Source organism: Trachypithecus francoisi, unplaced genomic scaffold (assembly GCF_009764315.1).
Source record: "Trachypithecus francoisi isolate TF-2019V2 unplaced genomic scaffold, Tfra_2.0 Lachesis_group16, whole genome shotgun sequence".
Classification (NCBI taxonomy): Eukaryota; Metazoa; Chordata; class Mammalia; order Primates; family Cercopithecidae; genus Trachypithecus; species Trachypithecus francoisi.
Genome location: NW_022681461.1, coordinates 17,892,428 through 18,180,785, shown reverse-complemented (window position 1 = coordinate 18,180,785; position 288,358 = coordinate 17,892,428). Strand labels below are relative to the sequence as shown.

Here is a 288,358-nt window from a genome sequence, read left to right as displayed (position 1 = left end):
ATATGGAACCAAAAAAGACCCCGCATCGCCAAGACAATCCTAAGCCAAAAGAACAAAGCTGGAGGCATCATGCTACCTGACTTCAAACTATACTACAAGGCTACAGTAACCAAAACAGCATGGTACTGGCACCAAAACAGAGATACAGACCAATGGAACAGAACAGAGCCCTCAGAAATAGTACCACACATCTACAGTCATCTGATGTTTGACAAGCCTGACAAAAACAAGAAATGGCGGAAGGATTCCCTATTTAATAAATGGTGCTGGGAAAATTGGCTAGCCATAAGTAGAAAGCTGAAACTGGATCCTTTCCTTACTCCTTATACGAAAATTAATTCAAGATAATTAGAGACTTAAATGTTAGACCTAAAACCATAAAAACTCTAGAAGAAAACCTAGGTAATACCATTCAGGACATAGGCATGGGCAAGGACTTCCTGTCTAAAACACCAAAAGCAATGGCAACAAAATCCAAAATTGACAAATAGGATCTAATTAACTAAAGAGCTTCTGCACAGCAAAAGAAACTACCACCAGAGTGAACAGGCAACCTACACAATGGGAGAAAATTTTTGCAATCTACTCATCTGACAAAGGGCTAATATCCAGAACCTACAAAGAACTCAATCAAATTTACAAGAAAAAAAAAAACACAAACAACCCCATCAAAAAGTGGGCAAAGGATATGAACAGACACTTCTCAAAAGAAGACATTCATACAGCCAACAGACACATGAAAAAATGCTCATCATCACTCGCCATCAGAGAAATGCAAATCAAAACCACAATGAGATACCATCTCACACCTGTTAGAATGACAATCATTAAAAAATCAGGAAACAACAGGTGCTGGAGAGGATGTGGAGAAATAGGAACACTTTTACACTGTTGGTGGGATTGTAAACAGTTCAACCATTGTGGAAAACAGTGTGGCAATTCGTCAAGGATCTAGAACTAGAAATACCATTTGACCCAGCCATCCCATTACTGGGGATATACTCAAAGAATTATAAGTCTTGCTGCTATAAAGACACATGCACATGTATGTTTATTGCGGCACTATTCACAACAGCAAAGACTTGGAATCAACCCAGATGTCCATCAGTGACACACTGGATTAAGAAAATGTGGCACATATACACCATGGAATACTATGCAGCCATAAAAACGGATGAGTTCGTGTCCTTTGTAGGGACATGGACGCAGCTGGTTAACCATCATTCTCAGCAAACTATCACAAGAACAGAAAACCGAATACCACATGTTCTCACTTATAGGTGGGAATTGAACAATGAGATCACTTGGACACAGGAGGGGGAACATCACACACTGGGGTCTATTGTGGGGAGGGGGGAGGAATAGCATTAGGAGAGATACCTAATGTAAATGACGAGTTGATGGGTGCAGCACACCAACATGGCACATGTTTACATATGTAACAAACCTGCACGTTGTGCACATGTACCCTAGAACTTAAAATATAATAAAAAAAAAAGAAAGAAAGAAGCAGATAAACATTAAGAGTGAGAACCATTTAAGCAGGAAGAACTGTTTTCAGGCATAACATCTTATGCCTGCAAAATCCATTCTCTACGTTCATAATCTTTATGGCAACAGCTCTTAAACAAACTAGGTCTAAGAAAAAAAAAATCTAGTTACTGCACTGTTCTTTTTAATGTGCGTGGGAACAGGCCTACATACACACATGCATGCACACACACACACATGCATGCACACACACACACAAACACACACGGATGTACACACACACTCACAAAAGCGTGCACACAGACACACACTTCTTATCTTTTTATACCATTCAATTTGTTTCCACTTGGATCTTCATGCTTCTTAGAAGTATCATCCTTCTCTTGGATTCTCCTGTCGCCATGGAGAAATTCGTTGTGCAGCCCAGAGTCAAAAGCTTTGGCTGTTTTCTTATCAGTATGCTGTACTTGCCTAGAGGCTTTTTTTTTTCATTTCAGGTGTGCTTTTCTTGCCAGAAAAGCAGAGTGGGTGGCTGATTACAAACAGAGGCCTTAGGCAGTGGTAATTGAGGACTGGTACAACCACAGTGGCATACAGTTTAGAGGAAACATTGCTTCTGACTAAGTGGGGAGAGACTAGAAATTTTCAAGTGAAAACAGGAAGTGCAGACAATGGTCAATAACTCCAAACAACAAATGTTAAAGCATCTGGGGAAAAATATCTGCAAGATTGCATTCAAGTTAAACTTCTGCTCTTGAAATCAATCCTACATATTGCTAATATGGACTGTGTTGCCTTCACCTAGAAATTGACCTGAGGTCATTTTAAAGGCCATCCTCCCTACTGCTGCTCCCTTCCCACCTCCCCTAAACCCCACTCCCCGCCTTGTTCACCCATCCCTGGGATTCTCTAAACAAACTGAAAACTTTTGTTCCCCAGTTCAGTTCATACGGATGGACTGCCTGTCATGTGCTGGGTCTAGGGGTTCTGGTAGATGAATTGTGCTTGCCTTAAGGAGTTTACAATCTGGAAAGTTCAAGAAAAAGAAACTTATAAATCAGAAAGAAAAGTAACATCCTTGCTTAAATTGGCACTAAGGTGCTTATTTCTTTGGTTATATCTCACAGTTGTCCACAAAAGGACCTCAGTGATGAGGGGAATAAACACATAAGGTTGACACTCTAGGGACAAAGCCCAAAATGGTTCATCACAATTGCAAAATATTTTTAGAAGTATCATGCCTTATAGTTGTAGTTTTCAACCAAGCATGACTTTTCCACCCAACTACAGGGGACATTTGGCAGTGTCTGGAGACATTTTTGGTTGTTACAACTGGAATTGTGCATCTGGGGGTTGAGGCCAGGGATGCTGCTGAACATTCTGCAATGCACAGGACACTTCCCTGCAACAAAGAATTACTCAGCCCAAAATGTCAAGTGCTGAAATTAAGAAATCCTGCTTTATATAAAAATACATGCACATTTTGTATTCTATTCAATGTTCAGTATAATATTATTTTACACATTTTTTTTTCTTTGAGTAAAATTGACACTGTAAGAAAATGGGTCATGTTTATCTGGTGCCCTAGCCTGAGGTCTGATACATGGCCATGAACCATGCTTTGAAACAGATGGCCCCATCCCTGTCTTTCGATTGATTCCCTCATTCTACAGCTTAGTTCTGACCTTCTCTGGAAGACATCTCAGAGGCTCACAGTTGATAGTTGTCTGATTTAGCAAATAAAAATACTATTTCCTGGTTCATTCTGAATTTCAGAAAATTGATAAATGATTTTTTAGCATAAGTATATCCCATGCAAAGTTTAGGATGATTAAAATTTAGAATTTGAACTTGGGATTTGAATTTCAGATAAACAGCGAATAATTTTTGAAATATGTGTGTGTCCCATGCAATATTTGGAATCTAGTGATACAAAAAAGTATTCACTTTTTAATTCTGAAATTTGACTTTAACTGGGTATCCTATGTTTTATCTGGCAATCCCATAGCAGTTATGTCTGCTGTCTCCTCTCAACATCTATATTATGAGGAATGTTCCTCCTTCTATACTCTCAGTTAATGACTGCATATAGACTTATTAGCAAGCATGTTTTAACCCTCTGAGTAAAATCTGTTTCATAGTTTTTGTTCTTTTTGCCTGGAAAAATGTCCTGAACATTGCAGGAACTCAAAAAATATTTTGTGGATGATGCATCATGTCATTGTAATGCTACACGGGGAAACTAAAAACTTTATTAGGTATCATTGTATAATAAGTGATCAAAAAACTAGGATTTTAGCAGTGAGTACTGATTAGGGCAGCTCGGCTATGAGTATCAGAGACCAAAAAAGAAAATCATTTCTAAATGAAGACAGAAGTTTGTTTCCCTCTTGTATAAAAGCAGGCTGGAAATCAATTGGAAAAACTGGTGTGGAGTCTCCATAGCCAGAGACCCAGGCTTTTTCCAGCTTCTCACTCTATCATTCCTAGGGTGTGGCCTTCATCCTCATGTTCCAAATGGCTGCTGGAGATCCAGCCCTCATATCTACATTCCATAAACAAAAAGAGTAGAAGAGAAGAAGAAAATATCATCCCTGACGTTAAAAATGATTTCCTCTACCTGCATCTCACTGACCAGAACACATATACATGGTCTCACAGAGCTACAGGGGTGGGTGACAAATGTGGTCTTTATTCAGGGGAGAAGAGTGCTCAACTAAATGTGAGGTTAATATGAGAGTAAGGTGGAAAATGGATATTTGATGGGGGGAAAAGTACAAACTATACAGATCGCTTCTGGCTTCAGTTGCTAACTCTCTTACCACTTTTGAAATTATATCCTTTATTCTGAAAATAACTGGGAAATAGAAACTAGAAGATTCCTGATCCCCATCACAGCTATTCAAACCTTTGTTGTTTGCAAATGCGACCTCCTTCACCCAGCATTCTCAGATTCTTCCTCTTGCTTATCTGACTCTCATGAACTATCCAAGCTTTTAATGTGCCTCTCCTGGATGTGCACCATTTTTCTTTTTTTACCTCACATTGTAGTTATTTGTGAGTTCACATTTCCCCCACTAGATTGTAGACATCTTGAGGACAGAGTCAGTTTTAAAATCATGTCCCTGGCTTCTTGATGTCTTACACACACTAAGGATTTAATATTTGTTCCACAGGTGAACCACTGCCTCGTACCTGAGGGAGAGAAGTGACAATCTGGCATGTACCCATAGGCATGCAAGGGAGATGTCCGTGTTATCTTTAATGGTTGCAGAGATAATGTGCTGTGGAGATTATTTCATTTTGTTATGTGGATTTGGTAAAAAGGAAAAATGAGTTTGTTTCAGGACTGCAGGGAGCTTTTTAATGTAACTGATGTGAGAGTCTCAAGATTTGGGATAAAATCCTACCCTAACCTGCTCATGAAAGCCACACATCTGCAAAACTCACCATTACCAAATGACACGGTGCGGAAGGGTTGTTAGGAAAGACTAATGCCTATACATCTGGTGTAATGAAGAAATGGGAGGGTTAGGCACGGGAAACCACAGCTCCAACAGAAGGAGCTGAAAAGATATAGATAAGATTAGTGACATATGTAAAGGCCCAGATACTGTGTGACAAAGTCTACCCAGCTGAATAGGCTGAAGCCAGAAGTAATAGGAAGGCCATGTTCTCCCTAATCCTCCAAGATAAGCTGTTCCATCCAGAATTATCAGCCAACGATCTTCAGGGTATCAGCCTGAAAATGAAGTTTCAGACTGCTTTGATTCCTCATCCATAAATGAGAAAGTGCCTGAAGGATCTTTATTTATTCTCGCTCCCACCGAAACACTCTTCAAAAAGTGCCGATATACTAGCAACAGATGCATAAAGCCTCCCTTCCTTTGATTGACGGAACATGATATAAAGCAACCCTCACTTGACATTTCAGTTTCATAAGGCTCCTAGCAGGGGGAGGAAGAAAAAATCTTGAAAAAAATTCACTAGAAAATAAAGAGGATTTATGCAAACTCACATGAATGTTTTCAGAATCGAATTTAACAGTTTTATTTCTCTGCAGCCCTTATTCTATATTTTGGGTTGCAGATGAATCATTTCAGCAGGAGTAATTTCAGCCATTTGCTTATTAATGTTTATGGCTTATTAAAACAAAGTATTTACATATTAATGTTTGTTGATTACTGGATGTTTAAGTTGCTTAGTTGTAAATGATTGAGATAGTCACTCTGGGGAGGAGATATTTAATTTGGTGTTGTCTGTGCTTTAATTTAGATTTCCAAATAAGTAATTGAATGAGAAAATGTCATCTACACCTATGCATTTCAGTTTTGAAAGGTCATCCCGTGGTTAGTTTATACATTTTCAAATTCTTGTCACATTGCTCAATAAGATATTAAAGTCAACTTCACCCTATACATATTTCTTTCGATTGACATATAAATGTTCTGTTTGAAATAATAACTAAATTTAATGCCTACATATTTCTTATGGAAGAAAGGTTGGAAAATCTTCTAAATGAGCCTGAGAGAAAGACACTAATTCTTTTTGTTTTATCAAAGGAATTTATTTTTACATTTAATTGCTTTCTGACTTTTTTTGCAGGTTATCTGAAGTTGGAGTTCTTCATGCTCTGTGAAAACTGTAGTATATAGAACTCCAGCATTTTCCTGACAAACATCAAAGCTACTTTGGATCCGGGGTTGACTTCACATCCCTCAAAGAGCATTTCAAATGGCAATCTTCAGACTGCAAAGAAAACTTGGGGTGAGTAAGAGCAAAAGAAAGAATATACTAAACTTGACAAACCTTGGCTTGATAAAAGTCAGTTTCATTTCAAACATAATTTGCTTGTCTCCTCTTGTTTTCTCCACTTTCTGACCAGCTAAACAGTAGTGAGCAAACAAGTGTTGCCAATAACCATGTCATTTTTTCCCATGGTGCCAATGGTGTTAGTGATGAAGTGGCTTCATATATTGGTTATTTTACCAGAAGGAAGTGGAAACTTGAGGAAAGGAAAGCAGAGTAACGATGTTCCTAGCAATGGTACTTTTGCTGGCACAGAGATACTCTCAGAGAAGTCAGAAATGAGTTATGGAATTGCTCTTTCTTGATTGGATGAGAGATTGCTGTAATGTTTTCGGATTTTAACCAACTACCAAGAAGCTCTAAGGACTCTTCAACGAAGAGTAATCTTCACCTTTGAAGAGAAAGCCTTGTCTGAATTCCTATAGCAGAAAGAGGAGGAATTAGGCTGCAAAGATTGAACAGACAGTATATAGAAACAAGTATTTACATAAATTTAGGGAAATTCATTTTACTTCTTTGTGTCTCTGTTTGCTTTCTCCAGTTGTGACTTCTCTTCCCCGCTAGTAGTAGATAGAATTCTACCCCCTCTTTCACTTAGTATTGGAATAATCATCTTTGATACAATAATTCAAATGAGACATGCAAAATGAATGAAAGAGCATAGGATGAGGTGGAGTCTCAGGAGTACACAATTAGGCTCTAGAAAAAAAAATTAACTAAATTTAGCACATTTGCTCAACTATGGACCCTGAATCGGAAATAGATTGTTAATTTTTTTTCTTTTTTTCTTTTTTTTTTTTTTTTTAAGACGGAGTCTCGCTCTGTTGCCCAGGCTGGAGTGCTGTGGCCGGATCTCAGCTCACTGCAAGCTCCGCCTCCCGAGTTCACGCCATTCTCCTGCCTCAGCCTCCCGAGTAGCTGGGACTACAGGCGCCGCCACATCGCCTGGCTAGTTTTTTGTAGTTTTTAGCAGAGACAGGGTTTCACCGTGTTAGCCAGGATGGTCTCGATCTCCTGACCTCGTGATCCGCCCGTCTCGGCCTCCCAAAGTGCTGGGATTACAGGCTTGAGCCACCGTGCCCTGCCAGATTGTTAAATTTTAAAGCATTCATGAAACTGGCTCATGAGAAGTTCAAGGCTTGGCTCCCAAAGACATAGATGGGAAATGGATTTTGGCTAACAATTATTTATTTATTTATTTATTTGAGACAGAGTGTCACTCTGTTGCCCAGGCTGGAGGGCAATGGCGCAATCTTGGCTCACCACAACCTCCACCACCCAGGTTCAAGCAATTCTCTTGCCTCAGCCTCCTGAGAAGCTGGGGTTACAGGCGTGTGCCACCACGCCTGGCTAACTTTTGTATTTTTAGTAGAGGCGGTGTTTCGCCATGTTGGCCAGGCTGTTCTCGAACTCCTGACCTCAGGTGATACACCTGCCTCAGCCTCCCAAAGTGCTGGGATTACAGGCTTGAGCCACTGTGCCCGGCCAGATTGTTAAATTTTAAAGCATTCATGAAACTGGCTCATGAGAAGTTCAAGGCTTGGCTCCCAAAGACATAGATGGGAAATGGATTTTGGCTAACAATTATTTATTTATTTATTTATTTGAGACAGAGTGTCACTCTGTTGCCCAGGCTGGAGGGCAATGGCGCAATCTTGGCTCACCACAACCTCCACCACCCAGGTTCAAGCAATTCTCTTGCCTCAGCCTCCTGAGAAGCTGGGGTTACAGGCGTGTGCCACCACGCCTGGCTAACTTTTGTATTTTTAGTAGAGGCGGTGTTTCGCCATGTTGGCCAGGCTGTTCTCGAACTCCTGACCTCAGGTGATACACCTGCCTCAGCCTCCCAAAGTGCTGGGATTACAGGCGTGAACCACCACGCCCGGCCCAGTCATTCATTCTTAATGACTCTAAACCCTTGAAACTATTTTATCAGTTTGCTTGGTGATTAAATTGTATCATGGCACAAAATGTCATCTATTCATTTAAACCTCACAGAGACACCCAAGATAATACAGGCTAGGAGTGGGGATGTTGTAGCAGGAGCGTCCATCCTCTCTAGGAAATGTAAAAATGTCCTGCAGTTTTTCAGAAGGATTTCATCATAACTGGACCTTGAGTAAGGAGAGACCCTTATAATCAGCAGAGAGTGGTAGAATAAATCTGGTTGGCATAGAAGCTTCTCCTAAAACTCAGTAGTCCTTTTTGTAATGCTTATGGTGAGGCTGGAATTTTGTATACTTCATCTCAAGTAAATTTCACGATAACCCTGAGAGATGAGTACTATTATATTCCTCATCTTACATTGAAGGAAACTGAGGCTTCTTTCTGAGCTTCACTGAGTAAGGTTAGGTAAATTGCTAAGACCACACAGCTAATACATAACCGAATCTAACTCCATTTTCAGCTCTGACTACAAGTCCAGCCTATGGTCACCACTTTATATGGCTAGTTTCTGACTCTTCGTTGGGAGTCACTTCTACACATTGCTTGCACACGCACTTACTCTATATTGTAATGAAAAAGAAACCAACCGTAGCCTATATTTTACTTGTAAAATCTTTGGATCTTCAGGCATAATGAAAGTATTTCACAGTATGCAGTGTGCACAGGATTGCCATAATATAATTACGGTATCAGTCAGTGTTGTGTGTGCATGTATGTGCTTAAAGGAGTCATTCCATCATTCTAAAGTATACTTTCCATGAATAAGAATATATACTTTGCTAAATGCATCATGTCAGAATGACACTTATAATTTCAGGATATGTACAAATTAAATACACCACTTAAAATGCAAAAACCTCAAATAGACTAGATTCTAAAGCTGGCCATTTAACACATAATTATTGATTAACTCATGCTATGCTATACAGGCAAATCTTACATTTAGTTGACATTGGTACAAGTCACATATAAGCTGGTGCATTTTACTGTAACTCATGGTCACTATTAATTGTCTAAATTTCTTACAAATGTAGGTCGTTGCTGTTAGAGGAGCTAGACATGAATGTGGACAAATCAAGATTCCCTTTCTCCCTCACCAGACCTTGTATACAAGTCAGTAATAGATTATATAATAGATTATGTTCAACATAAAAAGTATGCCTTTTTAAAGATATAATCATACTCTCGTTAGCACAGGAGATGCCTTGTTGGAAATGGGAATGCTAAATAAATCAGCACCATAGAGTGTGAAGGTGTGGTTCCTATGTATTGAATATATGGCATATGTTCAATTATTTACAGTCCCTGAAATAGTCCCTGTTCGAGAGCAGACACTCAATAAATATTTGAATGGATTCTCCATTCACTTGAACTCCCTTGAAATCATCACAAGTCATGGGACATTATTTCTTCTGGATATCAGCCACCCCATTGTAGTCCTTCTCCCTGTCTGCAGGGATGTCTGCCTGCCATCTGCCTATCCCAGTTGTGACCTGATCTTTAGCCCTTGCTTCCCCTCCTGCAAGTTTTTCCCTTGAGAGCACCTCAAGGGAAAGCCACCATCACCCTTGAATTTTAAAATCACACTAGCTAGTCTTACTTGCACTATTGCCCCACTTCTGCCATGTTTACTAACATACTTTTTTTATCAGCTATTATGCGAAATAATTGTTCAGCTGAACACAAAGCAACAGCAGAATTAGAGACTCAAGAGAGTCCACAAACTCATTGATAAAACTTTCAAACTGAGGAGAGTGGTCTGTTCCCATTCACAGACAGAGCCAAGCACTGCAATGTACTCTTCTTCTGTACTGGCTGCCCCGTCATAAGAGAATCAAGAATCCATTACATTAAACATAGATCTTTAATAAAAGTATTTCTGAGACAGAGTAATGTAACAAATCAGTAGTATAGGAGGAAGTCTTAAATATATGCCTGTATCTAGGTATAAAACAAAAGATTTGTATTGTTTTACTCTTTTATTTTTCAATTTATTTTATTATGCATACCATAAAGTATACAAATTTAAAATATCTATTTTCATGAATTTTACAAAAGAAACACAACCACCACACAGCCCAGATTTAAATAATTACCAGCCAACCAGAGGCCTCTCTCATACCCACTTCTAATCATTACCTACCCTATTCCTACCCCACATCCAAGGAGCTCTAAAATTGATTACCAAAGATCAGTTTACCTGTCTTTTTATTTATTATAAATGTATTTCATCGTGTAGACTTCATATACTGTAGACTCAATTGTGTCTTCTTCACTCAATCTTTTACCTGTAAGATTCATCCATGTTGTTGTTGCTATTCTCATTGCTATGTAGTATTCCACTGTATTATAATTTCACAATTAATCCATTCACTTTGTAATGGACTTTTGGATTTTCATCAGTTTGGGACTAAGGCGAATAATGGTGTTATAAACATTCTTGTACACATTGCAGTGCACGTACTTAACATTTCTGTTGGAAATGCAATCATGAGCCACATAACGACATTTCAGTCTGTGACAGACTACGTATATGACAGCGGTCACGTAAGATTATAATACAGTATTTTTAGCATAGCTTTTCTATGTTTAGATACACAAATACTTACCTTTGTGTTACAACTGCCTGCGGTATTCAGTACAGTAACATGCTATTCAGGCTTGTAGCTTAAGAGTAATAGGGTAGACCGTGTAGCTTAGGTTTGTAGTAGGCTGTACCAATGATGAAATTGCCTAACAATGCATTTCTCAGAACGTTTTCCCATTGTTTAAGTGATGCATGACTGTATATTTAGGAGGGAAATTATTGCATTACAGGATAACTATATTGTTAGTTTTTAGAAGGTATTGCCAAAGTGTTTCCCAACGCGGACGAGAATTCTCAGTTACTCTGTGACCATCAAGCACTTGCTATATTCTGGGGATTCGGGGTTTGAGTTTGTTGTAATCATTCTTGTGGAGGTATAGTAGTAACTCTATGTGATTCTATCTGCGTTTCCCAGATGCCTAATGCTGTTGAACACTTTTTCATATGCTTATTGGTCACTTGAATATTCTTTTTCATAAAATGGTTGTTAAAATTATTGGCCATTTTCTTGTTGGCTATTTATTTCTTATTGATATACAGAGGACATAGATTAACAGATAAGATACATGTATAGATCCACAAAATCATAGGAATTCTTTGTTGGAGCTATATGGCAAATTTCTTCCATTCTCTCACTAGTCTTTTTATTAACTGAATGAGATCATCTAATAAAATAAAATTCTGAATTTTAATTCATTCCAATTTATCAATCTTTCCTTTTATGGCTATTAGCAGCACTCCCAGATCTGAAAAAGAAAAAAGAAAAAAAAAAATAACTGCCTAACTGAAGGTTAAAAAAAAAAAACTCTTTTAAGAAGCTGCATGGTTTTAACTTTCTCATTTAGTTCTATGATGTTTCTGGAATTGATTTTTTGTATATGGCATAAATTAGGGGCCAAGATTTTTTTAAGTTGGGATATAAAATTAATCTAGCACTATGTTTAAAATGCACCTCATTTTACCTTGCACTACAGTGGCACATTTGTTGTAAAGAAGTTGTTTATGTGAATCTGTCACTGGGCTCTTTTTTCTCTTCATCTATTTGTCCATCCTGGCATCAATACTGTTTTAATTAATATAGTCTCAATAAATGCTTACATAAAATCTCCAACATTCTTTCTCTTCTTCAAGATTATCTTTGCTATTCTTGGCAAATCTGAAATTTTTATTGTCATTTTATTGAACCTGTAGATAAATGTAGAGAGAAGTGACATCTTAAACAATAGTCTCCTAATTCTTAAAAATGGTATGACTCTTAGGTATTTTATCTCATTAATCTTTTTTTAGTTTTCTGTGCAGAAATTTTGCACATACTTTGTTAAATTTATCCCTGGGTATTTTATTTTTTATACTACTATACCTGTGTATTTTTCAGTTTTTGTACATGATAATTTGTTGCTAATACATAAAAGTATAATAATTTATTTGATATTGCTCTGTGTTTATACATAGAGTTTCCAGATTTTCAATGTACACAGTCTCATCATCTGCAAATAATACGGTTTTTCCCTCTCCTTTCAATATTTATACCTTTTATTTTTCTTGCTGACTAGAATCTCCAGTAAAATGTTGAGTAAAAGTCATGGTAACTGATATCCTTATGCCTTTCCAAATTCAGGATAAAAACTTTCAACAATTCAACCTTAAGGATTTTTTGTATATTTTTGAAGATATCCATTATTAGATGGAGAAAATTTCTTTCTATTTCTAGTTTACTAAGAATTGTGTTATGAATAAGTGTTATCTTTTATCAAATATTATTAGTAACCTATGGATATAATCATGTTTTTTCTTCTTTATTTTATAAATGAAATGAATTACATCCATTGACTTTTCCAATGTTAAACCAATCTTGCATTCCTGGACAAAGCTAACGTGCTTTCCATTATTCTTTATACGTGCCTCTGGATTTAATTAGCAAAGCTTTGGTTTAGACATTTTGCCTCTATGTTACTAAGAAATATATGTTGGCAAAATCATTGCCAAAATGTATGTTGGCAAAAAAAAGTTGGCAAAATACCTGCTTCTGAATTAGTGGCATCAAGTGGCTTTCTGCAGATGTTTTGTAAAGGGGCCAATAACCTCTTTCAACCAGGATACTGATATTCAGTGCTGTGTCTCTTATACAATAATAAAGCTTAGACATCCATGAGGAAATTTAGCTAAGAGTTTTGAGTTTTATGAGTTCTCCTGGGCCCTGGATCTTCATAGCAAGTGGTAGAATAGAGGCACTGGCTCAGAGCTTGGTGGACATGTCTCTGAGCCCACAGCTTTCTCTTGTAGATAGGTACAACGAATCCACGGAACAATGGTTTCCCTTCAGGATACATGCCAAACTCTTTAATACAGAACCCAAGACCTGTGGGTCCTGGGATCTACAAATCTCTCTAGCTTCATATCTTGCTCTGCTTCCTAGCTCCCTCTGGTAATCTACAAGTCCAGTGCAGTATCCATTGCACTACAGAGCCAGGTCCTCTTGCAATCTATATGGTTCGTATGTACTGACTTACTTATAGTTCCTTGAATATATCAAGCTTTCACTCACTTTAGAGACAGGACCTACTTTTCTCCTGCCAGGACCTACTTTTTCTATCTAGGTCTTTTCTTTTTTAGTGTGCCTTATTATATACAGAGATATCACAGAGGATGACTACTATGTCTGACTAATCTTTTTATCCTACAGACTTGACCAGTATATAAGAGGCACTCTAAAACAATGTTCGTTTGAAATGAATGAATTAATGAAAATGTATTTACTATAAGTCTCCTATGTTCATTGTCATCTCAATGTAAGAACTGAGGAACAGGCCGGGCTCAGTGGCTCATGCCTGTGATCCCAGCACTTTGGGAGGCTGAGGCGGGCAGATCACCTGAGGTCAAGTGTTGTAGACCAGCCTGGCCAACATGGTGAAACCCCGTATCTACTAAAAATAAAAAAATTAGCCAGGTGTGGTGGTGGGCGCCTGTAATCCCAGCTACTCGGGAGGCTGAGGCAGGAGAATTGCTTGAACTCGGGAGGCAGAGGTTGCAGTGAGCTGAGATTGTGCCACTGAACTCAAACCTGGGCGACAGAGCAAGACTCTAAAAAAAAAAAAAAAAAGAGAACACAAAGATAAGTGAGAAAAGCAATAATATCACTAATTTATTCATTAATTAAGTCAGCAAATAACTACTGAATATGGGTAACTGACATCTTTATGCTTTCTGAATTCAAGGTTAAAATGTTCAGTAATTCAACTATAAGTTGATTTTTTTTTGTATATTTTTGACATTGTGTATAGCTTTTGCTAGGCAGAATGCTACATATAGTCAATGGATGAGGCAGAAACACCCAATTTTATAGTCTGTCTGGGGAGGGAGAGAATCGAGTTAACATAATAAGAAAAACAAAGGTGTGAATTTTAAAATTATAACTTGAAATATGTTCCAAAAAGGGAAAAAACACAGCATTAAGTTTCAGAACATAGAGAATGGGGAATGCTTACTTCAGAGAGAACTTTCAAAGTAGCCTCACTGAGGTGGTATATTAGGCCATTCTCTCATTGCTATAAAGAAGAACCTGAGGCTGTGTAATTTATATGAAAAGAGGTTTAATTGGCTCACGTTCTTCAGGTTATGCAGGATGCATAGCAGCTTCTGCTTTTGGAGTGGGGGGTACCAGGAAGCTTCCAATCAAGGCAGAAGGCAAAGAGGGAGCAGTCATCTTACACAGCAGGAGCCAGAAGCAAGAGAGGGGCAAGGGAGGTGCCACGCGTGTGTAAGGGACCAGGTCTCATGAGAACTCACTCACTATTGTGATGACAGCACCAAGGGGGATGGTGCTAAACCATTCCTGAGAAATCCACCCCCATGATCCAATCACCCTCCACCAGGCCCCACCTCCAACAATGGAAGTACAAATCACCATAAGATTTGATGGGGACACAGATCAAAACCATATTAGGTGGTTACTGTTAAGGAGCCAGTCAAAACTCTTAACCTTTACATAGTTCTGAACCAGGGTACTTAACCAGATCATAATTTTATTCAGCTTGGTTTATCTCAGCAGTTCTCAAAGTATTGTCCAGATACCAGTAGGGGTTCCAAAACTCTTTCAGAGGAGCCGTGAGGTCAAAACTCTAATACTAAGATCATGATAGTATCTTGCCTCTTTTACGCTCATTATCTTATGAAGGTATGGTGATTTCCAGAAGCTACATGGCATGTGAGATGTCACATTAGATTGAATGAAGAAAGTGTCCTTTATTAAACCAAACATTAATGAGATTTGCAAAAATATGTATAACGGTGTCATTTCCTCACTCAATGTTTTTGTTTTAGACAATAGAGTTATGTTGATAAAAACGTGTTTTTTGGCCGGGCATGGTAGCTTACTCCTGTAATCCCAGCACTTTGGAAGGCTGAGGCGGGTGGATCCCCTGAGATCAAGAGTTCGAGACCAGACTGACCAACATGGAGAAACCCCGTCTCTATTAAAAACACAAAATTAGCTGGGTGTGGTGGCGTGCGCCTATAATCCCAGCTACTTGGGAGGCTGAGGCCAGAGAATCTCTTGAACCCAGGAGGTGGAGGTTGCAGTGAGCCAAGATCGCACCATTGCATTCCAGCCTGGGCAACAAGAGAGATACTCCATCTGAAAAAAAAAAAAAAGTGTTATTTATGTTAACATGTCATGGGTTTATTATTGCTATTTTACAATAATTTAACAAATACCTTAAAAATTTCCAAGTTTTAATTTTCAGTATGGTAAAAATGGATAGATAAAGCCCCATAAACCAAAGTTCTTTTGAGTTCTCAAACAATTTTAGGAATATAAAGAGGTTCTGAGATTTAAAATTCTGGGAACTACTGGTTTTGCTAGTAAAATTAAGGACAGGTAAAAAGAATATTATCACTAGACAAACTGAAAGATACCTAAGATGATATACAAAAAAATGATCCCTGCTAACCTTCCAAGTTTGGACATAAATTGAAAACATCTGTCTGAAAACTAAAACATTCAGTCAAACATCTCCAGTGTTCCAAAAATCCCAATGGGTAGCAGGTTATGGACAAAACATTCTGAGTATGTGAGTGAGCAGCGGCAGGGCTCCATGAGAAGGAAGGTTCTGGTGCCCCATAGACCCAGATTGAGTGTTTTCCATTTTAATTGGAAAACTTTGCAGCCTCTTGTTTATAGCACAGGGGATAGGAAATCAGGCATTTGTAAGTGAAATAAAAATAGAACCAACTCTTCAATTTAAACTTCTGGAATCTTTTCCTTGAAATGTTGCCTGCAGGTCTCTCTACCCAATTATTCTGCACCAGGACTGCTCAGGCACTGTCCAAGATGATCAATCCTGAACCTAACGCCATAAAATATTCAATCGCTCCATACCTTGGCCTGCTCTCTGGGCATTGTAAGTGCAGCACCTCAGTCATATTTTTGCCTAATTTTTACTCTCATCAGTAAAACTAGAAGTAATAAGACTCCCAACGATAAGAGATCATTATGAAGGAAAAGTTTCTTCAACATTTATTTTTTAACACTTAAGTTCATTCTTCTGTAATTCCAAAGAAAAAGTATCCATTTTATCTTGTAAAATTATATATATTTTACATTTTATCTGAAATGAAACTAGCGCCCTCCTCACTACCAAGAAGTCAAGAACAACAAAAAAAGCCCACTAAAAAATGAAAAGATTGAAAAATAGCAGAATACATTAAATTGGAAGATTATTGTGGATATTCTTATAGTCTTGATGTCCTGTACCCTAAGAAACATTTTTTCCACCAGACTTTGCAAGCAGAAATTATCAGATTACTTTGTGAATCCTTCTATTTGAATGTAACTTGTTGAAGGTTCTAGCCTACTTTTCCTATTGTAAATATGCTCATGCAAATTTATATGAAGTAATATGTATGAAAGTGCTGTACACTATAGTACATACGGTAACATATTAGATTATTGTTGTAAGTAAAGAAAGCAAAATAAAGGCCAGGCATGGTGCCTCATGCTTGTAATCCCAGCACTTTGGGAGGCTGAGGTGCGTGGATCACTTGAGCTCAGGAGTTTGAGACCAGCTTGGGCAACATGGTGAAACCCTGTCTCTATCAAAAATACAAAAATGAGTTGGGCATGATGGCACATGTCTGTGGTCCCAGCTACTCTGGAGGCTGAGATAGGAGGATTGCTTTAGCCTGGGAAGCCAAGGCTTCAGTGAGCTGTCATCACCCCAGTGCACTCCAGCCTGGGTGACACAGTGAGACCCAGTCTCAAAATAAATAAATAAATTATTTTTTTTAAAAAAATAAAGCAAAATAAAATATGATCTTTTTAAGTAAAAGCTATTGATGATATTCCTATCTAATCAACTTCTATCAATCTGTAATAATGCCTTGCTGAATCCAAAGTCTCCTTTTTAATTGACTAATAGAACATTTCTAGACTGACCCATTGGAGTATAGATGCCATCAAGTAATCCATCTGTAATCTGGAGCCACTTTTGTTTAAAGTTGTCCAAGTGCTTCTTGGATACTTAGTAATCTATTCCAGAAAGACTCTCTGTTAGCAAAGTTCTACAATAGGCATTCCCCTACCTGCCTGAGTATTGAACCAAAAAATAATGGTTTGTAGGTATTAAAATAGACAATGGCCAAACTTTACCATTATGTTTATAATTATTTACACAAATTTATTTAAGTTCAATGATACATTTTCCAGAGCTAAGCTTTTCAATTCAGAAAGTCAATGGATTTTCTGAACTTAAAAAAAAAAAAAAGAAAAGTCAAGCATTAGAATAACAAACTCACGATAATTGTCATTCCTGTTCTGAGGACTCAGTTTGTTTGAAAAGATTTAACTACAAAAAAGAAAAACAGTATTCAATGAATGTGAGGATGTGGACTCATTCATATATTTCCTTGAAATAGGTTGTTAATAATAGTTTAAAAAACAATACTGCACTGTAAGATGAAACTACTTCAATGTAATTATTCGGTCATCAAAGGCTATGAACATATAAACACGAATTTTGTCAACAGAATTATGTAATATCTTCCATAAAGTGGCCATTTACTTCAAGGTCATCATATCACTTTAACATTCTTAAGATTTTCAGTATTTTATGACTATGATTTGGAAAGGTGAGGGGAGGTCTGCAGAAAATATTTTACTTCATGGATATGCTTGTGTGTATGATCTTAATTATTCACCAAAGTTACTATGTTTCATCTTCATTTCCCTGATAGTATTACTCTAAAATGAGGAAATGGAAACCCAGTGTGGTGGCTCAAGCTTGTAATGCCAACACTTTGGGAGGCCAAGGCGAGCAGATCACGAGGTCAGGAGATCGAGATCATCCTGGCTAACACGGTGAAACCCCATCTCTACTAAAAATACAAAAAAAATTAGCCAGGCATGGCGGCAGGTGCCTGTAGTCCCAGCTACTCATGAGGCTGAGGCAGACGAATGGCATGAAACCAGGAGGCAGAGTTTGCAGTGAGCCGAGATCGCGCCACTGCACTCCAGCCTGGGTGATAAAGCAAGACTCCCTCTAAAAAAAAAAAAAAAAAAAAAAGAGAAGGAAAAGGGAAAGATGTAAAAATATGTTTTCTTCTTAAATCTTTTACCATCCTCAGCAAATACTGTTGAGAACTTCACCCCTGGTTACTAAGGGGAAGAAAAGTAATTTACAATGCATGTTTGGCACACAGATGTCCAAAGGAGACACCTCCTATCCTTAAGTGTATCATACGCTTAGAAAGAAAGACATCTTTCTGAGGAAAAAGAATAGGCAAGGGTGGAATTCCAACTTTCAACTTTATGATATAAATAACTTTGCTTATACTGAAGAAGAAAAAAGAGCAAGGAACCTTCAATAGTCCTTACACATTTCTGGGAGGTGGTAGCTAGTGCCATGCCCTACACTGCCCAGCATTCACAATAACTTACAACAATAAAATCATAGCTTTTGCCCCAAATAACTTCATCTGTCAATAATACATGATAAATTGGATTATGAGATTATTAGCACATAGTTAAATGTATTTAAATTACCATTTGTACAGCTGATGGAGATTTCTATAAATGAACACTAGTACCAGAGCCTATACAACATGGAAAATAGCATACGTAGCATAAATCAGGCAAAATATTTGGGATCATGTATGCTTAATATGTGATACATCTGAACATTTTTCATTAGCATTTTAGCATTTTCTTTCTCCATCCTACCTCTAGGTTGTGTTGCTAATGGACATTATAGAGGGTACAAAGTATCCAACTTCCTTCTTCTTTTCCTTAGTTGGAGCTGAGCAATCCATTGGCACATTCAGTGGGGCAGGAGTGGTTGGCAGGGTTAGGGCTGATGACGAAGCCTGTGAAATCACAGTATTGACTACTTAGGGGTGTTGAACAAATAAATGAATAAATCGACAATAATGGCAAGCAGGTTTCTCACCTTTGGAGAAGAAATTACAAATATAGAAAGATGAATGCTGCAATCAAACCTGCAGTACTGAATTGGAATTGGAAGTGTCAGTGTAGAAACATGGTTTTTAAATATACATAAACAGAAATAGACAGAGCTGTAGGTGTGCATGAGTGGGTGTGTGTATACAGGCACATCTTTTCTAGCTGTATCTGCAAAGAGGGCCTAGATGCAATGACACCCTGATAGAAATAAATATCCAGGGTACTCAGGTGTTGATTTCAAAGTAGTAGCATTCGCTACTAAGGAAAAACCAAAGGTCCTTGGTAAGTGACTGAATCGAGGACTAGAGCAGGGAAACAACAAAATAAGCCTGGAATATCTTGTGCCAGAAAGTAAAAGCATGTTCAAAGAATTGTGAGGACAAGTCAAAAGGACAAAAAAGCCAGCTTGAAAGGGCTTTTACTAACAAAGCCTGGGACAACTTGATCATCAAGTATTATAATGATAATATTGGAGTGTAACTCATTGAGTAAAAGAAGATTCTGAGCCAATACTGGTATACATGGTAGGCAGATAGATAAGATAAATGATATATGGATGGATGAATGGATGGATAGATGGATGGGTAGATAGATGGACAGATAGCTCTACCTTATAGCAGAATAACATACATGTAAAGGGAATGATAGATTATACAAAATCACCATTTACCACCCATTATAGAAATAATTTATGTAGGCAAAGGTCATCAAAGGATGGTAAAACTAGTGGGTGAAAGCTCAATGAGGAAGAAGATATTTATAGTCTCAAACTATTCCCCACAAATTATTTAATTATTCATTACTTAATATGTACAAAACACATATTAAATATTCTAAACCCAGAAAATACCATCTAAACAAAGTGGTAAGACTTAAATAGCACCAAGAATGAGACAATGAACATCATGTACCTGCAGAAATCATGTACTAAGAACACAACATCAATACACGGTACTTCCTCATACAATGTATAAATCACAAAGAAAACATGAGATGAAACTAAATTCTGGAACATTCTGTAAAATAATTGTCTTATATTCTCTAAGAATACCAAGGTAATGAAGACAAGGAAAGACTGAGGTGCTGGGCGTGGTGGCTCACGCCTGTAATCCCAACACTTTGGGAGGCCGAGGTGGGTGGATCACAAGGTCAGGAGATCGAGACCATCCTGGCTAACATGGTGAAATCCCGTCTCTATTAAAAATACAAAAAAAATTAACTGGGCGTGGTGGGGGCGCCTGTAGTCCCAGCTACTCGGGAGACTGTGGCAGGAGAATGGTGTGAACCCAGGAGGTGGAGCTTGCAGTGAGCCGAGATAGCGCCACCACACTCCACCTGGGCAACAGAGGGAGACTCCCTTAAAAAAAAAAAAAAAAAAAAAGGACAAAGACTGAGGAACTGTTCCATATTGAAGAAAACTGAAGAAACATGACAACTAAATGCCACATGTGATCTTGGATTGGATCCTGGACTTCATAAAGAATGTTATTATGATAATTGGCAAAATTTGAATAGGGTCTATGGATTGGATGGTAATATGTTATCATTGTCAATTTCCTAATTGTAAAGATTTAATTGTGATTACATAGGAGAGTGTCCTTGTTTTTAGGAAATACACATTGAAAGTAATAAGATACCATGTCTGAAACTTACTCTCCAATGCTTCAGAAAAGTATATAGTAATATGCACATATTATGTATATTGTGTGTTGTTTGTGTGTATAGAGAGAAAGACAGACAGAGAGAATGGTAAAATAAATGCACTAAAAGAATATTTGGGAACTTGATTGAGGAGTACTATCAAGATTGAAAGATCTTTGTGTTGTTTCTGCATCTTTTCTATAAATTTAAAATCATTTCAAAATAAAAAAAGAAAAAAGCTTAATTTTCAGTACCCCTCAATAAAATAGCAGGAAGCCCTCTTTTTTAAAACAACAAATATGTGTGTGTACACATACACACACAAATACAAGCAGCAATGGCCCAGAGTCTACAAACAATAATTCAAGGTTATATTAAACTATCAAAATATAACAAGGAAAAATACTTGTCCATTTCACCCAGTTCTGTTTCCCAGAAGATAAATCTCAAAATTTGGGTTCCAATTTTATGTCCACTTTTCTCTATTTCAATTTATTGATTTCCAGGTTCTCAGAGAATTATTTTGGCAGATTGTACCTTTTCTAATATTTCTCAGTGAGGCCACCTGCCAAATATTCTATCTAAAGTTTTATAAATGTTCTCAATATAACCACATATCATATCTCTCCCATGTGGAAAAATAGAGAGATTTTTAAAATTCATACACAATACCTAGTATTTTAATTTGAGGAATTGTGCCTGAAAATTAACTTTTTCTCCCCCTAGTGTTTGGACGTAAAACATGGGGCCTTGGATGGTAGGCAGGGAAGACGGGTATTACTAGAGGTGTTTCTTTCCAGGATAGGAGTTTTATAATACAATACATTTCATGTTTTCTGTGTGATTTTCTTTAATTCTAGATATTATCTTTCATGATTAAAGTTTAAGACTATCTTCTAGTTAGGATATCTTTTAGAAAGAAAATCTTGGTCTCAGTATGTGAGTGATAAGCTATAATAAGCAATTCTCTGTGTTACACTCTTTTAAGTTTTAAAATTTTAAATCAATTAACAACTGAGTTTTAGGAAGTATATTAGTCAGGGTTCTCTAGAGGGACAGAACCAATAGGATATATATATGTAAAGGGGAGTTTAGTAGAGAGAATTGACTCAAACTATTATAAGGTAAAGTCCCACGACAGGCCATCTGCAAGCTAGGGAAACAGAGAAGCTAGTAGACTGGCTCAGTCTACATCCAAAAGCCTCAAAACCAGGGAAGCCAACAGTGCAATGCTTAGTCTGTGGCTGAAGAACTGAGAGCCCCCAGGTGGCCACTGGTCCAAGTCCCAAAGTCCAAAGGCTGAAAAACTTGGAGTCTGATGTCTAAGGGCAAGAGAGGAAGCAAGCCTCCTGCAGGCCATGGGAAGAAAGAGCTAGACAGAGAAGACACAGCAAGCTGCTTATCCCCTTCTTCAGCCTGCTTTGTTGGCGCCACGATGGCAGCCAACTGGATGGTGTGCACTCAACGTTTAGGGTGGGTCTTCTTCTCCCGGTCCATGGGCTCCATGTCGGTCTCCTCTGGCAACACCCTCACAGACACACTCAGAAACAATACTTCATCAGCCATCTAGGCATCCCTCAACCCAGTCAAGTTGACACCTAATAGTAAATAACATAAAAGTTATAAACTTCTCCCCCAAAAGAAACTAAATGCTGTGTTTGCTATATTGTGATGATGAAAAAATTGAGTTTTGGTAGAAATCTAGTGTTACAGACGTCCCAGCTAGATTAAAAATGGTGATGATGAGATGATGATGTCGATAGTAGTGGTAGTGATGGTGCTGATTGTGAGGATGATTATAAAGAAGAAGGAAGAGGGAATTAGAATGACAATGTTAAGGATTATATGTACCAACATTTGAGAGCCTATTTAGGTCCTGTTTTAAGTGCCCCACATACCCTTAGCATACTTAATCATTAAATAACTCCATGAGGTAAGTATTATCATTATGCACATTTTGGAAGTGAAAAATAGTTAGTTCCAGAGAGATCAGGTAAATTGCCAAAGGTCACAGAATGAATAAAAGGTAGAACCAAGCTCCAAACCCGGGTCAATATGTCTCCCTCGCAGTAACGTGTTGAATTGGGAGTTGCCCTTCTCCTTCCTGGCCCCTCTACCAGCACACATCAACTATATTCCCTGAATGTTCACAGAACATAGAAGTTGCATGGAAAATAATTTTAATCCTGTCCACTGTTATACTTCAGATATACAGACATATACGCCTGACATATATAGGGGGACTATGGAAGCAACATTATAGATGGCAACCAAGAAGCCTGTGTGTTAGAAAAGAGAGAAATTCATAAGTGAGGGCAGCCTCAGTAACTGCTTGAAGGGAGCAAGAGCAGTGGTTCATGATACAGACCCTACTAGAATCCACACTAACCTAGAGAAAGTGTTTCTCTGCTCTGGAAAGATGAAAACTAAATTGCAAATCTGAAAGAAAAACAACCGAAGATTCCAGCAACTCTGCTGAGTGGCCTTCTCCCCGTCTCATTGCCACTGAATAGGGGATGTAAGAGGGAGAAGATACTACCCGGATCACGGTGGGGAAAGCAGTCACGTCAATCACGTTCAAGGTAGAGAAGGTCAGCACAACTGCCTGGGCAGCCAGAGGGGACATCAAGAGCCAGCGGGCATTGGAGCAGTCCAGCACTCAGCCATCAAGAAGGACAAGCTGAGAAAGAACTGCAGCCGAGGCAGGCAGGGGAGCAGCAAAGCTGGAGTATGCATTTCAAACTAGGACACCTTTCTTGGAAACCTGAACTGAGACCCCAAAAAACAGAAGGACTGAGTTTCTCTGTTTAAGGGTGAGAGCTCTTCAGTTCTGAGACCTAGAAGTAAAGCCTTAAGGTGGCCTATTCTCAGGTCTACAGAGTCTAGGCACCCAAGCATGCTTGGGTTAACACTAATTTAATAACAGGCTACTCTATTTTTAATAAATATCTAGATTTGCTTTCTTGTATTGAGTCCTTAAAATGCCTACTTTTACTTCATAAGTTTCTGTTATAAAAGATGAGCCAGGGAAAAGCAAACTGATTCTGTGTGTTTTCCTAACAAACCATTCAACCATCCAAATGTGAAAACTGATGATTTGCTATCTTTCAGATTGCTCTTCCCACACGGTGGTAAAAGCTTGTTTAGACGTTCAAACGGATCTGGTGTGCTACCATGACTTCATTCATTCACTCATTCAGCAAATATTTGTTGAGCGTTTACTCTGTGCCAAGTACCTGATACGCACAAAGCAAAGATTCCCCACCCTCATGAAGTCTGTAGTGTGGTGAGAGAGATCACTTACATAATGCATAATTAATAGGTTAATTATTGGGGGTGTTAGAAGATACAAGTGCTATGGAGAAAATAAAAAGTCAAGCAGAGTAAAGAAATAAGAAATGGCAGACAAGGGTTGAAGTATGAAGGCTGAAGTATTAAGTTTTAACATTTCGTAATGGAAACAGTCAGAAATGTTTAATGTGATCCATTCCCAGGCTGTCTCCAAATACTCCACCAACAACTCACTATAAGGTTGTCCAGATAAGAACTTCAAATTGGAATTATTTAACTTGAATTATTCAAGTCAAGTTATTAAATGTAACTATTTAACGTATAGGATGACATAATTGAGTGATACATCATAGAGTTGTATAGCTTTCGAAATGAAAAAGGTCTAGTTAGAAAACTGATGACTTCTCATCCCATAGGTAAGAAAATTAGACCCTGAGAATTTAGGTGATTTGACCAAAATCACTGAGTCAGTAAATAGCATTAAAATGTAGTTTTATCAAAAAAGTGTTTTCTGTAAGCACAAATTTCAGTTTTTTTGGAATGAGTTTACTTCTCTATTTCCTGTTTACTTTTTATTCCTAATTCCCACACAATTAGGGAATTTCATTCCCAATTCATCCTGTTTCCCTCTGCCCTGCTCCTTCGTTATTTAGTTGTGTGTGTGTGTGTGTGTGTGTGTGTGTGTGTGTGTCCTTTAAGGTGTTTATGCAGATACAAGAAAATATGAATATATTATTTAATCACTTGTAAATACGAAAGTAACATGTAGATACTGCTTTATACTTTCATTTACTTAGTTGTCTTTTAAAAGAGATTCCTTACCTATTTCCTTAAATTCTGCAGTTCCTATTTTGCAATGAAGGATATAATACTAGCAATGATCTTTTCTCAGTAGAGATTGAGACTGTGGAACGGAGTTCTTTAATCAAGGTGCAGATAACAGAAAGCCTGACTTACAGAGATTCAAACAAATAGGCATTTTATTCTTCTCTTACAATAGAATCCCCAAAGTCGGTGGTTGCTGGCATTGAGTCAGCAGTTCAGGGATGAATCAGGGACCTGGATCTTGTTTTCTCATGCTACCATTCTTGAAAGTTGGCTTTTATCTTCTTGCTTGCAATTGTAAAAGCCTATTGTACCTTTAGGCATTATCTACATGGATGGAGAGAGGTGATTAAGAGGCCCCCTCCTCAAGCAAGTTTGCATGATTGTTCAGGAAAGAAAGCTCTCCCTGCTAGCCCTCCCATTACACTTCACTGGCAAGAGCTGAGTCACATGCCCACTCTTAGATCAATCACAGGCCAAGAGGAATAAAATTACCTTAGCCATATAAACCAATCAGATATATTGGGATGCCAATTTTTTGTAATGGTTGCATAGTATTCCATCATACAGAAATAACTGGTTCTCTATTGATGGACTTTAGATTGCTTTCAGTCTTACACTATTGCAAGCTATGCTGCAATGACTATTTCTGGAATTACGCTATTTTGCACAATTGCTACTTTATTTGAAAAATAAATATCTAGAAGTAAGAATTATTTTAACCAATTTTAAATGGAAACAATGTTCCAAAATACGTAGTGCAGAACAAAACATGACGTGTTTGTGAACATTATTTTTAGGTTGATTGATCTGATTTAATAATGTTTCATTCATTGATTCAACAATTATTTTTAGATTCACTACTATAGAGAGCTCTGTATAATTTCAAGGAATACAACCATAATCTTTGCCTTCAAAGGACATAAAAGTTTGAGAATTTACCAGGCTGAAGTTAATTAATTTAAAACTTTTTCTAATTTAATGTATGTCTTAATATTGATAATGTTCAAATGGAGGCAATTAACAGACCTTTTCCTCCCTAAGGTATATATAATCATTTTTCCACCATGGAAAAGCAATCCTTCAAAATTTTAGACATTTTACTAAAATAACTTATCAGCCTTAGGGTTGCTATTAATATATTAATTTTGTCATTGTTATGGTGACTTCAAATAAGTCTAGTTTGCAGTTTGACACACTGATTCCTCTGGGTTTTTTCCTACACTTTAAGGTTTCACTGTGCTTCCCTGGATATAAGTTTTGTAAACCAGTTCCTGAAAGACAGGGAACAATAGCCCAACTCTTAAAGAACAAAATGTTATTTTCAAGATTGTTTTGCCACATATTTTCAGGAAAGAATTCAGAAGTAAAGGCATTCGTTAAAATTTTTTCAAATGTAAGTGGAGGCCACTAAAGACACCCACTCTACAAAATTGACACTTACAGAGCTGACAAATTGCATAAAGGGCCTTTGTGGATATTGATACTAGCTATTCAGACAGAGGAGGCTGTCCACCAAGAATTTATCAAGGGGATCTACAGAAAAACTAATTGCCCAAATCTCAGAATGTTCCTAGCCAGTGTTGTTAGGGAATAAATAATAACAAACAATTAAGACACCAAGTATAAGGAAACAAATATCTTAAAGTTAAAAAAGTAACTCAACTAAATTGAGGACCTCCATGAAGAGGGTTTGAGTCAGATCTAGAGCTGTAGTCCAAATTTGAAGTTAATTGCTACTTTTATAGGGCCAGGGAAAGCCCTGGCTTCAGAACAGTGTCATGATGGCTCTGTGGGGTTTTTAAAATCATTACACTGTATATAGTTTAGATAAGTAAAAAACTGCACTTTCATAAATCTAGATTTTAAAAATGTAATGCATTCTTCCTCTTCCTCTCACTTTTCTTCTTGTCTCCTTCCCTCTTTCCTTCTCACCCTTCCCACATTCTCCTTCTCCCTTTTCCTGTCCTTTCAATCCCTTCCCTAACACTTCAGCCCAAAAGCTATTAGGCAGGACGGAGCAAGACACAGTGGGAAGGAGGACTACTCAGTTTCACATGTTAAAACTCCAGTGAGATGAAGAGGGTTCTGCACTAAGGTATGGTGGTGATGGGTGGCCCAGCATTTAAGGTTGCCAGATTTAGCAAATAAAAATACAGGAAGTCCTGTTAAAATTTGAATTTCAAATAAACAGTGAATAATTTTTAATACAAGTATATCCCATGCATTATTTGAGACATACTTATTTGAAATTCAAATTTAATTGGATGTCTATCTTTTATCTGCCAACTCTGTGTCTGAGCCCGGTGTGGATGGGAAGGGCATTCACATGGGAAGGGGCAGAGGGGGCAGCAGGTTAGCATGGGGTGCCAGAGCCAAGCAAGATGCCAGGAACATCCCAAAAAGAGAGGGACAATGACCCAAGAGATTGTTTATGCACATGGGAATTGATCAAGTAAGAAAATACATTGAGGAGAATTTTGAAGATGGGAGCACAAATTTGGAGTGGGAGAAAACTAGAATGAGACATGTTACGGGACTGATTGAGCTTAGAGATACCGGTATGAACGTATGGTTGATAACTTTAAAATGCCATATGTACATATTTGCTTTATATGCATAGAATGCCTCTAGAATGTGCGCAAAAGAGTTGTAGCAGTGTTTACCTCTAGGGAGTAGGAGTGAGTGGCTGGGGCACGAGTTGGAAAAATTACTTTTCCTTATTTTCCTTTGCTACTTCTTAAATTTTTTATTTACATTTAATTTATTTTTTAAGTTTAAATTTTTAATTTAAATTGTGCTGTGTACATTTTCTGCACTAGAAAATGTATTTTTAAAATATTGATGAATTTAAAAAATACAACTGGCTTTATTTCAAATTAGAAACCTTAGAGATTTTCTAGGCCAAATTCCTGTATCCTTGAGGTCACAGAAACAAATATAGTAGTGAGAAAGGGCTCTGGATTCAAATTCTGATGCTGTCACATGGCAGCAAAGTGCCCCTGCCTCTCCGAACGTCGCTTTCCCCCACTATAGTGCAGAGCACAGAGCAAGGGCTCTGAAGTCAGCCTGCTTGAGGATGAGTCCTGTTCAGTTTTACCTTGTCCCAGTGCATGAGCTTGGGTAAGTCAACTGGCGTCTCTAAACCGCAGACTTTATGATTGCATTAGCTTTATTCCATCAAATCTAAGTAGCCCTGGGCTGCTTGAAATGCACAATTATTTTATGTTCTACTAACAACTTTTATAAGTGCTAGAATTTATTGTAAGATGTCAACCACTGTGAAATGCAGGCTGATTTCAGAGACATTAAAATGTGAAAAACATGCATCTTAGAATCAATGTAGTATGATCGCACTTACTAAAGGGGAAAACATGACAGAAAAAGAGGTTCAACGGTAATCGAGAAGTAAGTTGACAGAAGTGAAGATTATCAGGCTAGCATCCAGTAAACATTATAGATGGGAGAAAAAAAGGAAAGTGAGGATATAATGGGAGGTAAATACTTCAATCTTTGCACAATTTAGACCAAGAAAATAAAAACAGTTTGCACGCACTTGTGAGCAAACAAAAAATATAAACAAAATAGAATTGGGGTTACCTCCCAGGAAAGGTTGCACTGCTGTCAATAATGTGACCAAGGCGGTGGCTCAAATCCCAGCACTTTGGGAGGCTGAGGCAGGCAGATCACTTGAGCCCAGGAGTTCAAGACCAGCCTGGGAAACAGGATGAAACCTTGTCTCAAAAAAAAACAAAATTATCCAGGCGTGGTGGCGCACCTGCAGTCCCACCTACTTGGAGGGCTGAGGCAGGAGGAACACTTGGGCCAGGAGGTTGAGGCTACAGTGAGCCGTGATCTTGCCAAAGCAGTCTAGCACCGGCAACAGAGTGAGATTCTGTGTCTCTATTAATAATAATACTAATGTGACCAAGAACTGAAACCCACTCCCTACCTTATAATGACATGTTACTAGGAGGCAGCAGATGTGTAGTTCTAAGTTGGGCACGGAAGCAGGCAGCACTAAGGACCAGTCAGTTGAGTCGGGGTATAGACTGCCTCTGGGCTTGCACCTGGGTGAAGTCAAAAGAGATAATAAAAAGGGGATTTGGGGAGGTCTGTAAAATATGTAACCTAAGCATGAATGCCTGAGAACTTTGGGGGAACTCTGGGCCTGTTTAATTCTCCTGTTGACCCTGATGAGACACTGAAATTTTAAAAAAGAGCAAGACATGATGGTGCGTCTGTGTAGTCCCAGCTACTGGGGAGGCTGAGGTAGGAGGATTGCTTGAGCCCAGGAGTTCCAGATCAGACTGGGCAACATAGCAAGATTCCTTCATTAAAAAAAATGTTTTAGGCCAGGTGTGGTGGCTCACACTTGTAATCCCAGCACTTTGGGAGGCCGAGGCAGGCAGATCACAAGGTCAGGAGATCGGGACCATCCTGGCTAATGTGGTGAAACCCCGTCTCTACTAAAAATACAAAAAATTAGCCAGGCTTGGCGACACGTGCCTGTAATCATAGCTACTTGGGAGGCTGAGGCAGGAGAATTGCTTGAACGCGGGAGGTGGAGGTTGTGGTGAGCCGAGCTTGCATCACTGCACTCCAGCCTGGGTGACAGAGTGAGACTCCATCTCAAAAAAAAAAAAAAGTTTTAATATAAATAATAATAATAATTAATAATATGTCTGTGTACCTAGATGGCCTTCACTATCCACCAGCTAGTCAGCACTCTACACCAGAACTGAGTCCTGGAAGGAGGGAACCACTGCTACGGGTGGCAGACAGTAGCACTGTTCAGTATCCCTGTTTGGGATGAGGGGGAGTCCTGATTTCCTCCGGGGGGCGATCAGGGAGGGTGGGGTTGGGGAGTGGAGTGTTGAAGAGGGAGTAGACACTTACCTCATAGAAGCGTTGTAGGAATTAATAACATCACCATGTCTGGTACATGGTAAGTGCTCAGTAAATGCTAGCTATTGTTAAATGAAAAAAAAAAAAAAAAAAAGCTTTTCATGCTATAAAATGCTATGCAAATATTTATATTGTGTAATTTTTTAAGCACCATCAAGATTAGATCCTGATTCTTGGGACTTGCGATTCAGACCACTTTGCAACATGCCACACTATGCTTATTTCATGCACTATTACTTTAAATTGAAATCTTTTCCAATAAACTGCATTATATATACTTCTTCATAAACAATATTTTTGTGCATGGGTGCTGTGTATCTTTCAGATATTTCCATAATATATACACACAACCTAACACAGAAACACAGATTTTTCTTTCAAAGAGCAAAGCTTCAGCAGTTTCTCTTGAATTTTATTCTGTCATTTGACTACATTATATTTCTGATGTTCAATTTGTACTGAGTACATTACGGGCTTCTCTAGGGAACAGAAAGAATTTTTTTAAGTAAACATAAAATGCTTTGATAAATCAAAACATGTGAATGAGATTTCTGTTAAAAATTTTCCAATCTGTTTTGAGACTTGAAATAAAGCTGTCTTTAACATAATAAAACCCGTTAACCTAAAGTCAACAACAAAATAATAATAACTCATTTGTTATAGAAGTAATGTATAGGACTTATTTTGAAAGGTTAGTTATATTAAACACAAAGGGAATCTTGCTATAAACTAACAGTAAAGAAACTTAAGAGCTGTTAAGGTCTATGCTATCTGACTTAAGTTGACAATAAGTATAAGTTTTTGGAATCCATGTGTAACTATTTATATCATAAACTAGCCATTATGTCTCTCATGTTGGAAAGTTAATCCTATTCTAAATATTCTGGAATCTCACCTCAGTGCTAGCTCCATAAGAACAGGGACCTTTGCCCTGCCCATCCCCAGCTGTATTCCTCGCAACTAGAATAATGTCTGCCATAGTAGGGTTCAATAAATCCTAAATGAACAAACAATATACATAGATTTTTGAAGATTTAAGAAATCTCAACAATCAAAATTTCAAACATAGGCCGAGAGCAGTGGCTTACGCTTGTAATCTCAGCACTGTGGGAAGCCCTGGTGCATGGATCACTTGAGCCCAGGAGTTTGAGACTACCTGGGCAACATGGTGAAACCCTGTCTCTACAAAAATAAAAAAAAATTAAAAAAAAAAATTAGCTGGGTATGGTGGTACACGCCTGTAGTCCCGGCTACTTGGGGGGCTGAGGCAAGAGAATTGCTTGAGCCCGGGAGGTCAAGACTGCAGTGAACCATGTTTGTGCCACTGCACTCCAGCCTAGGTGACAAAATTAGATCCTATTTTGGAAAAAAAAAAATAATCCAAAAATAAAAAACAGGTAGTTGGGGAATGATAATTTAAAATACAAAATGGTCCTGTGACCTTGCAAGTTTGATCTAGGTCAAAATATAGTGGAACAGAGATGTGAAAATCTCAACTCAGCTGACCATCTGTGTTTAGTCAGCTATGAAGCTATGCCATTTAACTTCTCTGAGTTTCAGTTTCTTCTTCCCCTCTAAAATGACTGGAGGTGTAAGGAGGGAAAGATAGTTGTAACTAATGATTCTAAGGGCCCTTCTAGTCCCCAAATTCTGTGACACTGTGAGATATAAAGCCCCACTCCAAGGCATTTATATATATGTTTACACTTTTTTACCTAAGATGAAAACAGAGAAACTAATAGCTAAGTCACCAAAATTGGTAATGTTGTAGAGACTGTAGAGTGGCCTTCAAAACCTGTTCTCCCCTTCCTCCTGTGCACAGAGCTAAGCTACATTTCCCCTGCTCCTGTGCAATGAGGTGTGGCCATGTGGCCATGTTCTAGGGAATAGAGTGTTAGCAAGTGGTATGCACCACTTCCAAACCTGGCTCATAAACCCTCACATGTATGCACTGCCAAACTCTTGCCCTTCCAGTTGTCAGGAATGATGAACTCCACTCCCACCTCAACACATATAGCCAGAGTGACTTTAGAAGCCGTGTCTTGAACATGGTAGACTCACTATCAGTCTGAATTACTGAATAACTTCATGCAGCAGAACACCTACTCCCTTTCTCACCCCCAGAAAATTTGGGATACAATTCTCCATGGGTCTCTCAGGTGTTTTGTTTTGTTGTTGTTATTGCTATTTTTTTTGCACACCCTATGAGCAAAAGTGCTCAATCCCTGCAATTCTTGAACCAAGGCTATTAAAAAAAAGCATTGAATCCCTTTGTTCTGGGCTGTCTTTTCAAGAACGTTTGTATAGTGAACAACCTTGAAAGATAGATAGGATCTCCCTTGGAAGCAAAGGACAGATTTGTTTACTGTATCATATAATAAAGATGGTATCTCCCTATGGGGCAAAAGGCAGTTATGCTTGCAGCTCATTTAAAAAGTTGTGGGTTCTCTAAGCTCCAGGATCCTTAGCTTTGGCATAATCTCTCTCCATGAGCAACACTCACCAGGGACAATCCATATTGCTTCTGTGGGACTTGGGAGACGTGGGGGAACTGACATAAACATGAAGCTTATGTTGCTTGCTATGGCATGAGTAATAAAGTCATTTGTCTCTGACCCAAGAATTTCATGTCTTCTGCCAACTTCCATGAAACTATTATGGGCTAATTTGTAGTAGGCTTGCAAGTAGGATAAGATCCCAGACATTCACAGTACATGACACCCACTTACTTTCTCACCCTAGAAAACCCCTGGACTCATATGAACAACACATTAGTCTGGGTCTATTTTTATAACCAGTACAGCAGCAGTCACATTCCTATTAAAAATCAACAAGAAGTTAGAGTAGATTACCTTATATTTGTCAAATAATAAGATGAAATTTAAAAATATGAGTCTGTTAAATGGGATATTCATATTAACTGAATATTTTTCAAAATGTATCAAAGTGTACTGCTGTGGTTTAAATGTGTGTGTGCCTTCAAAACTCATACACTGAAACTTAATCTCCAGTGCAATAGTATTAAAAGGTGAGGAATTCAGAAGGTAATTAAGTCACAAGGGTTACATTCTCATGAATGAAATTAGTGCCCTTATAAAAGGGCTTAAGGGAGCCTGTTTGACCCTTTTTGTCCTTTTGTCCTTCCATCCTTCTGCCATGTGAGGACACAGCAACAAGTTGCCTCTTGGAAGCAGAGGTCCCTCACAACACACCAAATCTGCTGGTGCCTTGTTCTTGGACTTTCCAACCTCCAGAACTGTGAGAAATAAATTTCTATGACTTATAAGTGACCCAGTCTAAGGCGTTGTGTTGTAGCAGCCCAAACAGACTAAGATAGGTACACTAGTCCTGTAAAATATCTGGTGAAAATAATGTCCTATGTTCACATGTTTTGCAATACATTCACTGTTTTATATCTCATCCCTCTTCCCTGGAGAGTCACAGTGCACATTAGCTTATTAAAGATTCTGTGAAACCAGTAATAAGAAAACTGTTTGCATTATTTAAGCAGTAGCATTTCCTGCACTTTTTCAGCATAACCCCTACTGACATTCTATGCAATGATTGTCCATGGAATACACAGGGGGAAATGCAGCATTAGATCATTTCTAACATCCCTTTTATGTATCTATGATCCAAACGTCTGAAAATAAGTAGGAAACACATTTATTAGACAAATATGAGTACACTCAGTGCTTCTTAAATTTTAATATGCAAACAGATCACCTGGGAATCTAGTTAAAATGCATATTTTGATTTAGAAATCTGTGTAGGGCCTGATATTCTGCATTTCTATAGAGTTCTCAGATGATGTCAACGCTGCTGGTCTACAGACCATTCCTTGAGTAGCAATACTCTAGACAATATAGGATCTAAAAAACAATAGTTACATTTGTGATTATTGGTTTAAGACATGTAGCAAACTAATAGATAAGAATACGTTATTACAAGTAAGTTTGGTTTTGCTTTATTTTTTTAGAAATGGGGTCTCTATTGCTGAGGCTGGAGTGCAGTGGAACAATCATAACTCACTTCAGGCTTCAACTCTTGGGCTCAAACAATCTTCCCACCTCAGCCTCCCAAGTAACTGAAACTATAGGCACACATCACCATTCCTGGCTAATATCTTAAATTGTTTGTAGAGATGCGGTCTCACTACCCAAGCTTGTCTTGAACTCCTGAGGACAAGTGATCCTTCCACCTCAGCTTTCCAAAGTGCTGAGTTTACAAGTATGAGCTACCACATCCAGCCACAAATAAGTTTTAATTATATATTTAAAGAAATGTGGTCCCAATTTGTTGCTTCATTTTAGACAACTTGGGGGTGATTTCAGAATTTCTCAGAAATTCAGAATATGTTTACTTAGTAGAAAATTTGTTTATTCCTGATAAATTCAGGAATATGTTTACTTAGTAGAAAAATGTATGAGAATCAGTTTGGGATTCTGCACCATTGTGAAGCCTCTTCCCAACTTAGAAGTTTGCACAGAGACAGGGTCTTCCACAAAGACACAAATAGCTTGTGAGTCAACCGAGCAGAGGGAATTAACCTGGCCATATTTTTACCTATGTGCTTGATATGGTTTGGCTGTGTCCCCACCCAAATCTCATCTTGAATTGTAGCTCCCATAATCCCCACGTGTCATAGGAAGGACCCAGTGGGAAGTAATGGAATCATGGGGGTGGGTTTTTCCCCCCTGCTGTTCTCATGGTAGCCAATAAATCTCACAAGAGCTGATGGTTTTATACAGGGCAGTTCCCCTGTACACACTCTCTTGCTTGCTGCCATGTAAGACATGTCTTCTGCTCTTTTGTCTCACATGATTGTGAGGCCTCCCCAGCCATGTGAAACTGTGAGTCCATTAAACCTCTTTCTCTTTATAAATCACCCAGGCTCAAGTATGTCTTTATTAGCAGCGTGAAAACAGACTAATATAGTGCTCTACACTAAAAATTACTAAAACTTATTCTCACCAAAAAATGCTTTTTTTCTTTTGTTTTTTCTCAGTTCACAGTTGACCTTTTTTGGCCTATGTTTCAGAAATCATTTTCCCCACTTTACACTTATAATTCTGTAGTAGAATTGTTTCAACAAAATCTAAAGGCGCGTGAGATCAGGTAGAAAGGTTATAAGGAAATCCACTTCCAGGAGCATAAAAACATAATATCAACGAAGTTACTTCCAACAGTAGTAAAAAGAGAGACAGTTTGGCATGCACGAATTAAACAGTATGATATGTGTGAATTTGTTTCCAATTATGAGATCTGAATCCAATAATGAATTCTTTGAACCTGTTTCCAAAGAAACATATTTGGCTCTATATAAAATTTCATAATAATCCCTAAATAAAAATAATGTACAACCTTCATGATACATGAGAAGAAAAATGTCAAAGGTACACTATATGCACTCAATGGAATAATAAAAAACATTAAATAAAAAATAAAAGAAAATGTATCTTTCCTATAAGTATACAACAACAAAAAAAATAAAATAAAAGAACTTTAGTGTGTGGGGTCATAAAATCATGAGTAAATTTCCCTTTCACATAGATTTATGTTAATACTGCGTTTCTGCTATCGGTGCAAAATAAGTAGAAAAACAGTTACTAATTATGGCAGTAGGACTTAGAAAAATACCTTTTTTGTTTCATTGGTGTTTTTTAATGTGTTGGAGTGGAAGAAATGTTTATCTATCAGAATTTTCTGTCAATGTTCTGTCTGTAGTGTATAAGACCAAGCTATATGTAGGGAATAGATAAGAAACCCAGCAGAAAACAGCACACCCAAAGTAAACTGCTGAGGGGAGTTTAATAGACTCTTTACAAATGTGTGGGCAAGGATTTAGGGAAATCAGTAAGGAATTGGGCAATTCCGGGAATGGGGGCAGTGCAGGGCTCACAAACAGGGAGTTATTGTCACTCTTGGGATCAAAGGGAAAAGGATGGAGCAGTCAATGGAAGCTGGGTTGCATTCCTTAATGGAAAGGCTACCTTAGGAAGGGAAGCAACCAACGGACAGCATGCCGACAGCATGAGCCTAAGGAGTAGATACCCCAACCTCACAGTACTGATGCATTCTAATCATAAATCCCAAGGAAGCCAAAGAACAAAGTAGCTGGTTGCTGCCAGTCAGCCCCCCAGGGGCAGAGATAGAGAAAAGAGGCATGTGGCTTTGGAGAGACATGTGGACAATAAGCAGAACAAGGGGTTCTGTGCAGGAAGGGGATCTGTGCATTTACACATGGGTTCACACAGGGCTCATGCTAAGGGCTTCAGGCTAATGCTAATGAAGAAAAATGTGACTAAAGGCACTTCTGAAAACCTGGAGCATTGCATAAACATATTTATTTCTCCTTTTGTGCAAGAGTGCCCATGCTGTGTTTGCTTGACTGAAATAAAATGTTCCAAGACATCCTGCACATTCCTTTGCATTAACAAGAGCTAATGGATCTTAAAACAAGAAAAATTTTATCAGACCTGTGTTTAAAAATCTCTCCTGCAGAATGGAAGAAAATTTTTGCAATCCACCCATCTGACAAAAGTCTAATATCCAGAATCTACAAGGAGCTTAAACAAATTTACAAGAAAAAAACAAACAACCCCATCAAAAAGCAGGCGAAGGATATGAACAGATACTTTTCAAAAGAAGACATTTATATGGCCGACAAACATGTGAAAAAAAGCTTATCATCACTGGTCATTAGAGAAATGCAAATCAAAACCACAATGAAATTCCATCTCATACCAGTTAGAATGGAGATTATTAAAAAGTCAGGAAACAATAGATGCTGGCAAAGCTGTGGGGAAATAGGAATGCTTTTACACTGTTGGTAGGAGTGGAAATTAGCTCAATCATTGTAGAAGATAGTATGGCAATTCCTCAAGGATCTAGAACCAGAAATACCAGCAATCCCATTACTGGATATATACCCAAAGGATTCTAAATCATTCTACTATAAAGACACATGCACATGTATGTTTACTGCAGCACTATTTACAATAGCAAAGACTTGGAACCAACCCAAATGCCCACCTATGATAGACTGGATAAAGAAAATATGGCACATATATACCATGGAATACTATGCAGCCAGAAAAAGAGATGAGTTCATGTCCTTTGCAAGGACATGGATGAAGCTGGAAGCCATCATTCTCAGCAAACTAACACAGGAACAGAAAACCAAACACTGCATGTTCTCACTCATAAGTGGGAGTTGAACAATGAGAACACATGGACACAGGGAGGAGAACATCATGCACGGGGACCTGTTGGGGGATGGGGGCCAAGGGGAGGGAGAGCATTAGGACAAATACCTAATGCGTGATGGGTTGATAGGTGTAGCAAACCACCATGTATACCTATGTATACATGCACATGTATACCTATGTAACAAACCTGCATGTTCTGCACATGTATCCCAGAACCTAAGTAAAGTTCTTATTTTACTTAAAGTTAAAAAAAACTCTCCTGATCACATTTTCTTGTAGCAGATTTTATATGTCATAGATATAATTAATAAATCATCCTATGCCCTCATGGAGACTTTCTTGACTTCTAAATTTCTCAAAAAATGATTTTTTTCTAGAAGTATAAATTATTGATGATAGTGTTGGTGGTGGTGATGATGCTGATGACAGCTATCACTTATTGAATGCTTACTGTATGTGCTAAAGTACCTAGGACGTAGGTACTATTGTTGTAGGTGCTATTTTACACACAGGTAAAAAACTAAGGCTAAAGGAAGTCCATTAACTTCTTCAAATCATATCACCAGAAATGACTGGGGTTTTTGGAGGCTGTCGGACTACAGAGCCCTCAATTTTAAGCAGTCTATTGCCTTTCCAAAAACAGTATATTATATCTTTTATTTTAACATTGAGAAAGTTGATTGATGACCTTTAAAACTTTTCCTTACTAGCTAATTAAATGATATACAAAACTGCCAAAGATGGAGAAAGAACAAGAGAAAAGACAACAGAGAGGGCATGAACTGAGGGAAGATGGAGGACTTGGAAAGTGCTAAGCTGATTCATTGTTGGATCTTGCCATTCACAAATGTTCTCTGTGACTTTCCATCTGAACTGACAGCTATCCTTCCTTTTCTTAAATGAGTGTCGTGAACACTTGGGAGCTAAGTTGGATCATTTTGTCGAATCTGTATTAAAGTTCTACATATGAAGCTCTAATAGTTTTGTATACCAGAGGCCTTACATTTATCCCATGTCAGTTTTGTTCAATGAAATTCTAAGAAGTATGATGGAACTGTGCATCTGACCACATAGCATCTGTCAGTGTGAAACGGCTATACTAACATGTCAAGCTGATTTTTGTAAAACATACCAATCAACTAAACCTGGGGGTTATCTATATTACTTAACATCAATGCTTAAAACATTAAAAAACATTATAAAGGAATAAATAATAATTCTTACTCAACTTTGGAATATCAAAAGATAAATAGCCAATTATAGATTACTGAGGCTTGATGCGTCTCCACCTCTACACTGCTGGGCCTACTTTTCTATTTATCAGATGATAGTCCATACTATGTAGAAATGGAACCGTTCAATAAGTTTTTCAATGACTTGTTAACACCTTTGACAAAAAGGTTGGTGACAAAAGTAAAATGTTTATATAAAATGACAGATTGAGTTTACCAGTGGGATTCAATTATTCATGATATCTGTTAACATGAATGCTGAGAAGTTGCTATAAATTTCCTAAAACTTGGACTGCCCCATAGCTTAACCCATATTTATCAGAAGAGATGAGAAAGAATTCACTGGCTGCTCACTGGTCTGATTTGTCTAGTGGTCATGCGCCAGTCTGTGCTGGTACCGATGTGAGAATTATAGGCTGATGAAGACAATCCTGTTATATTCCTTGTCTTTGCCACATGTTAGAAGAGACTTTACTGGGCAAGGCCTGGATTTCCAAAATAGCTTTCTGTAGAGGTCATCTGTTGTTTTTGCCTTTTTGATGATTATTTTCTTCTTTTCCAGGTTATGATACTTCAAATTTGCTTTGGGAAGTTAGCCCCAGCCAGAACGTGTGGTTTGAGATGGATCTTGTGATCCATGCTTAGGCTACCTAAGCCCTGAATTTCCTTAGCTATATTGCTTTTTCAGAGGTGGGTACATGAGCCAGTCCTGCCCTACCATCAAAACTCCATCTCTTTGGGCACACTGATAGGTTTAGAAATAGGCAGAAGCCCAAGTTAATTCAAGCATAGTTAATTCTGAATCCTGGGAAGGTGCACTAATAAAATTGTCTTTTCTGCTGGGATGACTAGTGCTCACAGTGAAATAATCTTAGAGATTTAGAGCACCCACAAGAAGGAAGCCCATGAATGCAAGACAGAGAAAGTAAATGATTCCTGATAACATTGTTTGAGACCCTGGATCAAACCCTGCCTGAAGATATGAGTACTGAACTTTCAAGTCAAAGCAGCCAATTCCTCCTTCTGTTTGCTTAAATGAGTTTGAATTGAGTTTTCTGTCACATGCAGTAAGAGAGTTCTAAATAATATATTTCTGAACTACAGTTAGTCTCACTAGAAAAATCTCCCTATTGATCTCCCTTTTGATCTAGCACTGTCCTGTTAAAGAACATTTAGCAATAAATCTTCAGTGCTTAGCTTGACAGGCACAATCTGGCCTCTCCCTTAACTTGGCTGGCTCAGGCATGTGGCTTAGCAGCATGAGGCCAGTTGGAAGGGAGAAAAAATAGGACTTGGATGGGAAGTGGTCAGGGTGCTGTGGCCTCCTTGGAAGAGGGCATTTGTGGTGTCTGGGAATAGTGCCCCGTGGTCATTTCTAAAATCAGGAGTAAAATAAATATGGAAGATTGGAGACATAGAACAAATATTTCAGAGACATAATTCTGGGAAATCTGGGTCATCAAAAGGAGTTGGGATCCTGCAGTTCAAGGGAGACGTAAGTTTCCCTTGGTCCTTCGGTGCTTGAACCTGGGTGGAGGCAGGCAGCCAGCCATGTGGTTGGGCCACCGCAGCTCACTCTGGAGAGCAACCCATACGAAGCCCCACCTGCAGGGGGAATTCAGGCCACAGCCAAATGCACTAACCCTGTTGATATTTACTCAAGAAGTCAGATGGTCCTGAGCCTGCTCCTATGAGCCTTTGATAGCTTCTGTTGGAGAAGACAGAGGCAGGAAACCAAGGTAGCTGCCAACAGGTGCAACCCACCTTCCAGCTCCATGCATTGGTTTGGAGACCAGCCTAGACTTGGGCTTAAGTCCCAGATCCACCACCAGCTATTTGTAAAACCTCAGGCAAGTTTTTAAATTACCTGTGCCTCAGTGTTTTCATCCACAAAATAGTTATTTTTTCAGAAAGTAATGATGATGATTAATTGAGAAATGTGTGTAAAATGCTTAGCACAGAGTAGATACTCAGTAAATGCTACTTCTCAGGACACCCCTACACTGTAGCTTACCTGAACATCCCATTTTCTATGCATAGCTGCTTCTCCCATTGTTATACATTTGTTTTCTCCCCTTATGTTCCCCTACTGAAATTCTACCCACCCATTAAGATTTAATTCAAAAGTCACCACTTTCCTGAAGCTTTCCTCCCAACTAGATGGAATCTTTTCTTCAGCTCTAGTTCTTCGTAACGGACAGAAACCACATATATTGCAGTAGTTCTTAATCTTGGCTGCATATTTGAACCATTTGAAAATCTATTAAAAATATTGATGTCTAGGCCCCAATCCCAGAAGTTTTGATTTAATTGGTCTGGGGTGAGGCTCAAGCATAAATTTGTTTAAAAAGCTCCCCAGGTGATTTCACTGTGCAGCCAAGATTTAGAACCACTGATGGTTGTATGAGTATGTTCTTAAATAATGTTTATCAATGAATTGAAGCTAAGGTATTAATGGCTTAAAGTTTTAATAGACTACCTTTAGAATACTTGTGTTTTTGTTAAACACAGTGCAATGCTATGCTCCAAGAATACAAAAGTAAACAAGATTTTTTTTTATGTCTAGCCCAAAGGAATGAATCACAATTTAACTAGGGAGATGCATATAGAGTTGTGAGCATATAATATCATATATGAGTTGTACCTTAGAAATGTGTCAAAAATATTTTAGGAGCACAAGAGGAAAAGTCCGCTAATTTAGAGGTGGCAGAAAAGGGAGAGAAAAAAACTTCAAAATGTGAATGAGCTGAGTGTTGAAAGGTGACAACAGATTTGCAAGGTCTGAGTCAGAAGGCTTTTCAGACCATATATGGAGGTGTCAAAATGTGTGGCTCCTTCCTACTCATATACCTTCCTAACCCAAATGATCAATTGCTATAGAGAGAATTGCAAACACATTGAGAGGAAGTTTTGAAGCAGGAGGTCTATTTCCCAGATTACACCTGTATCAGACTACTTTGGTTACAATGAACCAGCTCCCAGCTTCAGTTATTTTTTTTTTTAGGAGAGAAAGAGTTGCCTTCCAAAACCAGCTCATAGAAAGGATGGGTGTGACAGGGTTCAGGGATAACTGTACCAGGAAGAGAATGCCCCCAAGGTTCTATTCTCCTCCTGTCCAGGGACTGCTTCTCTTTGGATGTCAATTTCATTGCCACAGGCTTGTTTTGCCTGTGCTTCTGTGGCTGATATCAGTCCTTGGATTTATGTATTCTCACCTGTCCCACCTATAGAAGCATTTTGAATGGCTTGAATTAGGCCTTGTCAACTCCTAGACCAAGCATTAAAGCAACATATGGGGTACTCTGATTAACCTAGTTTTGATTCAAGTGCCTATCTCTGGCAATCACCATGGCCAAGGAAGCAGACTCTACAGGAAGTTGTCAGCTTCCATTCAAGTAAGTCTTGTAGTTAAAATAAGCCTTTCTTAGAGTAGACAAGCTGAGTGCTGCTTGGAAAAGAGTGTTGGGCTGATCTTAGAGATAAATCTCCACCACTGTCCATTTCATGGCCACCTGGCTCTCTCAGTACTCTCTTCTTAACATTTAAATAATTTCCCACATGCCTCTGTGGGTGATTGCAGCAACTTCCATTAAGAGGTGGAATCTATTTCCCTCTTTCCTTGAATCTGCACTGGCCTTGTGACTTGCTGTGGCCAATAAAATGAGACAGAAGTGGGAGGGGGCTAGTTCTGAGCCTAGACTTCAAGGAGCCCTATGTACTTGTACTCTTTTAAAGCCCTGCCACCAACAATAGAACAGGCCCAGGCTCATCTGATGAAGGGAAGACCCTCTATGCAGAGCCAGACTGTTTTAGGTGAGTCCATTCTAGACCAGCCAACCATCAGCCAAACCACCAGCTGAGTCACAGATGCATGAGTAAGCCAAGATCAGCCAAGCCTAGCCAAGACTAGAAGAACTACCCAACCAAGCCACAAACTCATGAGCTAAACAAATGGTTGTTGTTTTAGGCTACTAAATTTTGTGGCTGCATGTTAGCAGAATTTTTGTGGAAATTGATAACCAATATAGCCACCAGTTTACAAAATACAATAATCCTACATATAACCACAGATATAAGCAGCCCACCTAAATGCCAGTTGCTTAATGTCCAGCATCATGGGGTTATGTCTCTTCCATTCCATTAGGTACAAATGTGACTACTCTGACACTAATATTTAATGATGGCAGAAAATTAGGATAACACCAATGAAAACATCCCACTTAGACATGGGGAAAACAAGAGCTACATGAGGGGGCATATGCTACCTGGCATTGATCCATGCTATTGATCCTTGCCCCCAAGGGCTCTGATTTCCTTTGGGAGTAGGCACTGTGTGCATGGCCTCAGTAGGAAGATTATTCCAGCTTCACAGAAAAAAACACAAAAATTATCCTGCTGGAAAAGGATAATAAGATAAATGATAGTTTTAGTGGGTCTCACTGGCATCTATGTGTTGAATTGTTGCCCTGGCAATATATTGAGTTCTTTAAGTGGCCAAGCTGAGGTTCTGCCAGCTGGGTGATTCTCCTCTTCATTTTTTTTTTTTTTTTCCTGCAACAACCCCAAGGGAAGGGAAAGAGACTTTGGAAAGTTTGGAAAATTCATCCATCCAGTTCATCTACAATTGATGCAGGAAATCCCAAAGGTCTAAGGATTTCCTTGGGGCTTAAGCAATCACTGACTCTGGTATTCAGGTTTGGGATTTCCTCTGCAACATCACAGCCACCGAGTCACCAGCACCAGGAATGTGGTCTGGCCTGATATTTGAACTAAACATCATCCTCACTTTTTTCTCCTAGCTTGTATCTGCTTAGGAGTTTAAAGAATCAGATCTCTGCCTCTGTCTTGTGGTTAGGAGGATGGATAGAGAAGGAAGGCAAAATGAACCTTTCTTTAAACCCCAGGTTAATGCTTGGGAGGGCTTGGAGATCAGACTTCCTAATTTGCCCAGATTTTCCCAGTATTCCACTTCAGCTTGAGCTGAAAAATGGACCTTTACAATTTGCCAGCACATGAATACCAGACATTCAGCAATATGAGACTGCTCCTGAAGGACAGAAATTGATTTGCTTAACAAAGCTATTTCTCTCCCCTGCCAGTCTTCATTCAGCAAGGTCAAAGTGTGGCTTCCTCTTGCAGCACCATACTGAATGCCCTAACAGGAAGTCCCTACGTTTCACTATCATGATATTTTTCTACCACATTCTTTAAAACTTCAGCCTTGATGGACATGTGGTTTGAACTCCAAGAAACCATAGACGACAGTTTAACCAATAGTATCAAATCTGCTAGGATTTGAGCCATAAACTTAGAAGATTGTTTCCAGAAGAAGGGTGCTCTACCCAGAACATCAACATTCTCAACAAACAAAACAAATCCCTAACAACTACTACTTTGTATTAAACACTGCTCTGGAATTGCCAGCTCTGATTGATTGGTAGGGGCTGCATACAGTGCTGTATTGAGAGGGATTCTGAGGCCGTCTGGATTCTGTGGGAAAGAATGCCGTGATTAATTAGTTATGTCTGCCAAGTCAAGAGATAGGAGAGTAATGAGATATATGTCATGTTTTGCCACCCTTATTTTATACCGATTAAGCTTAAGATCACATCTGTTACATGGATTTTTCTTTTAAAAATAAGAATTTCGTAATTTGATAAGCATTTGAGATAAAACTTGGGAAGAGTCTAATATGAAAACTAATCACCTTAACTTCTCAGTAGAATACCTTCACTTTTCAGAAGACTAGTTCACTTGTTTATATAAATAAACATTGTCCACAGAAGATTTTGCTTGTACTCCAAAAGTTACAAGACATCCCCAGTTGAAACTGTTGCATACTTAAGTTACACATCTTTTTCCTCTTAAATAAAAAGTCAGGCAATAACTGAACACTTTATATCCTATAAAAATGATCCTGAGTATTTGAGGATCAATATAATACTTGCTTTGCCTGCATCTCAGTCCTGTGAAGACCAAATGCACTTTGAAAATGTTAAAATACTGTACAAAAGTTATTTTTATTGCTTTCCACCTTGAAAACTCTAGTACTCTATGTAAATAATTTTTGCCGTCATGGACTTTTAAAAAAATTACTTGGTTCCTTATCATTGATCCTTCTTCCTTTAGGGGAATGATCTCCCAATGTCCCTTGAGGTTGCTCCAATCTCCTTTGGGGTTGCCTTCAACTGTGAGTGTGCCTATGGTAGACGCACCTGACAGTGGTAACTTGACTTGAGCATCCCCTGAGAAGGACCTTGTATGGGAGAAGCACCTGAAATGTGTGTTCAGAGTCCCAAGCTAAGGAATCTGGGAGTACTCAACCTAGAGATCCATTCTTTATCTGTGAGGAACATCTGAGCCCTGTCCTATAGAATGCAGGCCATACAGGGGATTGAGGCCTTTTGTTTTGGTTTAAATAAAGGTTGCCAAGTGGAGGTTGGAAGAGGAGAGGATGTTAAGTGAAAATGCTGTATAAACTGCATGCCTTTTGCAAGTGGTTGTGGTTCTCCTGTCCAGCCCATCACCACTGGACTCTCCCATGCATGTAAGCCCCCCAGTAAAACCCCATGTCTTGTTTGCTGGCTCTGGGTCTCTTCTTTGACCTCTTGAACCTGGTAACATCCCTTTGGAGTCTACAACTGTTTGGCACAACACTGTGGCCTTGGCATAATGGTGGTCTCATCATCCCCACCCACAAAAAAATAGGGCAACAGTGGAGGCATCATTTTCCTTCTCTGAAAAGGAAAGTTTCCATTCATTTTCTGAAATCACTAGTGTCTAGACATGTGAGAAAGCTCAGCAGAATCTGATGCTGTCTCCAAAGATACTGGCTCTTGAATATGGGCAAAAGTCAGCAGCAGCAGCAGCACGTGTAGTCACAGCCTTGCTTGAAGGTTGCAGTGGTGGTGGTGGTCTGATTCTAACCTGACCATTCCTGGGAGTGAGCATGCTGTGCTTCCTGGTGCCTGGCCTCCTTGTCTTCCATCTGTTTCTCAAACCACATTTTTTCAGTCTCACAGTGAAACACTTCATATCCAGTATCTTCTGTGAATCCCCCTTCCTTCTTGTATTTATATTTTAATGTATTGATTGCTTAAACCAGCAGTGATTTCTGTTACAATCAGAAGCCTTCAGGAATGCAATCACAGATAGGAGTAATAACATGAACTCTGTGTCTGTATTGTGTACACTGGGCCTGAAATGCAGTGGGTACTCAATAAGTAATTGCTGAATAAATGCAAGTGTGGACCATAACTGGCCTCTGGTCTCTGTGCTCTAATTAGCCACATGGGGACCCCAGTGCAGGTCCAGACAATGTGTCTGAGTTTAAGGCAGGTAAGGCCAGGCCAGCTGAGTCTGTCCTCTGATGAGAGAGGTAAATTCTCTCCCAGAAACCATCACCCAGAAAACTTTTACTTATTCCTCTTTGATGACCTGAAGCTCCTGTGAAGCTTGGGAAATCACTTACCTTGCCTGGGGCTGGTTCCTCTCTTGCCACAAATAGATATGAGATTCCATAAGTAAGGAAGATATGGATAAATAGATATTGGGTAGACAACTAATTATATCTGAGAGAAAAACGAATTAATAAAAATTAGACAATAAGTCTGGCCCTCTGAGCATCAGAGACTATTATGACTTGGATATGGTTTGCCTCCACCAAAACTCGTGTTTAAGTTTGATCCCCAAAGTAGTGGTTTTGGGAGGTGGCACCTGCTAAGAGGTGTATGGGTTGGGGTGGATCCGTCATAACAGGCTTGGTGCTATTCTTGCTGTAGCACGTGAGTTCTCACTCTTGGGAGACTGGATTAGTTCTCAAGAGAGAGGATTGTTGTAAAACCGGGACGCCCCTCAGGTATCCCCCTCTTCCCATGTGTCTACTTCCCCTTTGACCTTCTCTGCCACATTGTGACATAGCATGAAAGACCTCGTCAGAAGCCAGGGCCATGCCCTTGAACTATTCAGCCAGCAAAACCATGAACGACATGACTCCTTTTCTTCATAGATAACCGTCTTGGGTATTCCTTTATAGCAACACAAAACAGACTAAGACAGAGACCATGGGACTCTGGACCACCAAGGAAACAGGAGAACTTCCTAATTAGCATAAGTCCAGGCCCCCACACTCCACTTTCTCTCCCCCAGGCCAAACATAGATGTCCCTCCAGAAGACCTGTTAAGTCTGAGGATGGGGGCTTATTTTCATACAAAGACATGTAAGCTCTGATTGGAGAGGAGGACTTATTTATTCAGAGGAATCAGAATTACTGTAGCTGACCAAGGTTTTATAAGCCTGGAGGTTTCTACCTGAAGGCAGGGGTAGTCCTAAACTGCCTAGAATGAAACGCTCAAGTCTGTGATATATTTTCAGTGATGCGCCTCTTGCAGCCAAGGGTTCTGTGTGCTGCCAACAATCCTGCTGAATCCTTCTCTGACTGCCTTACAAGGGCTGCTGCATACTAATCTGGCCCTGGCCTGCCCCTTCAGGATATAACATCCCACGAGACCCCACTAAGCCAGCAACGACCCTTGCCACTCTAACCTTTCTCCAAGCTCTCTGCTTCTGACCACAAGAACTAAACACTCCCATACTCTGCTCCACGAAGGCTCCAAACACTGGGACCGAGTCATAGCTAATTGGTTTTTTACAAGCCTAAAATTATCCAGACAGTTAAATATTGATGTTCATTTCTGGGTAGCTATAAACAAAAAAGGGGTGAAAGAGCATGTTTTATGGCTTCCTCTCATTCAGTCTTTACATAATAATGGTCTTTAGTCAATAAGCCCAGCTTTATAAAGAGGGGATTCATTTGAATTAAAAGAGATGTTCCAATGTGCTTTATGTCATTATGACACAATGGTCCATCCACTTGGCGACATCTACTCTGTTCACCTAGCACACTCCTACTACACAAGTAGTCATCCTCGTAATGACAGTATCCTTTAGTTCCAATTAAACACCATTAATATTACAATACAGATCATAGAATCACAATTTGCTAATTTATGCATAATTGGTCTGTCTCTCATAGACATAGATAGTTGGTCTATCTCTCATGGACATTTATGTTAAAGGTAACTTATATTTATGTATGTTCTCATATTATCATTCTAGATTCTAGACTTCTCAAGGGCAGTGTCTTCATTACTTCATTACTTGAGGGCAGTATCTTCATTACACATTCACTTACGTTACCAATCAGATATTGATAGAAACTACAGTTCCTTTCATTTTTCTATTAGTTGATAAACACCTAACTGGGCAGCAAGAAAAAAAGAAACAACTAAATTTATTTTAATATCCCAGGAAATTTCATCTTCTTCATTAATTTTGGCAGTTTTTCTACCTAACACTCAGCCTATCTTGAAAGAAATGCACAGTCTTTCAGATTTGTGAGTTTGCTCCCTGTTCTTCCCCAAGACAGCCCCTGCGTCCATTTGAAGAGGTGGGGCTTGGGTGACTCTGTGTAGCAGTGGGGAGACAGGGTCCTCAGAACAGCAGAGTCCACCCTGGATTCTCGTGAGGTCTACTGCAGAAGACCCCTGAGCTGGGAAACTAATGACCACAGAAGGTGGTTCTCCTTCCAGGAGGTTCTGCTGGGACCTGGTCCTAGAGCCTGGGACTAGTGTAGGTCATGACCAGTTTTCTTTTTTAGCTTGATCTAGAGCTGGTCACCTCCCTGGTGACTTAGTCCTATGTTTGCCCTTGCTGGTGCAGGACTCCCAGTAGATCCAGGCCCAGCCACTCTGCAAGGCAGAACCTTCTCCTAGAAGGTTCTTACTCAACTCTCCTTGAGCTTTCCAGATCCTCCTTGGATATTCTAGAGCTCATTCATGCTATGGAGAAGCAGATAATGGTGCAGGAGGTCCACTTTCTACCTCACCTTGGGCGACATGTGGGTTTATTTTCATATGGCCTTCCTGGCTGCTGACAGCAGTCTGTGAGGACAGAGTCCTAGGTGGAAAGGAGCACAGATGCCGCTCTCTTCCCCTTTCTCCTCAACCTAACACATTTCGTTGACTCTAAGATGCCATTGGTGTTAAGATGTACCATTGTTCTATGTACTACTCCTACTACTACTAATATAACATAATAATAAACTAATAATAATGTCCAGAAAGCTGTGACACATCCTGATTGTAGATATGGAAAAGCATGAAAAGATATTTATTAAATCAGTGAAATGATTTATGTGTTTAATATACATTTCTAACCAAGGAACATTGGCCCCAAGAGAAAAGATGGTAGCCTAACCACTACTAACCTTCCTCTCCTCCCACAACCCTCAGACCAAGAGGAGTAAGTCTGGGGTTTTTCACTTTCTGTTATTATATCTTCCTGCTATCTCAGGGTAGCAAGTTTCACTGCCTAGCTTTTCCTCTCCATAGAAGAAATCATTATCTAGTCACCCATGCCTGGCTCTATTTTTTTTTTTTTGAGATGGAGTTTCGCTTTTGTTGCCTAGGCTGGAGTACAATGGTGCGACCTGGGCTCATTGTAACCTCTGCCTCCTGGGTTCAAGTGAGCCCAGAGTAGCTGGGATCACAGGCACCCACCCCCACACCTGGCTAATTTTTTGTATTTTTAGTAGGAGATGGGGTTTCACTATGTTGGCCAGGCTGGTCTCGAACTTCTGACCTAAGGTGATCCACCCGCCTCAGCCTCCCAAAGTGCTGGGATCACAGGCATGAGCCACCACTCCCGGACTCATGCCTAACTCTTGATGTCATGATATGATTATTCTGGAAAGTTCTTTCTGTTTTGACAAAGCCTGGCTTTCAAGACTACATTGACTTGTGACATAATTCCCTTCTGAATAGCAGAAATTGAATATTAGTTCTTTTTTTTTTTTCATTTTGAACCATTTCTTTAACAATCCTAAAATTCTCTGAGGCATGTTTTTTAGATGTCTCTGGAAGAATAGGGAAAAGTTCAGTTTAAGAAAATACAAAACAAAAAGTCAAAGCACATTAAAATATTACAAAAGAGTTATTCTGTTTCATTTTTATCTTCTCACAAGACCTAGGGTGAAATAATAGGCAAATTTGACATACAGCAAATTCTAGCTGAAAAACAAAGGATGAAAATATTTATATTTGTTCTTCAAGTTCTTTTTTGTGAGTACCTTTGAAAACAGAATTTGTATCAGTGACTTTCTTGTAATTTCTCACACAAAAACAGCTAAATTAGGTCTTGTTTTCAAGGAACTCACCAGGAATGCTGACTTAGTAGTTGACATATCTGCTATTTCCAAATGAATAATATCTGTCCCACCAAAAATAACCCTGAAGCCTTATATACTTTGTATTTCTTTGTGTTGCAATCTTTGAATGAAGAGTGCACACTTGTTTCTTTTTGGTATTCTAGTAGTAACATCTCATAGGCAAAAAAAGGTACACATAAATAATTGTTATTATTATCGTGGTATGAATGTAACTTTTTTAGTATTAATTTGGGGCAGGCCAAAAGAGAAATTTCAGGAGCAGTACTTGTAATATAGAGGTTTTGTGCCATTACTGAAACTTTTCTTCCTGGCATTCTTTAAAAAGAAACTTTACTGAGATGCCTGGTGAGGTAACAGGAGTGACTTCTCTGGCCAGTATTTAGCTGCCTGCCCAGGGAAAAACTATCTCCTCAGGGTCTGGTTCCTAGGTAGCATGTGCCAAGACACCGAGGACCAAATCTAAATACAATTCTAAAGTATTTGTCAGGTCAATAGTTGATAGTACTAGAAGTATTCAAAAGAAATCATAATAGGATTTTGTTGACTTATAAAATAGGTAGCTGAAAGAAGTGAAAAAACTTTCAGAATCACATGGGATTTTTTCTTCACCAAAGCTTCATTATTTTTCATATTTTCAGTGTTTTAATCATAGAACTATAATTTAAAATATATTTTTTGGGAAGCTATTATCTCTTTATGCATTTTGAGGTGTGATCTTGCCCATATCTGGGCAAAATGTGTGTGTGTGTGTGTAGCATCAAATGTCTAGTAAGCCCAGCTTTAATATGGAAGTCATAAAGAGGAGAAATGAATGAATGTTGCTGAAATTTACTTTATAGATGTTGCTTTTGGAAACTGCTAGTGAGCTAACATACTATCAGTTTTGCAAACTGATCTTTAGAATTCCATAATAAATAAAAAGTTTTAGTTATAAGATTGTCATATGTATTGGAGGAATTACTAGAAAGGGGACATTTCTTTTTATGATGACTATCAACGGCTTTCTCTAGTTTCAAGTATGATCCAATATTTCCTCATCCGTTTTTCCTTCTATTTGTAATAGGTCCTGTGCCTTACTCCAAGAAGTGTTTCTCACCAGCGATTAATAGGATGCAAAACACAAAAAGCGCTAGTGAATCTGTTTGTTACAGTCTACTTACTAAGGCTATGGCTACAATACTCCAGTGCTGAAGTCAGTGAAAAGGCATCATCCAAACACAATCCAAGGAAAATGCAAGCTGATACAGCACAAAGATGCTTTGTTTAAGAATGGCAGAAATTTCCAGCAACTATCTGGGAGAAAAAAAATGCAGGATGGGAGGGAATGTAATCAAATAACAAAACAAACCCAAACTAAAAGAGAATCTTTATAAACCAGCACAAGGACACTTTGTTTTTAAGTGCACACAATGAATTTTAAAGATCTTTGTTCAGAAGGGAAATAAAGTATTAGGAAGGACTGACACATTTGATGGATGGATGGTTTCTGAAAAACCACATTATCAATTACTTTTTCCTTGTTTGGCTCCAGTCCAGTAATTTTTATTTGAACAAGCCACATGCTAGCATGGTTTTGATTGCAGGAAGTGACTGGTTGTTGTTAAAGGATACTATTTCACTGATGAGCTTATCTCTTCCTTCCCCCTCCCCTTTCTGATGGGACTCTGATATGAAAGGCACAGCTTCAGTTGTTATAAACAGAGTCAGGGATTGTTTGATAGACCCACCCGTGTTTTGCTTTCAGCCTTCTGTGGTACAATCCAGACAATGTATTCAGCAGGGCTTCAGAAAACAAACAGTTGAATTCGGCTTATTTCTGTTCTCAACTCTGACATGAAATTTGGATATCTCTGATGTTTGTCTCTCATAAATCTAAGTTTGTTAGCAAAAAAAAGTTATGAATATTATATTCTTTTTAATATTAGACTACTATCTCAAGTGAGTTCTACTGAGAAAAAAGAATCTTTATGGAACAGTGAAGCTAACATGTATCACAGATCTTCTCAAACAATACAGTGCCTTGTTCTAGCTTTGCTTGTTTGCTCATCTTATCAAAACAAGTATATCAGAATATTATTGGTGTAAATATGAGAAACACAGCTAATTAAGCTATATTATTAAGTGCTCTCAGTTTTCCCTTGCAATTAAAGAAAGATTTGGGGGCAGTCATCAGTGGACAGGAAATTATCTATGAAATCAATTGCTGACACACACAGGGCTGTGTGTGTGTGTGTGTGTGTGTGTGTGTGTGTCTGCTAGTCAAGATAACTTCCTTCATGATTGAATTTGTTTTGCATGTTACCGTGCCTGAAACTTAAACTATTTCTAAGTTCCCAGGGTATCATGGTAACTATAGGCTTTGGATAGTTATTTACGTATGTTTCCTAGTTCTATATTTTAAACACTAATTTTAGTGATTATTTCTCTGCTGAGAATTAAAAGTAAAAAGGTGGTCTTAAACAATGGGCCATTTGATTATTCATCAGAACATGGAAACAATTCTAAGTGAATTAGAATTTAACCTTGTTCAATGGAGGAAATATAAATTTAGCAACTATTTTGCTGATTTACTAATTCACATCAAAATTCTTCTAAAGATCTCATAACGTAGATATATAAAATGTATTATTAACTACAACTTATTCCCTGAAAACAAAATGAAGAAAGCAAAACACATTTCATGTCAAAATTATGTATCTAAATATCTCATGTAGTTCTGATGTGAAGGCAGCTTGGAAAACAGCAAACAAAACAAAACCTTCCAGAAGAAAAAAAAAGTCCTGGATTTGAATTTGCTGGTTGGCTGAACTTAGACAAGCTAGGGAACCTGAAGCTCCATGGACTCACCTTTAAAAAGAAGATGAGACGGAGATTATGGGATTGTATTCAATCATTTATGTGAGGATGTGTGGCACACTCAATAAATGTTAGCTACCAATGGGGTTGATTACGGAATCTAGCTGTGGAATAAATATGAGTCCTTTCCAGGATATAAGAGAGCTTAGTGAGGCAAGATTCATAGTAGAGCCTTTCCAGCACTCTAAGTCTTTATATTTATAATATCAAAAACAAAATTATACATCCCTTTGTATATTTAAATATTCAGTTGAATTACTAGTTAGTACTCTATTTGCCAATTCTTCCTCCCTAAGCTATGACTTTGTATATATTTGGTTTTAATAATTAGTAAAGTTCTAGTTGTGTATGCAGTAGCTTTACAGATAATAAAAATTTAATTAAACTTACTTTGATGCAACTTTGATTATACATTTTCCTAAGCATTGCATAAATAATTCAAAAATGTATGTGACTAACATCCCTCATTCATCAAAAATCCAAAGTTCTCTCAAATTTTCAAAAGCTAAGTGTTAAATGTGGCTGTGTTAGGGTATTTTAAACATCCTGCTCTAGAACTGATAGAAAATGTACAGTTAACAATACCTTTTGCCCAGTACAGTTGTTGTTATAGTATTTTTTTTTTTTTTTTTTTTTTTTGAGACGGAGTCTCGCTCAGTTGCCCAGGCTGGAGTGCAGTGATGCTATCTTGGCTCACTGCAAGCTCTGCCTCTCTTGGGTTCATGCCATTCTCCTGCCTCAGCCTCCCAAGTAGTTGGGACTACAGGCGCCCACCACCATGTCCGGCTAATTTTTTGTAATTTTAGTAGAGACGGGGTTTCACCATGTTAGCCAGGATGGTCTCAATCTCCTGACCTCATGATCTGCCCACCTTGGCCTCCCAAAGTGCTGGGATTACAGGCGTGAGCCACCGCGCCTGGCCGTTATTATAGTTTTTATAGGTTAGAGGAGATCTCTGAATGTGACTAATTTTTACAACATGATTCACATGTTTACTGTTTTCAGGGCAACTTGTTAGAGAATGATTGCTGGCCAGCAATGTAAATGTTATAAAAATGTTTCCAAATTTAATTTGCAATAAATATCTGACAATTCTTTCACATTTTCAATCTTATAAAAATATATTTATATATGAAAATTGCAATCATAATAATTTTCCGAATGATTAATTATATGTTAAAAATTTCAAGGAATATAAGTTCCTCTAAGGATTTAAAAATAAACCGTTTCCTTTCAAGAAAGCATAAGGACCAAATTTCTTAACCTCATAAAGGAAAAATAGTTTTTTATTGCTTTTAAGTCCTTGATGAAAGTCATTCCTGGAGATTATAAGGTTATTTTCAGAATGAATTCCTTTTAAAAGCCTTCATTTCTCTTTACTTTCTCACTGGAAAAATTATAAAAGGTGCCTCAGTCTGGATTACAAATTGGGAATGGAGAGTTATTTTTGCATTTCTCTCTTTCATATAGATGTTGCAAAAATTAGTCAGATTCAGAAATCTACCCTAAGCTATAAAAACACTGCACAGTAGCAGCTGTACTGGGGAAAAGTATGCCAATCACGCTAATCATAGATTTTCTATGAGGTGAGAGTAGATGAGGGAAGGAGAATTGATAGACTGCACGGTGACTGAGTGGCCTCTGCTACTGAGCATTTCAAAGGGGCAGATAAAACCAAGGAATGGGGATGCTTGATATTCCACTTTCAGTGTGTGCCCTTCTGACTCATTAATTCCCTCCATCCCCTAGAACTTCAGTAAAAGCATTCACACATGGCTTGGGTCAAGGTACTTCAGAAGAGTATAGGATGTCCCAAAGGGCAGTCTGGTGTGGAAAATGGACAGATGAGCAGGAGGCATAGAATGGAGATCAAGCTTTCATCAGAAACAATAAATGACAGAGAAACAGAGATACTCCCGCAGCAATCCCTGGAGCTACTGAGAAGGATGTTGAACTTCTTATTGTACAGGGGTTGATGGTGAGACATTCTTGTCTAAAGTTATAAAAACAAGGAATCCAGCAGAGGCTGAAGATGAGGGCACCAATTCCCTGACATATGTCCCTGACATATATAACACCTTTCTATACATATACACTCAGATTGTAGAGTTGGTGTGCAGTCACCATGCAGTCTAGCAATTCTCCTTCCCTCATCCACTGTCACCTCATAGAAAATCTATGATTAGTGTGATTGGCATACTTTTTGCCAGAACACCTTTCTATACCTATACACTTAGATTGTAGAGTTGATACATATACACTAACTCTGAGCCAGGCCAGTCACTTTTCTCCAAGTTACAGTTTTCACATTTTTAAGATGGTCACAACAACACCAGCTCTCCCCATCCAACAAGGTTTTGGAAGGAAGGAAGAGGCATGTGGAAGCACCTTGTAAAGCACAAAGCATGATAATCATTGTAAGGCATTAAAAGGCAGCTCTAGGCTGGGCACCATGGCTCTCACCTATAATCCCAGCACTTTGGGAGGCTGAGGCAGGTGGGTCACTTGAGGTCAGAAGTTCTAGACCAGCCTGGTCAACATGGCAAAACCCGGTCTCTACTGAAGATACAAAAGTTAGCCAGGCCTGGTGGTCACGCCTGTAATCCCAGCTACTCAGGTGGCTGAGACACGAGAATTGCTTGAACCTGGGAGGCAGAGGTTGCAGCCGAGATCCCGCCACTGCATGCCAGCCTGGGTGACAAAGGGAGAGCTTGTCTTTAAAAAAAAAGAAAGAAAGAAAAAAAAAAAGCAGCTCTAGTAGAATAGAAAAAAGTGAAATTTGAAAAGTCAAGTTTGATTCCCAAGAGGCCATTGGTTTCTGTGAACCTAGTTTCCTAGTCTGTAAAATGGGGATTTTAATATCCATCCTGCTTCTCTGCTGGTACCTTTACATAGTACCAGAGGTAATAATATGTAACAACACTATGTAAACACTCGCGGTCCATACAAAAATAAAGTATCGAATGGTCTCTCTTGCAGACATATTTATTAAAAACCTATAATAAAAACATTCAAATTTCATTCTATATGAAAGCAAGGAGCAGAAGCAGAGCATGTCCCCACGAATGAAAATTTCTCAGACTATCATTGTCTTTTCGAAAAGTAGTAGTGCACTGGACTAGACATTACACTGTGAATGATGGCTCATTCACACTATTTTACAAGGATTGCTATTAAAGGAAGTCATGTGATTTACCAGAATTGTTCCAGGCTACATAATATTGAGGACAAGTCCTGAATTGAATTATAGCAGTAGGATCCCACATAGTGGCATTAAGAAGAATATAGTTCCTTACAGTTTAGATCATTTTATGAGACAACTAATCAATTTTCAACAAAATGTGCCTGCAGCCACTTTCCCCAAATAATCTTCATTGAAGGAGTTAATTTTTTCAGAAGTATTAAAAAGGGGTAAGGAAAATATAATCAACCTTAGCAGATGATCCTAATTCAAAATCCATTCCATATGACCAACTCTGAGATGATAAAATAAAACATTTTTTAGAGCAGCAAATGTTTGCATTTAGGGGAAAGGGGTTTAGAGATCATACTTACCTCCCTTAAGGATAAAACACAACACAGACGGGACCAGAAAGGTTAAAGGGGTTAACCAAAGTTAGCCAGATCATGGTACACCATGAACTGACCCCCAGTTCTAATGAAAATAATACTGGACTTTCTAGCCAACCGTGGTGGCTCACATCTGTAATCCCAGAGCTTTGGGAGGCCGAGGCGGTTGGATGGCTTGAGCTCAGGAGTTAGAGACCAGCATGGGCAATATGGTGAAATCTCATCTCTACCAAAATTACAAAAAATTAGCCAGGTGTGGTGGCCTGTGCCTGTAGTCCCAGCTATCTGGGAGGCTGAAATGGGAACATCGCTTGAGCTGGGGAGGTGGAGGTTGCAGTGAGCTGAGATCCTGCCACTGGACTCCAGCCTGAACAAAGAGAGTGAGACCCCCATCTCAAAAAACAAATAAATAAAAATAATACTAGACTCTCATGAATTATTTTCTTGTACAAAGCAGTAAGATGTTTAGTTACACTTTCCTACACCTACCCCATTCCTGCACCACTCATTTCAGAAAGGAAATGCACAGATTTTCTCCTGTAACGTCTGCCCCATAGGCTGCTGCGATAGTTAGCAAGAGTGGGAGCCTGTGGAAAGGCATGGCAGCAGCAGCTGCATAGGTGTGAACCCTGCTGTTAGTTGAAAGTAAAAGGACTAGGGCTTCAGCACTGTACATCTCTTTGGAACTTCCTTACTGAGCCTTCAGACACTCTGAGGTTGGAGGCTGAAGGGAGTGAGCCGTGCTTTCTGAAGCTGCGGTAATTCTCAGTTTCAGCTTTTGCACGGTGGCAGCGGCAACACAGTCATCTCCCCGATTCACCCTCCGCCCCCATTTTTGCAATAAAACATCTGCTTGAAAAGGAGTAAACCAGGTAGGTGAGTTGGATAGTGCTCAAATTACATACTTTAATTGAATACTCACTTGTGGAATTCAGATTCATGCAAGGTATTAAATCGGGAGGTAGAAGAGTTCTGATCTCTGCTTCAGTACTTACAAGCCATATAACCTTGGGTAAGTAACTTCTCTCTGAGCCTCAGTTGATTAATCTTTAAAGTGGGGATAATGATCTCTTGTTTGCTTAAAGGCAGGGGAATGAAACAGAAGCAGCTGTTAAAGATCCCTTCTAGATTCTAGAAATTTAAAGATCATGTGAGCGTTCCTCAAGTAAAGGAGTCATTTTTACTAGTGATTTTACTAGTCATTTTATGATCTCTGTTATAGAGTATAAATAAGTTCACAGCTCTTTTTAACTATTCAAGACAATTGTTCAGACTAGCAAGAAGTCTAGGGTCTCCCTCAGCTCCATTGTTTTTTTTTTTTTTTTTTGTGGCGGAGTCTCGCTCTGTCGCCCGGACTGGAGTGCAGTGGCCGTATCTCAGCTCACTGCAAGCTCCGCCTCCCGGGTTTACGCCATTCTCCTGCCTCAGCCTCCCGAGTAGCTGGGACTACAGGCGCCCGCCACCTCGCCCGGCTGGTTTTTGTATTTTTAGTAGAGACGGGGTTTCACTGTGTTAGCCAGGATGGTCTCGATCTCCTGACCTCGTGATCCACCCGTCTCGGCCTCCCAAAGTGCTGGGATTACAGGCTTGAGCCACCGCGCCCGGCCCCTCAGCTCCATTGTTGACATAAGGTGTGACTATAAAAATCCCATGCAGACTTATCTTCCTCACACACTCAGCCTTTTATCCCGAAGCACCCCATTAATGCCAGGATGTCTAAGCCAAAAGGAGATTCATATGTTCAATAAAGAGTTACTTCAGAATGAGAAAGATCCATACTTCCTGCCTCTGCATTGCAGCCAGTGAATTTGGGTCACTGGTCCATTCTTCTGTTGACTTTAAGCTGAGTTCTAGATAGCCCCTACCACATACACCATACACCACTGTGTCTGCACCATAATCTCTGGGAGGGAAGAGAAAACTTCAGTGCTCCTTCTTGCCTGCAGACTTAATTACGGATGAGCTCAAAGTGTTCAAATAATGTAGTGTTTCAACAAGGAAAGTTATTTTGTCCCAGAAGCCTCCTTAGTACCTATGCAAATTTGTCCACTCTACTCCCAAGCCAAGTTCCCTCCCCACAAAAAGGCAAATGGGTATCTACATGCCTTTTATCCATCAAGTTAAGAAGGGACATCCCAACACAAAGATGTCTTGGCAGTCTTCACCACTAAACATCGAGGCAGCTGGCAACAAACCTCTGCCTAACCAGGTAAGTTAAGAAATTTGTCACTCTCTTTAGCATTGATGTCCTTTTTCAATAATGAGCTTTCTGTCCAGTTATCTCCATCTTAACATAGACGGGAGGATGGTTTCTGAGCAAGTCAATTGCAGATCTAGAAATGAAAGTGCATGTCCTTGATTCTCTATAATCATTGCTGTTCTAGCTGTATGTTCAATGCAGAGCCGGACATTCAGACTTGCACAAGCATCCTCTATCCAAATTAAAATTGACCCGTCACTCATTAGTGGGGGTGAGGTAGTGGAAGTACCAAAGGATGTGTGTGTGGGAAGGGCAGGGTGTGTGCGCCTGTACTCCTTATCAGCTGCCCCCAATTAAAAACAATTGATTATTCTTGAATATGACAAAGGGTACTTTCTTAATCTTAGGTCAAGTGTAAATGTGGGCACCTTATACCAAGTTGGTATTTGTAATGATCTTGTCACTCCCTGCTTACAAGCCTTTCTCCCTCCACAATGGCTATTATAATCAGAGTAGAAAATGAATGCTTTTATCAGGCATAAGAAGTTCAATGTGACCAGAACCCAGTGATGTAGCCATGACCTAATCTTATATTACTCCATCTCTAGCATGTACCAGTCTTTCAAAAATGCTCACATTCACCAACACTTCCTCAAATGAGGCTTTTGAATCCACCTGAAATTTGCTTCTCAGTGATTTTTGGTTTGGCTGACTCTTTCTAGGCATTCAGGCTTCTGCTTAAACGTCACCTCCTCCAGGAAGACTTCTATGAACTCCCATCTGAACTAGTTCTACTACTCCTGTCACTCCTTCATATTATGCAACTGTTTGTCTATCTCCCCCCATCAGAATGTAAGCACCAGCAAGAAAGACACTTTGCTTGTGTTGTTTACTGTATCAACTGGGGTCTGATCAAGAGAGAAAAACAGTAATTTCAACAAGGAAAGTTTGATATAAAAAATGATTACCTACAACAGGGAACTGGAGCAAAGGGGGATTGGTAAGAGGTAACGAGAACTCTAAATAATGCAGAAATAGAGATATAAGGAAGAGCGACTTACTAACCCCAGGGCTGAGATGCAGCACCTCAAAAAGAGTCCCTCCAAGACTCAGACACACTCTTAGGGTTGGCTGAGATCCAGACTTTGTTGGAGAGGGCACAGTTGTAGCTTTTTGAATAGCAGGTGACCCCTGCTAGAATTCTGCCTTCTGGAACTTGCCAGAAATCCACATTCCAGAACTTGTTGGAAATCCATTCTCTGGGGTTCAAAGGAAAGCTGTTGAGGGAGGTGTCTAATTACAGGCACTTGCTCCAAAGCCACCTAAGGGGCTTCTTGAGGAAGCTGCTGGCTGCTGGGTGCTGCTGCTTGCTATCTGTGCTGCAGCAACCTGCCCAGTATGCATACCAGAGTCAGGAACCAGGAAACCAAACCCTTTCCTCCTGCAATGTCTCTCTAGGACCTTCTATTGATCTAGCTTTTGTAACAGCTGGAAAATATTTAAAGGGCTCAGATTCTGTTTCACTAGGCGGGCAATGAGGGTGAATTTGGAGCTAAGCAGCAATATATCAATAATATCCACTTTGATTGCTAAATCCCCATATTCTGGCACATAGTAGGTTTAATACATATTTGGTGAAGTAATAAATAAGTGATTTACATCTAACCTAAGTAAAAAGCATGCTTGCCATGTGTCACTTCAAGATTGGAGCTTGCAGGCCTAGCTTTTAACATGAAAGTTGCTGCCAAGTGCCTCCCACATGAAAACTCTGGAATCCCCCACCTGCCCCTTACTCTGTAGTAGGGATAAGACAAGCCGCCAGATAACATCATAGCTTGGCTCAACAGTTAGTGAGAAGTGCAATGAGAGAAGCACAGGCTGAGAAAGGAGACAAAAGTGGCCACGAGCCCCACTTACAGTCTGTGTTACAGCTAGGGCTGGGTCACCAGTTGCTTCATTTGGCATCTTTCTGAGACATAGAGGTGAGTTATATAGCTCTGCTACATGGCCAAAATATGAAACACATCCAAGGGCTATATTTTAAAATGGAACTTAAAAAATAAAGAAACATCTTGATTTCTCTAGCCACTTTTCTGTTGACACAAACCGTCGAGAGAGATTAGGCGAAAGATCCCTGCTACAAGCTATTTGATAATTCCTAACAGCAAAGTTTCCTCTTTGTCCACTGACCCTTTCAATAGTTCTTCGGGTTCTATTCTCAGAATTCTCGTTTCTTATCCTGGGAGAAAACTGCACAGAATTTCAATAAATATGATCTAAATGATGTGGAAACTTTCTATAAGGATGTGATGTGGTGTTCATTCATTAATGCCATCAACAAATATTTACTGAGCACCAGCTACCAGACAGTGATGGCAGACATAATTTGGGGTGTTTGGAGAGCAACTGTGAACACAACCAGGTCCCTGTTCTCATGGAACTTGCCAACATTCTGGCTAAAATAGAGAATATGGAACTTCCTACAGAGGCACTGTGGGTGATTTCGCAAACCACTGAAAAGCTCTAGTGGGAGCAAGCAAATAACCAACCTTAGAATAAAACATGGTTGTTGCTAGTGTTCTTAGAAACTCTGCTGTCCTCGTGTACAAATTGTATCACTCGAGTCTTCTAACTTTTGATTCTTGGGAAGGTTTCAGAGCAGTGCTGTCTAACGGAAATATGTGAGCCTCATAATTTAAAATTTTCTAGGAACAAAGTTAAAAGAGTAAAAAGAGACTGGGCGCGGTGGCTCACCCCTGTAATTCCAGCACTTTGGGAGGCCGAGGCAGGCGGATCACCTGAGGTCAGCAGTTCAAGACCAGCCTGATCAACACGGAGAAACCCCGTCTCTACTAAAAAGACAAAAATTAGCTGGGCGTGGTGGCAAGAGAATCGCTTGAACCTGGGAGGCGGAGGTTGCGTGAGCCGAGATCGCGCCATTGCACTTCAGCCTGGGCAACAAGAGCGAAACGCTGTCTCAAAAAAAAAAAAAAAAAAAAAGTTAGTGTGTGCCTGTAGTCCCCACAACACTGGAGGCTGGAGGCTGAAGCAGGAGGATAGCTTGAGCTTAAGAGTTTGAGGCCTGCCTAGGCAACACAGGAAAACCCCCATCAATACAATAAAATAAATAGAAACAGACAAATTAATTTTACTAATATTTTTGAATGATTCAAAATATCACAATTTTGACATAACTATAAATTATGGAGCTGCAGTTTTTTCACATTAATTTGCTCAAAATTCCACATATATGTGTACTTACAGCACATCTCATTTTGAATTGGACACATTTCAAGTGCTTATCAGCCACATGTGGCTAGGTATAGAACAGCAGAGGTTCAGAAAACTGCCAAAAGGAGTTATCTGTCCTCTTATTTCGGGGATGGAGAAAAAAAAAATTTGCCGAATTGAAACATTCTGTGAACGTTGGCTCCGGGTTTTTAGTATGAAATTAGAGGCAGGTGAAGACCACCAGAGCCTTCCTTTGCGCCAGCTCACTGCAGTAGCCAGAACGGAGGTTCACAGAACGTGCTAGGTTGGACATTAAGTCACTGAGTCGTCCACTGAGGAAAGGGATATCATTAAGAAGAATAGTTTTCCACTAACGCCGAACCGGCGGCATCATCTCATCCAACAGGTCAAGTTACAGTAGGCAAGCACGCCTAGAAATAAACGTCTAAAACCCAGTCTGTTACATTAGCCAATACTCTTCTTGACTTTTTCCGAATTTTTTCCCTGTCCCCCAGATTAGGCTCGCTAGGAAAGACTGCGAGCCTCAGCGGCCTCCCCTTGAACTAGGGCGCTGTCCCCAGCTGGACACGGACTAAGGATGGAAGGGTGCACTGACGGGGGCCGCCCTCATTTCCCAGGCCCCTCCCTAGGGGTGCCCATCCTCAGCCATGGCTGCCCCTTTCTCTCCTCCCCCAGCATCTGCCCCTGGGGCCACCCCAACCTTGCCGCCATCTCTCGGGCCCGCGTGGCATCCTGCTCTGTTTTAACGGGGATAAACTTGACTTGCTTCTCCCAAGCGGGAAAAAGGGGCGCAGTCTTGGTACTGATCTGGGGGAGGCAACGTCCCAGGGCGCGCAGGGGCGTTTTCTAACCGTGCCCCATCGGCCTGCTCTGTTCAGTACCGACCGTCTGCGGGGTTCACGTGGCCCAATCGGCAAAGTTTCTTTGGAGATCCAGCGTCTCTGATTCCCGGATCTTCAGCCTCACCCGGAGACCCCACGGTTACTGCCCTGCGACCCCCTGATGGAGCGTCGGGATGCGCTTTCTCTCCGAGTGCCCCCGGGGGTGGAGGGAGGGAGGTCTGTTTCGGGACTAAATGGCAATCACAGCTCCCGCGGGGCTCGGAGGGACGAGCTCCCCGCCCACCCCGCGGCCCCGGCCCCAGCCAGCATCTCGCGACTCCATCTCTGGCTCTAAACAAGAACAGGGGACCGAGTCCGCGTTCACACGGAAAATTATGCCGGCTCCAGCGGCGCGTAAAATTGATGTGAACCGAACGATGTGGGATCAGCGTGAGCCTCCCTCTCTTGTCTCAACAGGGGTTTCGGCGCGTTACACAAGGCCGAGCTTGTCTCTTTAAGGAGACATTGGACCCTAATTAGTCCGCATTCCTGGCGCGGCTGCCGAGCAAGGGGCCGAAGGTGTCTGGGTTGGGAGATGGGTGGGCGGGAGGACGAGACTCGGAAGGAGATCTTCTGACCAGCCCCCAGGCTCACCGCCCCCTCCACCCTCTTTATTTTGCCGCCACCACCGCCACCAACACCTAATTCTGAAGATGCAGCCAGGGCAGCAGCAACAGCAGCAGCCGCGGATTCTCTCAGCCCCACGTTACTTTGATTGACAGCTGAACAAATGTTTCCCCGGTTCGAACGCTCGCGCTAAGGAACGTCAGCCAAGGCGAAGCTCCACCTTGGGCGGGCCATCTCCGCCCCGCCTCCGCCAACCTCATTCCTCTTCGTTAATTGGTCGGAGCTACAGGCGACGCCCGGCCCCCACGTGGGTTTCAGCTGGGTTGGCTCCTCCCCGCTGGCTTGCCATTTGTCAGCAGTGAAATGATGGGCACTAACATAGAACGGCGATTAATGTTCACCCACCTCTGATTGGTTGCTGGAGACGCCTACCGCAAAGGGGGTGGGCGGAGCGCTTGGAGAGCGCCCCAGAGCGCTCGCGTGGCGGGCCGGTGATTGTAGTCAATCTGGCAGTATTTTCAGGCAGAGTCGCCTGGGGCGGACTACATCTCCCGGGATGCTCCACGGCCCCCTCCGCTGAAGATTGTGAATATGTATCAGAATGTTAATGATTAGCTGCTGCTAAATTTGGTCAAAGAAGTCACCTACACAGAGCGTGTTGTTAGAGCTGTTCTGAGCGGGTGTTTGGGTTGTTGGCTGCTTTCTTCCCCCTTTCTCACACACTTGTATATTATTTTGAGGTGGTGTTCGCAGAGTTTGAAAGGAGAGAGAATTAAAAAAAAAAAGCCGCAAGCGTTTCACTCTTTTATTTTTATAATCCCCTTCAATTTGGGGTTAAAAAAAAAAGACAAGAAAACAGGAAGGAAGAAAAATAAGGAAATGAGATGTGGTAAAAGAAGCTAAAAGGTGCCTTTTAAAAGATCGTTGCTGTGAAGTGAAAAAAAATCTCCAGAGAAACCAAAAAGCACCGCCGAGACCTCTTCCGAACCAAAGGAGTTTGTGTTTGCTTTTAGGGAAGAAGAAAGATCATTCATTCGGAGGAATAACAACCAATTAAAAGACAAATAAAAAAAGTTTGGAGTGGGACGCAGAGCGAGCGAGCGGCGCTGCCGGCGGGCGGTGGGACGCGGAGCTCGCACTTTCCCGGCTGGGTGAGCGGCGGCCGCGGCGCCGGGCTCGGCGGGTGCGCCTCGGCGGAGCTGAACGTCGGAGCGTTGCCTCGGGAGACGCGCGCCGGACAATGCCCGCGGCGGGCCAGTGACGCCCGCGGGGAATGCGGAGCGGCCCGGCTGCAGGCACCCAGCCGCCGCCGCCCGTTCCTGCCGCCCGTGTCACGCGAGACCCGGCGGGGGCCGGGACCGCCCGAGCCGCCCCTCAGACCGAGCCGGCCGCCTCTGCCGCCGCGGCCGCCTCCTCCTCGGGGCCATTAAAGCCAATGAGCCGCGCGCCTCTGCCGAGCGCAGCCAACTAAATCGGCTTGGATGATTCGCGACCTGAGCAAGATGTACCCGCAGACCAGACACCCGGTGAGTGCGGGCAGCGGGGCGCGGGCTCGCCGGGCGCTGGGGGATTCCCCGCGTCGCCCCCTGCGCACCGAGTTGTGTCTTTTGGCCGGAGGGGCGCGGAGAGCCGCCCGAAATCGGCGCCCCGCGTCGGGAGCCGCCCGCCAGCCATCACCCCCAGCCCCCGGCGTGGTGGCCCTTGGAGGGGGTGCGGAGAGGCAATTGAGTTGTAGCCATTTTCTTATTGTTGTCTTTGAAGCCCCTGGAAGCCGCGCCGAGCCGTTTGCGGTCCCCGCGCCGCGACTCCTCGAGGGGGGGGCGGCGAGCGATGAAGGAGGCGCGACTCCGCGCCCGGGCGGGGAGGGCGCCCTCGGCGGCGACGCTGCTGGGCTGGCTGCGGCTCGGAAGTGCGGGGCGCCGGCCCCTCGCGCCGCGGGCCCCCGGGGCGAGCGAGCGAGCGACAAAACGAGCCGAGAGGGTGGCTGCCGCCCCCCTCCTTCCCCGGCCTGACCGCAGCCCGACGCCATGGCGCGGGTACCCCCGACGGGCCAGTTTCGATTCCGGGTGAGGAGGGAGTGGGCGCGGCGCTCGGGTCCCTGGGCGCCTGTCTTTGGCCGGGGAGGGGAGATGGGGCTCGAACCCTTGGGGTCCAGGGCGCGGAGGGAGGGCTGCGGGCGGGAGTACGCGGAGGTCCGGGACCACCTCGAAACCAGTCCCTGTCTGGGCTGTTGGGCGCGAGGAGGGTTGCGGGAGGAGAGTTTTAATCGCTCTTTGCTTGCGTGCGCGATGACCCCCCCAACTCCCCGCTAACGCCGCGTGGTATGTTTTCTCCGTCTCCCTGCTTCGCCTGTGATGTGGGCTAATTAAATATTTTATTGTTGTTCTTCAGGCACCGCATCAGCCTGCTCAACCCTTTAAATTTACAATTTCCGAATCCTGTGATCGGATTAAGGAAGAGTTTCAGTTTTTACAGGCTCAATACCACAGGTAACGATATTGACTTTAGCTGATCCTCCTGTTTGCTTAGCTCTTGTCTCCCCCACAAATACACACAAACACCCTCCTCCTTTTTTGTGGGGGCGTCACAAAGGTATTATTATTATTTTTTCTCGGTGGGCAGAAAGGGCAAATTAAGGCCTCCTTCCTTAGGCAGGTGTAAATAAATTAAACATTTCTTTTTTCTACCCTAAATAAAAAGAAGGCAGAACAATTGAAACTGGGGAGACTTGGAAAACGCTGAGGCCAAACTTTCGATATTGATTTATTGGGGCCAGGAGAATGAAAGGCTGGGGAGATTCTGGGGCCTTTTGACATCCTTGGTTCTTTATTACTCCGGACTTGGTTCCTTCTCACTTCTTTCTGCCATTCCACTGAAGAGCTGAGAGCCCAGGGAAGTCGGAGTGGGCGATTTCATTACTTTTATGCTGAAAAAAATGGTTTCATCTTATAGACGATTTTTAGACTTAGGGTGCCTTTGAGACATTTTTCTTTGGCTGGCTTTTTAATGATGCCTAATTCTTATTTCATAAAGACAAGAACCAAAACAAGCCACTGAACCCGATTGACACTTTGCCCCTGGGTGGTGGTATTCCACTTGTCTGTGTGTTTTGGAGGGAAAAAAACAAGACATCATTCATAAGACATGCTTGATTCGTATTTCCATTAATCTCTTTGTAGAACATTAAAGAAACTCCCTTGTGACATTTCGGAGGACTTATTTGTGCTTGTATGTGCAGTCATTATTGAGGTTTATTTTCGTGTTTGTTTTATTAAGTGAATATTCAATTCTGGAGGAAGTTCCTGAATTAAACTGATTAGAGGATTTGTTTCCTTAAAACTTAATTAAAAAAAAAATCCTAAAAACAAAAACCACATATACGATCCTTATTGAAGGGGCAAGTCCAGACTGGTTCCAGTGACCCCCTTCCTGAACTTCCCTTTCCATAATGATGGGGGTATTTTGATTGTTGATTTAGTTGTTTTTAAGTGAGATTTAAAATATGTGTTTAAAAGTTGAAGGATGTAAGTTAAGATCATTGTACTTAGAGTATCTTATGTCTTGATCAGTCTGAAGCTGGAATGTGAGAAACTCGCCAGTGAGAAGACAGAGATGCAGCGGCATTATGTCATGGTAAGAAAACCATGTCACAGATTCAAAGTGCCTATTAGTTTGGAATACCAAAAACAAGAATACGTTTAAATTGCTGGAGGCTGCAAGATAGATCACAGTCACCCTGCCAGTGTAGTTGAAGTTGTGGGAATGTGTCTGTTAGCAACCTGTAATTCTAGAATGTTATAACCTGCCTTTGACAACTGGCTTTGATTGGAATTTTCAGAAAGTTCAGCCACATGGGGTATAATTTTCTGTGTTTTCTTTTTACAGATAGAAAAAAAATAAAAACAAAACCTCGTTTGTTTTGTTTAGTCACAAGCAAAAATGTTTCTGTGTTAGTGGTTTTCTTTGTTGTTTTATTGCTCTTGCTCCAAACAACTTTAGCCAGTTTTTCTGTATGCTGTTAACATTTTAATGTCTTATTTCTTTGAAAAGGAGTGATGGATAAGGAAAGACAGCAGACCATTTTTCAAATTTTTTTCTCTTTATGTTGCTATTACGTTTATATTTGCGTGTTTTCAATTTCTGTAGTGTTATATTGGTTTGAGGAACATTGTAGTCTCCTGTATAACTGATTTATTTATTCTGCCAGAATTTCTATGCCAGTTATACTACACATTCAGAAAACCAGATCTGCCTTTACAGAAGTATTAGGAAGCATATTTTTATGATTGTCCAAGAAAGCTCCAGAATAACCCACTCATTTATTTTTCTATCTAGCTTTTTTGCTTTAAATATGTGAATATGAGCAGTATACTAACAAATCAGAAATCAAACTCTTAAGTAGCATCACCTTTTCCAACCTTCCTTTCAAAACATCAGCGTTTGTATGAGACATTCTTTGCTGTTAACTTGCCTGCTGTGCCTAGGAATTAAGAATCCATAGGATACCAAATTTTCATCAGACTTTTTTGATGCATCTGCTTGGGATGTATAAAGACAACTGGAGATGTTAAGAATGCTGTGTTTGAATTTAATGTTTCTTAGTTTTGTGAGTATTCTCTTTGAATTTGTGTCTTAAGGTGGTTAAAGATAGCGGTGGGTTGTTGATTTATTGGCGTAGGTTATATGAAGATACTGGTTTAGGTGAGACTTTTATGTTTGTTTCAGATTTACTTGGGGCATTTTGAACAAACTAGGGAGATTGTTTGATGAAAGCCACGCATTTAATTGCTTTTCCTTCTTTGACAGTATTATGAAATGTCCTATGGGTTGAATATAGAAATGCACAAGCAGGTAAGTTATTTTTTTATAACCATTTTAAATGACAGTAATACTGGTATACTTTGAAAAGAAAATTGTATGTTTTTGCAGTTTTATTCTGCAAGCTGTTGTGGCTACCTGTGTTTAAAAAACTGGGTAGTGAAGAAAATGCTGTTTTTTCATGTGTGGCTCCCCATCTTTCTTTCATATTATCCTAATTTTTATAATTTAAAAATGTTATTTTAGAAAGTCAATACATATTAAACTTTGTACACTTTCAAAAGCAGGATGCTAAATTTTAAAATCCTCTTGTTATTCTGAAAGAGTTGCTTTATGTATTTTGGGCATTGCAAACTTGTCTTGTGAAAGAGCTTTTCTTGGAAAATATTAAAAAGTAAAATTAAATTGTGTGGCGCCTTCGTAGGCTTGATGTGAAAGAATGGATAGAGGGTGAGCTGGGAGGATGAAAGTGAAATCTGTGGAGCTACAAAGGAAATTGATGTAAAATCCTTGTACTGGTCCCCTGAGGCTACTTACTTGGGTCTTACCAAGAACTATAACCGTTGCTTCCAAAATTTGTACAGAGTAAATGAGCCTGACAGGAGGATGTGATAAGGTTCAACATTGGTCTTAAAATCTAGCAATTAGTTCAGTAGCAAAAAAAAAAAAAAGATAATGATTAGTCAGAAAGCACTGAGAGATATGACTCAAACAGCCTTCTTTTTGTGCAGGAGACTGAATAATAAAATGGTTTGGCTTAAATTTCCTAGACAGAAGAATAATAGCACGTATATATGTATCTATATATATATACACACACAAATATACATACATATATATAAAATGTTGTTTGGCAATAATAATTCCTCTAGGAAATATTTATTTTTGGTGATCTCCTAGTGGAAGTACTTCAGGTCTCATCAGCCATTTCAGAATAGGTATGTGTTTGCCTGCTGGGAAAAAGACAAGGGAAAACTTACTGCTTTTCATTTCTTGTTTATGGTCAAGGTGGATGTCATTACTTTCTAAGTTGAGAAAACATGAAATGAGCACATACTATTAGGCCTTCACTATTTATGGATTCTTTTTTGGCTATAGTTACTTTCCGCATGCTCAAAACATCCCCAGATAGTAGATCTTTAGAAGATGGCTGTTGGACAATAAAGGCAATCTGATGAATAGTATTTGAAAAGAAAAAGTTGGAAAAAAATGAGACGTTGCTTACACTGAGGACTTTTAATTTGAGATACTGTTTTACTTTGCACGGTATTTGGTTATGTCAATATTAGCATTATAGTATAGTTTGAATGGTCTGTTGAAATTAAATTCTTATTTTGGCATCTTTGCCATTTCTGTTTAGATTAGTAATGTAAATATCTTCTGCTTAAACAAAATCTGTTCAGTCCTGATGGATGGACTTCTCTTAGTTCTACCTTACAGGAATAAATTACATGAGAGATACTGTTTGTTAATTATCTCATTACATTTCCTTGAGGTCTGGATCTTGTATGTGTCTCTTTCTTTGTCCACACCCCACTCTCCAAAATTAATTAGTGTCTTTTTAAAGATTGGACCAGATGATTAATTTAGTCCCTTTGTTTCTCCTTCTGTATCTTGTTTACCCTAACCACTTAGTTTCCAGGTCTCCTTGTACCATCTACATTTCTAAGAAGCACATAGCTTATATTTGGCTGTATGTATTTCTTTTTCAAGGGGGTATATGAGAGCCCTTAATTTTACACATTTTATACCACTATAATTCTGTCATCTTCTTGTCCAGCTGGCCTCAAATGCCATCCATTTAAAATTGAGAACAGTACATTTTCCCTTTTTTTCTTTTGCTTTTAAATTCAATCATATCAAGAATCCTGAGGGCAGTTTATCACATTATGAAATACAGACAGCCCTGCAAACCACCTACTTATTATATTTTCTTTCTTTCTCCCCCTTAAGCATAGAGGCATATCTGTCTTTATTTGTTTTCCTAGGCAGACAGCCTTAGTTCCTCTTAGCCTCTCTTCCAGATGTACTCGCTGGATACCCTTGTAATGGAAAGCAGCAATAATGCAGGGAAGTTGCCCTGTGGCATAATTGGGCCTAGTTCTCAAGATCGGGTTAGGTTTATTCACTTATTAGATTTGTGTCTCGAAGGGTTCAAGAGTAGGAGTCCCGGGAGTCCTTGGAAGTACCCTAGTAATTGGTGGCCCTGATATTTGAAACCTTTGTGTATTTTTTGGTTAACGTTCCTGTTCTTCTTGGCTGCTGCTAGCCACAGAATATTTATTTTTAGAGAAATTTTTCATTGGAACAGAAAATGATGGTTGTGATGGAGTCATGACTCTGTGACTTAGCAAATTGATAAAAGGATAAAAGTGTGAAGTGAAGACAAACAGGGTGGAGGTCAGTATTCTCCCTCCTCCCCTTCCTATGTGATGCTCATCATCAGTCACCCTGTGTTGATTCTGATAGAGAACTATAAAATGAAACCTATGGGGAATTTGTCATTCCGAAATGAAAGCTAATGTAATTAGTACCAATTAAAGTACATTTAGTAAATTGGATTTAATCTTAATTAAGCCTGCATAATGTTGCCAATTTTTAACAATTATGTTTGAGAACATAATTAATTTAAATTTTGGTAACTGAGTAAATAGCATTAGTCTGGTAGAATTAGTGGATTTTTTTTTTAAAGGAGAACTTGGTGACATGACTTGGAATTGGAACATAAAATATGAATCTAAATTTCTGGTAATCTTTAGGATTGATAGAGCTAAGCAGATGAAGCAAAAAAAAAAAAAAGTTAGGATGGAGTATTCTAGGCTATAATGGGAATTAATGCTGTGCCACTGTCTCAAGTTCTAGCATAAAAGTGAAGATGACAAATAGGACATGATTAGAAATGGCACATCTTTTAGTGTGACGTCTTCAAAATGGAATTTTTAAAAATGAAAGAACATAGGCCTTTACTCCCTAAGGATTTCCCTAAGTGTGCGGTTTTTGTTTTTTGTTTTGTATGAGACAACTGACCCAGGGTTTAGTTGTTAAGTTTTTCTGCTGATTGTTCTTTGTAAATACAGTGACTTCTAAATGGGTCGGTGGTGATGGGGGCAGTGGGATGATGCATGGAGTTGCTGGCGTTACTAAATGCTGCTTGTTCCCATCTTTCACCTGTAATGCTGTCATTAAAGAAGTCCTCACTGAGGGACTCTGACAGCAGTGGTTGCCATTCTAAAAAGTGAGTATTGGGTATAGATTAGGAACAGTAGGTGTGTGAATTAAACCTATAGGAACTATAGATGGAGATGAACATACCACCTTTTGAAAAGAGGAGAATGAGAACATCTATGCCTTCCTTATAGTTAATATTCTACTAATATTCTACAGTGTGAAAGCCTCTTCATTTGAATTTTAGTAATCATTAGGAAATTTTAGAAATCTGAAACACATAGAATCTAAAAGTAAGTACTGCACATTTATGTATGTTTTATGTGTGTATTTTTATATGTATATGTATGTGTATTTTATATGTATGTGTATTATATGTATGTGTGTGTGTATATACATATATATGTATTTAATCAAAGCAAGACAACTCCTGTTTCACTTAAAGCCATGTAAATTTTATTACGAGACTTGGGCCACAACCATTTGAGTGCTGCTAAAATATTAATTGAATAGAAATGAAAGGGCCTTGCCAACTGATAGGATATCATAATCATAGCCTCTTTGGTCGACGGTAAATGATGATAAATGACATTAGGAACCTTTTAGCAAACTGTAATAACTACAAGGAGGGAAGCAGTATGGATTTGCATTATATCTGATACCCTGTAGTACCAAGTGGATTGCCAATACTGCTTGTTTAGCATTTTCTAAGGGCAATAAGATATTGATTTCTGACTTACAAGGAACAGCTCTATTTTCACCATTGAAAAGTATTGCAGGTTGTTAAGAAGAAATTGACTTGAAGAGGCCGACTGCTGCCCATCATGGAGCAAATAAAGCAAAACTGCCGAAGCATGGTGGAGCAGCGAGACGGGCCCTCAGCAATTTGTTGCTATTAATTTACCATGCTCGACAGCAAATCAATCGGCATCTACTTCATCTGCTGGAGAAAATGCTGTCCAGGACAGATAAAAGGCTCGGCATGGTACAGAGAATAGACTGGATTGGCCAAAAGCAGGCTGCAGTTAATGTGTAAATAAGTGAAATCAAGGCCACTGTTGCAGAGGAAGCTGTTGTTAATTAGGTTGGTGTTTTTTAGTGAACTATTTTAGAAAGCAGCTAGGATTTGGAGAGTAAGAAGAGATTTATTGAGATTGAAGTAATATATGACTGGCATGACATTCTAGCCTTGAGTGTACTTGATTCTAGGGTGCAGTAAATTTATTTGGGGACACTGCTTGCTGTGGAGTTCGTCGAAAAAGTTCGATTTAGACCAAATTTCCCTTACAACTTTTATTTTTTGAACCTTGCCAGTTTTTTGCACATCTTCTGTCTTATTGTGTACTCTTAGATTTAGAAGAGTAGATGGAGGAGTAGGTGTTTTCGTATGGAGGCACAAATGTGTCTGTTGTATTCTTACCCAGTGCTTTTTTTTTTTCAGAGATAGGTATAATTGAACTCTTGTATAATAGAGTGGACTATCATCGAAGATGGGGTGTTCTAGCTGAAAGTAACTAGTAAACGAAGGAAGATTTTGCTGACAGAACTTTGTCTTGCTTCATAAACATGAGGAAATAATCTAGAGGGCCTGAATAGTGGGCGGATACTACTAGACTATAAAATCTCAAAGACTGCAAGTGAAATTTTGATGCCTGCATAAACTTCAGATGCAATTATAAGATCGTGTGTGTGGGGGTGGGAAGGGTTCTTTTGTTTTTGGTTTTCATTAAGGTTTAAAGCCACCTTTTCTAATTTAAGATTATTTACACTCTGATAATATTCCACAATGAATATTAACGGAGTGAAGCGTATTGGTGGTTCCCCCCCCCACCCTTACTTCTCATTTGGGCATTTTAAAATAGGAGGCCAACTTCATTTACTCCTGTTTAGTAAATCTAAATGAGTGTGGGTTTTAAATTAGATTTTTTCCCAAAACCCTTCAGAGGATCTAGCTTTAGGGCAGTTGATAAGTAAGTGGAAGCACTTTGGGCAGCACCCAATGAGCTATCCTTTTACTTCTCACAGCACCTGCACGGAAAGCAGAGCTAGAGGATGAAATTTAACCTGTTAGGGTGTGTGTATGTTTTAGGGTACGTGTTTTCCGAATACTGTGGGGAGTTCCCTTTTTCCTTCTGCTATGATGGATTCTTTTGTCTTTCTAGAGATATCATAGGAGGATATCTGTGGATTTTTCACCTAAGACAGTGATTCTTGAGTGAAATTGGAATTTCCTTTCACTAGAAGTAAACGTTTATTACATACCTGGCTTGTGCTTACCACTGATCTGGGCACACTGCCAAAATTCTTATCTTTAGTTCCCATAATGATCCTAAGAGAGGGATTATATCCATTCAAAAGTTGATTAAACAGGGTCAGCTCTGCACAAGGTGATACAGCTAATAGTTGGTGGATTCAGGACTTCAAATAAATTTACCTGGGAGGATATCTCCAGGGAGATGGGTTTGCCATGGGTTAGAGATTCAGGCCCCAGTTCATTCCTGGAATAGAGAGTGCCTGAACTTTAGGCTTATACGCAGAACCTCTTGAGTTGGGGGATTCTCTGCAACTGCCTAGAGTGCATGGATGGCTCAGCCTGCCCTCTGCATCCAGACTGCTTTCAGTGGGTGAGAGGGTGAGTTTGCTTTCACTTGGAATCTCCTACAGAAGGGCTAGGAGAGCTGCTTGCTTATCAAGATGGAATTTGCTTCCTCCCTAGGCAACCTATTTCTCATTTGTTTACAAAATTGTTCTTCTCTTTAACTTTTATCTTTTCCTGTGGCTTATGAGAGTGCCTACAGACAAGGGGCTGTTTGTTAATCACCATCTTGTGAGCTTTTGAAGGGGGAAGCTGGGAGGGGAAAATGTGATGTTTTGTAGCCTCTTTGTAGTTTAGAAAGAGGTTGGTAGATGCAGGAAATCACACAACTCAGTTTAAAATGAAGGCAGATGTTTTGCTTTTACTGTTAAAGGAATTTCTTTGCAGCATTCAAACAAAAGGATAGTTCCTTTTCACTGCCCCTTAATCCCTGCTGGATATTGTTTATTTTTATGTATTATTTTGATGGGCAAAGTTCTTTGTGTCTAGGTATATATCACTTTGAGCTGCCTAGGACTGAGGGACCGGACTAATGAGCTACATCTCTAGGTGCTGTTGCAGCATTGGTGAAGGAGACAGTACAGGCACCAGCCCATTGTTCTTCACATTCTTCATTTAATCTTTGCTTTCCTAGAATATGTCTTTTTTATTTCTTCTTTTTTTTTTTTTCTTGTGCTATAACATAGGTAGAGGAAACCAGTTGGGAATTAAAAGTTTAAAAAAATGCATTTATAAGTTATTTGTGTTTGTTTTTAATGTGGCTTTTTTTTTTTTTTTTTTGCCTTTGATATGGTTTGATGGTTTGGTTTACCACTTCTGGACAGCAATAATGTATTTGGTGGTTAGAGAAAAGAGGGACAGGGATGTGAGTTCTGGAAGGCACTTTCTTGATCCCTCTACACACCCTCTTAAAATGACTTCAGCGTTCCAGCAGTGGTGGTAGATTCAGTAGTCCTATACTGGCTAAGTTATTATCAGTTTTGTAAGCCGGGCTGTTGGAGAGAAGCAGGGGGCAGCACATTTAGGCATGGGCAATGGAGTATTTACACTGATAATGACAGTTTGCAAGGCTTAGGACTTGTTCGAAGTAAGTACACTGCAAAGAGTTTATGAAATTATTACTCTAAAGGGGAAGGGCCTCAGAGGTTTTAGTCAAAAGCCAAAGTTAGAGCTGTTTTGTCTTTGCCTTCGTAATAGCTGTCAGTAGTAGTTGTTTTCTATCTGTGAAGAGGGATTTAGCTGGCATTCATCACCACAAATCTATATACTCTCTCTGTTTTCATGGGAACTGACCCAGCATTTATGCCAGGCTCTTGCTATTTCTATATCATTGAGCCAAAACTTATCCGTGGAGAGCTGCACTGTGTAACCCTTATTCCATCCGGGGTGACACATGGGCAGGGTGTGGATTTTCTTAGCTGGTTCGTCAAAGAAGCAGAAGTACTCTGTGATACCCCTTAGGTACCCTGTCCTCTGGTGAGTGGATCGCATTGTCATCTCTTTTTGAGGATTTGCCCCCATGCACTTCAAGAATTGTACGGTGGAGGCAGCTTCTGCATTTCACGGAAAGGATAACTTCTCTCCCATGCAAGACGATACTCTATCCCCAACCTGGGCTGACTGTGGTATGCTTGGGACCTCTGCAGGGCCCTGTTGCTTGCAGCAGCCTAGGCAAAGTGAGAGGTTGGGGAAGGAGGAGGAGGGATATTGGCTTTCTGATTTCTTAGCAGGCTTATTTAACTATTATTATTATTGTAATTCAGGTTCTGTCCTAATTTTCTAACTATGTGTTCTGTTTCTGAAGATCTGTGGATGATTTTGATTATTGAATTTGAAACTGCAAGAAAATATAACTGGAAAGAATAGTCATAGTAGAAATTATGAGCACTAGTACTCTGTAACACCCTTTCTTTACAGAGAGCTTAAGGCATTTTATATGTTCTCTTTAATCTTCCTCATGTTCTGTAAAGCAGGTAGCAAGCTTGGATCCATGTATTTATTTAAATAGCTTCTGTCAGTGGAGTACCCAACAGTTTGCCAAGCAGTGTCATTCTACTGGCCTCCTTTAACAGATGACACTGAGGCTTAAGGGCTTAAGAGACTAGCCCAGTGTCACAGTCAGGGAGGATCAGCACGCGGGTGGGGATACCAGAGTTCATGCAGGTCAGCGAATGCGCCCGAGGTTGCATAGTGAGAGTCACTGGCAGAAGAGGAAATAGTAGGTTTCTTGACTTCCCTTCCAGGGCTCCCTTCGCTGACCATGCTGTTTCCAAACAGCAAATAATGTGCTTGTTTCTGTAATGCGTTTGGCTTTCTGCAACATGAGGAGCATGGTGATGCTACTGGCAGTCCAAGAGTGTTACACTGTCATGTCTAGTGAGAGATCTGATCTATGTTTGTGTTTGAGTACAGCTTCTCCCTCCCCTCCCTTCTACCCTCCCATTGCCTATGCCCTGCCCAAAGGGAATCTAGGATCAGCAATATTGAAATATAAAGCCAAGGTCCACTTTTAGAAAAGTGCTTCATAAAACTGGCTGGCTGGCATTCTGAACTGTACCATGCAAACACACTATATTAGATACATACCTGTTTATTGCCTGTCTCTCTCTTGTGCTAGATTGTAAGCTCCATGAAAACAGGAGCTTTCTTTGTTTACTGCTGTGTAGCTGGTGTTGAGCACTGTGCCTATCGCATAGTAGATGCTGGTGCGCAATAAAATATTTGGTGAATGAGAGAATAGCAGTTAGAGCTAGCGAAGAATATGTGTGATTTAATATTTTCAAGGGTATATTGAGGTTGCAAGATAGATAACAAATACTGAATCTCAAGCATACTCAGGTGTGTGTTGTCTACTAGTTTGTGAAAAAGTGATACTTGGAAAGAGGAAGCAAAAGTAACCGAACTTGCTGTGCCTTTCAGGAACAAGTTAGTATAGCTGAAGTAGAATATATGTATTTTAGTATGTTGAGTCTGCCTTTTTAAAGATGAAAACATGAATCGTTCCGAACAGAATTTAAAATTCATTTTGAACATCACTATATCACTAGTCAGTGTTTAATCTGAAGAATTCTTTTACCATTAATAGGTCTTGTGTACCTGTGGTTTGAATGAATGTGGGGCAATATCGATCTTGACTATATTGTGTTGTGTTTAGCTAACTTCCCTGCAAATCAGTAAAAAATGCAAGCTTTTAGTTCTTTTCAAGGGACAAGGAATTTTGAAAATGTCTTAGTTTTTTTTTATTAGTAGAGATAGAATAATGTTGAAAGAATAGTAACCATAACTAAGCAATTTTAGATTGCTTATCGTGTCGATAGTATTTGACTTATTCTTACAACCATCTTATGAGATTATAGTAGTAGTAGTATTTGCATTTTACGTATGCGGGGGCTGAGACACAGAGCTTAAACAGCTTGCTTGAAATCAGCTAGCCGGTAAAATAGATCTTGGGTTTAACTGAAGGTCAGAACGCTAGTATGATAGATATTTCTGCCTTATTCCAGTTGATATGTTTGGAATACTTCATCATCAGCTTTACTTCTCTCCCCAAATGCTTGACTGATTCCGGAGCCTCAGATTCTACTTCTGGCCTTGCTAGTAACCAGCTTTGTGGTATTGCTGAGTACCGTACCTTTAAGGGCCACGCTTTTCTCAGCTTTAGATTAGGGTGTAAATGAAGGCCAGAATCTCTTTTAACTCTTTGGTTAAAATGACCATTTCGGTTTGGTTTGTTGCTGTAACCCAGTGAACAGAAATTGAGACTTTTTTTTTTTTTTCGGTCTTAGAAAGTCTCTTTTAGCACTTGCTTTCAGAAATTTTAAAATCCAAAATTACCTAATGTGCCTAGGGTAGAAATGTATATTTATATGATATTAATACTTTATTTTTTATAAGGTACTTTCTCATCCATTTTTTTTCATGTATACCCCAATAATAAAGCATTCCCCCCATCCTGTGGATGAACACAGTGAGATGCAGATGTTAGATGACAAAGTTCTACGCTTAATTAGTAGGTGGTTTATAATTCATTGATTCTCTTATGGCCAGCGTTCAGACTAAAGTAATGTTGACACAGAAGTAGAGCAATTTTCATAAAACATGTAATATTAAAGTATATATAAAATAAAATCTTTAAAGTGATTAGTTTTTGTACTTTTCCTTTGGCATATATTAGAAAACTTAGGCCGGGCGTGTGACTCGCGCCGGTAATCCCAGCACTTTTGGAGGCTGAGGTGGGTGGATCATGAGGTCAGGAGATAGAGACCGTCCTGGCCAACATGGTGAAAACCTGCCTCTAGTAAAAATACAAAAATTAACTGGGTGTGGTGGCGGGTGACTGTAATCCCAGCTACTTGGGGGGCTGAGGCAGGAGAATCACTTGAACCAGGGAGTCAGAGGTTACAGTGAGCTGAGATCGCACCACTGCACTCCAGCCTGGCAACAGAGCAAGACTCCGTCACAAAAAAAAAAAAAGGAAAACTTAATTGTATGACTCATGAAATTGTATGAATTATAATGTGATCCAATAATTTTCTTCCAAAGATGTGCAAAGGGGCTATGTAGTAGTTTATTACCTGTTGTGTAATTAGCTCCGGGGGTTACTCTTCCAGAATCTAATGTAGATGTCAGTTTCTCTAGCTTGAGGTAAAGCATGTCTGTAAACTGTGACTTGCAGTGAGCTTGACATCTCAAGTCCTCAGGACTTTCTTGCTTTGTCCCATCGGGGATCCTTTCCTTCGGGAAGATAAATTCATTGTAAATGAATGGCTTAGTCATAAATAGAAGGGAGAAATGTTTAATCTCGGCCTTTTTGAGTTTACAAATCAAAGACACAGTAAAGATCAGGTTCCTTCGTTAAAGTGTAGTTCCAAAAAGGAAGAATGTGGTTTTGGTTTTAAAAAATAAATTTATTTTTAATTTTTATGAGTACATAGCAGGTGTATATATTTATGGGGTAAATGAACTATTTTGATACAGGCATACAATGCATAATAATCACATTCGGGTAACTGGACTATCCATCAACTCAAGCATTTATCCTTTTTGTGGTGTTAGAAACTTTCCAGTTATACTCTTTTGGTTACTTTTAAATGTACAATAAATTATTGACTGTAGTCACTCTGTTGTGCTATCAAACACTATACCTTGTTCATTCTGACTATATTTTTGTATACAGAAGAATATGTTTTGTTCACTGCTGTACCACTAGCCCCTAAAACAATGCCTGGAATATAGTAGAAGAAATGAGTGAATGGATGATGGAACACTAAAGGAATGGTTTAATTTTTTTCATTTTATTACATTTCGTGTGGCATCACATGTTCTGAGTATCAGTCACCTTTATGTAAGCTTTCCTTGTTTCTGAGCTCTTAGGGAGGGCCTGGCTCTATGATGAGCAAAAAAGGCCTAGATAGGCAATCAGAGAGTGGGAGTTCTTATCTCAGTCTACTACAGGTCCTTGAGCTGCTGATTGGCATTTTTAAAATTGAGAATTGGATTCATGCTTTGCCAGATGATTTATTTCTAAGATATCTTTCAACTCTTAACATCATATGATGTTTAAATGACCAGCTTAAAAATAAAATTCCTCCCTACTTTCATTGCTTGGTACTGTAGGCATGCCATTTTAGTAAGTTAAGTTTTAAGATATTTTTTATAAGAGGAAATACAGTCAGTTTTTTTTTTGTTGTTTTTGTATTTTTGTAGAATCTCGCTTTGAACAGTGTCAGGCTGTTGTGTGGACAGCTAAAATAATCCTCATATTGCCAGTGTTTCACAGCCTAGAACCATTTGCGGTGTTGCTTTTTTCGCAGTTGTAGCTGCATCTTACCGGTCCTTCTGTAGGCTAAGAGCACATCAGTAACTACATATAGTTAACAGATTTTTCATATGTATATCTTGGGCAAGTGTTAGTGATAATAAGAGCAGTTAAAATTTATCGAGTGCCCACTGGATACCAGGTAAAGCACTAAATGCTTCAGATGTATTAATTTGTTTAATTTGTAATCTTTTGAGGGAGAGATCTGATTAATCCTTATTGTGTATGAGGAAACTAAGGTAAAGAGAAGCTGAGAAATTTGCCCAGGGTTTTATAGCTGGTAGGTTATAGAGTAGGGGTGTCAAGGCCAGGCATTCTGGCTTGAGAGCCTACATTCTGGTTCTGAACCACTGGCAATAAATGCCTCATAAGTGACTACGGTAAACTTTTTTGTTTATCCTTGTGTGTGTGTGTTTTTTTTTTTTTTTTTTGAGATGGAGTCTCACCCTGTTACCAGGCTGGAGTGTGGTGGCACGATCTCGGATCACTGCAACCTCCACCTCCTGGGTTCAAGCGATTCTCCTGCCTCAGCCTCCCGAGTAGCTGGGATTACAGGCATGCACCACCATGCCCAGCTAGTTTTCTTCTATTTTTAGTAGAGACGGGATTGCACCATGTTGGCCAGGATGGTCTTGATCTGTTGACCTCGTGATCCTGCCCACCTCAGCCTCGCAGTGTGCTGGGATTACAGGTGTGAGCCACTGCGCCAGGACTATCCTTGTTTTTTAAATGAAAAAGCAAATCGTTTGCTGCTGTGTTCTGTACACAGTGAGCTTAAATGTTAAAAATAATAGCTGGTCTCATTTGGGTATTTTGTTTTATTTTTATTTTGCAAATTAACACACTAGATTAGTGGACTCATTCATTGGTTCGTCTTTTGTCACAGATTCTACTGTTTGTCCCTAGCTGGATAACCACAGGCCTCTAGATATTTTTGTACCTCTGACTGTGAGATTTCTAAAGCAGGCAAGGCACCTTCTTTTATAACCACATGTCACACGGGAATGTTCAGGGAACTGTAAACTTTTGAGTGCCTGCCTGGGGTGGAGGAGAGATGGAGGTTTTTGGCTGAGTTTGAAAGGTTCTATATAGTTCTGGAATTTATATGCATAATTGTATACCTGTCTTGTCGGGGCAGAATCCGTAGCCCTTACTGATTCAATGAGGAAACTGGAATCCAAACAACAGAGTTCGGGAGGTACTGTGCTAGAGCACTGGTTGCAAACTGGAGCAGTTCCTTTCCTCAGAGGACATCTGGCAATGTGATGATATTTGCGGTTGTCACAACTTGGAGGTGCTACTGGCATCTAGTGGGTAGAGTCTGGGATGCTGCTGAACATTTCCATGTACAGGACAGCCCTCTACAACAAAGACTTAGCTGGCCTAGAATCTCAGTAGTGCCAACAGTCAGAAACTCTGCTCCAGAGAGAAGAAAATATTATTAAAATATGTTGCCTTTTTATGGCCTGGAGAGTTACAGGTTGGGGGCATAATGACCTCTGAGTAGAGAAAGGCCAAGTATGCGCATTGTCTGGCTTCTCTAGTTAAGTCAGTTTGAGAGAATCCTTCAAACCATACTTACCTTTTCTGGTTTTTTCCTGCCTTTCCCATGATGGTAAGCAGAGTGGGGTTGGTGGTAGTTAAGTTCCGAATGGAGATATTACATGATCCTTTGTAATCTTCCTTTTCCTAAAGAAGGGACCGTGATAAACCTAGGTGGGAGGGACTTTTCACACTTAAGTTCAGCTTCTCATTGGAAATCAGCTTGATTTCCACCAAAAACATCCAGATCTTTGTGGTGCTACTACCGCACAAGGCAGGAGACATTTTCAGTGGAGGTATTGGATTGGCAGAAATTTTTTTTATGTGAGGCCCATTGGTCATGTCTTCCCATTGAAGTCACTAGAATTAGTCTTACTCCTTGTCTAGGTTTTTCAGAAGTGTTGCCCTTTATTAGCCTTCCTTTGTCCATTCTGGGCATTCTCAGTCATTTCAACCGTGTTCCTGGGACACCAGTCTGGTTGGTACCAAGATGTATATGATAGACCGGGCCGCCTGAGAATTCAACATGACATTTCTGGCTTGATCCTACCCAACTGAGGATTAGGGCAGATCTTACTGCAAAATAGCCCTTCTGCTCTTTTTCTTTATGGCAAAGTACGTTATACTTGTCTTTGTCATGTCCTGATCACACTGTAATACACAAAATGGAAACTTGAGTTTTTTAAGTAACATGAGTCCACAACATGGGTTCGTTTTTATTTTTGAATGTGGGGACACTGATCAGTGAGCCTCTTTTACTTGGACTTCTTTTCCCCTGACAAATTCCACTATGCTGTGCTATGAATGTGGGTGACTGTTTTAAAGGCTTTTGATTTTTGGGGGGGGACAGAGAACTGTTTAGGAATGTGATTTTACCTCTAAGTATATCTACCTTAGTTAACCCCCCAAAAATACAGTCAACCTAAAGTGGCTAGTAAAAAACAAGAGCAGTTCCGTAGTTGCTTGTTTGCTTGAACATTTTTTGGGTGAGCTGGGGGAAGACAAAACGCTTGTTTGGGCTTCTTAAGGGAGAAATTGTGTCCCCCAAATTCCAATGTGTGCTTCTTAAGCTTCCACCTTTCTCTAGGTTCTGGGAATGGGGAGGTAAACCTTTGGCAACCCTACTTGCTTGTAAGTCTTCTCCTTACATTTCAGAGGTGTCAGATTTAGGAGAGGCTGCGGCAGGCAAAGTACATTAGATACAAAAACCTTCCTTTTGTAATATGGGTGCTCATTTCCAAAGGCTCCATATGGCTAGCCTAGGAGGCTTATAGTAAAGACCTGCTTTAGATGTAAGCAGAGCTGATAGGAGGGTTTTCTTATAATCTAAGCAACAATTTTTAGGTTATTTTGCATCAGTTTAGGATGCACACTTGTGAGGTGGCATTTATGCCTTCTTCCCAGATTAGATTTACAAATCCCACTTTCTTAGATGCTGGATTTTACATTTTGAGTCATGCTTTTTTGCCACTTTCTTTCTGTTTGAGGCTCACCCTGGAAATTAACTTTCTAAACTGAAATATTTAGCTGCTCAAATGGAAATACCTGGAATTGGATTTATCAGAAAGTTTAAGAAGATTATAACCTAAATACTTAAACATGAAAAATAACTTAATCTTCATGAGATTGTTTTATTCTTTCATTGGGAGGGTTACTTGCCAAGAGCCAGTAGTCCTGGTCACCTCAGAGGGAATGCAAAGGCTTTCATTTGTTCATCCAGCAAATGCTGATTAACCTTATAGTGTGTGCAGGTTGCTTTGAGGGCTAGCAGGTTAGGAAAGATACAAGGCTTGCCTCCATGAGAATCTAGTCTTTTTCTGTCATTTGGACCACTGTAAACAATGCAAAGCAGTGCAGTGGATACACAGTTGTGGCATAGATGGAAGAGAAGGGAATCTTTCTGGCTCCTGAGTGATTAAGGATGCTGTTACAGAGGAGGTGGGCACTTTTAGTGAGACCTCAGAGGACGGTGAGCACTTAGGCAGGATGAAAGGAAAGGGTAGGCTTCCAAGTGGAAGCCACAGGGACTGGAAACTGCTGTGCATATTCAGTCTGTGTTTAGCGTTTCCAGCTTTCTTGAGTGGTAGAGGAGAGAATAATTGGGAAGATAGGTTTGGGATGCGTTGTAGAAGGCCTTGAATGCTGGTGGTAGTGCTTGGGCTACAAAAAAAAGGAAAGGAAAGATTAATCAGTTAGTTGGTCAAGGGACCATATCTGTCTTGCTAATTTACTCAACAGCTAGCGTGAGGCCTGAGAGCAAATGTCAGTGAACGCTGTTGAAAGGATTTGAGTGGAGAGGGGTGTGACTGGAGAGGGACAGGGTGGAGGAGGTGAAGTCTGAACTAGGGAAGTAGAACTGGAAAGGAGGAATCCCTATGACCTTACATTTCATTGGGTGAAGAGTATGGAAATGCATAGGAGAAAGGCCCTAAGACATTGATGTCTGCAGAGGGACAGAGTCATGGTACCATTCATTGATTTTAAAAAAAGATACTTTAGAAGGGGAGAACTTGGTGTTAATAATGCTGCCAGGTATGGTGCCTGGGAAGGAGGGAGTAAAAGAAGGAAGAGAAGGGAATGAATGAGTTTGTTGCTTCTTTTGCTTTCATATCATCACCTTACTTTCATCTCTCCTGCCAAATTTATAATCCTTCCAAGAACCTCTTGTGTTTTACGGGCATGTGCCTTGGTTGAACTATTTGACCTTTGTAGGACTATAGAAGAGAGTTTCTTCTTCTTCTTCTTCTTCTTTTTTTTTTTTTTTTGAGGCAGGGTCTTGCTCTGATGCCCAGGCTGGAGTGCAGTGGCGTGATCATGGCTCACTGCAGCCTCAGCCTCCTGGGCTCAGGTGATCCTCCCACCTCAGCCTCCTGAGTAGCTGGGACTAAAGGTGCTCATCACCATACCCGGCTAAATTTTGTATTTTTTGGTAGAGACTGTGTTTTGCCATGTTACCCGGGCTAATCTCAAACTTCTGAGCTCAAGCCATCCATCCACCTCAGCCTCCCAAAGGCTGGGATCACAGGGGTGAGCCACTGTGCCCAGCCAGAGATAGAGAGTTTCTGTCATTTTGCTCGGTTACTGCCATTACCTTTGTAGACATAATGGAATTTGTAAATTCAATTGATTTTTAACTTTTTCATCTCTAAAGGATTTTTAACATTAGAAATACGTATAGAATCCTCAAAATTATTTGTTTATCATTGAAACTCTTTGCTGCAGTCATTCTTCCTTCTATTTTTTATTTCTTGTATGACTTGGCCAACAACTCTGGATATCAGTGATTGTGTATCCTTTTTAAGTTGAGAAATTTCATGTAGACATAAGGCTGAGTCAATAATTGTCTTGGGCAACTACTGTCTTTCAAAAGAAATAATTATTCCCATTGTTCGCTATGTCCCTGATGAGCTAAACACTGAAATTACAATAGATGCTTTAGTCAATGCGAATTATTTGCATGTGGTTAATTTTCTTCTTTTTTCTCCCTAATGTGAGGCATATTCTGTATTTTCAACCTTTACCCCTTTTAGACATTTGTCTTAAGCTGCCTTGGTAGAATGAGAACAGCAGTGATAGTAAGGAAAGTTAAGATGAAATTAAAAAGGCCATAGAGTACATTTTTGGTAAACCAAAATATTGTTTGGTGGCATAAAGCCACAGATCCATTCCAAAAAAAAAACAAAAACCGAAATGTGGTTTTGCTGTCTGTCATGCAGTCTGTTTCAACTGTCAGAAACATACGTTGCTTTATGGGATGTTTTTTTCAAGTCTGACCACAGCCTTTAATTTCCTTCATTCTACCCACACCTCCCACCACACTCCCATGTATCTAGCACTAATTTATAGGCAATTGGAATCTAATGACATAATCATCAGCAAGCAAAAGGGTCAGCACTTGTGGCAAAAGTTTATTTCTTGGTGTGCTCATGATCAGTTCTGCACTCTTGGAAACTCTAAACAGTCAGAACACAGTGATTGTCCTTGTTCTTGGACTTTTCAGTCTAAATTAGATTGAGGCCTTTAAAAGATGGTTTTGAAGTGCTTTGTATTTTTGCTAAAAACATAGTATTAAAGAAAATTAAAGAAGATTCAATGAATTTTAGGAAGCAAAAGAAAAACTCCCTCATGTTCCTACAGCTATTCCTGCAGTTCCAACTGCTGACCAGGCAGAGGCATCCCTTTGTCTCCATCATATAAGCTGTGTCTGATGGAGATCATGGCCCCCTCATGAATAAATACTAGTCAAGGTTCAAAGAGTGATACATAAAATATATAGCACAAAAAATTAATGATAAAATGAAACCCCAGATCTTTAAAATTATTGTTGACTTATTGGTAACTTTACAGTTTCCTCAACTTCTTATAGGCAACGTGACCCTAAATATTTTTAAAAATCTAGCCATAATTCAGCCAGTAACTTCCTGTGACATTGGTAAATTATTTAACTTTTTTTTTTTTTTTCCTATTTTTGAGACGAAGTCTCACTCTGTTGCCCAAGCTGCAGTGCAGTGGCATGATCTTGGCTCACTGCAACCTCCACCTCCCAAGTTCAAGTGACTCTCCTGCCTTAGCCTTCCAAGTAGCTGGGATTACAGGCACGCACCACCATGCCCCCAGGCTAACTTTTTGTATTTTTAGTAGAGAGAGGGTTTCACTATGTTGGCCTGGCTGGTCTTGAACTCCTGACATCGTGATCCACCCACCTCGGCCTCCCAAGGTTCTGGGATTACAGGTGTGAGCCACTGCACCCAGCCAATTAACTTTTCTTTTAACTTTTCTGAGTCTCAGTTCCTCATCCGTAAAACAAGGGTCTAGGATTGGATTTTTACTTTTTATAACATGTTGGTTCCCAGCCCCCTAATCTGGGTCTTAGGCATCAGTATTTTTCTAAAAGCTACAGAGGTGATTTTGATGTACAGCAAGGTTGAGGACTAGTGAACTAGAGCAGTGCTGCTCAAACTTCAATGTGCATACAAATCACTGGGGATCATGCTGAAATCAGATTCTGTTTCTGTAGGTCTGGGTTGGTGCATGATACTCTCCATTTCTAACAGAAAGATCAGGTGATACTGATACTGCTGGTCCACTGACCACGTTTTGAGTAGCAAGGAGCCAAAATGTCTTCCATTTCTACATTATATCTCCATGGTATAGTTTATATAGTTCGTGGGAGTCTGTGTGCTGCCTGAGTGATATCCCACATTTAGTATGTTAAGATTGATAGTGTATTATCTTATCTACATAACCTCTCATTGCTTAAGCTCCATCCAGACTCATGCATTTTTTTTTCTTTCTTTTTTTTTTGGGGGGGCGATTCATGCATCTTTGAAACAACACCTCATATTGAAGTCATTTTAATAGTACCTCGCTTTAGACAGCCTGACAGCTCTAGCTGGTGGCTGGTGAGTTGTTACATTTGCTGTAGAGAAGAGGGTTTTCATTTCTTCATATCTTAGTTCATTCCACTTCAACAGATACTTAAGCTTTTGTATTGTCTCCTTTCGTCTCTTCAACAGGTACCCTCTCCATATTGACCTCTTAATATTTTGGGGTAAATGGGCAAAAAGAATCATGAAGTGCATTTTGTTTTATTTTTCTTCTCATGCATGTACATTCTTTGCAGAAAATTTATTAAGCATAAGTTTAAGGGAGCAAAAGTCCAACTCCAACTTACTCAAAGCTCAAACATACTTAAGCTGTAACATTTCTTAACTCTATACTTTAACCCTATCACTTAGCAATTGTTTTTAGAAATAAGAAAATACTATTTATAGTTTGTGGTTCTTTATTTTTGTTTGCTGCAACTCAGCCTCTCATTGGCAGGCATCATGGCCGAGTGGAAAGACTCCTGAATGGTGGTGTCTGAAGAACTGATATTCCAAGCCTTCACCCACCCTTAAGTAGTTTTTGCAACTGTAGACACTTGGGTTCTGTAAGTAAACCAGGGAAGAGGTTAAGGAATGCTCCATTTCTTAGGGCAGTGTTGGAGAATTTGGTTACCTTGGAGGAACGTACCTATCACCTAAAGTCTAAGGCAGTAAGAAATTATAGTTTGCAATTGAGGAATGTTGCTTTGGAGTAGTGACACCCAGAGTGGTCTGCGGACTGGTGCAGGTCTGTGAACTATTTCTTAAAGATGGGTGAATGAGATAAGGTACTTGTTACTTGTGCAAAAATTAACTCACTGTTTTCTTCATAGAGAATGTCTTCATCTTTAAAAAACAAAACAAAAACTCCATTGAACCAAATGTAGTTAACCATTATGTTTTTGCTGATCGGTAACAATTTGGGAACGAGCTACTTTCCTGCTTTAGAATACTTAATCAGTCAAAAGTTGTATCAGGTGATTTTATAATTTAAGAATGGACTGAAGTGGAAGTTCATAAAGTGTAACCTAAAAAATAAAAAGGTAAATTTAAAGGCAAGTTAGGTTAAAGGTAAGAATCAAATTCAAGGTGGTATGAATGTACGTAGCATAGTTAAGTCCAAGGCAGTTAACACAGGTTTACAAATAGTAGCTTCTTACTGAAGCTGGAAGAAGCACTGCAGTTTGTGGTTTGGTTAATGCAAAACTTGTTTAAATCCTTCTGAGTGCTTCTAAATTCTCTGACATAATTTTTGTTTTTCATTTTTTACCATCTACTTAATCGAAGATAACATACTTCTGTACGTCACGAAGAATTTTTATTCTGTAGTCTTAAATTTCAGGACCATGTTATTGTCTGAGAATCTTTAAAATTAAGCCTGCCTCCCCTCCCCCTGCCTGATGATATTCTTTATTCTTTACTACTATTTATAAAATTCACTGCATCTAGGGCAACTATGTGTTCACCAAGAAAAGAGGAAGGGAGATCCTTCACCAGTAGCAAAACATAAATACTGAGAATGTCTTTTCTGGGTCAAAGTGCAAGAAAAGTAGAAAACAAGCAAATTTTCTGGGGCTAGGCCTGTGAGCTCACTCCTTCCAATCACTGAGGCAGCGCGTGTCTTCTGCCACTGTGCCAGTGAGTCTGGCATCCCCATCCCGCTTTAGATCTGTTCCCTAGCCGTCTCATGGTCCTTGCAACCCTTCCCCTGTGTAGTATAAATTAGCGAGGGATGCTTTCTTAATTGAGAGACAGAAAGGGCCCTAAGCTTGAATCGATACCTAACAATACAGCCACTCAATTTGTAGCGCTATCTAATCTCAATTCTGTCTTAAAACAGAACTGCTTACCTTAAGGGGTTTTATTCGTAAGCCTACCCTCATAAATATTTCTGCCAACCAGATATGGGGCAGCCATTCTTCCCATTTCATGATTATAGAAACGGAGTCCAGAATCATTTTGGAGTTTGCTTATTAAAGTCGTGGTTTAGCTAGACTAGAAATTAGAGTCACATTAGGATTTGGGACTGCACAGCTGTATCGTTCATAATGTTTGGTGTTCCTTCAGAATGTTTTGTCACGTCATTCTGAATTCTTCCTGTGCCTTTCCATAATTGTCCCCTAAACAAACCTTGACACAAGCCTGTGATTTCCCTGTTTTAGTGAACGGTAGGAAGCACCATATCACCCAGGTTGTACGCACTGGAGTCATCGATTCCGTACTCCCCTGGTTGTCTAATCTCGTGAAGCCACGTAATCCACTAGTTCTCCATGTGCAACCTGCCTGCTTTCCTTGCTCTCACCACGGTCACCATCACTGACCATCAGACCTTGTTGTCATACTAGAGGTTATGGTGGTCTCCAGGCTTTTTGCCTACAGCCTTTGCCTTCTGTATTCCCTTATCTGGGCTTGCTGGACCTCCCGGTCTACTTCTATATCTATCTTTTGGTGTCCGGTCATTTTTTAGGGGCCCTTCTCTGCCCCTGGAAAATCCTGCCATTATTCCCAATAAGGCTCTGACCTCTTCTCTGCTTACTTTGCCCTTTTATTTAGGTAATTTTATTCACTCTGAGTAGATGAATCTCAGAGTTTTTTTTTCTACTACCCCAGACCCTTCCTCTGAGACCATTGTATGTCCTCATTTGCCTTGAATGTCTTATAGATACTTAAACTCAACAGGTCCCGAAATGACATTGTCCCCCACAAGCCCGCTTAGTGATTCCTATCTGAGGAAATGCCACCACCATCCACCCAATTTCTCAAGCCAGAAACCCAGAGAGGCAGCTGATGATTCTCCTGCTCTCTCATTCATTAGCCACACCCAGTCAAACATGAGGTCTTCTGGTATCAGCTCCCAGTTACTCCTGCATTTGTTTGCTTTTCTCCAGCTATGTGATCATGGTAAATTAACCACTTTTCTCTTCTTTGACTTTATCTGTAAAATGGGGACGAGAATAATCCTCTTAAAATTGTTCTGAACATTAAGTGAAATATCTGACACAGAGCAAGCATTCCATTAATGTTAGGATGGTGAACACCCTTGCTCACCATATTTAAAAGGACTCACTGGCCTGGCGCGGTGGCTCACACCTGTAATCCCAGCACTTTGGGAGGCCGAGGCAGGTGGATCACGAGGTCAGGAGATCGAGACTATCCTGGCTAACATGGTGAAACCATGTCTCTACTTAAAAAAAAAAAAAAAAAATTACCCAGGCGTGGTGGCATGCATCTGTAATCTCAGCTGCTTGGGATTCTGAGGCAGGAGAATTGCTTGAACCCAGGAAGTGGAGGTTGCAGTGAGCGGAGATCGTGCCACTGCACTCCAGCCTGGGTGACAGAGTGAGACTCTGTCTCAAAAAAAAAAAAAAAAAAGACTCACCACGAGTAATGCAATAGCCTCCTAACTAGTATGTCCTGGATAAAGATGATCCTGGTCCACTAGGTTCTTTTGGATCTACTTCTCCACCTTCACCTTGTACTGATACTACCCCTTTCACTTTTTTCTTTGAATGTCAGTGTTGCGTGCTGGTATGGCAGGCTTTGTTGGGAATGGTCTTACCCTTTTCTCTGCCCCCTTCTTTGTGTGTCAGACTCATTTCACTCTCAGTTACTCAGGGAAATAGTCCTCTAAAAAGCATTTTAAAATACCCTGCATTCTATATTTGTTTCAATGTCTGTCTCATTTGTTAGATTATAGGCTCTGTGAGTCCTATCTTGTTCCTGTACTGGTTTTTTCAGATTATAACGCAGTATATGGCAGAGTAGCAGACAATAATAGAAAGTTATGAAATTAATATGGCTCACATTACTCTATCCCCAAAGCCAGAAGGGTTTTCTTCCCCTTCTCACTGTTAGATTTCCAGGGTCCCTCTCTGTAGTACCTAGGGCACTTAACACATGGCGTTTGTTATTGTGTTTATTTATATTTGATCTTCCCCCAACTAAATTATAAACACCTCAAGAGTTCAGATCAGTTCTGCATTCGGAACTGCTATTTCTACCACAGCTTCTAGTTTAGAGTAGGAGCCAGTAACTGAAAACATCTTGTTGAATTTCCTAAGTCGGAGGTGCTTTGGAAATTCCTTTTGTTCCTATTCTGAAATTATCTTTGATCCTCCATCTTTCCTCTTGTGGTATGCTTTGTGGTTATGAATCTCTTCTTTCCGTCCACAGTATTAAATATAATCAGTAGCAAGAAGTGGGTGGAGGACAGAAATGCACTGTGGTGTCTTGACCTGTCTGGTACTTATCATAACTTTCCTAGGAATTGACCTTGATGGGCCGTTACTGCCTTCTAAATAAAGTTCAAACCCCTTAGAGTGGCATTCAGGACCTTCCACAGTCTGACCTTAGTGAACCCCTTCTGTCCTTATTTTCCACTCTATTTTTTATTGCATGCATCCTGTGCTCTAGCTTAATGGTTTTCAATCCTGTCTGCACATCAGAATCACCTGGGGAGCTTTAAAAACTGAAACCAGGGTCCTGGCTTTGGAGATTGTGAGTTAATTGGTCTGGAGTGAGTCCTGGGTGTGGGTGTTTGTGAAAGGTCGACTAGTAATGCTGATGGAAGGCCAGGGCTGGAAACGACTGACGAGCTCAGTGTTTCCCACGGAATATCATCTCCTCTCCGAATTTTGAGGAGAGAGGGTCCCAAAGCCAAAGAAGCTTGAGTCGTAATTGCTTTTAATGTGCTCCTTTCCAAAAATGTATAGCGAACACTATCAAATGAAAGGCTCTGAGATATCCAACAGTAAAGAAAACTGTTGGCCGGGCGCGGTGGCTCAAGCCTGTAATCCCAGCACTTTGGGAGGCCGAGACGGGCGGATCACGAGGTCAGGAGATCGAGACCATCCTGGCTAATACGGTGAAACCCCGTCTCTACTAAAAATACAAAAACTAGCCGGGCGAGGTGGCGGGCGCCTGTAGTCCCAGCTACTCGGGAGGCTGAGGCAGGAGAATGGCGGAAACCCGGGAGGCGGAGCTTGCAGTGAGCTGACATCCGGCCACTGCACTCCAGTCTGGGCGACAGAGCGAGACTCCGCCTCAAAAAAAAAAAAAAAAAAAAAGAAAACGTTTAACTTTCTTCACAGTGTGTGAGGTCATCTGACCAGGGACCCCTTTATGTGTATAATACTTGTTTTTTATTTTTTTATTTTTTTTTTGAGATGGAGTCTCGCTCTGTCGCCCGGGCTGGAGTGCAGTGGCCGGATCTCAGCTCACTGCAAGCTCCGCCTCCCGGGTTTCCGCCATTCTCCTGCCTCACCCTCCCGAGTAGCTGGGACTACAGGCGCCCGCCACCTCGCCCGGCTAGTTTTTTTTTGTATTTTTTAGTAGAGACGGGGTTTCACCGTGTTAGCCAGGGTGGTCTCGATCTCCTGACCTCGTGATCCGCCCGTCTCGGCCTCCCAAAGTGCTGGGATTACAGGCTTGAGCCACCGCGCCCGGCCTAATACTTGTTAATAACATCTGCAACATGTGGTGTAGAAAATGTTGTGTTTAGCCACATCTCAACTTTTGAGTCACTTCTTTTTTTGTCCTTGCCTGATCATGTCATCCAAACCAGACCCACCTCCCACCCCAGGGCTCTCTCTTAGACCCCCTATTTTGTCTTCATAGCACTTCTCAGTGTCTGAAATTCCTCTTTATATACTTGTATGTGTGCTTCTGTCTCCCTCCACCTATGATGGGAGCTCCCTGACGGCGGGGACTTGCTTGCTTTGTTCACCCCTCTGTCTTCATTCACCTACAATAGTCCTGACAAATAGTAAGTAGATATTTAATAAGTATTTGTTGAATGGGCAAAAAGGCAGTAATACATTCATGGTTTAGGTTTTTTCTAAGGTATATTTGTTTAAATATTTTAAACTGCTTACAGAATTTAATTTAAAAGCTACCTGAATTACATTTTTAGGAATATAGGAACACAATAGTTTCCTTTACCTTTAATTTTCTCAACCTGCGTAGTCAAGTATTAAAAAAGAAGAAAACAAACAAAAGTAGATGTGAGCCTGATTATAGGGAAAATGCTATTATTTTTCTGATTATAGAGAGTTTTCAGTCTGTGGTCGGGGACTTCTTTTTTCTCATTTCTCAGCCTGTCTCAGGTGGCTTCCCCCAGCCATTGAAGGAGCTTGAGTGAGCCATGAATGGTAGTGGACTTTGTGTGCAGTACACCACCCCAACAACAAAAACACACAGAAACAGGCAAGGAATTAGTTTAAGTAAAAGCTTCCTAATAATTAAAACCCGCCTGCAGTGTGAGAGTGACCAGACAGGTTTGTCAGGGACAGTGGGGAGGCAGTTTGTGTATCAGAATCCATATGTGGAATCCCAGGTTCGGTTGCCTGCTACTCAGCACGTGATGCTGCAGCAACTCTTGGACCTCGTTCAGAAGGGATCTGAATAGCCTGTTCTCTCTAGGGGTCCTGCCGTAGCTGTGCCCATGGCTCCCCAAGCCTGGCTCTAAGTGTCTTGTTTTGAACAGGGTTAATAAGTATGAACTCATCTACACATTGTAGTGTGTATAATTCCTGAGCTCCACCACCACACCTTGAATTATTAGGAACTGTCCTTTTACTTCCTGTGAACCTAGTGATGCCATCGCATGAGTAGGCCCTTTCCTTGGGCTATTGAAATCATCAAGTTGGTGCACTCGAGATAACATTGTAGAGATTTCTCATGAACGCTGTATACAAGGTGCTCTCCCAGGGTGCTGTTTAACAAAGTCCTCAGTTCAGTGGGTCTGGTGATTAGCAATCTGGTATAAATAATCTCAAGAAGGAGGTTAAGCTGCATTTCCTTTATTATATTTTAAAATAATCTTTAAAACACATATTTTGCCAAGGTTTTGGATAGGAAACTTTAATCATGTATTCACCCATTAGGAATTGTCCAGAATGAATTTGCATTTCCTTTTGTTGCACACTACGATAATTTATTATTCTTTTGAATAGCATGGTATCCTAAATGCCAGAAAAGATGTGTGATGGGAAGCTAAATAAACCATACCAGAATTTAAGCAGGTTTTCTGGATAGATATTCCTTTGTGGTTGATATATTAATGTGCTTTAGCTACAGGCATACCTTGTTTTACTGGGCCTTGCTTTATTGTGCTTCACAGAAACTGTGTTTTTCACAAATTGAAGGCTGTAGCAACCCTGAATGGAGCCGTTCTTCCAATAGTCTGTGCTCACTTCATGTCTCTATGTCACATTTTGGTAACTCTCACAATATTTCAAACCTTCTCATTATTACTTTATCTGTTACATGATTTGTGGTTAGTGATCTTTGATGTTACTATTGTAATAGTTTTAGAGTGCCGTGAACTGAGCCCCCATCAGACAGCAAACTTAATTAATGTATGTGTTCTGACTGCTTCATGCTATTCCCCCTTCTTTCCCTCTCCTCAGGCTTCTGCATTCTCTGAGACAACAGTATTGAAATAGGTCAATTAATAACCTTACACAGGAGGGCCTCCAAGTGTTCAAATGCGAGGAAGAGTCTCACATCTCTCACTTTAAATCAAAATCGAGAGATGATTAACCTTAGAGTGGAAGGCATGTCGAAAGCCGATGAGCCAAAAGCTAGGTGTATTGTGCCCAACAGCCAAGTTATAAATGCAAATGCAAATGAAAAGAAGTTAAAGGAAATTAAAAGTGCTACTCCAGTGGTAAGAAAGTGAAACAACCTTGTTGCTGACATAGGGATAGTTTTAGTGGTCTGGATAGAAGCTCAAACCAGCCATGACATTCCCTTAAGTCACAGCCTAATCCAGAGCAAAACCCCTCACTCTCTTCAGTTCTGTGAAGGCCAAGAGAGATGAGAAAGCTGCAGAAGGAAGGTTTGAAGCTAGCAGAGGTTGGTTCATTGGGTTTAATGAAAGAAACCATCTCCATAACGTGAAAGTGCAAAGTGAAGCAGCAAGTCCTGATGTGGAATCTGCAGCAAGTTATCTGGAAGATCTAGCTAAGATCATTGAGGAAGGTGGCTACGCCAAACAACAGATTTGCAGTGTGGATAAGACAGCCTTCTATTGGAAGAAGATGCCATCTAGGACTTTCATAGCTAGAGAAGAGATGTCAGTGACTGACTTCAAATCTACAAAGGACAGACTCCCTTGTTATGTAACTAATGCAGCTGGTGACTTTAACTTGAAGCCAATGCTCATTTACCATTCCAAAAATCCTAGGGCCTTTAAGAATTACGCTGAATCTACCCTGCCTGTGTTCCATAAATGGAACTACAAAGCCTAGACGACAGCACATCTGTTTATAGCATGGTTTACTGACTATTTTAATCCCATTGTTGAGACCCACTGCTCAGAAAAAATGATTTCTTTCCAAATATTACTGCCTATTATTGATGTACCTAGTCACCCAAGAGCTCTGATGGAGATGTGTAAGGAGATTAGTGTTTTCATGCCTGCTAATACAGCATCCATTCTGTAGCCCATGGATCAAGGAGTACTTTTAACTTTTAAGATTTACTATTTAAGAAATACATTTTGTAAGGCTGTAGCTGCCATAGATAATGATTCTTCTGGTCAATCTGAGCAAGGTAAATTGAAAACCTTCTGGAAAGGATTAGCCATTCTAGATGTCATTAAGAACATTTGTGGTTCATGAGAGGAGGTCAAAATACCAACATTAATAAGAATTTGGAAGAAGTTGATTCCAATCCTTGTGGATGCCTTTGGAGGGGTTCAAGACCCTGAGGATGGTCTTTGGGGTTGGACCTTGAAGATGTGACTGAATTGCTGCAATCTCATGAAAAAGTTGAATGGATGAGAAGCTGCTGCTTATGGATGAGCAAAGAAAGTAGTTTCTTGAGATTGAATATACTTCTGGTGAAGATGCTATGAACACTGTTGAAATGACCACAAAGAATTTGAATATTACATCAACTTAGTTGATAAAGCAGTGGCAGAGTTTGAAAGGATTGAGTCCTCTGAAATTTCAAAGAAATTCTGTGAGTAAAATGCTGTCAAACAGCATCCCATACTACAGAGAAGTTCTTTGGGAAGGAAGAGACACTCAGTGCTAACAAGCTTAATTATTGTCTGTTTTTGAGAAAATGTTATGGCCCTCCAACTTTAAGCAACCACCTCCCTGATTAGCTGTCAGTATTCAGTGAAAACCCTCTGTCAACAAAAAGATCATGGCTCACTGAAAGCTCAGATGATGGTTAGCATTTTCTAGCAATAAAGTATTTTTAAATTATGGTGTTCTATATATATATATATATTTTAAAGACATAATGCTACTTCACACTTAAACTATAGTACAAACATAAAAGTTATGTACTGGACTGTAGTACACACATGCACTGGGTAACCAAAAAATTTGTGTGACTTGCTTTATTGTAACATTCACTTTATTGTCGTGGTCTGGAATTGAATTCACAATATCTCTTGTGTATGCCTGTATTCCCAAACAATTTTACCATGCCCACAAAAAAAAAATTCATGAGATTCTAACCACCTAAACTGTAGTTTCTTCTATTTATTCAACAAAAGCATATTGAGTGTCTTTGACATAGCAGCCACTGGGGCTGTGCGACAAAGCTATCTGCCTTGGAGCCTACATTCTTTAGAACCTTACTACTAGGGGTCTGGTCTGTGGACCAGCATTTTCAGCATCACCTTAAAGTTTGTTAGAAGTAGATTCTGAGGCCCTTTTCCAATTTGGATTTTAACATTTCCAGGTGATTAGTATATGCATTACAGTTAGAGAAGCAGTAGTCTAGTCTATGTAATCAAAAATATATATGAGGTAATTTCAGATGATTACAAATACTGTCAAGAGAAGACAAAACTATAATGGGCCAGAGTGTGGGAGGAGAGGGAGTAATTGAGGATGGTAAGTGAAGGCATCGGAGGGAGTCTCCTGTGGCCTGAGACTTAAATGATGGGTGGAGATGAGCCATGGGAAGATCTGGGGAAGGTGGTTCCAGGTAGAGGGAGGAGCAAGTACAGATGCTAGGAAGAGGGACTGTCTCCTCGTTCCTTGCTGTGCCCTCTGCTCTAGCCAGGCCAGGGCCCATGTATTCACTTGCTGACTGTGCCTGCACCTAGAAGTGTAGTGGAAGAGTAATGGCAGAGCGGTATCTCAGTAAACAGGAAAAGGCCAAAACTTGGATTTTGATGAGAGTGGCTACCCATAGTGAGAAAACAAAGGGATTGTAAGGATGTTTTGGTAGTGACAGCTTCAAAGAATTGAAATTTTATGTAATTGGGAGGAGGGAGAAGAAACCACTAGAGGCCATATGCTAGAATTGGAAGAAGAGGAAAGAAAATACTGAGAAATGCAAGATAGATGGAGATTTCTTGAAAAACAGAGAAAAGAAGTAAACAGACAAGGATGCTTTAGCCTTGCCTGAGAGGAAAGACCAAAAAATAGAGCATGGTGCTCTGTATAAAAGGTGGCTTCTTTCCCTGGAGATAGGCATCCTTGATGAGAACTAAGGACGATTAGTCTTGTTTTGTTTTGTTTTATTCCTATATCCAAAATTCCTTTGTCTTTAGGTATCTCTCACTTCATTTTGATCACACATATCATGTTGGGAAAAATCAAGATGAATGATCTCCATTTACTGTGGGCACAAGGAGTATTTTCTTCCCTCTACTGTGGCTAAGTATGGAAAAGGTTAATTGTAAATCATCATTAAAAGACAACCGTACATTTATTTATGTCAGTAGGAAAGAGGAAGTTGTGAGAGAGAGAGAAAGAAGGAGGAGGAGGAGGAAGAGGAGGAGGAAGAAGAGGAGGAGGGGAGGGAGAGAGAAGAGAAGTAGAATGTAAAGCAGGCAGCTGGCAAGGCTTGCTCTGACACACCAGCTGAGGAAAGAACTATTCGTAGAACTTGGGTGTCTTAGTAATCAGAGTAATCAGGTTCTCTGACCGGTTCCACCTTGTTCTGTGCAGGCTGAAGGTAAGCTCTCTAGAGAAAGTAATTTTCTTTCCCTACTCCCACTGACATCCCACTTTTCCCTCCTGTCCTTTCTTTCCGTTTTCCCTGCCTCTCCCCTCTGGTGGAACTGAGTATAACCGTGGTAACATTGGTTACAGTGTTTTCCAGACTTGAGAGCGGAAATGATTTGACCTGGTACAAGTAATTGGACGTCTGGCACAATGATTGTCATTCTCAACCTTGATAATTTATCTCTCTCGATCACTCTTAACCTTATAGCAGTATTTAAACACAATAACTAGAGCCCAGAAGATGTATGTAGGTGGATAGGCACCTATCTAGGATTTCTTCTAAAGATATACCTCTAGAAAGCTCACATGGTGGGAGGAAAAAGAGGGTGCTTTTTTTTTTTTCTAAACCATTGTAAAAATGCTTCAGTAAAATATAGCTTTAGCTCTAGGGATAGATTGGAATAGTTCCATGAAGTGTAGGCACACCCTGATTCTTTTCAAGGACTTTGTTCTGCGTATTCCCACGTGAGCACCACAAACAAGAGCCCCATGTATCTTGTTAGGACAAATAAATGGGACACGAGAATATTCAGTTAACTGAACCACACATAGGGTACTTTAAAGCACACTTAACATGCAGTAAAATAGCATAAATATGAGTTCAACACGCAAACCACATTGACATTGCTGGTGGTATCATCATTAGTAAAATCATTGTTTTGGTTAAACTCCCTGGGGGAAGCAGTGGAAGGGAGGTATGGGGGTTGTGAAAAAAGGTTCAATATTGACACTTTCACATTGTTTAAGATGATACAAACTGACTACCCTGTTATAGACAGTATCCTTTTCTCATGGGAGTAAGTAGGATGGGCAGAGTTTTTAAAAACAGCAAGTCTTAGTTTTAATCAGTCCTTTAGGAAACGATAGATGGCCTATTAAATCAATTCTTATAACGTTATCACTTTGTTTTATTGCTTTATTAAGCAGTAGTAGTTTTTTTTTTTTTTTTTTAACAAAATAAGCACTCAAACAAATAAAGCTTAGGCATGTGGTTTACCAACTTGCTAGCAATACTGTCAGTATCTTTGGTCTAAATCTTTAAGCTTTATTCCAGTCAGGTTTTTTTTTTTTTTTTAAATACCTAAGATTAGTGTTTTTTATTTTATTTTATTTTATTTTTATACTTTAATTTCTTTCTTTCTTTCTTTTTTTTTTTTTTGAGACGGAGTCTTGCTTTGTTGCCCAGGCTGGAGTGCAGTGGCGTTACCTCGGCTCACTGCAAGCTCCGCCTCCCGGGTTCACGCCATTCTCCTTCCTTGGCCTCCATGTAGCTGGGACTACAGCATGCCCGGCTAATTTTTTGTATTTTTAGTAGAGACGGGGTTTCACAGTGTTAGCCAGGATGGTCTCGATCTCCTGACCTCGTGATCTGCCCGCCTCGGCCTCCCAAAGTGCTGGGATTACAGGCGTGAGCCACCGCGCCTGGCTATAGTTTAATTTCTAGGGTACATGTGCACAACGTGCAGTCTGATTACATATGTATACATGTGCCATGTTGGTTTGCGGCAATCATCAACTGTCATTTACGTTAGGTATGTCTCTTAATGCTGTCCCTCCCCCAGCCCCCACTCCCCAACAGGCCCTGGTGTGTAATGTTCCCCCCACCACCCCATGCCCATGTGTTCTCGTTGTTCAACTTCCACCTATGAGTGAGAATATGCAGTGTTTGGTTTTCTGTCCTTGTGATAGTTTGCTTAGAATGATGGTTTCCAGTTTCATCCATGTCTCTGCAAAGGACATGAACTTGTCCTTATTTACGGCTGCATAGTATTCCATGGTATATATATGCCACATTTTCTTAATCCAGTCTATCACTGATGGACATTTGGGTTGGTTCCAAGTCTCTGCTTTGGTGAATAGTGCCTCAACAGACATACGTGTGCATGTGTCCAGTAATGGGATCACTGGGTCAAATGGTATTGCTGATTCTAGATTCTTGAGGAATTGCCACACTGGCTTCCATGATGGTTGAACTAATTTACACTCTCACCAACAGTGTAAAAGCCTTCCTGTTCCTTCACATCATCTCCAGCATCTGTTGTTTCCTGAGTTTTTGATGATCCCCATTCTAACTGGCGTGAGATGGTATCTCACTGTGGTTTTGATTTGCATTTCTCTAATGACCAGTGATGATGAGCATTTTTTCATATGTCTGCTGGCTGCATAAATATCTTCTTTTGAGAAGTGTCTGTTCATATCCTTTGCCCACTTTTAGATGGGGTTGTTTTTTTCTTGTAAATTTGTTTAAGTTCTTTGTAGATTCTGGATATTAGCCCATTGTCAGATGGGTAGATTGCAAATATTTTCTCCCATTCTGTAGGTTGCCTGTTCACTCTGATTATAGTTTCTTTTGGTTTCTAGAAGCTCTTTAGTTTAATTAGATCCCATTTGTCTATTTTGGCTTTTGTTGCTGTTGCTTCTGGTATTTTAGTCATGAAGTCTTTGTCCATGCCTATGTTCTGAATGGTATTGCCTCGATTTTCTTCTGGGGTTTTTATGGTGTTAGGTTTTACATTTAAGTCTTTCATCCATCTAGAGTTAAGTTTTGTATGCAGTGTAAGGAAAGGATCCAGTTTCAGCTTTCTACATATGGCTAGCCAGTTTTCCCAGCACCATTTATTAAATGGGGAATCCCTTTCCCATTGCTTGTTTTTGTCAGATTTCTCAAAGATCAGATGGTTGTAGATGTGTGGTGTTATTTCTGAGGGCTCTGTTCTGTTCCATTGGTCTATATATCTGTTTTGGTACCAGTATCATGCTGTTTTGGTTACTGTAGCCTTGTAGTATAGTTTGAAATCAGGTAGTGTGGTACCTGCAGTTTTATTCTTTTTGCTTAGGATTGTCTTGGCAATGTGGGCTCTTTTTTGGTTCCATATGAACTTTAAAGTAGTTTTTTCCAATTCTGTGAAGAAAGTCATTGGTAGCTTGATGGGGATGGCATTGAATCTATAAATTACCTTGGGCAGTATGGCCATTTTCACGATAGTGATTCTTCCCATCCATGAACATGGAATGTTCTTCAATTTATTTGTGTCCTCTTTTATTTTGTTGAGCAGTGGTTTGTAGTTCTCCTTGAAGAGGTCCTTCACATCCCTTGTAAGTTGGATTCCTAGGTGTTTTATTCTCTTTGTAGTAATTGTGAATAGGAATTCACTCATGATTTGGCTCTCTATTATTGGTGTATAGGAATGCTTGTGATTTTTGCACACTGGTTTTATATCCTGAGACTTTGCTGAAGTTGCTTATTAGCTTAAGGAGATTTTGGGCTGAGACGATGGGGTTTTCTAAATATACAGTCATATCATCTGCAAACAGAGACAATTTGACTTCCTCTTTTCCTAATTGAATACCCTTCATTTCTTTCTCTTGCCTGATTGCCCTGGCCAGAACTTCCAACACTATATTGAATAGGAGTTAATAGCTAAGATCAGTTTTATGTGTTACATGTTATTAACACTTTTGTAAAACTGATTTTTGATAAGGTAAAAATGGAGTTGTCAGTTTAGAGCAATAGTACTGCTTGAACATTTTTCCTTGCGTTTAGTCTGGATTTTAAGTTAGAAGGAATTTCTCATTAGTCCTCTGACTTTTTAATCTAGGGTCAGGCAAGATCAGTTTCGGAAGTTGTACAGTTTCTTTAGAAAATTTGGAACAAATCAAGATATTTTCTGATTGAAATTTTAAAGAGTTGCAGTCTTTGTTCTCTAGTGGTGAAGTGAAGTGATATGGTTGCAAGATGTATTTGTGTTTATTTCAAAAAGTATTTCAGTTAGGGTAAGTAGGACTACTTTGTCACCTTTTAAAAAATGTTGATGTAAAAGCGGATGAATGTGTGTTCTTGATAAACATTTAATAAATAGATTCATCTTTTAAAAAATTTTGGCAAGAAACTGCTGTGTTGAAAACTAATGGTAAAATGTTTTTCTTCAGGAATGTTTCCTAAAACTGTAATTGCTTTAAGTTAGCTGCTGAAATGGTTTCCTAATAAGGCTTTGTTATTCTATTTTATTTCAACAATACATATGTAGTAATGTTGTTCCTATTTTGATGAGAGACAAACCCATGAAACAATTTTTAAAATCAACAATTGCTTTTGATATATCCCTTTGATTACTAAAATAAAGCTATTGGTACTTTCACCCAAGTTTATTATGTTTTTAAAATAAGATTTGTGTCTTTTTAAGGAAACTATATAGGCTGAAATGATCCAAATAAAAATCAGATTATTATATCAGGTCTATTTCAGGGAATGTAGTTAAATTCAAGTATAGGGTCAACTAAGTTTTTGTCTCTTAAATGATTAGTAAAATTTGCTACATGATAAGGGAAATATGTATTTGGTATTGTGTGCTTTAGTATTTGTTACTTTTTAACCTAGTGATTGAGTTACAGCTTTCTTTTCAATGCATGACATCACTTTCCCTTGATGTAAGATAGTTGATACATTTTCCAGTGATTCTTGAGTGCTGGAGTATGAAGAAATAAAGGATAAAATACTCTTTTCTGTGTTTTCCTGTTTTGTGACTACCTGGTCATGCTCCTAGGCCACTTGTCTATCAGTACTGTAGAGTTAGCCTGTTGACATTCACGTGTCAGGTGTTGAGTGTGTAGCCAAGGGATTTTCATAGAATGCCTTTCTTGTCATTACGTTTTTCTGAGATAGTTTACCCAAACCAAGGTTTTCTTTAGCAGGGATGGTGATCACTCTATTGATTTTTGTTGTTGTTGTTGGAGAATGGTGTAAAGGTGGGAAACTTTGAGAGAAGGGAAATAGAATGGTAGTGAGTTGAGGGCAGGAAAATACATCTGCAACCTTTATTGGTTTTTAAGTGAATATCTTGATAGGGAAGATATAATGGAATTGTCAAAAATTGTTAATGTGTTTGACAAAGTGTGACTGCCTGTACGATCTTTTTGTTAACATTTTGACGTGAACAATTGTCCTTTTATTGGGGCTATTAAAGCTATTTTGGAATATCATGGGCATCTAAAGGCAATAGTTTAGCAGTGTCCATAAAGCATCAAATACCATTATAATATCTAGTAACCCTAACAGCAATATTTCAGAATCCCTGCCTGTTTAAATGGGCTATCTGTGAATGTACTGGCTCAGGGATGCATGACCCACATCACCTATAAATTTGATTGGAAGCTAACGGTACTGGCGTAGCCTGATGGATAGCAGATTAGAGCCCTGATTAACCATGTGATTCAAATACTGGGAATATATTGTCTAAGCAAGTTTCATCAGATGCAATCAGAATTTCAAGTGGTCAGATGAAATTCAAATGTGTGTTGTGGCTTTTCCTCCTCCTCCCCTATTGCTTTTCCTCCTAGGTTGCCTTTTTTTCTTTCTTTCCCCAAAGCTGAAAAATACTTCTTTGATGAATCTGCTCCTTACCCTAAAGCTGTCTGTCTGTTATTCATCAGAAAGCAGGTCGCTGTTCAGTGAGCAGAAGAAAAGATTTTAATAGAAGCTGTGCCAAGGGCTGTAATGCATCATTTTAGGGCCCTAATTACATTACAATGACAAATATCAATGGTGACAACAGCAATAACCTACATCCTTTAATGGCTGTGCTGGAAAAGGAGTTTGGGCCCCACGCCATTATATTAGACTCAGTTTCAAAACATAGGCCATTAGAAGTGTGTGTCCACAGTGTTATTGGCTGATCGCTGAAGCCCAGTGGAAAGGCCTGTAAATAAATGATGCCTCCCTAAAGCTGGGTCCTATGGGACAAAAGAGGTAAAATTAGATGACCATGGGAGCAGCAGTGTTTCCGAGGCAACTTTAGCTTTCAAAGTGAAGAATGACCTGCTTAATTTTATGAAATCACACACACATCCCACCCCCCAACTGCCAATTAGCCTGACCATGAAAATCCATTGGCATGACAACTTAAAGAAATTAAGAAGTCTTTTAAACAAAAGGAGACCTTTAACGAAAGTCTGGAGGGTTTCTACCCTCCCGTTTCTGTTGTGTGTGTGTTAACTTACGTGATTGAGTAAAAAGACTCTTCTCCTTTTTACATTTATTTTTAAGAAAATGTAGAATTTTTTTTTAAGAAAAAGTTGTGCAGACTTAATACCGCCTAGGTCCAAAATTGTATTTCACCAGATGAATAAGTTTCCTTAGAGTAGTTTTTATTGTCTAGATTATGTAGGCAAACTAAAGAACTCAGTTTTCTTATGTGCCCACACATTTTTCAGCCCTCCTAGCAAGGGACTATTTTATTTATGTAAACAACATAATGAAGAAAATATGCTTGGCAGATGGTTCTAAGCATTAGAATCATCAGTTTGGTCTGCCCCAAAGTGTCTCATTATCTTTTATTCTCTCCCCCTCCACCTCTCCCTGCAAAAAGCTTAACAACCAAATATCTTTGAGACGCAGTACTTTCAGCCTGGCGAATGCTACTTTATTTTCCTAGCTCACCCTGGAATTCCACCCCATAACCACTGTGGTATGTTCGTCCAGGTGGAGAGTGGTTTGGTGATTCCCATTGCAGCTCTTCATGGTGGCTTAAGCATGCTTAAAGGATGGCTAAATGCTCCATGGGGCCAGTGCAGTAAATTAAATCAGGTCAGCACAGTTGGGTCCTTATTCACTGCCGCTTATTGGTGCTGGGTTTTTGTCCATCTTGTTAGGAATGCAGGCTGGAATGGAAAGCTTAGGTTTGAAACTTCATGGTGAATTTGTGTTTTCTTTTGGCTGGCAAAGTTTTTAAGGTGCTGGCATTTAAAAGATTGCATAGCTACACAGTTAGAAGGGTTGCTGATGAAAGAAGGAAGCCTAGATTGCACAAGTAGAGTGTCACTGTCATTCTGGTAATGACTTGGCAAGAAAAGGCATTTTGGGCCTCTCATAAAATGAGGAACTGACCCTGGATGGAATTTAAGAATGTCTTAGGGATAGTAATTGCTTTACATTTTCTGTCTCTCAATTCTTCTTAGCTGTCTTTCCTCCATTCCATCATTAAAATATAAACTATTTTGTATGTATGTGTATTAAAAAAACTATGTGTTTATACATCACAAAATATACAAAGCACCGTCTGAAAATACAAATTAAGATAAACATTGGTAAAGCTGTGGGTAACTTTTTAAAGAAAACATGTAGTGGTTTTTTTTGTTTGTTTGTTTTTCTTAACACTGTAGCATCTTACTGGTTTAAAATGTCTGTACTTCCAAAAATTATTAGAGAATAGACTGTTCTCTGACATTGTTGGGACTTTTGCATATCCACAGGAAAAAAAAAAAAAAGTTCCCAAGGATAGTTTCCAGATACATACAGAATGCTTTCTGCTAAGTGTAATAAGATTTTAGCATATCTCAACCTCTGTATACTGAAAACCCTGGTAGGACACATTTGGAAATTTTTATGGTTGAAGAAAACATCTCATTCTCCAAGAATTTATAAGAATCTGAATTAACCAACTTTTTTGGGTTGGTTGGGTGCTGCTGTTTCAGAAGTTCAGGGTCTTGAGTTTAAAATCACAGCACCAGTGTTTTTATTTATTTTTTTTTGAGACGGAGTCTGGCTCTGTCGCCCAGGCTGGAGTGCGGTGGCCGGATCTCAGCTCACTGCAAGCTCCGCCTCCCAGGTTCACGCCATTCTCCTGCCTCCGCCTCCCAAGTAGCTGGGACTACAGGCGCCCGCCTCGTCGCCCGGCTAGTTTTTCTGTATTCTTTAGTAGAGACGGGGTTTCACCGTGTTAGCCAGGATGGTCTCGATCTCCCGACCTTGTGATCCGCCCGTCTCGGCCTCCCAAAGTGCTGGGATTACAGGCTTGAGCCACCGCGCCCGGCAGCACCAGTGTTTTTAAAGCAAAGGCCACGAGTATAGAAATCCAATGAGTTGCTAATTGAAGGAGTTGAGATGTAGGAAAGAGTGGATCTCTACTTATCTAAATTCTTAAGACTTAGAAGACTGCAGGTTTTATGAAAAATGTTAGTATGAGCGAGGGTCCTGGTGAAGGCTGTTGAAAACTGATTTCCAGTCATGGAAATTAAATTCCATTTTATATTGCCCTGATGCTTGAAGGTTAACTTGTTAAGATGAATGCTGGTTAATAAATTGTGCTGTAATGTGGCACTGTTGTCCTTGCTTCCTTTTAATGGGCTTGCTGATGAGATGGTTTTCCTCTTCCTTAGGAAATATGCCAGCCAAATTATAAAGTATGTTTTAATATCATCCTGTTAATATTTCGGGAATCTGTAACCAGCTGACTGTTCTCTTTATTGCTTTCCTTTCCCTTATTTTTTGCAGGCAGAGATTGTCAAGAGGCTGAATGCTATCTGTGCACAAGTCATTCCTTTCCTGTCCCAAGAGGTAAGGTAGTTGATTTTAGGCACTGGACTAGAAGTTGCCATTTTAGTGGTTTTGCAGAAAAGGGATTGTAGAACTGACTCTCTGGCCTTGCCAGTCTCTTGGTGTTTGTATTTTATTTTCATTTCTAAGAAACAGTGTTCTCACTCCAACTTGTATACCTTAATAACTTTCTGTGGAATATGATTTAAATGTGTTTATATGATGGAATATTTTCTAGTTGGGCTAAGCAAATTTCGGTCGTTAAAATATTTTGCTATCTTTGTAGTGTTGCTCAGAATTATGCTTGTTTGTCATAATGGTACCTAATAGGGTAGACTGAAAAACCGCCAGGAAAACAGGAGCTTACTCTGTACTGTTGTCATTGGGCACTAAGAATTGGCAGAAAACATATCAAATGGAGAGACTTTGTGTAGTAAACAAACTAATGCAGCTTTTGGCTAGCTACTTTTAAACATTTACTTCTTGTTACCTGCTTAAGTCTTTATATTATTGTGCTTTTGGGAAAAGATCTGCAAGATGAACTCAATGAACTCGTTTCTCTGAGTGCCACTTTTCTCAAAAGTAGGCTTTGGTGATGGTAAGCTTAGCACATTGCTGAGGCCCGGCATGTGGCTCACTAGGTCTCTTGCTCACCTCCGGGGAAGTGCATGCTGTCAGCAAACAGGCACAGGTTGAAATAAAGTGATGCATTTATAGTGCTTGTTGGCTTCCTTGTGGCTTTTTTTTCTCTCCCTGCTTGCTTTTGGTAGTTACAAAGTTGAAGTGAGAATACTGGAAAAAGATAACTTTTTGCTTCTGGATTACTGAATGCCTTCATTTGCTCAGGTAAGATCCACTTTAAGAAGGAAGGAGCTAATGAAATATCTGCATGTCTTTAGCCGCAATACTTTGTACCTTGGACTGAGAAGGCACAGAGGCACTTTTCTTCCTACCTTTCAGTAGTTCTGTAAGTGTTGTGTCACTGCTTTTCAGGAGAGAGGTTCATTCACCTGTCTGCCAGCGGGCCTGTGCCCATGTTGTGTGGCCAGTATTTGAGCATGCATGTGTATTACAGATATGCAGGTTGCTATATATGATTTTTTTCTTCGTTCTGAACTGGGTTAGACTTGAGTAACTATGGGTACCTTTCATGGGTATATACTGGAGAGTGGCACTCCTATTCACAAGTCTTGTTGACACTCTGAGTTCACATGCTCTTTTGGGTCTTGATAAACAAAGGATATGTTGTCTTTTCTCCTCCTTTAGCTGTGACCACAAAACCTACCACCAGTCATATCCCCATTTGCCTATTTTTACTTAAGATTTGCTTATGACTAGATTAGATGGCTTGGTGAATGAGAGTCAAGGGGTGCATTTGCATTTCTTTTGGAAGCCTGACTGCCCTCTGCCTGATCCAGACTAGTGTGTAGTTTTTACTTTAAGCAGCTCTGCTTTATGGGGATGGAGAATGGGAAGAATGTGTGACCCACAGAGCTGTAACCAGGCTAGGGTGTCATGTTCTAAGGTGACAGGGAAAAGGGTGGATAATCGCTGGGGTGGTATTAGACTTTGGGCCTCTGTAGGCACAGACCCTGAGTATGATCACGGGTACGGCTTTGGTCTCATCACATTTCTGCAGGATCTGTGGGTTGTGTTCAGAAGTGGAAGGTTGTCTTAGGGATGTCGATGAAGCTGATTTGCCAATGAGTTGTTTTCCCAGATGAATTACGTTGTTTGTGTGAGCAGGCCCAGTGGGAACAGAATGTATAATGGTAGTGGTGCTGAGCAAGACTGGACTGAAATTAATTGTCTCAGGGAGTTATACCTGTAGATGAAAGCCATGGGGAGATACTACAACTCATTTGCTCTAGTCTGGGAAGAAAGGTGTCATACTTAACTGTTGTCAGTCATACCACTGAACTATTTATTTCCCAAATACTTTGACATTTCTTGGTTGAAATCCTTGACTCATGTAGTATAATGATTTATGCCAAGCTTGTCCAATCCCAGGGCCTGTGGGCCACATGTGGCCCAGGATAGCTTTGAACGTGGCCCAACACAAATTTGTAAACTTTCTGAAAACATTATGAGATTTTTCTTTGCAATTTTTTTTTAAGCTCATCAGTTATCGTTGGTGTACTTTATGTGTAGCCCACATAAAATGGGATGTGTGTGTGATTTCTTCTTCCAGTGGGGCCAGGGAATCCAAAAGATTGGACACCCTTGATCTATGCTATGATTTTCTAAATGCCAGTTCTGTGTATATATTTTCTTTTGCTTACTTTAGATTTAAGTTGCTCATCTTTTTCTAGTTTCCTAAGGTATGTGTATATCTTTTATTGTGTGAACACAAACATGTTTGTTTCCTTCAAATCAGGGCATCTCTGATGTTTTTTTATCTGAACATCGTCCACCTTGTTTCTTCTTCTGTGCATTCTGTGAGCATTGGACTCTTTGCTTCTGCCCTGAAGCCAGATGGACCATAATCTGGAGGGAGGGGAGGAGCAGGTTATTAGAGGAAGATGAATTCTATTTCCTGTCTCTTCAGAGGCATGGAAAATCACTCTTGCATGGCTGTGAGCATCACTCTGTGCCAGGACTGAAGGCTCTTAATCTGATCTTTTAACACCGGCTCTCTGTGTGACAGTCTCGCTGCCAAAACGGCAGCTGCTGCATTAGACTTTATTTTAAAATGTTTTTATTTAAAAATTAAATGATCATATTTAGAAAAAAGCAAAACAATTCCTGAAGAGTAGTGCACAAGTTAACCGAACAGTGGCTGGAGCAATTGTGAACATCTGAAGTCAGGCTTTTTGGAGTTTGACGGGAACAAGGGGTATATTTACATACTGTTAGATGAAGTTTCTTTTTAATTTAGCCCCCATGTGTTGATTAATATACCTGCTTAATATTGCTTGCATCTGGTTTACCACATTTTTTAAACTTAAAAAAATTATATAGTACTGAATGATAACTATTAAATAAATTTAGCTTTAACTGCAAGACTTTTCCTTTTTAGAAATGAGTTGTATAATTGTAGTTCAGAACTACTTGAAGTGTCTGTATATAAAAATTACAGAAAAATATTTTCCTATTAGAGTTTACTAAAACATTTACAAATATTAGAGCCAATATATTCTTTAATGATGTGCTGTTGCACTCACGTACAACTACTTCCAGAGGTACAAGCATTTGACAAAGATATTGCCAGCTCCTGTCAGGAAAAGTGAGTACCCATCACTTGGAGTTCATAGAACTTCACAAGATTCTCAGTATCAGAATTTAGAAAAACCTTGTGAACCCTCATCTGTCCCATGCTGTTCTTTTCTCTCACTTCACTTTTCAGCTTTTAGGAATGGATAAGCCTCAAATTTCTTCTTCAGAAAGCAATCTCAAGGTGGTAAATGGGAAGCTCTTTCCTTTCCCTATTTCGGTCTCATTTGCAGGGGAAGAACTATAAATATCAACTCTGAGTTGGCAGTTCCGTAAACAAGAGATGCCAGGATGATGACAGTTGGATCTGGGTCCTGGCCTCCCTATTACAAATCGTGTGGTTTACTCTAACCGGGCTAAGCTGGGTGACCTTTAGCAAGTGATTTGCCTCTCTAAGCCTCAGTTTCCTCATCTGTATGATGAAGTTAATCATAGCGTGAAACACATCCAGTGTCTGTGAAGATTACTTGGGATTATACCCGGGTAGCTTAGCACATAGTAATCACCTACTGCCATTGACTGGTAGTATTAACTACAGTAGCAGCAGTGGAGCTCTGTTTTCTCTTGGGAGGACCTAGAACCAACCCTCCCTCCCTTTTCTAATAATTGCATTTGGGAAGAATGTGAATTGTCTTCCTCTCTAATGCCCTTATAGAAGAAAAAATGAAAATTAAAAGTGAATCCAGGGCCCTGAACTAGCTAAAACTCTGTGTTTTTGTTTGTTTCCATTGGCAATTTTCAGATATAGCTTATAGACCGTTAGGCCTCAGTGGGTCCTTAGTAAAACTGAGGATTGCCAATAAATATTGTATTGCTTCCAGTGTCCCAGTAACAGCTCCTCCTCCACCCCCCAATTCCAGGAACATATCTATGTAGAGAGTCTAAGGTGGACTGAAAACTCTGCATTACTGTTACACCCTGGCAGTAAGGGACAGCATTTCTGCTAATTTAGAATTGGGCTAGGTCTCCCTCTTCACTAGCTTTGCATTGCAAAGTTGATCTCTCTAAGCCTTAGTATTCCTATAGAAGAAGGAGAGTCAGCCCACCTTTACAATGTGTATTGTATGTATCAAAATGTAACAGATTTGGCATAGGGAATCCCCTTTCCCCACCCACTCTTTTCCTATTTTACTTCCAGGGAAATAGATTCTATTTCAGGTTATTTTGGGTCCTTAGACATTTGGAAAGGAATGACTTAGTAAAAACTGGGAAGAGTTCAAGGTAATATTTCAAAACAAGCTGGCTGGCAGTCTTTCTGTGGAGTTAGCTAGGTCTTGCAGTTCCAGTAGCTGCTTCCAACGATGGACATTTAGCTCCACACGGATTGTCTTTCAGGATTAAAGGAATATTTTATTTTTTTAGTAAACCAGTAGGTATTTGTCTTAACATATTAGATTAAGCAGGAAATATGGTGCACTTAGTTGAGGACCTGTTGGAGGATAGTGGTGTTTTCTGCACTCTTGTTTCCCTGTAAGGATCACTTTTAGGATAGTGTATGTTTCACAGTGATCCACAAGGTGTTCTTAAGATCTTTGAGAACCTCAAACCCTTGAAAAGCAGTAGGTCAGTAGGTGAAAAGTTTATTATGTTATAGTTGAAAATCATTCTCCAGGGTACAGTTGTATTTTTCAGAAACTTGTTGCTTCAGTAACAAGGAGCACATTCATTGGAAGAGCCATGTTAGGCAAGAGGCAATGTGATAAAAGCTGGAGGTCAGCCAGACCCAGGACTAAATCTTGGCTCAGCCACTTGCTTTCTTTACAATGTTGAGCAAAATACTTAGCTTTTCTGGGCTGCAGTTTGCTTCTCAGTATAATGGGATACCTGTACTGTAGGATTGTTATATGAGGATTCGTGATAGTGTAAAAGGACCTCACTGAGTGTTTGGCTGCTTTAACAGAGATCAAAGGAACAGTGGTTTTTTCAAGAAAAAAAAAAAGCTTGTTTCTCTCTCAGGTAATAGTAACAGTTGGCAGCGAAGCCATCTGCAGCTAATTAGGTGACTCCACGATGTTGTGAATTTGGTTCCTTTCATATTGGCGTTCATCATCCTAGCACCATTGTGTGTTGCCGTAGCATCAGCCAGCAGGAAAGAGAAAGGAACGGGCAAGTTATATCCTTTTAAGGTTGCCCTCTTTGCAGTGGCCAGCACTTAGTTACCTGCCCACAGATAGTTGTAAGGGAGATAGGGAAATGTAGTCTTAGCTGAGTGACCATTATGCCCCCCTAAAACTTATACCAGTGTAAGAGAAGGGATATTGGGGGACAACTGTCACTTGCTTCCAGACATAATACTATGCACAAAATAAAAATTGGGGCTATTATTATTGTTACTGCTAACGGTTTATCTTTACATAACAACTCTAGCTTTGACTATGTAATTAGCACATCTCATGTTTTTCAGTTATATAAGATAAAAAATAATGCATAGTTCTTGTTATAGAAGTTTCTTACTTACCATTCAAATGTTGGAGAAGAGTCACCCATCATACATTCATACGTTCACAGGGATGGAAAAGAACCTACATGAACGGCATGGCCTCTGTGGGCTGTATTTGAGTTTCTTATGACTAGTGACTTCCTTATTCTCATTTATTAAACTCGTAGTCATTGTGTTACCTTTAGAGAAATGGCATTCATTTTTAACCTTGTTATTAGCAGACTTGTTTCTAGTCACTGGGTGCCAAGGAGGATGGACATTTTCCTCCTTCTGCACTCCTGTAACTCCATGACTGTTTTTTCGGTGGTGGTGGTTTTTTGAGTTGAAACAGAAGCCAAGCTGCTTAGATGCTGGTGGAGGAGCCCTGCAGCCCAGTCCTCACAGAGATGATGAGGAGCACACCTGGGGCCTGTGTTTGCACGTGGACAGAGTTGTTTTTCCCTTGCATCAGTTATTGTAAGAAAATATTGGTTTAACAAATGAAATAAAGAAGACATTATTCTTTTTATAATATTTAACAATAGTTCTCTGATCATTAGAATATTTAGAATATAAAAGGGAAATTAGGACCTAAAAATGGAAACCTTCCATTTTTATGCTTATGTTTACCTAGGGAAAAGGGAACTTCCATACCAACCTGAATGCTTTCTGGTGCGAGTTTAATTTTAACTTAAAACTTGGTTTGTATTACCCTATTAGTTTTTCTAACACATAGTACCAAGTAGCATTTGGGCACTCTCCATTGCATTTATATGGCAGAAAATAATAGTCAGTTACATAATAGTGGTAGTATGAGTTTGAATTACAAGTCCAATAGGCTGGAAAAGCTAGTCATATCAAACAATACATAAACTCCTGTTTTGGACATGCCATAAATTTGGTCCATGTAATTTGATGGAAAACAAACCCCTTCTACTACATTATGATATATGGGTATATCTCAGATGCTGTTTACTTGGGCACCTGGTTTAATATGGTACTGAATTACTTGGAGCCACATTTTGCGTGTATAGAATAATTGTGAAATGAAAGTTGAAAAATGTGATCAGTCACTTTCATATTGTGTCTTCAGGAGGAAATGAAGAAAATGCAGTGGTTATATGCACTGGTGGCAGTGTTATCGCCTACAATCGTGCCAGGTTAACTTGTCTTAGTGCTTGTTAACTTTATAAGGAATCAATGACTTGTGATACCAGGTTTGATATAGGAGAGCATGGTTAACATTGCAGAGATCCCCTGGCAAGCATGCAGTACCACCCCTAAGACCATCTTTAGAGAGTGCTCGCGTAAGTGCCAGCAGCCTGCACAGGGTACGTCTGCTTCCCGGTCGGAGTCATTTTGTCCGTCTTGGTGATATGTTGTGCCAGTGCCGTATATCGGAAGAATGTCCTAAAATGAATAATAGACACAGATTGGGGCTTCTGGGGATTTGGTCCAGTTTTCTAACTTTCACATTAGGTTGTGGGCATGGGTAACTTTTCATTTAAAATACATATATTGTCTCATAATACTGAATGGGTCATCAGAGAGCGTAATTCTGTCCCACTTTCCATGGTTGACTGATTGGCTTGCTGTACCTGACCATGTGTTTTAGTGACAATTGGCTGCTTGGTGAAATTCATCTGGTGGCATCATGGCCTGTTTGACCTCAGGAAGTGAACGATGATTCTCGGGAGGTAGAACTTTCTTTCCTGTGGTTTAAATGTGGGGCTTTATCCAAAGGCAGCTATAACAACCTTTATTTGTATATCTCAACAAATTAATGAGTGTTTGAGAACTGACTCATTTATTTGACTTTTAGTTAGGTAGTGATTAGATTATTATTAGTGGAGCTAAGTTTGAAGGTACCTTGAGTAGAGCTGCATTGTGCAATACAGTAGTAGCTTTGAAAAGCTGAATAAAATTAAAAGTTCAGTTTCTTAGTTACTCTAGCTACATCTCAAGTGCTCAGTATTCTCCCATATGTGGCTAATGGCTGTCATATTATTAGCACAGATACAGAACATTTCCAACATTGCCCAAAGTTCTGTTGGACAGCAGTGAATTTGTAGAGCTTACCTATCTGTGAAGAATGCCCTGTCCCCATGTGAGAGACAGTGGAGAAGGCAAGGCCAGGTAGGCAGTCAGTAGTGTGCTCCTGAGAGTTTTAATCCCGTGTTCCACAGCTAAAATTGTTTGGGAAGCCAGGTATACATATTTACCCTCTCTAAGCTTTGTGGTGCTGAGATTACCTGCAGTTTACCAACCTACAGGTATATGCCAAATTAAACCTGTGTTCGTGTATGTGTATGTATGTGTTTAAGGAATATCTAAAGTAATACCTAATTTCTTGTGTGACTGCGTTAGGCTGTTCTTGCATTGCTATAAAGAAATATCTGAGACTGGGTAATTTATAAAGAAAAGGCTTTATTGGCTCATGGTTCTGTAGGCTGCACAAGCATGGCACCAACGTTACTTGGCTTTTGGGGAAGACTCAGGGAGCTTTTTTTACTCATGGTGGAAGGCGAAGTGCGAGCAGGCATATCACATGGTGAAAGCAGAAAAGAAGAGAGAGGGTGATTGAGAGGGGAGGTGTCACACTTTTTAAGGACCAGATTTTGTGAGAACCCACTCTATCGTGAAGACAACATCAGGCCATGAGGGATTCACCCCCATGACCCAGACATCTCCCGCCAGGCCCCACCTCCAGCATTGGGAATTACAATTCAGTGTGAGATTTGAACTGGGACAAATATGCAAACTGTATCAGATTAACATTTCTTTGAATACTGTATAGGAAAGGCTGATTTGGGGAGATTGGGTTAAATTTAAAGTTGATTTGTACCAGTACATTTAATAGAGTTGCTGAAAAAGGCTTTAGTGGGATTTTTTAGCCTGACTTAGCAGACATGGAATGACACTTTCACTTGAATTTGATCTGCTTGGCCATACCTGGAGTATTGTGTTCTAGACACATTGTGCACTACAAGGAGATTAGCCAGAAGGATGGATGAGTGGGCTAGAGCCCATGACACAGAGAAATTGTTGAGTGGCCTGAGGATGGTTAACCTGGAAGAGATAAAATTGAGAACATGCATTATGCCATTTTCATATGCTTTGAGTGTCAGTCAATGGAGGAGAATTTAGAGACAAAACTGGGTCCAGTGGGGAACAATTTATGGCAGGGTAGATTTCAACTTAGTATTAGGGCTCATTATCCCAAAATGGAAAAAGCTTGTCCATGAGGTAGTGAATTCCCTTTCACAGGAGCTCAAGGAGAAACTGGTTAAGTTGTGACAGAGGAGATTCATTCAGTGGATCAGTGGCCTTTGGGTTGTGGTTGGTACTGTAGTTCCACCATCCCAATCCGCTCAGCCCAGACAGCGTTTAGAAATCTGCATGGTTTTGGAGATAGGGAGAGTCTTTTGTTGGTTGGTTGGTTGATTGTTAATAGTGCCTGCGGTACTGTGGTATCTGGGTCTCATGATCTCTAAAGGCCTTTTCCAGTTCTGAATTTCTACGAGTGGCTTCTTAAGTACACGTGGTTAATGGCTCCTATTAGCCAAAAGGGCATTTGATCCAAGTTGGGGCCTAAGTATCTTTCATTCTAGAATACTGCAGCCCTCTAACTGTTCACCCTTCAACCTGGTTTACCTCTCTGCCATCCACCCTCTTTACTTTTCCCAGATCCATCTTACTCTAATGCAGAACTGATAGCACACAGCTGCTTAAAAATTTTTAATAACATCTCATTTCCTACCAGGATAAAGTCCAACTTTTTTGCATGTCATGCAAAGCCCTTTTTGGCCTCTCTGTCTTGCCAGAATTCATTTCCCACTAATACCTGGTTCTTTAAAGCATTCCCGTGCTACACTCATGTCTTCATCCATTTGCCTTTATTTTTCTTTGTGTGCACACCCTTTCTACTTTAAAGTGTTCTTGCTTGTGTCTTGTCATACCCAAGAAGGCCCTACGAAATTCTACTCCGCTTGTCTGCAGCTGTGTCCCCTCCCTGCTCTACCTCTTGCAGCCACACAGACATTCTTGCTCTTCCTCTAAGGCTCCTACCCATTTCTCTTCCCTCTGCCTGGAATTCTTTTCTCCTCATTCTTCATCTACAGAATTCCTGCAAATCCTTCAGGTCTCAGTTGTCACGTCAGCTTCCTAAGGGAATCTTCCTCTAGCCCCAAGATTAGTTTAAGATATTTCCCTGATAAATGATTGCATAGCATCCTGTAATTTTCTTATGGAAATTATCCTCCAGTTGTAATTATAGAGCCTTTTGAGCATTAATTCACTGACTGTTTTCCTTGATAGAGTTTAAATTATGTGAGATCAAAGACCATGGTTCTTGTTCTTTACTCTAACCACAGTATCTCCCTACCACAGTGTCTGGTGCATAGTAGGTGTTTAGTAAATATTAGAATGAATGGATGAAAAAAAAGCAAAGGCTTCCCAGATGCCCTGGGAAGTGTGCTGGGCATTTCCTCCTAAAACTTCTCTCTGTTTTATGTCCTGTATTCCTCTAAGATGTGCTCTGCATATGAGTTCTTCATGTGAGAAGCAGGGCCATTGGTCTTACTTTCACCTCTCCACATGTTGGATACTTTAATTAATGTTCATTATGAGAATCCTAGCTCATTTTATTTCATTTTGTATCTATCTCTACCCTTATACTCCTTTACTACCCCAGTCAATACGGGAAGTATTTTTTTAAAATGTTTTTTAAAAATTGTAATTTATAAAATTTTGAAGCATACTTTAAAGGTAGAGGGAGAATATACTGAACCTACAGGTGCCCATACTAAACATCGACAGTAATCAACATTTTGTCGTTTCATTTATTCCTTAGGGGAGTTCTTTTGTTTTTGTTTTATGTTTTTTTGAAATTCTAAGGTGTGCTATAACTTTTTGTTACTGTTTTTTATTAGAAGTACTGCATCTGTTGCTGTACATTGGCATGACAGGTGTTCTCATCATAATACCTTCTGAGAAATATGCATTAAACAGCTACTATAGACATATTACTGGTTTGTTAAGGTCTGTTTTTTAGCAGACTTTGTTGGACTTACGAGCTTGTATTATTTTAGTTTCTTATAGAAAAAAAATTAATACTTTTTCTGAACAAATGCCAAAAATAATTTTATGATGATGGAAGTAAGGCAAGTGATTTAATGTACAGAATTTCATTTTACTGGCCCATTCCCCTGCAACCATGTTTGTATTACTTAAGTCACTGTTTTTTTTTTAATTATTTTTACTGAGGTATAATGTACACACCATAAAATTCACTAATTTTAAGTGTATGGTTCAATACTTCTCAGTAACTTTAGAGTCCTATAACCATCACCACAATCTAAGGGTTTTGTTTTTAGAATTTTTTTTTAAATTGTAAATTACCGTATTTTAAAGAATAAATAATTGGGCATTTGTTTTGTCTCTTCAAAATCTCAGTTAGAGGCCCCCTCTCTTACCCTTGGCTTATTGATACGTTCTTAGTGGCATTTCATTTGGTGGTACTGGTGGCACATTCAAACAGGATACTTGTATCTGAGTGAGCAGCCAGCGCAGTAAGAATGACAACACTGTTGCTCTCTGCAGATTGGCTGGACCTGCCGCTCTGGTGCTAGTGCTGGCTTGGTGGCAGAGGGAACAAGCAGGAAGTAGAAGAGGAAATGAGATGTGGGTGGAGTGGGAAGAGAGGACAGATTGGGGAGGGAAGGGAAAATGGAAGACAAGGCAGACATAATGGGAAAGCCCTCATAGTTCTAAGAAGATGCGAAAAACTTGCTGTATTTTCTGAGTGAGAGCTTATTTGTTAAAACCCAAAAATGGAAAAAAAAAAAAAATGCCTCTTGGGACAGTTTACAGGAGTACTTTGGGCTTCCTTGCGTGTTCATTTTTCTCTTTTGTATGTAATCTTTTGCCCCTTCTTCCTATTTGAGTTTTAATTTTCTCACCTTCCCTGGTGGGTGCTTCCTCAGGCTGTAGTGTAATGTGCATGGTGTGGCTGAGTGAGCTAATATATTAGGGTGTTTCTGGTGCTTTCAGAGCACACAGGGGAGGAGGCATTGTTTGCCTTAGGGAGCTTGTATTCAAAAGGTCCTTAAACAGTGAATGATTCACGGGTTGTAAGCAGAAATAGGGAAGTAGAATTCTGAGCTGCAGGTAAAGTTCAAATACTGTATCAGCCCATGGCCATTGCCGTCAAAAAGGAGAAGCTGAATCATGACTTCCATTGTCATTTTAGCTTTATAGCAGGAGTTTCTTTAGGCTGTCAGAGTTATGGCTCACTGGTGTGTGTTTCCGGTTTTCTCAAAAAATGCACTTGATTTTAATGCCAGTGCGGAAAGATATCCCCTGCTGCCTAAGGCATCTTTGCCCATTTTAGCAATTGGAATCTAGTTCGTGAAGCAAGTGTTGAACAGTCTTCATGGTAGAATGGCACTAAGTAGATGTATTTTCCATATCTCTGTCTCATGGAAACTATTCTTTGAATACTTGCAGATAATATTTCATTAGTAATAGGGAGAAATAGCACAGTAAGAGCTTTAAAACTTTTGTTGAATAAATGAATGCGTGAGTAGAATGAATGATACCTGTGTTGGATGTGACTAAGTGTGGTCCTTTGTTTCAATTCTGAAGTTTTAAGTTTCTTTTAAATCTTTTAAATCTTCAAAGATTTAAAAGAAATACCTGAAGTTAAACTTGAGCTCTACGTTTTTGATCTTTTAAATATGCAGCCCTTCATGATAGGAGTTAAAACACGAGCACTTTGCACATTTCCAGAAGAAACATGTATGTTGCATTCTGTATGTCCTTCCGGTGTCTATGCTAACCAATATCATTAATGAGTATAGGAAAGTAAAAGGTGGAAAATCCCATAAACATTTCTATCCCACTTTTTGTTTGTTTATTTTCCAAGTACTGCCATTTCTCACCACCTAGAGAATCACATTGTCTTAAATGTGAACATCAGCTCTGTGTTTGGCACATAGTAAGTGCTCAGTATACATACGTGGCCAGATTGGCTTTAGGGGAACCTGAAATGACAGTTACTGGCCATTTTATTGACTGTGCCCTTCTGTTCCTTCTAATATTTTCAAAATCCCTGACGATTTTTACTTGCTTCAGAGAAAGAAATTTTTTTCTTACATGGTGGCAAATTTTATAAGGAGTAAAGGAATGGAATGGCCATATCTATAAATAGACTTTGGGATTGCTTCTTAAGCTCCTGCTTTGAAACTGGAACGCCTACAAGTAAAAAAAAATAAAAAGTATATAGTTTAATAATCAGAGTCTATTAAAAGCTTAAGATTCAATGGTCTATTATTTGACATTTTTCTTTCCATTAGTCATAGACACAAAATATGCATTTCTATTAGGAAACCAAGAGTGAAGACATCACATTGTAGATAATTAATTTAAAGTGGTTTCCTTTTCCACCTGGCCTCCTCATTCCCCTTACACAGCTCAGAGGTGAAAATAATGGTCACCCTAGTTAATCTCAGTAACTGTATATTTGAGGGTTTTGGAAGGGGGACCAGGTGGTTCATGGAGAATTCCACATTGAACTGATAGCTCTTTGTATGTATTAAGCAGTGTGGTAGTTGAGCTCGTACTCACCTCAAATAAGTGAAGAAAGTTAGCTAAATTTCTCAACTGAGATTAACCAAAATAAGACTCTTCAGGCATACAGGAGTACTTGTTTCACAGCGCAGTTCCTTTGGTTCTTCATTCACTAAACCAAGTTGAAAGAAACCCAGTAAGACTGATTTTAAACCAAAATTGACTGTAGATACTAGGGTGGTCAAATGTTTTAATGGGAAATAATATTTATATAATATTTGGAGGGGGTAATTCTTGTAAGTACTTCTGTGTCTAGATATATATGAGTGCCCCTGTACAGAGTTTTCTGTGCTACTTTTTCTGTTACAAAAATTACTGACATCAGTTCTTACTTATTCTCACTGGAACTGAATCAAGGATGGAGGGATTTTCCTGCACTGTCCATCCTAGTTTTTCGAAGAAAAAAAAAGTATCGTACACTTTTGTGGGCTTTAGTTTTTCTGTTGGATTTAAAAGAAATACCTGAAGTTCTTAAACTTGAGTTCTACGTTTTTGATCTCTTTTAAATATGCAGCCCTTCATGATAGGAGTGAAAACACGAACAATTTGTACATTTCCAGAAGAAACATGTATATTGCATTCTGTATGTCCTTCCGGTGTGTACGCTAACCAATATCAGGAGAAAAATTTAAAAATAATTGCTTCCAGGAAATAATTTTTAAAAATTTTAATGTAGACAGCAAAGAGAAAAGGTAGTGGGTACAAAGAAAGCAAGTGGGATGGGTTGTGTTTTGTTTGTTAGTACTGATAGCAGATATGTGGTCAAAGTGTACTATAACTTTAAAGTGAAATTTAAGCTGTTGTAAAGGAGCATTCTTCATGGGGTCACAGAGATGGTACCTGCAGTTGGATGGCCAGTGACTCCTCAAGTTTGTGGACCCAGATATACCATAGACATCTAGTCATCCATCACCTCAGGCTTGTATTGGAAACCTGGAGATCCCCCAAATGCTGTTTTGCATGTAATTGAAGTTAGAGGACATGTTAGGAAAAGCTGTTCTTGACTGAGTAGAAAACAAATAATTGTATTCTGTTTCTGATCTTCATTTATAGCACCAGCAACAAGTGGTGCAGGCTGTGGAACGGGCCAAGCAGGTGACCATGGCAGAACTGAACGCCATCATTGGGGTACGTGGCCTTTCCATTTTAGCTCTGATCTTAGTGTTTGTCATCAGCTCTCTCGCTCTCTCTTTTCACATTTTGTTCCGCCAAAGGGGCAAAAAGCAATAGATGACTACAAAATGAAATTAAGCACTTTGCCTTCAATCTCCTGTGAAATTTGATGGCTGCCTCAGAAACTTTGGATCACATTCTCACCAATTTAAGTTGATGTGTTCATGAAAACTCTCCTCTAAGGAGACTGGATAGCTCTTTTTCATATTTCTTTTCTTTGCAATCAGCTTCTGTTGCTAACCTAGGCCAAGAAAAAAGAGATATAGATTACCATGACGTTAAAATGACCTGGTTTCTTTTATCTTTCCTCAAATAAACATGTAGAGTATCTTACTATCATTTTTAATGAGGTGTATATTTTCACATCTCCCATTCTACTTACTCTTCCTTCCCCTGTCATGAGTGGCTCTTATGGGTTAGTGTCCTTTTGAAGTAGAAATAATCGATGAACTACGCTTTAAAAAAAATCAGTGGCCCATTTAGAAAATCCTTCCTAGCAATAGTGGCATTAATGTTGCATAGAAATTGTGCTGGAATTCATGGGTTTGGGCAGTCACTTCAACTCTGCTTATATATATATATATATATTTCTCAGATCAATGTAACAGGCAATAAAATAATGTGCTGAAACTTAGAAATAAAGGCGAGAAATCATAGCTGTAAAGAGCATAATATTCACCTCTATATTTATGCAGATTGTACAGGCCGTTTCTTGGGTTATTCTAATGAAGACACTACAACTGTACTTTCCTCTTTCTGTCCCCTCCCAAATACTTTCTTTTGTGTATAGATTATACACAAAAGTCTTTTTTTTTTCTGTCAGTGTATCAAACATACTTTGAAATGCTAATTATTTCATTTACTTTCATTAAAATTCAAATTGCTGAGTGAAGATGTGGATAAGGGTCGCCTGATAATCAATCTGAAGTGAAGATATTGCTTCAATTATTCCTCTGTCTTTTAACAAGGAAATCAGAACTCTGGGATCACTGCTGATGTTGAGGGTGCAATAGTCTGATTGTAGCTTGTTTTTTAATGGGCTATTTGGAGCTCTATTTTGTGTCCCTCTGACAAAAAAAAAAAAAGGTAGGAAATTAGCAGATGTAATGAATGGAAAAGAGTGACCTTTATTTCCTCCAAAGTGCCCCTTGGAAAGAAGAGGCTGAATCAGAAGAAGCCATGTAGAATCATGAATAATGTTTGTTGTACATTTTCTGTGATGGGCAGGAGAAGGGACGGATAGTAGAGATGAATACAGTTCACAATTGGTTTTCGTTTCCAAAAACTCCAGGAAACAGCAGTATATTAAATTTTAAAAAGCTGAGAAAGGTTTAGTTTCAAAGTTAAGTGTATGTGTGTGTATGTGTGTGTGTGTGTGTGTATATATATATATATATGTATAAACCAGCTGTGCTCCCTTGAAGTGTGTGTACAAGTGCAGGTGTTGTATTCACTGTGGATATTTTTGTTACCAAATCTTCCAGGGCTCAGAAGGGATAGAACCTACATTTCTCTACTGTCTCTACTGTTTAACATGGAGAGAATGTGCAGAGTGATCCCTGACAGGAGAGGTTGCTGGGTCATTTTTAGCTTAGTGTTTACTGTTTGTATGAATGGCTCAAATACAGATAGCCATCCAGCCTCATGTCTGATTGGCAGCCTTTTCTAGGAAAACAGAATGGGTTATTATTTTTTTTCCTTTTTTTGAGTATTTCAATGACTGCACAGTGGAGAGATTAAGCTAAATAAAAAACGCTTTGTTTTTGTGTTGGATGTTGCTTAATATGAGGGAAGATATAAAATCATAACAAGTTCCCTTCACAGCAAGAATATTTTTAATATAGTTTTGTATTTATTCATTTTTATATACTTTATTTGGAATGGAATGGCAGATTGCCTTTTCTTGGGGAAATGAGGATTTATTAGACTGCAGCCAAGTTACTGACATACTGTGTTAAATGGATTTAATTATTAAAATAAAGCCAACTTAATTTTGTGACCTAAAAACTTATTCCAAGAACTAACTCAACAGTACATGCTGTCAAAGTAGCGTTACGTGCTATCAAAGCAGCATATACTTGGATATAGTTGGATCTGATGAACATTCCAAAACTCTTGGTATCTGAGCAGAAAATGGAGTCAGAAATCACATAATCTGACTATTCTGGAAAATAGATTGCAGAAATAGGAAAACAAACCCAACAGTTTTAGGGAGCCACAAACCAAGTGAGAAGCAAAGAGCTCAGTTACAAACTCACTTGACGAATTTTTGCTGCTGATGTTCTCTCTGTGTTTTTAGCCATGGTAGTGGCTTGCATCCAGTAGTTTTTGGAGTTGTAACGTTGTAGTATTTTAAAGGCACTTGCTGTTCTCTGTCCCTTGAGCATAGATGGCTGGGTGAGATGGTGGTATTTTGACCCGCTACCAAAACCAACTAGGGGTCAGTTTTTAGATTTTTGTTACTTGGTCTTTAGAATGTAGTCAGCAGTGATTTTCTGCACTGAAGGAATGACAGTTTTCCTATGAGAGGCAAAGACCCGTCTAAGTCCCTGCTGCAGACCCTCATTTATTTATCACTGCATATGTGTCTATTTTATATGTATGCACACCATCCAGACAAGAGCAAACGTTCCCAGATTTAATGAAATCTGATGAAGCACCTTTTTAACTCTGCAATATTATTCTACCTTCATTGGTAAATGAGCCAAACCAGTGATCCATGCAGTTTAAATGCAAAATGCTGAAGTGAGCCCGAAACCTGGAGAGGCGGCTGTTCTCTTGACAATAAGCTGGTTGTGTTTAATGGAATGAAACATAGTTATAATGATTTCTTTCACAGGTCATGTTCAGTTTAAAACTGTTGATAGATTGAAATAAGTTAAATATCATTTATCTTTTATTTATAAGGAAGAAAATCAGGAAAATTCCTGTGTTGGTTTCCCATCATTGATATTTTGTGTTTTGTTTTGAATTGGCGGTATTACACATTTCCTTCAGGCCTTCCCCAAGTTCCCCCAGATGGTCTAGGGGAATGTTATGGATCTAGTTTGATTTTGTCATGTGTCCTGCTAGCCACTGTGTTTTTAAATTAGAATCTCTGCGAGATCACACTGTTGGAACAACACACAAATTGTAGTTTTAAATCAGTAATATGATCTAATTAGAAATGATGTTTTCATTTCCTGTATTATTAAATTGAGTCATCTGACTATCTTAAAATGCTTTTTAAATCCATTACACTATATAATCAGTACATGCTGTGTGAATGTGGTTATGCTTAATAAAGGAGGCTGACTTGGAACCTCATAAGAATTTCACCAAAGAAACTACCATTAAGAAAAAAAGTTTAGTCAGTGTGAATAGTGGAAAAGAAAATGTTTGACTTATGAAAATAGACAATGTGGTTTCCTTTGGAAACTAACCCACTTTTAAAATCTAACTGAGGAAAAAAAAATGATAGAAATGTATGCGTTTGGAAAAAAGCACACCCCCACCCCCCAAAAACCCTTAGGAAACAGGTATGCCATGGTGTTGTAGGAATTGCAGTTTAGCACAAGAAATGCTGAACCTCAATTTTTAGCAGTGACATTTTAATGATAGGAAGTCTGCAAAATTATTTGCCATCAATTGTGAAGGCAATAACAAGCCTTGGTGGTTTTTCACACTCTCTGTGTTAAGTGCTTTCAGAATGACAGCGTAAACTGTGTTAGAGAACTCCAAGGAAGTAAAACTGATTAAAATGTTCATGCTTGAATGGTGCTGATGGAATAGTTCATTTGGACTTTCTCTACCTCCTGCAGCTCAAGCTGAAATATTAAAATTCAGTGGATTTAAATCTCTTTCCTCTCAGCTCAGGAAAAAAACATTACATTTTAATAGGTTTTAAACCCATAATTCATTGGTTTGGAGCAGCACTATTAAATCTATTTAAATATTACTTGTATTACTAAGGAAATGATTTAAATGCCTTTGCCTTCACCATCCTATGTATTTGACTTCGTTTAAAAAATGAAAGACAGTACCTTTGGGGTCCCCCTGCTTAGTATTTTGTTTTATTCTCCTTGTCATATGATTGAACCTTAAATGTGTGTGTGTGTATTCTACATGGACAGCGTGGCAAGAGGGTCTTGCAGTATGACTGTTTAAAAATGTATGTCTCCCCTTTTCTGTTATAGATTTCAAAACTGCCATTTTAACTTTCAAAGGCATTTGGATGAGCCACCGTGATCATTTTCCTTGTATTCTTTTTAAACAATGTAGCCATTAGGCAGAAGGGGAAAGATATAAATATGTGGGTATATATAAAAGTGTGTGTGTGTGTTTCCCTCCCTTACATCACAAGTGTAGGAAGTATACCTCTGTGGATACATGGCCTCCAGTAACACACAACTTGAAATTAAATTGAAAAATTTATGTTTTTTACAAAAGTATTCTCCTTCCTGGGCCCACCGTGTACCCCTCAGTTCCTTTCTCTCTAGCCTTTGCCACTACAACATGTGTCCCACAGCTCGACAGCACCTCCAGTCAGCCACAGCGCGAAGTGCTTGCTTTCCCCCAGTGCTTTGTGGGAAACCTTTGTGGAAATCCACCCTTCACTTCCACAAACACAACCTTGGATGTGCAGGAATTACAGTCGCATTGGGTAACCCTGAATCCCACAGGGAAACAGAGTTAGTGGAATGCTCCCCGCATTCTTTGTGGGGGGGGACACCTGTAAGATGCCGTCTATACTATTCCGTAAGAGGGTCAAGTAAGATGGAGCTTCAGTTGCCCACAGTAGTGATAGGCTGGAGAATACGTGTTTAGTTTGAGTTCTCCCCCTTCCGTGGTTCACTTTTCATAGGTCCCTACTCCTGTTCTGTGATCATTTCGAAATTACCTGCAGCCAAGCCCTGTCCCTCCACTTTCCTGGCAGACACTTAGGATTTGATTTTGTAGGCCTGAAGCTACGTAAGGGGGCTTTACAGTGTAGGTAGGTAATTGTAGTCGTGTGCTAGAATCAGGGCTCTTTTTCTGATGTGAGTTTTGTGTGTAAAACATATTCTTTAACAGCTCAACTATACAACTCAGCTTTTGTGTTACTTTTTAAATAAATATTTTTCAGTAAACTTACAGGTGACCCTCTCTATCTTTTTCTGCTTCTTGCAGCTGATTACTGTTGGTGTTTTCTAGATGTACGTATTACAGAATGAAATTAAAAATGAGCTATAAAATAGATTCCTCAGAGATTGTTATTTCAGTTTTGTTACTGTCTTTACTGAATAGTGTGCCTGCAGCTTAAAGGCTTTATAAAATATGCTGGCCACTGTCTGCATCGTGTACCCACACAGCTTGCGTAGTGGGGGAAGGGGCTGGCTTGAAGATACACCCACTTGGAGGGCTTTGCTTACCTGCACTCACCAAACTCATGGCAGGAAAACCAAAGCAGTTGTATATCACATTCTTTCTTTTTCTTCTGTGGGTATGCCTGCCCCTCACCCTTTTTCTTTTCTGAGCTGGTTCATTTGCCGTGGAGCGGGGGACTACATTATTGAATGATGTATTCATAATCTAATCTTTCTGCTACAGTTTGATGAGGCTCTAAGAGGCAGTAATTTCCCTTCTCTCATAACAAAGACTCTCATATATTTAAGTAATTTAAAAACTCTGCCTGCACTTCAGAGACGCCCAAAAAACACTAGGTAAGGAATAGGATTTCTGATTTGTGCTTGTGATGTGCTCTCCATTATTTTCTATGACAAAGCTTCTCTGAAAGAAATTTCTAGAAGCCAGTCTATCAATCCTCTCATCTCCAAAACTGGTCCTAGCCAGCAGTGCTACAGTTCTTCTTTCTGTTTGGAGCTGAGCCATCCTTTCCTCCTCCCCCACTTCCATCGCTGTAGAGTTGAGTTCAAAGTGTTATAAGAGTTGCAGAATGTGTCTGGGTAGATGTATCTGAGGAAGGGATATATGAGCACTGGATTCCGCTGAGAAGAAAGTAGTTTTCCCAGATCCACAGAGCTCGGCAGGCTGAGGTTATGCAGATGTCTGAGGAACTGTTATATAGAAAAACAGACTAAAACAGAGAATAAGGCAACCTGCAAGCTTGCAGTTCCAGAGTGTCACCCCATTTTGTAGGTTGTTTTGTTTTGGTTTTGTGTCCACTTTTGTAATTCTCTGATGATTTCCTGCTAGCAGTGTTTCTACAAGCAGCATCACCAACTTCTATATAGTCAGAGACCTTTTTCCTTGTGGTGTCAGACTGCTTTGTGCCCCTGGAAGCTGAGACGTAGGGAAGAAGCATGGGCTATGAGAGGCAGTCTCACACCAGATAGGCAACTAAAGGGTTGATGACTGTGGTTAATTGTCAAGCACTTAGGTGAGGTTTTTAAGGACTTCCGTTGCCTTGAAGCTCCCTAAGAAACCAGTTTGAGAATCCTACTACCCCAAAATGCATTTGTGGTCTTAAGTGTTGTCCTTAAGACCTTTGTGAAAAGGTTAGAACTCTTTAGTGAATAGCAAGAGTTATTTAATGATATGTCCATTCATTCATTCATTCAGTAAATATTTGAGTACTTTCACCAATGTCCTATTAAAGGAGCATATTTTATTTTCGTTTTGAATGATATTTTAAATTGTCTTCTGAAATGATCCTCAAGGTACATTTAAATCATTCTATTAAAATTTTGGTGGCTGTAAGCTTGCTGATATTACCTTGTACTACAAATAATCAACTTTTAATTAACGCATTTTAATTTCAATAAAGCTAGTTTCCATGGATAACAGAGTAAAGAGAAACAGTTAATAAAAAACAGAAGAATGAGGCTGCATACATTTACAAATTTGTATTTTTTTATATTTGCAGATATATTTTCAGATATTTGGATTAGGAATTTAGAAATTCATTATTGATATTCTCTATTACATCAGATTTATTGAGATGTAATCTGCAAAAAGTAAAATTGACCCTTTCCAATGTGTAGGTCTTTGAGTTTTGACAACTGAATACAGTTGTGTAACACAATCAAGATACAGGGTAGTTGACCCCACCCCAATCCCTTGTTAGTCTTTGTAGTCAGTCATTTTTTTCTATCCCAGCCCCCAACAACCGCTGAAAATGTTTCTTCTTCCAAAGCGAGCCTTTTTGACAATACCATATAAATGGAATTACATATCATGTATCCTTCTGAGTTTTCTTCTTTCACTTAGCATAAGGCATTTGTGATTTGTCCATGTGATTGCTCATATCAGTAGTTAGTGCCTTTGTATTGCAAAGTGATATCTATTATATGAATATACCAGTTTATCTGTTCACTCCTTAAAGGACAGTTGGGTGAATAAAGCCATGAGAAACATTCTTATTTGGATATTTTAAGTAAGTGAATGTAAGTTATATATATCTTTTGAGTGATTACCTAGAAGTGGGATTGCTGAGTTACATGGTAAGTACACATTAAACTTTCCAAGTAATTGACATACTGTTTTTCAGAGTGATTCTACTATTTTGCAGTTTCGCTAATATATTACATGTGAGAAAACCTTTCCTCTACATCTTTGTCTGCACTTGGAATTACAGTTTTTTTTGGGAGGTTCTTTTAGCCAAGTACATAATAGTACTTAGTATGTTTTTTATGCATTTTCATAATGATTAATGGTGTTAAGTGTCTTTTTTGCTATCTCTGTGTCTTTTCTAATACAATGTCTGTTCAAATCTTTGCCTCTTTTTTTTTTTTTTTCATGATTCAGTTTTATTATTGAGTTTTAAGGGTTCTTTAATTTTCTGGATTTTTTGTGTGTGTGTGTATTTTGTAATTCTTCCAATTTATAGTTTAACATTAAACTTGGGCATTTTAAAATGTCAAAGTTAAACGTAGGCATTTTTTTTCCTTTATGGACTTACTTTTGGTGTTGTCTATAAGTAATCTTTGCCTAACCCAAGACCACAAACATGTTCTTCTGGGGTTTCTTGTAGAAGTTTTACATTTGGGCCTATGATTCAGTCTAACTTTTGTTTATGGTAAGATATATGCATTAAGTTGAGGGTTTGTTTTTTTTTTTTTTCAGATGGACATAGATTCAGTTTTTCAAGCACTATTTGTTGAAAAGACTATCCTTTCTCCATTGATTGGTCTTTGCACCATTGTTGAAAATCAGTTAACTATATATGTATGAGTCTGTTTCTGGACTGCTCCAATCAACTGTTACCGTCTCTTTTGCCAGTGCCATACTGTCTTGATGACTATAGCTTTCATTATTGATATTCTCCATTCCATTTTGCATTTGTTCTTCCTGTACTTCCTTGCCCTTTGCAGCACTCCTCAGCACTTCAGGTCTTTATCATCAGTATATTAAAGAGTGGCTGATGGATGAAGGGAAAGGGTCTAAGCTCAATGTAAACACTTTCTGTCATCAGAAATGGTGTCTGTTCTGCCTCCTAACATTTCTCTCAAGGTTGAGAGCATTTTTCCATCTCCTCCTGGTCCAAATAATGCCTTTAGCTAGACTCTTCCAGCCTTCTCCTGATAGGCTACCTTGTTTCTGCATTTGTCTTTCTATATTTCATTCTACACACAGCAGCCAGAGTGACCTTCTTATACAATAGATATAGGATCTATTGGTCCTCTCCTTAAAGCCACAATGAGTGTGGTGGTGCCATCTATATATATAGTCTCAGCTACTCGGGATGCTACAGGATCACTTGAGCTCAAGGGTTCAAGACCAGTCTGGGCAACAGCAGGGTTTCATTTCTAAAAAATTTAAAAAACAAATGAAAAACCCCAGAAAATCTGATGGCTGCCCCTTTTATTTAGAAAAAAGTCTGAATTTCTAACCATGGCCTATAAGATTCTTCGTGAGGTGACCCCTCCGTGTTCACCAGCCTTTCCACTGTCACATACCACTCATGTTCTTCATTCAGCTGTCCTTAAGCCATGTTGGCCCCTTCCTTCTATCCCTAGATCACTCTAAGTGTGTTCTCGACTGAGGGTTTGTGCACCAGCTCCGCTGTCCTCTGGAGGGCCCGTCCTCTGGATGCTAGAGTGGTCTTCCTTATGCCTCTTTTCAGAGTGTCAGCTCAGATGTTATCTCCTGAGGAAGGACTTCCTTGGCTGGCACTCTTTTTACTCTTTACTTCTAATTCATTCTCTGTCCCGTTAGCCTGTTTTATTGTCCTCATTGCACTTACCATTGATTTGTTATGCGTCACTTTGCCTTGACTAGCTGGTGAAATCTCCTTCACTTTTATAGCCCTGAAGCCTATAACAATAGGTATCATAATTTTCAATACATATTTGTATGATAAATATTCAGTAACTATTTGTTCATAAATGTGCAGTAATTTGTTCATAATAATTTTCCATAGATGTTTGTTAAATACTGTATTCTGGGATATTTTCTCATTTGGATATTCCCCCTACAATTTTGAGCCAAGATAGAGAAGGAAGTGCATGGACTGGTAGAAAACACACAGTTTTGGGTTTCACTTATGATATTAGGAATTTCATTTAGGTTTTTTCATCTGTAGAATGCAAGGCTGGAACTGATAACCATTAAAGTGCTGTCTAGTCTAATGTTGAATGATTGTGTAAGCCTATTTGTTTTGATGATTATGGAATTTTTATTTTAAAACTTGGGGTCCTTTTGTGTCATAGTTATTTTTCTAGGTTTATCACCTCTATAGGCTTGTATTCTTTTCTTGAAAAAGGTGGTGGGGGCCACTAAATATAGTAGATGTGATTGAGTATTCACTCTGTGTTAAGCATTTACATGCATTACTTTGTTTAATCTTCACATCAGCCCCATGTAGAAGGAAATATTGTTCCAACTTTATAAATAATGAAACCAAGGCTTCGAAGAGGTAAGTTGTTTTCTGAAGGCCACGCAAAGAGGAGTGGCAGAACTGGGATTCAAACTCCAGCTGACTTCAGAGCTCACACATTGAACCCTTATGCTACACTTGTCTCTTATTTGTTCTCTTGACCCTGTTCTTTCCTTCACAATGGCATCAATCTCTTTATTTTGAGATCCACTGATAGGATTGTCCAGCCAGAGCTCAGTGTTGGAAGGAAAATGGAAACTGGGTATGCTGGGTGCACATACTAAGTGGTTAGTCTAAATTGTCTGAATTATATTAGTCCCACAGATCAGTTGAATACTCTTGACTCATACGATGTTGCTTCCTGTCTGTTGTATCTTACTCTTAAGAACAAGAACTTAAAGTTGTTATAAACACAGCTATTAAGGCAAGTGTTTTAACCCCATGTTCTTGGATCTTCTGGAATTTCATGCTTAGGCATTGGGCTGTCAGTTAGATACCTGAGTGCTTGCAGAATTGCCTCTCTCTCTCTCTCTCTGTGTGTGTGTGTGTGTGTGTGTGTGTGGTGTGTGTGTGTGTGTGTGTGTGTGTTTAGGAATGGTAGGAGAGGAGTATGTATAGTTTTTGGAGAAGAGTGTTCACAAAGGGTCCTGTGACACAAACAAGTTTGAACCCATGCCTTATTAGAATAAGATTGTGCAAAATCTTGATATGAAATAGCAAAATATCATGTGGGGTGCATGTAGACAAAAAGTATTTGCCCGTAGCAGCGTAAGGACACATTCTAGGGAGATTGTTCAGAAACTTGGAAATCAGGAGTTTACGTAGGAGAGTTTCTTGATTAAGAACTATTGTTGGTATTCTAACTGCAGGCAGCAGTAGGTGAGGCAGGGGATGTGACTGGTGGTGAAGACCACAAAGGGGCCCCCACTAGGCTAGTGGCCAGTCAGGAGACATAAACAAGTTAGAACTTACAAGGATTGCCATTATGTTGTGGGGAGTCCTGTCTTTGAAATTACTTCATTGCTTTGTGATATGTCTTCTCTGCTTCCATTTCTCTGTCTTGAGAAAACCTTGTCTGCCTGACTTGTGAATAACAATTATCTCATGAGATACAGTAATATTGCAAGCTTAAAAAATGGTTTTGACTAAATAGTTAGAGTTAACTGTGCCTTTGACCTCAACCTCTTAAGAAAAAACTCAAAATGGTACATTCTTGAATCCTTTTTAAGGCAGCTCCATAGCTACTCTGCCTCTTGTGATTCTCATGCTTTTTTTTTTTTTCTCTTGGTAGATTCATAAAAATGGTGAGAGTTTATCTTTGCTCAGATTGTTTTCTGTGACCATCAAGGGCAGTGCCACTATGGTCCTGAAGCAAAGTGGCAGTAATGTTGCTTTTTTTCTTTATTTCCCTAGAGTGTTTCTGGGTTGACTCGAAGCAATTTGTAGACACAGCTCTGCACAAATTAATATCTGGGAGAAGAAATTGTTGAGAGGAAAAAACAATTTAAGTTGCGATCTACTTGGCTTGAAAGCTCAGAGGTTGTTTTTGGGTTTCCTTCAGCTAATAGCTTCAGAATGGCCTCTGAGCAAAGATAGATGTCGAGGCAGGCTTTGTTGTTTGTTGGTTCTCCCTTGCAGGCAGAGGCTACCCTCTGCTGTGAAGGCTAAAGCATTCCAGGTGCTCTTTCCAGCCTTCCTTACAGAAGAACTGTGGGCAAGTGACCCTATCCAGGTCAGTGAAATTTTAAATAAAAAGATATGGTTTTCTTCTTAAGAGAAACCCATGGAGAGAGAATTATCCTCCTTTCTGCATTTTAATATGGTTGTGTGAAGGCATGAGGTAATGTGTGGTGCTGTGGCAGCCATCTTGTGGTGGGAGGGAATGGGATATAAGGAAGGCCACATGAATCAGGGACCCAGAGCCCTGATAATGTTAGGTCGTCCATCCATCCCTGGACTTGTAGTGAGAAATAAAAAGTCCTTTAAAAAAAATTCACGCCATTTTTGGGTATTCTATACCTTGCAGAGGAACTATCTTAACTCAAATATATAGTTAGATGCCATATAATGATGTTTCAGTCAAGGACAGACCACATATATGACAATGGTCCCATAAGATTATAATGGAGCTGAAAATATTTTAATGTCTAGTGACATTGTAGCTGTCATAACACCATAGTAAATTACTTTTTAAGGAAATTTTGTGTAGCAGTGTAGAGTAATTATAAAGTCTGGAGTGGTATTCATTAATGTCCTAGGCCTTCACATTTACTCACCACTGACTTATTCAGAGTAAATTCCAGTCTTGCCAGTTTCATTTATGATAAGTGCTTTATATAGTTGTACCATTTTTTATCTTCTATACTGTATTTTTACTATACCTCTTCTGTGTTTAGATACATAAATACCATTCTGACACAATTGCCTACAATATTCAGTACAGTAACATGCTGTATGGGTTTGTAGCCTAGGATTAATAGGCCATATTGTATAGCTTATGTGTGTAGTAGGTTATACCATCTAGATAAATATACTCTATAATTGCACAGTAATGAAATTGCCTGAAGACTCATTTCTCAGAATATCCCTATTGTTAAGTGGTATATGACTATATATAAATGTATATATATTTCTGTGTTAATGCCATGACTTATGTATATCAAAATACTGAGAACAACCTGAACATCCAACACTAGGGGACTACTTAAGGGAACTCAGGTATCTGTACAATGGCGCATACCATGTAGCTGTTAGAAATGATGTAATCAAGGTGTATTAAGGATATGGAAAAATGTTCTGATACATTGTAAACAGGAAAAGAAGAAACAGATTAAACCACAAGATAGTTTGATGTTGTTTTTGTTAAAAATGCTAACATGGATTCAAAAAATACTGGATAGGCCCATCATGATATTAGTAGTTTTCTTTGGCTGCTAAGATTATGTGTGGCTTTTAATTTTTTTTTCACTCTGCTTATCTTCATTTAACATATAAGTTTCTAATCTGAAAAAAGGTATAGGACAAAATTCTATTCATATGGCCATTCCTTCTTTCTTCTGCCCCATCTGAGTAAATGGTACAACTATCTACCCAGTTACTTATGTTCCAAATTCCCACGGTGTCCTGAATTCCTCCACTTAGTCTCACTCTGCTGTCTTCCATAACCACGTCTTTCTAGTTCTAGCTTCAAAGTAACACAACTCCTTCTGTTCTTTGCAACGTGTACTGCCGCAACCCTAATTGAAGTTATTCATTATTTTCTTGTTTGAACTCCTGCACTACTAACCAGTCTCCTGCCCTTCATTCTTGCCACTCTCAGATTCAGAAAGTTACTATGTTTTAGTATTCTAGCTTAAAATACGTATTAGTCTTTATAAAGGCCAGTTTAAGCCGGTTTACACACTCAAGTTTAAAATACTTATTGGTCCTCTATATAGGCCAGTGAAATAGACTAAAATACTAAGAAATTGATTCACTTGTATATGTCAGAATGGACAAGCAGATCAGTGGGGAGAAAGATGGACGCTAGTAAATATTACTGGGGGGCTGCCTGGTTATTCTTGTGGAAAAGAATTGGATACATACATGTCACCATATGCAGAAGTCAATCCTAGAATCCTAAGAACTTTAAAACTTAAAAAAGAAAAAACAGGAGGAATCTTTTTTTTTTTTTCTTGGAGTAGGATTTCTTAAAAGGGTCATAGAAAGCCCAACCCATAAGAAAAAGATTGATAGTATTTATTACTCACTTGAAATTAAAAACATCTGTTCATCAAAAGATACTTTAAAAAAAATGAGTAGACAAGCCAGAAACTAGGAGAAGTTATTTGCAACACATGTAACCAAAAAGCGATATGATCCAGATTTATACCAGTTAAAGAGCAACTAAAAGTTCAGCTTAAAAAACAAAACCAAACCCCAAAACCCACCATAGCCTAGAACTCTCATTATTCTTAAATAAAAGTCAAAAACCCTTAGTGTGCACAGTCTGATTTCCAGAATATACTCATATTCTGCCCGACTTCCCCATTGCTCACTGGATTCTGACTAGACTTCCTTTTTCTTCACTGGTCACGGCAAGCGTTTGTCTTGCTCTGGGTCTTCTCAACTGCTTTTCTCTTGCTTCTCATTCTCCCAGCTCTCTCCAATGTGCTGTTATTTGCATCCTGCAGGTCTCAGTTCAAAGGTTATTTCCCCAGAGGAGCTGCCTCCATTTATTTTTATGAATGAATGATTGCTTACCCCTTCCACCCTAGTTGAGGCAGCAGGTACATCACTGGGCTAAATGGTAGGGTCTTGTGCTCCATTTCTTGATGCTAATACCATCTCCCACTGACTCTGTCACCTAGGAGATCACACATGTGAGTGTGGACCTGGTTTAGTGTTCTTCAAATTGCAGCTCAGGAGACTCATGAGTGTACAGTGAAGTCCATTCAGTGGGCATAGTGGACTTTTTAAAATTTTAATTAAAAAAGGATATAGATGACAATAGAAAATACTAGAGTATGTTGCACATAGTAGTGTTTGGTAAACTGTGTTCATTTACGTGTATATTCTATGTAGACAGACACACATGCACATAGACATACACACAGAAATTGTGGTCAAAATTTTGGAAAGCAAGTGTCCTAGATGACATCTGAGGTTCATTCCACCTGTAATGTTCTAAGATCAAATGCAGGATTCCTGAACAACCTAAAGTAGATAGGCTTTTTAAATGCTGCTTTACTTTTAAAAAAAAAAAAAAATTAGAGATGGTGTCTGACTGTGTTGCCCTTGTCGGAGTATAGTGGCTATTCATAGGTATAATTATAGTGCTCCACAGCCTCAAATGCCTGGGCTCAAGTGATCCTCCTGCCTCAGCCTCCCAAGTAGCTGGGACTACAGGCACATACATGCCACTGTGCCTAACTCAGCTTTACCTTTTTTTTTTTTAAAGTACTCTGAAGTAACTAAAGAAAGCTTTTCCGAGTACTTAGCTTGGTGACTTTAAAGACTGAAACTCACAAAATAGAACCATTGGTATCAGTAAGATGTTAAAGACTCTAAAATTTTATTTTCCTTAAGTAGCTTAAACAAGCTTCTGGGAAATTGTATTTCCATTATTAATTTGCTTAGCTGTACATTTACTAGTAAACTTTTGGCCAATTAGTAAAAATATGCTAACGGGATCACTAATGGGAAAATTAATAAGTCAGGGTTTTTGTAGTTTTCCCCTTCTTTTCTTGCCATTATTACTTCATGAGTTAAACTACAAGTTAGGACAATGGAGCCGCTGGCACAGATCTCATGATTTGCTTGCTTTGGTTGTTACTTGCCATCCCCTTAAGAGCAGTCCAGAGATTTGGAGGACTATAGAGATCTGTGGTTTGTTTAGCTTGAGAAACTTATCCTTTCAATGATAATCTTACTTGGATTGCTCTGAATGCATGTCTTCTCTCTGTAGTAAATCTCATGTTGTAAGTCATCAGGAATGAGTTACAGATAAGCTTAGCTTGAAAAGTTTCTTCCTTTGTTCTTTTTATTCTTGCTTCTTTCCATATATTCACTTAACTTTTAGCTTTTTCTAAACATATTTGTTAAAGTAAGGTAAGAAGGGCACATCTTATTTTCCCAGCCTCTACAACTACAGGGAAATTGAATGAATAGTAAAGCAAACACTGTATACTCATCACCTAGATTTGCCAGTTAACATATCGTTACTTTTGCTTTCTGTCTCTGTTTATATACTCACACAAATCCATGTGCACTTTTTGGAATGTGCTGAACTGATTGAAAGTAAAAGACAGTCATGCTGTTTCACCCCCTAATATTTCAGTGTGCTTCTTCTATGAACAAGGACATCTTCCTGTATAAGCACAATACCATCAACACATTCCTATACCAGTGTTACAGTTCATAATCATATTTCTCCAGTTGTCCACAAAATGTCCTTAATAGCACTTTTTTCTTCAATCCAGGATTCAATTCAAAAATTGTTTTGCTGTCATGTCGTTTTACTCTTCTTTAAATCACAGTGTCCCAAAGCATTTTGCTTTAAGATATTGGCATTTTGAAGATACCAGGCCAGTTTTCTGGACTCTTCTGCAGTCTACATTTGTCTGATTGTTTCTGATTGTTTTCTCAAGTTTAGATTTAGGTTAAGTGTTTTTAGTAGGAATACTAACTAGATGATGTGTATTTCCAGTTGTATCATATCACTGGTGAAGCTAGGTGATCCGTCGGGTGATACCTGGGCACTATGAGTAACCTGTTTGCCTGCAACTTTTGACCCAGTGGTTCTAATATTGATGGCTGAGTCTGTCCTACATTAGTTAATACATTTGACGTGGTAAATAGTAAATTTTAAGTTCTTTCTTTCCTTTCAAATTAATATTCTGTAAAGAGCTTTTCCTGTTTTCTTCTCTCCTCGCTCCCTCACTCTCTGTGCATATGAAAATGTGGACTTCTGGTACCTTTCCTTAATACTAGCAGTCACCATTTATTGAGTGTTTATTATTTGCCAAACACTGTGTGATATGGTTTGGCTGTGTCCCCACCCAAATCTCATCTTGAATTATAGTTCCTACTATCCCCATATGTGGTGGGAGGGACCTCGTGGGAGGTAATTAAATCAAGGGCAATTTTTCCCATGCTATTCTTGTGATAGTAAGTATCACAAGATCTGATGGTTTTATGAGGGGTTTCCCCCTTCACTCGGCTCTCATGCTTCTCCTTCCTGCTGCCATGTGAAGAAGGGCATATTTGCTTCCCCTTCCGCCATGATTTTAAGCTTCCTGAGGCCTCCTCAGCCATGCTTAACTGTGAATCAATTAAACCTCTTTCCTTTATAAATTACCCAGTCTTGGGTATATCTTTATTAGCAGCATGAGAACAGACTAATACACTATGCTAAGGTTTTATATGCATCATATCATACAATTCTTCCAGCAACCTTGGGAGGTAGATTTTGTAACTGTTCTCACTTTTTACATGAAGAAACAGAGCATCAGAAATGTTAAGTGACTTGTTCACATAGATGATAAGGATTCCAGTGGCTCCGAGGCCACTTCATTGTGATGTTTCCCAAATGTCAGCCAGACTGTGCTTTCGCACACCTAGCCCGACTTACAGACAGGAGTGAGGCCAGCAGAACAACTGTCCATAGTAAATAGTGTCTTCACAAGCCAAGAAGTATGGCTACCAGCCCAGTAATGGGCCCTTCCCTGTGCTTGCTGCTCTATTTCAGAGTCTGTTACCTCTTCCTTTTTGGCTCCTTTCAAGGTCTTCTGAGTCTTCCCTTACTTCTCTCCTAGAATGGAACAGTGTCTCCTGGTTGGATTAAGGCACACGTGCTCAGAGCGAGCAGCTCACAGCTTGGCTAGCTCCTGGTGGATGAATAGTATGGTTGTAGGCTTGGGAACCAGCCAGTCCTGAACTTAGGAGCTGGCACTGGCCTGAGAGTCATTCTCTGTCTAGTCCTTGGCCCCAGAGTGCCCCACATCTTCACCTGTTTTCTTGGGGTACCAAAAACTCCATTCCTGAAAATGTATTTTTAAAATGTGTTATAACCTATTAAGTCATTATTCTTAATGATGCTGAGATTGTCTCAAGTTTTGCCAATGGGGATCCCTTCAATTTGACTCACTGTCCTGTTGACACAATATCCGTTAGTATAGATAGCTTTCTTGATTTCTGGCACAAGATACAGCAGGTTCATCTTGCACTTGCACTTTTTTTTAGAAACCAAAATAGCACAAAGTGTGCTCATTGCTACTGAGATATTGTTGTTTCTAAAGAAGATGCATGTTTTTTGAGAGTTACTCTGCTGTTGATAGCGTAGTAGAGTTGGAGTGGGGGTGAACAAGAAAACTGCCGCCTGGCCTTCAATTGGAAGTGCCCAAAATTTCCAGGGATGTCTGTGACTGCGGCTCTGTCCTTGCTAGCTCCTGCTTGGTCAATGTACTTGTCAGTCCCTTGTCGTCAAGCAGTTGGGGACCTTCGATTAAAAAGAACTCCTCTTTTTGCTGACAGAAAGACAACATTTCAAAAGACATTTCTTGTGAATTCGATTCTCCAGTGGTCCTTTTCTGCCCTTTATGCCAAACTTGAAACTGCAGGGAAATCTTTGTTACAGAGAATCCAGTAAAAAGCTATTAATGGCATTGAGGCTGTGTCTGCCACTTCATTGCTGTGTATTTTCAGACATCATTGCGATTTTTCAGAATTAAATTAATTATCTTAATGGAGTACTTACTTGCTTAAGTTTAAAGTTCACTCCATTTTAATGTTTATTTTCTTGAATGGCCCATCAAGGAAACAGGAAGAAGTAGTTTATTTTGTATTGTGGTTTGAGATAAGAGAGGCTTTTGTTTGTTATTAATTTTAAGTAAGGCACCCAAAGATAATAAAGGCCTAGGAAGGATAGCGAGAAGAATTTTGCCATGATACATATTTTTCTCAGCAGGTCTTCCTAAGTGGTGGTTATGTAGTATACGTTTATTTTAATACTCCAGTCTATGCCCTCTTTAATCCTTTGGCTTGATCTTTGTTTTGTTTTTCTTCTAAAACATATATATATATATATATATATATATCCTGCTAGTTTATAATGTATCTTAAATTACATCAGTAACAAATCTGTGTTATACTGTGTACTCTTAATACACATTTCCCTTCCTTTTGGTCTTTAAAAGGCAAGGGGTTTTATGTTTCTTAGTGGGACTGTAAGATAAAGTAGTGAAGTCTTGGCAGGTTAATTGCTCTGCAGTTAACACAGATGGGGCAGAGGGCAGAGGGCAGTTTTGACTTAACCCTGTTGGGAAACATCAGTGTGCGTTCACTTTATCGTAGGGCAATCCATTAGATTATGGTGCTCTCAGCTGCGTGAATACTAGTCACGGAAACCTTACTCCTTTTCCGGGAATCCTGAGTTCCTCTGTTGATAAGAAGACTTAATAGAAATAATATTTTTAATGAATTTTTGACATTTAATAAGTTAAGGTCATTTATTTTAGTTGAGAAAAAGGTAAAGTTCTACTTAGCCATTGGTGACTTACTGCTGTTATTTAAAGAAGATGTTTTCTAATATGTTTTATTGACTAACCCTTATCAGTTATAAAATACCTGCTACTTTAGTTCTAGGCTAGTTCCTAAAGTGAAAATTTGCAAAGAAGCTTAAAAATGACCACTAAGTACAGAAAGGGGTCTCATTTATTCATGTATACATTTTAAAGCCTACTGTAATATTTTAATATCTCTAGCTTACATTTTTGTCTCATTCCTTTTGGTGACTTAATTTCATTTTATCTTATAGTTTAATATTTTTGAAACACTTGATAAAAATTGCTCCCTTCTACAGGATGCCTGAGTATAATTTTTCTGTTTGATATTTTGTATGTATATAAAATGGTGACTGATAAACATGAATTTATGGTAGCTGCCTCTCATTTATTCTTCCTTAAGATCAATTTGCCTATAGTTTGGTTGTTACCATTCATAAAATCTTTGAAAGGACTTTATAATTTTGGTATAGTAACAAATGGAAAAGACTCTCTAAATGCAGTGTTGTATGCTGGTTTGGATTCTGGGACAGAAAAATGACATTAGTGGAACAACTACGGAAATCTGCATGAAGTCTCTAGTTTGGCTAATAGCAATGAGCTGATGTTAATTTCTTAGTTTTGATAAATTCTGTGGTTATATAAAATGTTAACATTAGTGAAAAGTAGGTAAAGAGCATATGGGAACTCTATATGTAGTAGAAGCTTAAGCCATTAAAAGCTTTGAATATATGTAGAAATATGACCATAGTTTGAGTTCATTAATTAGTTCAGGGAAAGTTTAGTGGTAGTTATATTTAAGCCTATTTATAATTCATAATTAAGAATTTAAAAATTAAAAGACCAACAATAAAAATAAATGCACTTTTCATATGAGGGCACCAAGTTCTGTATGTTTGATCACTAAAAATATCAAATTTACTCATTTTAGATTATCGCTGCTTAAAGTATCCAAATGAAGGCTTATAGTACAAGCAGCGTTTTTATTTCTTCTAGTTTAATTTTAAATTGAAAAGATTGAAACATATGGAAAAAAATACAGTCAAAATTCATCAGTTTATAAAATCAGTGCTGATATTAGTTGGTAATCTGTTTGCATACCTACTAAGTGTGAGAAATATCTAGGCACTGTGGGAAATATTTTTTAAATAGCTCTAATTAAAAGGTATGGCATACACAAACTTGTGCACACACACACACGTAGCACATAGATATGTATTTAAAAAGTCTTTTTTTGTCTTAGGTTGTTAAGTATCATAATGGTATTGAGGGTCAGTGGTGTCAGAATTGAGAGACAGTGGTGGACATTACTTTGAGCCAGGGTGATGAGAGATGTCTTCACCGAGAAAGTAGGCAGGAGTTTAGCTTAGAAGGATGAGTAGAATTTATACATGTAGAGACAGATGAGAGAGTACTCTGTGGGTGTGTGTTGATTAGTAGTAAAACTAAGCCCTAGTTTAGATGTCTCACTAAATAGGCTGGTGTTACGGGCAGAGAGTTCCCTGGATGGTGTTACACAGTAGAGTGGAGTTAGGCTGATGGTAGTTTACGAAAGGTCTTGATTGCTAAGAAATTGGAACTTTTGTTTTTAGATAAAAGGGATCTGTTGCTTTTGGAACCAGAGAGTAACTATCAAAGAAGTATTTTATTTTCAGGAGTATCAGGGTTTTGTATTGAGTTCTCACTACGTTTAGGGAACTGAGCTAGGTGCCAGGGGTACTAAGAGGCCTGCGACTGGTCTCTTCTCTCCAAAGTCTCACAGTCTCTGGCAAGTCAGGATCTTCTAATCTATAAACAGATGAATAACAATACCTTTACAAGATAATATATGCCAGTGAATAATACAGGGAGCCCTATAAGATATTGGACACTTAGATTGCTTGGAGAAGGCTGTAGGGAACAGGTGAGACATAAGCTGAGCAGAGATAGGTGAGTACAACTTAGAGAAGTAATGTGGAGGTTGTTCTAAAAGGTGCAGAAGGATATGAATTTAGGGAAAAAACCACAGGTAGAGAATGTCATGTATAACTATGATTTCTACCTTTGAAAAGTTCTGGTCCAATGGAACGATGAGTCGGTGCTTATTTTTTATCCTGTAGGAGAAAAGGAATAAAAGTGACGCACTTGAATCTTTAAAGGTATTGGGTTTTGGCTGAGGGTTTTTTTTTTTTTTTTTCTTTTTTTCTTTCTGACAGGGTTTTACTCTGTCATACAGGCTGGGATGCAGTAGTGCAATCGTGGCTCACTGTCATGGCTCACTGCAGCCATGACCTCCCTGGCTCAGGTGATCCTCCTACCTCAGCCTCCTGAGTAGCTGGGATTATAGGTGTGTGCCACCATGCCTTGCTAATTTTTATATTTTTAGTAGACACAGGATTTTGCCGTGTTGCCCAGGCTGATCTCAAACTCCTGGGCTCAAGTGATCTGACTGCCTCAGTTCCTAAATTGTTGGGATTACAGGCGTGAACCACTGCGCCAGGCTTTTTTTTTTTTGTCTAATGCAATAGATGTGTTTTTAATACTATCAAGATAATGTGTGAATATTTCAGGGTCTGCAGTTAGCTAGGATTTGTGAAATGTAGACTCATAGTGCTTAGAGTCTAAGAAGGGAGGTAAGAAAGACGAGCATGCAGGATCTTAATAAATGCCTGCCCATTGACCTCTGATCTAAGGTAGAAAGTGACTGTGTGTCCAAACCATACACATGGTGTATTAGGGGAATTTAGAGGAGAAAGAATTGGAGCAATTTCAGTTGAACAAGATTTTGAAACGAATTTGCCATATATTTACTTCAAGTCCCTATTTTATTTTCTTCATAGACATTATTTTCTGCAGAGTTAGGAAATATAATTGTGTGCGCATACTTTTTGATCGCCACTGAATAACAGTATGTAAAGAATTATGAACATGATTTTGGCCACTTAAATGAAGAGAATCACCTTATCTCAAAACTAACCAGTTAAGAATAGCTTCGGCAGGACTTGGAGCATGGGTGGGGCTTGGTTGGTGGAGTGTCTAGATGTGGCTCCCATTTTCCATTTTCTGCTTGTAAACTTACTTTTCAAAGTGTTCATACTTTATTCTATTGACTATATTTTAAGTGCATGTAGCCAGAACATAGATGCAGGTCAGTAAGAGAAAAGAGCTAGTTAATAGTGTACATGGACTTTTGTGGTCAAACATAGGAAGACATGCAGGAGTGGAAGAAAATAAACCTAATTTGGAGAGGAGAAAAAAAGGTCCACTTTTTTTCTCTGAGGTATTAATAAAAGCATTTCAAGATTTTTCTTGGTGGAGTGATCTCTCTCTCTCTCTCTCTGTCTCTATCCCTGTCCCTATCTCTAGATATTTTGTGAAATTTTGCTTGGAAAGAAAATTACAGAAGGGACTATTTGGCTCTCATAGGTTAGGCCTGGAATGTGATTTCTTTAAAGGCAATAACTAAAATTCAGTCACTACAAAATTTCACCTGAGAATTACTCAGTACTTGTTGTCATACAGTATTGTTAAGCAGGGTTTGAGTTGAAGGGATTCCTACTGAGGAATGCATTTAATGTCCTTCCTTCACCACCAACTCTTCCTCTCCTCCACTTCCCACTCAGAAGAGGCAACAAGGCTTGCCCACCGCAGTTCCTGTAGCAGAGTTTGATGTAGCCTCGGCTGAGGTCAAGCACACCCATTCCAGCCTCTTGAGGGCTTTCTCTATGTGTTGCCAGTGTGCTGGTAAAAATGACTTTAAACTCTTGTCAGCGCAGTTACTGGTGCATGCATCACAGTCCCACTCAAATAAACCTGTCACAACACAGAGTCGGCCGCTAGAGAAGAGTACAAGGGCAGGCCTCTAGCTTTTCATTCGAGCATCACTAAACGTGCACAGAGTGCCCAATTATTTCAGCATTATTGAGCAAGCCTACAGGAGGACCCAAGCCTTGCTACATTAGATTTTCTTTAGTAATTTGCTCAAGTACCGCTGAGGACACTTAAAGGGCTTAAAACGGTGGCTGCAACCAGTTTCCTTTTCTGGGTTGTTAATTCAGGTTTTCTCTTTCAAATTAACTCTCCCTGCATGCTGTGCAGTGGTTCTGGGAGAACTGTTTAACACTAATTTTCTCAATTTTCAGCTCTTTTTGTTCAACATAACTGCTTTAACAGTTACTCACGTATATGTTTTGATTAGAAACGTATGATCGTGAGGCCTTATTTTATTTTTTTGAGATTAAAAAAGCCTTTTATGAGGTTTGTTAAATATGTTTGAATATCAACTATTGAAAGTTACTTACATAATTTCACTTAATTATTACTGATTTTGCATGTGCAAAACCTCCAAGTATAAGAAAGATAGCGTTTATTGACTCTACAGCTCCTTTGCTCCTTCCCCCTTTTAAAAATAGGTATGTTAATGATAAATCTTGCATAGGTGTTGGCTTTTTTACTGCCTATTTGTGCCTCCTTTCTGTTTCTGTTGGGGCAGGGGTTGGATATAGGGGGCAAATTCAATATCTGTGTTTAATTTTTCACAGCAGCAACAACTCCAGGCCCAGCATTTATCACATGGACATGGTCTACCCGTACCTCTGACTCCACACCCTTCAGGGCTCCAGCCCCCTGCCATTCCACCCATCGGTAGCAGTGCTGGGCTTCTGGCCCTCTCCAGTGCTCTAGGAGGTCAGTCCCATCTTCCAATTAAAGATGAGAAGAAGCACCATGACAATGATCACCAAAGAGGTGAGTGACTGTCTTGGGATGCCAATCTGAGATAACCTACCTGCTGCTGAGGGTAGGTTCTGGATGCTGTTGTTTATTCTCTCTGAATTTAGTTTTACCGGTGACTAAACAATGGATTTCTACTGGAAGGTAAATTAATTACTGCAAGTAGTCAGTTGCCAAACGATATTCTAGTGGTTGGCAAGAGCTAACGTACTCCCCAGAAGCAGAGGGGCCTGTTTCTGGCTATTGCCTTTGATTTCTTGCTGCCTCCTATGTTCCCCAGGTCTAAATCAGTAATGAAATCCCATGATGCTCTGTTTGAAGTAGCGTGTTGCATTAATAGTTAGTTTTGACTGAATTTATTTTGGGGAATGTCTTGCTGATAAATGCTCACTTAATATTTGACCAAATCAATTATTATTTATAAACAAATGAGCCTATATAGAGCAGTAAAAATCTCACAGGTAAGAAAATAATTTCAGTAGTCTTAGTAATTAAGAAGGTACAGACCAAATTAATGAAATCTGTTGGTTTAACTGTCTTTCTCACCCAGTCTGTTTAGAAGCATGAAATTAACTAATTTCTTCCTATAAGACTAACATAATTGTTTATGCAATTAATTGATTTAAAGGCCAGTTGTGCTCCTTCTAGGTTGATTTCCTTCCTCCACTAAGGTAGATGATGGTGCAGAAACATTGTGATGTGACTGTTTTTTTTTCTGTGGTGCTTACTGATAATTTTTATTAATGACAGAAATGCAGATGAAAAAGTCTCTCCCAGCATTCCTTTCTGGGAATTTACTTAGCTCATGGGTGGTTCATTGGCTCGAAGGGTATGGGTCATAATTAAAAGCTCATATCCCCGTTTCAGCATCCTTACTATGAATTAAAATATTAGGTCAATGATTTTTATCTCATATGCATAAATGTCCATCTCTGATATTAGAAGCACTGTAATTTGTCATCCAGTTATCTTAATGCTATGGTACAGAGTTGATGCATGATTCTAAACACTTTGAAAAAGTCTGTAAGGAGCACAGATAGTAAGAATGTCCAACTTTGGTTCTTCTGAAATTGTATCAAAGGTAGATTGGTACTATATGAATTTGGTTGTGCAGTATTAATAATTACCTTTACAGCACAGTTGACCTCTGTGTAATGTATTATTTAGCAGAGATCAAGTTCGATAAATTAGTATGATTTTATTTAAACTAACTAGTACTTTTCTTTTCTTCTTCCCACCACTTTATCTTCTTGTGTTGCTGCTGTTTTGCATATAGACAGAGACTCCATCAAGGTAAGACTCAAAATTTAGACTGAGGAATGGCTTAAAAGAGCTGTAAATGATTTGAATGAATCTAGTAAAGAATTCTTTGAGATGTAGAGAATGATTTCACTGGTTAGTAGTGGTTAACTGCATTTTTTAAATTACTTTCAGGTGTGTGGTTTTTTTTTTGGTTTGTTTTGTTTTTAAGGTCCCATTTCTCTATCAGAATCAGATTTGTTGACCCAGGTTGAATTGCAAGATCTGGCTTGCATTGCTCATTTTATTATTTGCTGTGTGAAAAAAAAAAAAAAAAAAAAAAAACTACTTTTCTTCACTTAGGCTTTGGCTGTAAGATAACAATGAAATGAATTAATAAATTGATTTGTGAGGAAATACATATTAGTTTCACATTTGAGGAAACAGTTCCAACTTACAAAATTTATCAAAACATTTGTTTAAGTGAATGGTGCATTTTTTATTTTTCTTAACCACTGGAAATAATTTTCTCTTTTAAATTTAAGTGACTTTTTTTCACCAACTTTTCTTTTAAATTAACATTATGATATCTGGTATAACAAGTTAATTCTCTTTAGGTTTTGCATCTGTCTTATCTGCCTTTTGTATCTCTTTATAGACAAGTTGTAGGGAAAGAGGATAAGTATTTAGGGTCTAATGATTTGGATATGCTTCTATACCTCCAGAATGGGATATGCTAAGGATACCTGAATTTATTTAGTAAGCAAACAAGAAAAATAGACTGCCATGGCAGGAAATGAGTAAAGCATGAAAATTGATGTGATCACTTACGAACCAGACACAATATAAATACACCGTTGTAGGCTGGGCGCGGTGGCTCACGCCTGTGATCCCAGCACTTTGGGAGGCCGAGGTAGGCGGATCGCAAGATCAAGAGATAGAGACCATCCTGGCCAACATGGTGAAACCCTGTCTCTACTAAAAATACAAAAATTAGCTGGGCGTGGTAGCTTGTGCCTGTAGTCCCAGCTACTCGAGAGTCTGAGGCAGGGGAATAGCTTGAATCCGGGAGGCGGAGGTTGCAGTGAGCCGAGATAGCGCCACTGCACTCCAGCCTGGCGACTGAGTGAGACTCTGTCTCAAAAAATAAACACACACATACATACGTACATACACCATTGTATTATGCATAATTGTATTACATATGCCATTGTGTTACTTATTGGTTAGAAGGAAAGGACAGTTCTCAACCATTGGCCAAGGTACAAATGCTGTCTATTTCTTTATCTCTTACATCAGTTGAATGTTTTGGAGTATAGGTAGTTATATCTTGCAGTTTTTAATGGAGCTACGTATATGAATGCTAAAATTTTCTCCCAAAACCACTGTGCCAGCACTGAATGCCTTTTTACTCTTTGTCATTTTACAGTGAAAAGGAATTTTTTTTTTTTCAGTGCCCTTAAGTAATGGAAAATAAAACTTGAGCCTGTTTTACCCTTCAAGAATCTTTGTAATTTGAAAGGGCATCTGCACTTCCATGTAAATGTCAACATTTACAATTAGAACTGAACACATTGAATTATTTAATTATGCATTTGCAGTTGTGTATTTTGTTGTATCATATCCATATCAGTACCTAGATTAAAAAAGCATTCTTAATCAAAGTATATTAAGTGTTTCACACATGTGTACTTAGGAAGTAGTAAGTAAATGCAGTGACTAGGATTAACTGATACCAGCCTTTGAAAGCCTGTCTAGTTATTCTGAGGTCATAATATAAACATTCCCTACCTTCTTATTATAAATATATACCTTTAGGCAGTCCAGTGAACTAAACAAAAGCCTCCACTCCCAGAAGACTGTGAAAATATTTATACTTCAGTGCACACTTTTGTGTCAATTACATTTTCTTATTCCCTTGTGCAAGAGTAAGGGTGTGTTTTGAAATCATCTATAATCATTCAGGGTGAGCCTGGAAATGAGTATCTGTATAGCTAGAAGCCAGGGAAAAACAAGAAAAGCTGATGATTTTGCCTTGATTTATTATGGGATGGCATCTATAAATAGGTGTTTTGGTTGGGTACCATTCTCAAATTTGAAGTTGTGTTACATCAGGTCTGGGGCTGTACTATAGTTCTACAAGGTGAGATAGTTTGCTTATTTTTCTGAATGTGTTCTGTGATGCTCAGAGAAGCAGTTTTAGTTGCTTGTTCCATCGATCGCCCTCCCATAAGTGGTTCCTGGTTAAGAGGGGGCTTTTTATGATTGTCTGCTGTGTGACTCTAGATGGTTTTTATCAGCCAGAGCGTGCCAGTTGCCTGCAGCTGGAGTCGAGCTCGTATGAAATAATTTATTTATGCAAGATAATGCTCCTTAACATTTAACAGGTAATGAACGTGACATAAATTTCCTTCTTGCTTTTAATTTTTCCCTTTCCTCTTCTAATGTGCAAACAGGCAGCTCTGGTACTCTAAATAATAAGTAATTTTTGGCCATCTGTCAAAAGGAAATTTCAATACAAATTTAAATTAATGGTGCCTGAAATTTTTTATAGCTCCTCTAAAAGCCTCTAATGTGCAGAAAATTCTGAATCTGCTGGTAGTAATTAGTGTTGCATGTAATGAGGATGTGGGCAATCTTAGACAGCCCCAGTGGAACATTTTGATATGGTAGCAAAATTTTGATTTATACAAGGTTGTAGATGGGTTTAATTGTGAGAGACACTTTAAAATGTTTTCTTGATGTTACAGATTGTTAAACAGGGCAGATTTCAGAACAGCTTATAAACTATAAATTTAAAATTACTGTAAAGATTTAAGTAATTAAGGTACTTTACCTTTAGATGCCAAGTAACATGAAAGAAATTCACTTGTTAACATATTGGGCCTTTTTTCTCCTTTGTCTTTCTCTTCTGGGAAGTTCTGTGGCCACCAAATTGCACGCGGTTGGCTTTATTGATCTCTTTTTCTGTAGCTCCTGTAGCCAAGTTCATTCCTAAGCCTGTTATTTGCAGACCTGTATCTGAAGTTTTTCAACAAAGGTGGAGAATGTAAATATGGATCTAAAGGAGAAAGCACTGTAGGAGCCCAAGAATCAATTTCCCTGGTGATGAGAAACTAGAACAGTGTGTATTGTAAGGCTGTTGAAGTCAGGAACCAGGGCACCTGCAGCCTTCCTTGCTTGTCACTTGGCTGTCTAGTGACTCCATGTGCCCAACAGTAGGTCCCACATTTGAGGCCTGAAAATGGCAAGAAACACAGACTGTGATCCACTCGTACCCTTAATGGTAGGGCAGAAATCCCAAATTTCTCTCTCCAAAAGGAATCCAAAGTAGGTTAAGTGGGAGTGTTCTCACCATCTTATGGAGTATGGAGAACCATTTCTCTCATCCCTAGAAAAGGCATAAGTGACACTAAGGAAGTGTTTTCTGAGGTGATGGAATCTTCCATTGCCCACCCCTTCTCATTTAGGGCTGAGGGGTAAAAGTGATGGGCTCTAAAATGGTGTCAGAGGGGACGTTCCCACGTGCTGCCAGGAGCTTCCCGCTTGGTGGAGGTTCCAGTTCATTAAGAGGAGTCAGCTGCCGTGAGTCACTAGGTTCCTCATAGCACTCTCCAGTTTTTTTCTGAGTGACTGAAATGAGGGTAGTGATTCAGAGCTGTGAAGGCCCAAATTGCCTAAAACTTGGTAAGAATCTGAGGTTCAGAAATTGTCTTATTTCCCACTCCGTTCCCAAATGTTTACATAATTCCAATCTCAGGTAGCAAAAAGTAGGCACCAAAATCAAGACCAGCTTACATATAGGTAGCAAAATTCACTATCACCAAATGCTGATTAGCTGCGTGGCCTCAAGCAAGGTGCTATTATTGTGCATTCTGTATTACTTTGTAAGTCCTTTTTATGTATCTGCCTGCTTCTCCTGTGTTTTATCCTGAGTGCAATAACCTTCTCAAGTCACATCTATGAGGGATTTGCCTTTTTTATCTGTAAAATATAGCAGAAGTACCTTTTTCCTCTGTGCCTATGCTTACCCAGTACAAACATTTTTTTCCCCTCTGAGTGGTGTTGTTTTTATTTTTGTTATTTCATTGGAATGTCTTCAAGCCCAGAGTGCTGGATGCATCATCAAAGTGTATGATCATTTTTAGTGACTTGTGCAGTGCCAAATTGATCTCCTAAAACTCTGTACTAATTTAAAATGCCAAATGCAGTGTTTGAATATGTTTCCACACAATCCGCCAATATGGAACTTTATAGTTTTTGTAATTTTTGTTGGCATAATGAGTATGGATGGTGCACTTTATTTTTTTAATTTGCATATAATTATTTTTTAGCTAACTGCTTTTCTGTGGGTATATACACTGTTTTTTTCCTGTGCAAATTCCTTGATTTTGTTTAAAGGTTTTTATAATGATTCACTCATTATTTGTGTTTAAGGCAATGCCTTTTTATTCTTCTGCATCTATATTTTGGGGCATAGATGACTAAAACATCATACATTGCTTTTTTCTATCCCCCAGTTATTCTGTTGACAATAAAGGTTTATCAGCGGAAAATTAGAATAAGGTTGTTTTTATGTTGAAATTGAAAGGCATGATTCAGGCCAAGAAAGCACTTTTGCCTCATTAATTGGGTGTTACCGGTAAATGTGGGTTTTTAGCCTGAATTAACAGAATGATTACTTCATACACCCCTTTAAGTAGGAGTATTACCGTTTGGGAGATAACTTGGTGGGATAAATTTGTATTACCCCAGACTTTAGAAGTACGTATTATAAAAAGGCAAAGGCATAAAATAACAGAAAGCTAGATTAAAAAGGGGGGAATCAGTGAAATCCACAAAACACTAAAGAGTGTTTAAGCAAACAAAACAATCATGGACTTTTGGTATCTTCTATTTTCCCCTCCGTAATCAGTAATCTGAGAAGAGAAGTTGTCTAATTGAGGGCTGCAGCACTTCAGCATATCCACTCTAACCTAGGGAAAAATAAGGTGGGTCCACAGTGTCCACTCAATCCTGCTGCTCTCCTCTGAGCAACCCCCACTGAATGTATAGCTCGTAGGTTAGATTTTGCCGGTGAAGGTAGGTGTTACGCTTACCGTTATTTCATACATGAGGAAAGGTTTAGAAGTGTGAAGGCCTGTCAAAGGTCACATAGCCAGTGCCGTCCTCAAAGGAAAGCTCTTTGGGTGACCCAGTTTCATTCTAAGTTATTAAAAATCTGAAACACACTACGAAGTACAAATAACTCCCCCATACACCCAGCAACTAGGTACAAGAGCTATCAATATGTAGCCATATTTCTGTTCTTTTTCTTTGCTGAAGTATTTATATGCTCATTTTGCTCCTGTGTACTTCAATATGCAAAATGAACACATTATCTGAATAGTGGTCCCTTTTTTAAACGATAACCATAATGCCTTTAATCACTTAGTAAAATAATTCTTTGATATCTTCTAATACCCAGCTTATAATCCAACTTCTTTGATTATTTCAAATAATTGGTTTACTTGAAATGAGATTCGAATAGGATTCATTTTATTTTGTTGTGATCTCTGTTAGGTCTCTTTAAGTCTTTCTCATTAAAAAATTTTTTGTTTTTTTGCCGCTCCCTAACTCATAATTTCCTTCTCATACTAATCTTCGATTTGTCCTCTTATACAATTCCACAAAGCAGATTAAGATTCTTCCCCTCAAGAAGCTAAAACTTTAGGGGAAGAGAACTTTACTTAGTTAGGGCATGGGGAATCAGGGATACCACCTAATAAGGAAATAGAAGTACTTAATATATTTTTAAAGTCATATTTTAAAATATGTTTTAAAAAGCCTATCTTGAGCAATACTGATCTAGACAGTGGATTTGTATTTCAAATACATCATAGCCTGTGTTTCAAGGTTAAAGAACAGAAATAGAACTCTACGTTTTTATGGTCAGCATACATTTCTAGATATCTTACTCCCTTGATTATTGGTAAAATCCATTTCATTGTTCATCACCAGTGTATGCAGGCAAACCTAGACTTCATTCTCCTATCCCATTCTCCCATGATAAGGAAAAGGCTTTTCCTGGTGTAATTCACCATGAAGTATTCTTGACACCACAAGGAAGCACACTGAAACATTTAGAATATGAGCCATTCTGTAAGAAGTCTATGACAGGTGCTTCAGCAATCCTCTCTCCCACTAGGTAAGCTGAGTATCACTGGAAGTCACTTAACCTCCATGGATCTCAAGGCTGTAACTCAAAGCATTCTTCCAAGTATTTGGAATGTAGCTATTTTCTTATTTGTTATTTAGGCCTGTCCTAGAAACAAATTTTGAAATAAAAATCTTACACCATAGGTTATGTTTCAGCAATAAAGTTGGCCATATGATTAGCCAAGTGGACACAATGGTTAGAAGTTGAGGAAATCATTTGACGGGTTGGGTGGTAGGGTGATAAAGTATGCCTTTCAAACATTTAATGTTATAACTCTTTCAATTTCCCAAAATAAGATGGTAATTTGAAATTAAGTGTTGTAGCATTGCTATTGCTTTTCAATTATTTGTTTACAATACTTTTAGGTATTTATTTCTACCATGTATTTTACTATTTACAGTTATCAAGGAACAATTAAGAAGTTTTGTTCTGTGAATCTATGATGCAGTAATTTGTTCAGTATTAATTGATACCTGCCTCTAGGCATGTAAACTGCATGAAATGTAACAGGTGTCCTAATTCTAGAAAATGTGTGGTAATTGTTTGTTTGTCAAACAGATGAATAAATATCTTTAGGGCATAGCTGGTCCTCAGGTGGTGAGCATAAATGGAGTAATGATGTGACTCGGGGAGACAGGCTTGTTTTGCAGCACCCTCCTCCACTGATTGCTGAAGCAGAACAAATATTAATTAACAGGGGCGGGCTGTTTGGCAGGTTGGCTTTCTCCAGCTGATTTGGCAAAATGGTTTAATCCTTTCCCTCCATAAACCAACCGTCTTAGTTGTTAGACAGACATTTTCATACTGATGTTTAATTTCTAATTTTCTTAATTAGGATGAATTTCATCCCTTGCAAAAATATTATAACGTTTATAGTTAACATTTTTAAAACTTTAGAGGGGCCTAAGATTTAAGTGTTAATAGTTGGCACTTGAATTTCAAAAACATTTGTTTCTCAAAATGTAGATAATTCTTCCAATGGAATTATTCAAAAGAATTGTTCACCATCTTTTTTTGTATTCTTACAGTAACACTAACTGCCCTCTGGAAAAATTATAAAATCACTCATGGGGTAGTTTAATACTCTTACTTCTTGCTTTCTTGAATTATTTCTGCAACACTTTCCTCTGTCCAACTTACGTATTTTGTTCTATGGTGATTTGAAGTAGCTCAGCTATCTTCTGGGTTAAAAGACTCTCCACGCTTGGGAGCCACCACTACTAAGGGCTGTAATTTTGGACTTAGAGAGTCATATCTGATTACTGCCATGGCAACTGCCTTGTGAAAGCGTTGAAGAGAATTCAGTCTTCACGAAAGAGTAATAGAAAGGAAGTTTGCTGAGGGGCTGAGTAGTACTTTCTGAAAGAGTTTTTGATTCTTTTGAATAAGGTTGCTGTTAAATGAAGATAATACAGTTATTTCAAAACTCAGTCATGCTGCTTAGACTTGGCAAATCAAAACTTGAAATGTTAGAATTGAATACTTAGTTGTTTTTCTTTGAATCTAAATATTGAATAAAATAAGTCACATTACTTTAACTTTATCAGATTATTCATTATTTAGAACCAATCCACTTATTTTTGTATGTGATAAATTATACTGCTTTAAAAACATTTTAAGCTGAGCATACTAGTATTGTAATGTAAGAAATTCGCTTATTTGTGATAGTTGCAATTGGTGGTTAAGTACCCCCCTCCTCCCAACCCCTGGGTTCAGTTTTGCCTCTAGTTTTACTTCACTAGAAACTGGAGAACAACACACACATACATGTAATCCCTCACGTGCTGTCCACCTTTCTTCCCTCACACTGTTTAATATTCCATCCCCTCTGCAACCACTAAATGTTCCTGAAAAGCTTACACTTTCCCTCACCTCCCTCCGCCTTTACAGAAATGCAGGCAGTGAGGTGGAAGTTAAAATGTCTTAAGTATTCTTGTCGTAAGTGAACTTTCTAAGATATGGTGATAAGGGTGAGCATGAGGAATTCTTTTTCATGGAAATGGACTCATTATTTAGTTGTGTCATATCCTGAAGGATTCTTGAATCTTCTTTTTTAAATTGCTACTTTTCAAGATGCTGACTTCAAATTTGAGAAGAGGGCTGGGGGAGGGGAGGTAAACAAGTTAGTGATGCCACCCAGTGAGAGAAGCCAGTAGGCTTATATAATAAGATCTCCTTTTTATTTATTGCTTGTTATGGTCATTTTAATTATTCTGGAGAATTTTGAGAGTTCTATTCACTTACCGTTTTTTAAACTTCTGTTTTCGTGAGCGACATTTGGCCTTTTGAACAACAAAATAAAATTGGAAATGCTAATGTTTTGAGCCAACTAAAGGAGGAAAATAAAAATGTCACCATGGTAACAAAGCTGCTTTCTAGATGGTTTCCTAAGATATGCCTGAACTAGAAGCAGATGTCTGATTTGAGAATCTTGCCTCCTTCAATGTAAACAAATAACTTCTGGGCAGGTGTTGGAAATAATATGGAAATCCTATTAAGGGGCCCCGGGTTCCTGTCAGTCAGGAAGCCCGTGCCACAAAAGGGCTGGTTGTCGCATAAAGGAGCAGAGTAAATTCTCATTAGGCTTGAGCTTTTCCCAGGAAATGATTGTCTCCGTGTGTTCTTTCTCCTGTGAATCTGAATGTAAGCTGTTGCTTCTATTGATCTATTCACTGGCTTTATTTTTCTCCTCTTCATTCCAGATCCTCCCTCGCCCCCACAAGCCTGTGTTCTCCCCCTCACCCACCCCTTCCCTTTAGATTAACACTTGATCTGTGCTACTGCTCTGAGAGTTGTGACATTTGTGATTTTAACCTCCCAACCTGGGTGGGGGTGGGGGTGGAGAAGGAGGAGAAAGTTAGCCTTGTTCCCTTGGCCTTTTTCACAAAGACTCTGGCCGATTTGAACTGGCACAGCTAGCAGCAGCGGCAATCATGAAGACCATTCTGTGTACATTTACTTGAAGTTATGTTTTTTATGAATTAAGCAGAAACTAACAGCTTGAAGAGACAGCTTTTTAGGAACTTTTAAAAACATCCATAGTTGTCTGGTAAGCCTTTGAGGCTGCCCTGTCCAATATGGTGTAGCCACCAGTCACATGAAGCTATTTAAATTAGTTAAAATGAAATGGAATTTTTAAATCCATTTTCCCAGTTGCATTAGCCACATACCGAGTCCTTAGTAGCCACACGTGGAAACTGCCAAAACGGCAGAGATACAGAACCTTCCCACTGCTGCAGAGAGTTCTGTTGGATCATGCTGCGTCTCTGACAGACTCTGATGAGGCTTGCTGCTTCTGCGTTCCTTCTGGCTAAAACTGACTCCTGATACTCAAAAGCAAGGTTCCCCTGGTTTCATAGAAAACAAGGCATGTATGTATTTGGTTTTGAGTGGTTGATATGGTTAGCTGCACTAATATAGTAGTGACCTTTAAATGGTTGTAGATTTTTTTTTTTTGTCACGGAACAGGTTGAGCAATATAAACATGGGTCTTCCCAAAATGGACCCCTAAGAGATGCAATTTAATGTTTCTAGATAGAAAGTTGTGGCAGTTTTGGGGGGAAGGGAGGCATGCTTGAAAGCTATGCATAAGGGTGCTCTTTATAATACTCAGAAGGTTAAATGTGGATAAACACAAAACAAGGCTTCAGAAAAGCCACACTATTATTATGCAGCGTTTCTCGGACTATAGTCCCCGAGACGCACTTCATAAAGCCAATAAAGCGCGCACTGGTGGTCTCCCGTTGCCCTAGCAACGGGCCATGGGGCACAGTGTATGTGAAATGCATGAACATCTGTGAATTAATCTTTTTTAGTTTGTTCTTTTCTTGGCACTGATTGGACCACTCGGGCTTGTGCCTGTGACACTGCGTGCAGAGGGGTAATCTGGAGCAGTCCCCAGGGCCTTGCCCTAAAGTGGATGGTGGAATGGAAAGTGAAGGGAGATTTATCCCGGCAGTGCATTCAGCAGTGCAGGGATTTAGCCTGACAGCACTCTCGGCGGGATGTTATTAGCTTACTTTCTGGTGCATGGGGAAATGAATAAAAAATTTTCTAGTAAATCTGGGCATTATTGGGTTTATTGGGTTGCCCTGAAAAAATAATCTGCAGAGAAAATTGAAATAATCACTTGTGTTTGTACCATAGTTATCAGGACTTGAAAGCTGAGTTATTCCACATCCTTGGCCCAGCCCCCGCCTCAGGGATTATAACCAAACCATATTGGACTGTCACTGCTCTGAATGAGACTCCTGAATTGGATGCGTAGGCTGGAATCTGTTTTGATGATAAAATCTGGTAGTAACCTAGTCTGACCTTATTTAGGGACATTTTAAACTAAGCTGGTGACATTTTTGCCTTTGGGAGAATAGAGCAAATAATGACTAAATACGTAAGCATCCGGGAACAATACTTTGGTTAGTTAGTTACTCCCCACCCCTGACCTCTTCTGTTCTTTCCCTCCTCCCGCCTCCTGCGGCCACTTCTTCCCTCCCTTTTTTCAAAGTGCCATCCTCCTAGACTTCAGCGTGACTGTACAGACTGTGTTCAGTTCCTCCTGTCAATACCAGATGTTCACTTGTAAACTGTTTTGCTCACCCTCGTCATTTTCAATTCCCTTCTCTTTTCTTCCTTTTTTCTCTTTGTGCCTCCCTGTTTTTTCTCTCTCTCCATTCTTCCTTCTGGGTCAACCCTCTTTCCTGGGGAGAAATGAAAGAAGAATATTACACATGAAATGTTTCACCATGGATGTAGTCTATTTGGTTAATATTTAGGGTGAAAATTTCCTTTATAACAAACGTAATAAAACAAAAGTCTCTGCTACGTAATAGTCCATTTGATTTGTTCTATTGCATTAGCACTGAAAGGTATTTAGGTGGGAAGAACTCCTTGCCAATTCTGTATATGTTTTCCTCTGGATATTAAAAGGGCACAGCTATACCTCTGTAGCTGAGAGATTTTTCTGATTTTTTTTGTTGTTGTTGTTAGACAACTGACTAAAAATTATTTTAATGGTTCCTGACTTTGAAACCTGTTGGTATTGATAGATGAACTTGCAGTCTAAATAAAATATTTAAAGTTAGTCAGTACGTATTGATTCAGCACTGGAGGGCAAACAGGCCTGTACTGCACTGGGGGTGCATGGTAAAGATTAGATACAATCCCTTCCTTCAAATCATTTTCCTATTAAAATACGGAACTGCGATATGCTGCCTTCTGAGTAGAATAAAATATATTAATGGATCGTTCCTCTTCATTTCTCAGAGCTTCTGGTGAGTCCTGAATATTTTCAAGTGTGCATATAAAACCAGTTTATGATGATTGGAGGACTAGCTCTGAAGGCAGTCTTCCCAGGAAGCTGCCAGGGCTGATGGGCAAATACATGCAAACATGAACCTTTAGCAAACACTGACAGTAATGCCAGTGGCAACATTCTGTCAACTCCCAATCTGGATATGGGCCTTTTACTCGAATTCAGAAAGTGTTTTGTAGGAATCAGCAAAACAATTGGACTATCGAGCTAAAATATTTATCATCTGATTTTTTGGCATTTGAATACCCTCACTTGCTTTTCAGGTGGTTTCTCTGTTTTAAAAAGAAGTACATAAATTTTATTTATTTTTTTGCTGCTCCCATTTAGCTCAAAAAGAAGGTATTTTCTTCTTTCAAGAGTATTTTTAAAAATTGCCAACTTTCTAGTTTTGTTACTTGAAGCCAGAAGTAGGACAGCTACGCAGATTATTAGAGACCTTTTAAAGGAAGTAAAATTCTCACATTATGTTTTCTGTGTCTTGGACTAGTATTTGGTTTTTGAAAGCACAATTATTTATGCCAAGAACTAAAAATCTGTAAACCCTGGTGGTAAAAAGTAAAGATTCCACAATTACAAGTGGCAGTGAGTAAACTGGCTATAGTGAAAAGTGGGAATGAGGTGGAATGAGTATGAATCTCTGCTGTTTCCTTCATCTGTGTGTGTGTGTGTGTGTGGTGTGTGTGTGTGTTTGTTTGTTTTGATGGAGTCTTCCTCTGTCACCCAAGTGCTGGAGTGCAGTGGCACGATCTTGGCTCACTGCAACCTCTGCCTCCTGGGTTCAAGTGATTCTCCTGCCTCAGCCTCCCAAGTAACTGGGATTATAGGCACGTGCCACCACACAGCTGGATAATTTGTTTTTTGGCATTTTTAAGTAAAGACGTGGTTTCACCATGTCGGCCAGGCTGATCTCAAACTTCTGACCTCAAGTGATCCACCTGCCTCAGCCTCCCAAAGTGTTGAGATTACAGGCGTGAGCCATCATGCCCGACTCCTTCATCTGTGTTTAATAGTTTCTTAAAATCTCCGTCATGTTTCTATGTACTAGGCTGAGATAGCCATAATTCTTGAATTTTATTTTTAACTTTTAGACTCTTACTGTGTTTTAAAAGCAATAATAGAAATAAAATCAGCACTTTAATTAGTGTTGTAGATATGTGGATCTATAAAAGTGAAAATGTTTAGGGGAAAAAAATGTAGCTTGTTTTCTTAGACACACAACATTACATGGAAACATTTGGTGATTGCAGTGGCTTCAGCATTTTAAGACTGGGCTACCAAAAACTGTACCTGATACTTACCTGTTGGGCCTACCCAGGGCCAGTGAAAGAGTCCAAATGGAGGCACTTATACCATATACCGAAGTATTTAAAAGTTATAAATCCAGTAAATAAATACACTTTAGTGATGACCTGAAAGACCAGGTTGGAATTTAAAATTCTCAGGCGCTCTGTTCATTGCTTTAACCATGTGCGCCCTCACATATTTTCTTGTACACACCCTAGTTCTCAGAGAACTTCATAGCTTCGTCGAACCCCCACAGCTACCCCCAGATCTAGACACACTCAAACCAGCAGCTTGATCTAACGCTGGGAGACCTCAGGAAGAGGACTGAGTAAACCCTGAAAGTGGGCCTGGGGTGTTTGGGCAGGGAATTTCAGGATCCTGAGTACCCAGCTCATGGTATAGAGGCCACAGACAAAGGCTGTATGGGCATGTCCCCTTGGTCTTATAGGGTGGGGCTCAGCCAACTGAGGGCCAGGGCCCACGTCAGGGGCCCTTCTCGCCAGACTGCTTGGTTTGTACATGATTTCATAAGCCATACGCTTAAGAGGAAAGAAAAGGAACTTAGAACTGTTGTATCTTAAAATAATTTTTTGTTAAATAAATGGTAACATTTTTAATCAAAATTCATCCAGGCAATTCTAAAATATTACATATATATATATATATATACACACACACACACATATATATATATATATATATATATATATAAAATATAAAAGATAATCTCTAGGAACAGCTGCTTTGACACTGTGTTTTGTAGTCTGTTTACATATGTCTATGTTTTTAAAATACTCCATTAAAAATCCTAAATGCATATCATATCTATTGGAAGTGCTTGTGAAAGGAAGGTGGGTGAGGGGCTACCTTTTAAAGTTGAGCAAGGTAAAGATACTGGAGCTTCGAAGTCAGGACTTTCTACACGACCCCCACTGTCAATCTGGTCCACATAGTAAAGATTGGACGCTAGTGAAAATGCCAGGCAAGGGTTAGTCCTAAAAGGATTAGTCATGAAGATTCGAGATTCTTAGACTAAAGATTATCACTGGAAACTAACTCGGGTCATGATTTCTCTTTTCATCTGCCTCTGTCCCTTTTATGCACTTCCACAGTTGGACAGCTGGAAGTGCCGCAGAAATATTTGAAGAGCCCTGTTTAGTAGTTTACGTGAAAAGTCGTTGAATAATTCACATAACAAATGATTAGACAAGCACTTGTCCATCTGACTGAATTATTCTACATGTTTGCCCAAGCAACAAAGGAGAACAGCGTTTCCTCCTACAGAGGGTATACAGTGGCGGTATTGACCCATCTAGTTATTGGGTGGGTTTCAGTCTTTTGTTGACATTGTTGTTAATGAAAGCAGCCCAGACGAGCTGTGAGCAGCTGGGCTGGATAATTGTGAAGGATTCATGCTTGTTGCTGTTACCCCCAGTGTTTGCAGTGGGTTGTTTGCTTTGACTTTTGTTGAACTGTTGACAAAAGCATTAGATACAAATGGGAACAAATAAAGTGGTGAGATGCCAGGAGGGCTTGGCAGGAGTAGTGGTTTTCTTTCTGACTTAAGTGGAGGATGTCGGAACGTTTCTAGATGGGAAACGGAAGGTGTATTCGGTGTGTGTGTTTAGCAGTTTACCCTTCCGATACCAAACTGGAAAATTGTGTTGCTTATGTACCTTGGCTCACAGAGATGAGAGACTCAAGGAGGTCACCGTATCTTGTAACCCTCAAAAAGCCACACTCTTTACCATGCCAGTCAGGTGGCTTGCAGGCCAAGAGTGTTACAGCAGAAATAGTCAGTGTCCAGATTCCCCTTCCTCAACTTAAAACACAATTTTAATAATGGAAGTATTTTGGACTGGGGAGATGACAGGCATGACGTTGAGGTTGGGAGGATTAAGAAGAACAGTATATGCTAAAATAGTATAGCTAGCAAAATGGAATTCATCTACTGGAACGCTTTTAATTTGGTTTAAACAAAATACTCTTTTGTATATTCAAATGGGGAGTAGCTCAGCTGTTGTGAAGCCAGAAAATTAATGGTATTTTTAGTGAAATAGCAAAAGCATGTCAACAATGTAGCTGCAGATGATAATGCTGGCATTTTATTCATGAGGAATTATCAATGCAGGTTACTGGACAACATAGTGTGACTGAAAATGATTGAGTGTCGGAGAAACCTGCCGTCCTACTGCTCGATTATTTCATTTTGCATTTAGGCTTCCCCAGGCTTCATTTGTGCGTGTATTTTCCCTATCACAAACCAAAATATAAAGTCTTCCTGGTTTAGGATTGTATGCATATTTCTCCCTTTAAAATGTCTCTGAATGAAAGTTCCCCTTGAGTGTTGACTCAGAAACTGAGGAGTTCATTTTCAGTGCACACGTGGTCAGTGGAGGTGGTTAGGCTTCAGAGATAGGTCCCTCTGAACAATTTCTCTAAATAGTTCTATGGCAGTTGTCTAAAAGCCAGCAAAACTCACCACAGTTTGATAGATGGAAATTGTCACAGAATATGCCTTCTCTGACAAGTAGAAGATTTGCAATAAGTATTGAGGCCAGAAAAATGTTTAAAAAACATAGGCAAGAATAGGCAGAAACTGTATTTAAGCAATTAAAATGCCTTTTGGGGGAGTGCGTTTCAGTGATAAGATAATTGAAGAGTTACTAAAAATATATTTGAATGGTCAGGAAAATTAAGCTGTGTCTTTTTGTTTGGTCTGCAGTTTTGGTCTAAGGCTCTCTGGGCACCATCACTCACTTTGTTTTGTTGGTATTATTTCACCCAGTGTCTGAGCAAGGAAGAGGCTAAGGCTTCCTCTCAACGTTCTGTTCTCCAACCACATTGATTAGATTCCCCTCTGCTACTGGTGACAGAAAGAATGGATTATACCTTTGTGTAATTGTACTTGTTCCAGTACTTCATGTGACCAAATCTAGGAAAGAATAGGAATTTACTGAGTTTGTTAAAAGTGGGAATGGCTGATTGTTTTAGTCTTGGCAGCGTCTTAATCCTAGAGTGCAGTGACCAGTGAGAAGAGGTCAGGATTTTCTCAGAAATGGGGGCATGCATTACATGGCTGTGTTCTACTTTAAGAAGTTACATGAATGCTCCCCACATTTCAGCTCTCAGAAGATATTTTGCTTGTTTCAGTACTAGATGGTCAAGTGTAAAAGCCTAGATCTGAAGTTCATGAGGAAGAAACCCCTGAAATGACAGACACTGAATGGGGATAAATGCATCTGTGTGATTAAGCAGTTGGTAGTTTTTCCAGGGTTTAGTACTCAAGAGAGGAGGTAGGGGAATCGTGCAAGTAGAAAACTTGAGAAGACTCACCTTAGAGGGGATATCTAAAGACGAAAATAAGTAATAGTTAAATAAGAAAAAACTTAAAAAAAAAAAAAAAGAAAATCTTGAAAAGACAATAAGGCAAGAAGTTTATCACCAAGCCAGAAGAAAGAGAGACTGAGACTACACCGACCTGACTCAGCATGACTGCAAAATTATGAGACCCTGGGCAAAGGCACAACAGAAGGTTCACAAATGAAAAGAATGAGTTCAAGAGAAATTTACTTAGGCCACGTCAAAAAGATTGGTACACTGCACCCTCAGGCAGTGACCAGAGATGCAAGGGTAAGCATATTTTGGAAAAGACCTGTTTTACAGACAGATATGCCTCAGTCTTTCCTCCCCCTCCTTTCCCACTGCTCAAGCAGGTATTCATGTTTGCTGTGCTTTTAAAGCTAAAATAGCACCCTTGTAAACGGTGACTCAAGGTGACTCTACGTACTCTGTTCAAACTGCATTTCTTAAGGTTGGGAAGCTAGTGTGTGTTGGGACCTGTCTACTTCTTTGCATGTGACATGCTGTGAACTCTAGACAGCCAGTAGGCAGGAAACAGTGTAGAAATACCAGCTAGACACTCATCCTCTGGAACCAGGTGGTCTGGGTTCGAATCCTGCCCTATGCCGTTTACCAGCCTTGTGATTTTTGGCAAGTCCTTCTCTATCTGTGTGACATGGGAGTGGTAAAGGGGCCCAATACAGTAGGTCCTTGTTTTTTTTGTTTGTTTGTTTTTTTAGTGTACAGTATGAGTAATTTGAAAATGACCCTGGTTTTGTTTATTCTTTGGAGGGTTAATATTTAAATTAACTTGCATTCCACAAAGAAACCCTAAACTAACAGCAGAAAGGAGCAAACTAGAAATGTGCCAGGCCACAGGGAAATTATTCTGAGATTAAATTTTGCCTAAAAAAAAAAAAAATCTACAAAAATGGATCTTGTACATGCAGATGGTTGAGAATTAACTTTAGCTGATCCTAGCATATATTTAATTCCATTGGGGATTTTGTGTTTAGGGATAGTTCAACCTTGGCTGAGAATGTGACTTTTATGTATTTTACAGCCAAACTACTTGCTGCTCATAATGGATGAAATTGGACACCAAAGAGGGAGAACCCTGTGGGTTCCTGTCAGTCTAAATCCTGGTATTAAAAGGCATTCACCTGCTGTGCTAGTGCTGTGTGCTTCTGCTGGTAGGAAAAGCTAATAACTACCCCGATGAGCTGAACGAGTGGCCCGAGGACTGTGATCTCACAGTTTAGCGTTTTTACAGAGAGCCTCTTTTATTTTCATGTCAGATTATCTGTAAAATGGACTTCTCCCTCCAGTGTTGTAAACCATAACAATCCTGGCGTTCCTCTAATTGTGTGGGGAGAGGGAGTATACCCAACAGATTCTTGTCGAGCAGGAGAGACTCTTGCTGCTTTTCATTATTTTACTACTCATACACCTAATCCCTGTCAATAAGGTTGGCTGTTTGGGGAAAGAACACATGTCCCAGCACTATAATACTGATTTATTTGCAGCTTCTTTTCTTCAGGCTGAGTTAACTGAGGAGTCTCACAAGGCAGTGAGTCAGCCTTGGTATCGACTTTGACAGAGGTACGTCTGAAGGGAAAGGAGTGATTGCAGTATTTGGTGTGCTGGGGAACAGCAGACCTGGTTCAGCAGGGGGGGTTAAGGACTATACTCCTATCTCTATTCAAGACGTGAACGCCTCTCATAGTGTGATCCCTGGTTGCTTTGCTTTCAGTGAAGATTAGCCTCAGTCTCTCTGTTAAAAAAAAAAAAAAAAAAAAAAGAATGTCAGTCTGGAAGATTTTATATGGCCTTTGCTCTTTAGGCCATTGAAATAACACTTTTCTTTTTTTGCAGGAGCGGTGTTGGGGGTGGGGGGGTGCCCTTTCAGTGATTAGTGCCCTGCTACGTAGTTGTCTTCCAGAGCTACAATGTGCCCTGCTGTCCTGGGGAGGGAGGGTGCCCAGAATGCAAATTCAGCTTGCTCAAAGAGTCATACCAACAGGGGTCTAGCAGATTTCATATTTTCTTAATAAGAATGACCAAGGGGCCAGAGTCCTGGAAAGCAAGGTGCACACTGGGCATAAGATGGTGTTTGCCCTCATGGGAAGAGTGTGGTTTTCCCACAGGAGAATCCAGAATAACCAGCCAGCATGGCCAAGTTTCCCACTGTGGGCGGGCAGTGAGGGTCACCTGAGCAGACAGGATTTCAGCTTCCCACACGAGCCAGGGTGGGTCTGGCAAAGGTTTAGGAGATGTCTTTCAAGTGAATCTGTTTTTCTAGATGTTTTCTACCTCTGGATGTATCGTCAGCTTCCTGCATGACCTGTTTTTGTGAGACAGAGGACCTGGGAAACATGAGGTCATATTTGAGGCAGTTTATTCTTACCAACCGCCAGACCTTTCTTTTTAGAGAAGTGGAATCTTCACCAAAGGCCCAAGAAGCCTTTGTGGGGTCAGCTATGCCTGAGAATTCTTGAATCTTTGTTACTCTTTACTTTCTCACCTACCTGAGATGCCACTTTTGCTTGCTTAGCTCCGGTTTGGAATTTGATTAAGAGGGATTCACATTTCTCTGGTTATCAGAACTTAGCATCAATTATGTTTCTTTGTAGAGATATATTTTACTTAAAAGATAAGGGAAAGGAATATGTGTTTCTGTAGCTCAGAAAACCCTAAGAGGAAGGACCAGATTAAGTGGAAACTTTGTACACTGACAATTAGAGTTCTGTTAAACAAGTGCAAGAGAGGGCAGGTGGAGCATAGAAAACTCTCAGCACAGGGACTCAATTAAGAATGCTTTTAAAATGTAATTCCAATCAATGTGGATAGTCTTAGAACATTGCAAGATGTGTGAAAACATGCTTTAAATGCCAGCAACCAGTGAAAAGGGCACGGTTTTAGAAACGCTGCTATAAATTATGTGCCTTTGGCTTTCAGGAACGTGGAGGATACATATCTGAAATATTCAGAATAAATATCAGAGAGAATTGTACAGTCTTTTCATTCTACGAGGAATGAAATTTTTAAAGAGCTAGTTGTGTTTGGCCTAAGATCCTGAAATTTTTTTATAGTGTCACAACATTTGTTTTGGGAGATGTACAAATCAAATCTAATTATAACAAATATTATAACAAAAATATCCCTCTAACCAAACAATTTCCAGACCCCAACCAGTGGTCCACTTACTTAAAACAATATTGAATGTAACCCAATTCCATTAAGGCAATTTAATGTGAGTTAGTCTTGGAGTTTTTCTTTCATGAGTTCCTTACCTCTTGGAATTCATATAGACAATTGGCAGTGATTCCAAAAATGTTTATATACCTTTGGGACTATATGATTTTAAAAGTGTAGTTTACCTTTCAAATTATTTTCTGCATAGTTCCATATTACAGTATTTGTTTTTGTGGGAAGAGACTACACATGAAATTCTGGTTTGTGATTGGTTTCCTCCTTGCCTATCTTAGTTTCTCATAATTTTATACCTAGAAAGTTTTTCATGCATTTAACAGAATAATTTCCCCCTAAAAACTATGAAATAGTAGCATAATTTACATTTTACTTCCTGTCAGCCACCAAAACTACAGGCTGCAGCCTGATCAAGTATAGTAAATGTGAAACAAAACACAGGCTCAAAACAGAGTGGATGGCCATTGCTGCATATGAGTGGTTTTTGCCCCGACCCCTGGTGGCAATTGGTTCCAGTCATGCCTGTCCCTTCTCTCCTGGACAGTGATTTTGTAGGGCCGTTCTGATTAGTGTTTCCTGACTCTGCCTGTCCCTGGATTCAGAACCCAGGGATCTTCTTCCTACTAATTACCCTTGCTCTCTTTAGTCCTCCCAGGTTACACATGCCTCAGGCTTCCCTCCTCAGTGGGGATCCCTTCCCGGATAAAAGAGTTGAGACGTGGCTTATTGCTTTTCTCAATGTTTAAGGAAAATCACTAGAAGGCTGCTCAGTGTAGAGTGAAAAGCATGTGCTTTGTAGCCATTGCCATGGATTCTGGAGACAGTTCTGCCCCTGCTAGCTTTATGACCGTGGACGTGAATAATAGCACCGTGGGTGCATATACTCTGTGCTGTCATCAGAATAGCCCATTAAGGTGGAGTTTGCTATTAGTCTGTGTTGCAGATGAGGAAGGTGAGACACAGTGAGACTAAGTAAGTTGCCAATGGTTCACCCAGAACATAGGTGATGAGCTGACTAGGATTCAGTTAGTCTTCAGAGCCCATGCTCATAGTTATCTCTGCTCTAAGGTCAGTTTTAAACCTTCATCTGGATGTACCTTACTCGGTGTAGACAAAATGCAAAGATTAGAGATAGGAGGAGCCCCAGCAAGGGGCCTGCTTAGGAAAATACTTAAGATTATAGGAGCTTCCTCCTTTCCCTGCAGATCAGCAAAAATCCAAAGTATCGACTTTGTATCTGTGTATTTGTAATAGTGCTGTTGTGATGTGTTCTTTTCATGTGACTTGTCCGTCATATGCCCTTAGAGTGTAAACTTGTCACGTGGGATGTGACAAGTTTAGGATGTTTAGTACTTCACATTTTGTGGACCTTCAAAATGATGGTTCAAGGCCAGAGCATTTTGGAATGTCATCATACAGTCCCATGCGTGTTTTTGTGTTAAATTTCTCATATCCAACAGATGTATCCTCCTCTTCTACCAGCTCAGAATCTGCTATCTGATTAAAATGTATGCAGATGAAAAATCTGACAAAGATTTTAACTTGTAGCCTCGTCAGTTTGCTGGAGGTTAATAGGAATATTCTTGCAGTAACAGAATCCCCCAATTTGGGTTTTCTAGCTTGATGTCTTTTTTTTTTTTTTTTTGAGACGGAGTCTCGCTCTGTCACCCAGGCTGGAGTGCAGTGGCCGGATCTCAGCTCACTGCAAGCTCCGCCTCCCGGGTTTACGCCCTTCTCCTGCCTCAGCCTCCCGAGTAGCTGGGACTACAGGCAACCGCCACCTCGCCCGGCTAGTTTTTTGTATTTTTTTAGTAGAGACGGGGTTTCACTGTGTTAGCCAGGATGGTCTCGATCTCCTGACCTCGTGATCCGCCCGTCTCGGCCTCCCAAAGTGCTGGGATTACAGGCTTGAGCCACCGCGCCCGGCCGTTGATGTCATTTTTATATCATGAAGAAAAAAGGGTAGTTTTTGTTTGTTTGTTTTTATAACAACTAACCAGATGTAGTGATAATACTTTGTAACTTAAGCATCTTTATTTTTTAAATCTCTTTATCCTTTCTGGCCTTCCCTAATTGATGAACAAGCACTTGTACTTGCAGTGTTTTGGCTCTTGTTTCCTGTCAGCTGACTTTTGGAAATTTATGGCATGGATTAAGTAGGGACCACTTCCATATCCTACTTTTCTTTGTTTTTCTTTCTAGCCTTCCATTCCCTTTTTCCCTGCCATTTCCTCCTGACCCTCCAGAAAAGGACATCTTAGTACCTTAGTTGGGTGGCAGTCACAGAAGAAAACTTGATTCCGGTGCTATATCACATTGTTGGGGCAGCCTAAGGAATGAAGTTGAGGGCTGCATATCATAGTGATTTATACTTTAAGAATACCAAACTGGGGCCCATGGCTTCACAAAGGCATTTTCTTGTATTAATTTGTGAATCTACATGAAAACAATCAACACATGGAAATTAAATTTCATGTATTCTTCATTTAACCAACCACTTCAAAACAAACATAAAATCCTGAAATCAGGATATCCTTAGAATCCGGAATGTGTAGTCATTAACAGCTATTTGTGATATTTTCAAGATTCTTCTTTGGTTCACTAAGCACTGTCACTGCCACTGTGGTTGGTTATTTTGCTTCTCTTTTAAATACAGTCCTCAGCTTTACATTAGGGAGCTAAAGTGAGGTGAGAGATGATGTCTTAGAATCTTATACCAGTTGAGTATCCCTTATCCGAAATGCTTGGGACTAGAAGTGTTTTGGATTTGGGTTTTCTTCAGATTTGGTAATATTTGCGTTGTACTCACTGGCTGAGCATCCCAAAGCTAAAAAAAATCTGAAATTTTAAATGTGCCAATGAGCATTTCCCTTGAGTGTCAGGCTGGTGCTCCAAAAATTTTGGATTTTGGGTTTCAGATTTTCAGGTGTGGGCTGTTCAACCTGTACTGGCCACTATGAACTGATTAGCTAACAGGCATCACACAAGATACTTGAAGCTAAATTGCCCTGGTAGAGTGACAATAAGGGATGACTACTTTACACTCATTTTATACTACTGCCATATTTGATGATCTGTTAATTGCCAGTCACATTTGTTTAGATATTGTTTAGTCACTGTTTGTGCCTCCCCAAGGCCTTTCTGGCAAAGGGCACAACAGATAAGAGTAAATAAATTATTGCTTTTGTTACCACTGAAACTATTTTGGTTAAGTTCTCTAACTTATTGAATGTATTGTATTTTATTTTTTAAATAAAATATGTGGAAAGAGAGCAAAGCCAACCAGGAGGAATATGGTAGAAAGAGCACTGGACTAGATTCAGGGGAGGCGTGGCCATCGTCTAGCCTTATCTATGACGTCTATTCCCTCTGAGCCTCAGTTTCCTCGGCTGCATAACCACTTAGGTTCTTCTCATGTATGATGAGCCCTATGATTTATTTTATCTGATACTTAATAGCAGTGCTTTATTATTTTAAAAATACCTCAAATTATTAGTTTGAGCTAAATGTTATTCTATGTAGATATTCTCAGAAAAATGTTGGAGCTGCCTCAGACATGTAACTCAAGATTTGTTCAATATTTTAATTTATTTCGTGTGTTTGAAGATGCATTTCTCATGCATCCATGGTTTTAGCCATGAGTAAAGCATGGTATTATGGAAAGTATAATGGTATAAAATCCAGAAGGCTAGATCTGGGCTCAAATTGCAGACTAGAGATAGATGACTTAGCAAGTTATTCAGTTTTCCCCAACTAGATTCTTTTTAATAGTAACAATAGCAGCAATAGTAATATCTATGTTATTGGGTTATTGAAAGATTAAATGAGACAGTGTGTATAATTGCAAAATGCCTGGCGTTTTACTCAATTCTCAGTAAATGTATCATGTATTCAAAATAGTAATTCTGGCTAATTCAAAAACACTGTTTGCATGCTAAAAGTTGTAGTGCCTAGTATTAATTTCGTTCGTGGCCTCTTTATGATTTTCTGTCCTTTTGAAGATGTGTCTATGACAGAAGTAATAATAACCAGACTGCTAGAGCGTCCTGAGCATGTGTCATGGGCCAGGCATTGTGCTGTGTGCTTTATGTATGTTGTCTCATTCTCATTTCCTTTCCTTTTTCTTCAGAATGTTAACTTGACTTACTTGAAAGTGTTGGACTATCATAACAGCAGAGACAAGATGGCGTGGTAGAAACTTTTTAAAATTTTTTTGAATTGGTAATCATGGGTCCTGATAACTTGTTATAGTTGTTTCTTCATTATTTGTTTGTAAAACAGCAGTTCTGCGTTTTGAATTTATATATAATCTGAGATGGATTCCATTTTTTTTCTTTTGTGGAAACAAACTTAATTGAGCTTACACTCTTCCAGGAGTTTTAAGATGTGACGTCTTCACAACTGTTCTGTTTGTGAATTCCGTAGGCTTGTCATTGTTTTCACATCTATAAAAATGTGGTCAATTCGTGAATGCTCTTTTACTTATAGAATCAGAAGTGGGTGGTGTAAGAGGTTCTACACATTTATCAAACTATGGAACTTTAGAAGGAAGAGTACTGAAAGGTTAACCTTACCAGGTACTTCTGGCATAATTTCTCTCTTCTATTTTGAATGCTTGTTTATGTATAAAGATGACTATCAAACTCAGTGCTTGTTAACAAAGCAACTAGTGAGTGATGTAATTGCTAAACAAATTCAGTACACTGTTTGATACTGTATGCTGTCTCTGTGTCAGTTAAAGAAAGTAGTAGGTATGTGAACTGTAAATATATTAAATGAGGCAGAAAAAAATCATGCATAGCCTCATCAAGCATCTAGATGCATAGGTCCACAGATAATGATCCTCGTCAAGTTATGTATGTGAATCTGCCTGTTCAATACTTAGTACCTTTCTTTCGTCATAATCCTGACTTTATGATGAACCTAATGCAGCAAGGCCAAAAAAATTTGTTGGTGTTAATCTATGTACATTGTATTTGAGTAAATGTTCTTGTCTGTCAGCAGATTTTCATTGCAAGCTTGAATTGGAAACCACATACAGACCTTTTCCTAATCCTAACTTCACCTCTTATACTAACTGCAGGACCTCAGACAAGTCCCTTCACCTGTATTTTTATTAATACTTAGTATTTAACCCCAAAATATTTGGACTAGGAGTTCTCTAAGTCTGTGAATACATTTAAAAATTAAGATTCACTCTGGGGGAAATTATGTATTGATGAATTAAAATGAATCTTGGATATACTTAATCTGCTGTGGTTGAAGGAAGTCACTATGAGCCAACTCAGTAGTGTTACTTTGTTTTTTATGTTTAGACGTACAAATAAAAATAGCTGTTATATATTTGTTAGATTTTGATAAAGAGCTTGCTTCGTATGGTAAAGAGCTCTTCACATACATTGTTGTAGCAGAAGTGAAGGTCCATTGGACATAGGCTTTTTCCTTATAAAGTGACAGCATACATACCCAGAAAGTCGGAAGATCTCTAGCTTTCATGTTACTGGGTGTTAGGACATTTCTCTTAGGAACTGAAGATCAAATGTCCACATTAAGGACATTCTAGACATTCTAAGTCCTTAATCTAAGAATACACTGACTTTTCTGCATACATGGATACAGATCTGTTCGGTGATTCCATGGATAACTTTTTAAGAAAAATATGCTACATATTTTCCAAGGATTCCTGAACTACTTCCTGGAGGGAGGGAGGGAAGGAGGGAGAGAAAGAGGGAGGGAGGGAGGGAGACAGAGAATGAGAGAGAGAAAGAGAGAGTGTGTGTGTGTATGTGTGTATGTAATTTGGTATATAATATAGTTATATATAATTTGATTTTTTTAAATGACTCTTGGATAGCATAAGAAAATGTTATCAAAAGAGTGAAATCTTGATTAGTTTGAACTTACCTCACTGGTGTCTCAGGTAACCTGTTGTTATTGTTAAGATGTGGTGCCGTAAAGAAGGCCACTCAGATTCAGCACATTGGCAGTTGGTTGGAGTTTGGATCTGGGAGCATCCTATTTTGTGGTTTTCTTAAGTTAAAACTTTATTTTAAAAGAGAAAATAAATATACAGGCTCTTTTTAAGATCAGGCAGGCCCACAGTCTCTCATCCACTATTCTGAAATCCAGAAAGCTCTGAAAACTGAAAGTTTTGTTTTGTTTTGTTTTTGCATCCTCTAACAAAACTGAACCTGGCCTGAAGTGATATAAAAGTGAATTAATGTTTGATTATAAACTGTTATTCCAGCCCCTGTTAGAGTATATGTATCATATTGCCTTTAGGAAATTCCCCAAATGCTGAATTCTAAAGCACATCTGGCCCTCAAGGATTTCCTGACATGCCTTTTCCAAGTCCAGCCTTGGAACTTGTGTGCTTACCTTATCTCTAACTCTTTCATTGAAAAGAGGCAAAGGGGTCAAAAACCTTGTCCTTTTCAGCTTTGAGCCTTTCTGCATTCCTGTGAGGGGCCTGCGTTGTAGTAGTCATTTGTCACACTCTTGAATAAATCAGTGAAGGGAGGGAGAAGTGTTCAGGCAGCTGTTCCAAACCAGTCAGCCGGCAATTTCCTGTCCAGTGTCCTAGGCATAAATTAAGCCGAGAAACTCAGTTGCCTGATAACTGAAGTTATCAAGTAACAATTTAGGACCTTTCCCCTGCGTTTAAAATCATGAGAATGAAAACGCTCAAGTGTCTCAGTGGTAAAATGACTCTTGGTTGGGGTTGCAGATCACATTATGCCCACAGCCATTATCTCACCTCCTGGATCCTATTGAGAGCATCCTAAGAAGAGAATGCCAGAAACTTGTTATGATTGTTGTAGTGACAGTCTTCAGATTATAAAAAAATGTAGGAATATACCACATTCTCTTGCTCTTATATAGACAAAGGGATGAGTAAACTATGGCCCACAGGCCAAATCTACTTCCCAGTTTGTTTTTGTGTGGCCTGTGAGGGAAGAATCGTTTTTACATTTTTGACAGGGCATAAACAAGTAAACAAAGAAAAAATATACAAGACCTTCTGTGGGTTGCAGAGCCTAAAATGATCGTTGTAAAGCTGTCAAACACTTTACAGAAAAACATGTGCTGACCTTTGATGTAGACCGTCAGTTTAACTCCCAACCTTACTGCTCCTATTTTTAAGATTGATTCTTTCCCTCTCCATTCCTATTCTCCTTTGTCTTCAAGAGTCGGCTGACTCTGTGGTCATTCTTACAGGGCTTGTAGTTAGTTTTTTGCATGAAATGAAAACCCTAAAAGTTGGTTTATATCCCATTTTGGAAATGTGCACAGGAGGAAACCCTTAGGTAGAATTAAATTGAGCGTAAACATGAAGTTGAAACTTATTTTGATATTCACATGTGGAGAGAACCAATTAAAGAGTTTACATGGCACCTATGCCAATTTTACGAAGGCAACATTGCTGTGGTCCCTTCATCAACAATGATCCATGTCTAAATTATGTAATTCTGGAATATCAGTATAATTTAGGAATCATACTGTGAGCCACTCTATTTTTTTCTAAATTATGGAAGTTACATCAGCATACAGCTTTTTATATCTTGCCTTTTAATCCGTGAACTGATAAGGTGTGGGTAATCTCACCGACCTTGAAATATTCTCCGTATTTTGTATTAGGAGATTAGTAAAAATCAGTTGAGATGTAGAGTCAGAAATATTACATTCTAATACTAGCTTCACTCCTCTAGCTTTGTGACCTTAAGCAGTCACCTAATCTCACAGGAGTTCTGTTTGCTCATCACTAACATGGTAGTAATAGTACTATCCAAATAAAGTTTTGTGGAGGGCATATACAATGATGATATGTGCAGAAATGGTGTTGGTGAAGCTGTAATGAACTTGTTATGACAGTTTATCATTTATACATATACTGACTCATTTCTTAAGATATCAGAAACCATAATTCCACAGAAAGGCTGAGAACCAAAATGAGTGAGGTTGCCTTTTACATTATTTTCATCTATTCCTAATATGGATGTCTTAAAAATGAGGAGTATTTATTCCTATAATGCATATCCTCAATTAAATGGTTATATTGGTTAGCAATTACTACCTAATAACTTTTTCCAAAACATACTGGTATGAAATGGAAAGCGTTTGTTATATCTCATTAGTTTCTGTGTTGGCTGCGGTGGAAGCTTTTCTTTCTAGGCCGGACTTGAATTTGTGTATAGGTCTACAGTCAGCTGGGTGGTCTAGAACAGGGATCCCCAAACCCCAAGCCATGGACTGGTACTGACCTCTGGCCTGTTAGAACCCAGGCTGCACAGCAGGAGGTGAGTGGCAGGTGAGTGAGCATTACCACCTGAGCTCCACCTCCTGTCACATCAGCAGGGGGGTTAGATTCTCATAGGCATGCGTTCCCTATCGTGAACTGTGCAATGCAGGGATCTAGGTTGTACACTCCTTAGGAGAATCTTAACTGTTGCCTGATGATCTGAAATGGAACAGTTTCATCCCAAAACCAAACCACCACCGCCACCCCACCTCCGTCCATGGAAAAATTGTCTTCCAGAAAACCATTCCTTGGTGCCAAAAAGATTGGGGACCGGTGGTCTATAAGTCTTCAGCTCAACTGACATGGCTCTCCCTCATGTATCTGTGGCATCCCTCTAGCAGGCTAGCCAAGGCTTGTTCTTTTGGCACTAGTGCAGAGTCTAGGAGAGCCTCTCTTTGCATCATGTGTGCTACTGTGCTGTTGGCCAAAGCAAGTCATATGGCTGAGTCTAGCATCAGTGTGACAGAGCCCTACCAAATGTAGATACAGGGAGGTGTGAAAAATTGCAGCCACTATTGCAGTCAGTCTCACACAGTAGTTTTAGAGGTAAAGGAAAGTCTGCCCAAGTGGGAACTGGCTTGTAGCCTGGCACATGTGTCATGGTTGTGCCCATGTGCATGCGAACGGCTTGTGTAACTTCAGTGCTTCCCTTCTCATTTCTCATCTCTGTGCCAGAACCTTGGCAGCCTTACCATCTGACTGCTTCACAACAAATAGCCCACGCCCAAATACACACCTCTTGTGTTTGAAATAACACAAAGAATATTGTTTCCAAGACAACTTTGATGAAATGTCAGCTTTCTCTGGGTTCTAAACCCATATAAGAAGCATTGTTATGCTCATTCCTGCTGGGTAATTTGTATACTGCAATAGTTTGTTTGAAAACATGCCTGTTGTTCTTTAAAATATGCTTAATGCTAGATTAGAGAACAGATTTTTTTTTTTTTTCTGTTTATGCAAGCTCATTTCTAAAGCATTTAAAATAAAGAGCTTGGGCATGTATGGTATTTAAAAACCCTTCACATGATGTTTTTAAAACAGATCAATTTCAGCATTAAAATGTTAGGAATTCAGCCAAGGAAAATTCAGCTTGGATTGTATAGCTGTAATGATAATGTATTATAACCATCTTCTTTGAAAGTGATTGTAGCAACAGAATTGAACCTGGTGAATTATATAATTTAAGTGTTTGCCAGAATACTACTGTAGGGGGATTATTCAAGCCTTTCCTAAAGCAAAACGAAACATGAATTTTATTATGAGGTACTTAAATCACAATAATAGTCATCACAAAATATCTAAAGATAACTCATTTGGATTGAACAGAAGGTCGTATGTCTGAACATCACTTATCATACTTAACTACTTGGCAGAATATTAGTATGTAAGAGTGCATGGTTTTTGTTTTTTAGCTACTTTGGCTTGAGTTAAAAATGTCTTGAGTTTGCTTATTACTTACCCAAAAGGTATTTTCATGTCAGAAGTAACTTCATAATTGAGACATTACTGATTGCACAAATTGACTCCCAAGTACAGATGGCCCTCTATATTCCTGAGCTCCACATCCTCAGATTCAACTAACCACAGATTGAAAGTATTTGGGGAAAAAAAAAACAATAAAAAGTTCAAAGAAAAAATACAGTGTAACAACTATTTATACAGCATTTACATTGTATTATAAATAATAGAGATGATTTAGATTTTATAAAGAGGTATTATAAATAATACTGTAAATAGGCATTATAAGCTAGAGATGATTTAAAATATACAGGAGGATGTGTCTAGGTTATATGCAGATACCATCTCATTTTCTATCAGGGACTTGTGTGCCCTCTGATTTTGGTATCTGCAGGGGAGAGGAAGGAGGGTCCTGGAACCAAACCCCCACGGACACCTAAGGATGACTGTAATTTAGAAAGTTTATATATCAATCACATTATTTAGGCATATTAATATTTTTAAAACTTTTTTAAAAGCTTTGAACCAGCCGGTTTCTAAACATTATTAAAACATCTATAATGTTGGTTTCTCTTCCGGGTTGAATTGTGTCTCAAAAAGATGTAATAAAATTCTGATCCCCGGTGACTGTGACTGTGACTTTATTTAGAAATAGGGTCTTGGCAGATGTCATCGAATTAAGATGAGGTCATCCAGGAATAAAGTTGGCCCTACATCCAGTGACTCATGCCCTTATAAGGAGAGAGAGGTTTGACAGTACAGAGGAGACACAGAAAGGAAGGCCACGAGAAAGCAAAGACTGGAATTGTGCTGCCACAAACCGAGGAATGCCAAGGATTGCCAGCAACCACCAGAAGCTGGAAGAGGCAAAGAAGCATTCTTCCCTGGAGCCTTTGGAGGGAGCACGGTCCTGCCAATGCCTTGATTTCAGACTTGCAGGCTCCAGAACCGCAAGAAATAAATGTCTGTTGCTGTAAGCCACCTAGTTTGTGGTGGTTTGTTGTGGCAGCCCCAGGAAACTAATAATGGCTCCCAAGAGCGAAGTTTATCTGTCACTTGTGTTTCATCATCAGTGAAGTACTTGCTGTATGGCTAAATCCAGTGAGCGTCTACATTTAATAAGCCCCAGAACCATACATGTTAAAAGCTTTTAAAATTTTGTCATTTGGCATCATCTAGTCAGGTGCAGGCACTGCACTTAGGCTCTGGGGATACTGTGGTGAAAACCCTGAAGAAATTTCTGCCCACATGCATGCAGCTCAGATTTCACTGGGAAGACACACATTAATTATATATTAACAATAATGATAGTATTGCCTCAGTTTGTGTTTATGTAACCTACATTCTTCTTCTCCCCCGAATCCTAATTGCCCTTGGATCCAGCCGTGGGTGATGCAACAGGCTCACCATGCTCCTCACTTGTTCATGGGCTTGGGTTAGTGTTGTTATGGCCACATACAAGTTATGCAGAAGTGCAATTCACATGAATCTACGATGTTCTGGTGTTTCCCAGAGTTGTACCGTCTGTATCCTGTGTGGTCATATGTGGTGGCCCCGTGGGTGCCAAATTTTCTTCCTTGTCTCTCCCTTCAAAAATGTCTCTCAAGTGGAGACCTCAGAGCTTTTCCTTCTCTGATCTTTTCAGAAAACAAAACAAAACCTTTTAACATTCTTTTTTCCTCATCTTTCATTTTTATAGAACTTAACTAGTTTTCACTTCTTACATGTTTGAAAGAGTTCTCAGCCTACATCAAATATATTTGAATCCAGAATTGTCAACCCTAATGAAGCAAGTCCCTTGTCATTCCTTGGCCCCTTCCTTGCCCTGTTTTCTTGATGTTGCCTCGCTGCTCTTCGTACAGGCTGGTTTCTTTTCACAGGCATGGTGGCTCATGCCTGTAATCCCAGCACTTTGGGAGGCCGAGGCGGGTGGATCACGAGGTCAGGAGATCGAGACCATCCTGGCTAATATGGTGAAACCCTGTCTCTACTAAAAAATACAAAAAAATTAGCCGGGCATGGTGTTGGACACCTGTAGTCCTGGCTACTCGGGAGGCTGAGGCAGGAGAACCGTGTGAACCCGGGAGGCGGAGCTTGCAGTGAGCCGAGATCGTGCCACTGCACTCCAGCCTGGGCGACAGAGCGAAAAAAACAAAAACAAACAAAATCAGAGACCTGTCTTCAACTATCAGCCCTTTGGGACCTTGCATGAGTTACTTTGTCCCCTAGGATTCAAGTTTCCTCCTGTTCAAAATGAAGAGGTTGAAGTAGACAAGTGCTTCTCAAACTTGTAATGAGTGTTAAAAGCACACAATTCAGTAGGTCTGGGAGTGAGGCTGGGATTCTGCATTTCTAACACGCTCTCAGGAGATGCTGTTGGACAGTGGACCACACTTTTTTGAGGAGCAAGGGGCTAGATGATTTCTCTGGTCCTTCCCACCTAAAGATGAGAACTTTCTTCCCTTGTTGCACATTGAGAAGGCCCATCTTGCTGATCTTCACATTTTAATAGTCTCACCATCTCTACATACTGTGTACCAAAGGAAAGGTCACAGTATAGTTGGTGCTGTCCAGTAGTGCTTATAAGGACCTGCCATCTGCAGTTCTTATTTTATAGCTTGGCCTCCCCCCTCAAACCCCAGAAGACTGAAGCTAAACCCACTATCTAATGCCTAATTAGAATTAGCCTTCAGATTACATAGTTCTTGTGATGTTTCCCTTGGGTATCCACCATTCCTTCATTTCACAGTGATGGTAAATTTATAACAGTCCTCATAACTGATTAAATGTCTCAATTCTTTTGCTTTATGTGGTGTTCTTGGGCACTTAATTAGACTACATTAAATGGTGTCTTGTTGCTGTCAGTGCAGTTGGATTGCAGTATGGATAGCATCTTTCGATATTTTTAAAAATGTTCCTATCATACACTTTGAACTTGTAAATAGGAGTGCTGAGCATGCATAAATGTGTTTTAAGAAATCATTTCTTTATTACTGTTTAGCTGAACTGATGGTGACACTAAACACCAAGGCTTTGATGTTTTATACGGTATTCTTCCCCACTAATTAACTGCACTAATGAAGTTAATTGTGGGGAAGAATGCCGTATAAAACATCAAAGCCTCGATGTTTAATCACAACTTAAAAAGAAGTTTTATGCTCTTCGATTGCCAAATACATTCCAATTAGCTGAAGGAAGGTCAAAAATTCTGTTTTCTTCCATCTCCAGAGCTTTTCTGGTTGACCATTGGTTACTTGAGCTGCGTGAGTATTAATCTAGACAAGCTCACAGTGGCATGTGGAGGGCAACGTATCTTCTCACAAGCTATAAACCAGCATAACTGAGAGACTCAGTTTCTGTAAAAGGCGATGATGACCTCTTCTGTAATGTATTGATGAAAAATGAATGAACTCACAGAGTAATGGATTTCTGTACCCTCTAATTTTTTTATTAGCTTGACCCACTACTCAATTTTCCTATGTGTTTCCATATGTTGCTCTTCTAAGCCTCTTCTCTAATTTCTGATAGGCATATTTCCTTGATGAATTCAGACTGAAAGACCAAGGAAATGTGTGTGTGTGTATATATTTAAAGGCATAGGGTGTATATAAGTGGAGGCTTCGCAAAGTTGATAAGTGGCCAGTAGTAGAACAAGAACTCCTTCTCAGGTCATTTCCCCGTGGTATGTGTTACATCAATTTTTATTGGGTTGTTTTTTTTTTTTTTTCCTTAATCAGGCAGGGTTTACAATAGCAATAATGTAATTCAAATAAGCAATTATTGTAATTGACCTTGGCGATGAGTATCCTTGGCTTTTACCACAGTTTGCTTAATACCTGAGGATGGGCAATTATCTCATAATGCCCACTTTATTGGGATTATTGTTTTAATTATGGCACTCAAAATACATCACTTTGTCAGCATTGTAGAGTCAAACATGGAAGCACTGCATTCAGTATTCAGAAATGTGTAAAGAGCATCTTGCCTCATCTTATGACATGGTTATGATTGCATTTTTTCTCTCTCCCAACTGTGATTTTGAAATGTGGTTCATCCTGACGTGATCAGCTGCAGGAAGAGAAAGTCAGGGATTTGTTGCTGAGCTAATTGTACTCTCAGAAAGGATGAAAGTGACTTGTGCTGATAGGTAAGCAGGTCTAGTTGATTAGGAGTGGTAATTGATAGCAATCACAGTGGCTTGCTGATTATCTGAATATGCCTTAGGTCAGAGGTTGTCAACTTTAGAATCACCTGGGAGCTTTTAAAATTGCCTGTATCCAGGTCACTCACTTAAGCCTGCCTTCTCTGGAGAGAGTCTGATTTAATTGTTCTGGGGTGGGGTCTAGATGGGGCGTTTTGAAAGCTCCACAGGTGATTCTGATCCCCTGCCAAACCTTAGAACCACTGCCCAGTCCTTTGAATTATTTACTCCTTGCGAATTTGTCTCATCCCCCCAACCATGACCCTGTCCCAGATTATAAGACTCCTTTTGGAGGTCCTTGTTGCTCTATACCTTACTCTTCCCCTCCTTCTTTCCAGACTTAGCCTAAGCCTAGCCACCTCACATGCACATGCACATGCTTGAAATAGCCTCAGTGCAGGCTTGGGTCCTGGTAGTGCTTATTCTTCCCAGGCAGTTCCAGGTCTACCCCTCCCATAGGAAGTGTCAGTGGGTAAATTTCACCCCTTCATAAACCTGAAGGGTCATTTCTTACTAATGCCTCATTATGCTCTAATCATTCATTTTTCTCTTGGTCACATAAATATGGCTTAGCTTTTATCTAAGTTTTTTGAGTAAGGATCAGAATTTATTCTTTAACATCTGTCTTAAGTACTGGGTACCACTTTGTGAAAATTTAATTCTGATTGATTTAATTCTGGTAGTTATGAAATTCCTATTGTTTTTCCCCTTCTGTGATAAACCTGGAGGATGCGTTTACATGCATCTCGCAGTCCCTTGATACCCCTAAGGACAGGAATATTCTTGTAGGGTACCTAAGACTCCTGCTTTTTCTTTTTTCAAATTTTGAGACAGGATCTCACTCTCACTCAGGCTGAAGTACAGTAGCACCATCTCTGCTCACTGCAGCCTGCACCTCCCAGGCTCGATATCTTCCCACCTTAACCCTCCCACAGGGTAGTTGGGACTGTAGGAATGTGCCACCACTCCTGGCTTTTTAAATTATTATTTTTTTTATTTATTTATTTATTTATTTGTAGAGACAGGGTTTCGCCATGCTGCCCAGTCTAGTCTCAAACTCCTGGACTGAAGCAATCCGCCTGCCTCAGCCTCCCAAAATAATGAGATTATAGCCATAAGCCACCATGCCTGGTGATTCCTGCTGTTTTTAAACTAAGAACCTGTATCTTAGTGCAAATGCATGAAGAAGGCATTATTATATTGACAAACTTGATTCCATTCTAATTTTGTATTCACATAGAAACACACATTTGTGTGAAGCGAGTCACACATTTATATCCTAACGTCTCAGATTCGTCTTCTTCCCCCTTCCCCATTAGCCCTCCAGTCTAAATCACCAGCATTTCCCCCTGGACCACAGCAACAGCTCCTTACTGGCCCCCCGTTTGCCCTCCAAGGCTCTATTACCTGCCAGGTCCACTTTAGCCCACACAAACAACATGAGTAAAGTAGGGGCACCAAAAGTGGTAAAAACTCAGCTTTGACAGTCTGATTCAAAATTTTGAAACCAGAATTCTACTATTTAATTTTAGCATACACAGAAGGTTTATATTGTACACTTAGTGTTGTTTTTAATTGCAAAGGATGGCAGTAGGCAATGTAATCTTTTCTTAAGGGCTTTAAAAATTCTGTGATTCTAGCCTCCTCTGTGAATGATTTTTAGGATTTGTGTGTCATCTCAACAGTCCCCTCCAGTGGCCCTTAGAATAAAACACAGACCTCACCGTGTGCTGGGCTGGCACACTCTGGACTCCCTTTCTCCCAGCATTGTCCTTCTGTGCTCTCTCACCTGCTTCCTCCATGTCAGCACCCAGCCCTCCTGTGTGCTCCAGTGCCACTGCCAGCTTTCCTCTTCTTCAGCGCTATGCATGTGTTATTCCTTCTTTCTAGAACAGTCTTCTGGCTGTCAGCAGGGCTGGCTCCAGCTTTTGCTTCAGGTGTCAGCCAGAATGTCATCTTTTTGCAGAAGCCTTTCCTGACCACCTGGCTGCTAGTTATTCTCAGTCTCAGCATCTTATGTCCTTTGTAACACATTGTCATTCGCATTTATTTTATTTTTTATTAATGTTATTAGCAGCTTGTTTTACTTGATTTTTAATGTCCCTTAACTAAAACCAGTGCTCTGTGAGAACAGGGCCCCCATTCGCTCTCTTAATTGTATTTCTAGTGCCTTAGGACCCAGCAGAATGTCTGGCAAATAGTGAGTACTCAACATAATAACCCTCGTGCTTTGTTATTAATAAGGGATTATGTGTCTGCATGCCCCCCTCCTCCATGTTAGTTTTCAGGCCCCACTCACTTTAGTGCACTTTAGAGTCATTTGTCAAATTCCAGTGAAGTCAAGGATACAAGTCTGGTCTTCACTTAGCATTGTAACTCAAGGTTGCCCTGGAAAGCACATTTGACATGAATTCCGCAAGTTGGAGGAAGAGCACAACTTCTGAAGAGAATGCTAATCCAAGAGGGCAGGAAGATACCCAGACGTGAGAATGTGCTATCTGAAATTTTGACTGTGGAGAAGTGGTGTGGCTTTTCCCCGGAGTCCGGAGGCTTGAAAAAATGTCCATTACCGTCTTTCAAAGGCTTAGAGGAGACATTCACAGTGGCTCTCCAGGCCTTCTGCTGCCCAGATTGGTTTGCTGGCAGAGACTTGGCCATTGGCTTTTAGGACAGATTCCAGAAACAAACATGAAAGGAAGGGTGGTATGCCTCCACTTCATGTAGTTATGTCATTAATTGTCATGACCAACTTAGTTTGTTCGGGATGCTATGATAAACTACCATAAACTGGGTAGCTTAAATAGAAATTTATTTCTTACAGTTCTGGGGACTGGGAAGTCTAAAAACAAGGAGCGTCTGTTAGATGCTTGATGAGTGCCTGATTCATAAATGATGCCTTCTTGCTGTCCTTACGTGGTGAAAGGGGCAGAGGAGCTTCTCTAGGCCTATTTTATAAGGGTACTAATCCTATTCCTGAGGCTCTACCCTCCTGACTCAATCACTTCTTAAAGGCACAACCTCTGAGTACCATCACCTTGGGGGTTAGGTTTCACCATATGACTTTTGATGGACCACAGACATTCAGACTATAGCAGTGACAATCCTGTGGGGGAAATAGCCTCATCTCCATTTCACAGGTATGACAAACCCCAAGGGGTTAACTTGCTAGGAGTCACACAGTTGATAAATGCTGGAGCTGAGGATTGAAACCTCATGAGCGCACGTGTGTTCCCTTCCCTTCCCTTTAGACTCTATTCTCTAATCTCAGTGCTGGCTGTAAAGCCGGTGCCTTTTTCACTGTTGTTTTTCCAATGTCTAAAACATTACCAACACAGAATAGCTATTCAGCTTATGTCGCAGGATTCTTCTGATATTACAACATAAATCTCTCCTTGTGAAGTCGTTATTATTCTTCAGATAGAGGAATAAAGACTCATTTGTCCATCTACCTGCTAGCATTGAAAACCCTTAGGCAGAATCTCCCCCACCCAACCTCTGTGGTCTAGCTGGCCCTGTCAAGGCTGCTAATAACCTCTCCCATCTGCTCTCTATTCTCAGTGGAGGAAGGTCAGTGGGTGTCTGTTTTAGAGATGTTGTCAGTGGCTCCAATGTCTGTGACATGACATTTGATTAATCCCATGCTCCTGGGTACTTTCTTGCACACATTAGGTTGTGGGATCTTCTGCATTTCGATTACTATACCCTGGAAGCTTACAAACCATAAGACTTGCCAGATAGCAGACTGTTGGCTGTGTTAGCAGAGAGCTGTCCTGTGGTGGGACATGCATGCACACATGCCACACATGTGCATGCGTGGAAAGAGAGAGACAAACTCGACCACAAAAGTTGTACCTCTGCTTTGAGTTATTTTGATCTTCCTTCATTCGTTTAGCACACTTATGAATTGTCCTTGCATTAAAAAGTGCATCATGTCCTTCGAGCCATATTTAGTATTAAATAGCAAAAGCGCACCACCGAACTAGCATTCTTTCTTTTTAATAAAATAGTGATTGATCGAATGGCATTCACCTCATTTCTCTCTGTGGGGAGTGAGAGTATTTTCTTGCAGTCCATTTTCAGCATGCTGCTATTACTGCACCATTTAGCTTGATGCCAAATTGCAGTTGGCTCCATTCATTTCTGTTTACTGAGTAGCGCTGTAGTGATTAAATGTCACTGGGTACACCGAGTATACAAAAGTAATTAACCTAAAAGGACATGTTAGAATAAGGGTCAACAACCTCTTTAGCCCACAGTGCCACCAGCAAGACAGAATATTGACAGAGGTATTGCTGGCAGGGCAAGGGCGGAGGGGGAGTGTGGAGAAGGGAAAAGAGAGAAGCAAATGGAAGGAGGAAAAGGGAGAGGGAAAGGTCAGAGAGGCAGGAGCGATGGACCAGGACTCACAGTTGTCTGAAATGGCAAGTAGAGTGGGGCTAAGATATTTTTCATCAGTCCCTTGTAATTTAGCTCTCTGACATGTGATCTTTTGCAGGGGGAGGGTGAGAGATTAGATCACAACTTGACTTACCTTTCAGCATTTCAGCACTGGTGAGTGCAGTGCTTTTGCCTGGTTAAACCAGAGTAATTCTGGCACATGCTTGGTGAATCAACCTGTTCTTCCAGTGTTTTTTATGTTTCCTCAAAGTCACCTGCATCTTTAGATCTTCTTGTCATATGAAAGCTTGAAATCGTTTCTGTAGAATGAACTGAAATTGTATCTCTTAAGTATCTATGTCTCATTTGTTTTCATTCCTCAGCATACTGAAGTCACTATCAGTCACAACTGATACTAATAATGCTTTATGTTGCTTTACATAATAAAAATTTACATAAAGCACCAGGTAGTCATCTATGACTGAAATATCAACCAATATAAACCTCTTCCTTAAAAAATAAGTATTGTATCTGTCTGCCTTATATTTGGCTTTTTCTTTCGTCATCTGTTTGTGGTGACTTCCTACCCAGAAAAAGAAAAGCAAGGGGAGGACTAAGGATGTTTTTCCTTTTACCACATACCTCCTTGGGGGATAAACATTTCAAGGAGCTCCCCAGGGTCCCTGTTCTCTAAATGAGCAGCACAGAAAAGCTGCTGATGCCTGCATTCTTCCCTGAGTCTGTCAGGCAGGGTTCCTTTAAATCCTGTCTGTTCAATGGTCAGACTTAAGTACGGTTTGTTTCCCTGTGGTCACAGACAGCTGAGGAGTGTGTGATGAGAGACAAGGAAAGGGATAACCTGTTGAAAACTTTCTTTCTTATAGGAAACATTAATTTCTATTAGAATTTTTTAAAAGATGGCCTTCATACATTTGTCCAACAATGAATATTCATTGCATGCCCACCCAGAGGCCAGGGCTGGGCACTGACTTTGCGGGAGGGGCCTACATCCTTGTTTGGTGAGGAGAGCAGCAGTGAAAAGGCACCAGCTTTAACTGTCTTTTCAACATAGTTCTGAAAATTGTCTTGTCACCCTATTACTTTCAAAATTACTAGCCTACACACGCATATCTCACACACACACATACACACACACACACACACACACACACACACTGCTCTTCTTCTATTACAGGCATTATATTAAGCACTGAGGATGCAAAGAAATAAGACACAATAGTGCATGACCTTTAGGAATGCATAATCTCCTATCTTAATATAATGAAAATAATATGGTAACATGAAGCATACATGAGCAGAACCAAGTTTTCTGCCCCTTCATTTGTTCAGCAGCTGTCAATTAAAACACCGAAGTCCTGGATTTTCGTGGTGATGAAAACAGGCGTGGTCCTTGCCTTCGTGGAACTTCTAGTCAAGTAGATGAGATAAATAATCAGAAGAACAGCCACAGTCACGGTGCCAGGAAGGAAGCACAGAAGGGGCTGTGTTAGAGACCGGCCGGAGGGAGCTCCTTGGATAGCATTACAGATAAGACCTTTCCAAAGATGTGACATCTAAGCTGAGACGTAAAAGATGAAAAGATGCTAGCCACTCAGGCTGGGAAAGGGAGTTCTTGGCAGAAGTCTGCACAAAGGCTCTGAAGGATGAAAACGTTTGGGTTGTCCAGTGCTCTGAGAAGGAAATTTTCAGATCAGATTGAAGAAGGTAGGCAGGGGCTAGATGACACCTGCTACTTATAACAAGTGCGAGACGTTTGTCTTAATGGGTGTTGATTTCTGTTGGGACTCTGAGAACTTTTGGACCTGTGTTGTCTGACCTGGTAACCACAAGCCACATGTGGCTTTTCAGCAGCAGCAATGTGGCCAGTCCAAATTGAGATGTACTGTGGTCAGTATAAAATGCACATCAGATTTTGAAGACTTAGTACTAAAAAAAGAATGTAAAATGTCACATAATTTTCATATTAGTATGTGTATTGACATGGTATTTTTTGAAGTATTGGATTAAATAGATGACCAAAATTAATTTTACTGTAAAACATTTTTTAAAAATCTGACTATCTGAAAAGTGTAAAATACATAGGTGGTTCACATTATATTTCTGTCTGTCAGCGCCATTCTAAAGAATAACTTACTTTAATATTTTAATGAAGGCCCTTAAGACCAGTCAGTTAAGCAATCATTGAAAACTGTTTAGCCATTTTGTGGTGATATGAAGAAGACCAGGAGTTCCTTATTAGCGACCTTAAAACTTAGCAGGCAGCCTTCCTTTAAATTGATGTCTTGTCATTTCTTTGTTCCTGTCGTATTACCCTCAGATGTTGTATAAAGTATATTTGCATACATAATACGTAAGAATATATATGAGAATCTGTGGAGTTAACACTCTTTGGAAAAAAAAGCGTAGCCTTTCAAATAGATTAAAGCAGTTTATTGAAAAAAAAAGTAGCAATGTGAAAATACTTTCTTTTATAATAAATGTTAATAGTTACTAAAATGAAGATAGTGGTCCATTAAGATACAGCTTGCCAAGTCCTAAAGCTTAGTAACTTATTTCTCTGAGCTGCTACCCTACTTCAGCTTTGTCAAAGCAGCTGTTATGATTGTGTTGATATTTTCATTCAAAAACAGAGCACAGTACAGAAATAGGTATAAAGCCAGTGCACTTTCCGTGAACATCCAGGAAAGAGATTTTTGCCAGCCCTCCCACTTTTGTTTTTAGGGCATTCAAACTTATGTACCACATGAGACTTGCCAGTGAGACTTAAGTAACGTTGGTTATAAGGCAGTAGGTGAATGAATGGTTTAGGATATGTTTTATAGGTCATATACTGAAAAAAATAATCCCAGAAGAAAGTGGCCAGTGCATGTGACTGTAATTTACACAGAGTTGGCATACAAGATTTATAGAATCTGTGTTAAGGAGAGCAGAGTATTCTTGCTGGAGAACAAATGCAGACAGGAACATAGACTTTGCAAACTTTGAGGAGGTCCATTGGATTGAAAAGCATGAAATGACTTTGTAGTGATAGGTAGTTGAAATGATGAACACAATACAAAGTTGTATGCACTTGGCAATTTTTATTACAATTTCTGATAGACTGTTAATACTGTGCCATCTCTAATGATCAGGAAAGGGATTACTTGATTAATTCAGCTTGTACTTTGGATTCTTCTCTCCGTCAGTGGTGAGGGGTTATACTTGTTCCAGCTCATTCATCCACTTGTTTCCTTGTGTGTCCCAACACTTGTACCACATGCAGACTAGCTTTCAAGAGAGGGCAGCTAAGCTCCCTACATCAGAATCAACCCTGTGTCTTCGGCGTCAAAGCATCGTGTCCCAGCAGCTCAGTCTGTCAGCTAAAGTCACTGTGTTTAATGACATTTCTGGGGTGGAGCCAACAGCTTTATTCCAGGAAGAGGAAGCAACAGTGAAGAAACCCCGAGAGGACATTAAGATAATGTTCTAATTTAAAATCAATTTTATTGATACCTTATAAATTATTAGGGCATTTTATACTGACCAAGTAATACATAATGCTGAGACCATGAAAACAGAACATGAAAGAATGAATGTTGAAGTGCTGTATTTTCTACGACACATGAAGAAAAAAAAACATAAGACTTTTATATCCTGAGTATTTTGACTAAGGAGCTCTACTGAAAAACAAAGTATATATTTCATTCTTCAAGGTGTGTATTAATATTTTATTCAAGACGTTTCGTGTGTTTCTGTACTTAATGTGTTGACTACTTGCTGAATGAGTCCATAAGTAGACAAAAATTACGCGGCTGTTTCACATTTGCCAAAAGGGAATAGCTGTCTATGGGAGCTTACTAGATGCTAGGTTGAGTTCTTCTTTATCCTTACGGCAACTTACAAGGAAGTGCTGCTAACACCCTCATCTTACCTACTAGAGAAATGGAAGCTTAAAGAGGTTCATTAATTTTCCCAAGGTCACATAGCAAGTGTTACAGCCTGGTCTTGAACCGAAGGCTGTCTGACTTTTATACCTATAGCATAACCGTTGTGGACAACTACCTCTCTTCTCAATTATTCTTCTGACTGTTGGTTCCTCTGGTTTGGTAATATTTTGATTACCTGCGAAAGAAATTTACCTTGATCCACGTTTCTCTTACCAGGAGAGAAGCAGAGATAAAAACAACAATAGAACATTTTAAAGAATATATTGTTCATGAAATGTTATAGAAGGTGAAACATTTATTAAGAATAGACTCATTACTTTATATGGAGATTATATTAAATCTTCTTTTAACAAGGGCAGGTCTTTAGAAAGTCCCAGTCATTTTTGAAGATGAGTTTTGATTTATGTTAATTTGAAAAAAGCAAGTTCTGTGAGAGTTTTATACAGATTGTGCTTTTAATGACTTCCTTAATCAAGCAGGTTATAAAAAATAAAACTTCTTACTGTGATGAGCAGTAAACTGACACCAGTGACTGGGTCAGTCAGAGCTCTGCTATATTCAAGTTTTTTACCACTCGCATGCTATAAATTTTAAGTTCATTTACATAAATTTACATGTGTTATATGTTATTATGTGAGACTTGTGCATTTTGATCAAATACTTTTCATTTAAAGGTTTTATATTTACTTTTTCCCAATTGAGGATTATTTCCTCTTATATATCCTGGTGGTTTCCCTGTAAATGAGAAAAGAATATGTTAAAATGTTTTATCAGTTATAAAGAGCTCAATGAATAGGAAAATAAACATTTTGTGTAATTCTGTACAATAAAATCCAAGCAGAAACTAGCTGGGTTATGGTACTACAGCAGTTTGATGTACCTAGGTTTATTCAGGATATTACTTTCCAAACTTACTCAAAGTAGTTCTAAAATACAGAAATACAGTGCTTTGAGGTCTGGTGAACATGATCAATTCTTTGGATGATTGATGACTATGGAGTCACCAGTGTCCATTTTTATTTTTGACATGGGTCTTTTGCTTTTCTAACGGGTTGCAGAGGGAAATATGATTGAGGACTTTGGTTGTGGCATCAGTAAAGGATCTACAGGGGCCGTCTTCAGCTTTCTGTCTCTGTGCCCCCAGTGCCGTCCACATCACCAAAAACAAACTCAACTTGAATTGTCCCTGACTCCGATTAATGTTTGAGAATTCCTATAGTGACTGAACTATAGTTAGAGTAACTATAATTTATCATCTAAACTTGGCCGTTTTTGAGAGTGAAGGGAAGTCTGGACAACAGGTGTAGAAAGGACAAACCAGGACTTGCAATTACCCTTGACAGATTTTAATGGTGCCTTCTGACTCCTCATTATCCCATTTATCTGTTTGCAAACTGATTTACCCTTCGGTACCATGTGGATAGGATTTTTGAAGGCCATAGCTGATGAGCAAACAAGCCATAACGAATGAGTTTTAGGCTTCTTGATCATGGTTGTCCATGTGACCTTTAGCATGTTCTTTCTGGTTGTTATCCTCTATGGGCAGGGAAGTCTAAGCACTGCACCTACGTGAATGGAAAGCAAAATTGGCATGGTGTGCATTAGAAATCAAATTAGAAAGTCCGTTGTGGAGATAGTATTTGCAGTCTTGCCTCTGTGCAGTGTTGAACCAAAACCTTATTGTGATTGTTGAAAGGAGAAGAGTTTTGGTGAATAGTAGCATATTAAAACCCTGTAATTACAGTGCATCAGAATATCTATGCTGGGGGAAGTGCTACACAAATGTCTACAAAAGACCTAACATAAGGTTTAAAATGGAAGATCCACGCAAGGTCACCATCCCAATCTCTAAAGTAAGTAGAATCAACTGGAGTCCAGTATACAGTGATGGGACTAAGTTGCACTGTTGAGGGGCTGGGCTATGTGCCTGGAACTGCACATTGTACTTTATGTGGATTATTTTTTTGGTCCTCAAAGCAGCCTTGTGGGGCTGAGGATGGTGTGTTGTTACCCTCAGACTAAAGAGAGACTGAGAATAAGCAACATCCCTTACGGCTACACAGCTATTAAGTGAAGACTCTAGACTCACACCAGGCAGTCTGACTCCAGAGAGATGCTCTTGCCTGCTATTAAAATCTGTGCTCCCTGTTATTAAAATTAGCTAATTATAACAACAGCATCTTCTTTTGGGGGGGGGAGTTACTTTATAGAAGTCTTTCACATACAATTGTCATCTTTGATCTTGAAGTGGCAGAGGAGTAAAGGTGGAGGGGTGGGGCCATCCCTTTCAAGTTGCTGAAGGTGTCAGTTTTCCATCTGACTTGGTCAATAGCCTTAGTAAAGTCTGGGGTGGACTTTAAACTAGGAACTAGAGTCTTCTCATAGTGAAATTAGAACCTGATTTGTGATGTTAGCAATAGCTTTCTAAAGCTTACCTTTTGCTGCCAAAGCAATTGGGGTTTCCATGTAATAAGTCTTTTAATCCTTTATTATTTTCTTCTTGATTTCTCCTTGTTTTCCTGCTCTTTTTTTAAAACAGATCTACTCTGTTCTTTTTAAATATCCCAGTATAAGTGTTTACTTTTAAAATCCAGAGCTTTACTAAACATTCACATTCAGGGTATTTTGCTTTCTCTGGATCAGCCATTGCTTCTGACTGTGACTCTCCAATCATAACAGATTTGCTGAGATACACACACACACACACACACACACATACGCTCAGGCTGTAGTGAGAAAGACTTGTGTTTAATCCTTCTACATTTGTAGATTTATAGGGTCACAGTGCAGCTTCAGTAAGTTACGTGGTAAGCTTGAGAAATATCTAAATTGAGCTTTTAAAATAATAATAGAGAAATAAAAAAGCTTTTCTAGTAAAAGCATGACTTTATCGGTATTTATGGAATTCCTCTTACTCACATTCCTAGCAAAGATCCAAGTGGCATTCGTGTGGCAGAATGGTGGACTTACAAGATTCATGATGAGAGTCTGTGCCAAGTCCAATTTGATTCCAGAGTAATTATGTTATTAGAACATTGCTGATTGCCCCGGTGCCCATTGTGCAGCTTAACCTTTAAATGCTAGTGATAATTAACTACTTTATCATTCTACCAGGAAACTCCAACATGTAACTCTGTTCTACAAATTCAAAAATATAACGCTGCCTGCACAACCAGAAACAGCTAGCTTAAGAAAAATATAAAGTATTTGATTGTACATATAAGCCAACAAATGAACATAAAAATCTAAATAGACATCACCTTTTAGTATTTTTAAGAAATTGTTTTGTTTAGAAATTTTTCCTCTTAATGTGGAAACAACTTTCAATAGAATATAGCAGAATCTGAATGCTCAGAGAATTATTAATAAAAGATACATACACTCTATTTTTCTTCTTTTTGTGAAATATCAGATTATCCAGATTTAGTGCTTCTAAAGGGTAGGTAAAGTAGCAAAGGTGAGGAAGGGGCTGAATTGCCATATTACCGGTTTCAGGGGCACCACTACACAAATCTTACTCTAGTGAATGGTCTCCCGTGGAATTGTTCATCCTAGTGATGCTCAGAAAAGAAATGTATCACAAGAGTTTTGGAGTGAGATTGAGGCATGCGGAGGGGATGTTCAGCCATTTGTGTTAGAAATATTTCTGGGCAGTTCTCTTTTGCTCGTGATGCTAGGTGCCCCCACCCTCAGGGAGCCCACAGCCTGAAGTGGGAAGTGGCCTTGTAAACACAGCAATAAATTTATTGTGAGTGCTTTACTCATCGGAGGAACAAAATGTTAAGGGAACAAAGAGGAATGAGTGATTAATTCCGCCTGACAGCATCTGAGGAAGCTTTGAAAAGTGACGTTAGAGCTGATTCTTAAGGATAGTGGGGGATTTCAAAAGATAGATCTTGAGAAAATAGGCATTGCCATAAGCCAGGAAAAAAGGCTACAGATGTAACGAACATCCACAGAGCCCAGGGGAACACTGGCTTATAGTGCCGATGGTAGGATACAAGGCCAGGACTCCGGATTGGGGTGTGGAGTGAAGACTTTGGAAAACAGCCATACTCAGAAATTTGGAATTCTTTTTCCCCTGTGAACAGTAGGAAACTGTCCTTTTAAAAAAGGAGTAAGAACAGGCTGAACCTCTCTTTGGGTAGTATGATTCCAGAAGTGAGGTAGAGAGAGTGGAGAGGGGAAAACTAGAAATGGGATTGAGGCATGAAGTATGGTAGATAGTAACCCACAGGTGATGGTTGCATGCATGGTTTCGGTGGTCATGAAAACCCGCAGAGTGCACTGAGTTGTGTGAAAGCAAAGCAGAAGTGTTGACCCAAGTCTCATGGCTTGGGAGTGAGGTTTGGAACTCAGCAGAGATACACAAAAGTCAAGAAGTAGTCCACTTTAAAAAATCTTTTGGCTCGTAATGTTTTCTGTCAATCTTCAGCCTTACTGAACAATGCCTGCAGTCTTTTCTGCCACTAAGCTTAAAGTTGAATGTTTGATAGGGATAGAGTATTCATATAAAACCTCAAGAGGGCCTGGCGCAGCAGGGAAGGATTTAGAGGTCCCCAGCCCCTCCCAGTGGGTACCCACTCACTGGTCCCATCTCTCTCCCCCACCAAACTCCCACCTGCACACCTATGGCGCTCGTAGTAGAGTTGCCATCACCACAGGTATGAAGAAGGCCTATCCGTCTTCTAACAATGTGCTTTGAAAGTTCAGAAGTGCCACAAAAGAGATTGTGACATTATGGCTCAGTGGAAATACAATGGAACATAGACCCAAAAGTTCTGGATAACACACTTTCTCCCATAGTTAATTAAAAGGCCCTCGTAAATGTTGTACGTTTTTATAAATGTCAGTTATTACCAACAGACTTAAAGCAAAAAAAAAAAAAAGTTCAAAGAGTTAGTCTTACATGAAATGAATTTATAAATGAGGAAGAGCCTTCCTGGCCAGTTTTCTGAATTGATTTGCATACCAGACAGAGACGTTCCAGTGGTGATTGTTTTTCCTATAACTTTTTTTCCATAGAGATTTTCAGATATTCTTTCTACTACCCTCCGAGATCAGCCCTTTCTTACCCTGGGTTAGGGTCATTCACAGTTGGGAGCCCTGCCCTGGTGCCCTGCCAAGGGACTGTGCTACTCAGGTTTTTGCCATTCACCACTCAGCAGGATAGCACGACCCTCAGCCCAGCTCCCACTCTCCCACCTCGCCTGCATTTAGATCTTTTCTTTGGTCTGTCTGAAGCATAGGCACTAGGTAATTGTTAAGATTAGATCCAGTTTTCATTGGCACTTTTCTCACTGCTTCATCCATGATTTTAAGCTCTCATATTATCTAAATGTGCCCAATAACCACCTGACCTTCATGGCAGATAGAGTCATTCCCTGCTTTGGATCTTGTCACCCATGTCTCGTGTGTGTGTAGGAGACTTCTCCAGTTGAGAGCTCCTTGAAAGCAGAGATGGAGCATACAGGCTGAGCCTAAGTGTGATCCCAAGAGGCATGGAGGATCCTTCTCCATTCCCTGGCCCCAGCAGCATTGCTAGGTTTCCAGACATTAAAAGGAGTGGGTTCCTGAAAACTATAGGAGTGAGAAAGGAATAATAGGCATTTTTGCAGGTGGTGTTTTTCCTCCCACTCTGCATCTTCCAAGCCCTAGTATGTGGCGCTGAGCAAAATTTCATAAATATGACCTATATGTCAAATGACTGCCATCTTTGGTTGCTCAAATACCCCAAAATTACTTCTCCCCCCCTTTTTTTTCACTGACTTACTACTTCTTAAACGCTCTGCTTTATAGTTTCTCTGTAGAAGCTTGAAGTGCTGGCTTCCCATTAGCCAGCAAACTTTAAAAAAAATAATAAATTTTTTAAAAAAGCCTGATTTTTGTCTTTCCCTTTTCTCTCATATGCTTCTTTTCCCAACTTTCTTTCTTTCTCTTTTTTCGAGACAGAGTCTCACTCTGTCGCCCAGGCTGGAGTGCAGTGGCACCGTCTCGGCTCACTGCAGCATCTGCCTCCTGGGTTCAAGCCATTCTTCTGCCTCAGCCTCCTGAGTAGCTGGGACTACAGGCGCCCGCCACCATGCCTGGCCAATTTGTTTTGTCTTTTCCGTAACGACGGGGTTTCACCATGTTGGCCAGGATGGTCTCTACCTCCTGTCCTTGTGATCTGCCCGCCTTGGCCTCCCAAAGTACTGGGATTACAGGTGTGAGCCACCATGGCCAGCCCCTTTCCCAACTTTCTAAAGGCACTTCAACAGTACAATATGTCCGTAAAACCCAACCCATTCTCTGTTTTGAGTTGACACTAACTCCTGCCACCCTTTTTAATTCCTCTCCTCCTTCTGTCCCATCTCTCTGCCTCTTCTCTCTTCTTCTTTCTTTCCCATTATCTTTCCCCTTGTCTTTTGCTACTTGTCTTTCCCTTTAGATCCCTGTTTTCCTCCTTGCATCTTCTCTGCTCTCTCCTGTTTCCTCTTAACAGCTTTGCAAATATGTACTAAAGAACAAAAAGAAAAGAAAGTCTCAAGTGACTTAAAAATCACTCGACTAAATGGATGATAATTTCTCAACCATGCTTCCTCTCCTTCTAATTCCAGAGCTCTTCAGTATCCCCATCAGCCAGTTTCCGAGGTGCTGAGAAGCACAGAAACTCCACAGACTACTCCTCAGAGAGCAAAAAACAGAAAACTGAAGAAAAGGAAATTGCAGCTCGTTATGTAAGTTCATTCACCTTTGCTTTAGGGGAGGCCAGCTTGCCTTTTTATCTGCAGCCATTTTACCCTTTGACTGTTTCCAGCCAACACAGGAACACAGGATAACATCCTTTAGGAGACAAAAAACATTTGTTGCATTTATAGCTCTGTAGCCATTGGCTACGTGAAGTCCTGTGTGTGTACAGGTGCATGTGAGGATAGAATGCTTCATTTGGGCAGCTAACAGAAGACCTGAATGATCCATATTATTGTTTCTATAGGTGTATTTGCTTCCCCATTTATTTCAGAGTGCTTGGATTTTCTGTGGTTAGCTAGAATTGTTAAGGAAAAAATATAAAATCATAAAAAATGTGTTTAAATGCCTAGATGGATTCATGTGCTGAAGGATATACCAAATCTTGTGGAATAAAAACATGGAGAGTCATCCAAGATCATCCCTAGCCTGGAATGAAGCTCATTTTCCTCTAGGGGCTGGGCAGGTCACAGGAGTGAAAGCAGGGAGCAAGCTGGATGGAGCAGTGTGGAGGCAGGCGGCCCCTGCTCTGCTTCCCTGCTCGTGTCCTACAGGGCTTCAGGCCTCATGAAAAGCTGAAAATCTGGATTTTTGCCTCCCAATATGCAGTTTTTTAAAATACTGACAAATCAGACCACACCTGTGTGTAGGTTGGATTTAGCCTGGGCTTGTCAGTTGGCAGCCTCTACTCTAGAGTAATAAGCCAACCATCAGCTTCAGTTTTGTAAACTGAAAAATATAATCAGGTCACCCTGTGGGTGCAGTGGGCAGTGCATCAGCCTCATAATCTGAAAAATATCATCATATTACCCACCTTCATAGCATCATCATGAGGATTAAAGAAAATAGGACATTGTCAAGTATTTAACACTGTTTGGTACAGCTCATCTTTATATGATCTGAGGAATTAGTCTGGACTTATTTAGGGTAAATGTGGTATATTTTGTTGGGGGGAGAAGATAATGCTTCTCACTTGTCAATGCAGGACAGCGATGGTGAGAAAAGTGATGACAACTTGGTGGTTGATGTTTCCAATGAGGTATGTTAGTGGCTACTTTAATTTTCTGCTCTTGTCCAGCCATATCAAAGACTAGTTGTTCGAACAATTAGTATCCAAAATATTTTGAGATTTGTCTTTTTGTTGTTGTTGTTATTGTTGTTGTTTGAGGCAGGGTCTTGTTCTTTTGCCCAGGCTAAAGTACAGTATTGCGACCACAGTTCACCGCAGCCTTCAACTCCTACGCTAAAGTGATTCTCCCTGCTTAGCCTCCCGAGTAGCTGGAACTACAGGCACACGCCACCATGCCTGGCGAATATTTAAATTTTTTGTGGAGATGAGGTCTCATTATGTTACCTAGGCGGGGCTCAAACTCCTGGGCTAGAATTAATTACAGGTGTGAGCCACTGCACCCGGCCCAAAACATACTCTTGATTTCTAAAGGGACCCACTTTTTATTTACATAAAAATTATATACTACTGATTTTATGTTATTGATCTTTTCTCTTTTTTTGTCGCTGTTCTTTTCTATTAAGAGTAAAGTGTCTTTCTCTACCGCAGTGAAGGCACACCAGATCTCTGTGGTCAGCCTGCAGGTCTTATTGACGTGCAATTGGCAGATGGGTAGGGTTTTGATTTTTCTTTGGGTTTTAAATAAGTGCTATAAATACTATAATTTTGGGGCCCTCAATACTGAATATTTTCGTTAGTAGTTTCAGTGAGTATTGTTATCTGTTCTAGCACATTTGTGCTTCTAAGCATGCATTAAATGCCTTTGGCTAGAAATGTCCACACCCAACAACCCCAGCGTTGTAAATGGGCTGTGTTTGCATTACTATCCATGATGTTCCTTTGTAGGATCCATCTTCCCCTCGAGGGAGCCCAGCACATTCCCCAAGAGAGAATGGCCTGGACAAGACACGCCTGCTCAAGAAAGATGCCCCGATTAGTCCAGCCTCTATTGCATCTTCCAGCAGTACTCCCTCCTCCAAATCCAAAGAACTTAGCCTTGTAAGTAGCTCCTTACCATCTCTCTGAGTGTGGCCTCTGCCAATTTGATGTTTGAATTTGATGTTTTTATCTTTATATTTCTCACATTTTTTACAGGGCTTTTTTCCCAAGTGTATATATATGTTCACTATTTAAGTTTAATTGGCAAAAGTCTGTAGAGCAGAATAAGTTTACTAACTTGTTGGTGATGAGTGTTTATTTTGTGATTCTTTTTGCAAGGATAGAAGAGGGATGTGGGGAAATTGAGTAAAACACGTCTTAGCGAAGGTGAAAAATGCACACTGGGGTTACAGAGATGCTTTTGTCGCCTGTGGTTTATGGTAAATTTAGTTTGGGGCTTGAATGTGATTTTGTTGCTAGCTTTGTTTGAATTACCAAGCTACATATGACTGCAATAATTTTCCCTTCCTATCTAAAAAGTAATCTGTCATTTACAAAAGTCTACCTTGACTCACATCACAAATCACAAATGCAAAAATGAACTGCTCACCCATCAGGATAATCTCCCTGCACCCTATTCTTCTGTGGCTGTGTAGTTAATTGCAATTTTGTGTGGCGTGTCTTTTTTCCTCACCAGTTATTTCCTTGTAACATAACATTTAAAGAATAAAGAAACAAATTCAGTTTTCTAATAACCTCTGGAATTCACAGCTAAAGGAAAGGAAATTCCTCAGTTGCTTTGCAAATTAGGAGGAATATCCCCGACAGAGGGCTAGATTGTTGGGTTTTTTAATTTTTATTTTATTTTCTCTTGGCCTTCTGGCATTCTTTTAATGACACCTGCTCTCTGCTTAGTCTCTATGACAGTTCAGACTTGGATCTGTTTTCTAACGTGACCTGTTCACCAGGAAGCCTCTTAATGACGTGAACATTCTGCCAGGAGCCCAAAGTTACCCCAGTCTTTACCAAAGCTACCGGCAAGTGGCCACAGTTAGGACATCCTGGTTTGTGAGCCTCATCTGACTCAGACCAATTTCCTAGAAATGAGCTACTCTCCTCTAAATCCAGCTTTAGTTTATGTCTTCCCTGACTTAGGTCTGCAGTCTCAAGGAATTCTTTTGTTTCTTTGTTAACGTTTCTATTAATGAAAATCAAGGCCCAAGCTGAAGAACCTCTTACATTTTTTTTCCTCCCTTCCTTTTCTTTACCTTCATAATGTTTAAAGTCATGGTTAAAACCATGTTCTAATTGCTGGTACATGTCATTTCATCTCATTAGAATGAAAAATCTACTACTCCTGTTTCAAAGTCCAATACCCCTACTCCACGAACTGATGCGCCCACCCCAGGCAGTAACTCTACTCCCGGATTGAGGCCTGTACCTGGAAAACCACCAGGAGTTGACCCTTTGGGTTAGTAAAAAAAAGTATTTTCTATATTTTTATGCTTGTTTTTAAATAATTTAAAGAGTATAGTACATTAAAAGTGCTAATGACCAGCATTGAATCGCTGTTAGACAAAGTTACTTAACCTGAACTGAGCACCTGGGACCAACCTTGTCTGGCACATGGTAAGTGTTCAGTAGAACAGAGTGAATGAGTGAACTCTGAAGGCTTGAATGACTTTTGAGAATATTAAAATAAGTTCATTTGAACCATAGATTCTATTTTTTGACATGTTTACAAATGTCTTCACTGTTGTTTCCTGTGTTCTTCGTTTTTCTTCCACCCATTTTGGTTTGCAGCCTCAAGCCTAAGGACCCCAATGGCAGTACCCTGTCCATATCCAACTCCGTTTGGGATCGTGCCCCATGCTGGAATGAACGGAGAGCTGACCAGCCCTGGAGCTGCCTATGCTGGACTCCACAACATCTCCCCTCAGATGAGCGCAGCTGCCGCTGCCGCTGCTGCTGCTGCTGCCTATGGGAGATCACCAGTGGTGCGTTTGTGAGCTTCACAAAATAATATTTTAGCACACAGAGGATTGTCTTGCTTGATTGATTGCTTGATTGATTGAGACAGGGTCTCACTCTATCACCCAGGCTGGAGTGCAGTGGCATGATCTTGGCTTACTGCAGCCTCCGCCTCCCAGGCTTAAGTGATCCTTCCACCTCAGCCTCCCAAGTCGCTCAGACTACAGCATGTGCCACCATGCCCAGCTAATTTTTAAAATTTTCCATAGAGGCAGGGTTTCACCATGTTGCCCAGTCTGGTCTCAAACTCCTGGCCTCATGTGATCTGCCTGCCACAATCTCCCAAATTGCTAGGATTACAGGCATGAGCCACCATGCCTGGCCTATGTATTTTTTAATGTAATTTATATAATCTAAGGTATTTAGAGATCTGTGGGTATTTATAAATGAAGCTGCATGTAATTATATCTTGAGATCCATTTTCTTTTGTAAGGTGAGGAAGTTTCTTTTTTATTTTATATGTCTTTTTTAAAGAATACTAATTTTAAGTTTTCCAAAATGATACTAATTCTGGAAATTTCAGACCTACAGAATTAGATCACATAGTATAATGAATGTAATGACTCTTTGGTTTTACCATGAGCTTCAGTAATCATTCGTATAATTTTTTAATCTATGTTCCACCCTCAAGTATGATACCATAAAATCCTAAACATTTTATCATTTCATCAGTGAATACTTGTGTGTATATATCTCTGAAACCTTATTTTTTAAGGATCTATTCTCCCAGGTTTTAGAATAGATTTTGAGAAGGATAAAACAAGTCGCATGTAACTGTGCTTATTTTTGCTGTTTGCTTGGGAAAAACTATAGGTGGGATTTGATCCACACCATCACATGCGTGTGCCAGCAATACCTCCAAACCTGACAGGCATTCCAGGAGGAAAACCGTGAGTACCTTTTTGCCCCTTTACTCATTGTGTGTCAAACTCAGGTCCCTTGCCGGCCCCTTAGACTTTGAGTACCACTCGACAGTGTTGGGGGAGTTCCCATGACTTGTATTGCAAGGTATTTTTCATTTTCTCTTAGCACAAGAAGAGAAGTAATGAAGTGGGGTTTTGCAGTGTAAAATTTTGAGCTTTAATATGTAAATGCAAATTGCAGAAACGTCTCCAGTAGTCAGGTCTTCTCTACATCTGTTGCGGATTTCAAGGCAATTCTTTGTTCCAAAAGTCTGATTATTATGTGCAAACCTGGATGTTCAAAATTTGAATATGTTGGGAAAATACATGCCAGACTTCCAAAGCTGAAAGGAAATCAGGGCACTCTTACGCTAAGTGCTGTTTTCAGAAAAGGTGACTTGCTCAGTTGGCTTCTTACACTGTGCTGTGGGCATCTGGAGCCTCTGTATTCACAGCTTCCTTGAGTTAGGAAAGCCAGAACACAACATACCAGTTGTTCTAGCCTCCTCTTGTACGTTGTGATCTCTCACCAGATCTCGTTCCAAATACTTTATTTTAATCTAATGCACCTTTTTATTACTACCTAGTCACAGTTGTCTCTGCTAATTGGCTTCATCTTCCCAGAAACAAAGATTTTACTATAAAGTAGCACTGGCTCTTTCTTTAAAATCCCAGCTGGCTGCTTTCTCTCTCCTCTCCTTTGGGAAGCCTCCCCCGCAGATCCTCCATGGCCTTGTTAGTCACCTGTGTGTGTGCATTTATTCTCATCACTCTGTCCGTGGGCATCCCCTCTGTCACTACACATGCCGTATATGTGCTACCTCCCCAGTCTCCAGGGCTATCCAGACCTGACCCTCAGTAGCAGCTCAAGGCCCCTTCTCCCAGAGGCTTCCCTGGTAGCTTTGCCTGCCTTCAGGCATTTTGTTCTTACTGTCCTTCCTGCAAAACTTTCTGTGGCTTAGTGTCTCATTTAGTTATCTAAGATGTCATGATGTCAGAGCATTCTGCCCTGACAGCCCTATTATCCCTCTCTCCCTTCCTCCCTATTATTCTCTCCTGTTCTACTACCTTTCTAATGCTTATTTGTAGCCATTTTCTGCCTCTCCCTCTTGCCTATAAGTTCCATGAACGCAGAACAGAGCTTTCTGTTGTTCAGTTTTAGAAGTAGTCTCACTGCCTAGCATGGTACCTGGTTCGTAGTGGTGCTCACAGTATGGATTTGCTCAGGGAACGGATATGTGCTGGTCTCTCTTCTCGGACCTCCCATTGCTTGTTGATTCACTCCCTCACACTCGGGCACCTAGTTTTCACCCTAGTGTTAATTGCGTGCCCTCTTCTCCCCACATCCCTTCAGTGTTGCCTAACCTAGACCCTCTCTTTACTTTCCATCTGAGGAATCCGAATCTCAGTTCTTCCTTTTATAACATATTAATACTTCTCCACAGACTCTACCCTAACCTTCCTTGTTGCATCAAACACAGTGCTAGCTCCATAGCCAAGTTGCTTGGTAAATATTAGACTGATTAATAGGGGAGAAAAGACAAATTACAGTTCCTCGAGAGTTGAAGGTATGAATATCAATTACCATACAATTCTGTGTACCTGTATGTGTTTTGCAAATAGTTGTTGACTGACTGACAACTCTTATTGTCCAAGAACTCTGAGGTATTTGAAGGTGAAAATTGGGTCTATTTCAAGCAATGCTAAATAACAAGGTAGTATGATTAATCAAATAATGACCCAGATACCTACAAGTTCCATATGAACTTGTGGGGAAAGTGGAAGGGTTCCTTTAGGGAAGAAGTACTATCCCTTTTTTATGGTCACTTCTTAGGTAACCAACAGTTGTACCCAGAGCTACAGCATAACCACTAGAGTGAATGAGATGATGCTTCTTGCCTCAGCTGCTGCTTCGAGGCGCAAGGGGTGTAAGTGTCTTTAAGGAAACACCTTGGCTAGGGGATTTGGACCAGTTAAACCACTGTGGAGTCACAGCCGCTCTGACTCAGGTCGTGCTTCTGAGTCTTGAGCTGACTTCCCTTCATCAGTTTTGACTTTTGGTTTTATAAAATGTTTAAATATTTAAGATCCTTTTACGTGAGTTAATGGATTAGAGGATTGTTGAGAATTTGTGTTTATGAGAGTAACAGTCACATCTACTGCAACTGGCAAATGACACTTTACCAGGAAAATGACCCTTTACCAAAAAGCATGTGGTGCAGTCAACAGGGTATGGTTTTGGGAGTCTGACAGATCCCAGTTTGAATTTAGACTCTGCCAGTTGAATTTAGACTCTTCTCTCCACTGAGAGGAGTGGCTTTATGCACAGTTTCTTTGTGAGCTTCAGTCGGCTCATCCATGAATCAGGGATGGCACCTCCTCAACAAGAAGGATGTGAAGATAGGAAGTAAGATAATATGTTGTGTGTTCATTGAGTACCACATTTGTTACATGGTGGCTGTTTAGTCAACCCCAGCCTTATTTCCCTTTCAGCTTTGTCCCAGCATATTATCCATTTTTCAGCTACTTATGTAGTAGGAGGTACAGTGTGTTTTAGGGGCAGAAGTGACCCAAGAAGATGGGTCATTGGTGTGTCTTTATGTAACAGAGCATGAAGGCATATAAAGTTATATTGACTTATATGCACATAGAGATAATATACTTTTATTATAGATTTTTATAGCAGAAATGAATATAACAGTTATGTGGCTCTCCAGATCATAAGATACAGAATTGTGCAACGTTGTCTTGTGCATATTTTTCAAAACAAAACTTTAAGTGTGCTAGAAAAGAAAACAAAAAATCATCCATCCTCCTCCATCACACATACCCACAATGTAACTACCTTTCTCCAGAAAGACTTATAAAAGTTGTGCGTCTCTGTTCTAATTATTTCACACAATGAATTGCTAGATATTATCAGAAATTATAATTAAATGCATGTTCCAAATTAATAAAATGGTGTTTATTATATAATTCTCATTGAGTGCTCTTGTCTGTTCAGGTGAATTAGCAGAGGTTCTACTCCATATATAGTTGGAATGACAACATAGTTTAATTTCAACATAAGCCAAAAATGGCCTTTCTCCTTCACCTGCTACTCAAAGGAGACTTCTATGGCTAGTGTATAAGTATTTGATTAAAATCACGGTACTAATTGTATGGGATATGACATGTGAACAGAGCAAAAATAAAAGATCTCAGGTTAGTGGATTATAGGCTGCTCACAATTCAGAAATCTGACTCTTTTGCATTGGTTTATTTTTATAAAGCAAGATTTTCAAATGAGAATAATGCCTGATACATGGTAAAAACCTTCACCAAGTACTTGTTGGCTAACTCACTGGTCTGTGTGCTACTTAGAACCAAGGTTTTCTATCATATGTCAATGTAAAATACAATAACCAGACCTCATTGTGACCTCAAGGTCGAATCCCATCTTGTGACACATTGGAAATGTGGAGAAGGTATTGTGCACGTGAGAGATGAGCACAGCACAGCAAAACTGGGCCTCAGAGAGGAGAATGAGGGGAAGGTGGGAAAGCCAACAACCTTCTTTAAATATGCAGGGTCTTTGTCAAGATGATAATCCATATATAATGAGTTTGATACACATGTTTTTAAAAAAACAAATTGCATGTGTCTGGATTGTTCAAAGTGTAGTTATGTCAGAAAGTCCAAGCCTAGCATTTTCTTCAACTGTCTCTTATTCTCATCGCCATGTTTGTTGGAGAGCCACTCTTTGCTCGTAGCAGCTTAACCTGTGGGGTGTATGTTTGTGTTGAGAGGAGTTCAGGTCACTCTATTTCTCTCCCTCCAGCACTGTATATCTAGTTATTTGTTGGGCATCTTAGCTAGGGATCTTGAGTGTATGTTACTTGCACCACAAATTCATTATATTCAGAAAGTACTTTTGTAAATTAGGTCCTCTTCCCAGTTTGCCCTTTTTTTGGTAATTACAAGTACCACGTTTCTTTTTTCCTGAGCTCAGAAACTCAAGTTATTCTAGTTCCTCCTCACATCTCATCAATGTAGTCCTATAGGATTTTATGTCCACTGTACCTTCTAACTTGTCATCCTTGCCCTTGCCTAATTCAGGCCCCCCAGTACCTCTTATTTCAATTGTTGGAACAATTATTGTTGTTGTTGTTTGAGACAGAGTCTCGATCTGTCGCCCAGGCTGGAGTGTAATGGCTTAATCTCAGCTCACTGCAACCTCTGCCTCCTGGGTTCAAATGATTCACATGCCTCAGCCTCCCAAGTAGCTGGGATTACAGGCACATGCACCACCATGCCTGGCTAATTTTTATGTATTTTTAGTAGACATGAGGTTTCACTGACTGGTCTTCGAACTCCTGACCTCAAGTGATCTATCCCCCTTGGCCTCCCAAAATGCTGGGATTACAGACGTGAGCTACCACGCCCAACAGGAATAATTGTTTTTAATTCCTCCTGTCCATCCTACTCCTTACTACTAAGTTTATTTTATGAATAGCTTTGCCCAGTAATGGCACACTCCCTCTATCCCTCAAAAATCCCTTCAGTCAATTCTGGGAAGGTCTCAGGCTGGCATTCTGTTCCTTCCCTTTTATAGCATTACATTGATTTAATTATATAGAGATACAGATCTGGTATGTTTTTTCAGACTGTGCTTGGCCAGTTCTTCTATCCACCTACTGTGTGGTTATTGTTGAATGATTTCCTGGATTAAAACCAGCTCATTTCACCTCATCCTTTTGGAACTTTTGTTCTCTGCTATTCTTGCTATCTGGAATATTTTTTCCATCTTTCTCTTTACTTGATGATATCTTTTCACTCTTTAAAAACCCATTTCTATTACCATGTCTCTCTCTCATGCAACATAAGCTCTCTCTTTCCTTTTCAAAACACTTCAGAATACTTTCCATTAGAATGTGACCTGATATTGTAGTCACTTCTGTACTTTTCTCTTATCATGCTAACTAGATTGTTAGTCACTTGTGGGCAAGACCAGGTGCATTACCTAATTTTGTATCCTTAGCATGACATTTGCGTCAGAGTATATGGATGGGAGATGTTTCATATAGTGGTGCATTAAATTAGTTAGAAACAGAATAGTCCTTTGCGCCTGGGTTTCTCTGATTCCTGGCTATGTTGACTTCCCTCATACCTTCCAGGAGTCTTTGCTAGTTACAGTCAAAGAGTCTATCGAAATCTGATAATAAGTATGTACTAGAGCTTTATTGTTGCCAGTTCTGAGTGCCTGCTATGTAAATTAATAGCGAACAGAGGGCCACATTAATGAAAGCAGGCTCTTGGAATTCATCTGGACTCTTGAAAGGACTCTTTCCGGGAACATAGTAGGTGCTCACAGAGTGGTTGTGATTGAGGTGAAGGCTGTCCTGTTGAAGACCTTGAAGGAAATGGTGTGCCTGTTTTCTTAACTATTTAAAATCTCAGTGCTCTTTAAAAACCATTTAGTGACTCTAGACTAGAGAATGAGATGACTTTCCTAATAAATTATCATTAAGAATGTATAACACCATCTAAACTTCGAATAATCTTCCTTTCCCTTCCTTTAAGATTTAGTCTTCATGACCTCCTAATTGCTAAATCAATTAGCCTTTTTCTTGGTCGTCATCCCTCAGAACCTCAGCCTTTAAGGAGCATTACTGCCGCCTTCTCCTTGTCTGAACTGAAATCTGGCCGTCTCCTGAGGTCACCCCTTCACCTGCAGCTCTCTACGGGGTGACCTTTCTATTTCATTCACTGACCTCAGCACCAGCAGTGGGGTTAATAACAGCTGTGGTTGCCACCCCTTCCCCAGCCTTTCCAAGAACAGAACTTTTCTACGTGTTTATGAAAACTTTGCTCCTTTCAGGCTCTTGTCATTGGACTACCTCCTCCTCCACCTTGTTGGAAGTATTTCCCCAGTGTATTAAAGACTTGATATACGGCTGAGAGTCTGCCACCACCCAGAGGCTGCCGTAATCCTGGTTGACTCTGGTATCTACAAAGACAACCCCCGCAACATCTTCATCGTGGTCTTGGACCCCCTCATCTCTAGTGAACATCTGCCTTCCTCACCTTCAGTTACCTGTATTTACATGTTCACAAAGAAGAGCTTGTCATCACCCCTGTGTCCCCTCCAGATTCTAATCATCCCATCCAGTACAACCTACTGTGGCTCCAGTCAGCCGGAGTGCTCCACGTTCTACTTCCAACTTAACTACTGTCTCCCAAGCTCTAGCCACTTCTTCTTCCCTAGATTACTGTGTAGTCCCCAGACTAGTTGTCTTTCGTTTTGCCACCTACACTCCATTCTTCACCCAGCAATCAGATCATTTGAAGACGTTAACTGAATTGTGTCACTTTTTTTGCACAAGTCTCCAGATTCACATTTGTACTCATCACAGCCTACATGGCCCTTTTTAGTTTGGCCTTACCTGTCCCTTCATATCCTGTATGCTCTCCACCGACTGCACTCTGGCCTCCTTGCTTATTTCTGGTCAAGGCCTTTGCATTTGCCGTTCCCTGAGCACATTCCCCATTACTTATTTGTAAGGCCTGTGTCGTTCCTTCAGCTCTCAGCCCATATGCTGCCTCTTCAGAGAGGGCCACCTGACTGCCACTCTGTGCACCCCTACTCTCTTTTATCTGAAACTGTGTGTGTATATTTAATGCTATTTTCCACTGTCTGAGCTTACTTATTTATATTTGTCTGTTACCTGTTTTCCCCTCTGGGATGTAGATTAGTGTAAGGATAGGGACTTTGTGGATATTGTTCACCTCTGATTTCCCAGCACCTGATGGTAACTAGAACATACGAGGCATTTAGGAAGTATTTGCTGAATAAATGAATAGTTAGCATGCTCTCTTGCTCTGGTCTTTGAATTTGCCACACTCCTAATCATCATACTGTCTTCAGACAATTTGTACCCATTCTTAATATTGCAGCCCCATTGCCATTTCCTCTGTCCTTTTCACTCTGTCAAATTCCTAGACTACCATGCATTGTTCATCACACTGACCATCTGACATTTTGATAGTTATTTATGTGCATATCTCACTAATGAATGTGCCCCTCAGGCTGTAACTTCAGGAGAACAAGGTGTGTGCATTTCTTTCTTATTCTTACCATAGTGCTTGGCACACTGGGATATTCAAGAAATGTGTGTTAAGTGAATGAATCTTAGTAAATTGTCATGTGATTGAACATCTTCTCTCCCTTTCTATTTTATTATCTCTACTAATAATTTAATTCCATGACTACTCTGGCTGGAGATTCCTTAAATGTCCACATTCGTTGGAATTCTGTATCTGGTCTGCTTCTCACTGCATAATCTGCTCTGGGATTCTTATTTCCGTCCCCTTAGCTTCAGACATCACTTCTTTATGGATGGTTTCTAACCTGACCTCTCTCCTGAATCATAGCTGTTTGGATTTCTGCCCTAAGTTCAAGAAAACCAATTCTTTCACCTCCCTGTAGGTGTACCCTTGAGTTATGCTTCCCTGTCACCTTCACTAGGTAATGCAGGCTACCTGGTCACCCAGGTTCTAAGCCCTAGGGTCCTCTTCAGCATCTCTCTCTCAGGTCACCCATCCAGTGTATCTCCAAGTCCTGTTGATTTGATGCAAGAAACGTCTTCTGTCCATTGGCTTCCTAGCTTCCCACATCCTTCCCCTCCAGCAAGTCTCACGTAGTATGTTCTTCTGCAACACTCTGTAATCTGCAGAGGAAGTAAGAGCGTGCCACTGTCTGGTGCCTTCATCTTCCACAGCCTCAATGCATGCTTCATGTTTTCTAGGAACATTCAGGTAGTTGAGGACCATTCGATAATGGACTGAATTTTGATGAATGTGGCCGGCTTGTAAATTTTTGCCATTAAGGAACGATAAACTTTTAATTTAATTCTACAGCTTCCGCGGTTTGGTCCAGCCTCCTGTCCTTTGTGCACCCACAATGCTTTCCCTTGGTGTGTCTTTTGTGAACTACTTTCCATAAGCAGAGCAGATTCCCAAGCTCCGTGCCCAAGTAGAATAGCATTGTTTCCAAAATGGGCTGTTGTCTATGATAGTCCCCAGTATAGGCCCAGCTGCCTCCTGCCTGCCACTGATGTCTTCTGCTTCCAGAAACATGCATCACAATAGCCTCACTCGCCCCTTCCTGACTTCGTGCCCTAAAAATAAAAATGAGTGTGTTGAGGGAGATGCTCTTACTTAAGTTGCATTTTAGAACCAAAAGCTTTCACCACCTAAGGGCTTTCCCTGGAAATGAACTGGAGATGGAACTGCTGAGAGATACTCACAGGCGGGCCTTTGGGGCTGTCAGGACGCTTTTTTAGGTTCTCATTCCATTTGGATTTATTAGAATTTGTGATTGTCAAGTCTGATCAAGGTTTTAAACTAGGGCTTTATCTTTTTTTTTTCTTTTCACATCTGTCATTTCAACATCTAAGCCTAGAGGCTCTTAACTCCTTAAAGCTTCCTGATTTTGGCCTACTCATCTCCCTTGGTAAGTCCCTTGCCTGAAATGAATTGATCTGTAGGCAAGGCCTCATCACAGGCCTCTGATTCATCCAAAGGAGAAGGCAATGCAGGTTTATGGAGAATCCCTGAAGGTGGCTATTGCACTTGACATTGGTTATCTCATTTAATTCTGTGAGGTATAGGTAGCATTCTCTTCATTTTAGAGATTAGAACTGCAGTTTAGAGATTCTAAGTAACTACTGATGTCTCACAGCAGTTTGTACGGAGTCAGCCTGAGATCTAGCTCTGTAGCAGCCTAGCTGTATGATTCTGGAAATTATATTCTTTACACTGTATGGGTAAATTCGATTTGTTCGTAAATCACAAGTGGCACTGAAGGTGTTTTATTTCTCATCTCATTACACTGAACAGTTAAGGGACATTTTTTACATTCCCCTCTTTCTTTTCTCCTCTCCATTGCCTTAGAGCATACTCCTTCCATGTTAGCGCAGACGGTCAGATGCAGCCTGTCCCTTTTCCCCCCGACGCCCTCATCGGACCCGGAATCCCCCGGCATGCTCGCCAGATCAACACCCTCAACCATGGGGAGGTGGTGTGTGCGGTGACCATCAGCAACCCCACGAGACACGTATACACGGGCGGGAAGGGCTGCGTCAAGGTCTGGGACATCAGCCACCCTGGCAATAAGAGTCCTGTCTCCCAGCTCGACTGTCTGGTGAGTGAACATGGATGAACAAGACTTAGACTTTCATTCAGAAAACAGCAGGAGCTGATGAGAGAACTGTATGTATGAGCAACACCACACAGTATTGATCCCAGGCGGATAGTTGCTCTTCAGGGAATTGCGATCTTTCACTTGGAGTATGTCTTTTGCTTCCTAGAGACACCGTGATCTAGTTCTTCATGTGTGGCATGTGCACCATACTGATTTCATTAACTCTGCCTCCCACAGGAAAAGACAAACCACTTGTTTTCCTCTCCGATGGTTAAGCAAACTAAGAGCCCATACAGTGACTTTATGAGCGTGCACCTAAATATCATCTGTCATGTGTAAAGAGTAACTTACTGCCTCATGTGGCAAATACTAGATAGCCCCTCAGCTGCTACATTGGCCTTAGCCCTTGAGTTCTTTAGGAAATGTCAGTTTAGTAGAATTTTTGCTATAGCATGAGGCTACATCAATTGCACATAATTAAATATACATAAGATTCCTGTAACCTCATGAGCTAGGAGGAACTTTTTTTTTCTGTTACTTAACACTCCATGATCAAGTCTTGCCTCTGGTGCAGCTTCATCAAATGCATGATGCCCTTTAGTCACGTAATGCAGGCCCAGGCAAAAGGAACAGACTACCAGGGATCTACCCCTGAAACTTGCTTGCCATTAGTAGCAGGACCTTTCAGCAGCAGAACTGAGCCTGAGTCTACCAAGGTTCCAGGTTTGGATACTCCAAGACTGTAAGAGCTCCTGCGTTAGTGTACGTGTGTATCTGTGTGTGCAGATGATGCAAGCAGTTGGTTAATTTGGTGGTGGTGGGAGTGGGTATAGAGCTTTGCATTTTGATGCTAATTAAGATTAAATATCTCAGTACTACATTTTGTAGATCAAGTTTAAGTACTTCCCTAATTTCATGTAATTTTCTAGCATTAATCCACTTTATCATTGTCATAAGTATAAATGGCTCATTAAACCAGGAGGGAACACAATACTTTTATGGATTTCTGCTCTCATGTTAATGCTGTTTTCCTTTCCTCATGAGTAATCTCTTGATGGTTTTTGTCTCTACAGAACAGGGATAACTACATCCGTTCCTGCAGATTGCTCCCTGATGGTCGCACCCTAATTGTTGGAGGGGAAGCTAGTACTTTGTCCATTTGGGACCTGGCGGCTCCAACCCCACGCATCAAGGCAGAGCTGACATCCTCGGCCCCCGCCTGCTATGCCCTGGCCATCAGCCCCGATTCCAAGGTCTGCTTCTCATGCTGCAGTGACGGCAACATCGCTGTGTGGGATCTGCACAACCAGACCTTGGTGAGGTAGGTTAGCAGGATCCGTTACCAGGTTGTGAGGAGAAGCCGATTTTACCATATTTTGCCAAAGTACTGTGTATGTAGGTATGGGTGTGTATGTGTGTGTGTGTGTGTCTGTGTAAAGAGATATCTTACTTAAAATTGTTCAGAACAGGTCCATTTTAAGATGTTAAAAACAAATTGTCAGTATAAAAATCTGGTTTTCTATAGTACTTGAACTTCATAAAATGAAGTTTTTTTTCCTTCCTTGACATACTAAAGCATCACTAATTTGTTTTAACAAAATGAGGTCAGTTTGACATAATTAATATGCATAAGGTTTCCATGACCTCATGAGCTCATTAGACATCTGTAATTTGCCATCTGTGTTTGCTAACAAACCATTATTGTTGATAGAGCCTCACTGAGAAGATTCACAGTATATGGTACTGTCTTGGCTACCATAGACATCAGTGTATGGTACTGTCTTGAGTGCCATAGACATCTAACAGGTTCATTCCTTCAGCAGGTATTTAGCAACTCCCATGGGCCTATGCACTGTATTCGGTGCAACTCATTCTGAAATGGTCTAGATTATCTGTTGTCCCACCTTTGAGGTTGGATAGATAAAACTTTACAAATGAGATTATAAAGGTTTGGTGTTGGTAGATGGGAAAAGCTCTGAAACGATTCTCTAGGTGTCAATACCTAAGAGATTAACAAGCAAGCAGAATGATCAGCTACAGGGTATGAAAAGGTTGTAATCAGAGGTAGCTACAAGTCACGTGTGTAAAAGAAGAGGGCTTTACTATCTGTTATTTCAAAGGACTGAAACCTATAGATTCCAAAACAAATCGTCACTTTCATTGCTTATCAGTCAGGCTCTTACGGGAAGCTGCTTCTAACCCTTTTTTCTCTTGGTGACCTTGGTACATTTTGCCATGAGTGATTCCTGGGCCAGTAGTTCACACTGAGTATCTTTTCCAGGTGCCTTACTTGAGAGCCTCACCTTCCGTCTTGCACAGCCACCCACAGACACATTGCTGCTCACTGGCAGGACTAGTTCTGTCGCTCCCTGTGCCATCTCCAGCCCTTTCTAAAAGGGAAAATTAAATTCTCTCTCCCTCATAGCACAGTGATAGAATAGGTCTCAGATTATATCTTTGATTAGTTCATATACGTGTAGGCGTGTTTCCTTTTGTTAATTTCAGATTTTTTTTTTCCATTAGTAATATCAATCATGTTTTCATGAAAAAGTAATTAGAAGAATTCCTAAGTATTCAAAATCAAGCAAAAAGTACAGGACATTTGGCATCTCCGTTAAACTTTAATCTCTTCATATATGCTTTGTTACTACTTTGAATAATTAGAAACCATAATAAACCAAAATGAAATCTACAAATAAGGCCTGGATTGAAATTGAATCATCAAGGAATTCTAAATTGAGTTTAACTAAAAGCTAACTTTTCAAGGGCTTTCCCTCCATTTTGACATTTTCAGGCAATTCCAGGGCCACACGGACGGAGCCAGCTGTATTGACATTTCTAATGATGGCACCAAGCTCTGGACAGGCGGTTTGGACAACACGGTCAGGTCCTGGGACCTGCGTGAGGGGCGGCAGCTGCAGCAGCATGACTTCACCTCCCAGGTATGATCTGTGGCTGAGGCATTTCAAAGATACGGTTTTAGGCTGAGGTGGGCAGATCACCAGGTCGGGAAATCGAGACCATCCTGGCCAACATGGTGAAACCCCATCTCTACTAAAAGTACAAAACTTAGCTGGGCATAGCGGCATGCACCTGTAAGTCCTGGCTACTCAGGAGGCTGTGGCAGGAGAATCGCTTGAACCTAGGAGACAGATTGCGCCACTGCACTCCAGCCTGGCAACAGAGCAAGACTCTGTCTCAAAATAAAAAAAATAAAAAATAAAAAAGATACAGTTTTATGAAACATATCACTTACTGAAAGAGGAGGCAGTTCACTTACCGTGTGATGTCACTTTTGATTCTGGATTAATCACTTTGAAATCTCATTACTTTGAAATCATCCATTTGACTTTGGTTTTCCCCTGTACAATTCAAATTATCTTGATTTTCTTCATAATTTAAGTAGTATCTGTAGAAGGGATAGTACCTCCCAGATGAAAGAAGTGTGTCCACTGTGGCCACTGTCACTATCACCTGTTTTAATTGTAGATCTTTTCTCTGGGCTACTGCCCAACTGGAGAGTGGCTTGCAGTGGGGATGGAGAACAGCAATGTGGAAGTTTTGCATGTCACCAAGCCAGACAAATACCAACTACATCTTCATGAGAGCTGTGTGTTGTCGCTCAAGTTTGCCCATTGTGGTAAGCAAGCACCTTTTGTCCATTTTCTGTCAGCCAGAATTGCTCCTTCCCCCTTCCTGTGTTTTTATTTCCAAGTCGAATCCTTGAGTTCATTACCATGCCCCTCTTCAGAATTCAATTACTTCCTGATACATGCCTGCTTCCCCAACACCATGTAATTTTCTGGCATTAATCCACTTTAACCTTAAGGATTAATGACTCATTAAATCCAGAAAGATAGGCTTTATTTTTGAAGTGAAAGTTACTTTCTTACAAATGGATGAGTTTTCTGTGAATAGTTTGATGTTCTATAAAGCACATCTTGGTGTCTGACAAAGTAACACAAACATTGCCTTTTTCAAAACCCTTTACCTGTAGGCAAATGGTTTGTAAGCACTGGAAAGGACAACCTTCTGAATGCCTGGAGAACACCTTATGGGGCCAGTATATTCCAGGTAACATGGAACTTGTTAACTACCACTTATGTTTGTTTAATCAAACTCTCTGTGCATTCTCTCAGATTAATAATGTGCAGAAGTGTCCTGGCAGGTCAGAGCTAGTATTATGGACATTGTACAGAGAAGGAAACTGTGTCCAAGGGGAGGTTAAGTGTCACAGCAAAGCCATGGAGCTGAGGATAGTCCCCAGTGTTCTGCGCTCAGAGCCAGTGCTGTGCCTGATTCAGTGCTCACTGTTGCTTCATCATCAATTCCTTTTTGGAGTAGAGGTTTTATGTCTTCTGGGAATTTTGTACATGTATGTCTTTTTTAATTTTTAATTTTAAAAGTTGAGCATTTTGCTTAAATACGCTCTTGTTAGTAGTAGTAGTTTTTTTATTTTATTTTTTCCAAAGACGAGTGCTATGGAAACGTTTGATAAAAATCAGTTTTATAAACTTTTATTTTTCCTATTGACTCAGTGGAACTTTGTATAGCTTGTGAAATTATTTGTAGAATGACCAAATTGTAGACATAGTACCCATATGTGCACGTGTGCACACACACTCTCTCCTCCTCTCTCCTACTGGTACATGAGAATTTCATAGGCAAAGTGAAAGACTCGCCTTTATTAACCTTCTATATTTAGGATGTTATTTCCTAGTGTTCTTTTTTAGAAGTAATATAATAGACTTCCAGTTTTCTTGACCAAGTGGTATTAAGTCATCATAAAGTAGATTAATTCCATCGAATCCAAAATAGTATGCAAGATAATCAGTAGGGCAAAAAAAGCCAATTGTTGCAGTCATGAAACTTCTACTTTATTTTTTTTATTTATTTTTCTTTTTTATTATACTTTAAGTTCTAGGGTACATGTGCACAACATGCAGGTTTATTACATATGTATACATATGCCATGTTGGTGTGCTGCACCCATTAACTCGTCATTTACATTAGGTATATCTCCTAATGCTATCCTTCCCCACTCCCCCACCCGACAACAGACTTCAGTGTGTGATGAAGTGACATCACTTCCTGTGTCCAGGTTATCTCATTGTTCAGTTCCCACCTATGAGTGAGAACGTGCAGTGTTTGGTTTTCTGTTCTTGTGATAGTTTGCTGAGAATGATGGTTTCCAGCAGCATCCATGTCCCTACAAAGGATACAAACTCATCCTTTTTTATGGCTGCATAGTATTCCATGGTGTATATGTGCCACATTTTTCTTAATCCAGTTTGTCACTGATGGGCATTTGGGTTGGTTCCAAGTTTCTGCTGTTGTGAATAGTGCCGCCATAAACATACATGTGCATGTGTCTTTATAGCAGCATGATTTATAATCCTTTGGGTGTATACCCAGTAATGGGATGGCTGGGTCAAATGGTATTTCTAGTTCTAGATCCTTGAGGAATCGCCACACTGTCTTCCACAATGGTTGAACTCATTTACAGTCCCACCAACAGTGTAAAAGTGTTCCTATTTCTCCACATCCTCTCCAGCATCTCCAGCATCTATTGTTTCCTCACTTTTTAATGATCGCCATTCTAACTGGTGTGAAATGGTATCTCATTATGGTTTTGATTTGCGTTTCTCTGATGTCCAGTGATGATGATCATTTTTTCATGTGTCTTATGCAGCCAACAGATGTCTTCTTTAGAGAAGTGTCTGTTCTTATCCTTTGCCCACTTTTTGATGGGATTGTTTTTTTCTTGTAAATTTGTTTGAGTTCTTTGTAGGTTCTGGATATTAGCGCTTTGTCAGATGAGTAGATTGCAAAAATTTTCTCCCATTCTGTAGGTTGCCTGTTCACTCTGATGGTAGTTTCTTTTGCTGTGCAGAAGCTCTTTAGTGTAATTAGATCCCATTTGTCAATTTTGGCTTTCATTGCCATTGCTTTTGGTGTTTTAGACATGAAGTCCTTGCCCATGCCTATGTCCTGAATGGTATTACCTAGGTTTTCTTCTAGGGTTTTTATGATTTTAGGTCTAACATTTAAGTCTCTAATCCATCTTGAATTAATTTTTGTATAAGGCTTAAGGAAAGGATCCAGTTTCAGCTTTCTACATATGGCTAGCCAGTTTTCCCAGCACCATTTATTAAATAGGGAATCCTTTCCCCATTTCTTGTTTTTCTCAGGTTTGTCAAAGATCAGATGGTTGTAGATGTGTGGTGTTATTTCTGAGGGCTCTGTTGTGTTCCATTGGTCTATATCTCTGTTGTGGTACCAGTACCATGCTGTTTTGGTTACTGTAGCCTTGTAGTATAGTTTGAAGTCAGGTAGCATGGTGCCTCCAGCTTTGTTCTTTAGGCTTAGGATTGTCTTGGCAATGAGGGTTCTTTTTTGGTTCCATATGAACTTTAAAGTAGTTTTTTCCAATTCTCTGAAGAAAGTCATTGGTGGCTTAATGGGGATGGCATTGAATCTATAAATTACCTTGGGCAGTATGGCCATTTTCACGATATTGATTCTTCCTATCCATGGACATGGAATGTTCTTCCATTTGTTTGTGTCCTCTTTTATTTCACTGAGCAGAGGTTTGTAGTTCTCCTTGAAGAGGTCCTTCACATCCCTTGTAAGTTGGATTCCTAGGTATTTTATTTTCTTTGAAACAATTGTGTATGGGAGTTCACTCATGATTTGGCTCTCTGTTTGTCTGCTATTGGTGTATAAGAATGCTAGTGACTTTTGCACATTGATTTTGTATCCTGAGACTGCTGAAGTTGCATATCAGCTTGAGGATATTTTGGGCTGAGACGATGGAGTTTTCTAAATATACAATCATGTCATCTGCAAACAGGAACAATTTGACTTTCTCTTTTCCTAATTGAATACCTTTGATTTCTTTCTCTTGTCTGATTGCCCTGGCCAGAACTTCCAACACTATGTTGAATAGGAATGGTGAGAGAGGGCATCCCTGTCTTGTGCCATTTTTCAAGGGAAATGCTTCCAGTTTTTTCCCATTGAGTATGATATTGGCTGTGGGTTTGTCATAAATAGCTCTTACTATTTTGAGATATGTTCCATCAATACCAAATTTATTGAGCGTTTTTATCATAAAGGGCTGTTGAATTTTGTCAAAGGCCTAAGCATCTATTGAAATAATCATGTGTTTTTTGTCTTTGGTTCTGTTTATATGCTGGATTACGTTTATTGATTTGCGTATGTTGAACCAGCCTTGCATCCCAGGGTTTGAAGCCCACTTGATCATAGTGTATAAGCTTTTTGATGTGCTGCTGGATTCAGTTTGCAAGTATTTTATTGAGGATTTTTGCATTGATCTAAAATTCTCTTTTTTTGTTGTGTCTCTGCCAGGCTTTGGTATCAGGAATATGTTGGCTTCATAAAATGAGTTAGGGAGGATTCCCTCTTTTTCTATTGATTGGAGTAATTTCAGAAGGAATGCTACCAGCTCCTCCTTGTACTCTGGTAGAATTCGGCTGTGAATCTGTCTGGTCCTGGACTTTTTTTGGTTGGTAGGCTATTAATTATTGCCTCAATTTTAGAGCCTGTTATTGGTCTATTCACAGATTCACCTTCTTCCTGGTTTAGTTTTGGGAGAGTATGTGTGTCCAGGAATGTATCCATTTCTTCTAGGTTTTCTAGTTTATTTGCCTAGAGGTGTTTATAGTATTCTTTGATGGTAGTTTGTATTTCCGTGGGGTCGGTGGTGATATCCCCTTTATCATTTTTTATTGTGTCTGTTTGATTCTTCTCTCTTTTCTTCTTTATTAGTCTTGCTAGCGGTCTATCAATTTCAGTTTTGTTGGTCTTTTCAAAAAACCAGCTCCTGGATTCATTGATTTTTTGAAGGGTTTTTTTTTTGTGTCTCTATCTCCTTCAGTTCTGCTCTGATCTTAGTTATTTCTTGCCTTCTGCTAGCTTTTGAATGTGTTTGCTCTTGCTTCTCCAGTTCTTTTAATTGTGATGTTAGAGTGTCAATTTTAGATCTTTCTTGCTTTCTCTTGTGGGCACTTAGTGCTATAAATTTCCCTCTACACACTGCTTTAAATGCGTCCCAGAGATTCTGGTATGTTGTATCTTTGTTCTCATTGGTTTCAAAGAACATCTTTATTTCTGCCTTCATTTCGTTATGTACCCAGTAGTCATTCAGGAGCAGGTTGTTCAGTTTCCATGTAGTTGAGCAGTTTTGATTGAGTTTCTTAATCCTGAGTTCTAGTTTGATTACACTGTGGTCTGAGAGATAGTTTGTTATAATTTCTGTTCTTGTACATTTGCTGAGGAGTGCTTTACTTCCAACTATGTGGTCATTTTTGGAATAAGTGCGATGTGGTGCTGAGAAGAATGTATATTCTGTTGATTTGGGGTGGAGAGTTCTGTAGATGTCTATTAGGTCCACTTGTTGCAGAGTTGAGTTCAATTCCTGGATATCCTTGTTGACTTTCTGTCTCGTTGATCTGTCTAATGTTACAGTGGGGTGTTAAAATCTCCCATTATTATTGTGTGGGAGTCTAAGTCTGTTTGTAAGTCTCTAAGGACTTGCTTTATGAATCTAAGTGCTCCTGTATTGGGTGCATATGTATTTAGGATAGTTAGCTCTTCTTGTTGAATTGATCCCTTTACCATTATATAATGGCCTTCTTTGTCTCTTTTGATCTTTGTTGGTTTAAAGTCTGTTTTATCAGAGACTAGGATTGCAACCCCTGCCCTTTTTTGTTTTCCGTTTGCCTGGTAGATCTTCCTCCATCCCTTTATTTTGAGCCTATGTGTGTCTCTGCACGTGAGGTGGGTCTCCTGGATACAGCAAACTGATGAATCTTGACTCTTTATCCAGTTTGCCAGTCTGTGTCTTTTAATTGGAGCATTTAGCCCATTTACATTTAAGGTTAATATTGTTATGTGTGAACTTGATCCTGTCATTATGATGTTAACTGGTTATTGTGCTCATTAGTTGATGCAGTTTCTTCCTAGCCTCGATGGTCTTTACATTTTGGCATGTTTTTGCAGTGGCTGGTACCAGTTGTTCCTTTCCATGTTTAGTGTTTCCTTCAGGATCTCTTGTAGGGCAGGCCTGGTGGTGACAAAATCTCTCAGCATTTGCTTGTCTGTAAAGGATTTTATTTCTCCTTCACTTATGAAACTTAGTTTGGCTGGATATGAAATTCTGAGTTGAAAATTCTTTCCTTTAACAGTGTTGAATACTGGCCCCCTCTCTCTTCTGGCTTGTAGGATTTCTTCCGAGAGATCCGCTGTTAATCTGATGGGCTTCCCTTTGTGGGTAACGCGACCTTTCTCTCTGGCTGCCCTTAACATTTTTTCCTTCATTTCAACTTTGGTGAATCTGACCATTATGTTTCTTGGAGTTGCTCTTCTCGAGGAGTATCTTTGTGGTCTCTGTATTTCCTGAATTTGAATGTTGGCCTGCCTTGCTAAGTTGGGGAAGTTCTCCTGGATGATACCCTGCAGAGTGTTTTCCAACTTGGTTCCATTCTCCCCCTCACTTTCAGGCACCCCAATCAGACGTAGATTTGGTCTTTTCACATAGTCCCATATTTCTTGGAGTCTTTGTTCATTTCTTTTTACTCTTTTTTCTCTAAACTTTTCTTCTCGCTTCATTTCATTCATTTGATCTTCAATCACTGATACCCTTTCTTCCAGTTGATCAAGTCAGTTACTGAAGCTTGTACATTTGACACTTAGTTCTCATGTCATGGTTTTCATCTCTATCAGATTGTTTAAGGACGTCTCTGCATTGGTTATTCTAGTTAGCCATTCATCAAATCTTTTTACAAGGTTTTTAGTTTCTTTGCGCTGGGATCGTAATTCCTCCTTTAGCTCAGAGAAGTTTGATTGTCTGAAGTCTTCTTCTCTCAACTCATCAAAGTCATTCTCCGTCCAGCTTTGTTCCATTGCTGGAGAGGAGCTGCATTCCTTTTGAAGGGGAGAGGCACTCTGATTTTTAGAATTTCCAGCTTTTCTGTTCTGCTTTTTCCCCATCTTTGTGGTTTTATCTACCTTTGGTCTTTGATGAGGGTGACGTACAGATGGAGTTTCGGTGTGGATGTCCTTTCTGTTTGTTAGTTTTCCTTCTAACAGGCAGGACCCTCAGCTGCAGATCTGTTGGAGTTTGCTCACGATCCACTACAGACCCTGTTTGCCTGGGTATCAGCAGCGGAGGCTGCAGAAGAGTGAATATTGCTGAACTGCAAATGTTGCTGTCTGATCATTCCTTTGGAAGCTTCGTCTCAGAGGTGTACCCAGCCATGTGAGGTGGGAGGTGTCAGTCTGCCCCTAGTGTGGGGTGTCTCCCAGTTAGGCTACTCGGGGGTCAGGGACCCACTTGAGCAGGCAGTCTGTCCGTTCTCAGATCCCAGACTCCGTGCTGGGAAAACCACTACTCTCTTCAGTGCTATCAGACAGGGACATTTATATCTGCAGAGGTTTCTGCTGCCTTTTGTTTGGCTATGCCCTGTCCCCAGAGGTGGAGTCTACAGAGGCAGGCAGGCAGGCAGGCCTCCTTAAGCTGCGATGGGCTCCACCTAGTTCGAGCTTCCAGGTGGCTTTGTTTACCTACTTAAGCCTCAGTGTGCACCCCTGAGTGGGCACCCCTCCCCCAGCCTCCCTGCCGCCTTGCAGTTAGATCTCAGACTGGTGTGCTGTTTGCTAAGACCCTTGGATAAGCACAGTATTAGGGTGGGAGTGACCCGATTTTCCAGGTGTTGTATGTCATGGTTTCCCTTGGCTAGGAAAGGGATTTCCCTTCCCCCTTGCGCTTCCCGGGTGAGGCGATGCCTCGCCCTGCTTTGGCTCTCGCTCGCTGGGCTGCACCCACTGTCCTGCACCAACTGTCCAACACGGCCCAGTGAGGTGAACCTGGTACCTAAGTTGAAAATGCAGAAATCTCCTGTCTTCTGTATTGCTTACGCAGGGAGCTAGAGGCTGGAGCTGTTCCTATTCGGCCATCTCGGTGCGGATCTCGAAGCCTATAATTTAATACAGCATTTTTCATATCATGGATTATCACTTGTTAGATAGTCCCAACTGCGCTTAAAATAAAAAAGTACACTTTTTATAGTAAGCCTAAGTACTGTGTCTTTAAGTGTTTAAAGTATTCAGAGTCCTGGTTAAAATCATGTGTTGTTTTCATTTTAAATGAACACAGTTTAGTTAAAAGTTAACATTGAATCCTTCATACTACAGTTGAATATGGTATATACAAAACTCTATGGTATGTTTTTCTTTTTAACTGTTGAACCTCTCCCCTCTTGCAAATTTGTGTTACATTTTAACAGTGGGAGCATTAGGCTTTTCACTAGAAATAATTTTATATTCTTTGTTTTTTTTTTTTAATGTGTTTTCAGTGCCATTTCTCATATCTGATCTCACTGAACTCTGCTACATCCCTCTGAGGTGGTAGACAGGTAAAATGTCTACCTATTTGCTATTGTAAGGAAACTGAGATGCAGACAGGTTAAGTGACCTGTGCTGTGTTCCACAGCTCAACCTAACTCCAAGCCATCTGTTTGAAGTTGAGGGTTTTTCATGCCAATAACACCCCCCTCTTAACGGTAGAATAGGGCTTGACATAAGGTCTTGCTTTGCCAGCAGAGGTGCTCAAACCATGGGCTTGCCTGCCTACCTGATGTCCCCAGGGCAGAAGCCTCCTGACTGACCTAGTGAGGTGTTGCCAAGGGTGGATCCGATCCACCTCTGCCATTTTAAGAAAGTGCCACGTGGTGGCTCATGCCTGTAATCTCAGGCATAATTTGGGAGGTCAAAGCAAGAGGATCGCTTGAGCCCAGGAGTTTGAGACCAGTCTGGGCAACTTAGTGAGACCCTGCCTCTACAAAAAGAAAGTTAAAAAAGCAGGTGTATAGGACACAGCGGTGTCATAGTCCCGGCAGTTCAGGAGACTGAGGTGGGAGGACGGCTGGAGCTCGGAAGGTCGAGGCTGCAGTGAGCTGTGGTCACACCACTGCAGTCCATCCTGAGTGACCGAGAGAGACCCTGTCTCGTTAAAAAATAAATAAATAAATAAAAAGGCAGCAACACTCTCCGTGACCACATTTCACCTTTCCTTGACTGGGCTCCTGTTTGGTGAAGGAGCACATTACATTTGCATTTGCTCCGAGTCCTCCATACTCATGGAATTTTCTTTCGGTATTTAACATTTTTGATTATTTGTTTCTTTCCTAGTCCAAAGAATCCTCATCGGTGCTTAGCTGTGACATCTCCGTGGATGACAAATACATTGTCACTGGCTCTGGTGATAAGAAGGCCACAGTTTATGAAGTTATTTATTAAGGACAAATCTTCATGCAGACTGGACTCCTCCTGGTAGCACTTTGCTCTGTCATCCTTTTTGTTCACCCCCCATCCCCGCATCTAAAAACCAAGGATTTCAGATACTCATTGCAGTCGTGGAGTTTAAATCCCCTTTCTTAACCTCACTTCCCACTTGCTATTGAATTGTGAATAGTCATTAAAAACCTGTGATACCAAATCTTCAGCTATCTACTTGGAAGAACATGGAATAAGCATACTTAACAGTGAACAGAATCTTTAATTATGTATTATATCTGTAATATATTTATTTTGTTTAAAGAAGGCTTTCTAACAATGACTGACTAAATAAAGCTGTCTGCTCCTGCATTGATAATGAAGGTGCGTTGTATTTGATACCCCTCCCCCCCTTTTTTTGGCAAAGGAGGGGAAAGGAAGGTTTAAAATAATTGATTTAAAATGTCACTAAATGTAGACTGATGACTGTATAGAGATGTGAAATGTATAATTACACATGGAAGCAATATGTTGCTGTGTTGTTATTAGGTTTTTTTGTTTTTGTTTTCTACATCTTTTAAAGACCTTTGGAAATTTGGCTGAACAATTAGAACACAACAGGCCATCTCATACTCATTTGGATCTATTTAGACGACGTTAACCAATATATCTATAGCTTTAGATGATATTCGGTAAAAGTAATTGGACTTTTTTCTTTTTTTGACTCGTTGACAAGTGTCTTTGTAGTATGTTTTTAGTTCTCTTTTTTGTTGTATTATAGACAGATGAACAAATTAAATTTGGCCTCAAAGAGAGAACTTAATCCCTTCTGGATATTTTTGCCACGTTTCTTTGCAAAAGGAGATACATATATATATCTTTAGTCAGTTTTGTTGTTAGGAGAAATTATGGGTTATTTTGTGGCATGCTCTTTGGGAGCTGCACAGTTATGGGGAGGACTCCCACTGCTGTGCAAGTTAAGTCTTTCACAAATCAAGGACAGCAGAGAAGGGTTTGCAGAGACCTCCCTCTGAAAAACACAAAGAATGGACTCTTTCCTGGGATGAGGACTTGCTTTCTTTACCTCCGGTTCTTTCCATGTCTTAGTTGGATGTCCCTGAAATGGACACAGGCTGTGCCATTGTGCCAGAAACATTGTGTTATCTTTTATGTTGTTGTTGTTGCTGTTAAACTATAATATGTGACTCTTTTTTTATTATTTTTTTTGTTTGAATGCTTTAAAAATCTTTTAAGTCTGTGGATCTGCTGATGTACAGTGCCTTTGCTGCTATGGATCAAAATCAAAAGAACCGTGTAGATATACTTTATTGTATAAGTAGAAAATTACTTAATTTCATACTAGAAATGGATGGATGCTGCAAGTTGAAATGGACTGTCCATTGACGTTCCTAATGTGGTAGCAGAAAAAAAAATGGTGTCTTAAGTGCTTAGTGTTTGATGTCATTAACAGTTTCGTAAAACTCTACAGTGTAGAAAGATTTTGATACTAAACTGTGCATTGTACATAGTTCTAATGCATTGTATTGACCACCAGTACTTCTATAATGGTAGATTGTTTGTGCATTCAGACTTTTAAGCATTAAACATAAATAACTTCTAGTATGCTTATTTTTCTAATTCTTTGTCTTGATGACATTAGTTTATTTTGTATCTTTGGCTGTGCCACTCCTATATATTAAAAATGCCTAGTTTTTTCGAGGGAGATTGTTGTTAAGGTAATGTGGTTTTTTTTGTTGTTGTTAAAGTAGTGTGGGTTTTTTCATTGTTGCTACTTTTGTTTTGGTTTTGTCTTTACTTGAAAGGAGCTAGAAAAGGTAGGTGATAAAAGTTAAAATTGACCAGTTGGTGCTAAATATTTATTGAGTACTTCTTTGATTTGTAAAAGTACTGCCTATCAAAAGGTTATCATGTCCCTCAAACCCTTGATGCTTTAGAGGTATGCTGTTCAATATGGTTACCCTAGGCATTTGTGGCTCTTTAAATTTATTAAAGTTAAATAAAACTAGAAATCCAATTTACCAGTCACACGAACTACATTTCAAGTGTCAAGTAGCCACATGTGGCTAATGGCTACCGTATTGGACTGGACACATGAACACGGCCTTTAAGTTAGCCCATGTAAACCATTGCCAGCCATTTGGGTTTGGGAAGCATTTCTAGCATAACACACTGAGATCTTTACACCAGGCTTCTTGGGCTGCTACTGGTTGGGTGTATAAAGATTCAGTATGAGGAGGAGTTTAAATTAAAATTCTAAAATCCTGGGACTCAAAAATCTGACATTTTAAGGTTCTACTAAGTAGGAGGATTAGAAGCCCCACAGTATTCTGGAAGGATCGTCTGTAACAGAGATACTGACTTTGGTTGCTAAGTACAGTATTCATCAGTTGGACTGGAAGCTGCACTTCCAGTGTGATACCATGTGCGTTGTTACATCGAATGATGACACACAAGTCAGTCACGGCTGGCTGAAAAATTAAAAACCATAAATAACACGGGGGTAAGTGATCATCTTCAAAGGTGTGTCCCCTAGACAGGATGGTGGAGTTTATGTTGGACTGGGAAGGAATAATCTTCAATATCTGCTATGTACAGAGCACTGTACTGGCTTATATTACATATATATATGTTTAATGTGTATATAATATACACATATAATATTAGCCACCTACACATTATCTCAGGTTTTTTACAGCTCGTGTACCTATGTGATCCAAAGATTTAGCCTCAGGGAAAAGCGAGTCTGAGGAAGGTACTAATGCATCGAGTGTATCTGTACACACTGGAAGACTAGGGGCATCTGGCGTAAGAGGGAGGTGGTTATCCAGGTAAGGCACAGAGCAGAGTTGTCCATTGGACTGACACAGTGGACCACACGTTGTCCTAATAACATCTGAGTTCTGGGTGGCTTTGGAGAGGAGAAGCTGGCGATCCCTCGTAGAGTGGCAATCCCAGGGTCTGGACGGCAGCATCAGCTGGCCTCCACCGAGAGCTTGGATTCCCCTCCCCACCTAAGACACTGCATCCCCTTCCCCACAGCAGGGATTGTGTGAACTTTCTCCTCTAGTGCCCAGCTTAGTACCAGGTTTGTATGGTAGTAATCTTTGCTGAATTGGGCAGATTAGGAGGGTAGTGAGCATGGAAATGTAAGTTCTTCCCACTTTTAAAGTATTCCTCCGTTAATTCATGTGTAACCTTATTAAAAATGTTTAAATGGGCCGGGCGCGGTGGCTCAAGCCTGTAATCCCAGCACTTTGGGAGGCCGAGACGGGTGGATCACGAGGTCAGGAGATCGAGACCATCCTGGCTAACACGGTGAAACCCCGTCTCTACTAAAAATACAAAAAATAGCTGGGCGAGGTGGCGGGCACCTGTAGTTCCAGCTACTCGGGAGGCTGAGGCAGGAGAATGGCGTAAACCCGGGAGGCGGAGCTTGCAGTGAGCTGAGATCCGGCCACTGCACTCCAGTCCGGGAGACAGAGCGAGACTCCGCCTCAAAAAAAAAAAAAAAAAAAAGTTTAAACGATGAGAGAGCTTTGGAGTAAAATAGCTTTGGCACAAAAAGTATGACACGTGCATAGTGTGCACCTCTAGAAGGTGGAACGTGCCTGCCTCAAGGGGTTGGAATTCCTATTGGGTATCTGATGGGTGAAGTCTGTGATGCCTTTAATTGTCTTTAGAGAAATCCAAAACATTGGCTGTTGAATGGAATAAAAAACTGAGATGAATTCATAGATTTAACTTTTTTAAACAAGTGGGCATCTGTTTCCTCTCATTGCTAATGTATTATCAAATTAAATTTTTATGTCTATATATTAATCTCAGCCCTGGCTTAATGTGCACAGAGTCTTGATATTCTTGATGTTGTAATTCTAATGTTAAAAGTAATTGCTTAAACTTGGTTTTTAAGTTAACCATCGTTTTTGCTTCAAATGTAGTCTTGCAGAGTCTGAAGAACAACAAAGATAGGAATCACCCTGAACCAGGAAAACTTAGATTCAATGAAAGGAGAGCAGAACTCTCAAGACACTACAAGGAAAACCAGAGTAAAGAAGGCATCATGACCTTCCTAAGATTGGCAGGTCAAGTGAGAGTGACAGACCCTAAGTCCTTAGAGTATTTATGGATACACACCTCGTTTTGGGCCACTCTTTAGCAATATGGCTTCATAGTCTCAACTGCAAGAGATCCAGCCTTGTCCTAAAACAGTGTATGTTGGAACCTTAGCTGCAGCCTCAGAATACCTGCAAGTGGTTGAAAATTACACAGCCTTGGGATATCCAAAAACTTAGTTTCAAACCATCACACACAGCCATGAAATTCTGGGTTCCTGCAGCCAAAAGCAGGGGAAATGGATGTTCTTCAGCCAGAGATAGTATTCTGGTTAGAGGTGCTGTGCGCATGCTAGCCTCATGAACACATCCTCAACTGTCACCTCATCGACTTCCAGACATGCCTCAATCTGGACAGTTTTACAGTTGTGCTGTCCTAGAAGCAAAATGTCCAACTTAAGGTATTTGTCGATTGATATTTTTGACAGTTCTATGGAAATTTGTTCTGAGATTCCGTGTCCAGCATTGAGTAAGCAATTACAAAATTATGAAGATGTCAGGGCCAAAAAAATTATTTGTTTGATATTCTTGGATGCTCATATCCAAAACTACCTAGCCGCTGCAACTTGCAAAGAGGCATTCAACAAGCTCTAAGGTCCTGCATCCAACAGTTTCTCACTGGGGCAGCAGCTCATAACCACCCCCATTCTTTTGAGCTAATTGCATTTATCTGCCTTTAGGTTCAAACTTACATTCAGAACTAACAATGAAAATGGCTTATTTTTGATGACCTGAGCACATTAGAAAACCTCTCATGTATGAGCATTTTAAGAGTAATGCTATCAAGATAGAACTCTTACCTTACAAGCAGTTTAGTTTGCATTTTTGGCAGCCTGTGATAGAATCTTGTGGACCCCAGAAAGGAATTCACGGGAGGACTCTAGTTTACCTGTCCTCAGGGAAGTAAAATTCTCAGCTAAGACTTCATATATTTGGCCTGCAGAGAGTCCCCACAGGGTTGTTTTTAGTCCAGAGGCAAATGATGAGCACAAGTGTTTTCATGAAAGTTGTCCCATTTGATCTCAATGCAGGCCTAGCCAGGGTGGACACTAGAATCCTGAATTTACACACAAGAGCACCAAGGATCGGAGGAGAAAGGTGTTTACCCAAATCCGTATCTTCTGGGGATACAAGCCCAAGGGTCCTGACTTGGCGGTCCAGAATTCTGTACTGTCTGTCCAGCATGGAGATTGGAACACAGATGGAAATGAAGGGTTCAAGACACTTCATTGCTCTTTGTCCGTCAGTTTCACACAAATTAACTGGCTTCTGGTTTCAGCATCACAGAACCTTTTGACAACTCCTGAAATCAATCACAAATTGTCTTCTTTTGTCATGTGCTGTGTGTTCCCACTGTGGACTGAATGTGGTACGTACAATGCAGATACCCACTTGTGTGTGAGTAGATGTCTCTTGTATGTGCGACCGTTGGCATCTGACTGTCGCAGGGAGCCCATTAACTTCACCCTGTGGGGTGATGAGAACATTGGGAAGGTTATTTTGGAAGAAGATTTAAACTCACATAAATGTCGTATTTTATTTGACTTGGGTGTAGTAAAATACACGAAGGTACTTGTGAAGTAGTTGAGTTTTGAGAATTTAGACAGCAAAATTTTGGGACTCCGTTTAGGTAGGATCTAACGAAACTCATGCCCTAGTGTTTCTGGATGGCCCTGCATGTCTCCCTAGACTTAAGGAGCAGTTGGCCATTACCCAGTCTTCACTGGACACCCCCACTGCCTCTTCCAAGAGGAGCTACCATACTTGGTACCCTGGCTGTATCTTATGTAGCAGAAAGTATGAGTTGAGCTAGGGAATTTTTTGTTCTCAGGAGGCTGGAAAGTTGCAGGAGAATGAGTGACTGGTGGGAACTGAGTCAAGGGTGAAATGCAGGCATTGTGACCATGAGGGCTCCAGGCAGGAAGACTGTCAGACCAAGCTTGTGCCTTCCTCCTCGTCTCAGCAGCACAGGGACTCGGAGAGATACTAGCAGAATGTACCACAAGGGCAGGAGTGAGCCTTCAGGACCACTGTGCTGCAAGCAGTGTTCCTTAAGATAACTTCCCGTTACTTGAAGAACTTCAGTTGGATGCCTCTTTGCCCTAGAAGAGTTGAGTTTAAACAAATACCTATTCACTTAAACACCTGTTGGCATCAACTTTGGGTAATGTACCAAATGCAGAGAAGTCTGTTAGTGCCGAGAATAAAGCATCCCTCTCAGAAGTCAGCTAGTCCTTCCCAGATACGTGAAAACAAGACTTTGTTTCTGGAGTAATTGAAGAAATCAACTGTTAAACCTTGTTCTTAAATCTCCGTCAGAGATTCATAGCCCCTTTCATGTTTCCTCGGAGTAGGCAATCAGTGTTAATGAAATGTGATTTCAGGTTTTACGGCTGAGTCAGGAAATTCAAAGTTATGGTTTCCATGCTGATGGTTATCCCACCACTACCAGTGCAGCCGTAGGCATCCAGGTTTTAGTATGGGCAAGAACAGCCTCCTGGGCATTAGAAGGTTGTAAAGGTTACTTAGAGAACAAAGGCCTTGATTTGCAGACATGTGTTCCTGAGTGATGGTCTTAAAAACAAAGCATAAAGTGCCCCTAATAAGAAGGTTAGCGGTGACTCAAGCTGACTAAAAGTGGAAGAATGTAACTGCGATCTCTGAGGGGTAGACACATTTTTGAGTCACCTTTGCATTTACCTTGAGAGGCTCTGCGTGAGGTGGTTGGCTTGTGCTTTGCAGACATCCTGCTTTGTATGCAGCATAGACTTTGAGCAGGAGACTTAGCAACCAGACTTCCAGCTCAGCTCTTCCAACTTCAGCACGCGGCATTTGCAGTGTATGTGTGTGTGTGTGTGTGTGTTTGTGTACTTTTCTTGCCAAAGATTTGCTTGTGCACAAATTACAGAGCACCGCATTATGGTGTCTTTTTCATATTTCATACCACTAGGTTTTTAAAACTCATTGAATTTATAATCTGACCGCAGACCTGCAGGAGAGAATAAGGTAAGGCAATTTGGTGGTGTCCAAGCTTACAAAGTTTCATCTATTTAAATTGTTAAAGATTTTTCTTATTTTTGTGGTGACAATTGTCGCATCATAATTTACCTCTGTCATCTGACATTTTCAGGAAGTGAAAAATTCCATGTTACTTACTTTTTTAGATAACTGACATTTACTCTTTGAAAAACCGAAACAAACTTTTTGATTGAAAAATGTTCAGGTGTATTGAACTCTCTTCTACCTTTACTCCCCTTCAAAAGGTGCTATAAAGGTTCCTGATGTTTTAGAAAGTCAAGGTAACAATGTTTTGGTTGTGCTCTGTAGCAGCTATACTTTCCTTAGTGTTTTCATTACTAATGATCCAAACAAATGGATGCATCACTTTCCACAGGCCAGCTGCAGTGCCAAATGTTTCATTCACATAATCTCATTTTTGCCCTCACAACTACCCTGTAAAATAAAGGTGCGGGTTCTCAAAACTCACTTGAAATATTTGAGCCCATATGTATTTAGGAAGGCAGATTGTTTTTCTTGTTTCTATTTTTTGAGACAGAGTCTCACTCTCGCTCAGGCTGGAGTGCAGTGGCAGATTTCGGCTCACTGCAACCTCCACCTCCCAGACTCAAGCGATTCTCCTGCCTCAGCCTCCCAAGTAGCTGGGATTACAGGCGCCTGCCACCACACCCAGCTAATTTTTTCTATTTTTAGTAGAGACAAGGTTTCACTGTGTTGGCTAGACTGGCCTCGAACTCCTGGCCTCAAGTGATCTGCCCAGCTTGGCCTCCCAAAGTGCTGGGATTACAGGCCTGAGCCACTGCACCCGGCCGAGGAATGCAGATTGTGTGTGCACCAAACATTATGTCCCATTTACTAGTACCCCATAATGAAGCACATTCATCTTTCTGGGCAAAGCGTCTGAATGTTCATGTTCAGTGGAGTGGGTAATGACTATAAACATATACAGCTCCGTTTAGGTCGGTTTTGCCCCCAAATGCATCATGAAAACACTTCTGGCTTTCTCTGAATTTTTTATTTTGGAATTGAAAAGGAGTTTGTGGATCTGTGTTTTTGATCTCATTTTGAAGATGAGGAATCAGATTCACAGAGGTTAAGTGACTTCATCAAGGGACAATGACGGAAGCTTGCTATAATGCCAGAGCTGATGTCTCAGCATCTGCCCACTGTCAGTGTGTGCTCTCATTCTCAGGGATGGGACGACCCTATCTAGAATGTTCTTTCGGTTCCCTGTTTTGTATTGTCTCCCACATACTACTTACATATGTTCTCTGCATCTCTTCTTTTTTTTTTTTTTTTGAGACGGAGTCTTGCTCTGTTGCCCAGGCTGGAGTGCAGCGGCGTGATCTCCGCTCACTGCAAGCTCCGTCTTCCGGGTTCACGCCATTCTCCTGCCTCAGCCTCCCGAGTACCTGGGACTACGGGCGCCGGCCACCACGCCCGGCTAATTTTTTGTATTTTTAGTAGAGATGGGGTTTCACTGTGTTAGCCAAGATGGTCTCGATCTCCTGACCTCGTGATCCACCCACCTTGGCCTCCCAAAGTGCTGGGATTACAGGCGTGAGCCACCGCGCCTGGCCCTCTGCATCTCTTCTAATCAGTCACTGAAAATTACTTTTTCACTATGCCCAAGAAAAAATCCATACTTCTTTAAAAAATAATAATAATAAAGTAAGGCATGGGCTTTGTTACAGACAGTGTGTCCTTGGCCCTGCAAAAGTTGGTTTTTAATGTGATGCTATATGTGACTCATCTAATCTTTAGATGAGAGGCATTGTTAAAAGCTGGCTGGGCACGATGGCTCACGCCTGTAATCCCAGTACTTTGGGAGGCTGAGGCGGGTGGATTACCTGCGGTCAAGAGTTCAAAACCAGCCTGGTCAACATGGTGAAACCCGGTCTCTACTAAAAATACAAAAAATTAGCCAGGCGTGGTGGGAGGCATCTGTAATCCCAGCTACTTGGGATGCTAAGGCAGGAGACTCGCCTGAATCCAGGAGATAGAGGTTGCAGTGAGCCAAGATTGCGCCATTGCACTCCAGCCTGAACAACAAGAGCGAGACTCTGTCTCAAAAAAAAGAAGAAAAAGTGTGTGTGTATATATACGTTTATTTTATTTTATTTTATTATTTGCTTTTTGAGATGGAGTCTCTCTCTGTTGCCCATGCTGGAGTACAGTAGCACCATCTCGGCTCACTGCAACCTCCAACTCCCGGATTCAAGCTATTCTTCAGCCTCAGCCTCCCAAGTAGCTGGGACTACAGACAGGCACTATCACGTTCAGCTAATTTTTGTATTTTTAGTAGAGACGGGGTTTTGCCACATTGGCCAGACTGGTCTCGAACTCCTGACCTCAAGTGATCTCCCTGCCTTGGCCTCCCAAAGCGCTGTGATTACAGGCATGAGCCACTGTATATTTTAATGGTAAGTAAAAGATCAACCAAAAAACGTGCAGCATCAAAAATGTCTTTAAAATTTTCTGATTGGAGACGTCTCAATCCATGTTTTATTTTTTTTCTCCTCCCAACTTAGATCAATGAGACAGAAAATTAACAAGGATATTCAGGACTTGAACTCAGCTCTGGACCAAGCAGACCTAATAGACATCTATAGAACTCTCCACCCCATCACACTTGTTCCAAAACTGACCATATAATTGGAAGTAAAACACTCCTCGGCAAATGCAAAAGAATGGTAATCATAACAGTCTCTCAGGCCACAGGGCAATCAAATTAAAACTCAGGATTAAGAAACTCACTCAAAACCGCACAACTACATGGAAACTGAACAACCTGCTCCTGAATGACTACTGGGTAAATAACAAAATTAAGGCAAAAATAAGTAAGTTCTTCAAAACCAATACAACGTTTTGGTCTGGTACAAACAACGTACCAGAATCTTGGGGACACAGCTAAAGCAGTGTTTGAAGGGAAATGTATAGCACTAAATGCCCACAGGAGAAAACAGCAAAGATCTAAAATCGACACCGTAACATCATACTTAAAAGAACTAGAGCAGCAAGCGCAAACAAATTCAAAAGCTAGCAGAAGACAAGAAATAATTAAGATCAGAGCAGAACTGAAGGAGATAGAAACACACACACACAAAAAAAAACCCTTCAAAAAAGCAATGAATCCAGGAGCTGGTTCTTTTGAAAAGATCAAAAAAAATAGACCGCTAGCCAGACTAATAAAGAAAAAAAGACAGAAGAATCAAACAGACACAATAAAAAATGATAAAGGGGATATCATCACTGATCCCACAGAAATACAAACTACCATCAGAGAATACTATAAACACTTCTACACAAAAAAACTAGAAAATCCAGAAGAAATGGATAAACTCCTGGAAATGTACATCCTCCCAAGACAAACCAGGAAGAAGTCGAATCCATGAATAGACCAATAACAAGTTCTGAAATTGAGGCAGTAATAAATAGCCTACCAAACAAACAAAAAAAAAGCCAGGACCAGATGGATTCAGAGCTGAATTCTACCAGAGGTACAAAGAGGAGCTGTTACCATTCCTTCTGAAACTATTCCAAACGATAGAAAAAGAGGAAATCCTCCCTAACTCATTTTACGAGGCCAGCATCATCCTGATACCAAAGCCTGGCAGAGACATAAAAAAAGAAAATTTGAGGCCAATATCCCTGATGAACATTGATGTGAAAATCCTCAATGAAATGTAGTTAGCTTTTTAAAATATGCACAACTTTGTGTTAATTTTTTTTTCTTTTTTCTTTTTTTTCTTTAGAAAATGGTGCATTTGGTTCTGGCCTAGTTTCTTTCCTTTCCTTTTTTGTTTTTTTGTTTTTGTTTTTGTTTTTTTTTTCCTTAAAAACAAGTACTTTGTAGTATTACAACATTCTTGCATGATAGATGGGTCATAAGGGAAACTTTTCCTTGATTACTTTTGTGTGTTTTGATTCATGAGCTCATAAAGGCCCAACCATGGTGGTTAAACAATTGTTTACAGTCATGTTAAAATCACACTAAGATAACAGGAGGCCCTGTTCGTAGGCTAGATTGATGGGCTTCAAGGCAAAGGACACAGGTTGCTTGAAATCTTGACTGCCACAATTCTGGGTGCACAAAGGCATTTTAAACTGTTGCTCAAGTCTGAGGGCCATCTGATTATGTGGCCTGAGGGCTCAGTGTCACATACCTGTATTAAAGAAGGCTGACCCTCTCCCCATTGCCAAGAACTTAGGGAATTCAGAGAGATGACTGTAGAGTTTTAATTAAGATCTCATCACAGAACTTGGACCAGTTAAGTTACTGTCTGAATTGCTTTCCTGTGAAAAACAAGAGCTGCCAGAGCCACTGCAGGATTCATAGCTATTTAGATGAGTGCATAATTGGCTCCCTAGAGGAGAATTGGGCAGCTATGAGTGTTTTAAGTGAGATCATCTTTTCGGGACGTTGCAAAACTATAATCCTATTCATCTGTAGTTCCTGAAAAATCTTTCCTGAAACCTCCACTGTCCAGGGAGGTATGACTGATGTCAGAATGGAAAGTTGACCCCTTGCTCCCTCCATCCTTGCTTTGGACATAACAATCACATGCGATGCCAGTGGCGGGCACAGAGGGAGTAATAAACGTGAGGTCTTCCCTCGATTGATTTCTCTCAAGCTAAGACTGAATTCTTAGTGAATATTTGTTCTTGGAACTGTTACTTGACTAATATGTATAAAAGTTGTCATATAAAATGTGATAATGATCAAGCAGATTGGTTAGAAAAGTTGCACAACTTTTTACAATGCAGATTGTGGGCAGATAAACTTTTTTAAAAGGCAAATTCTGTTTTTACTGTAATGCTTTCTAAGAAAGACCATATTTTAATGTCTAAGTAAATACACAAACCATCAGATGTGTATGACCACCTGTGTTAAAGTCAAGCATTAGGTCCAGGTGTCTGGCTTGGGCAGTTGAGTGGCTGGCAGTGTCATCCTCTGAGATAAGTGAGGGGTGGGGAATGGCATTTACCATGAGACATATACATGAACGGCATCGGAGGAAAGTGAAAGTGTAAGTCCAGAGCCATGAGAAGAACGTCTAGGCGGAGGTGATAGTTGTCAGTATCTCCATAGAAATACTGCTGTGAGGATGAAGGAGATGGCCTCACAGTATGTAGTGAGGGGAGGAAAGGCCTGGACAGAATCCTGAGAATTAAGATAGGCAGATCTAAGAGAAGAGAAAACAGAGCGAAAATAGGTGGTCCACTGGCTGTAGTCGCCAGCCTATAAGATGGCTGCTACGCCGGGTGCGGTGGCTCATGCCTGTAATCCTAGTATTTTGGGAGAACAAAGCGGCTGAATAACCTGAAGTCAGGAGTTTGAGACCAGCCTGGCCAACATGGTGAAACCCCATCTCTACTAAAAATACAAAAATTAGCTGGGTGTGGTGGTGAGCGTCTGTAATCCCAGCTACTTAGGAGGCTGAGGCAGCAGAATCACTTGAACCAAGGAGGCGGAGGTTGCAGTGAGCTGCAGTCAGGCTACTGTACTCTAGCATGGGCGACAAGAGCAAAACTCAGTCTCAAAAGAAAAAAAAAAAAAAGATGGCTGCTACAGACTCTGCCTCAGGACTTGCCTCTGTGTGCAGCCCTCCTCCATTGTACAGGATTGAGCTGTGTCACCAGTGGGATGTGGCAAAAATTATGGCGTATTAGGTCATACCAGATTATAAAAGACATTTTCGGCTTTGCTGTCTCTTTCTCACCCCTCCTGTCACTCACTCTGGGGAAGCCACCTGCCATGTTGTGAGCATCCTGGGAAGAGTCTCCTGTGATGAGAAGCCTGGGCTTGGCCAACTGCCCTGTGGGTGAGCTTGGAAGTGGAGCCTCCAGCCCCAGCTCACACACTGCACGTTCATTGGAAACCCTCAGCCACAACCACCTGGCTAAACTGTTCCTGGATTTCTGACTCACAGTAACTGTGAGATAATTTTTGCTGTTTTAAGTCAGTAAGTGTTGAGGTAATTTATTTTACAGCAATAGATAACTAATACACAGGTTATCTGTAATTCAGGTCTAGTTGACATTTTTTCCCCAACACTGAAAGAGAAATCCATCATCTAGGGCTCTTTTCATCACAGGTTTCGTTCTGATCTCCCTCCAAGTGTTACTAAACAGACAATGGCTTTCATTTCTAGCCATACGCAGAAATTTTAGATTTTTGTTTTTTGTTACTTTAGTAGTCTTGTAACTGTAACTTCTTGGGACTCATTACATTGTCTTTTGTTTTTTGTGTTTTTTTGAGACAGGGTCTCGCTCTGTCACCCAAGCTGGAGTGCAATGGTGCAATCTCAGCTCACTGCAGCCTTGACCTCCTGGGCTCAATCAAGCCTCTCACCTCAGCCTCCCAAGCAGTTAGGACTATAGGTGTGCACCACTACACCGGGCTAATTTTTGTATTTTTTGTAGAGACAGGATTTTGCCATGTTCCCCAGGCTGGTCTTGAACTCTTGGGCTCAACTGATCTGCCTGCTTTGGTCTCCCAATGTGCTGGGAGGCTAGACGTGAGCCACTGTGCCCGGCCAGATTTTTTAACATCTAAGGAGTAAACTATACGAAGAAGACTTTCTTAAGTTATAGTGGAGAAAAGAAAGGACCAGGGAAATTGACCTGTCAGAAAGAAGGAAGAAAAGTTGACAAGATGGAGAGATACCAAGATGTCAAGATTGAGCAGAGCTGCTAATAGTACTTGAGCTTTTCCTCCAAGCAAAAATGGTCAGCTCTTTAAGGACAGTTGCAACATTTTTCCCTGGCAGAGTGGAAAGTTAAATAAAATCTAAGGTTTTGAATAGTTAAGAAAACTTGAAAATGTTGATTATGTTCTGATTATATTCAGATGATTCAATGATACTTAAGAATCACTGGGTATTATTGGTCTGGAGAATTCACTAAGAAAGCAACTGTAGTAATATTTCTGGAAAAAGGTATGGGAATTATAGTTCTTATTTGACCTTCAACGGACTGTTATGTAGAAGAGCACAGCAACCATGCAGATAACAAAACTGCATGAAATATTGGCAGCATATATGACAAGCAAAGTTTTAATATTTTTATGTATAAGTGACTTTTACAAACTAATAGTAAAATGTACCAAATGACACAACTGGACTATTCAGCAAAGATGAAAATTGTTGTTAGAATTTATAACTGAATGAGTACAAATTCAAGATAGCATTTTTCACCTATCAAAGTAGCCACAACAATTATTTTTAATCCAGTGTTAGGGAAGAGTGGATAACAGACATTCTCAATTCTCATATATTGTAAATGAAAATTGAAATTGATAAAATGTCCATGAAAGGATTTTTTTTTTTTTTTGAAACAGAGTCGCACTTTATTGCCGAGGCTGGAGTGCAGTGGTGTGATCTGCAACCTCTGCCTCCCAGGTTCAAGCGATTCTTGTGTGTGCCTAAGCCTCCTCAGTAGGTGGGGTTGCAGGTGTGCACCACCACACCTGACTAATTTTTGTATTTTTTTTTCCAGTGGAGATGGGCTTTCGCTGTGTTGGCCAGCTTGGTCTCTAACTCCCGGCTTCAAGTGATCCACCTGCCTCAGCCTCCCAAAGTGCTGGGATGACAGACATGAGCCACTGTGTATAAGTGGCTCTTACACTGTATGTAAGAAAGACTTTTTGGAAATGTGTTTCAATCATCTTAATGCACATAAGCTTTGACTCATACAGTGTCTGTCATTTTACTCTAAATATTTCAGGGTATGTTCAAAGATTTTTTTTAAAAAAGGGATCTTAGTTGAATTCTTTTTTTTTTTTTTTTGAAATCTACAAATAACAGAAACCCAATGTGAAAAGGCTTAAACAAAAACAAAGAGTTGATTGGCTAGGGGAATTGAAAGGTTTGAAGAACTGAGCTACAGAAGAGCAGGAATGCAGCTGGGCCTTGGGAACAAGGCCCAAGAGTTCCCAGGTTTCCAGGCCATACCCTCACGCTCATCTGCTGCTCTCTGAGCAGTCTCTTATGTTTACTACAGACTGCCTTTTTCTGATGGTGGGAAACATCACCATTGGTCCAACGGACTGTATCAACAAAGGAAAGGCTGACACCTCTTAAATTCTCTGAGTTCTAGTTCAAAAACAATTCTATGAAGAGACGCTGAAGGCCGAATCTGGAGGATCAGATGACCACCCATGGAACAGTCGATTGTGATGCTGATGATTGGCCTAAATTGTCTCAGGTGCCCTCTTCAGATGACTTGACTTGTGGCCCTGATGTCGAAGATACCAGAAAATGCATAGCCATGCATCTGGGAGGAGGGGAAGGGTCTAGCAACTGGGCAGGCATCCCCTGGATACCCACAGGAAAAGTTTGCTTTTTCCCATGATAAGCCATATGCTAGATGCAGTATGGTGTTTAAATTATGAAAACGGAGATAGGGGGTGAGAAACATGGTGAACAGCAGAGAGCCATCCGTGGCTTCAGAATGATGGCAGAAGATAAGAACTTGGTAGCTGTGTCACTGAATCTACTGATAGGTCACTTTCTTGAGGAAGATTTAGCCAAATTCAGTTGGCATACTGGAGGCATGTAATTAATATCACCTAATTCACATGTGGGTGTGAATGGAAGTGAAGAATCTGATATTTATTACATGCTTACAGTATGTCTGACTCTGGGGGAGGTACCTATCTAACTAGTTACCTAAATATATATATTTCATGTATTTCTGACTTCAACTCTATAAGATTTTGGAAGCCCCCTATACATACAAGGACACAAAAGTTAAATAACTTTTCCAAAGTCACACAACTGGTAAGTGGCCAAGCCTTTGAGATTCTGACTTTGATGTGCTGGTTCCTTGTATCTCCTGACCTTTCTCAAAATTTTCACTCCAAGAGGTCTTAAAGATATGGCATACCTTTCACTTAACCAGCATTTCGTATACCATTCATTTTGCATTTTATAACACGAGTTTATGTCATTTGATTTTCTCCAATATAAACTTCACATCATTATTTCTGCATATGTGTAAAACCTGTCCCAAACAATGTAAATCCCTTACCCAATAGAGTCTCCAGTGACCATAGTGAGCTGGCTCTTCATAGAGGAAGGACAAATACGCCTCCACAAAATGCTGATCTATCCATCCATTTTATTTATTTATTTATTTTTTGGAGACGGAGTCTCCCTCTGTTGCCCAGACTGGAGTGCAGTGGTGCAGTCTTGGCTCATTGCCACCTCCACCTCCTGGGTTCAAGTGATTCTCCTGCCTCAGCCTCCTGAGTAGCTGGAATTACGGGCGTCTGCCAACATGCCTGGCTAATTTTTGTATTTTTAGTAGTAGAGATGGGGTTTCACTATGTTGGCCAGGCTGGTCTCAAACTCCTGACCTTGGGTGATCCACCTGCCTCGGCCTCCCAAAGTGCTGGGATTACAGGCGTGAGCCACCGCACCTGCCTATCCATTCATTTTAGAGTCATGATGGTTCAACAAGCAGCTGCTGTCTGATCAATCATTCTTTCATTGAGCGAGTGTTGACTGAGGACATAGCATGTGCTAGAACTATATTTGGGGCTGATGGGCATGTTAAAGTATTTAGGAGCCAAGTATTAAAGTATTCCTGTGCCAAGTAGTATCACACCAAATATCCTCCTATCCAAATCCCCACCTGCCAATTTAATGCTGAAACACTGAGCTCTGCTTTTTAGTAAACCTTTTCAGCAAATTTCTTCTGGTCTGAAGTCATCTGTTGATGAGCATATCATGGAAGAGAGAATCAAGAGCTTTGTAAAATTCAAGCTCTGTTACATCTATTTAATCCCTCTGATCTACTAGACTTGTCACTCTGTTTTAGAAGGAAATTAGATGGTTCTGACAAGACTGTTCTTCACAAAGCAATGTTGATTATTACCTAGTATTCTGTGATCTTATGGGTGTTTGCAAATTGATTTTTTGATGATTTGTTCTAGTATTTTCCAAGTATGAAAACTAAACTGACTGCTCTATGATTTTCAGGGCTGTCCCTTTCTCTCTTTCAAATATAGATCTCTCTACTTTTTACTGGTTTTTAGTGTCCTTGCTGATCCCTGTCGAATTTTTTAAATTGCTTTTGTAAAACACTGTTAGCCTTGCTTCAAAGTTCGGTAAGAGAAAATACTTAAAGGAAACGATGACTTGAACATCTACAGTCCATTTTAGAAAAGAAAACGTGATAATAAGCATTGTAATACAGAGCTTCTTACAAATTGGCAAACTCCCAGAGGATTTGCTAGGCCACCATTCACAGAGCTAAGGCTGGCCTTAAATGCTAGCTAGAAGGTGGAAGATTGCCATTCTGTTTAGGGGCATAACAACAAGTAAATGTTTAGTGAAATGCTTAAAGGTGTTTAAGGCAAATTGATTCAAATATGTCTTCCCCTTGGCAAGCCTGCTTTGTAAAAGACATACACAGATTACAGGGTAATATATACTTTTGAGATGTAAAGAGATTTGTTTAGTCCTCTGAAGAGGATAATCATCAATGGAGATAGCTTACTTTCTTTTTCCTGCCATTCGACTAAGTTCAATATTGTATTGTACTAGAAGCATAGGTGAAAAATCTCCTTCTAACTAACTGAATTTGAAAATGTAGTCCGCAACCAATTTAGACTGTTATTGTGTGGAAATTACGTCAAGACAACAACCTTTGAGATTGTACTAGGCTTACTGTGTGAAAACCAGAGAATAGCTGTGAAATTCCCTCGTCCAAAACATCTGGGAGAGAAAACTAGGTGAATACACCCAGATGTGCTCCAGACAGAGAACTGATGGGATTTTCTTCATTCTCTAGTTTCTTTCTTGGCACCATCGTAGGCTCATTGGTACACTTAGCTTTGGAATCTTAAAAGCAATAGTTCAGTAAAGAGAGCTTTGTGGCTCCAAGGCAGACGGAACCATTTTTCAATTGCAGAAGCACTTAATTCTTTCTCACTTTAAGTGTGAAAGCCATTTGGGTGATAGCCCAGGCAGGGTATTGCAGACCGAGAGTGAAAAACTCTTGGCCTCTGAAAAGAAACAGTAGGGGGAAAAATTCAGTTACCATTTACTAAGAGACCAAGAAAAAAAAAAAAAGGATTGCATTTCAAAAAAAAATTGCTTTTGGCAACTGTGCTTAAGACTCTCCAATTTGGAAGTTAAACATGGGAAAATGTTATAAACGGGTTGCAGCGTATTTGTCTATCACTCTCTTTTTGAAGTGGCAATCTGGGTGACTGGAAAGTATGAACACATCTCTATTCTAGTGCAGCTTGCTGAGAACTGCAAGTTACAGAACGAAGCCTGCCTGTTGGGCTGCTGCTTATAAATAGAAGGAATCTGGTTATACCATAGACGGGGAGCTTCCATTGGAGTTTTTCATGTGTGTGAAGGAAGCTTGTGTGTATTTGACAGGACAGCTCAGCTCTCATGAGCCAGCAAGTAATGACAGAAGAAGGGGACCCAGCAAATAGCCATTCTCTGAATGTGCTCCTTGAGGAGTTGGGATAGTTCCTGTAGCAGGAATCCTCATGCCAGGATCAGGACTTGGGGGCTGGCGAGTGGCTCAGGGTTCTATCAGGCAGGCCTAGGGAGTTCTGTAATGCCCATAGCTATTCCGCGATGACTCATCCTCCCTAGTGACAAGCATTCTCTTCCTCTTCCTCCCTTTTTGATAGCGGTAGTCATTTTATAAGATGATAGGCCTATGGAAAATTTGAAAGTCTTATGGGACATTCATATTCAGATAGGAAAATAATATTTGAAAAGAGATAACAGTACAACCACTAAGGAAAACAGTGTAAAGTTTCCTTAAAATTTTTAAAATAACACGTGGTACTGTGTGCCTGTAGTCTCAGCTGCTTAGGAGGCTGAGGTGGCAGGATCACTTGAGCCTAGGAAGTTCAAGACCAGCCTGGACAACATAGCCAAATCTTGTCTCTAAAAGAAAAATCCTTAAAAAAATAAAAATAGAACTACCATAGGATCCAGGAATCCCACTGCTGGGTATATATGCAAAGGAAATGAAATCAGTATGTCAAAGAAATATTGGCACTTGTATATTCATTGCAATGTAAATCACGATCGGCAGGAAATGGTACCAATCTATGTGCCCATGAATGATGAATGAATAAAGAAAATGTGGCATATATAATAAATTATATATATTATATATTATATATATAATACTATTCAGCTCTAAAAAGAAGGAAATCCTGTCATTTGCAACAACATGGATGAATCTGGAGGACATTATGCTAAACGAAATAATCCAGGCACAGAAAGGCAAATACTGCATGATCTCACTTATAGGGAATCTAAAACAGTTGAACTCAAAAGAAGCAGAGAGTGGAATGATGGTTACCAGGCACTGGGGGTGATGCTGGGATTGAGAGATGTTGGCTAAAGGGTACAAAATTTCAATTAGAAAGGAGAAGTTCAAGAGATCTATTACACAACATTCTGACTATAGTTAACGATATTGTACACTTGAAAATTGCTAAGAGAATGGATTTTAAGTGTTCTCACCCCCAAAAAAGATAAGTGTATGAGGCAACACGTATATTAGGAGCTCAATTTAGCCATTCTACAATACATGTTGTACACCCTAAATAGATAAAATTTTTGTCAATTTGAAAAATAAATTTTAAGAAAAGAGAAAAAGAAAAGGGATAATTATCTGCTGAGTAGGTTATGCATTTACAACATTTTTTCAAAGCCCCACAGTAACACAATTATGTAGCTGGTGCTGGCCCCCCTTAAATGCATGGAAATGGAGGCTCCAGGAAGCAAAGTGATGGGCCCAGAGTTCATAACTAGTAAGTGATGTGACTAGTTTACTTAGCTGACCTTCACCGCCCATCATCAGCTGCTCCACCTTTTCCTCCCATGAGGAAAAGCCCACCTGTGAATTGCACCAAGAGCCTGATTATCCAAGGGGGAAAATGAGTCCTTGTCCTGTGGCCTGGCTGTCACTTATGTCTTCGCACTTCTACTGAGGAGCGGTGGGAGCAGCAGCGGCCAGCCACTCTTGGGCAGTTCTGTTGAGAGACCACATGTGATAGTTCAGCACCAGGTCTGCTTTACAGCAGGGATTATCAGTCATTTGTCAGCGCCCTGTAAGCCCTTCAATTTTCTGGGCGAGCAAAAAGTCCTTATTCATTCCTCCGAGGATTGTTGTCATCCAGCTGTCATTTGGGCATTTAGAGCGCAAGAGTTTGTGCTGTTCATCTGGCCATATTTCTCACAGTGACATCTGTGTTTCTCCCTCTCTTCTTTCCTAGACTCTGGTTCAATTTAGAGGTATATACTACTGTTTTACTTATGCTTAATGTCTAAATAAACAAAAACATCTTGATGGCTTGATGTGTTTGGGGCCACCATCTTAGGGATGTTTTAAAGTCAATGCAATGAGTGATATTCAATGATTTCTAGACTTCTATCAATTTTGGAAACAAGGTCCTCACCAACTGTTCACACACACACAGACACACACACACACACACACACACACACACACATACACAATGTGTTCTGCAGTATCAAAACTCTTGCCATGTCATTCAGTGGAGAACTTGTAAGAGCTTCATTGGTTCTGCTTGGGTGAACACACCTAGGCACTGGATCCCAAAAGAGAAACCAAAGACAGGGTCATGTTTTTCATAAAACTTTCAACAGATTGTGGCAACAAATGTATGAACAAACACACACATGAATAAATAAGTGTAATAAGTAAGTTTTCATTTAAAAAAAACTACACATTCAAATAGTCTTTAGTCTAAGTATATATTTTCATGATTGTCTGTAGGTGCATTAGAAATGGCTTTTTCAAGAATTGATGGAGATTTCAGATGCTTGATGTTTGTTTTCAACCTATTTTGCCCTCTCCCTTCTGCAAATGGTCAATTCCACATGGATAGCCAAAATTATCAAAAAATGTCCACTGTTCCCTGAAATTCTAAATGTAGTAACCAGTAATGTGAAATATGATGTTTATTGTCCCTACCATCCTACACCTGCACCCCCCAAACTCATCCCTGGAGAGATTCTAAGAAGAGAAAAGCAAAAGGAATTGGGAAGAAGAAAATGATCTCATTTGCACTAGAAAAAAACTGAAGAGGACATAGATATATTTAACCAATATATTTTATTAAAGAATTTTAGTAAATGTATATTTCATAGTTACATATTTAAGTATATTTGTAGACACTCTTTGAATGCAGGTGAGCTGAATCTGTTTCATGGGTGCACCAGTGCTGAAGGTTTGTTTATGTTTTAAAGAGATCATTAAGGTTAGAGGTTTTAATTTCTTGGAGGTGTGGGAGATAGCTTCAGGTTCTTTCTCAGCCACTTTCCTTTCTTCTCTCTCCTCTTTCCCTCTCTTCATTCTCACTTCTCCTTCTGAGTACTCAGCTAGACTAGGCAGGAGGGGCCCAGCCCTTGCCCCATCGTTTACAGAGCCCTACACATCACATAGAGACACAGATTAATTAAAGAACATGTGGACACCTCTGTCACTTGGGATCCAGTGTTCAGTGCTGAGACAGTGTGACCCTAAATACCCACCCTCATGACTAACACCATTCAGGCCCCAGGCAAATACTTCTCTATCCTTGTCCTCTATCCAAATGCCTTAACAATGTACGGACTGTCCTGCTGCTACTCACATTAGAGATGAACACTACTTTAGAGTCTGTGAAAAGATTTTGAGTGGCAGAAGCGCTTAGGTAAGAGAAAAGACAAATTAATTAGCTTGTCAAATCATTTTTCTCCGATAGCATGAATGCAATAGAGCCTCGCGTGATTGAGTACCATTTCCCAGTTGTGCTGAGCATCTACTTCCTTACTTCTCTTTGTGGTTCCACAGGTATTTACAAATTAGAGCAGCATTCAGAACACTAGCACATGGAGTCTAAGGAGGATATTCTAAAATGAAATCATCCAAATTACTCCTACGTCTTTATAGCTGCACATCCAGACATTTCGTGAGAAGTAGTCATTTTTCATATATGGCTCTAGATGTTGCTTTAAGAGATGGTGAAAATTGTGATATGACTATATATATCAAAATGAAAATATTTGGTAATATTGTCTGTGGTAAAAATAATCTATGATGGACAATCCAAATACAATGTTTGAACATGATATATAAAGGAATTTTATTGACAACTCCAGTTGCTACTGTGTTAGTACAGTAAATGTTCTCCAAATATAAATTAGTAATAAAAAGCTACCTTAGGACAATAATATTTTAAGGAAAGCATCTATTTGGGCATTACTGTCAATAGAATACAAAATAAGTGAAAGTGTTGATTACAACATAATTAGTGTTTTGCTGAAACAATGGCAAGAAAAACCAACTTTGTGAACTCTATTTGTGATTTAATGACACCTATTTTATTACTTATCAAACACTACTGGCCTATCAAGAAAACACCCAGACACACAATGAAATTAAATCTAGTCATATTTGAGAGTTTGTTGACTTTCAGTCATGCAAAAACCATAGCTTTAAAAAAAATTTTTCATTTTATCATTATGAATATGTGTTTGTCCAAGAAAAGGATAGAATAACCATTATTTGGCAGTTTGTTAGCTTATAATTATTTAGCTCTGTGGTACACGGCATCCATTCATACCCTTGCCACATTCCACCATCTTTCTTCCCTCATTATCCCTTCTTTTCTTTTCTCTTCCCTCAGATGTGGCTCTGTTTCTCCCTTGTATTCCTCTCTTCTCTCCTTTTGTCCTTATAGAGCTTACTGCACAATCTCAGTTAATTAATGTAATTTTTTATTTTAAAAAATCAAATTAATCTCGGAGTCTCCATCTCTCTCAAATGGCAAAAATATGTCAATTTCAGTCTTTACGGAGGAGGGCATAAGAATGGGATTCTCTTCCTCTTTCTCTTTCTCTTTCTCTTTCTCTAGGGCCATATAAAAACTCCAAAAGCTTACACTGAAATCAGGAGAAGGCTCTTTCACTCAGGACATCAGACTGAACACTGAAATCCTGGGTCCCAAGCTAGGTAACTCACTGAAGATGGGCAGTTCTCCAGCTTTTTTGTGAAGCTGGGACTCGGTCTGTCATTGTTGCTATTGGGAACCTGGTGGTGAAAGTCCAGATTCTCCCAGACCCCACATCGATAGCCTCCTGAGGTCTTGCCACCACCCTCCATGGTACAGCAGGGAGGTGGGTGTGGGTCATACTGTTTGAAGAATTTGACAACCCCAACCCCTTCCCAGTCTGGGGGCAATATCTCTGCTTCCATTACTACCTTCAAATCCCTCCTTCCTCCCCATCCCTAGCATAATTCCTTCAGGAGTCCTGTGATTCTGAAAAAACATGCCAGAGTCAAATTATCTAAATGCAATTCCTGCTTTTATGGATCACAAACAAGAAAGTGAACACAAAGATCTGGCTATGTTCTTGGAAGAGGGGAAAGAAAAATACAAGAAGAGCAAAACAAATCTATGTTTTAGATAATTATCTCATACATTTGGACTTTGGGCATGTGGGTGAAACCCTCTTGAACAGTGTCTGCTTATTTCTGGAGATCTGAGGGGGTTGGAACATAAAAGCAAGGGCCCAGATAATTATGACTGATTTTAGATTTTAAGTGAAATTTCAGGTTTTGGTCCAGGCTATTCATTCAGGTCAGTAAAAAAGCAATGGAGATAGTGACTCAAGTTTCTTCTTCTGGCCAAGAATGAAGTCAGTGCATTTGGTCGGTACCTTCCCCAAGGTATATCTCTTGGGAATTAGTGTTTCCTACAAACTCCAGCCTCTGGCCCCTGGAAGATCTGCTTTGCTGCTCCAGATACAGTTAACATATTGACAAAATTAAACATGCTCACAGGTGAGTTTCTTCCTTCCTTCATATAGTCACTTATTCATTCAACAAATATTTGTTGAGTGCCAGGCACTGTACTAGGTGCTGGGTGTACACTGGTGCATAAAATAGACATAGTGTTTTTCTTTGGAACTTACAGTCTAGCGGGGAAGATATCCAATAAACAAGAACACAATATAAATTACAAATTGTGCTAAGAGAGTGAACACAGAGAATGAGACAGAAACTGAAAGAACCTAAAACACAATTGTGTACAGAAAGGCTAAAGGAATTAGGAAGATAGTTGTCTTTTTCATAGAAGGCTCAGAAGAAGTTCTTACTACTAGGTAAATTTCAGAGGATGTCACATGAAAAAAAGTACTTTTATTTCATTAATACTAAGGAGTTGAGCTAGCCTCAAAACCTACAAGTCTTAGGGAGATCCATGTTGGGTTGACCGGATGAAGAAATTTTTTTGCTGTGAAAAAATGGAATGAACTGTCGATGGGGTCAAGTCATCAGTTCCCTTGATTAAAAATAGACACAATTACTGCTCGGTAGTAAAAAGATGTAAATACACAACATGAATGAGTCTCAAAAACATAATGCTGAGTGAAAGATGCCTTACACAAAAGGCTACATATTGTATGATTCCATTTACTTGAAACTCTAGATTAGGCTTAATTAATCTATGGAGGGAAACTGGGACAATCATTTCCTGGTCGGGGGGGCAGGCAGTACAGTGGGGCTGGAATTAACAAGGAAGGTGTGTGAGGGAACTTTCTAGATAATGGGCATGTTCTATACCTTCGTAGAGATTTGGCTCACACAGATAAGCACATTGGCAGTACTTAGCCAGTGGTTCATTTAATACATTTGCATTTCACTAGACACACATTTGATTTAAAAGTAAATAAGGAAAGCATGAGGGAGGGAAGGAAGGAAGGAAGCAAAGAGAGAGAAGGAAAGAAGAAAACAAGGAAGAAAAAAGTAAAGAAAAGTAAGGCTAAGCAAAAGGAAGGAAGGAAAGAAGAAAGGAAGAGAAAGAACCAAAACCAAATATTAAACTTTAGTTAATGATATACATGCTGGAGTTTTAGAGGTGAAGTGTACTGATGTCTGCAGTTTACTCTGAAATACATGAAAAAGTTAAGATGAACTGATGAATGGATATTTAGATACATAAATAATAAGGCAAATATAACAAAATGTTAACAATTGTAGTGTATGGGCATTCACTGTACAATTCTTTAGCTTTAGTGGTGTTTCAGTTTTGTTCTTAAAATATTAAGTAAAAAGTAGTCACTATTTATTGAGGACTTACTAAAATCTGTTAGTTGTTGTGCTATGCAGAGTTGATATATTACCTTACATACTGAAGAGAATAATTCATGGTGGATATATATTTTTTGTGGATTAGTACATTTGTAAACTGTAAATTAGGAAATTGGGACTAAGACAATTCCATGAACATGTCCAAGACCATATGATTAAATGGCAAGCCCATCTGTTTGCAAAGCTATGCTATCTAATATGGAACCCACAGATGTTTAAATGTGACTTGTTTAAATGTGACTAGTTTGACTGAATAACGGAATTTATAATTTAATTTAATTTAAATTAGAAAACCAATGTTCAATTCAGTTCTTGAAAAATTCAATTTAGTTACTGCAAAATTTCAAGTATGTTTGCAACAACTTGGGTAAGTGAATCTACATTTTCAATGGTAAATTTTATGAAGTCTAAGTACTCATTAAATATATATATTTTTTGATGCAGGTCCTTGCTCTGTTGCCCAGTCTGGCATGCAATGGCATGATCTTGGCTCACTGCAGCCTCAAGCTCTTGGGTTCAAGCAATTCTCCTGCCTCAGCCTCCTGTGTAGCTGGGACCACAGGTGTGTGCCACCAGACCTGGCTAATTTAAAAAAAGTTTTTGTAAGACAAGTTCTCACTTTGTTGCCCAGGCTGGTCTCAAACACCTGGGCTCAAACCATTCTCCAGCCTCGGCCTCCCAAAGTACTGGGATTACAGGTGTGAACTACTGCACCTGGCCTCATCAAGTAGTTCTTAAAAAAAAAATTTTTTTTTTGACACAGGGTCTCACTCTGCTGCCCAAACCGGAGTGCAGAGGTGTGATCATAGCTCACTGCAGCCTTGACCTCCCAGCCTCAAGCAATTCTCCTGCCTCAGCCTCCCAAGTAGCTGGGACTCCAGGTACATGCCACCACACCCAGCTATTTTTTCTTTTAATAGAGACAAGGTCTCACTACATTGCCCAAGATGGTCTTGAATTCCTGAGTTCAAGGGATCCTCCTACCTTTGCCAAAATGCTGAGTTCAGGCATGAGTCCACTGCATCCAGCCTCTCATCAAGTATTTCTAATGAACACTTAGCATCTAAACCATAATGTGTCTTACATGTAAAATAAACACATTTTGAAGACTTATTGTGAAAAAAGAATGTAAAATATATCACTAATAATGTTTATATTGATGATATGTTGAAATGACATATTTTGGATACATTGGGTTAAAATTTAAAATATTGAAATTAGTTTTGCCTCTTTTTACTTTAAAAAAAATTAACATTTTACATGTGACTGTATTAGTCTGTTCTCACACTGCTAATAAGAAACATACCCAAGGCTGGGTAATTTATAAAGGAAACAGGTTTAATTGACTCACAGTTCCACATGACTGGGGAGGCCTCACAACCATGGTGGAAGGTGAATGAGGAGCAAAGTAATGTCTTACAGGGCGGCAGGCAAGAGAGTGTGTTCAAGGGAACTTCCATTTATAAAGCCTTCAGATCTCATGAGACTTATTTGCTACCATGAGGACAGTATTGGGAAAACCACCCCCATGATTAATTATCTCCATCTGGCTCCACCCTCGACACATGGGTATTATTACAATTCAAGGTGAGATTTGGGCAGGGACAGAACCAAACCATATCCTTCTGCTCCTGGCCCCTCCCAAATCTCATTTCCTCACGTTTCAAAACAATCACCCCTTCCCAACAGTACCCCAAAGTCTTAACTCATTTTAGCATTAATTCAGAAGTCTACAGTCCCAAGTCTGGTCTAAGACAAGACAAGTCCCTTCTGCCTAGGAGCCTGTAAAATCAAAAGCAAGTTCAAGTTGGTTACTTCCCAGATGCAATGGGGGTACAGGAATTGGGTAAATATACCTGCTCCAAATGGAAGAAACTGTCCCAAACAAAGGGGCTACAGGCCCCATGCAAGTCTGAAATCCAATAGGGCAGTCATGAAACCTTAAAGTTCCAAAATGACCTCTTTTGACTCCATTCTCACATCCAGGGTGTGTTGATGCAAGAGGTGGGCTCCCACGGCCTTGTGCAGCTCTGCCCCTATGACTTTCTCCTGCCTGCTTTCACAGGCTGGCATTGAGTGTCTGCAACTTTTCCAGGTGCATGGTGCAGGCTGTCAGTGGATATACCATTCTAGGGTCTGGAGGACAGTAGCCCTCTTCTCACAGCTCCACTAGGCAGTGCCCCAGTAGGGATTCTGTGTGGGTGCACCAACCTCACATTTCCCTTCTCCATTTCCCTTGTAGAAGTTCTCCAATGAGAGGCCCACCCCGAAGCAAACTTCTGCCTGGACATCCAGGCATTTTTATACATCCTCTGAAATCTATGCAGAAGTTCCCAAACCTAAATTTTTCACTTCTGTGCACTTATAGGCCCAACACCACATGTAAGCCACCAAGACTTGGGCCTTGCACACTGTGAAGCAATGGCCTGAGTTGTATGTTGGCCCCTTTTAGCCACAGCTGGAGCTAAAGCAGCTGGGACACAGGGCACCATGTCCCAATGCTGTATAGAGCAGGGGGCCCCTGGGCCTGTCCTACAAAATCATTTTTCCCTCCTAGGCCTCCAGGCCTGTGATGATAGGGTCTGCTGTGAAGGTCTCTGACATGCCCTGGAGACATATTTGCCCTTGTCTTGGTGATTAACATTTGGTTCCCCCTTACTTACGTAAATTTCTGCAGCTGGCTTGAATTTCTCCCCAGAAAATCAGTTTTTCTTTACTATCATATTGTCAGGCTGCCAATTTTATAAACTTTTTTGTGCTGCTTCCTCTTGAAGATTTTGCCACTTAGAAATTTCTTCTGCCAATCTCTTGAAGTCAGGAGTTCAAGACCAGCCTGGCCAACATGGTGAAACCCCATCTCAACCAAAAAGTACAAAAATTAGCTGGGCATGGTGGCATGTGCCTGTAGTTCCAGCTACTCAGGAGGCTGAGGCAGGAGAATTGCCTGAACCTGGGAGGCAGAGGTTGCAGTGCGCTGAGATAATGTTACTAAACTCCAGCCTGGGCAACAGAGTGAGACGTGGTCTTGGTGTAAAAAAAGGCTACATGTGGTGGCTCTCACCTGTAATCCCAGTACTTTGGGAGGCTGAGGTGAGCGGATTGCTTGAGGTCAGGAGTTCAAGAACAACCCGGCCAATGTAGCAAAACCCCACCTCTACTAAAAATACAAAAATTAGCTGGGCATGGTGGTGCATGCCTATAATCCCAGCTACTCAGGAAGCTGAGGCATGAGAATCAATTGCGCTGGGGAGGAGGAGGTTGCAGTGGGCCGAGATTGCAGCACTGCACTCCAGCCTGGGTGACAGAGTGAAACTTTGTCTCAAAAACAAAACAAAAACAATAAATTTCTTCTGCCAGATACCCTAAATCATCTCTCTCAAGTTCAAAGTTCCATGGATCTCTAGGGCAGAAGCAAAAAGCCTCCAATATCTTTGTATAGCAAGAGTGATTTTTTTTTTTTTTTTTTTGAGACGGAGTCTCGCTCTGTCACCCAGGCTGGAGTGCTGTGGCCGGATCTCAGCTCACCGCAAGCTCTGCCTCCCGGGTTCACACCATTCTCCTGCCTCAGCCTCCCGAGTAGCTGGGACTACAGGCGCCACCACCTCGCCCGGCTAGTTTTTTGTAGTTTTTAGTAGAGACGGGGTTTCACCGTGTTAGCCAGGATGGTCTCGATCTCCTGACCTCATGATCCGCCCGTCTCGGCCTCCCAAAGTGCTGGGATTACAGGCTTGAGCCACCGTGCCCGGCCTCAAGAGTGATTTTTATTCCAGTTCCCAACAAGTTCCTCATCTTTACATGAGACCACATCAGCCTGGACTTTATTGTCCATATCACTATTAGCATTTTGGTCAAAGCCATTCAATAAGTCTCTAGGAAGTTCCAAACTTTCCCACATCTTCCTGTCTTTTGAGCCCTTCAAGTTTCTAGGAAGTTCCAAACTTTCTCACATTTTTCTGTCTTCTTCTGAGCCCTCCAAACTGTTCTAACCTCTGCCTGCTACCTGGTTCCAAAGTTGCTTTCACATTTTCAGGTATCTTTACAGCAACACCCCATTCCTGGTACCAATTTACTGTATTAGTCTGTTCTAACATTGCTAATAAAGACATACCTAAGACTAGGTAATTTATAAAGTAAAGAGATTTAATTGACTCAGTTCCACATGGCTGGGGAGGCCTCATAATCACGTCAGAAGGTGAATGAGGAGCAAAGTTGTGTCTTACATGGCAGCAGGCAAGAGACTGTGTTCAGGGGAACTCTCATTTATAAAACCATCAGATCTCATGAGACTTATTCACTACCATGAGAACAGTATTGGGGAAACCACTCCACCTGGCCCTGCCTTCAACACTTGGGGATTATTACAATTCAAGATGAGATTTGGATGGGGACACAGCCAAAACATATCAGTGACTCACATTGTATTTCTATAATTTGACAGGGCTGGTCTACACTCTTTCCACTGTACTCAGCATGGATTGTATTCATACACAGGCGAGGCATGCCAATTACCAGGTGTGTGTGTGGGGTGAGGTCAGGGTGCACTAAGTCAAAAAACTCTTCATAACTTATATCCTCGGAAATTTTGTATCATACTTATTATGTACTAGGAACGTTTTTCAAGACTTGACATTTATTATTTCATCTAACCTTACCACAATCCTATAAAGTAGGTACAATTATCTGCATTTTACAGATGAGGAAACTGAGGCATAGAGGCATGCACACAGATATTTAGTAGCTGCTAAATCAAATTAAAGGAACAACTGCAATTGAGATATACATAGAATTTAAAACTTAGTCTTTCAGAACTTTCTTTAAACGGCTTTGATGTAGAGATTTGGTTTCAATTATTTGGACTTCTGAGAATGTTTTCATCCTCTTAGGACACTCGCCTCGTTTTTGTGTGCAAGCTGCTTTCTGAATTGTACATCCCTTCCCAGAATTCTAAGGCATTTATTTTTACTATGTAGATGAAACCAGATAATTGGCCAACAGGAGTACATTGTATCTGAGCAAATGGATTATTAGAGGGGTCCCATTTGAGAATTCATCATTTTCTTTCAGTAGAAAGGGCAGTTTAATCTCTTTTAAAAGCCTGCCACACCCTGTGGTAATTGACTTAGCAATGGAATTGCTCTGGAAGAAAGCTCCTGCTTTTCTATGCCAGAGATACTGATGGAAGACTTGAAGTCTCAGGAACAGCTGGGTTGCACTTCCTAGATATCTGTTCACATAGGACAGAAGGTGACCATTGCATCCTGAGGCAGTTAATTTTCTTTTCTTTTCTTTTTCTTTCTTTTTTTTTTTTTTTCTGAGATGGAGTTTTGCTCTTGTTGGCCAGGGTGGAGTGCAATGGTGCAATCTCGATTCACCTGCAACCTCCGCCTCCCGAGTTCAAGTGATTCTCCTGCCTCAGCCTCCCAGGTAGCTAAAATTACAGGCATGTGCCACCACACCTGGCTAATTTTGTATTTTTAATAGAGATGGGGTTTCTCCATGTTGGTCAGGCTGGTCTCGAACTCTGGATCTCAGGTGATTCATCCGCCTCGGCCTCTCAAAGTGCTGGGATTACAGGCATGAGTCGCTGGGATTACAGGCGTGAGCTGCCAGGCCCGGCCGAGGCAGTTAATTGTCTAAGTGCTAAGCTTTATTCATTTTGAAGGGAACCTCGATTGGCTGGTGTTCCAGAAACCATAGCAAAGAAACTCAGAGAAGACATCCTAAGTTACTTGAGCATTTTGGATAGGCAGGCACAATTGGTTTTCTGTGTGAGAGATCAACCCCCACCCTTCTTTTATGAGTATGTCTTAAAAGTTCATGTCAGTGCTGATGCCAGTTATAATCTATGTCTATTGCATGAAGGCAATGCCTGCTATGGTCGTTAGACCCAGCATGCTCTATGCTGCTAGCACATTGGCAAATCTTTCAAATACTAATAATAAAACAGGGAGCTTTATAAATTCAGGAAAATGCCACCATAGCGTCAGTTCTGTGAGGGTAGAAGGTGACAACATGGAAAAATCTTGAAGAGCAGAACAGTCTGAGGATAACAAATGTTAATTCCTGCATTCTTCCAAAAGCACAGAAGGTGGCAAATATAAATGTCTAAAAGGTGTTAAGTTCTGAAACCACAAAATTAAAATGTCCAGGTTTGTTAATCATCAGTGACAAATGGTGGTGAGCACTTTGCATTTTGTTTACTCTAGACCAGTGCTTCTCAGAGCGTGGTCCCCACTAGAAGCATCACCTGGGGTCCTGTTAGAAATGCAAATTCACAACCGGGTGCAGTGGCTCACGCCTGTAATCCCAGCACTTTGGGAGGCTGAGGCAGGTGGATCATCTGAGGTCTGGAGTTCAAGACCAGCCTGACCAACGTGGTGAAACTTCGTCTCTACTAAAAATACAAAATTAGCCGGGCATGGTGTCGCATACCTGTAATCCCAGCTACTTGGGAGGCTGAGGCAGGAGACTTGCTTGAACCCGGGAGGCAGAGATTGCAGTGAGCTGAGATTGTGCCTTTGCACTATAGCCTGGGCAACAAGAGTGAAACTCCGTCTTGAACAAACAAACAGAAAAATAAATTCAAATTCACAAGCTTCCCTCCAAATCTAGTGAATCAGAATTACTGGGGTTGGTGATTTGAAAAAAAATTAAAAATCTGCTTTTTGAAGAGATATATGAGCTCTTATGTTCACCATTGCAGCATTTTTCACAATAGCCAAGATATAAAATCAAGCTAAGTGTGCATCAACAGATAAATGGGTAAAGAAAATGTGTATGTGGTTTATACACACAATGGAATTCTATTAAGCTCTAAAAAAGAAAGAAATTCTTCTTTGTCATTGGCAACAACACAGATTAGCCTAGAGGACATTATGTTAAGTGAAATGAGCCAGGCACAGAAAGACAAATACTGCATGATTTTACTTATATGCAGAATCTGAAAAAAGTCGAGCTGGTAAAAGTAGACAGTAGAATGATAGTTACCAGAACTTGTGGGCTAGGGAGGGAGGGATAGGGAGGGAAAGAAGTGATTCAGTTAGACAGGAGGAGTAAGTTTTAGAGATGTAAACTTAGAGTCATGATTTCAGAATCATCACAGGATGACAATTTTAGTTATAATAATGCATATTTCAAAATCGCTAGAAGAGTAGATTTTAAAAGTTCTAATCACAAAAAATAAGTATGTGAAGTGATAGATATGCTAATTAGCTTGATTTAATCATTCCACAATGTAAACATTTACCAAAACATCACGTTGTACCCCATAAAACCCCACAAATATATACAATTATTATTTGTCAAGTAAAGAATCTGCATTTTGACAAGATCCCTAGATGAGTCAGACCAGTGCTTTCTAAACCATCTGTGGAGAAGGAGCTAAATTTCTTGTTTTTGTTTTAAATTTGTCACTGACCCATTCTTTTAGAACATTTCTTATTCAGCAAGACAAATCCAGTGATCCCTCACTGGCCTGCTGCAGGAATGTCCAACCTTTACAACAGTATTTTAAAAAACGTACTTTAACTTGTGTACGTTTCTTATTGGACACTGGTAACAGGAGTCCCTGGGCTGGTATCAGTCCATGGACCACATTAGAGTAGCATTCATCCAAACCATACCTCTCCAGTTCACTGGCCTTTCTGATCCAGAATAGCCACTGTTGCTGCCTAGAACTCAAAGATCTTAGCCAGGGAAACACCACGAGCCTTATAGAGAACAAAGGCATGGACAGGCAAGTTAATCAAAAGCCACCTCTTCTATCTAGATTGGTCAAACAGTTACTAAACACACTTTCAAATGACCCTTTTCAGCTTAAATAGATCAGGTGGATGGCTTGTCTTCTATTGCATTAGGATGATTAATTACAAAGATTTGCTCTTCATGTATTACTGTTGTGGTTCATGAAACTCACAGTTCCCATGAGTATGTAGATATTATGGAGCAAAGCAAATTTACTTTCATGTCTCTCTTCCAAATAGGGCTTAGTTTATAATTTTCTGCTAAAAGGTTGTGTTGCAAAATTTGGCTGGTCAGATGACATTTGGAGGCCATCAAATTATAATTGATGAATAAACACAGGAGACTATTTTTCTCCCAGGCTTAAATTGTGGAGCTGTCTTTGTCATAAGAGATGGAAGTATTATACAACTTTTGTTTTAGTCTGTACTCCATTTGGCTATTCTCATCCCAAGGCCACATCCTTTTAAACCTTGTTAAAATACATTAGGGCTTAATGTATTTAAATCTTGTTAAAATATACCCCTTGTTTATATTAGGGATTCACTAAGAGAAGGTGTCAATGATGTAAACATTACACAAAAGTGAAGACTGCAGAGATGAAAACAGCGCTTAATGGAGCTGCTTTGCTAGTGGGAAATGAGTCCTGATATTAACCAGAACAGGTTCTTACTCTGAGATGTTCCCCACTTACAAAGAGTGTCAAACAGCCTTTTAGCAACCTTCAGGGAAAAAAATCTAGGATTGTTTACATGAAAGTGTTTCAAACTCTTCCTCTGCTATAAATTGTCTACAGCCAAGTGGGCGCATTAGGATTTATACTAAATCTCTTTATCTGGTAAGATAAAAGGAATGTTTATGATTTCCCTGAAATGTATTTGCTTTTCTCACGGCTTTTGATAATACCCCCTAGGATGAGCCATTTAAGAAATAGCTGTTTAACCTACAACACAAACAGTAGCATAAGCCCTTTGGTATTTTCTAATATCCAGAAAATGAATAACTGTGCTTTTTCCAGTTATTCAGCCCCTCCTCTAAGAAGGGGCCTAATTTGTGAAGTTTTTCTGGTTTTTAAGGATACAGGTGGTAAAAATGTTTCAAATGTTTCTCATTTTGGTTTCTTCAATTCATATATGATGAAAGTATGCCCTAAAGAAAATACAAATTAAAACCACAATGAGATACCATTTTGCAGCCACCACAGTGGCAAAAAGAGAAAAAGACCAACAATACCAAGTGTTGGTGAGGACGTTTTGCAAAGACACTTGTACAAGCTGGTGGAACTGTGAATTGGCACACCCACTTTGGAAAACAATTTCATCTTATCTCATAAAGTAGAGCATCTGAATACTACACAAGTCAGCATTTCCCCTCCTGGGTGTACACCCTAAGGAGGTTATTGTGTATATGCACTAGAATATATGCAAGAATATTCTTATTAGTGTAGTTTTTAATAGCAAAAATCCCAAACAGTAAACCCAAATGACCATCTAATAAAAGAAAGAGTAAATTCATTTTCTTATGCTCATACAATATAGTATTCTGCTACATGCATCAGCATGGATGAATCTTAATATTAGATTGAAAAGTAAGTTTGAGAAGAATACATACAGGAAGATTCCATTTGCATAAAGTTAAACAATGTGTAAAACACAGAGATTCTAGATGTGAGATAAATGATTAAGAAATGCAAGTGAATTATTAACACAAAGTGAGATAGTGATCATCTTTTGGGAAGAGGCAATCAGTTGAGGTTAGTCACCAGTGGAGCTTGAAGGAACTGATCATGTTCTATTTCTGAAAGTGGGTTGTAGGTTCATGTGTGCATTTTAAAAATTAGGCAGGTATGTTATATATAATTTGCAAGTGTGAAATTTTTATAACAAAATATGAGTACATGGAAGAGTATGACTAAAAACAAATCACATGGGACCTATATGTCTCATTAGCTTATTCTCCAAATTCTCGGTGACTTAATGAAGTAAAATTTTTTTCTCTCTCATGCTACATGTCCAATGAGAGTCATTAGGGACCTCTGATTATGGTGGTAACTCGGGGACCCAGACTCAAGAGTTTCTATGGAAAAGAGATTCTGTGAATACTGCCTGTGGGAAAGTTATCACCAGATCATGACAGAGTTGGGGCAGAGAAGGAGGACAGGAACATGATGAGTCAAGCACTGGCTCTTCAGGTTTCTATCTGGAAATGACATGTCACTTCCACTCACATTACATTGGCCAAGTCAAGTCCTAAGGCCCTGCTAACTTCAAAGATGTCAGAAAAGTACAATCTCACTTTGTCTGTAGAAAGAGAACCTGAGTATTTGTGGACAGACTTAAAGGCCATAATGACTACTGTATAACCATAGCCAAATTTTGAGTTCATTGCTGCTGCTTCTATCCCATGCTCTAGAAGAACACATATTTGTGCTTATTTTCCATTACAACTCTAATAAAGATACAAAGTGCTGACTTAAAAAGGCTTCTTTCTTGATGATCTTAATGGTCTTAGGAGAGAATTTCTTCTGAAGATAGGATACTCTTAGTCCAAACAAAAGTCATCCTCATGGAGTAAAAGCCTCTTATCTGTATAAAGGCTCATGGATTTTGTCTGTAATCTGCAGGGGTGAAAGGCTCACTGTTCTAATTCCCAGAACTGTAGAATGTCATGTTGGGGTGGCACTAAAGATGGGTAGGGGATGGCAGGCAGGGATATCAACAGAAATCCAAGCTTATTGGAAAACATGACCACTGGGGGTTGCATATTTATGCCCAGGACCTCCCCTTTTCTTTGTGTTTCACAGAGGATGCTGGCCAATCATTTTTGCTGGACACACCTGCATCCAGGCAATTGAGGGCATGAGAAAACACATGCCAATCATCTGACGTGGTTGGTGAAGCCAACCTCTACAGTGTTGTCCTCAAACATGGGGCAGAAACTGGCTCTTTGTTCTCCAGCCCCATTTCCTTGTCCAGTGCACACTGCAAGGCTACTTAGGTTAGGGGTATGGGGTCTAAGTTCTGGATAATGGAACATGTTACACAGGATGTGATGTCTAAGCCTGATGGTGGAACAGCAGCCGAATATTTCATAGTTTCTTACGTCTCTTTCTTTTAGCCAAATGCAGTGGAACCACTCTGAGGAGCCAACAGATGTTAGGAGCCTGTGTTCCCAAATCACCACATTGAAGGCTAACCACTGAAAACCCAGTTGGATGATGATGTGAGCAAGAAATAAGCCTTTATTTTATGAAGTCAGTGAGATTTGGAGGTTGTTAGTTTCATGAGCTAGTGTTAGTAACCATCAAAAAATATAAAAGATCATAGTTCCTTTCTTCAAAGATACTTCTGACAAGGAACTCTGCTGGGTTGAATTCAGATAATGCTCTAGGACAAGTCTTTCAGACTGGTATAAAAAAGAGGCTTGTCATCTTTTCTCACTACCTTTAAAGTGGCTAGGCAAGTCAGGCTCTGCTCACGTGTTGAGTGATCATTCAGAATTGGTATTATAATTTGGCACACAAAAATGCTTTGATTGATTAAAACAATGGATCCCATTTAGACTTTTTTGGGTGTCTGGAATTTTGAATATTGGTTTACCTTTGCAAATGGTAAAATAATTGCTGGGTATTTTTAGCAGAAGGTGTGATATGATTTAGGAGATGGCATAAAAATTCTGCAAAAGTCTGGACAGGCTACTTTTTATGCTTCAGGGTAGATTACACATAATAAACCCATTGGATGAGGGGAAATACAGGCCACAAACGCTATTTTATGTATGTGGAATGTGGGGAGAGAAATGAGTCAAGGGAAAAAGGCTAGAAACCAAAGTGAATGAGCAGGCAAAAATGATGGTCAGAAGGGGAGTTTTCCAGTGATATTTTATTGGCAGACATTAAAAAATATATAAAATTGCAGATTGTAGTCATAGTAATGGAACCCGTAAGGTGACACTTTTGTGCCCATGATGTAGGCATTGTGATCCTACATCAGTTTATTCTTCTTTACAGAGTGGGTAGGAATAAGACTATACTTGCTTGATGTAAGACACAAAGTGACATTGGAAAAACTATAATATCTGAGTGGCCTCTCAGAGGAGTTAGTTACACATCAGCTAAGGCATTTGATGTGTTGGGCACTTGTCACATAGTCACGTATTCTTGTTTTTCGTGTACATGTCCATGAAGCAGCCTGCTGCAAGTGTTGACTCAAGAGTCAGAAATCTGAACTTAAATTTTGACTCCATCCCTTATTCTAGGTGTAACCCTGGGCAAATTCTATAAACTCTTGGAGCTTTAAAGTCCACTTCTATTCGATGAGGATCACACAGACATTTTATGAGAAGCAAATGCAAAAAAAAAAAAAAAAACAAAAAACAAAAAAAAAAAACTGTGCGAAAACCATGACAGCAGTACCTGTCGTATCACTAATATTCAATCCATTAATCCCTTCTTTCTGTCTTCCATTTGCTATGAAGTTCCTTGAGGGATGGGATGAGGGCACTCTCATTTTGCATCACCTTAAGGGCCTGGCACATTGTAGATACTAGATAAATGTGTATTAAATGCACAAATGAAAAGGGCCAGTGGTCAGATTATTGGGCTAACCACTGGACTCAAGTAAATTAAAATGTCGATTTTTCTCCTCTCATGAAATTTCCTTTAAGATGGGTGTATTAGATAAGATTTAGTTCCACAGCATTCAACAGAGGTTCAAAGGACAGTGGCTAAAAAGATAGAAGTTCATTTCATGCATACGCAAAAGCCTTACTATAGGCAGAGCAGGGCTGGGGTCAGGGCTCCAGTGGAGGTCCCAGGGGGCTTTGACCTCATTGTCCAAGATGGAGGAAAGGGAGGGAGAAGCCGCCTGCAGACACTACCTTTAATGAAACAGCCAGGAAACTCCCTCATGTCCCCTTAGCCAGAAGTTCTAGTTGCAGCACCGGGAATGTGATTTTTAGTTCAGGTGGCCACGTAGCTTCCATTAGCTTGGGAAAGGAGAACACATATAACGGTATAAAGTTCCTCCCATAGACTGTCTTCTGTAACACTACTTCGAAAGTGGAATGATTGCTGGTATCACATCCTGGGCCATGAGGGTGGCAATCATGTCCCAGCGACAGAGGAGAAGAAAGGACAGAGGCACCCTGAGTCCCAGATAAAGGAGGAGCCACCCGACAGTCTTGAATTGCCCGTTTATGTGTGAGAAATAAATTCCTTTCTGAAAACTCCGATTCTTTTTGGATCTCTGTTGCCCACAGCTAAATTTCTATGCTGAGCACTACAATCCCGCTGGTGCACATGTGCGCCTATGCGGCTCTAGGTGAGCCGCCAGTGCGTTAACGCTTCCGCGCATGCCCAGAGTGCTTTAACCCTTCTGCGCATGCTCAGCCTTAGCCATTGCCCAGGATGCTCCGGTCCGGTCGCTCTTCATCCTGTCTGGGCAGCCCCATGGACTGGCAGGAAACCGTTCTTCTCTCCACCCAGCTGTGATTTCATTCCATTAGGCTGGAATGTAAATCAGGGGTAAGTTAATATACCGAATTGTACCCCAGTGGCCTCCAATTTATTCTCTGCTCGCTTATGGGGTCAGGCCCCGTGTAGTTACGTTTTATACTAGCAGTACAAATTGTACAAGACTCTTACAAAAATCAAGCCAATCAGAAGTAATAAGATGATAAAACTCAGGCCTACCTCGCTGTAGGAAATCTCAGTATGTGAAAATTTATGTATATAGAATGATAATGCCTCTACAAAAAGACGGATCCCATTACAAAATAATTACTGAAAACCTAATAATTTGCCGAATACCTAAATACACATAAATAGGAGCATTTCCTTACAAATTTGCGGTACTGTGTCCAAATTTTGTTCACTTAAAATGTTCCCTTACTCCATCCATTACACAAAGATAGACCAGCTCAAACACCCATCCTGGGTCTGGATGAAATAGATGGAATTTTATCAGTGTAACTTTTTTTTTTCAGTGTTGCTGCTTTGACATTAAATAGGCAGGATGAATAACCTGAAGAAATGGTAAATAAATATTCTCTAAAGAAATAGTAAAGGCATTAAAGTAAAGTGGTGTTCTGGTGTTCACACAAAATCAAGCTTTCTACGTTTCTTCTCCATTACATTTTATCATATTACTGACACACCTTTTTTTTCTCACATTTTAGAGTTCATGCCTTGTGTACTTTACAGTTTTATACCTTGTATATTTTTAATGTCATTTAAAAAAACCTCAATTCTAGGCATTTTCGCTTCTTATGCCTTGGCTGATACTATAGAAGGTTGGAACTAAAATAATCATGACCCCTTAAGGCAAGTCCTCCAGCTTTTGAAGTGGACCAGACTTCATGCCTAACAGCTTTAACCTCTAATAACACAGAGGGATAGAAAAAGAGCCTAGGATGAGAAGCCAGCCTTTCATCTGGGCTGTCTTTTCCTTCTGAGTTCTTAAAAAGGACTGCTTTAATTATCTATTCTGTTGCTTTTCTTAGCAGGCAGAAAAATTTCTGGGTTTAAATGTAACATCTTTCTTTACCCATGAATCTATGGAGAAGTCCACTTTTCATGAGCAGTCAATTAAATCACTCATCAGCTCTGCGGCCCCAGTTCCATTTGCAGCTCACACTGCCACTTCATGAGGAGGAGAGGTGCTGGCAGGCAGCCAAGTCCACACACCAGGCTACAAAACCAAAGTTTGGGAAGTGTTGAGTACCATCTCTACAGGATTATGCCGCCACGAGTGTGCCATTGTGAACTGCTGGCAGAGTCCTGGGTTAGGTTTATTATCTCCTCTTCCATTCCCCGGGAATGCCTGTTCCAGATAGGCAGGGATTGGCAAATCTTTTATTGGCATTTGAAGTACAAGTTTATGGAACAAAATTCAGTTAGCAGAGGGAGAGGCATGCACAGATAGAGACCATACATTATTGTCATGATTGTACAAACATCTGGCTTCCACCCAGAATATCCGCTCTACGGTCCATCCTCATTCTCTGCCCCCAGAAAGCAGGATGCTCCCTTTCCAGGACTCCTTATCCAAGCCTGCCTTGTCTAGGGGTTCTCCCCTGTGACCAGGGCAGTGAGCGCTGACCTGGCTGGAGTCCCCTGGTACTTCTCCAAGATTCCAATGCAGCGTGCTCATTAGGAGTTTTGCTTTTATTGTTTCCAGGTTCCCCACGTTGGTTGTTGATCTATGGTCACTCCACTTGGAGAAAGAAAGAAGAGAGAACCCTCTGGGGTTCATTCCTAAAGCACTGACTCACTTTGTTTTCTTGCCACTGTTGCTGGCCTCTCATGTACCTCCATCTGTCTTTATGCCGGACCAAGCAGACACCAGAAACATTAAAAAAAAGTCTCTCTGCATAAAAAATGATCAGCAGAGCTCCACCTAACCATAGGTCGGGTACTTCCAACCTGAATTCATCTCCATGACAGACCCCTGCAGACGAACTCTGGTGACCACTTTCTGTTCTGCCTTTTGTTTTGTTCCTGTGTGAACCATAGTTGCTCGGGCGAATGGAGGAGGGCGGAGTGGAAGGAGGACAGTGCTGAACTTGAAGTCGGCAGACGGCAGTTTTGATCCTCCTGACTTGTGAGCTTAGCATTGGTGTAACCTTCAGATATTGTTTAACCTAATTGAGACTCAGTTTCTTCACCAGTAAAATGGATACACGAAAGCCCCTGCTGAGTCAGCAGGAGCTAACAGAAACCCCTTCCTCAGTCCCTCAGATTTAATCTCCAAATGGTTAAGGATTTACTACACATGTTGTTTAATAGCCCAAAGCCAGACTCACTTGAGAAAGTACAAACAGAAGCCAACATCAAAATCTACAGACTTTTTATTAATTGGTAGAAAAAAGCTCAGCAGAGTCTGATATACAGTGGAGATTCAGTGGGATTAGCACTCTTGGCCTTTACAGCTGTCCCCTGCAGCACCTGATGGATATGCTTTCACTCTAGATTCCAGGCAGAAATCCCTAGGAAATCAGGGAAGAGAAGGTGAAAAGTATTATATCCTCATTGCAAGACATTCTGCATTGTTAGGTTTTCTCTTACTGAGTGAGCTTATTGGTGTGTGTTCTCTTAAAGCAGAAACAAAAAGCTAAATAGCACTTATCTGATTCTGTTCAGGAGTGATCGCTGAAGGTTTGTAAGTGCCTCGAGGTGAGGCTTCTGTAAACTTCCCAATCTCCTTATTGATTGTGATCTGAGGTGGCAGAGTCTGAGCTTGCCTGAGGTACCTGACCAGCCAAGGAAGGGATTCCTGGGGTGTGCGGTCATTTAAAAACACCACACTCGTAGATGAGGCAGTCACAGTGCAGGAGGTCGGTTTGGATGTGAAGGGGAGAGCTGAGGCTATTACCATAGAGGAATTATTCTTTCTTTAGAAAGGCTTCTCTCCTCTCTCTTCATGTGTGGTTTTGGGGCAGAAGAGAGGTGGGAATCAAATTCTGCTCAGCCTCCATCACTCCCACGTCACTCAGATGGGATAATCTTACCACTGAAATGAATGCCTTTGGTATTAATTCTAATAATATGGCTGCCTTGGAAAGATTAATGGCCGGCCTTTTATTCCTTTGCCCTGTGTGCACATTTACTGAGTACTTATTATGTGACACATTTTGTTTTTCAAGTGCTCTGCAGGTCTTAGCTCATTTATTCCTCACAGCATCTCCATGAAGTGGGTACCATTTTTATCCCCAATGCACAAAGGAGAAACTGAGACAGAGAGAGGCAAAGCTTTCTTCATGCTCTTCTATTGCTAGGAATCCTTTATGTTTTACAGCTATTGACTTGAAGATCTCAGTTTCCAGTGAATTTTTCCTAAATGATCTAGCCTGCACCATTTGCTCACTAAGCAATTAGTATGTTTGTTTCACACAATGACAGACAATCTGAACAGTGGAGGTGAGTACCACCAGGAGACATCGCTGATAATAGATCCTGTATGTCATACAGCAGATGGCCTAGATGGTTGTGTTTATGGAGGACACCTGTAATTTTAAGATCTTTTCTCAGTCTCTGACCTCATGCCTGCGATTCTGTAAAACATCTCACATTTCCTTCCAATGCAAAGGCACCAATGTGCATGTCTTCTCAAATGACTTTTTAAAGCACTCTTGATAGTCTGTTCAGTTTGAATACATTTGTGAAGCAAATTCCAAAATTGCGTATTATATCTTCTGGAATGGTGCTATGGTTCGGATATGATTTATTGGTCCCCACCAAATCTCATGCTGAAATTTAATCCCTGGAGTGGCAGTATTACAGGTGTAGCCTGGTGGGGCACGTTTGGATCATGAGAATGGATCCCTCATGAATGGCTTGGTGTCCCCAGGTTTGTCCCTTCTTCGCACATACCTACTTCTCCTTTGACTTTCTCTGACATGTTTTGACTCATCACAGAAGACCTCACCAGAAGCCAAGTGGATGTAGGAGCCATGCTTCTTGTACAGCTTATAGAACTGAGAGCTGAATAAACCTCTTTTCTTTATAAATTACTCAGTCTTAGGTATTATTTTATAGCAACACAAAACGGACGAAGACAGGTATTACTGTAAAATAAAGGAAGATTTTTAAAAGTGGAATTAAACATCAAGTTACTCCATAGGCAATCAGGAATAATTGGGGCAGCATGGTAACAGCCCCTGCACTGCATTTGGGATCCACACCTGCTCTTTGAACCCAGAAGAACCTGATTCAAATTTGATTGACAACATGACCAGGCTAGGATGCCTAGAGCTGAGGTCTGGTTGAACTGAGATGAGATGATCAAAGCAGGTGATCTGCTGTAGTAGAATGGTAAACCGAGATTCTTGTTGGGATGCTGGCAGACAATATTGAAAAATTGGAGTAAAGTGAGTAAGAAAGAATGTGGAAGGCAGGTAAAACTGATGAAGGCAAGTGGTTCAAACCCTAGGCTGTTAATCCCAAGTGTTGTCACCATGCTGTTTTTATAGTAGCTGGCATAGGTGAAGTGCCACCCGGAGGCCAGGCTAGACAGCACTGGATTTGCTCACGTATGAGCCAAAGAATGCTGAGTTGTCTGTGACAACTGGTGTTTTTCAGGATGGAAAAGGAGCAGGGTCTGATTCTGTGCTCTGTTCTTACCCCATGACTCTAGTAACAACACATTGTGTGTTTCCAATTCTCCCCCAATGCCATGACCTTTAGGAATTCCATCCATTTAGCCCCTTAGCATGGGGCTATCAGAAAGTTCAATGCAGGTTGGCAACATTGGGAATTCACCTATTGTCAGGCAGTCAAACAGGCTCTTCCATCCTCCTTTTTCCTCTCCCACCTCTTGAAATACTTTACACCCTTCAAGATGCATGTCAGAGGCTACTAGTCTACAAGGTTTCTCCGATATCGTTTCCTCCTCTCTGGAGCTGGATTTAATCTTTCCTTTGTGCTTCCTGTATCATAGCACACACCAAAGACTATCTAGTATTTATCTTTATTATTTGTGTTCACATCTTACCTGGACTGAAAGCTCCCTGAGGGTAGGATTCATATTTTCCTCATCATTGCTGCCTCTGTATCACCCGTCATAGTGCCTTGTACAAAGTGAATGCCCAATGACCTCTTGTTGAATTGAAGCAGATGAAAAATCTACCATAGTCCAGGTTGAAGTGAGAACATCAAATATTTTTGAAAATGTATAGATTTGGGTGGTGGATTGAGGCAGAAATAGATGAGGCCCCCAGGGAGTAGACACATTTACAAATTTGATTTCTACACCAAGCCAGTGTAGATCTGTTTCCTTCCTGAGCAATCTATCATTTTCATTGTTTTCTCCTATATGGTCTGTTTGTCCTTCTTGCTTTTTCAGATTAACTGAAGAGCATTCCTTTTTCTAGCATTCTCTTTGGGTTATAGCAGAGCTGCTTTTGTCAGTGGAGGGGAGGGGCTCTCTGGGCTCCTGCAGGGCTGCTCTCCTCCCTCTCCTCTCTCTTAGTCTGGAGTGCAGCGCTGACCTCCTTTCCCAGTGAGGGAGAATCTCATCTGGCCACCAGGCTTGGACTTGTTTGGCGCCAGGAGAAGATAAGACAATGTAAGCAACAAGTTTCCTTTCATACCAGCTGGTTGGGGATTAGCCTTACCAACCCCAAGGCAAAGCTTGCCTTTGCTGTTTAAAATAATAATCTGTGCTTGCTTTTGTATATCTTAAGGACTGGGCGCAATAGTTCACAAATGAAAAGCTAATACAGAAATTCTTCTCTTCCTACGTTAATGTTTTCATCTTGTTTTGGGCCATTTGTTTTAAAACGGGATGTTCTATATCAGCAGAAAGAGAGAGAGAGAGAGAGAGGGAAAGAGAGAGGGAAAGAGAGAGAGAGAGGGAAAGAGAGAGAGAGAGAGGGAAAGAGAGAGAGAGAGGAGAGAGAGGAGAGAGAGAGAGAGAGAGAGAGAGAGGAGAGAGAGAGGAGAGAGAGAGGAGAGAGAGAGGAGAGAGAGAGGAGAGAGAGAGGAGAGAGAGAGGAGAGAGAGAGAGAGAGAGAGGAGAGAGAGAGGAGAGAGAGAGAGATCTGAGGGCTTGGGGAAGGAGTTTCTCCTCAGCTCCTGGTGACTCAGCTGGGCTATCTGGGCTGTGGAAGATGCAGGAGAAAAGAGGCATTTGGAAGCAGATGACTGGAATGATCCAACATATCTCAATCAGGCCACAGGAGCAATAAAGGAGACATGAAATGTCCCCTAGTCCTTCCAATCCATCTTGGATATTTCAGGCCCCAGTGGTCTTTGATCTTTAAGAATTTTCATCCTCTCTAGTCTCTTTCTGATAGCAACCAGGATTCAGTAACTGAAAGCACAAGAATTTCACCTGTCCCTAAGTGCTGGCAAGACACCGGAAAACAATAAGTATAAATCAGGAGTAGAAACTACAGCTTTTTGCATATGTAACCAGTGGGTTTTACAAGCATCAGTTGGGTCATAAGCAAAACACAGCATTATAGTCTTTCACCCAGCATATCTTGAAGCTCAATTAAGTGGGATTAATTTTCCCCTGGCCTGGGATGTCAGCTTTGTAGATCTTACTGTTTTGCCTCCATTCTTATACAAAAGGTACTCCAAGGTCACTGTAGTTTGCAAACACAATCTCAATTCAGTAATTAGAATGTCATGGTAAAGATGCTCATCAAAACTTTAAATGTGATAGCATTGAATCATTTCCATTTCTTCAGTGCTGACCTGCATCAGGCTCCATCCTCTGGTTGACTCTTTCTCAACTGCCTCTCCCTGCTCACCTCTTCTTCCCGCACATTTTTTCTTTCTTCTGGTTCCTTGCCAGGGTCAAAGGTGGGAGAAGGAGAGAGATAAGGGCGCATTGTGATTTTTACAAGGCTGGATAGCTCTGTTATCTTTGGGCCTGAGGCTGCTGTCTCTAGGTAGGTTGTGGATAACAAGATGATTAAAACAGACCCTTTCTCTACGGGTGCTTTTTTGGGGTCTTTGAGGTACCGTGCTGAGCTCCTTCTCCTGTGGCTTCCTTTGCCTGTGTGGATTTCTCTTTTAGGTGGCCACTTCTAACTTCTCAATCAGCCTGTAGGATCCAGCTGTACCCTTTCAACTCCTGCTGAGGTCTTGCCACCCTTCTGTTACCCTCTTGGGCAGGACCCAAGACAAGATGAGCTGGGTCTCTCTCCAGGGGCATGGCTCACCCCAGTCCCCAGGAGCTTTTGCCCAACAAGTCCTGGGCGTGCAGGCCGACCCCACGCGGAGCACTCTCTTGGCTTTGTCATGAAAGAGTGAGACAGTTCCTTGTTCCCCACTGGAGGGCAGGCCTTAGACAATTCTTCACTTTGGCTTTCTCAGTCATGAGTCAGGAACCAGTCCTCTACCAACTGCAGGGAACATATTGCAAAAGGTACTGTGGGGTTTTAGACATCTCCTTCAGCAGCCTGTCATCCTATACCTTTGTCCCCTCATCATTTCCCAAAAAAAGGAGAATGGAGGTTCACAGTATAGCAACACCTCTCTCAAACAAACCAAAAAGCCCTTGCCAGTTTTCTTTATCTACCTTCTCTGATGTCCTTTTATCATTTTGATCTGGCTAGAAGGTTGAAGATTCATGGGACAAAGTTTTGAGGCTATGTTCTTTTCCCACTTGTATAAGGAGGTGAAGGTCTTGTTTTATTCACTTTGCTATTCTGTATCTGTTGTTTTATCCAAGTCAAAGCTGAGGCTGGAAGAATTCAGTTCTCACATATGGCTGCACATGTTACCCAAAGTAGCTCTGACTAGAAAGTGATGGGCTTTTAAGTCTGTCCTTGCCCAGCAATATTGGGCAAGCCATTTGGGTCTGCCAACTTCAGAAGCCACAGAAGAATACACCTATGGTGACCAGTCCTTTTTATTAAGAGCAAAAGGCAGCTGGGCGAGGTGGCTCACACTTGTAATCCCAGCACTCTGGAAGGCAGAGGCAGGCGAATCACCTGAGGTCAAGAGTTTGAGATCAGCCTGGCCAACATGGTAAAACCCCATCTTTACTAAAAATACCAAAAAAAAAATTTAGCTGGGTATAGTGACAACACCTGTAATCCCAGCTACTCAGGAGGCTGAGACAGGAGAATCACTTGAACCCAGGAGGCAGAGGTTGCAGTGAGCTAAGATAGTGCCATTGTACTCCAGTCTGGTGACAGAGCGAGACTCCTTCTCAACAACAACAAAGAAGCACAAGGCAATGCCAGTATTTCTACCCAATTCTTGGATGTAGAGGTGGGGAGGGTACTGAGCACTTAGGAAGGGTTTTAACTCGTTGTTGTGAGGGGAGAGATAGAAAACGTGAGGATGTTTTCTCCCTAGTGTTTCAATGTATGGAATGTGGTAGGAAGGGAGAGGAGCATATTCATTGCATTTAGTGGGAAATCACTAGATTCCTTCTCTCATCAATAAGTTCATAAGTTCCACTATCACATATTTCCCGTATGGGCTATTTGGCTATCTCTTAACATAATAATGCTACAATACAAATAACCACAGGCTTGGTGGCACATAACAGGCAATATGTGTTGCTCATGATTCAGGGGGTCGACTGGGGGTCAAACAGATGGTTCTGCTGATCTGGCTGGGCTCACTCGCATAAACATTAGATGGGTGATTGAGGCTTACCTTAGTTGTAGCAACAGTGGAGATTTTACTCTGGTCCATAGATATATTTTATTTGTTTAATTATTATTATTATTATTTGAGACAGAGTCTCACTGTGTTGCCCAGGCTGGAGTGCAGTGGTGCCATCTTGGCTTGCTGCAACCTCTGCTGTCTGGCTTCAAGTGATTCTCCTGCCTCAGCCTCCCAAGTAGCTGGGATTATGGGCATGCACCATCATGTCTGGTTAATTTTTGTATTTTTAGTAGAGACGGGGTTTCACTGTGTTGGCCAGTCTGGTTTCGAACTCCTGGTCTCAATTGATTCGCCCCCCTCAGCCTCCCAAAGTGCTGTGATGACAAACTTGAGCCACAGTGCCCAACCTCATATACATCTTTTATAACAGTGTAGCTCAGGCAGATAGACACGTAAAAGTGAATGAAAATATGCAAGGACTCTTGAGGTTTAGACTTGGAACACACACACCTCATTTCTACCTGGATGTCCTGTATTTTTTATTTGCTAGACCTGGCAACTCTACACTTCATTTCACTGGTTGAAACAAGTCACATGGCTGAGCTCAGAGTGAAGGGGTGAGGGAGATCACCTTGTTCACCATCAGAGGTCGTGCACAGCTACATGGCAAAGGGCAAGGGTCTAGAGACATAGAAATGTGACCAATTTACAACATGGACTGTTTGGTGAGCTTCTGTTTTCTGGTTAAGAACCCACACAATACATAAGAGTCTTCCTCATGTTCTTTTCACTGTGTTACTGGCAGTAATCATTGGAATTTTTTTGAGGACCGGAGTTATTGCCTACGGGATGTGTTGAGGGCCATGCAGAGAAGCTAAGTGAACATAGTCCCCTTTTAAACTGAGTTCTGCCCTCACAGTGGCTTTGCAATACATAGGATTCAAATTCCTGCTTTGAATGACAAATGGCAACATGACAAATTTCTTTGCCTTTTGGCCAGCCCTCCATAGTTCTGAAGAGTCAAAACTGTCAGTGTTAACTCTGAGAATATCAGCATGTTATGGTACCTAAATCACACATGGGAGAAAGACAGAGCGACAAGGTGAGCTGGAAGAACAAGGCAGGTTGCTAAATGGGTGTTAGAGCGTTGGGAAGACAGACTGAAGAAATGGCAGGAAGGAGGTTGGAAATGGAATGTAGCTCAGGCCATGGTTTCCAAGGCTGTTTGATTGTCATGTGGTGACATTGTGAGTTCCTTAGTTCCGGGTGAGGATTGTGAAATTTCTGGTTCATATCAACTTTAGAGTCAGCAATCCAGTTCCTCAGCTGGGTTAGTTACAGGTTTAGATACATGTTAGTATGAGTGGGATAGCTCCCCTTGATGGATTGAAAATTGTTTGGAAAACTTTCCTGTGTGAGAACTAATTGCACATAAATATTATTTAATCTGTTTTTCTCAATTGCATTTTAATTTTACAACCAACATTTCTTGACATTAGAGAAAATGAGTAAAAACATTGTATTTGATTCATCATATATTCTCTTACATTTTTGAGTTGCAAATCCCCCCAGAGAGAAATCAAGCCAATCCTTTATTGCTGTGAATATTCAGACTTTGGTTCTTGCTTTTGTTAAATGCAGTAACCTTAAAAGTTTTATGATCTGTAAGTATTTGTTTTATGAAAATAAGATTTGAGAGTTGGAAGAAGAGAGGGCAGCTATTAGCATGACTTAAATTTTATTGCTTTTGAAGTAAGAAATATTCATTGACTTGAAGGTGAATTGTTTTATTTCTCTAAAAAGTATAGTTTACAACGAATGAGGGATGATGATGTAGTTTTTGGGACAAGTATTTTCAAGAAGACTATTTCTAAGTGCAAAATGCCAGGCAAAATCCCTAGAAGAGCAATATGCATATTGCTTTAGTACGATCATAGCCATGTACTATTCCCCTTCCATTTCCTCTGTGCTTCTCAGTAATCTTTTCTTTATATACTTAGAATTTTTTTCTGCTTTGAAATGAAATACTCCATGGAGAAATTACTTTCTATATCTGTTTTAAACCTTATTTAGTTAATTAAAATGCATATTTAAGAGTTATAGTCTGTGCAGCTTAGATTTATGACCCTAAACACTTAAAGTCAACAGTGTATGAAGTCTGGTATGGTTGATGTGGCAGAGAAAATATGTAGTGCAAAGTACTGAAATTTTACAAGCTTTGGCAATAAAGGGTAAAGACCTATATTCGTTTAGAAACTAATGTTAGAAAACAATGCTTCGTAATTTCATAGTTTATCATCTCAGTTGATTCTCAGAATAACCTTGTGTGATACAGGCCAGTCAAGTTTTTTCATCCCCATGTTAATAATGAGAAAATTGAGGCTCAGAGAGGTTCAGTGAATTTTCCAGCATCATCCTGCTGGTATACTGAAGAACTAGTTTAGGAACCCAGCTATTCTCTACCTGAGTCCTGACTTCTGTGTTACAGCATTATGATTTTCGAGATAGGAATGATTAGCTAGGCCTAGCCCTGGAGATACAAAGAAAAATGAGATATTATTCTACTCTCTACCTCCTTGAAATCAAGGTTGGTTAATGGGCAAAAACATAGAGTTAGAAGGAATAAATTCTAGTGTCCAATAGCTATGTAGAATGGCTACAGTTAATAATAATTTGTTGTATATTTCAAAATAGCCAGAAGAGAAGATTTGAAATGTTCCCAACACAAAGAAATGCTAAATAGTTACGGTGATGGATATTCTATTAATAAATATCCTTATTTGATCACTACACATTGTATGCATGTATCAAATGTACCCCATAATTATGTGTAATTATTATATACCAATATAAAATATAAATGAGACATCTTCCCTGTTTTCAAGGGCTGTTTGGAGATTCATATGGGAGACAGGAAAGCCAGGACCTTTGCAATACAATTTGATAAGAACAATCAATCATAAGAGCTACAGAATGAGGCATAAGGGAAGGAGGGCCTATTTCTATTAGGATGAGAGTGAAGGGAGTTCAGGCTCTTGTGTTTAGGAGAAGGAGTTTTGGTCCATGGCAATATTTCACAAGCTCTGGACATGAAAAAGTAATTTTTCTTTCTGTGGTCTGGAGACTGAGTGATTGAGGAATTAAGTTGATGGTTTTGAATACAATTCCAGCTGAGCAAGAAAGTCTGTGGCGATTAAAGAATTCTTAGTCTGAAAGTAATAGGCATTCCCAGAGAAGGCAGCAGGGTTAAGTCCTGCGGTAAAAGATGGACCCCGAACTTTGACCCTACCTGGAATTTCAGAATGCCATTGTGGCAGATGGCGTTTTCCAAAGACAGCTACTACAATCTCTTGTCTCTCATGCTCTTCTGCAATGTGACCTTCTCCTCTCCTATCAAGAGGTTGAGTCTGATTCTCCTCCTCTTGAATCTGGGTGGACTTGTAATAGCTTCAACCAATGGAGTATGCAGAAGGGATGCTGTGTGGTTTCCAAGGCTGGTGATAAAAGGTGAGGCAGCTTCTGCATTGTTGCTAGAGAACTCTTGTTTTATTCAGGGTACTTTCTATGAAAATTACATTGGTACCATCAAGGATGAGCTAAACCATTTATATATCACATCTATCTGTATAATCCATCTAGTATCTATGTGCCTATCTATCTATTTACCAAAAAGTACCCAAGACAAGTCTCAACTTAGAGATTTATTTTGCCAAGGTTAAGGACAATGGCCCGTGACACAGCCTCAGGAGATCCTGAGAACATGTGCTCAAGGTGGCTGGGTTACAGCTTGATTTTATACATTTTAGGGAGGCAGAAGTTACAGGCAAAGACATAAATCAATACATGTTAGGTATACATTAGTTAAGCCTAGAAAGGTGGGACATCTCGAAATGGGGACTTTCAGATCATAAGTGGATTCAAAGATTTCCTAATTGGCAATTGGTTGAAAGAGTTAAGCTCGGCCTGAAGAGTTGAAGTCAGCTTGAGTTGAGGTAAGGGGTGGGAGTGGTTGTGGAAACCAAGGTTCTTGTCATGTAGATAAAACCTCTGGGTAGCAGGCTTCAGAGAGAATAGATAGATGGTGAATGTCTCTTATTGGACTTTAAAAGGTTTCAGACTCTTAGTTAATTCTCTCCTGGATCAGGAAAAGACTGGGAAAGGGAAGGGAATTCTCTACAGAATGTAGATTTCTCTGACAAGAGATAGCTTTGCAGGGCCATTTCAAAATATGTCAAAAAATAGATCTTAGGGGTAAAATACTTTGATTTTCTTTAGGACTTATTATCTGTCATGTGATGTTATACTAGGGTCAGGTTGGAGTTGGTGTCTTATTGCTACAAAGAGTCTGTTCTGTTAGTCTTAGAGTCTCTATTTTAATGTTAATGTTGGCCAGTTGTGTCTGAAATCCAAAAGGGAGAGGGTATAATGAGGCATGTCTGACCCGTCCTTCCTATCACTTCCTGAGCTAGTTTTTTGGGTTTCTTTAAAATCTCTTTGGCTGAGAGGGAAGTCCGTTCAGTTGGCTGGGGGCAGTCTTGGAATTTTAATTTGGTTTACATATTCATCTATCTATTCTCTCTTTCTCAATGTGAGAGAAAAGTGTTTCTATCACAATTAATTCTATTTTACTATTTTTTGTTTTCTGTCAGTAGAATTATAGATATGTAACATTTTTTATTACAAAGGATCAAAATAAATTTGAAGTTGAAAATGGGCATATTTGTTTATTTAGAAGACACTAGAGAAAGGAAAAGGCTAGTTAAAAGGGAGAAAATATTGTACACTTCCCTAAAAGAGTCTAATGTTACTCTTCCACAACGTCCTGTATTTTGAGAGTTTTCTCCATCTGTTGGGCTTCCCTTACTCAGTTTGTTTGGTAGTCTCTTTTTGCTCTAACTTACTTTTTGGTGGTTTCCGTGGTTACTTTGAAGGCCCTATTTTCCTTCCTTTGTCTTCCTTTTTATTCCCATATTTCCCTTCCTTTCTCTTTCCCTACACTCTCCAAGGGTGAGCTTATCCCCTCATTTGGCTTAATTACTATTTATTGCCAGCAACCATTAACACTGCAAACATTTATTGAATGCCTTCTGTGTGCCAGGCATTCTTCTAAGAGCTAAGGATACAGTTATAGCTTAAATTATTTAGTGGTTTTATGGTTGTGAAATTTATTTTCAACTGGCAGTCATCACCAGAGAAATTCAAGTATTATTGTATAAATTTGTATTAACATAAAATATGTGTTCTGAAGATGAGTGTTTAGGAAAGAGTGAGTAACTATTAGCAGCTTGAGCCACAGACATTCCCCACCTCTCTTGACTTGGAGAGAGTAGCTCTTTGTTCTTGGAATTAAGGTAGCACGATTGATGAGAAAATAATTTTCCCTTTTGACACATATTGCACTGAGTAGGTTGCAATTGGGAAGTCCTCTATGATGACAGCTATTAATGGCAGAAAATCTGCTTGAAGCAGATGCCAAGATAAAATAACCAGGAAATATCACCTTACTTTGTTTGGTCTCCTTGGCTCTCATACATGCATTGCTGATTAAACTGGATCACTGTGAGCCAGGTTCCTGGATTTTAGATTAATTTTGATAGACTTTTTTCTTGGTCTGGGGTTGTTTGGTAATGTTAATAGAAACTTTCTAGAGGAATAACTGGAAAAAATACCATGAAGCCATTCATACACTTGAAAGCAGACACCTTTGGTGTTATTTATATTGAGTACATACTATTCCTTATTTTGGGGTATGTACGAGGACATTTTTGGCCTCCAGCAAATTCTAACCCTAGTGTAATTTGTAAAGTAATTTGGCTCGGAAAAATACAGAAAGTCACATTTTAAATTGTTATGTAGCTTTTATTTCCAATCCATTGAAGAACTTAAAAATCAACATAAAGCCACACCCCACCAGTGTTTATTATTTTGACTATGTGACTTTTCCTTTTAGAAAAGTCCATCTAAACCAAAATAAACAGCCAACGTCTTTTCATAGACTGTTTGCTTCTAGACTTTCTGCATATTTGATATGTTTTGTTGTCATGCTGTTTAGGACTCTTTTTCCTTTTGAATTCAAGACACCCAAGGACCTTGTTCTGAAACTACCCTCCATGAAAGCAGCTGATGGTCTGTTGCACACACAAAGCGTCATTAACTTTGCAAAGCTCAGCCTCCTCTTCTTACATCCATGTTCTCCACTGTTCTCAAATGCCAGTCATTGCTAATTGTCTTCAACTGTGTCACTGTCTCTTGAGGGCCCTTTGGTATTAAAACCTACAGAAAAATTTCTCAATCAGACCCAACCCTGGTGATGGGTTTTGTTATGGGCAATTAGTTTGAGTTCCCTTTTGTTTTCGTTGGTCAAGAAGTTGCCAGCTAACCTGAGGAGAAATATAGATGCATCTGTGATAGGAATGGGATAGAAAACAGGAGAAATTCATAATGTAGTGGAGTGCATCTTTGGGTAATGGCAATATGCAAACTTATAAAATTTCTCTGAAGCATAATAACTTTTGAGTATAGCACAATAGCAAGAGAGAGAGAAGGAGCAAACTTTTACTGAAATACCTACCATATACTTTGGGAGGCCGAGGCAGGTGGATCACTTGAGCTTGGGAGCTTGAGACCAGCCTGGGCAACATGGTAAAACCCTGTCCCTACAAGAAATACAAAAATTGACCAGGCATGGTAGTGTGCACCTGTAGTCCCCGCTACTTTGGAGGCTGAGGTTGGAGAATCATCTCAGCCCAGGGAGGTTGAAGCTACAGTGAGCTATGATCCCACCACTGCACTCTAGCCTGAGTGTCAAAGTAAGACCCTATCTCAACAAACAAACGAACAAACAAAGAAATACCTACCATGTAACAGTCTCTGTGGTAAGATTTTCCTAATTTTTCTCATTTATATCTCACAATAAAACTAAGAAGTTATTATTGTCCCTAACTCACAGATGAGAAAACTAAAGTTCAAAGATATGAAATGGCAGAGCCAGGATTTGAACCCAAATTCAAATCTAATAGCTTAACTTGTTTCCAGTTTACTAGTGTGAGGGCTCAGAAAAAAATGCCCCAAAGTATGGTGCTTTGGCATCCTGAATACTTTGAAAGCAGATTGGAGGGCCTCAGAAGCAGCCTGAGAAGAAAAGTTCTCTTGAAACTTCTCTTGCTTTCCTATCTTCCACTGTGTTTCTCCTCCAAAACAAGACATGGAAACCAAAATTCCTCTTCCCCGAGGAGGTCATAGAAGATAGAACCTCTCTCTCACAAAACAAGTCATAAAACCTAGAAAGGTCACTCTCTCTCTTCTCCGTTGAAGACTCTTTCCAGAGGGGACCTGCCCCATACCTGGGGGAAGGAATGCTACCCAGAGAGGCCAAGAAGAATCTGGACAGACAGGCCTGGCCAGACTTCCTTCCTCAGTCTATTTTCATTAGATTATACCCTCTGTCCAATCACATTTCTACATGCTGTTCATTCTTCGAATCTAAACTTAAAAACAGATAGATTCTGCGCCGCCACTGTCCCCACCCCGCCTCCCAACCTCCTTTGATCTCTGGGTCTTCACTTCTTTCTTTTTTTTTTTTTGAGACCAAGTCTCACTCTGTTACCTACGCTGGAGCAATCTTGGCTCACTGCAACCTCCACCTCCCAGGTTCAAGCAATTATCCTACCTCAGTCTCCCCAGTAGCTGGGATTACAGGCGCCCACCGCCACGCCCAGCTAATTTTTGTAATTTTTAGTAGAGACAGGGTTTCACCATGTTGGCCAGGCTGATCTTAAACTCCAGACCTCAGGTGATCTACCCGCCTCAGCCTCCCAAAGTGCTGGGATTACAGGTGTGAGCCACCATGCCCGGCCTGGGTCTTCATTTCTAAAGGCTCCCGTGCTATATAAAATTTGGATTAAATACATTTGTTATGCTTTTCTTGTGTTAATCTATTTTTTCTTATAGGAGTATCAGCTGTGACCCTTTTGATGGGAAAAGAAAGTCACCATACCTTTCTGCCACTATACTATAAACACCATACTTTATATGGTATCCCCTGATTATTTCGTGATGACTCAAGAAAGAGTGGGGCAAGACATTCCCACAAGCACTTTAAATGTGACATTTGACCTCCCTAAGTGAAAATAACCAGAGGAAACACCCTCACAGAAAACCAGGAAAGCAAGTTAAGGTTTTCAAATGTCAGCCCAAGATACCGTCTTGACATTCAGATTGAGAGTCCCTATTTGCACTATAAAATAATTGCCTCAAAATCCGTATCTTTCATTCTCCTGTGATAACCATAATAATAAATAATAACAATATTAACAATAATAGTAATTTTAGAAGGGAATCACTATGCTGGTTTTTCTGTGTGTTGAAAGAAAGGTGAAAATGATGCACTTTGATGATGTGGGTCTCCCCTCGCCTTACACTAATTGGCTTCCGGATGCTTTTTCTCTAAGTCTTAATTAGAAACACTCTACCTGGTGCTTTAGAAATGTGAAGATTCTTTTTGTTGTTGTTAAGCAGTTTAAAAAAAAAAAAAAAGGAAAGAAAGAAACTTAATTCAAAGTTTAGTTTCAATATGCTTGAATTTTAATCTCACATTTCTTAGCTGAGGCACATTTTTTCTTTTGGATCAGAAAGCACTCCTGGCTGCTATCGATAGTAAGAAATACCGTCCTGAGACAGATGTCTGTTTCCTCTGCCAGGCTGGTGTGGAAGCCGACCCATGTCTCCTCCCTCTTCTGAATATCGGAGGAAGCAGAAAGGAGGTATCAAGCTTTCCACCCAAAACATTTTTTCTCACCCTAATGCTCTTGCCATATCCAATGTCTTTTAAAATAGCAGCAAAATGGCTCTGAAAGTCTATGACGTCAGCCCGAGGTCGGTCCCTACGAGCTCAGCTCTCTATTTATGAATTGTGCCTATACTGAGAGCGGGGGCAAGCTTTGAATTAGGTCAGACCTGGATTTGAATCTCAGTCCTAATACCTTAATTAAGCAGCTTTACCTTTGCATAGTCATGGAACATAGTGTAGCATAAGACCTTTCCCAAGATCTAGGAATTTCAATGAAGACTCATAAACTGTAACAATGGGTGGTAAGTGCCCATACTTTGCAAGAAGTGCTGACATTTCTATGTAGACTTCCTTAGAAAGCGGCCAGACTCATCGTCTCACAATTTGCCCCCATTGCCCAGCTTCATTCTATATAAGAAAAAGTTAGGGGATACAGTAGAGAAGAGGAGGATTCATTGAAGGGCATAACAGGCTTAGGAAATGCCAGCGTTTTTCTCCTGTACTCCCTTCTTGGCCTCAATCTCTCAAAAACCATTGTTAGACAATGAGATCACTTGGACTCGGGAAGGGGAACATCACACATTGGGGCCTATCATGGGGAGGGGGGAGGGGGGATGGGGGAGGGATTGCATTGGGAGTTATACCTGATATAAATGATGAATTGATGGGGAAAAAAAAAAAAAACCATTGTTAGAGACAAGGGCCATCTGACAGAAAGAACAACAGACATTTCACAATCCTGTTAGCTTTATGGACTAGAGCAGACATCAGCAAACTTTTTTGCAAAAAGCCAAACAGTAAATATTTCAGGTATTGTGGGCCATAGGTCCTTGTTGCAACTATTCATCTCTGCTGTTGTAGAGTGAAAGGCCTCCTAGATAATACATAAATATGGTTGTATTCCAATAAAATTTTATCTTCAAAAATAGACTGGTCAGATTTGGCCTGTGGGTCATAGTTTGCTGACCCCTGACTTACAGATTTATCCTTTAGTTCTTTTGGTTGGATCACAAATGAACTCCTGAAAGAATGTCTGATGGGTGTATGGGAAAATAAAGACCAGAGTATCTTATCATGGCCTTGGGAAAAATTGTAAAAGATTTTGAAAGGAACAAAAAAGATAACTGGGTCTTTTTAAATAGAAAGCTAGACATTTCCTAGAACATTCTCCATAGTTGTGTGATTTCCTGGGGTCTCTTTCATCTGCTTTGAGTAACTTTACAATGCTGTAACTTATAGAAAACTGAGTCATGCAAATTGTTCCTGTCCATAGACATGCAAGTGAACTTTGTCTAATGGAGAGGTGCTTGATTTCCCTCCCTTCTCCAAAGAAGCCAGTTTTATATCTAAGGAAATTATTTTTACTTCAGCATTATTAAGGGCCTAAGTGTAAATCTGCATTTTGGATTCTTTTTTGAAGTGATTGATTCTAACATCTTACTGGTTCCCTCATTAATTAATGACTTGCAGATAATCTTTATGCATGTTCTTTTTTTTTTTTTTTTTCTTTTTTTGAGATGGAGTCCATTCTCTCGCCCAGGCTGGAGTGCAATGACGCCATCTTGGTTCACAGCAACCTCTGCCTCCTGGGTTCAGGTGATTCTCTCTCCTCAGACTCCTCAGTAGCTGGGAATACAGGCACCCACCATCATCATGTCCAGCTAATTTTTGTATTTTTGTAGAGATGAGGTTTCACCATGTTCGCCAGGTTGGTATCGAACTCCTGACCTCAGGTGATCTGCCTACCTCAGCTCCCCAAATTGCTGGGATTACAGGCAAGAGTCACCGTGCCTGACCTATGCATGTTCATTTTATATTTATGTGAGAGTCATGATTTCATCCTTTTATTTATTATTTTTTTTTTTTTTGAGACATTTCATACAGGCTGGAATGCAGTAGTGTGATCTTGACTCACTGCAACCTCTGCATCCCAGGCTCAAGCCATCCTCCCACCTCAGCCTCCCAAGTAGCTGGGACTACAGGTGCACACCGTCACACTCAGCTAACTTTTTAAATAGTTTTTGTAGAGATGGGGTCTCTCTATGTTGCCTAGGCTGGTCTTCAACTCCTGGACTCAAGCAATCCACCCACCTCAGCCTCTCAAAGTGCTGGGATTTCAGGTGTAAACCACTGTACCTGACAATTTTATCCTTTTGAAAGCAATTATTCTTTAACAGTCAGGAAAGGAGAGAGGACTTAGAGAAAGTGTGTTGGGCATCTCTTGTGCATCACTTCAAAGGTTTCTTGGCCACCTACCTCTCATTCCAGTCACTGCTTGTGTTTCCTACAGGTTCAGTGAGACAGGTCCTGGCCTCAGGCCCAAACTGCATAGCCTTCCCTTCCTGGCCTTTGGTTTCTCTGATATAGTGACCCTCAACTCATTTATACTCAACTTGGAATTGTGGAGGGTTAATACCAGTGGGGCCACATGTGGTCAACCAAGAATGAGAAACAATAGATACATATTTTCTGCTTTCCTCAGCTTACCTGTCACCTCCCAACCCCGGCCACCATCCACTCAGCTCCGAGGTGCATTTCATAAAGGTCCATAGTCAGCCACGACAGGATGATTACCCCTGTCCTTCACTGGGCTCAACTTCATAAAGCATAACTGCTGTGGCTGTGCCTCATTCTGTCTCTTTCTAGCTCACCTGCTCTCTTGCTTTCTAGAATCATAATCCCAGGTAAACTACCTGCATGCAAGCCTCTGTCTCAGGCCCTACTTTTAGGGAACTCAGACAAAGACATGCAGAGGCCTGCACTTGAGTTGTTTGTTGGGACAAGGATTCGCAGTGTTTCCTGGAGGCTAATTGACCCTGAGCAGGACAGCCAAGAGTGAACTCTGTTGGAAAAAACTGTCCAGGAGAAATGTTTTCTGTGACGATGGGGTCCCCACAGAAAGAGATTGTATATGGTGTACAAATAGAGGGTAGGGATTAAGGTGGAGTAAAAGAGACAAGCTTGAAATTGCATGCCTTGCCCTGGGGAACTGATGTAGTGGGGAGATCTCTGAGGAGGAGCTGAAAACATTTACAGTGAACCCCACAGAAGAGCCAGAGTTTGAATGACTGCTTTACAAGAGCTATTAGGCATATAAAAAAGAGCTATAAAAAGCATCAGGTAAGAAAAAAAGCTTTTGCTCCTTTAACACTTATTCCACTTACTGCTCTTGACTGTGGAGGAGCTACAGCCAACAGGATAAGTAGGTGAGGAGTTGGATTAAGGACAGGCAGAGAAGAGACCATGTGTCCTCTACTGTCCACTCATGGTCTGAGAAATGGTGGGTTCAGATTAGGGGTGCAGGATGGGAGAAATTCTTAATTGCTAAAGAGATTGAAGTTTTGATTTGGACTGGATTGAACTTTTCCTTTTTTTTTTTTGTTTTTGTTTTTTGAGATGGAGTCTTGCTGTCACCAGGCTGGAGTGCAATGGCGCGATCTCAGCTCACTACAATCTCCACTTCCCAGGTTCAAGCGATTTCCCTGCTTCAGCCTCCCAAGTAGCTGGGACTACAGGCGTGCACCACCATGCCTGGGTAATTTTTTGTATTTTAGTAGAGACAGGGTTTCACCACGTTGGACAGGCTGGTCTCAACCTCCTGACCTCGTGATCCACCTGCCTCAGCCTCCCAAAGTGCTGGGATTATAGGCATGAGCCACTGCACCTGGCTGGATTGGACTTTTCAACACCTGAAAATGAAATTCTTTCATTGCCTAAAAATGACTGAAAATCTGTAGAATCTACCTCAGGTATTGTCAAGGGACAGGGAATGAAAAGCTGATAGCATTTAAGATGGTCTTTCTTGAGTTTGTTCTATTCGAGAAACGACTTACAGCAGTTCTTTAACATCTCTGGTTTTATTTTTCTTGTCTTTAAGGTGGGGATACCAAACCTATAGTTTATTCTTAAAGATTCAGATTCTTGATGTGGTGTATGTTGACTGACTGATTCACTAAAAGAGAGAATGAAGGCACATATTGTCCAAGCTGTGGCTGTTTTTAACTTCATGATTAGACTCCACTGGGCAGATATTTTTACTCTTCGAGTGATCTTAACTCAAATGATCATCATTAAATGTTGCCACCTTCCAACTCTTACAGACTCTCTTGGTTTAAATACTGTCTTAATCACGAGTGTCCCTTTCTCGGGTAACTCAGTTGGATAGACAGGTTATTTTGATTGTGGCTTGGATGACATTGTCTCAGTTTCTGTATTATTCTATCAGGGTAGCCCAATGGTTTTCCTGTCATTTTTTCCTGATGTTCCTCTGTGTAATTCCCCCATTGTTACCTAAGAACATCAAGGAACATTTCTGCCAAACTTAGCAACAGTATTAGTAAGGAGCAAGGGGCTGCAATGGAAAATTTTTATTCTCAAATGCTCTACCCTGAAGAATTGACTGCTGGGAGCATATACATAAATTTCTGCTTAAAGTCATAAGATGTTATTTGTCACTCAATCAAAATAAAGATGTCATTTTTAGGATGAATTTACAGAATTGCCAGAACCTAATTTTTCTAAGTGAAGCAGGAGATGCCTCCCTCTTTGCTCCACTGTGCTTCTGTCTTAACGCTTTGTTCTTGTGTTTTCACCTTGCTGAGAGATGTGTATGACAAAGGATTTTGTCTGGGGACTGTGGCCAAGTATGATTTGAGAACACTTTCCAAAAACTCGACTATCAACAGGAAAGTCTCTCCTCACCCCCACCTCTGCCATTATCTCTTCCATCTGAATTTACTTTGTAAATTTTTTTTTTTCCACAAGACAGAATAGTCTCATTTGGGGAATCAGAAGAAAAAAATTCCTTCTGTGATGTTGGTGCTTGTACCAATTGCCCATAAAGCATTTACAGAGGAGCTATGCATATCCTGTCTTTAATTCCTGGAATGTGCAGAGTCTCACTGACACCAGCAATAGCACATCTCCCACCAGGCTTGATCCAAAAATGTGCCTGTCTCCTTTGAGGCAGAGAGGAAGTCTAGAAAATGACATGTCTATTTGGGTGACTGGTGACTGTGTGGAAGCATATATAACAGCAAGTCTCCAGTAGGGTTGGCTTTTAGCAAAATATCCAAGTCACAAACACTTGGCACAGGTACATTTTGGTTATTATTTTAGCTTGCTTTTTTCTAAACCCAATCCTGACCTCACTTCCATGTGTCCCAAGCTGCTCATGGTGCCTTGCTGTCTTCTCAGTCCTACTATCTTAAAGAGGATGGTGGCTGGCCACACAGTCGTATATACTTTGTTGGAAATTGCTGACAATATATTCTAATGTTATTGTTTATACAGGTAATTAACTTAAACAGGTAATTATTTTTCATATACCCCCTTCTTTTTCTTTATATTATTTTAAATTATAGAAAATACATGCCTTTTGTAAAATGTTACACTGATACAGAGGAAGATACAATAGAAATTGAACATCCTCTTTTATCTTCTCTCTCACTCTTCAATCACACACTCTTTCCCAGAAGTAACCACATTTAAGAATTGGTGTCAGTAGTCTATACCTTTTCAGCTATTGTTTTTGACTGTCTTTTACATAATTGAATGTTTATTAACATGCCTATGGGAAAATAGATGAACACATTTAGAATGATATCTCTTGAATGCAGATATTTATGTGAATATTAGTGCAGGTTTGGTGGAGGGTAAAGAGCTATACTGTACCTGAATTCCAGCTTCTTTTGAGAGCTTTCCATTAATTAGGACAGGTCAATGTTTCCCCAGTTACCATGGCTAACTCAACGCTAACTATCATACAGATTGATTTTACAGATTATAACGTTGGGTATTAGATTTTAAGAAAAATTATTTTAAAGAGTTTCCTTGTATTCTACAGTAAGAGAAAGATCCAATTGGGAGAATAAGAATGAGATAAAGAATCTGAGCTGACACCAAAATGAAAGCCTGTGTGCTGTGAGAAGCATTCAAATAATTTTTTAATGAACTGGTTCCTTTGACTTATTTTAAGATCTATATGTAGGGGGTAATAAATGCATGACAGGAATAGAATAGATGGAAAAAAATTAAACAAGATTCTGCCCCATTAGTTCTGACTGACAAGGAAAAGATAATAGCCAAAACGCAAATGGAGTTTGTTAGCAGAGGGAGATAATGATAATGGGACTTTTACAAATATATCAGGGAAGAAATAGATAAAAGTTTTTAAAAAGTTCAATAATCAGTAGAGATGGACATAACATGAATGACTCTAAAATGGCTGATCTTCTAGTGTTTACATTCTGTAATTATGAAAAGAAATAAGGAAGGAGAGTTTAGACCACTGATGAATAATGAAGAAATTGCAAACATGGCTACTAAAAATGCAGATAAGTGACAGTCTGTACTTGGAACTTAGATATATCAGCACATCTGGTTGGTATGCCTCCTCTCTTGGGTAATACAAGAATTAGCTAATGTGTTTACCAAACTACTTATGTATGATGCATACTTTTTATAAGATAATTGTGCTGATTTAACATGAACTAACTATCTAAATGCATTGAACTCTGGAGCTACGAATTTTCAAAGAAAGAAAGGAGGGAAATTTGAGTAACAAATATTTGAAGGCACCAGCTCTATGGTTTTATTCTTTAAGTTGACCCCTCTCCACTTTAGCTCAGAAGGCCAATAGTTGAAAAGAATTATGCATAATCCCTTATCTGATGTGAATTTAAGCTAAGAAAATGTAGGCACATTCTTCATCTCATTTCCTTCTCACTCTTGTTTGCAAAAAGGGAAAAAAGTTGTGTTAGTTTATCAAACTCAGGCAAATAATGTGGAAGACTGTCTAGACTCCAAAGCATGTCTCCACAGAGGGATCAATTGAAATATGGGAGAAAAACAGTAGTGCTTCCCTTTATCTCTTAATCTTCTACTTCTATTAATATATTCTCCAAAATGATAAATGAACTAAATTTACTGAAATTTAATTTATTGGTTGACTTGGATATATTTATTTCAGTGTTCCACAAACAGGAGATGTTGGTAGACGATTGATGACTTGCTTGCTTTCAGCATCTTGCAACACTTTATAGCCAATCTGTTAAGTGGTTCTATTTTGTAAAAGTAAGCAATTAATTTTTTAGAAATGGGGGTCTCACTCTGCTGCCCAGGCTGGGCTGCAGTGGTACAATCATAGCTCACTGCAGCCTCAAACTCCTGGGCTCAAGTGATCCTCTCACCTCAGCTTCCCAAATAGGACTGCAAGCATGTGCCACCATGCTTGGCTAACTTTTTCTTTTTGATTTTTGTAGAGATGGGGTCTTGCTATCTTGTCCAGGCTGGTCTCAAACTCCTAGGCTCAAGCTATCCTTCTGCCTTGGCCTTCCAAAATGCTGGGATTATAGGTATGAGCCACCTCTCCTGGCCTTATGTGGTTTTATAGACAATTTTATCTTGTGTGCATCTCAACCTTTATATGGCAAGTGGACTAAAAGATTCTTGCAAAGATACCAAAGATAAAATATCTTAATAACGATGTAAACAACAGGCAAGGGTCAGAAAAAAAAAAGCAGTGCTGACATTTTTGCTACCCCCTACAATATGAGTTCATGGTTCGTCACTTAAGAAGTAAAAGCAATGACAATCTAATGATCTAATTCTTGGACATAAAACTTGGAAATTTTCTAGAAGACCTTTTGACATGTGAATTTATACCCACAACAAAGGTATTAGCTACTAATAGTATGAAGTCATCATGATTTGCAGAATGTTTACAAGTAGTTTTATTTAACTTTGCTATAGTTTGTTTTGTTTCAGTCCTCTAAATCTCATGTTAAAATTTGATCCCCAGTGTTGTAGGTGAGGCCTAATGTGATGTGTTTGGGTCACAAGGGTGGATCTTTCACTAATGGCTTGGTACTGTCCTTGAGGTTGATGAGTGAGTTTTTGCTGTATTAGTCCCCCAGAGAGCTGGTGGTTAAAAGGAGGCCCCACCTTCTCTTGCTTCCTCTTTCTTGCTGTGTGATCTCTGCACATACCTGCTCCTGTTTGCTTTCTGTCATAAAAGAAAGCAGCCTGAAACCCTCATGAGAAGCAGATGCAGGTACCATGCTTCTTGTACAGCCTGCAGAATGGTGAGCCAAATAAACCTCTTTTCTTTATGAATTACACAGCCTCAGGTATTTATAGCAACACACAAGTGAAGTAACACACACTTTATTTCATCTTTTAAATTTTCTAAATTTGCTATGTGTGTAAGATGTATAAATAAGTATCTATATTTCTGGAATGCTTGCTAAACATTTATTGATGGCATACTGAATTAAAAATGCTTGAAGATCACTGTATGTGAGAATGCATTTTAAAAAGAGATGCTGTAGTGATTCCCCAAAGAGTGCTCTATGAAGTGTACGTGTGTTTATTACCTTGTATGTCATATTTAGGTGTAAATTTCATGTACATAATTTGCAATTGCTAAATTCTTGTGCCTTTCAATGAATTCTTCTACAAGTTGGTCATGGAATTTTCTGTTCTTCCATGGTGTGGAAATATATGAAGACCAACCAAAAGTAGAGACTGTTTATTCAGAGATTGTTATAGCAAGGGAGTCAGCTACCATTGCTTGCATTTTAGCAAAGACTGAAAGGCAAACAGAAGGGCAGGAAAGCTCTATAGTGGAAAAAAGGGGAGGTTTCAGGTATATTCTGACTGAAGGTTCTTGGGGTGGAGAAGCTGGTAGGCAGGCTAACTAAAAGTGGGGCATCCTATGTGATTGGTTAGGGGTACATATTTGGCTTTGTCTGATTGGTTTTAAATTAGAAGTGGGAACAAAAATGAGGGGAGCTGTCAGATTAACCAAATCCTCGCCATTTTGTGCTGTTATTGAAGTTATCATTAAGCTTCTTGGATTGTTACTAGAGATAGGAGTCTGACTTTCTACAAGCCTGATTTCTATTAGGCTGGTTTCCTGGGCTGCTTATTGTAGGTAAAGAGTTGGTTTCCTGGGCAGGTTGCTTCAGGTTGTGGTCAGCATTCTACTTTTACATATGGTCCAGCCATTGTCCATTTGTATATTTATCTCTCAGTGCCTGTTTAGTTTTATGATGCTCCCTCTACGACTGTGCTTAAAAATGCCTTCCAAGATTTTGCATTAGTACTTTCTGTTTTGACAGTTTGCTAAAAATTATACAAAATGATTTAACATCATTTCCACCTTCTGAATGTTGCACAATGAAGACAATAGCGCTGAAATCACTGCTCTGGATACTGCTGGGTGCATGTTAATTCTTTTCAGCCTTTGGGGAGGTAGATCTACAGCATCTATAAAGCTCTGTTCCAGAGGGTCTCTGGGGTCTTTCTAATGCTGGGCCTAAGTAGAAAAACTGTGCTAAAAATAGTTAAATATATTCCACTCACAGGTGCCCAGCTTCAACTATAAAGATGTTTGTTCCAAGAGGCAAAGTTCTTCTCATTTTCTTAGGATAAATGTATCAAATTGAGATAAAAATTATATTGCTTATTAAGAAAAAAGAACATTTTAACATTACCAATTTTAAAATCTATTGAAATCACCATGTACCTTGGTTCTTAAACAAGTATTTATTAAATTTTATTAAATATATTAAAAGTTTTAGCAATACTTGCTCATGAAAGGGAATTTGGAACAAACAGAATAGTGAGAAGAAAACAAAAAGAGTTATGAAACCCAAAGGAATTATTTTGAAAGTATTTCCTTCTAGTCTTTTTTTTTCCCCCTAGGTAAAGAATTTAAAAATAATATGTAAATAGAGCCATTGTTTTCCAAGTGTTTTTTTTTTTTTTTTTTGTCTTCTTGCTCACTTCAACATATAGAGCATTCTGTTCTTACAAAAAGTTCTGCAAAGCATTCCCTGTAATTCTGCCCCATTCATCTTATACTCCTTATCTGGCTTAAGTGAGAAAATAAGAGGAGGAGGTAGCAGCTCACTTGCTAGAAAACCACATTGAATTGTGTCATTGTGTTTCTATTCTCCAACCTGTAGACTCAGGAGGAATTAAGGGGAAATGATGTGATTAACCACTTTTCTATATAAGCCAATAAAGATACATGCATATTCTATTACGATTTCCCTGCTCTATTCCTCCCCTCTCCTACTGTTTCCACAGCAGCATGGACCCTGGGGCTGACTTCTCTGACTACACAAAAGGAAAAAGGGTGTTGTACATTGATGCAAAAAGGGTGTGAAAATACCTGTATTATATGGGAAGACATAATATGCTTATAAGTAGGCCGAGTGCGGTGGCTCATGCCTGTCATCCCAGCACTTTGGGAGGCCGATGCAGGCGAATCCCTTGATGTCAGGAATTTGAGACCAGTCTGGCTAACATGGTGAAGTCCTGTCTCTACTAAAAATATAAAAATTAGCCTGGTATGGTGGTGTCTGCCTGTTGTTCCAGCTACATTGGAGGCTGAGGCAGGAAAATTGCTTTAACCTAGGAGGTGGAGGTTGCAGTGAGCCGAGATCACACCACTGCACTCCAGCCTGGGCAACAGAATGAAACTCTGTCTCATAAACAAACAAACAAAATAATAATATGTTTATAAGTAAATATATTTTGCTATTTAATTTGAACATGATGTCATTAAACACAGTATGAATTTTGTTTTTGCTGGTATTTTCAACACGTGCTCCCTAACCTCTTTTATCCCTGAGGGTTATTTTTACCTACTCTGGGATATGAAGGAGTGGTAAAAAGGAATTTAGAAATGTTGGATTTACTGTAGTTGCTGTGAGTTTGTCCTGACTTCTCAACACTCGCGGGTCCACAGCTTTTCACAGATGGATATCCTTAACCATCTCTAAGGAGGTGGTCAATATCTATCAACAGCCGTGGAGAAAGGGAACCATTCTTCTCCATGGGCCAGGTAATTCTTTACCAGCATGTCTCTGAAAAAAGGGGTTTAGGTAGTGATTGTTAATGCCCCTTGGAGATAGGGTGTGGCAGTATGAGGGTGGATTGGTAGATCAAGTATTACACTCTAATCTGGTTACCTTGTATAACACAGGAGACCTCACTACCAAAGTATTAGGTGAGAAGACAGGATTCTAAATATTGTAAAAGTGAATTTCATGGAAATTTTGATCTTTTGTTATGCACAGATTAAAAAGGAACTTCAGAGTTATGTTTGTCACCCAGAGTCAATAAACATCTGGCCTCTATTTAGTCTTGGTCATCAGTCTTAACACCAAAAGGCAAATGTCAACCTAAGGCAACAACTCAGGAGATAGAGACCATCCTGGCTAACACAGTGAAACCCCGTCTCTACTAAAAATACAAAAAATCAGCCAGGCGTGGTGGAAGGCACCTATAGTCCCAGCTACTTGGGAGGCTGAGGCAGCAGAATGGCGTGAACCTGAGAGGCGGAGCTTGCAGTGAGCCGAGATCATGCCGCTGTACTCCAGCCTGGGCAACAGAGCGAGACTCCATCCAAAAAAAAAAAAGCATTCCACAGTTCTCTGCACTACCTTTCTTCTCTGACATCCGTTCTGTCTCGCCTTCCTTTTCCACAGCCCATAGCTACCTCCTTTATAGGAATCCTCTCTCCCACTTCAATTCTCTTTCCTCCCCATCTCTTGCATTTCACAGAATAGGCTACTCCTCAATACAGAAATAATGATATTCAGAGAACTCTTTGCACTTTGCCAGTTTTACACTCTATCTGCTCAGTGAATGCCAAAGCTTCTCTACCTCCTGATTTCTGCTGCCTCTGCAGAGGCCTTGAGGGGTGAGATGATAAAAGGGGAGTCAAACTTTTAACTCTGGACTGTAGTTGGAGTTTACCTAATTTTTGCTACTTTCCTTATCATCTGTTTGATAATTTTTCTTTTCTCTTTCTCAATATTTTTATCTTATGCAATGGGAACTAATAATCTTGACTTTGATTATATGATAAGAGCATTATTCATTCTTCTTGCTTGCTCTAGGAATGTATAGAACAAAGCTTTCCTACAATGACGGAACATGAAGGGCACCTGCCCAAATCATTTCTCATTTTATTAATCCATAGGAGTTTCTAGAATGCTGCTCTAGTCTGGTAATTCTGAAAAGAGTTTCCATGAATATTCAAGAAGATTATCCTACTAGTATAATGGTAATCGTAAGTATTTTCTGTGTTAGAATATTATTAACATCTTTGTTTCAGATTATATCCCATTCCATCCATGTTAAATAATTTGCTAAACATTTCAAATCATAGCTAATATTTAGATTGTGGTCGATTAAATTGTTACATGTAAGACTGCTCTGAACATCTTGGCACATCGTTTTTCTGAAGTTTAGATTAAAATAGCATCCCAAAACAAAAAGCTTTCTAATAAAAAGAGACTCTGGAAACACATAGTTCTTTTATCTTTTCCTTTATGTTGATCTTTAAAAATCGACATAATACATTTTTTGGTATTATGTTATTAAAAATAATCCAATTAATATATGTTTCATTATAATACCGAAGGTCAATTAATACTTATTTCCTCCATCTTGTCTTTCTATTTGTGTATTGTGTTAGTATTTAATAGGCCATGTTAGTGAAACTTAATTTCTTATTTATTATATTAAAAGTACATTCTTTTAATTGAAAATTAATGTGGCAGTTAAATAGTGAAATGTTAATTTGAAGAAATAGACTGAATTATGTGGTTACTTTCTCAAATATATTTTCTGAATTGCTTACAAACTGAAAGATATTATATTAAATTATTCTCCAAAGGATTACACCTAACGGGTAATTTCAAAATCTGAACCAATTTATATAAAAATAGAAATAAATTAAGATTCTCATTTGAATCATCTATAAAATAAAAAGGAATTATTATTATTACTTCAAAATTTTTATACCCATTAACACTTCTAGTAAAAGTGCTTAATCTCTGCATATTTCCTTATAAAACTTAGTTTGATTTTTGGGAAACCTGGCCAATAAATATAGAGAGTAGAAAAGTAAATCATTTTTAGGTTTTAATTTGACATCTAATCAAATATGTAATGATCATCTGGGTTGCGCAGTATAAATAGAAATACGAGGTAAACTCACTGCATTCAAAGAATA

General features: G+C 39.9%; 1 protein-coding gene and 1 long non-coding RNA gene across 24 annotated transcripts; one reads left to right on the top strand and one right to left on the bottom strand.

Annotated features, from left to right (window-relative positions):
* Nucleotides 1-6,115: 6,115 nt before the first annotated feature.
* Nucleotides 6,116-52,599, bottom strand: LOC117099309. The gene is made up of 5 exons (XR_004443757.1): nucleotides 52,473-52,599; nucleotides 50,786-50,918; nucleotides 28,999-29,116; nucleotides 19,050-19,192; nucleotides 6,116-6,240 (listed from the first exon to the last, which is right to left on the bottom strand). It is a non-coding gene; the product is annotated as an uncharacterized LOC117099309 (long non-coding RNA).
* A 10,814-nt stretch (nucleotides 52,600-63,413) lies between these two features.
* Nucleotides 63,414-221,045, top strand: LOC117098431 (transducin-like enhancer protein 4). 23 transcript variants are annotated; one of them, XM_033237001.1, is made up of 21 exons: nucleotides 63,414-64,477; nucleotides 65,343-65,440; nucleotides 66,521-66,584; nucleotides 67,758-67,802; nucleotides 105,505-105,567; nucleotides 119,861-119,935; nucleotides 143,341-143,542; nucleotides 144,804-144,820; nucleotides 192,994-193,113; nucleotides 194,109-194,162; nucleotides 194,979-195,131; nucleotides 195,356-195,451; nucleotides 196,350-196,482; nucleotides 196,815-197,008; nucleotides 197,856-197,932; nucleotides 206,879-207,128; nucleotides 208,202-208,449; nucleotides 209,923-210,070; nucleotides 210,618-210,768; nucleotides 211,126-211,202; nucleotides 219,339-221,045. In XM_033237001.1, the coding sequence occupies exons 1-21, from the start codon at nucleotides 64,433-64,435 to the stop codon at nucleotides 219,444-219,446; spliced, it is 2,418 nt and encodes an 805-aa protein (XP_033092892.1). In that variant the 5' UTR covers nucleotides 63,414-64,432; the 3' UTR covers nucleotides 219,447-221,045. The 23 variants fall into 23 exon arrangements, with proteins under 23 accessions (XP_033092892.1, XP_033092891.1, XP_033092894.1 ...); XM_033237000.1 differs by having other exon boundaries at nucleotides 143,338-143,542; XM_033237002.1 differs by lacking the exon at nucleotides 63,414-64,477 and adding an exon at nucleotides 64,849-65,017 and having other exon boundaries at nucleotides 143,338-143,542.
* The last annotated feature ends 67,313 nt before the right edge of the window (nucleotides 221,046-288,358 follow it).

Coding starts and splice junctions, on each gene's coding strand:
- LOC117098431 (XM_033237000.1), top strand. CDS start 64,433: ATGATTCGCGACCTGAGCAAGATGTACCCGCAGACCAGACACCCG. Junction 193,114..194,108: donor AGGAAATTGCAGCTCGTTAT/GTAAGTTCATTC, acceptor TTGTCAATGCAG/GACAGCGATGGTGAGAAAAG. Junction 211,203..219,338: donor ATGGGGCCAGTATATTCCAG/GTAACATGGAAC, acceptor TTTCTTTCCTAG/TCCAAAGAATCCTCATCGGT.